The sequence below is a fragment of the Microcebus murinus genome, chromosome X (genome assembly GCF_040939455.1).
Source record: "Microcebus murinus isolate Inina chromosome X, M.murinus_Inina_mat1.0, whole genome shotgun sequence".
NCBI classification, from domain to species: Eukaryota; Metazoa; Chordata; class Mammalia; order Primates; family Cheirogaleidae; genus Microcebus; species Microcebus murinus.
Window position 1 is genome coordinate 14,848,527 of NC_134136.1, and position 288,358 is coordinate 15,136,884.

The window sequence follows — 288,358 nt, forward strand, 5'->3', positions numbered from 1 at the left end:
CCTCGGCATGGAAGCCAAACAGAGGGAGAGCCTCAGATGTCACAGGCACTATTTCAGAAGCCTTGGACGACTGCCTCAGTGAATCCTAGGTGTAGGGGGAGAACCTTGGCCAACCAGCAACTCTGGCCCACTCACACAGAACCTGGGCCCCTGAGAGAAAACCATGCCTGTGTGACTGGGAATCAAAAGCCCCATGCTAGTGGAACAGCTCCAATATGGGCAGCTCTGTCCCCTAAATCTCCAGAGCCAACTCTGAAGCTCTCACTATGCCCAAGTCTGAGGCTCTGGCCCTGTAGCTCCAGGCCCTGCACCGGGCTTGCAACTACACCATTGAGACACTACAGTTGTGCCTGGACTCCAAGATCTCACTAGTGAGCCCTACCACTGCCACTGGGCTTGCTGAACCCCCATGAGATCCAACAATTCACTCAGGGTCCCCAGCTCTGTTCAGCTGTCACTCCTGGACTTGGTTTGAGAGAGTCACCAGCAAAGGAGAACAGATGCCTTGTATTCCTATTAACCCAGAGCCAACAGAAGAGGATTCAGATGACAAGGAGCCAGCAAAAGGACCCTGGCAACATGAAGAAACAAAATACTTCAACATCCCCAAGGGAACATAATGGAGCTACAGTAGGAGCCACTACCCATAAGAAAATTGCCAAAATGACAGAAACGGAATTCCAAATGTGGATGGCAAATATGATGATTAGAATTGAAGAGAAAGTTGAGAACCAACAAAAAGAAGCCAAAAAATTATTTCCAGAAATCAATGAAAAAATGAAAAATTCACTAGAGAGATAGACAACATAAGAAAGAATATAATAGAACTTAAATAAATGAATGAATCATTCAGACAATTTCAAAATGCAGTTGAAAGCTTTAAGAAAAGGCTGAACCAAGGAGAAGAAAGAATATCAGAGCTGAAGAAAAGGCTTTCGAGATAATCCAGTCACTCAAAGAGGCAGAGAAGACTATAAAAAAAATCTGAGCAATCATTGAGAGAGATATAGGACTATGTGAAGTGAACTAACATTTAAATTATAGGAATCCCTGATGGATGAAGAAGAAAGAGTTAAACTCATGGAAAACCTACTTCAAGCAATTATTGAGGAAAACTTCTCAGGCATTATCAGAAATTCAGACATACAGATACAGGATGGATATCAAACACTGGAAAGATTCATAGCAAACAGGTCATCTCCAAGACACATAGTAATCATCCTGGCCAAAGTCAAAATGAAGGAGAAAATTCTGCAAGCAGCAAAATAAAAGCATCAAATAACCTACAAAGGGAAACCCATCAGGCTAACTACAGACTTCTCAGTGGAAACATTATAAGCCAGAGGGATTGAGCCTTATCTTCAATGGACATAAACTGAATAACTACCAGCCTAAAATTTTGCATCCTGCAAAACTGAGTTTCACAGTAGACAGAGAAATTAAGTCCTTTCCAGACAAGTAGAAACTGAGGAAATTTGCCGTGACCAGAGCTGCTCTGCATGAAATACTCAGAACAGCACTATACACAAATAAGCACAACAGATACCTGCTAGTGTAAATTCACCTAAAAAAACCCCCCAAAATTCACAATTCCTACAAAACAATAGAACAAGAGGTACAACAAAGCAATAAGGGACTATCCAACAGGATGGACAGACCAAGATGCCAGATATCAATGCTATCAATAAATATGAATGGACTGAATGTTCCTCTCAAAAGATAGCCAGATGAATGAATGAGAAAACACAACTCAAGTACCTGCTGTCTACATGAAACACATCTAAACCACAAGGACACATGCAGACTCGACGTGAAAGTATGGAAAACATATTCCATGCAAATGGAAATCCAAAGAGAGCAGGTGTAGCCATTCTCACATCAAATAAAATTGACTTTAAGCCAACAAAGGTAAAGAAAGACAAAGAGTGTCATTATATAATGGTAAAGGCAGTATTCAATAAGAAGACATAAAAATCCTAAATATATATGTGCCAACACAGGAGCTCCCAGATACATAAAGTAAATTTTAGTAGAGATAAGCAAAGAAATAAATAGTACCACCGTAATTGTCAGAAAACTCAACACCCCACTGTCAGAGCTCACTAAATCATCAAAGCAGAAAATAAATAAGGAAACAATGGATTTACACCAAACTCTAAATCAAGTGGACCTAACGGATATTTACAGGACATTTTGCCAAAAACTACAGAATACACATTCTTCTAAGCAGCACATGAGACATTCTCCAATATCGATCTTATCTTAGGACCCAAAGCAGGTATCAACAAATTCAAAAAAATTGAAATCATACCATGTATCTTCTCATACCACAGCAGAATAAAACCAGAAATCAATCACAGAATAACCACTCAAACCTACAGAAAGTCATGGAAGTTAAAGAACTTGCTATTGAATGATTATTGGGTCAAGAATGAAGTTAAGATGGAAATCAAAAAATTCTCTGGGCTAAGCAATGAAGGTGAGACAAGTTATCAAAATCTTTGGGACACAGCAAAAGCATTTCTCAAGGGAAAAATCATAGCCTTAAATACCTATATCCAAAAGACAAAGATCATAAATTAGCAACCTAATGTCACACCTCAAGGCACTAGAGAAGTAAGAGCAAACCAAACCCAAAGTGAGCAGAAGGAAGGAAATATTGAAGGTCAGAGCAGAAGTAAATGCATTGCAGAACAAAATGGCAATACAAAGGACCTATGAAAGAAAAAGTTGGTCCTTTGAAAAAATGAACAAAATCAACAGACGTCTTGCTAGATTAACCAAGAACATAAGAGAAAGGACACAAATAAGCTCAAACAAAAATGAAAAAGGTGTCATTACAAATGATACCACAGAAATACAAAACATCATCCATTAATATTATGTAAATCTGTATGTGCATATACCAGAGAATGTAGAGGAAATGGCAAGTTCCTGGACACACACAACTTCCCAAGACTCAATTACAAAGAAATAGAACTCTTGTTCAGATCAATAATGAACAATGAGATCAAATAATAATAAAAATCTTCCCAACCAAAAAAGCCTTGGACCAGATGGCTTCACAGCCATATTCTATCAGACCTACAAAGAAGACCTGGCACCCATGATACAGAAATTATTTCATAATATTGAGAAGGAGGGAATCCTCCCTAACTTATTCCATGAAACCACTGTCACCTTGATACCAAAGCCAGGAAAGGACACAACAACAAAAAAAGAAAACTACAAAACATTATCCCTTATGAATATAGATGTAAAAATCCTTGATAAAATACTAGCAAACCAAATTCAACAATACATCAAAAAAATTATCCACCAGGACAAATTGGGCTTCATCCCAGGGATGCAAGGATGAATCAACATATGTAAATCAATAAATGTGATTCATCACATAAACAAAAGTAAAAACAAAGACCACCCAATCATTTCAATAGATGCAGAAAAGGCATTTGACAACACCCAGCACCTTTTCATGGTAAAAACCCTCAACAAACTAGGCATAGAAGGAGCATATCTCAGAATTATAAAAGCCATATATGACAAATCCACAGCCAACATCATATTGAATGGGGAAAAGTTTAAATCATTCCCCCTAAATACCACAACAAGATAATGATGCCCACTCTCACCAGTCCTATTCAACATAGTGCTAGAAGTCCCAACCAGGGCAGCCAGGCAAGAGAAGAATATTAAAGTACCCAAATGGAGAAAGAGAAGGTCAAACTATCAGTTCACTGACAACATGATCTTGTATGTAGAAAACTGCAAAAATTCCACCAAGAGTCTTCTGAAATTGATAAATAAATTTGGCAAAGTCACAAAATATAAAATCAATGTACATAAATCAGTAGCATTTCAATATACTGATAGCAGTCATGCTGAGAGTCAAATCAAAGACTCAATACCATTCACAATAGCTACAAGGAAAATAAAATGCCTACCAATATACTCAACCAAGGAGGTGAAGGATATCTACCAGGAGAATTATGAAGCACTGAGGAAATAAATTGCAGATGGCACAAACAAATGGAAAAACATATCACCACTCATGCATAGGTAGAATCAACATTGTTGAGATGTCCATACTACTCAAAGTGATTTACAAATTCAATGCAATCCCCATCAAGTTCCCAAGGTGATACTTCACAGATCTAAAAAAAGAACTTTATCTTTTGTTTGGAACCAGAAAACGGCCCAAATAGCAAAAGTAATTTTAAGTAGAAAGGACATATCTGGAGGCAACACATTATCAGACTTCAAGATATACTACAAGGCTATAGTAACTGAAAGAGCATAATATTGGTCTAAAAATGAAGACATAGACCAATGGAACAGAATAGAGCACCCACATATAAAACCATCTATGTACAATCAACTGATTTTTGACAAAGCATACAACAATGTACTCTGGGGGAAAGAAACCCTATTCTATAAATGGTACAGGGAAAATCGGATTGCTAAATGCAGAAGAATAAAACAGGACCCCTACCTCTCAACCCTTACAGAAATTAATTCAAGGCCGGGCATGGTAGCTCATGCCTATAATCTTAACACTCTGGAAGGCCAAGGTGAGAGGATCCTTTGAGGTCAGGAGTCAGAGACCAGCCTTAGCAAGAGTGAGACCCCATTTCTACTAAAAAGTAGAAAAAATTAGCTGGGCATGGTGGCATGCACCCGTAATCCCAGCTACTCAGGACACTGAAGTAGGAGGATCACTTGAGTCCAGGAGTTTGAGGCTGCTGTGAGCTAGGCTGACGCCACCGCACTCTAGCCTGGGCAACAGAGCAAGACTCTATCTCAACAACAACAACAACAAAAAAAATAAAAAAGGAAGAAAAGAAATTAATTCATGATGGATAAAAAATAAACTTAGATCTAAGGCATGAAACCATACGAATTCTAGAGAAAAATGTAAGAAAAACTCTTCTATATATCAGCTGAGGCAAAAAATTTATGAAAAACACACAAATGGCAATCATGGCAATAACAATAATTAATAAATGGAATTTGGTTAATCAAAAAAGCTTCTGCACAGCTAAGGAAACTATCAGCAGAGCAAATAGACAACCAACAGAATTGGAGAATATATTCACAGGCTATATATACATCTAATAAAGGGCTAATAACCAGAATTTATAAAGAACTCAAACAAATCAACAAGATAAAAACCAAACAACCCTGTTAAAAGTGGGCAAAAGACATGAACAGAAGCTTCTCAAAAGAAGAAAGACAAATGGCCAATATAAACATATGAAAAGATGCTCAAATTCACTAATCATCAGGGAAATGCAAATTAATACACAAGGAGAGAATACTTCACCCCAGTTAGAATGACATTTATTAAAAAGTCCAGAAAAATAGATGCTGAAGTGGAGGCAGAGAGAAAAGAATGCTTATATCTTGTTGGTGGGACTCCAAACTAGCACAGCTTCTAGGAAAACAGTATGGAGACCCATCAAAGAGCTAAAAGTTGACCTACCATTTATCCAGCAATCCCAGTACTGGGTATTTACCCAAAGGAAAATAAGTCATTTGATCAAAACGACACCTGCACTCAAATGTTTATTGCAGCACATTTCACAACTGGAAAGATATGGAATCAACCAATCAATTCATGGGTAGATTAATAAAATGTGGTATGTGTACATCATGGAGTAATCCTCCACCATAAAAAAGATGAATTAATACCTTTTGCAACAATCTGAGTGGTACTAGAGACCATTCTCCTAAGTGTAGTATCTTAAGAATGGGAAAACAAACACCTGGTGTACTCATTATTAAATTGCAATTAACTGATGAGCACACATGTGCACAGAGGGAAGTAAAACTCAGTGGAAAGCAACCTGTGGGAGAGCAGAAGAGGGAAGGGAAATAAACCAACCTAATTGCAGTGAACATTATTTCGGTGACAGGCACTCCTATAGCCAGGACTCAAGCATTACAAAAAACGATCCATGTACCCCAAAACATTTGTACCCCCTTAATATTTTGAAATGAAACAAACAAACAAAAAACGAAATGAGGAAAGTGAAACCACAGATAAGCAGGGGCCACTTTTTATTTTTTCAGGAATTCTGTAATTTATTTTGTATTTCACCTTTCATCTCAGAGTTATACATAAGTTTCTTATTTTAGAGTGGAAGGGCCTTTTTGTTCTTATGACTTCATTTTTAATTTCTAGGTTTAATTTATTGTGATCAGAAATGATTGCTTATAATATTTTTATTTCACATAAGCTGATATTTTGTGACCTAATGTGTGAACATTTTGTGAATGTTCTATATACACTAAGAAGAAGAAGATATATTTTCTGTCATAAGGATGTGGTTTTCAATATATATCCATAAAATCTATGTTATTGACTATGCTATTCATTTTCAATACTGAGGAACAAATTACAACAAAATTACCAGCTTAATGTAACACAACTTTAAAATCTCAGAGTTTCCATGGGTCAGAAGTCTGGGCATGGCTTAACATCTCTCTGCTCAGTATCTCAGAGGACTTCAATCAAGAAGTCAGATGAGCTACCTTCTCATCTAGAAGCTTGACTGGAAAAGAATTAGCTTCCATGCTTATATATTTTGTTGTCAAAATTAATTTCTTTCTGGTTGTATGATTGAGGAACCTGGCTTTTGCCTGGCTTTTGGCTGGAGTTCATCCTCAAGTTCTATAAAGTATTCATTTTAAGATTTAAAATTTGCGAAAAAATATGAACAAAATTATTTCATCATATTTTTGTTCTGAAACTTCCAAATGGCCTTAAAGGATAACTGGAAGAAAGCTTGGAGACTCTATGCTCTCCCTGATCAACCTTATCCATTGCCAAGATTTTAATCTTTAATATATACAAGATTCCGAAATTTTTATTGGCTGTTCAGACTTCTCATCTGAGCTACAGTATGCAACTGAATGTCCCACAAATATCTCAAACTCAGCACATTCAAAACTGAACTCACCGTCTACTCACATCCTCCCCTACTCCACTATAAAACTGTCTTATATTCGACATATGAGTGTGATCATGTGGTATTTGTCTTTCTGTGCCTCGTTTATTTCACTTAGCATAATGTCCTCCAGGTTAATCCATGTTGTCAGAAATGACAGGACTTCCTTCCTTTTTAAGGCTGAATAGTATTACATTGTGCGTGCGTGTGTGTGTGTGTGTGTGTGTGTGTGTCTCACATTATATTTATCCATTCTTCCATTGATGAACACATAGATTGATTCCATATCTTAGCTGTTGTGAATAGTGCTACAATGAACATGGGAATGCAGATAATTCTTTGACATACTGATTTCAATTCCTTTGGATACATACCCAGAAGTGGGATCATATGGTCATTCTAAAAAAGTGGATTTTAAATTTTTCACTACAAAAAATGATAAGTATGTGAGGTGATGGGCTTAATTAGCTTGATTTATTTTTTCCACAATATAAATATATATCAAAACATTACGTTGTACCCCATAAATACACATAGTCATGCATTGCTTAATGACATGGAAACATTCTAAGAAATGCATCATTTTGTCATTGTATGAGCATCACAGCATGTACTTAAACAAGCTTAGATGTTATAGCCTACTACACACCTAGGCTATATGGTATAGCCTATTGCTCCCAGACTATAAACTTGTACAGCATGTTACTGTACTGAATATTGCAAGCAACAGTAATGCAATGGTGAGTAAAGATACCTAAACATAGGTACATCAACATACCTAAACATAGAAAAGGTACAGTAAAAATACAGTATTATAATCTTATAGAATGCCATCACATCATATATGTGGTTCATCATTGACCAAAATGTCATTATGCAGCTCATGACTGTATAGTTATTATTTGTCAATTAAAAATAAATAACATTTTAAAAATAAATAAAAAAAACATGTCTTAGGATTGTGAGAAACAAATATGCTGAATGTTGTTCAAGTTTTTTAAAAAAAAACTCATACAACACAGGTGTTGTAAGGCATAATAGTAATGTGATTTTGTTTGTCTGCTTTAATAATCATCCCCTCTTTTATCCTAGATTTAGGGACACTAATTGCAAAAGTAAAAGGCATTTTTTCTTCCCTTTCAATGAAAGAAATTTATCTATATTTCCAAGAATTTGATGGAAGAGTTTTTTTTTTTTCCTTTTTCTAAGTTAGTGTGTCATGAAGGACTGGGGCCATCAGTCTCTTTCTCATGATCACCAGTCCCTATTATGGGGGGAAATTTTAGAATGAAGACTTGTATGAGTGGGTGGGTACAATGGGGCAAGAGACAGGTTGAAGAGGCTTTATATTCTGAGGTTCACATGCCCGTCAACATCCTTGAAAGCAGTCCCAGAAAATGCCTGTTGTCTGGAAGGTACTACAGCTATTGGATTTATATAAAGGGCACTGTGCAAGTGCCCAAGATTTCTGATCAAGTGAAGAACTCACGTCTATACCACAATCTGGAGATGATTCACCCGTACAGGCCACTCATTCTAAGTGTGACCCTTGCCATATTGTACCTGAAGGTGTTGGAATTGTGACTTCCTGCCTGTTTGAAGCTCAGAGATAGTTCTAGGCAATAAAAAATATATTTGAGGGTCAACTCCATATAGTTTGCAATAGAAGTCACAAGAAGGGTGACAATATCCAGAGTGCATAAAGTGAAAAGAGTAAAGGGCTTTGGATGAGACTCCAATATCCATTCTTGCCTTTTTCTTAATAATAAAACAAATTACTTTTGTCTGGACACATTACTATTCAGAATACAGACTTAATTTCTTAGCCTCCTTTGCTATTAAACGTGGCCATTTAACTAGGTTCCGACCAACAGAATATAAGCAGAAGCATGCATCCTGGATTCTGAGAAGTGTGCTTAATATGAGGGTATGTACTCTTCTTTTTCCCCTTTTCTCCTTCCTGCTGATTGGAATACAGGTATACTGGAGTGCACTGGAACTGTGAAATCCATTTTGAACCAAAAACTGTAAATACACATTGAAGATGCTAGAACAATGGGATAAAAGAAGCCTGGGTTCCTAAAAATCATGGAGCCCCCATATCTGCTGTGGATTGCTCATATTTGCATGAGAAGGAAACAAATAGTAAATTATTACTGCTATATTGGGATGTTATGCTACTTATAGCTAAACGTAGTCAATAATTAGTGAATGGGAAAGGAAGGAGAAGCCTCCCCCAAAGGAGACTGCAACAGTAACCAGTTTGTGTTCATTAAGAGAATGTCTTACTTGTCCTGTGCTGCTTCTCTGCAGATTCATGATGCTCTTCTTGTGGGAGAGTGATCCACTCATGTATAGCTGTTCGTGTTCTTCACCTCCTACTCTGGGAGCAGAGAGCCAAGAGGTCACCACTGATCTCCCATTTTTTTTCTTTCCTTTTGTACAACTTCTGTGAAAAAGAATTTGGAGATACCTCAAAGAGCTAAAAACAGAAGTACTATTTGATCCAGCAATAGCACTACTAGGTATCTACCCAAAGGAACAAAAGACATTCTATAATAAAGACATCTGCACCCAAATGAAGCACAATTCACTATTTTTTTTTCTATTTTCTGAGATTCTTTTTTTTTTTATTTTGGCATATTATGGGGGTACAGATTTTAAGGTTTCAATAAATGCCCATTTCCCCCCCTCCCCCCAAAAGTCTGAGTCTCCATCATGACCATCCCCCAGATGGTGCACATCTCACTCATTGTGTATGTATATACCCGCCCCCCTCCCACCTCCCCAATACCCTATTACTGTAGCACCTATGTGTCCACTTAGGTGCTACTCAGTTAATACCAGTTTGCTGGAGAATATATCTGGTGCTTGTTTTTCCATTCTTGGGATACTTCACTTAGTAGTATGGGTTCCAGCTCTAACCAGGAAAATATAAGATGTGCTATATCACCATTGTTTCTTAGAGCTGAATAGTACTCCATGGTATACATATACCACATTTTATTAATCCATTCTTGGACTGATGGGCACTTGGGCTGTTTCCACAGCCTTGCAATTATGAATTGTGCTGCTATAAACATTCGAGTGCAGGTGTCTTTTTTGTAGAGTGTCACTGGATCTAAAGAAGACAGAAGAATGGCCAACAAACATATGAAGAAATGCTCAACATCTCTAATCATCAGGGAAATGCAAATCAAAACCACAATGAGATATCACTTAACCCCAGTGAGAATGGCCTTTTTCAAAAAATCTCCAAACAATAAATGCTGGCGTGGTTGCGGAGAGAGAGGAACACTCCTACACTGCTGGTGGGACTGCAAACTAGTTCAACCTCTGTGGAAAGCAATATGGAGATACTTTAAAGCGATACAAGTGAATCTACCATTTGATCCACAATTCACTATTGAAAGGATGTGGAAACAACCCAAGTGTCCATCAATCCATGAGTGGATTAATAAAATATGGTATATGCATACAATGGAATACTACTCAATTACAAAAAACAATGGTAATCTAGCACTTCTTATATTATCCTGGATAGAGCTTGAGCCCATCCTCTGAAGTGAGGTATCACAAGAATGGAAGAATAAGCTCCACATGTACTCGCCATCAAATTGGCACTAACTGATCATCACTAGGGTGCTCACACAGTAGTAATATTCATTGGGGGTTAGGGGATGGGGGTGGGTAAACTCACAACTAATGAACGTGGTGAACATTGTATGGGGGAAAGGGCACGCCTCCAATCCTGGCTTGGGTGAGGCAAAGTCATACCATGTAACCAAAATGTTTGTACCCCCATAATATCCTGAAATTTTTAAAAATAAAATAAAATAAGAGAATGATTTAAATAGCTACCACAGAGAAGATGAGAATGAGCTGCCTAAGGTCAGATGGATTGATCCAGAATGGAGGTTTTCTTCAGGGGATAAAATGAAACTGTTCCATTGTGATTGGGAACAAAGTGGTTGAAGAGATGTACCACAAGATTGAGGCTGATAGAAAAGAAAATGAGACCAGAAGGGGCTATCAGATAGTGAAAAAGGAGAGATGTTATGGTGGCTTTAAAATATGTATATAAAGTCTTGGATATTCTTCCCTTTAAGGATAGAGCCTACTTCCCCTCCCTTGAGTATGGCCTTACTTAGTGATCCATTTCTTTTTTTTTTTTTTTTTAATTATTTTTTTTATTTTGGTATATTATGGGGGTACAGATTTTAAGGTTTCAATAAATGCCCATTTCCCCCCCATCCCCCAAAAGTCTGAGTCTCCATCATGACCATCCCCCAGATGGTGCACATCTCACTCACTATGTATGTATATACCCGCCCCCCTCCCCCCTCCCACCTGCCCAATACCCTATTACTGTAGCACCTATGTGTCCACTTAGGTGCTACTCAGTTAATACCAGTTTGCTGGAGAATATATCTGGTGCTTGTTTTTCCATTCTTGGGATACTTCACTTAGTAGTATGGGTTCCAGCTCTAACCAAGAAAATATAAGGTGTGCTATATCACCATTGTTTCTTAGAGCTGAATAGTACTCCATGGTGTACATATACCACATTTTATTAATCCATTCTTTGATTGATGGGCACTTGGGCTGTTTCCACAGCCTTGCAATTATGAATTGTGCTGCTATAAACATTCGAGTGCAGGTGTCTTTTTTGTAGAGTGTCACTGGATCATTTGGGTAGATGCCCAGCAATGGGATTGCTGGATCAAATGGTAGATTCACTTGTATCGCTTTAAGGTATCTCCATATTGCTTTCCACAGAGGTTGAACTAGTTTGCAGTCCCACCAGCAGTGTAGGAGTGTTCCTCTCTCTCCGCAACCACGCCAGCATTTATTGTTTGGAGATTTTTTGATAAAGGCCATTCTCACTGGGGTTAAGTGATATCTCATTGTGGTTTTGATTTGCATTTCCCTGATGATTAGAGATGTTGAGCATTTCTTCATATGTTTGTTGGCCATTCTTCTGTCTTCTTTAGAAAAATTTCTGTTCAAGTCCTTTGCCCACTTTTTAATGGGGTTATTTGATTTTTTCTTCCTAATTTTCGTGAGTTCTAAGTATATTCTAGTTATCAGTCCCTTATCGGATGCATAGGATGCAAAAATTTTCTCCCATTCTGTAGGTTGTCTGTTTACTTTCATGACTATTTCTTTGGCTGTGCAGAAGCTTTGTAGTTTGATCATGTCCCATTTATTTATTTTTGTTGCTGCTGTGATTGCCTTTGGGGACTTCTTCATAAACTCTTTGCCCAGGCCGATGTCTAGGAGAGTGTTTCCAACTTTTTCCTCTAGAGTTCTAATAGTTTCATATCTTACGTTTAAGTCTGTTATCCAGCGTGAGTTGGTTTTTGTGAGAGGTGAAAGGTGTGGGTCCTGTTTTAGCCTTCTACAGGTGGCTATCCAGTTTTCCCAGCACCATTTATTGAAGAGGGATTCTTTTCCCCAGCGTATGTTTTTGTCTGCTTTGTCAAAGATGAGATGGCTATATGAGGATGGTTTTATATCAGGATTCTCACATCTGTTCCACTGGTCAATATTCCTGTTTTTGTGCCAATACCATATTGTTTTAATTACTACAGCTTTGTAGTATAGTTTGATATCTGGCATATTAATGCCTCCCATTTTGTTTTTGTTGCCTAGAATTGCTTTTGATATTCGGGGTCTTCTTTGGTTCCATACGAAGCGTAAAATTATTTTTTCTATATCTGTGAAGAATGCTGATGGGATTTTAATAGGTATTGCATTGAATCTGTAGATCAGTTTGGGTAGTATAGACATTTTGATGATATTGAGTCTGCCGATCCACGAGCATGGTATGGATTTCCATCTGTTTACATCCTCTGCTATTTCCTTCCTCAGTGTTTCATAGTTCTCCCTGTAGAGGTCTTTTACCTCTTTGGTTAAATATATTCCTAGGTACTTTAATTTCTTTGTTGCTATTGTGAAGGGAATTGAGTCTTTGATTTGGTTCTCAATTAGATTGTTGTTGGCGTATATGAATGCCTCTGATTTCTGGGTATTGATTTTGTATCCTGAGACTTTGCTAAATTCATTGATCAGTTCCAGAAGTTTCTTGGTTGAATCCTTGGGGTTTTCTAGATACAATATCATATCATCAGCAAACAGTGAAAGTTTGATCTCTTCTGCCCCTATTTGGATACCTTTGATTCCATTTTCCTGTCTGGTTGCTGTAGCCAAGACTTCCAGCACTATGTTGAACAGAAGTGGAGATAGTGGGCAGCCTTGTCTGGTTCCAGTTCTAAGTGGGAATGATTTCAATCTTTCCCCATTCAGTATGATGTTGGCTATGGGTCTGTCATATATGGCTTGTATCCTTTTTAGGTATGTCCCTTCTATGCCTATTTTCTTAAGTGTTCGTATCATGAAAGGGTGTTGAATTTTGTCAAAAGCTTTTTCTGCATCTATTGAAAGAATCATATGGTCTTTGTTTTTGCTTCTGTTTATGTGGTGAATTGCATTTATAGATTTACGTATGTTGAACCATCCCTGCATCCCTGGGATGAAGCCCACTTGGTCGTGGTGGATTATTTTTTTGATAAGTGTCTGGATTCGGTTAGCTAAGATTTTGTTGAAAATTTTTGCATCTATATTCATTAGGGATATTGGTCTGTAGTTTTCTTTTTTTGTTGCATCCTTTCCTGGTTTTGGTATCAGAGTAATATTCGCTTCATAAAAGGTGTCGGGGAGGTTTCCGTTCTTCTCGATGTTGTGGAATAGTTTCTGCAAGATAGGTACTAGTTCTTCTTTGTAAGTGTGGTAAAATTCAGGTGTGAAGCCATCTGGACCGGGACTTTTCTTTTTAGGGAGATTTTTAATTGCTGTTTCTATTTCAGCTGTTGAGATTGGTCTGTTTAGGGAATCTATTTCTTCCTGGTTGAGCCTAGGGAGGCTGTGTGTTTCTAGAATTTTGTCCATTTCCTCCACATTTTCCAGTTTGTGTGCATAAAGATTTTTGTAGTATTCATAAATTGTATCTTGTATCTCTTTGGGATCAGTTGTGATATCTCCTTTTTTATTCCTGATGGAGCTTATTAGAGATTTCTCTTTTCTGCTTTTCGTTAGCTTAGCCAACGGCGTGTCAATCTTGTTTATTTTTTCAAAGAACCAACTTTTTGTTTTATTAATCTCCTGAATAGCTTCCCTGTTTTCAATTTCGTTTAGTTCTGATTTGATCTTGTTGATTTCACTTCTTCTGCTGGGTTTGGGGTTGGTCTGTTCTTCTTTTTCCAGCTCTTTGAGTCGTTTCATTAGATTGTCTATTTGTGATCTTCTTGCCTTTTGGTTATAGGCATTTATGGAGATAAACTTTCCTCTCAGAACTGCTTTAGCTGTGTCCCAGAGGAGTTGATAACTTGTCTCTCCATTGTCGTTTTCTTCATAGAAGTTTTTTATTTCCGTCTTGATTTCTTCATTTACGAAGTAATCATTTAGTAGGAGGTTGTTTCATTTCCACGTTTTTGTGTAGAAATGTGAGTTTCTGTTAGGGTTGATTTCTAGTTTTATTCCACTGTGATCTGAGAAGGTACATGGTATGATTTCTATTTTTTTAAATTTCTTGAGATTTTCTTTGTGTCCTAGGATATGGTCAATCTTAGAGAATGTCCCGTGAGCTGATGAGAAGAACGTATATTCAGTGGATTTTGGGTAGAATGTTCTGTAGATGTCTGTCAGACCCAATTGTTCTAGAGTTTTGTTTAAGTCCATTATTTCTTTATTAATTTTCTGTTTGGAGGATCTGTCTCGTGCCCTCAGTGGGGTGTTGAAATCCCCGGCGATTATGGAGTTGCTATTAATCCATTTGCTTAGCTCCAGTAAGGTTTGCTTTATGAATCTGGGTGCACCTAAGTTGGGTGCATATATATTTAAAATTGTTATCTCTTCTTGTTGGACTGTGCCCTTCACCATTATATAATGACCCTCTTTGTCTTTCACTACTTTTGTTGGTTTAAAAACTAAATCGTCTGAAATTAGAACTGCCACACCAGCCTTCTTTTGGCTTCTATTTGCTTGGAATATTGATCTCCACCCTTTTATTTTTAGTCTATGTGCATCCTTGCAGGTTAAATGTGTTTCCTGAAGACAGCATATACTTGGCCTGTACTTCTTATCCATTCAGCCAGCCTATGTCTCTTGAGTGGAGAGTTTAAGCCATTCACATTTATTGAGAGAACTGATAGGTAAGGTAGATTACTGATCATTCTGTTGGGTTGGATGTTGTTGCTATGATTTCTGTCTTGAGCCATTGTAATATCTGGCCTTTAATATCTTTGGGTTTTGGTTGTTTTTATATCCGTGGATTATTATTATGATGTTCCGTGCGTAACGCTGTTTTAAGTACTTCTTGTAGGGCTGGTCTTGTCTTGGTGAATTCTCTGAGCCTTTGCTTGTCTGAGAATGTTTTTATTTCTCCTTCATATACGAAACTTAGTGTTGCAGGGAATAATATTCTAGGCTGGGCATTGTTTTGTTTCAAAAGTGTGAGAATGGGGCCCCAGTCTCTCCTTGCTTGTAAAGTCTCATTAGAGAAGTCTGATGTTATTCGAATTGGCTTTCCCTTGTATGTCACTTGCTTCTTTTGTCTTACAGCTCTTAGAAGGGCCTCTTTAGTTGATACTTTGGTCAGTCTGATGACTGCATGACGTGACGTCTTCCTGTTTGCAATGAATCTCCCAGGGGTCCTCTGGGCTTCTTGAACTTGTATATCGAGATTTTGAGCAAGGCCTGGGAAATTTTCCTCTATTATATCTTCAAAAAGCTTGTCCAGCCCTTGAGTGTTGTCTTCCTCCCCTTCGGCTAAACCTATGACCCTCACGTTAGGTTTTTTCACATAATCCCACAGCTCTTGTAGGCTTTGGTCTTTTCTCTTGTTTCTCTGCTGTATTTCTGTGACTGATTTATTTAATTGGAAGGTGTTATCTTCAAGCTCTGAGATTCTTTCTTCTGCTTGATCTACCCTGTTCTTGAGACTTTCCACAGTATTTTGTAGTTCTCTGAGTTGATTCTTCATCTCCAGGACTTCGGTTAAAGTTTTCTTCACTGTGTCAATCTCTTTGTTGAACCTTTGTTCCATTTCTTGGAGGTTTTTTGTGTTTTCTTGGTGTTGGTTATTGAGTTGTTGTTGCAGCTGGGTGAGTGTTCTTATGATCCTCATACGAAATTCCTTTTCTGTCATATTGGTTGCCTGATTTTGGTCGGTGTCCGTTTCTAGGGGGCTGGTGCTCCTCCTTGGGGGTGTGTTTTCCTTTTGGTTCTTCATATTTCCTGAGTTCTTTCGCTGATTTCTTCCCATGTCGATCAGTTGTTGTTTCTTTCCTTAGGTTATTGTTTGGGTATTCACACACCTTGTTTAGTTTCTGAGGCGTTAGGTGGTGCCTGTGGGTGAAATTGGACCACTCCCTGTATATTGAGTCAGTGGATGCCGTGGCAAGGCTGTGCAAGATGCTGTCCCTGTCAGTAGGTGGCGTTTGCTTGGAGGAACAGGCTATGGTGTTGATTTTGAGTCCTGTTATCAGCTCTCGTTCTGGGCGGAGCTGGGTTGGATAAGCCTGCCCTCAGGCCGTTAGCGGGGGTCAAAGTTCTGTTCTCAGCTTCCAGGGAAAGCTGTCAAGGCGGGGCTGGAATGGTCCAGCTCAGCCAGAAAGTCTGGGTGTGGGGGTGGGGCTGTCTGAGACCCGCAGTCTGCAGCAGGCCTCGCTTCTTTCCACCCTCCCCAACTCTGCAGCTACTCCTGGGCCTCTGCCAGCAGGCCAGAACACAAGCCACCAGGCCTCCCCGGACTGTGGTGCCGGCGGGGAGGTTCCCTGCACAGGAATGCCACCTGGGTTGGGCGCACGGCCTCCTCCTGGGAGGAGGGTTGTTCTCTAGGGCGCCGATCCGCCCCTGGAGGCACACAGCCCTCAGTAGGCTGTTCACGTATAAGGCTTCTGTGCCCCGGGCAATGCTAGCCCTCGGTGCAGGGGATCTGGTCTGCAGGTCCGACCTCTGGGTCCCAGAGTTCAAACTGTATTCCCACCAGGGAGAGGATTTCCGGTCCTAATTCACCCACAGGGAGCCCAAGCTGGGTCTATGTCTCTCAGCCTCTGAGTCGGCACCGTTTTCCTGGGAACACGGTGCCAGCAGCACCTGGGAGGGCGGGCGGGGTTCCAAATGGGAAGGTCCCGTTCCCTGGAGGTGCCTCCTGCTGGTGGCTGTATTGTCTCTCTGGGCAGCCGCGGGTAGGGTCGGCGGAGGGGAGGAGGAGGCAATATGGCGCCTGCCGCGCGGCTCGGGTCCGTGCACACGGAGGTGCCCGGAGGAAGTTGGGAACCTAGTGCCACGTCTGCTACAGGCTCACCGTTGGCAGGCGGCGGCAGTCTCTGGGCTGATGTCCGCAGGTCTCTCCACCCGCTGGGGAGCCCACCAGCAGTCCTGAATGCAGGGGAGGGGAAACAGCAGATCCACCTACCCTTGCCGCTGGTCTCCGGGTTGCTCCGGTGGTCTCAGCCTCCAGTTCTCCTCCGCAGCCTCCTCCCGTGGAGTCTCCCGGGGTCTCAGGTACCCCTCCTTCCGGCCCTTGTCCGCTGTATGCTCATCTTCTTGCTTCTTTCCTCTAGTTTCTGCTAGAATCGGTCTTTTCTGCAGAGACCCTCTGTCTGGCGGTGTTATTCGTCCGCCATCTTGCTCCGCCCCTCCAGTGATCCATTTCTAATGAATAGAATGTGACTGAAATGACTATACATGGCAGCCAAGATTAGGACATAAAAGGCATTCTAGCTTCCTCTTTACTCTTTCTCTTGGATCATTCATTCTGGAGAAAGCTAGCTGTGACATCATGAGGCCACTCAGACAACCCTATGGAGAGATTCACATGGCAAAGACCTGAGGCCTCCTACCAACAACCATATAAATGAGTGAATCATCTTGGGAGTAGATTCTTCTGTCCCAGTCAAGTCTTCTCATAACTGCAGCTCTAGCTGGTATCTTGGCTACAATCTCATGAGAGATAAGGAGGTAGAATTATCTAGCTAAGCCACTTTGGAATTCCTGCTCCATAGATACTGTGATATAATAAATGTTTGTTTTTATATTGCTAAATTTAGGATAAATTGTTGTGCAACCATAGATAGTTAACAGTGACATTAAGGCCTGGAGATCTTGAGGAAGCCAAAGAAAAGGTATGGATCAAAGAGCTCAAAGGATAATAGTTGAAGTCAGAGAAAAGAACATTTGGATTTAAGATTTTAGAAGTAAAGTAATTTTCCTAGTGATAACAAAGTCAAGGGTATGGCCATTATTGAGGATAGCTGAAGTGGAATGGGAGTAAAAGTCAGAGGGGAGGAGGATGTCATGTGTCCACAAGAATACGAAAGTTTCCCAGGATCACCAAATACCATCACATATGGACCCCTGAAGGATCTTAGAATGTCAGACCCAGAAATGACATACCACTGTAACTCACCAGGTCCATCTAAGTGGACTTGGTTACTTTCTCAAAATGTGGCCCAAGGAATACCCACATTAGAAACACGTGGGGTATCTTTAAGAATGCCCCTACATCAGACCAAATTAACACTAATATCCAGGAATCTGTATTTTATCAAATTGTGCAGCTGATTCCCAAGTACACTAGCTTTCAGCACCTTTGTTTTGTCTGGCATTTTCCACTCCTTTATTTTATAAGACTCCTCCTTTAGAGACCAAGATCTTACTGTGATTTTAATACTCTTCATTTCACAAAGCTGCCTTTTGTGGCCAAAGTAATCAATAGCAATTGGTAAATATACAATAATAAATCAAGCTATATTTAAGAATAAGTGACTTTTAAAAAGGAAATCCAAATTCTTTGTATACAATCTGGCTCTTGCCTAACTCTTCTATCATTTTCTACCTCACTCATGATGCTCTAGTTAATTTGTTCCTACCTCAGGGTGTTTGTATTTGTTGCCTCCTGTGCTTGGAACACTCAGATATTCATGTGAGTGGACCCTCTTAATTACTTAGGTCTCAGCTCAAATGTTTACTCCTTGAAAAGATGTTCCCAAAAGTAACTCTCATCCCAACCCAGTCACCCTTTATTGTATTTATCAGTAATTAATATTGTTTATTTATTTGTTTTCTTAGTCAAAAATTTACACATAAGCTCCATCAGACCAGGGATTGTGTCTGTTTTGTTCATTGCCTTATGCCCAAAATATACAACAATGCCAGACAGTGGTGCACCATTGGCAGGGGTAGGAGGAGTAGATTTGAGTGCAGGTCATAATGGGATGGATTATCTGTAGAGAATTTAAAAACAATAATAAAATGAAATCAATTCATTCTGCTTTTTATTATTAATATCCCTATGTGCTGGCAATTCTAAACAGATGTCAGTGGCAAAATACTTCTCCCTTCCCTCAGACGTTTGTTTTAGGTTTAAGATCTAAACAAATTTTGTGATTACTGCTGAAATTTAATAAACGTGCAAATTTCAAATTTGCACATTTTATGACATCCTTTAACGGAGCTTGCATTCTTTATGAAAGTTAATTTGCAGAATTTCCAGTTATACAGTCAGTCTCCAACATGTGTTGATTGAGCTACATGCATTCTTTTAGAAAGTAAGTTGACAAGTTTCCTGATGTTGGAGCTGGTCTGTGGTGCAGTTTGTGTCTCCATTCCCTGTGAAAATACATATCCTTGCATTTAAATGGTACATTCTAAATAAACAATAATAGCACAGTAATTTTGAAAGAGAAATAGAACCTGTATTACTTTAATTCTGCCATCTTATATTACCACTTGGAGTTATTTATCTTTAAAAGTTAATATAGTGAAACAGAGTGCAAACTTCAAGGTGCAATATTAAATATTCCTGTTTTAAAAGTGCAACTTTTAATTCATACAAAAAATTTTACTGAATTTAGATTTTTCTGGTATGAAATTTTAGATGAATTTATTCAGACAGAAAAATATTTTTAAATAGCCAGAATCGGCCTTGAGCAATGCACAGTGAAAAACTAAGCTTTAAATTGTTCCTTGAAGATTTGGTCACAGATATTGTGGAGAAAGTTGTTTACTATGCAACAAGGTAAAGTGAGGAAATGGCCATTTCGACTTAAAAAAATTTAAATAACAATAACAGGATAAATGAGAAAAGGTGTTTGTCTGACACTGCCAGAAATCAAAAGGGCAGTATTTGAATACTTTGATTGTTTACATCAAGCACTGGATGCTTGTTCTAAAGCAATGGATCAAATGATGTCAAAGTTACATCTAAGTTAGACATTTTCACTGGCTTTTAAAGCAGAAAAACTTCTGAAGTGTTTACCAAATGTGATAGAAATTTATGATAAATTTTCTGGTGAAGATATTTTAGTTGAATATTTCAACTTTGGAACATGTGAATGCCTCTAGATTTCATCCTGAAGAAACAAAGACATGAGTGATATCAAAATTTCCCAAATTTTGAGGAAATAGGATTTTTATGAATCTATTCTAAGCTTATTCACAATATTAAGACTTTTCCTATTTGTATCTCTATTGCTTAATGTGAAAGAAACTTCACAATATTAAAATTAATAAAAGGTATACATCGACTATGAACAAAGATAGATTGGCAAATCTAGCTATACCAGCATATTATAGAAATATTAAATTTGGATGAAGTCATTGACAAATATGCAGATGTTAAGGTTCAAAAACAGAAACTGTAATTTATTATTCATTACTGCAGTACACTAATATATAGGTATAAGTTTTTCTCCTTTAAAAATGCATTATTGCAATTAAAAACTTGATTCATGATTTTTTCCTTTTTGGTGCTGTACTATTTATTTCATATTTTATTTTTATATTGGCATTTATATATGTATGAATATATATGAAGTTCAGTAAAATATAATTTTCACTGTGTGTTTTTGTCCCTATTATTATTAGTTTCATTTTAATCATTATTTCTTAAAATAATTTTGTTATATAAAGGAAGATTCTGTCAAAAAAGGATCTGCTTTGGGTATCAAATGTGCCAGGTATGCCACTAATGCCTGGTATATAGATTGTGCTTGATGAATATTTGTTGAGTGAATGAATGGATAAATGATAATTATCCTGACTGTATCCCTATAATTATCCTGACTAATATCCCGACTGTTGATGAGCACATCATGAGCATCTTCTTTCTTCAGAATCATTACACGGGAGGCTTAAAGAAGACCTTGGTCCTATTGAGAATGTTGCATCTACTCATGGTATATTCTCTTGACAGCACAAAAATCATCCTTTTACAGTGTAACTTAGGTCAGGTCACACTTTTGCTCAAAACCCTCCAGTGATTTCCCATCTTATTCAGAATAAATCCAAATACCTTAGAGTGGCACAAAATGCCCCTACAGAATATACAGTGTATTATTTCACTACCTATGAACTTACCACTCCAGTCACTCTGGCCTTTTTCATTGATGTTCCTTCTGTATGGAACACTCTTTCCTAAATTCCTTTAGGACTTTTCTCAAATCACCTGATTAGAGAGTCTTTCCCTAATGTATATAAACCAGTAAACTTCCACCCCTTCCTCATACTGTTTCATTTTCCTTCATAGCATTTGGCACTTTGTAATATTTATTTGTCTCTCTTTTTCTCCTGGAACGATGAGGGAAGCCACTACTGTTCTGTACCTTGAAAAACTGCCTGGCATAGCATAGGCTCTCCGTGACATAGTTTTAGAATGAATGAACTTGCTCCTATATCACAGAGGTAAAATGTTATTTTTGTGACTATATAGTTACTTATTGAGTCAGCTGGTCTTGGGTTTTAAACCCTTATCTAGACAAACCACATATGCCTGAAACAAAATGATTAAAAGTTCTGCACCCAGGAAAATAACTTTCAACTGGACTACGGAGAATATTCTGAAAGACTTTATGTGGGATAGGGAGTGTCAACCACAAGATCGACCGTTTCTTGTTTCTTTGGAAGACAGTTCACTAGTTAATCATAGCAGTGGCCAAAGCGGCTGTAGGAGGGCGGAGAAAGGGCGGAAACGGGCAGACAAGAGGAGTAACTGGGCGGGGCTGTTGCGAGGGGAGCCAAGTCTAACTACTTTGTCCCTCTCCGCTCTCCGTCTGAAAACTTGGGCCGAGACGGTCGTAGGTATGGCGGCTGTTAGGGTAAGTGAAAACGAACTTGTTTAGTTTCTTTGGGTACGATAGCATTTCAGTAACTATAGAAGGCATCCTCCTAATTTCTGAAGGGAGCCCTCCAGCAAGGGGCGGAATGGAGGTGGGGTTGTGAGATAATTGGAATCATTAACGTTTCAAGCCTCAAGACACCTGCCTCTCCTGAGTTTTCTCAGGCGGAGACACTGTTCTCTCCTCAGTCCCCTGCGGTTCTCGGTTTCTACAGAGGCACAGTACAAACTGGGAGACGGCTGGGTGAAAATGGCCGGCCAGGTGACGAGCCGCCGTAGACGTAGACATTTGGGTCTTGAGCTGTAACAAAGAGAAAAGAATCCTTGACTTTTGTCTCAGTGCACAGGGCGGGGCCTCGTGACCCTGTTGAAGGACTTTGTGCAAACGTTATTTGACGTGAAACACACCAGGATAGAGATGTCCCAGAGTTTCTTTGCAGTGCGCGACTTTGTACGTAGCGTTGTTACTCTCTGGGTTACGTTTCTTTTGAGTTCTGTGATGGAAAAAGGTGCCCTTAGGAATCCCTGTACAGGAAGTGACTCAGCTGGCTGCTTGCTGCAGTTGCTTAAGTAGGTTTTAATAACAGTAGTTTATAAATATTTACGTAGCCGGTTTCAGTGTAAAACGTTCTGCTAGGCTTATAATTCAGTTCTGCCGAAGTTTAAGTCGTCTCAATGTCCGTCACGATTCGCCATTCTCATTTCATTTCTGCAGTGCTGGTTCCCATACTTTGTCTGAATTATTGCAGCACCCTCCTACCTGGACTCACTACTTCTAGAATGGCTTTCATGGAATCCATTTCACCTGTGCTGCCAGAGCACTACCAACATGCAAATCTGATTCTGCCCCTCCCCTACTTACAAACTTTTATTGACGCTCCATCATCTTTCTTCAGGGGTCAGGTCATACTCCTACCTTCTATGTCTAGAACACATGACATTTCCTTGACTTTTCAGCTTCATCTCTTGTGACTCAGGAATGGTCCTCCCACCAATGCTGAACTACTTGTTTCACTCCTCCATGCTTTTTTACCTGCTCTTTCTCTAGACCTAAAGTGCCCTTTCCTATTCTCATCTAGTTACTTCCTACTCATAATTCATTCATTTAACAGATATTTGTGTACAGCCTCCCTATATACAGAATGCCTTTACTAAGAGTGTCCCTGACCTCCCCAGTCAATTTTAAATAACTTGTCTTTGTGCTCACAGAGGACTCTGGACATACTCTTAACCTTAGCATTTATTACACTGCAATTCATAGACTATTTACTTGCCTGTTCTAACTTCCTAAATTATAAGCTCCTTGAGGACAGTAATTATAACATTAATTTTTGTATCCTTAGTACCTAGTACAAGTCTGATGTATATTAGGTAATCAGTAAGTTCTATATGAATATATAAGTGCCAGGCAATGAGGATACAAGAGATTAAATTAAGCAGTGGTGATGCACATCTAACGCAAATAACTGTGATTTAGAGTAAGGGAAGTCACTTACCTCAAGAGAAGTACAAAGTGCTCTGAGGTTTCAAAGGAGAGAGAACTCACACTTGGTTCAAACAGAATAAAGAAAGGCATTTGTGGAGGAGGTACAGAGACAGAAAGAATGAATGGTCAGTGGTAAAAAGCAAGCCAGAATAGTCTGTTGGCACTGAAACTTAGCGAAGAGAGTTGAATAGTCTTTTGACTTGACCATAATAAGGCACTGGCGGCTACCATTTATTACATGCTTACTACAGGCCAAGCACTATGTTAAAACATTTTTATATATTAATTCACTTATTCTCAATACAAATCTGTATGGTAGGTATTATTATGATTTTTAGATGAAAAACTAAGGTTTATAGAAGTCAAATAAATTGCTCAACATCATAATGCTAATAAGAGTTGAAGTGAGTTAAAGAGGTATAAGTAGAGTGGTAGAGGGAGAACCTAGATTGTAAGGGGTTAAGGAAAGGATAAGGGATGGAGAACTGGCATTCATTTAGCACCTTTGACCAGATGGGTACTATATCCATTTTACAAATGGAAAAACTGAGGATTAGAAAAAGTGCTTGCTCTGGGTCATATAGCTGCTATGGAATAACCAGATTCAAACACAGATATATTTGGCTCCGAAGTCTTTCTGCTATTCCTTGCTTTCTCTGGAAGAGGAGTATATGCTACTCTTTAGAGAAGTTTAGTGGTGAAAGGAAAGAAAGAAATCTTGGGATGAGGGTAGCAAATTCCAGAAAACTCTGTCTTTTAATTAAAAAAATATTAGGACTTGAGCAAGTTTGGAGACAAGGAAAAATGTGCCAAGAGCTAGTATAGAGGGAAAGATAATAATAGTAATCACAGCTATTATGTTATTGAGCACTTACTATGTGTTAGGAGTTTTGCTAAGCACTTTATGTGAATTTTGTCATTTATGTTTCATAGTGGCCCTATAAGTAAGAACTGTTATTAATCACTTTTTTACAGGTAAGGAAACCGAAGCTTAAAAAGGTTGAGTAACTCGCTCAACGTCACATAGAAGGAAGTGGTACAGCTGGATCTGAAATCACGGGGTCTAAGTCCAGAGCCTAGATTCTTAACCATATTTCATAAGGAGGTGGTAAAGTCTAGAGGACAAGTGGTGGGATTAGCCTTGGCAAAGAGGAGACACACTTTGCTTCAAAGGCTGGAGCTAATAGAGATGGAAGGTGAAGATACAGAGATATTTTGAAGAACAGAGGAAGGAAATTGAGGGAGATCACATTGGATGTGTGTGTCTTCTGAGTATAAAGTTATTTGCCAAGAGAATTAAAAATAGAATGTGATTTTAGGAGATGGGGAAGGCTTGGAGCAGGCACTGTAGGAAATTCAGTAAGGCATCAGTAAACATTGAATAAAATTAATTGCTGAGAAGTGAGGGCCAGCTGATGTTGGCTCTACCATTGTGACTTTCTCCAGCAGTGCTCACAGCCTAGGTGGGGGAAAGGAGACAGTGGGGGTGCTCAAGTGCTGAGTGTTGGCAAGGTGGGAATGATAGACAATTTAGGAAATTTATCCAAATGTCCACTCTGGATAAGGAGACAAATGAAAAAGATGATGGAAGTGATGGCCTAGGGTACTAGCAGATTGTTGGGCATAATGAGAAAGAAGAGCTAGTTCAAAGATAACGGGAGAGGTGAAAGGGCATTCAGTTTTAATTAGGGAAATTTCAAGTATTTAGGATCTTGGAGGTGAAACAATTTCTATTGCAAGGTAAGGTAACTATGTTAAAAAGGGCTAAGATTTATGAAGATCTTGGGGCTTAAGAAGCTTAAGGAAGCATCTCTGAGGCCAAGGTACCAAAAGAGTGATCTGTGTTGATTTTGTAGCCCCAGAGTTTAATAACAAGGAGTAAAATAGGAGTCTTGAAGGTTGGTAGATAACTGTAAAAATAGTTAACATACATCTTGAAAATATAAGACCTTGTTCAGTACATGTGATGGTAGAACACTGATGTGGAATTAGTCCTGAGAAGCAACTGTGTTGATCTCTTTTCCTGACTTCTTGAATCGGGGGAATTGCTGGAGAACTGGCCTTCATTTAAAAGGATTGGGAGGAGTGTAGTAGTGTCAAACAAAAGGCAAGTTTCATTAATGCCAGAGACTGAGACTGAATTTGAGGAAAATTTGGGTCCTGAAAGATAATTTGTTTATAATAGAATACTTAATATCAAAATCTGGCTATGATTTATTGAGCACTTCCTGTGTGTCAGGCACAACGCTAAGTTGTTGGTGCATGCTGTTTCATTTAATTCTCATAAAAAGTCTTCTAAGGTAGGTAACAGTATTACTTCAAAGAACTGGAATAGTTCAGTAAGGAAATAAAAGCTGCAATGATAGGAAGTTGTACTCAGAATATAATTTGCTGAGTTTATGACTTTAGCTGTGAACAAGTTCTGGGTAATGGTATATTCAGGGTGTACCCATGGAGTACATAGCTACATGACTCTTTGGGATTATATGGTTTTTTTTCTTTTTTCCTCAGCTTTATTAAAGTATAATTGACAAATAAAATTGATCTTAAGATATACAATGTGATGATTTGATATACATATATTAAGTATTTCATGAAATAATTACCACAAGTTAGTTTACACATGCAACCTCACCATGCTAGATATTAGATCCCTTGGACTTACTCATTTTGTACCTGAAAGTTTGCACCTTTTAACCAACATATTTCTGCCCCTGGTAACCACCATTCTACTCTCTGTTTCTATGAGTTCAACATTTTTAGATTCCACATATAAGTGAAATCATGCAGTATTGTCTTTCTCTGTCTGACTTATTTCACTTAGTATAGTGTTCTTGAGGTTCATCCATGTTGTTGCAAATGGCAGGATTTCCTTTTTTTTGTGGCTTCCATTGTGTGTGTATGTATATATACCATATTTCTTTATCTTCTCATTTGTTAGCAGACTCTTAGATTGTTTTCATATCTTGGCTATTGTGAATAATGCTGCAATGAACATGGGAGTGCAGATATCTTTGTATGTCGCTGATTTCATTTCCTTTAGTTATATATCTAGATGTAGGATTGTTGGGCTGTATGACATAGTTCAGTTTTTAATTTTTTGAGGACATTTTATAATGTTTTCCATAATGGCTGTACCAATTTATATTCCCACTAACACTATACAATGGTTCGTTTTTCTCTACAACCTCACCACACTTGTTATCTCTTGACTTTTTATTTTTATTTTTATTTTGTTTACAGGCAAGGTTTTGCTCTGTTGCCCAGGCTAGAGTACAGTGACATGATCATACCTCACTGTAATCTCAATCTCCTGGGTTTAGGCTGTCCTCCTGCCTCAGCCTCCTGAGAAGCTAGGAGTACAGGTGGCTAATTTTTAAATTTTTTTAAAAGATGGAATCTCATTATGTAGACCAGACATCTTGAATTCCTGGGCTCAAGCAATTCCTTGCCTTGGCCTCCCAGAGGGCTGGGATTACAGGCATGATCTACCACACCTGCCCTTGCTTGATTTTTTATAATAGCTATCCTCTTAGGTGTGAGGTGATACCTCTTTGTGGTTTTGATTTGCATTTTCATCATGATTACTGATGTTGAATAGTTTTTCATGTACTGTTGGCCATTTTTATGTCTTCTTTGGAAAAATGCTTATTTAGGTCCTTTGTCTATTTTTTAATCGAGTTATTTGTTTTTGCTATTGATTTGTATGAGTTTCTTATATATTTTGGATATTAACCCCTTATAATATAAATGGTTTACAGATAATTAATTTTTCCCATTCGATAGGTTGCCTGTTCATTTTGTTGATTTAGGTTTTTTTTTTTTTTTTGACAGAATCTTGCTCTGTTACCTGGGCTAGAGCACCATGGCAGCAGCCTAGCTCACAGCAACCTCAAACTCCTGGGCTCAAGGAATTCTCCTGTCTCAACCTCCCTAGTAGCTGGGACTAGAGGCTCATGCCACCACGCCTAGCTAATTTTTTCTATTTTTAGTAGAGATGGAGTCTCGAGCTCTTGACCTAAAGCAGTCCTCCCACCTCGGTCTCCCAGAGTGTTAGGATTATAGGCGGGAGCCACAGAGCCCCTGTGCCCAGCCCTTTTTAGTTTGTTTGTAGCCTCACCTATTTTTGCTCTTATTGCTTGTGCTTTTGGTGTAATATCCCAAAGATCTTTGCCAGACCAATGTGAGGGAGGTTTGTCCCTATGTTTTCTTCTAGGACTTGTATGGTCTTTGGTGTTACATTTCAGTCTTTGATCCATTTTGAGTTAATTTTTTTGTATATGGTGTGAGATAAGGGTCCAATTTTACTTTTATGCATGTATATGCCCAGTTTTCCCAGCACCATTTATTGAGGAGACTATCCTTTCCCCACACCCCACTGTATATCCTTTGTGGCCTTTTTAAGTAGTAGTTGATTGTATATGTTTGGGTTTATTTCTTGGCTCTCAATTCTGTTTCCATTGGTCTATTAGTCTGTTTTTAATGCCACTAACATATTGTTTTGATTATTGTAGCTTTGTAATATAATTTCGGTTAGGGAAATGTGATGCCTCCACCTTTATTTTTCCTGCTCAAAATTGCTTTGGCTATTCAGGGTCTTTTGTGATTACGTATGAATTTTGCAATTGTTTTTTTCTATATCTGCGAAAAATGCAAATGCCATTAGAAATTCAATAGGGATTGCATTGAATTTGTGGATTGCTTTGGGTAATATAGGTATTTTAACAATATTAATTATTCTAATCCATGAACATGAGATATTTTCCATTTATTTATATCTTCAGTTTCTTTTATCACTGTTTTATAGTTCTCAATTTACAACTCTTTCACCTCTTTGATTAAGTTTACTCTGAGTGTTTTATTCTTTTTGATGCTATTTTAAATGGGATTGCTTTCTTGATTTCTTTTTTGAATAGCTCTTTGGTAGTATATAGAAGTACAACTGGGTTTTGTTTGATGATTTTGCATTATGCAATTTTACTGAATTTGTTTCTAATAGGTTTTTTTTGGTGGAATTTTTAGAATTTTCTGTGTATAATATTATGTAATCTGGGGAAAGAGATAATTTTATTTCTTCCTTTCCAATTTAGATGTCTTTCATTTCTTTCCCTTGCCTAATTGCTCTGGCTAGGACTTCCCATACTATGTTGAATAGAAGTGGCAACTACAAATAGAACTACCATATGACCCAGCATTCCCACTACTTGGTATATATCAAAGTAAAGTAAATCAGTATATCAAAGAGATAACTGCACCCCAATGTTTACTGCAGCTTTATTCACAGTTGCCAAAATATGGAATCAACCTAAATGTCCATGAGTAGGGAATGGATAAAGAAAATGTGGTACATTTACATAATGTAATATTATTCAGCCATAAAAAAGAATGAAATCCTGTCATTCATGGCAACATGGGTTAGCCTAGAGGACATTATATTAAGTGAAATATGTCAGTCACAGAAAGATAAATACCACATGTTCTCATATGTAGGAGCTAAAAAATAATTGATCTCATACAAGTAGATTGTAGAATTGTGGTTATTAGAGTCTGGGAAAGGTGGGGGGAAGAGGATAGGGAGAGGTTGGTTAAGGGATACAAATTTATAACTAGATATCTTGAGAGGAATAACTTCTAGTATAATGTGAAACTATAGAGTGACTATGGGTATCAATAATTTGGTGTATATTTTTAAAAAGCTAGAAGAGAGGATTTTGAATGTTCATAAAACAAATGATAAATGTTCCAGGTGCTATATATGCTAATTATATTGATTTGATTATTACACATTGTATCTATGTATGGAAATACCACTTTATCCCATAAATTTGTACAATTATTGTGTGTCAACTAAGAATAAAAGGAAAAATAAAGCATAAACATAGATAATTAAAATGTTAAAAGAGAAAAAATACCCAACTCAGAACCCAGGAATCCACGGGCACAGGCAGTGTGCAGCAGATAGCAGCAGTCGCCAGTGGCTATTCCAGGCGACTTACATCAGCTAGGCTCACCCTTGGTAAAGAATTCAGGGGTCCTGGGGTGTAGGCTGCAGGTGTGTGCAATGGAGATAAGGCCCAGGGGGATTCTCCTTTTTCCTGGGCGGAAATCCCTCAGAGGGCTTCGCACTTGCCTCCCACCTGCTCTGGGGTAAGGAATGGGGCAACAACATAAAGTCAAGTCTCCTATCCTTTTCTATGTAGTGCCATCTTCCCTTCTTTCTTTTTTTGAGACAGAGTCTCACTCTATTGCCCTGGGTAGAGTGCCCTGGCATCAGCCTAGCTCACAGCAACCTCAAACTCCTGGGCTCAAGTGATCCTCCTGCCTCAGCCTCCTGAGTAGCTGGGACTATAGGCATGCCACCATGTCCAGCTAATTTTTTCCGTATATTTTTAGTTGGCCAATTAATTTATTTCTATTTTTAGTAGAAACGGGGGTCTTGCTCTTGCTCAGGCTGGTTTTGAACTCCTGACCTTGAGCAATCCACCTGCCTCGGCCTCCCAGAGTGCTAGGATTGCAGGTTTGAGCCACCACGCCCGGCCCCATCTTCCCCTCTTAATTGTAGTCTGGAGTTTTCCTAGAGCTATTTTCATTGGTTTATAGTTGTTTACCATTTTTTTTCCTGGAGAATAACAGCACTAGTACCTCTTAGCCCACTTTGTTGGTGTTCTGGGATTATGTTTTGAGTGGTTTCATCTACATGAACATTAAATTCACTAAGTTTTGGCATGATTTAAGATATAGAAGAAGACTATTAACCATTATTTTAAATCTTTGATGTGATAAAGTGACCAGGAGGCTGGCAGAAGATAGTGTTAAGGATGAATAAATGGATGTTATGAGGCTCAAAGGAGCGGAAATACTTTTCTTTCCTTTAGGTAAACTTTTTTATTGAAGCATGGCTTACATACAGAAACATACAGAAATCCTAGCAGCTTGATAAATGTTCACAATGTAAATATAGTTGTTTAACCAGTATCAAAATTTAAAAAATATAAAACATTACCAACAGCCCAGAAGCCCTTCCCTTTGTACCCCCACATATTTATCCCCCACCATAGGTTAATTTTGCCTATTTTTGTACTTCCTCTAAATGGAATTATGTAGTATTTGCTATACTATTTCTGGTTTCTGTCAATATTGTTTGTGAGATTCAGCTATTATCATGTAACAGTAGTTTGTTCATTCTTATTGCATTCTTGTTCCAGTGTGTGAGTATATCACTATTTATCCATTCTACTGCTGTTTTTGTCTTATTTATTTTTAAAAATTAACATAAATAATTATATATATATTTGTGGGGTACAATGTGATGTTTTAATATGTATATATTATGGAATTATTTAATTAAATAATTAACATATCTATCATCTCACATATTTATTTTTCTGATGAGAACATTTGAAATTTATTCTCTTAGCAATTTTGAAGTATATAATACGTTATTGTTAACTATAGTCACAATGCTATGCAGTAGATCTCAAAAACTTATTTTTCCTTTGTAACTGAAACTTTCTACCCTCTGGCCAACATCTCCCCATCCCACTCTCCCTTAGTCTCTGGTAACCACCATTCTACTTTCTATTTCTATGAGTTGTGCTTCTTTAGATTTGCACATATAAAAGAGATCATGTAGCATTTGTTTTTCTGTGCTTTGGCATGATGTCCTTCAGGTTCATACATGTTGTCAAAAATGACAGGATTACCTTCTTTTTTTTTTTTCCAGGCTGAATAATATTCAGTTGTATTTCTATATACCACATTTTCTTTATCCATTCATCTGTTGATAGACACTTAGGTTGATTTCATATTTTGGCTACCATGAATGATGCTGCAGTGAACATAGAAGTGACGATATCTCTTCAACATACAGATTTCATTTCTTTTGGATATATTAATGTAGTGGGATTGCTGGATTTTATGTTAGTTCTATTTTTAATGATTTTAGGAATCTCCACACAGTTTTTCATAGTGTCTATGCTAATTTGTAATGCTACCCACAGTGTACAAGGGTTCCCTTTTCTCCACATCCTCTCAACACTTGTTATCTTTCATCTTTTTGATAATACCCATTCTAACAGTTATGAGGTGATATGTCATTGTGGTTTTAAGTTACATTTAGATGGGGCATTTAAATGTTTCCAAAACCCATCAGGTGATTCTGGTTTGAGAATCACTGATTTAGGGGTGAGTGTGTGGTTCTTTCCAGTTATGAAAAACAGGGTCATGTTCAAGTTATTTTACATAATGGTTTCAATGGAAGAATACATGGGTTAGGGACAAATCTTAGAAAACTGTCTCATCAGCTAAATAGACCTCAAGAAGAATCATTCAGGATACCATAGCAATTCTGACAGTCCACCACTCTTATGACCAAACTGCTCTGTCTTTGCTAACTATGTGCTTCACATCTAGACTTTCTTAGAGAGTGGATCTGATTGGGCCAACTAGTCACTACTACAGAGTGCCCTTCTTGAGCAGAAATTGCACATTAGGCCACTTTTACAGGACAGCCTTTAATTGACTGCCTTTGACTCAGCTACCAAGCACTGCCCCATTCAGTGCAAGTAGTTCAGAGCATAGCAACCTATGTTAGGAATGACAGAAAGGAGCAGTATAATTGTCAAATTCTCTGAGGCTTCTTAGAACGCACAAGGCAATGAATTGATACCTTTGGGATTCATGATCTGTCTGGTACAATTTACTTTTGAATACTTGCCAAAAGTAAGTATTAAAGTTGTTGAAAATATGGTGGAATATTTTTAGAGTTTCTATAAAAAGATAACTTACTAAAACCTTGTAATTTAAATTGGGAAATTGGTTTCTTTAAGTTTGAAAAAAAACACTTTAAGATAACCAATGTAAGTAGCAGTCCATGATAGATAATAAAACTTGGTTAATATAATTTGAACACGTGAGAGGAAAAGTGTAATCCATTCCTGCAGTCTCTCCTGAATGAGACCATGTGTTATATAGACTTGATGAATATTAGTACTCTAGGCCAAAGCATGAGCTTCATACTTAATGTAGATTTGGCCTGGCTGTTTTTGGATCATTTCTCAAGTCATTCTGAAACTCAGCACGAATGTCTCATATCATTAGGCTCACTGTTACCACATCCCCACCTCAGCCTGGCTCATAGTTCACCTCATTTATTCATATTTCCAAATTCCTGCTTGATATCTTTAGGTGCATGAAATCCAACATGTTCAAATTTATTTATCTTCAGCAAATTTGTTTTTTTTCTTTCTGCTGCATTCCTTATTTCAGTTAAGAATATTAGTATCTGATCTTAGGATCATCTTAAACTGTCCCCCACATCCAGTTAACAAGTGTTGTGGATTCTGTCTCATTCTTTTATATATTCATTCACAAAACATTGTACTGAGTATTATGTACAAGAGACAGATCAACAAGATATGAACATGTATATAAGAGAAAATATTAAAACTAACAAGCACATGAAGAGATGCTCAAAATAATTATCAGATAACTACATATTGAAATAGTGAGATAACACTTTAGTAGACTAGATAAAAAGCAGAGTGCTGGATAAGTCCAAATGCGGTAATTTGGGAATGTAAAACTCCTCATGTACTACTGGTGAGAGTGTTGACTGGTACAGCCATTATAGAGAGCAATCTGATATTATTTAGTAAAATTAAGTGTATAAACATAACCTATGGCCCAACAATTCTGTTCCTGAGTGTATATCACAAACACGTACAAATTCATAAGGACAGTTGTACAAGGATATTCATTGCAGTGTTATTTATGGTCTTGTGGAGTTGAAAGCAATCTGGGTTTCCATCACTGACATTGGGTAGATAAAATGTGGTGGATATTCATCATGCGGTATTATATAGCAGTTAGAAGCAATGGGTTAGATTTATATAGGTTAAATTTACATATAGGAACATAGATGGATTTGGAAGCATATATTTTGTGAAAAATTAAGAAACAAAATGATAAATGTAACATAATGCCATTTACTTTGTGAAAAAGTAAGAAAGTGAGATAGTTAACAAAACTAAAAATACACGTAACATTACAACAATATACATTTTGTAAAAACTTATAAAGTTAATCATGAAACACATTAAAATAGCTTCCTATGGTAGGAGAATGAGAGTGAAACTTGGTGCTTAAAGGAAATGAGTGAATTAGTTAATCAGTTTTAAAGGTGTGTTGGGGGGGGACAAAGAATAGACTGTAGTAGCTGAAATTGACAAGAAAAAGAGTTATACTAAAAATAAAAAAACATCTAAAAGTTACTATGGGAGAAAGGAGAAGGGAATAGTTTTCCTGTAGAACATAAGGCACCCTTGAAATATTTGTTTGTTTGTTTTAATTCATTCATTTAATTCTTCAACACATATTTCTTAAGAATAAACCCATACCATGGGCCAGGAACTTTTAATTGTTAAGTTGTGGTAGATTTTATTTTTGCTTTCAAGTATTTGTTCCTTCTTCCTATAGAAGGGTTATATACTCCTGCCTAGATTTCTTGCTTTTTCTTCTACCACAAGCATGACAATATTCTACATAGGGGTTGATCTGTCAGGCTGGGTTCTAGAAGACATGTGGAACAGGAAAAGAGCTTCCAACAAACCACCCATAGCCAACATGCAATGGGAGATAAAAATAAACTTTGTTGTAACCTATTGACATTTTGGAGGTCATTTGGAACCACATCAAAGCTGACTAATACATAAATATACTAAATATAATAAAATAAATAAAACAGAGACCCTGGAGGAGCCTACTGCTTATTTAATAGAGATAGACATATAAACATAATTAGTACTCTGTGACAAATGCATAATGGTATGCAAGAGAAGATGTGGGAGCCTGAGGAATTCTGGGAACACCTTTCAGTGGACATTCGATCTGGGTTTTGAAGTATGAATCGGTATTTAGTTGAAGGCCTACTATCCCATAGATCTAACCACACTGTCTATCATAAGCAGGGGACAGTGATTCTGTATTTTCAGGGGAGTAAATTGAACCTTACAAATAAACAAAGATGGTAGATTTCAAAATAATGGTATATAAACATAAAACTACTGTTGGTAAAAAAATTACTAGATAAATGATTTTATAGTTTGTTATTGGCATATTTTAGTACTGATCAAAGTATGGGTAAAGCAAAATGTCTGCTCTGCCTTAATCTGATTGAAGCACGTATCTTCGTGTTTATCATGAAACACCCAGTAGAGATTAAAAAAAACTTATTTTTGTAAGCAGAGAAAATAATTCACTCATCTGGGCTAATGGAGGGAAAGAAACAGTATAGATAATTGAAAACTAATATTTGTATTTAACTTTGGGATGTATTTTGTATTTATATTTTAGCCTATAGCAAAAACTGAAAATTTGGATCCCTATAACAAAACTTCATAATAGGTTTTTACTCTGTTTATTTAAAGGAAATAGCTACATTGTCACCCCTGCAATGTAGGAATTGCTTTGGGCAGAGGTGTGAAACTGGCCTGGGTGGACTGCCTCCCTTGCTCTGTTTTGAGTCTTGCTTATTTTTCATGATCTTATCTACTTTCCTCATATAGGTGAGAATAATTGATCTTTAATGCATTGAAATTTTTTTGTACTATACCTAGGTTAAGTAAGGTAATGCGGTACTTTGGTTTAAAAGACCACATCTCACCTAGACATATATTTTAATTGCTGAAAACCAACTTACATGAAGAAGTTGTCTTTTCCTTTTATAACATAAGATAGTTATATAAAATAATATGACTTATACTTTTAATTATATCAGTAAAAGTGTAAAACAAGAATTTCTCCATAATCCTCAATTTAATTACCATGGTTTTGATTATATATATATGCAAGCCTAGGATTTTATTCAAGGAATGAGAAGTTATGGAAAGTTGGTAATGTCTTAAATTATTTGATGATTACTTTAGAAAAGGATTGTTGAGCTATTGCTGGTCCATCAATGCTATGTGGCTTTTAAAAATAAATAGCATTACTTATTTTTCACTTCTGTGTCTATTCACTTTTTAAGACTTAGCCCATAATAACCTTCATCTGGGAAACTTAATGATTGTCTACCTACCCTAGTCTAATTTAAATGTTCTTCTTTTGTACTTTCATACGTCCATCATATCCTTTATTTTTTTTTAATTATTTTATTAAAAATATGAAGAGGGTACAAAGGTTTTGTTAAATGAATAGCTTTTGTAATGCTTGACTCAGGGCTATAAGTGTGCCTATCACCAGAATGGTGTTCATTGTACTTGTTACGTAGTTTTTTGCCCCTCTTTTCTTGCCTCTAACCCCCTGTTTGATTTCCAATGACTTTTACTTTCCTCTGTGCACATGTGTGCCCCTCAGTTAGCTCCAGTTTATTAGAGAGTATATGTGGTGTCTGTTCCATTATTGAGATACTTCACTTAGAATAATGGTCTCCAGTTCCATCCAAATTGCAGCAAAACACATTAATTTATCCTTTTTATGACTGTGTAGGACTCCATGGTGTACATATGCCACATTTTGTTAATCCTTTCATGAATTGATGGACACTTCAGTTGATTCCACATCTTTGCAATTGTGAATTGTGCTTCAGTAAACATTTAAGTGCAGGTGTCTTTTTGATAAAATGACTTATTTTCCTTTGGGTAGATATGCAGTAGTGGGATTGCTGGATGGAATGTTAGGTCTACTTTTAGCTCTTGCAGGAATCATGCTGTTTTCCATAGAGGTTGTACTAATTTGCAATCCCACCAACAGTGTATAAGTATTCCTTTCTCTCTGCATCTATGCCAACCTTTGTTGTTTTGGGACTTTTAGAAAAGCCATTCTAACAGGGGTATGGTGGAATCTCATTGTTTTAATTTGCATTTCCCTGATGATTAGTGACATTGAGCATCTTTCCATATGCTTTTTAGCCATTTGTCTATCTTCTTTTGAAAAACTTCAGTTCATGTCTTTTGCTCATTTTTTGATGGGGTTGCTTGTTTTTTTCCTTGCTGATTTGAGTTCTTTTTAGATGCTAGGCAGTGCAGAGGCCTTTTAATTTAATTAAGTCCATTTATTTATTGCTATTGTTTCTGTGATTGCCTTTGTGGTTTTAGTGATAGATTCTTTGCCTTGGCTGATATCTAGAAGAGTTTTTCCTACAGTTTCTTCTAGAATTCCTATGGTTTCATGCCTTACATTTAAGTCTTTTATTCATCTTGAATTAATTTTTGTGAGTGGTGAGAGGTAGGAGTCCTATTTCATTCTTCTTCAGGTGGCTATCCAATTTTCTCAGCACCATTTATTGACTAGAACATCTTTTTCCCAGTGTATGTTGTTTGTCTGCTGTGGCAAAGATCAGTTGGCTGTATGTTGATGGTTTTATATCTGGGTTCTCTGTTTTGTTCCATTCGTCTATGTCTCTATTTTTGTGCCAATACCATGCTGTTTTGGTTACTATAAATTGTAGAATAGTTTGAAATCTGGTAATTTGATCCCTCCAGATCTGTTCCTTTTGTTTAAGATTACTTTGGCTATTTGGGCTCTTTTCTGGTTCCAAATGAAGTGTAGGATTGTTTTTTTCTGGATCTGTAAAATGTAACTTTGGTGTTTTGATGGGGATTACATTGAAGCTTTAATCACTTTGGGTAGTATGGAGATTTTAACAATGTTTATTGTACCTATGCATGAACCTGATATGTTTTTCCATTTGTTTGTGTCACCTGCAGTTTCTTTCCTCAGTGCTTCGTAATTCTCCTTGTAGAGAACTCTCACTTCCCTGTTTAAGTATATTCCTAGGTATTTTATTTTCATTGTTGCTATTGTGAATGGCATTGAGTCTTTGATTTGAATCTCAGTTGACTGTTATTGGTGTATAGAAATGCTACTAATTTGTGTTCATTGTTTTTATAACCTGAGACTTTGCTGAATTTGTTTATCAAGTCCAGGAATCTTTTGGTGGAGTTTTAGGGGTTTCTAGATATAAGATCATATGGTCAGCAAAAAGTGATGGTTTGACCTCCTCATTCCTGATTTGGATACCGTTTATTTCTTTCTCTTGCCTGATTGCTCTGGCTAGGACCTTCAGCACTATGTTGAATAGAAGTGGTGACAGTGGGCACCCTTGTCAGGGGGGATGATTTCAACTTTTCCCCACTCAGTATTATGTTGGGTGTAGGTTTGCCATATATGGATTTTATAATGTTGAGATATGTTCCTTTTATACCTAGTTTGTTGAGGGTTTTTATCATGAAAGTGTGCTGGATTTTGTTGAACAATTTTTCTGCATCTGTTGAGATGATCATGTGGTCTTTGTTTTTGCTTTTTGCTTCTGTTTATGTGGTGAGTCACATTTATTGATTTATGTATGTTGAACCATGCTTGCATCCCTAGGATGAAGCACACTTGGTCCTGGTGGATTATCTTTTTTTTTTTTTGACCTGCCATTAGATTCAGATTGCTATTATTACATTGAGGATTTTTGTATCTACGTTGATAAGGGATATAGGTCTGTAGTTTTCTTTTTTTATTGTGTATTTGTCTAGTTTTGGTATCAGGGTGATACATACCGTATAGAATGAGTTTGAGGGTGTCTCTTACTCTTCAATTTTTTGGAATAGTTTAAATAGGATTGGTATTAGTTCTTCTTTGAATGCTTGCTGAAATTCAGCAGTAAGGCCATCAGGTCCTGGGCTTTTCTTTGATAGGAGACATTTTATTACTGCTTCTATCACATTACTTGTTATTGGTTTATTCAAGTTTTGGATTTCTTTCTGGTCCAATCTTGGTAGGTTGTGTGTGTCTAGGAATTTATCCATTTCCTCTAGGTTTTCCAATTTATTGATGTATAGTTGTTTATAAAAGTCTCTAATGATCCTTTGCATTTCTTTAGTATTAGTTGTAATGTCTCCTTTTTGATCTCTGATTTTACTTATTTGGGTCTTTTCTCTCTCTCTTATTTTTTTTAGTCTAGCTAAAGGTATGTCTATTTTGTTTATCTTTTCAAAAAACCAACTTTTTGTTTCATTAATCTTTTGTAGTTTTTGTTTCAATTTTATTTATTTATGCTCTGATCTTTATTATTCTACTAATTTTGAATTTGGTTTGCTCTTGTTTTTCTAGTTCTTTGACATACATTGTTATGTTGTTTATTTGAAGCTATTCTCCTTTTTTGATGTAGACACTTTTCACTATAAACTTTCCTCTTATGACTATCTTTTCTGTATTCCATAGGTTTTGATATGTTGTATTTTTGTTTGTTTTGAAAAAATTTTAATTTCCTTCTTAATCTCTTCTTTGACCCACTGGTTATTCACAAAAATATTGTTTAATTTCCATGTGCTTATATATTTTCCAGTGTTCCTGTTGTTATTGATTTCTAGTTTTATTCCATTGTGGTCAGAGAAAATACTTGGTATGATTTCAGCTTTTTTGAATTTTTTGAGACTCATTTTGTGACATAACATATGCTCTCTCCTTGAGAATTATCCATGAACTGAAGAGACCAATGTGAATTCTGCAGCTGTTGGATGAAACAGTCTGTAAATATCTATTAGGTCCATTTGGTCTAAAGTACTTATTAATTCCAGTGTTTCATCGTTGATTTTCTGTCTGAATGATCTGTCCATTGTTGACAGTGGAATGTTGAAGTCTCCAATGATTATTGTATTGGCATCTATTTCTCTCTTTATCTCTGACAATATTTATTTGCTTTTTATATCTGGATGCTCCAGTGTTGGGTACATGTATATTTAGAATTGTGTGCCTCATGCTGAATTAACCCCTTTATCATTATATAATGACCTTCTTTGTATCTTTTTACAGTTTTTGTCTTGAAGTTGATTTTATCCGATAGAAGTATAGCTACTCCATTTTTAGTTTCCATTTGCGTGAAATGTCTTTTTTCATCCCTTTATTTTCATTCTATGTGTGTCTTTATAGAAGAAGTGTGTTTCTTGCAGGAAAAATATAGTTGAATGTTGTGTTTTTATCCATTCAGCCTATGTCTTTCGATTGGAGAGTTTAGTCCATTCACATTCAATGTTGTTATTGATAGGTAAGGACTTAGTACTGTTATTTGATTTCTGGTTATTTTGTGGGCCTCTCTTTCTTCCCTTCTTACTGTCTTCCTTTATTAAAAGTGATTTTCTCTGGTAGTATGTTTCCTTGTTTTTCATTTTTTGTGTATATGTGTTAGGTTTTTTGATTTGAGGTTACCACGAGGCTTGGAAAAAACATTTTATAACCAGTTATTTTAAACATATGACAAGTCTACTTGCAAAGAAACAAATAAATAAACAAGCAAAAAGAAATATTACAGAAATTCTCCCATTTAATTCCATCTCCTCCCCATGCTTTTTGACTTTTTTTTGTTTCCATCATATCTTTTTATAGTATCTCTCAAAAAGTTGTTGTTGTTATTTTTGATAGGTTTGTCTTTTAGTCTTTTTGTCTTCCTACTCAAGATACTAGTGTTTATATAACACAATTAAAGCAATTCTGTATTTCTGTCTTTACTGTTACTAGTAAGTTGTATACCTTTAGAAAATTTCTTATTGTTCATTAACATCCTTTTCTTTCAGATTGAAAGACATCTTTTAGCATTTCTTGTAAAACAGGTCTGTTGTTAAAGACATCCCTCAGGTTTCATTTGTCTGAGAAAGCATTTCTCCTTCATGTTTGAAGGATATTTTTTGTAGGATATTATATTCTAGGGTTCAGGTTTTTTTCCTTCAGTACTTTGAATATGTCATGCCATTCTCTCCTGGCCTATAAGGTTTCTACTGAGAAGTGTGCTGTCAGATGTACTGGAGTGCCTTTATATGTTGTTTTTTTTTTTCTTTTTTCATGCTTCCCTTAGGACCTTTTTTAAATCTGTGACCTTTGGGAGCTTGATTATTAAATGCCTTAAGGTAGCCTTTTTTGGGTTAAATCTGCTTGGTGTTCTATGATGTTTTTGTAGCTGAATGTTGATATCTTTCTCTAGGTTTGGAGAGTTTTCTGTTATTATTTCTTTTAATACACTTTCTACCCCGATCTCTCTCTCTACCTCCTCTAAGGCTGATAACTCTTAGATTTGCTCTTTTGAGGCTATGTTTTATATCTTGTAGGTATGTCTCATTCTTACTCATTCTTTTTTCTTTTTTTTTTTTTTCTTGTGACCATGTTTTGAAATAGTCTGTCTTCAAGCTCACTAATTCTTTCTTCTGCTTGGTCATTTCTGCTGACAGATTCTGATGAGTTTGTCAGTTGAATTCTTAAGCTCTAGAATTTCTGCTTGATTTATTTTTTTTTGTCATTTCAATCTCTTTGTTAAATTTCTCTAGAGGGCTTTTGAATTCCTTCTCTGTCTTCTCTTGCAGTTCATTGAGCTTCTTCAGGGCAACTATTTTGAATTCTTTGTCTGAAAGGTCACCTATCTCTATCACTCTAGGATTTGTCACTGATACCTTATTTAGTTAATTTGGTGAGATCATGTCTTCCTGGATGTTCTTGTTGCTTGCAGATGTTTGTCAATGTCTGGGCATGGAAGTGTTAGGTATTTATTTTAATCTTCACAGTATGGGTTTGTTTGAACCCATCCTTCTTGAGAAGGCTTTCCAGATACTCAAAGGGAATTGTGCATTGTGATCTAAGTCTTTGATCACTATAGGCACTTGGGGTGTCTGAAGCCCAATAATGCTGTGACTCTTCCAGACTCCTGGTGGCATCACCGTGGTAGACTTAGGTAAGATACAGGAGAATTCCTTGTCTTACCAGGCACAGTCTCTCACTGTCTTCCCCCACTTCCTGTGCTGGACTGCTGGAGTTGGGGGAGGAGTGATATGGCACTCCCTTTTGGCCACTAGTGCCAGATCACACCCGAAACCACCCATTCTCGTCCAAAGCAGGCGGGGTCTGTTGCCTGGCTACCTCTGTTGTTTATTCAAAGCCCAAGGGCTCCTTAGTAGGTGCTGACTCCTGCCCAGACTGTGTCCCTCCCTTCAAGGCAGCATGTTTCCTTCTAGCCCAGGGTGGGTCCAAACATGCCATCCAGGAACTAAGGCCTGGAATCAGGGGTCTCAGGAGTCTGCTTGGTACTTTATTTTACTGTGGTTGAGCTGGTTACCAAGTTGCAAAACAGTGTCCTCTGAACCTCTTCCCTTTCCTTTCCTCAAGTAGAAGAAGACTCTCCCTGAGGTGTGCTGCCTGTAGTTGGGGGAGGGGTGACACAGGCACTGGTTTGACTGTACCTGCTGGTGTCTCACTGGATCATGTGCACCTTAAGTGCACTGGCTCTGAGCAGCATGGCCACAGGAATTGCCCAAGGACTGCAGCCTTTGTGACCTGACTGCTTTACTAATTTAGTCCAGGCCCAAGGCTGCTCTTTGTGGGTGGTGGAGCTATAGGGAACTGAGGTTTTAGGCAGAGGATTTCAAAATGCTCCTTCCATGCACACTGGCAGAATTCTGCCCTGTGCTGTGTTCCCCTGTGCAGGGTGGCCCTGAGTTTCAATTCAAAGCTCCATAATCACTTCACTCTCACTGCCTTAGGCAAATAGATTCTCTCTCTACTGGGAGTGGTGGCACAGCCCTGCAGGGGGTTATGGGACAGGTAGCCTAGGAATACAAGACTGTCTTTTGCCCTCTTCAGTTCCTCTTTCCTTGATATAATATTAAAACCAGGTATAATCCCTTTTCTCATTTTTGGTTCTTCTGAAGGAGCTTGCTCGTGTGGATAGTTGTTGAATTAGGTGTTCGTACAGAGGGATGATCGCTGAAGGTTTCTGTTTGGCCATCTTGCTCTGCCCTATAGTTGGATTTGTGAAATTAAGTCTGACAATCTCTGCCTCTTGTTTGAATTTTTTAGTCCACTCAAATTTAATGTAATGATTGATATGATTTGATGTATGTCTTGTGCCTTTTTTGTTCCTCCTTTACTGCTTTTTCTTATACTAAATGCTTATTTTATAGTATATTGGTTTAATTTTTGATGAATATATTTTTCTCTGTGGTTCTAGGGTTTATAACATATGTCTTATTAGAATATATTCCACATTTATATTATTTTATGCTCATAAGATATAGAAATTTTAGGTCTTTATAGCTCTATTCCTTCCCTTTCTTATTCTACCATCACTGTTTTTTATATATACACACATGTGTACACACACATATAAAATGTATGTATATATGTGTTATAAATCTCAAAATATATTGTTGTAATTATTTATTTTATAATCTTATTTGTTTTAAAGAAGCTAAGAAAGCACAAATAATTTATAGGTAGTATGTATGTATGTTTGTATGTGTGTAGGCACATGCACATATACATGTAAACATATAACAAATGCACACATACATATACACATATCCTTCTCATGTAACATTTTGGTTCTTGTCATTTCTTCCAGTGGATCTGAGTTACAATCTGATATCATTTTTTTAAATGTAGCTTAATTCTACCTCTCCTTTGAGTTTTTGTTGTCAAATATTGTATATTTCTATATGTTATAGATCCAGCAATATAATTTTATAGATAATGTTTCTTTTAAAATCATTTACAAAAAGAAAGGAGAAGAAATATCATCCCTCAGTATCTGGAGGGGATTGGTTCAGGACCCCTTGGGATCTTTGTTCAGGAACCCAAAATCCATGGATATTCAAGTTTCTTATATAATATGGTATAGTATTTACATATAACCTATGCACATCCTTTCTTATTCTTTAAATCTTGCCTGGATTACTAATAGTATCTGATACAAATAGTTGTTATACTGTATGTAAATGGTTGTTATACTATTGTAAATAGTTATTGTACTGTATTGTTTAGGGTATAATGACAAGGAAAAAAAGCCTGTACTTGTTTGGTTCATAGGCATCCATCCATTTGTTTTTCAAATATGTTTGATCCATGGTTTGTTGAATCCACTGATGCAAAACCTATGGATACAGGTAGCCGACAGTACATAATTATACCGTCTACATAATTATCTTTATTGTTGCTCTCTCTTTTTCCTTATGTAGCTTCAAAGTAGTATCTGGTATCAACTTGCTTTTAGCTTCACGACCTCCCTTTAGTATTTCTTATAAGGTAAGTCTACTAGCAATGAATTCTTGGGTTTTATTTGTCTGAGAATGTCTTTATTTCACCTTTACTTTTAAATAATAGTTTTCCTGCATATAGAATTTCTCAATTGAGTTTTTCCCCCCCTCTAGACTTCCAGTGTGTAATCCCACTGCCTTCTGATCTCCATTGTTTCTGTCAATTGTTTATCTTATTGGGCTTCCTTGTGTAGGATGTATCATTTTGCTCTTGTATTCAAGATTTTCCCTTTGTCTTTGATAACATTTTGATTATGTGTGTGGTTTAGATATCTTTGTGTTTATCCTATTTAGTGTCTGTTGAACTTGAGTATGTAGTTAATGTTCTTTTTAATTAAATTTGGTATATTCTTGAACATTTAGGATAGTTCTTGAACATTTTTTCTGTTCCTTTGGTACTATCATGTATATGTTTGTGCACTTAATGCTGGCTCACATTTCTGAGACTCTGTTCATTTTTCTTTATTCTGTTTTTCATTTTTCTTTATTTTCTTCTTCAGATTGCATAATATCTATTAATTTATCTTCAAGTTCATTGTTTCTTTCTTTTGCCTTCTAAAATCTACTGTTAAGCCACTCTAGTGATTTTTAAAATATCAATTACTGTATTATTCAACTCCAGAATTTCTTTTTGATTCTTTTAATAATTCCTATCTCTTTACTAATATTCTCTATTTTATGAGGTTTTCATATCTTCTTTTAAGTTTTGCAAAATGGTTCCTTGGAGTTCTCTCAACATATTTAGAATAGCTTTTTTAAGTCTTTTTTGCTATGTCCATCTGGATTTCCTCTAAGATAGTTTCTATTGCCTGCTTTTTTTTTTTTTTTTTTGCTATGGGTCATACCTCTTTGTTTCTTTGCATGTTTCATAATATTTTGTTATAAATTGGACATTTTAGAGGATATATTGTAGCAACTGTGGTTTCTGACAACCCACCTCAGGCTTTTTATTGTTGTTTCTTGTCTGTTTACTTATTTATTTGTTTAGCAACTTTCCTGGACTAACTCTGTGATGTCTATTTCCCCCATAGTATGAAGTCTCAGATATCGCTGCATAGACATTTTTTCCTGTTTTTGTCTTTAAGCCTGGATTCCTAGGGGTCACTCTTGTGTCAGTACTGCTTGGGGATCAGCAGCAGTTGGTCAGAGACTGTGATTAAGCACCTTAAATCAGGGAGGTTTTCACTCTTTGCTGTTGAGTATGTTTGTAGTATGGAGACTGCTTTCACAGTTCAGGGAGATTAGGAATTTGCCTCATATTCAGCCAAAGACTAGATAATCATTTTTTTTCTACCCAGACATTTCTCAGTGCAGTTGTGGGGTGAGAGGAGTATTTGAGGCAGGCCCGTGAGGAGATTAGCTACTTCTCCCCACGGAGCCAAGTCCCTAAAATAGGAGTCGCCACAGAGGATAAGGAAATTGATAGGCATCAGAGAGAAATAAAAGAATACACAGAGAATAAGGTATAGTTTAATATATGTAAAAAGATCAGATATAACATAGTGGGGTGTACCTAGGAGACTGGCGTAGCTCTATAAACGCCAGCAATATGGTTAGATTCATACAGGTTTTTATAATCACAGACATCAATTACCAGTTGTCAGGACAACATATTTGGATATCAGGGAATGCAGTTGCTAGGGGATACAGGTAGTGGGTTAGGGTCAAAAGTCCTCTCAAGGGGCTTCTAATCTATCTAGGTGAACAAACAGGTACAAAGTCTTTCAGGGGCTAACTTCTAAGTTTTAAGAGGTAGTTATCAATTAACAAAGGTAAAACAAAAGAGGTATAGTGACTCTATATATCTTTGATTAGTTATAGTGTACTTAAAGGTAGACAGACAGGAGAGATCAGGAAACCCATCTCTATAAAACAGGTTGTTTATAACCACTGGGGCGCTTCTCTGGGCAAAGTGCACTCATTGTCTCTGGCTCCCATCCTGTGAGCCATATTTGCCTTGCCTTGTCTTTCAAGACACAGGGAAGCTCACAGATTTTGAGATACTGGGAAGCCTTCCTGGAAAACATCTCTACCAGAGATTTGAGAGCTCTCCATGATAGCAGCCTCTAATAAGTGAACCATTGAGTCCACATATTCCTTCAGGGCAAAACTGTGCAAACTCCCGTTTCTGTCTTTAATATAGTAATATAGGGCAATACAATAAAATAATAATCTTATGAGACACATTTAATTAATTCCTAATCATATTTTCTCAACATGCAGCCTTGGGTATGTGCCCAGGATTCTGGACCACTGTTGATGACTGTGAGGTTCTCCTTGTCTTTTCCATGATATCAACAATAAAATTCTGGCTCTTGGCTTCTATTGGTATTACACCAAACTGCCTCCACTGATTGCTAGCTGTTGGTTCTATTGTTTTTTAACAACACTCTAGGGCATAAATTGCCCTGCAGTCTTATCCAAGTAAAGTCTAGCTCCTTGGCAGTATTAGTATGTTGCCAGTCCTTGAGGATTGATCCAATTCTTCCTTGGATAGAACCTTTGCCAAATCCACCTGGAATTGCTCTTTCTGCATGACAAAGTTGGGGGATATGGGAGATTCTACTCATGTGTTGTGACTATTAGAACAGCTCTTCAGCCACACACTGCTATGAGAGAATGGGAGACTTGTCTTTTCACGCTGCCCTATCTGAATCCTCTCTACAGAGCAGAAGCTGGGGATGGGGAATTAGCATATCTGTCAGTTTTCACCATCTGCCAAATCCACCTGGAATATCTCTTTTACTCAGTATTCAGAGAGTTGGGGAAGATGGGAGCTGCCACTGTGTTGGAGAGCTCTTTATTTTTTTTATTTTTTTAAATTTTAGCGTATTATGGGGGTACAAGTGTTAAAGTTACATATATTACCCATGCACCCCTCCTCGAGTAAGAGTTTCAAGCGTGTCCATCCCCCAAATGTTGGACATCTTATTCATTGTGGTTGTATATACACATCCCCTCCTCCCCCCTCCAATCTGTTTAACATCCGATAAATGTTTTTCCTATATGTCCACTTAGGTGTTAATCCATTATACCAATTTGCCGGTAAGTACATGTGGTGCTTCTTTTTGCATTCTTGAGATACTTCACTTAGTAGAATGGGTTCCAGCCCTATCCAGGAAAATACAAGAGGTGCAATATCACCATTGTTTCTTATAGCTGAATAGTACTCCATGGTATACATATACCACATTTTATTAATCCACTCATGTCTAGATGGGCACTTGGGTTGTTTCCACATCTTTGCAATTGTGAATTGTGCTGCTATAAACATTCAAGTGCAGGTGTCTTTTTCATAAAGTGACTTTTGATCTTTTGGGCAGATGTCCAGTAGTGGAATTGCTGGATCAAATGGTAGATCTACTTGTATCACTTTAAGGTATCTCCATATTGCTTTCCACAGCAGTTGAACTAGTTTTCAGTCCCACCAGCAGTGTAGGAGTGTTCCTATCTCTTCGAATCCACGCCAACATTTATTGCTTTTGGACTTTTTGATAAAGGTCATTCTCACTGGAGTTAAGTGATATCTCATTGTGGTTTTGATTTGCATTTCCCTGATGATTAGAGATGTTGAGCATTTTTTCATATGTTTGTTGGCCATTCTTCTGTCTTCTTTTGAGAAGTTTCTGTTCATGTCCTTTGCCCATTTTTTGATAGGGTTGTTTGATTTTTTTCTTGCTGATTGTCCTGAGTTCTAAATAGATTCTAGTTATCTGCCCTTTATCAGATGTGTAGCTTGTGAAAATGTTCTCCCATTCTGTGGGTTGTCTGTTTGCTCTCTTGACAGTTTATTTGGCTGTGCAGAAGCTTTTTAATTTGATAGGTCCCATTTATTTATTTTTGTTGTTGCTGTGATTGCCTGTGGGGTCTTCTTCATAAATTCTTTGCTTAGGCCAATGTCTAGAAGAGTATTTCCAACATTTTCCTCTAGAATTCTAATAGTTTCACACCTAAGGTTCAAGTCTGTTACCCAGCGTGAGTTGATTTTTGTGAGAGGTGAAAGGTGTGGGTCTTGTTTCAGTCTTCTACATGTGGCTATCTAGTTTTCCCAGCACCATATATTGACTAAGGATTCTTTTCCCCAGTGTATGTTTTTGTCTGATTTGTTGATGATTATTTGACTATATGAGGATGGTTTTATATCTGGGTTCTCTGTTCTGTTCCACTGGTTAATGTCCCTGTTCTTGTTCCAATCCCAAGCTGTTTTAATTACTATAGCCTTGTAGTATAGTTTGATGTCTGGTAAACTGATACCTCCTATTTTGTTTTTATTGTCTAGGATCGATTTTGCTATACAGGGTCTTCTCTAGTTCCATACGAAGCATAATATTATTTTTTCTATATCTGTGAAAAACGATGATCGTATTTTGATAGGGATTGCATTGACTCTGTAGGTCAATTTGGGTAGTATAGACATTTTATCAATGTTGATTCTGCCAACCCATGAGCATGGTATATTCTTCCATCTGTTTACGTCATTTGCTATTTCCTTCTTCAGTGTTTGATAGTTCTCCCTGTAGAGGTCTTTTACCTCCTTAGTTAAATATATTACAAGGTACTTTATTTTCTTTGTTGCTATTTTGAAGGGAATTGAGTCTTTGATTTGGTTTTCACTTTTACTGTTGTTGGTGTATATGAATGCCTCTGATTTCTGTGTATTGATTTTGTATCCTGAGACTTTACCAAATTCATTTATCAATGCAAGGAGTCTCTTGGTTGAACCCTGGGGTTTTCTAGGTATAATGTCATGTCATCAGTGAAGAGTGAGAGTTTGGTCTCTTCTGCTCCCATTTGGACATCCTCAATTATGCTCTCTTGTCTGATTGCTGTAGCAAGGATTTCCAGCACTATGTTGAATAGAAGTGGAGATAGTGGGCAACCTTGTCTTATTCCAGTTCTAACTGGGAATGCTTTCAATTTTTTGCCACTCAGTATGGTATTTGCTGTGGGTTTGTCATATATGGCTTGTATCATTTTTAGGTAAGTCTCGTCTATGCCTATTTTATTGAGCATTCTTATCATAAAAGGGTGTTGAATTTTGTCACATGGTTTTTCTGCATCTATTGAGAGGATCATATGTTCTTTGTTTTTTCTTCTGTTTATATGGTGAGTTACATTTATACATTTGCATATGTTGAACCATCCCTGCATCCCTGGGATGGAGCCCACTTGGTTGTGATGGACTATTTTCTTGGCAAGCACCTGGACTCAACTGGCTAGGATTTTGTTGAGAATTTTTACATCTATATTCATAAGGGATATTGGTCTGTAGTTTTGTTTTTTTTTTTGTTGCATCCTTTCCTGGTTTTGGTATCAGGGTTATGTTCGATTCATAAAATGTGTTGGGGAGGATTCCATCCTTCTCAGTGATGTGGAATAATTTCTGCAGGATAGGCACCAGTTCTTTTTGTAGGTGTGCTAAAATTTGGGTGTGAAACCATATGGCCCAGGACTTTTCTTTTTAGGAAGGTTTTTTATTGCTGTTTCAATTTCAGTACTTGATATTGGTCTGTTCATGAATTCTATTTCTTCCTGGTTGAGCCTAGGGAGGCTGTGTGTTTGTAAGAAATTGTCCATTTCCTCCCCATTTTCCACTCTGTGTGCATAGAGGTTTTTGTAGTATTCTTAAATTATATCTTGTATCTCTGTGGCATCAGTTGTAATTTCTCCTTTATTGTTCCTGATGGAGCTTATTAGAGATTTTTCTTTCTTGCTTTTCGTTAGTCTAGCCAATGGTGTGTCAATTTTGTTTATTTTTTCAAAGAACCAACTTTTTGTTTTATTAATCTTCGGTATCGTTTTGCTGTTGTAGATTTCTTTTAGTTCTGACTTGATCTTAATGATTTCACTTCTTCTGCTGGGTTTGCGATTAATCTGTTTTTCTTTTTCCAGCTCTTTGAGATGATTCATTAGGTTGTCTATTTGTAATCTTTTTAAATTTTGGATATAGGCATTTATGGAAATAAACTTTCCTGTCAGGACTGCTTTAGCTGTGTCCCACAGGTTTTGGTAACTTGTGTCAGCTTTGTCATTTAATTCAAAAAAATCTTTTGATTTCCATCTTGATTTCCTCATTTATGAAGTGATCATTCAGCAGAAAGTTGTTTAGTTTCCATGACTTTGTGTAGAAATGAGAACTCTTGTTAGGATTGATTTCTACATTTATTCCATTGTGGTCTGAAAGATACATTGTATAATTTCTATTTTTCTAAATTGCTTGAGATGTACTTTGTGTCCTATGATATGGTCAGTGTTACATAATGACCCATGAGCTGACGAGAAGAACGTATATTCAGTGGTTTTGGGGTGGAATGTCCTGTAAATGTCAGTCAGTCCCATTTGTTCTAGAATTCTATTTATGTACATTATTTCTTTGTTGATTTTCTGTTTGGAGGATCTGTCCTGTGCTGTCAGTGGGGTGTTAAAGGGTCCGACTATTATGGTGTTGTTGTTTATCCATTTGTTTAGATCAAATAGAGTTTGCTTTATGAATCTGGGTGCACCTAGGTTGGCTGCATATATATTTAGAATTGTTATGTCTTCTTGTTGAACTCTACCCTTCACCATTGTACAGTGAGCTTCTTTGTCTTTTATTACTTTTGTTGATTTAAAAACTAAGTTATCTGTAATCAGCACTGCCACGCCAGCTTTCTTTTCGCTTCCGTTTGCTTGAAATATTGTTCTCTACCCCTTTACCTTTAGTCTAACTGCATCCTTGCAGGTTAGATGTGTTTCCTGAAGGCAGCAGATACTTGGCTTGTACTTTTTTATCCATTCAGCCAGCCTATGTCTCTTGAATAGGGAATTCAAGCCATTCACATTTATTGAGATAACTGATAGGTGGGGTAGATTTCTGTTCATTATGTTGGATTGAACTTTGTTGCTTTGTTTTCTGTCTTGAGCCATTGTGGTATCTGAGCTTTGATCTTTAGCTTTGGGTAGACTTACATTCATGAGTGTTTATTGTGCTGATTCATGTGTGACACTGTTTTGAGTACTTCTTGAAGGGCTGGTCTTGGTGAATTTCCTCAGTCTTTGCTTATCTGAGAATGTCTTGATTTCTCCATCGTATACAAAACTTAGTTTTGCAGGGAATAAGATTCTAGGCTGGGCATTGTTCTGTTTCAGAAGAGTGAGACTGGGGACCCGGTCTCTCTTTGCTTGTAAAGTCGCAGTAGAGAAGTCTGGCGTTATTCAGAATGGCTTTCCTTTGTATGTTACTTTCTTGTGTCATCTTACAACTATTAGAAGGGCCTCTTTAGTTGATACTTTCGTCAGTGTGATGACTGCATGTTGTGAAGTCGTTCTGTTTCCATTGAATCTCCCAGGGTTCCTTTGAGTTTCTTGAGCTTGTATCTGGAGATTTTTGCCAAGGCCTGGGAAATTTTCCTCTATTATATCTTCAAATAGCTTGTCCAACCCTTGAGTGTTTTCTTCTTCCCCTTCAGGTAACCCTATAAGCCTCACATTAGGTTTCTTCACATAATGCCACATCTCTTGTAGGCTTTGCTCTTTTCTCTTGTTTCTCTGCTCTATCTCTGTGACTGATTTATTTAATTGGGAGGTGTTAATCTTCAATCTCTGAGATTCTTTCTTCTGTTTGATCTACCCTGTTCTTGAGGCTTTTCACTGTATTTTTTAGTTCCCTGAATTGATTCTTAATTTCCAAGAATTCGGTTAAAGTTTTCTTCATTGTTTCAATTTATTTAGCAAATTTTTGTTCCAGGTCCTGGAGTCTTTGTGTTTTCTTTGTGTTGGTTATCCGGTTGTTCTTGCAGGTCATTGAATTTTCATATGATCCAGGTTCAAAATTCCTCTTCTGTCATTTTGGTTGCCAGATTTTAGTTGGTATCCATTTCTAAGGGGCTGGTGCTCCTCTTTTGGGGTGTGCTTTCCGGTTGGTTCTTCATATTTCCGGAGTTCCTTCACTGATTTCTTCCCATCCAGATCAGTTGTTGCTTCTTTCCTTTAGGTTTTTGTTTGGGTATTGACAGGCCTTGTTTAGTCTCTGAGCCGGTAGGGGGTGTTAGTGGGTGAGATTTGACCACTCCCTGTATGAGTCAATAGGTGCTGTGAAAAGGGTGTGCAGAATGTCCTCCCGGTCAGTAGATGGCACTTGCTTGGAGCAACAGGCTACACTGTTGCATTTCAGTCTTGTATCCAGTTCTTGTTCCTCTGGAGAGGTACTCTAGTGCCTCTGGTGGTCGGTGAGGCCTTGGGACTTCCAGGTGTGTCCTTTTCTCCCCCTCAGTGAGGGCTGATCTGGGAGTGAGTCTGGGCGGAGCTGGGTTGGGTAAGCCTGCCCTCAGGCACCACCAATGCAGTTAGCAGGGGTCAAAGTTCTGTTTTCTGCTTCCTGTAAAAGCTGTCAGGGAGGGGCTGCAATGGCCCTGCTGAGTCAGAAAGTCTACATGTGGTGTGGGGATGTCTGAGTCCCACAGTCTGGAGCGGGCCTTGCTTCTTTCCACCCTCCCCAACTCCACAGCTACTCCTGGGCTTCTGTCAGTAGGACATACCTCACGCTACCGGGCTTCCCCTGGCTGTGATGCTCGCCGAGAGGTTCCCTATGCAGGATCACAGCCTGGGTTGGGTGCACGGCTTCCCTTTGGGAGGAGGGTTGCCCTCAAGGATGCTGATCTGCCCCTGAAGGCACACACACCTCAGTAGGCTGTTCACTATATCCCTTCTGTGCCCCGGGCAATGCGAGACCTGGGTGTACAGGGTCTGTTCTGCAGGTCTGACCTCTGGGCCCCGGAGTTCAATCCCTAACCCCACCAGGGAGAGGAGTGCCAGTCCCAATTCACCTACGGGAGCCCAAGCTGGGTTGATGTCTCTCACCTTCAGGTTCTGCCCCATTCTCCTGGGATCACTGGTCCAGCAGCACCTGGAAGGGATGGCAGGTAGGGCGCTCACCGTCTGAGTTCCCCTCATTCAGCTGTAGGGCCCCAAAAGGGAAGGTCCTGTTCCCTGGAGTTGCCTCCAGCTGGCGGCTATATTGTCTCTCTCGGCAGCTGCGGTTAGGGTTGGGGGATAGGAGCATGAGGCAATATGGCACCTGCTACGTGGCTCAGGTCTGTGCACAGGGAGGTACCCTGCAGGAGTTGGGAACCTGGTGCCGCATCCGCCATGGGTTTACCGCTCACTGGCCGTGGCCATCTTTGGACTGGTGTCCGCAGATCTCTCCAACCATTGGGGAGCCCACCAGCAGTCCGAGATACAAGGGAGGGGAAAGTTAACTGCTCTACCTACCCTTGCCACTGGTCTCCAGGCTACTCAAGAGGTCTCTGCTTCCAGTTCTCCTACGCAACCTCCTCCTGTGTAGTCTCCTGTGGTCTCAGGTGCCTTCTGACCCTCTTCTAATGTGTGCTCGTCTGCTTGCTTCTTTCTTCTGATATCTCCTAGAATCTGTCTTTTCTGCAGAGTCACTCTGTCTGGTGGTGTTTCTTGTCCACCATCTTGGTTAATCTCCTGGGGTTGCCTTGATAATTGACAATAATCTCTTCATCTCAAGACGCATAATTGAATTTTATCTGCAAAGTTTCTTTTATCATGTAAGGGAACATATTCATAGCTTCCAGTGATTTGGACATAAATATCTTTGGGGACACATTATCCAGTCAATCAGAACCCTTTTATCATGTAATTCTTGTCTCTGGTAATTTTGTTTGTTCTGAAGTCAGCTTTGTCTTATTATAATAATATAGCTACTCCTTTCTTTTGATGAGTGTTTGTATAGAACATATTTTCATCTTTTCATTTCCAACCTTCTTTATTATTATATTTGAGGTGAATTTCTTATAAACTGCCTATAGTTGAGTCAGGATTTTTTACCCATTTAAAAACATTAAACTTAAAAAAAAATTGACATATAATAATTATACATATTTATGGGAAACATAGTGATGTTTCAATACTTGTATAATAAGCAGATCAGGGTAATTAGCATATCCATTATCTCAAAAATTTATCATTTTTTTTGTAGTGGGAGCATTCAATATTCTCCTTCTAGCTATTGGAAACAATATAATATGTTATTGTTAACTATAGTAATGCTACAATTGTTAACTATAGAACTGTGGTCCCCAACCCCTGGGCCATGGCCCATTACTAGTCCGTTGCCTTGTAGGAAATGGGCAGCACATCACTGCATGAGCTCCACACCACACACACCCCTACCCCTGACACCCCATCCCCTCATCCCCAGTCTGTGGAAAAATTGTCTTCCATGAAATTGGTCCCTGGTGCCCAAAAGGTTGGAGACTGCTGGAGAACACTAGAACTTATTCTTCTTATCTAGCTATAATTTTATATCCTTTAACAAATCTCTCTCTATCCCTCATCATCCCTTACCTTTCCCAGCCTCTAGTATCCTCTGTTCTAGTTATTACTTTTATGAGATCAATTTTTTTAACTTTGTTTTAAACTTCCCCATGTAAGTGAGACTATGTGGTATTTAACTTTCTGTTCCTCGTTTATTTCACTTAATGTAATGTCCCCCAGTTCCATCCATGTTGCCACAAATGACAGGATTCCATTATTTTTTCTAGCTGAATAATATTCATTTGTGTGTATATGAGTGAGTGTGTGTGTGTGTGTGTGTGTGTGTGGATGCCACATTTTCTTTATCCATTCATCTGTTGTTGGACACCTAGATTATATCTTGGCTTTTGTCAATAGTCCTGTAATAAATATGGGGGTACAATGTCTCTTCTATATACTGATTTTTTCCTTTGGATAAATGCCCAGTAGTAGGATTGCTAGATCATATGGTAATTTTATTTGAAGGTTTTTGAGGACTGTCCATTCAGTTCTCCCCAGTGGCTGTACTAGTTTACATTCTCACCAACTGTGTATAAGGGTTTCCATTTCTCCCCGTCCTCACCAGCATTTGTTATTTTTTGTCTCTATGATAGTAGTCATCCTCTCTGGGGTGAGATGATACCTCATTGTGGTTTTGATTTGCATTTCCCTGATATTAGTGATGATGAGCATTTTTTTTCTTTTTTTTTTTCTTTTTTTTTATTTTTATTTTTTAATTTTTTTTTTATTTTGGCATATTATGGGGGTACAGATTTTAAGGTTTCAATAAATGCCCATTTCCACCCCTCCCACCAAAAGTCTGAGTCTTCATCATGACCATCCCCCAGATGGTGCACATCTCACTCATTATGTATGTATATACCCGCCCCCCTCCCACCTCCCCAATACCCTATTACTGTAGCACCTATGTGTCCACTTAGGTGCTACTCAGTTAATACCAGTTTGCTGGAGAATATATCTGGTGCTTGTTTTTCCATTCTTGGGATACTTCACTTAGTAGTATGGGTTCCAGCTCTAACCAGGAAAATATAAGATGTGCTATATCACCATTGTTTCTTAGAGCTGAATAGTACTCCATGGTATACATATACCACATTTTATTAATCCATTCTTGGATTGATGGGCACTGGGGCTGTTTCCACAGCCTTGCAATTATGAATTGTGCTGCTATAAACATTCGAGTGCAGGTGTCTTTTTTGTAGAGTGTCACTGGATCATTTGGGTAGATGCCCAGCAATGGGATTGCTGGATCAAATGGTAGATTCACTTGTATCGCTTTAAGGTATCTCCATATTGCTTTCCACAGAGGTTGAACTAGTTTGCAGTCCCACCAGCAGTGTAGGAGTGTTCCTCTCTCTCCGCAACCACGCCAGCATTTATTGTTTGGAGATTTTTTGATAAAGGCCATTCTCACTGGGGTTAAGTGATATCTCATTGTGGTTTTGATTTGCATTTCCCTGATGATTAGAGATGTTGAGCATTTCTTCATATGTTTGTTGGCCATTCTTCTGTCTTCTTTAGAAAAATTTCTGTTCAAGTCCTTTGCCCACTTTTTAATGGGGTTATTTGATTTTTTCTTCCTAATTTTCGTGAGTTCTAAGTATATTCTAGTTATCAGTCCCTTATCGGATGCATAGGATGCAAAAATTTTCTCCCATTCTGTAGGTTGTCTGTTTACTTTCATGACTATTTCTTTGGCTGTGCAGAAGCTTTGTAGTTTGATCATGTCCCATTTATTTATTTTTGTTGCTGCTGTGATTGCCTTTGGGGACTTCTTCATAAACTCTTTGCCCAGGCCGATGTCTAGGAGAGTGTTTCCAACTTTTTCCTCTAGAGTTCTAATAGTTTCATATCTTACGTTTAAGTCTGTTATCCAGCGTGAGTTGGTTTTTGTGAGAGGTGAAAGGTGTGGGTCCTGTTTTAGCCTTCTACAGGTGGCTATCCAGTTTTCCCAGCACCATTTATTGAAGAGGGATTCTTTTCCCCAGCGTATGTTTTTGTCTGCTTTGTCAAAGATGAGATGGCTATATGAGGATGGTTTTATATCAGGATTCTCACATCTGTTCCACTGGTCAATATTCCTGTTTTTGTGCCAATACCATATTGTTTTAATTACTACAGCTTTGTAGTATAGTTTGATATCTGGCATATTAATGCCTCCCATTTTGTTTTTGTTGCCTAGAATTGCTCTGGATATCCGGGGTCTTCTTTGGTTCCATACGAAGCGTAAAATTACTTTTTCTATATCTGTGAAGAATGCTGATGGGATTTTAATAGGTATTGCATTGAATCTGTAGATCAGTTTGGGTAGTATAGACATTTTGATGATATTGAGTCTGCCGATCCACGAGCATGGTATGGATTTCCATCTGTTTACATCCTCTGCTATTTCCTTCCTCAGTGTTTCATAGTTCTCCCTATAGAGGTCTTTTACCTCTTTGGTTAAATATATTCCTAGGTACTTTAATTTCTTTGTTGCTATTGTGAAGGGAATTGAGTCTTTGATTTGGTTCTCAATTAGATTCTTGTTGGCGTATATGAATGCCTCTGATTTCTGTGTATTGATTTTGTATCCTGAGGCTTTACTAAATTCATTGATCAGTTCCAGGAGTTTCTTGGTTGAATCCTTGGGGTTTTCTAGATACAATATCATATCATCAGCAAACATTGAAAGTTTGATCTCTTCTGCCCCTATTTGGATACCTTTGATTCCATTTTCCTGTCTGATTGCTGTAGCCAAGACTTCCAGCACTATGTTCAACAGAAGTGGAGATAGTGGGCAGCCTTGCCTGGTTCCAGTTCTAAGTGGGAATGATTTCAATCTTTCCCCATTCAGTATGATGTTGGCTATGGGTCTGTCATATATGGCTTGTATCATTTTTAGGTATGTCCCTTCTATGCCTATTTTCTTAAGTGTTCGTATCATGAAAGGGTGTTGAATTTTGTCAAAAGCTTTTTCTGCATCTATTGAAAGAATCATGTGGTCTTTGTTTTTGCTTCTGTTTATGTGGTGAATTGCATTTATAGATTTATGTATGTTGAACCATCCCTGCATCCCTGGGATGAAGCCCGCTTGGTCGTGGTGGATTATTTTTTTGATAAGTGTCTGGATTCGGTTAGCTAAGATTTTGTTGAAAATTTTTGCATCTATATTCATTAGGGATATTGGTCTGTAGTTTTCTTTTTTTGTTGCATCCTTTCCTGGTTTTGGTATCAGAGTAATATTCGCTTCATAAAAGGTGTCGGGGAGGTTTCCGTTCTTCTCGATGTTGTGGAATAGTTTCTGCAAGATAGGTACTAGTTCTTCTTTGTAAGTATGGTAAAATTCAGGTGTGAAGCCATCCGGACCGGGACTTTTCTTTTTAGGGAGATTTTTAATTGCTGTTTCTATTTCAGCTGTTGAGATTGGTCTGTTCAGGGAATCTATTTCTTCCTGGTTGAGCCTAGGGAGGCTGTGTGTTTCTAGAAATTTGTCCATTTCCTCCACATTTTCCAGTTTGTGTGCATAAAGATTTTTGTAGTATTCATAAATTGTATCTTGTATCTCTTTGGGATCAGTTGTGATATCTCCTTTTTTATTCCTGATGGAGCTTATTAGAGATTTCTCTTTTCTGCTTTTCGTTAGCTTAGCCAATGGTGTGTCAATTTTGTTTATTTTTTCAAAGAACCAACTTTTTGTTTTATTAATCTCCTGAATAGCTTTTCTGTTTTCAATTTCGTTTAGTTCTGATTGGATCTTGTTAATTTCACTTCTTCTGCTGGGTTTGGGGTTGGTCTCTTCTTCTTTTTCCAGCTCTTTGAGTCGTTTCATTAGATTGTCTATTTGTGATCTTCTTGTCTTTTGGTTATAGGCATTTATGGAGATAAACTTTCCTCTCAGAACTGCTTTAGCTGTGTCCCAGAGGAGTTGATATCATGTCTCTCCATTGTCGTTTTCTTCATAGAACTTTTTTATTTCCGTCTTGATTTCTTCATTTACGAAGTAATCATTTAGTAGGAGGTTGTTTCATTTCCACGTTTTTGTGTAGAAATGTGAGTTTCTGTTAGGGTTGATTTCTACTTTTATTCCACTGTGATCTGAGAAGGTACATGGTATGATTTCTATTTTTTCAAATTTCTTGAGATTTTCTTTGTGTCCTAGGATATGGTCAATCTTAGAGAATGTCCTGTGAACTGATGAGAAGAATGTATATTCAGTGGATTTGGGGTAGAATGTTCTGTAGATGTCTGTCAGACCCAATTGTTCTAGAGTTTTGTTTAAGTCCATTATTTCTTTATTAATTTTCTGTTTGGAGGATCTGTCTCGTGCCTTCAGTGGGGTGTTGAAATCTCCGGCGATTAGGGAGTTGCTATTAATCCATTTGCTTAGCTCCAGTAAGGTTTGCTTTATGAATCTGGGTGCACCTAAGTTGGGTGCATATATATTTAAAATTGTTATCTCTTCTTGTTGGACTGTGACCTTCACCAGTATATAATGACCCTCTTTGTCTTTTACTTCTTTTGTTGGTTTAAAAACTAAATCGTCTGAAATTAGAACTGCCACACCAGCCTTCTTTTGGCTTCTATTTGCTTGGAATATTGATCTCCACCCTCTTATTTTTAGTCTATATGCATCCTTGCAGGTTAGATGTGTTTCCTGAAGACAGCATATACTTGGCCTGTATTTTCTTATCCATTCAGCCAGCCTATGTCTCTTGAGTGGAGAGTTTAAGCCATTCACATTTATTGAGAGAACTGATAGGTAAGGTAGATTGGTGTTCATTCTGTTGGGTTGGATGTTGTTGCTATGATTTCTGTCTTGAGCCATTGTAATATCTGGCCTTTAATATCTTTGGGTTTTGGTTGTTTTTATATTCGTGGGTTATTATTATGATGTTCCGTGCATAACGCTGTTTTAAGTACTTCTTGTAGGGCTGGTCTTGTCTTGGTGAATTCTCTGAGCCTTTGCTTGTCTGAGAATGTTTTTATTTCTCCTTCATATACGAAGCTTAGTTTTGCAGGGAATAATATTTTAGGCTGGGCATTGTTTTGTTTCAAAAGAGTGAGAATGGGGCCCCAGTCTCTCCTTGCTTGTAAAGTCTCATTAGAGAAGTCTGATGTTATTCGAATTGGCTTTCCCTTGTATTTTACTTGCTTCTTTTGTCTTACAGCTCTTAGAAGGGCCTCTTTAGTTGATACTTTGGTTAGTCTGATGACTGCATGTCGTGACGTTTTCCTGTTTGCGTTGAATCTCCCAGGGGTCCTCTGAGCTTCTTGAACTTGTATATCAAGATTTTGAGCAAGGCCTGGGAAATTTTCCTCTATTATATCTTCAAACAGCTTGTCCAACCCTTGAGTGTTGTCTTCTTCCCCTTCTTGTAACCCTATGACCCTCACATTAGGTTTCTTCATATAATCCCACAGCTCTTGTAGGCTTTGTTCTTTTCTCTTGTTTCTCTGCTCTATTTCTGTGACTGATTTATTTAATTGGAGGGTGTTGTCTTCAAGCTCTGAGATTCTTTCTTCTGTTTCATCTACCCTGTTCTTGAGACTTTCCACTGTATTTTGTAGTTCCTTGAATTGATTCTTCATTTCCAGGAGTTCAGTTACACGTTTCTTCAATGTGTCTATTTCTTTTCTCATATCCTGGAGACTTTTTGTGATTTCTTGGTGTTGGTTATTGAGTTGTTGTTGCAGCTGGGTGAGTGTTCTTATGTTCAACATACGAAATTCCTCTTCTGTCATATTGGTTGCCTGATTTTGGTCGGTGTCCGTTTCTAGGGGGCTGGTGCTCCTCTTTGGGGGTGTGTTTTCCGTTTGGTTCTTCATATTTCCTGAGTTCTTTCGCTGATTTCTTCCCATGTTGATCAGTTGTTGTTTCTTTCCTTAGGTTATTGTTTGGGTATTCACACACCTTGTTTAGTTTCTGAGGCGTTAGGTGGTGCCTGTGGGTGAAATTGGACCACTCCCTGTATATTGAGTCAGTGGGTGCTGTGGAAAAGCTGTGCAAGATGCCGTCCCTGTCAGTAGGTGGCGTTTGCTTGGAGGAGCAGGCTATGGTGTTGATTTTGAGTCCTGTTATCAGCTCTCGTTCTGGGCGGAGCTGGGTTGGGTAAGCCTGCCCTCAGGCCGTTTGCAGGAGTCAAAGTTCTGTCCTCTGCTTCCTGGGAAAGCTGTCTGGGCAGGGCTGGAATGGTCCCGCTCAGCCAGAAAGTCTGGGTGTGGGGGCGGGGCTGTCTGAGACCCACAGTCTGCAGCAGGCCTCACTTCTTTCCACCCTCCCCAACTCCGCAGCTACTCCTGGGCCTCTGCCAGCAGGCCAGACCACAAGCCACCAGGCCTCCCCGGAATGTGATGCCGGCGGGGAGGTTCCCTGTACAGGAACGCCACCTGGGTTGGGCGCACGGCCTCCTCCTGGGAGGAGGGTTGCCCTCTAGGACGCCGATCCGCCCCTGGAGGCACACAGACCTCAGTAGGCTGTTCACGTATAGCCCTTCTGTGCCCCGGGCAATGCTAGCCCTCGGTGCAGGGGATCTGGTCTGCAGGTCCGACCTCTGGGTCCCAGAGTTCAAACTGTATTCCCACCAGGGAGAGGATTTCCGGTCCTAATTCACCCACAGGGAGCCCAAGCTGGGTCTATGTCTCTCAGCCTGTGAATCTGCACCGTTTTCCTGGGATCACGGTGCCAGCAGCACCTGGGAGGGCGGGCGGGGTCCCAAACGGGAAGGTCCCGTTCCCTGGAGGTGCCTCCGGCTGGTGGCTGTATTGTCTCTCTGGGCAGCCGCGGGTAGGGTCGGCGGAGGGGAGGAGGAGGCAATATGGCGCCTGCCGCGCGGCTTGGGTCCGTGCACACGGAGGTGCCCGGAGGAAGTTGGGAACCTGGTGCCACGTCTGCTACAGGCTCACCGTTGGCAGGCGGCGGCAGTCTCTGGGCTGGTGTCCGCGGGTCTCTCCACCCGCTGGGGAGCCCACCAGCAGTCCCGAATGCAGGGGAGGGGAAACAGCAAATCCACCTACCCTTGCCGCTGGTCTCCGGGCTGCTCCGGTGGTCTCAGCCTCCAGTTCTCCTCCGCAGCCTCCTCCCGTGGAGTCTTTCGGGGTCTCAGGTACCCCTCCTTCCGTCCCTTGTCCGCTGTAGTCTCGTCTTCTTGCTTCTTTCCTCTAGTTTCTGCTAGAATCTGTCTTTTCTGCAGAGACCCTCTGTCTGGCAGTGTTATTCGTCCACCATCTTGCTCCGCCCATGAGCATTTTTAAATATATTTGTTGGCCATTTATATGTCTGCTTTTGAGAAATGTCCATTCTGATCATTGCCCACTTTTTAATTGGGTTGTTTGGGTTTTTTTTTTTTTTTTTTTGCTGTTGAGATGTTTGAGTTTCTTGTATTAATATATTCTGTATATTAATGCCCCATTGGATGAATAGTTTGGGTCAGAATTTTTCATCCATTCTGGTAATATCTGTTTTTTAATTAGTATATTTAGACAATTTACCTATAATGCAGTTATTGATATGTTAGGGTTTAAGTCTGCCACTTAATTTTATGTTTGTTCTGTTTTTTTCCTGTGTTTTCTTTTTCCTGCCTTTCTATAAGTTATTTGTACCTGTTTTAAGAAATCTTTTTTGATTTATTTGTAGTATTTTTTAGTGTATCTCCTTGAATAACTCTTTTAGTGATGTTTTTAGGAATGCTTATTATATTTATATTTACTCATAATTTTTTAATGCTTTCAAATTGTTATTTCTTCCTGATGTTCCAAGGTTTGTTCTTTATAATTTCTGTTCTCTTTAGAGAACTTCCTTTAGCTATTCTTTACGGGCTGGTCTAATGGTGACAAATTCTTTTAGTTTTCCTTCATCTAAGAATGTCCTGATTTCCCCTTCATTCCTGAAGGATATTTTCTCTGGATTTAGAATTCCATGTTGGCAGTTTACTTCTTTCCTCACTTGAAAATGTGCTAATTTCTTCTGACCTCCTTGGTTTCTGGTAAGAAATGTTCTGTCATTTGAATTATTTTTCCATATAGTTAAGATATTGTTTCCCACTCACTGCTTTTAAGATTTTTCTTTTTCTTTAGTTTTCACAAGTTTAACTATGTGACGTGTCTTGGGTATGATTTCTTTCGGTGATCCTCTTTGGGATTTGCTCATATTCTTGTATTTGTGAGTTTATGCTGTTTTTCAAATTTTGGAAGTTTTCAGGCATTATTTTTCTGTCATCCCCATTCTGCTGTTGAGTTTACCTATTGAATTTTTTTATTTCTTATTGTATTGTTCATTTCTAAATTTTCCCTTTAGTTCTTTATGTCTTTCATTGCTTTGCTGAGACTTTGTGTTTCTTTGCCGACACTATTTTTTAATTTGCCTCAAGCATGTTCATAATAACTTATTGAAGTGTTTTATGATGGCTGATTTAAAATCCTTGTAAGATAATTTTGATATCTCTACCACTTTCGTGTTGGCATCTGTGTATTGTATTTTTTCATTCAACTTGAGATCTTTCTTGTTCTTGGAATTTTTTAGTTAATGCCTGTATATTTGGGGTATTATGTTACATAGTTCTGGATTTTATACAAAACTTGTGTTTTTGTTGTCTTCCTTCAAAAGTACTTCGGCAAGGAAAAGGGCAGTAGTGCCTTGCTACTGCCAGTGGCAGTAGAAGTCATGATTCCCTGCTCAGCCTCTAATGACACCTAAGTAGGGGAGGGCCTCTTTGCTACTCCTGGGCAAAGGTGAGGGTTTAGCCCCCCCCCCTCAACTGGGCCTTTGCTCTTACCACCCCGATTTGGAGGGGTAGGGTAGGAGTACCTTGCTAGTGCTCCCCACATAGCCTCTACTAACATTACTAGTGAGGATGGGTTGACCTTGTTACTACTTGATTGGCCTTCTCAGATACCAAACCAGAGAGAAGAGGGAAGGATGCTTCATTACCAACAGGTGGTGGTAGATATCCAGCCTCCCCACATAGTCTCCTGACATTTTGGTGGACAGGGCTCATTACTACCTGGCAGGTTAAAAGTCCCATGTTCTCTAACACTATCCTATTGGGATGGGGAGTGTTAGAATGACTTATGTCAGCCTTGCCAGGGCAGAAGTCTAAGCTCTCCTCTAAACCTTTGCTTGTGGGGGTGGGAGTTTGGCCTCAGTTTTGTCTATAGTATTGGTTATAGTAGATTGGCTATGACTTAGAAGTTTTATGTGTGGCTAGACTACTCCTTTCCTGGTCTTTTGGCTAGAATGAGTAGACTTATCTTGAGTTTTTGTCTGTACTGGTTGCCATTTATGTGTTGCTGGCTTCTCCAGTACCCAATCCAAATTATATGAGGCAATCAGAAAACCCAGGAACCTCACTGCCATGTCATTTCTCAGATCCTGAGATCTCTAACTCGTCTGTCTTCATCTCTCTACCTTTCAGGGTCTTCATATACTTATTTTCTATATAATGTTCAAGGTTTTGAGCTTTATTCAATAGGAGGAATTGGGAAAAATACATCTACTCCATCTTTTCAGAAGTGGAAGTCCTCCATCATATTCTGTTATCTTCCTATACTGGTAATGCTCACTCCCACCCTAGAGATTATATAATCCTTGAGGGCAGGAACAATATTTTTGCATACTTACATTCCCTGTGGCCTAGGATAGCACCTGCCTGGGGCATAATGTTTGTTCAGGAAATGTTTGTTGAATGAGTTGAAGTTTTGAGTAACTTTCAGACCTGTCACCTTTAAGAATTAAGTAGCCTAGTTGGAGAAATATGAATTAAATAATAATAATAGTTCAAAATGATATATGGTTAATTTTTTTTGAAATACTGTACTTTCCCCTTTATTTATTTTTTTTTATTTCAGCATATTATGGGGTTCAAATGTTTAGGTTACATATATTGCCCTTGCCCTCCTCCCTCCCCGAGTCAGTGCTTCAAATGTGTTCATCCCCCAGACGGTGTGCATCGCACTCATTACGTATGTATAAACCCATCCCTTCCTCCCGCTCCTATCTGCCCAACACTCGAGGAATGTTATTCCTATATGTGCACTTAGGTGTTGATCAGTTAAAACCAATTTGATGGTTAGTACATATGGTGCTTACTTTTCCATTCTTGGGATACTTCACTTAGTAGAATGGGTTCCAGCTCTATCCAAGATAATACAACAGGTGCTATATCACCATTGTTTCTTATAGCTGAATAGTACTCTATAGTATACATATACTACATTTTACTAATCCGCTCATATATTGATGGGCATTATTGCATTAGGACTGAGTTATCCAAGGATTGTAGCTCTATAAAAGGCCTCAAGTTCTGTTCAAAAGGTTAAAAAATATTGATGATATGCTAAGTAAAGTACGATGCACACAAATTCTATTACATTGTTTTTGCTCTACAGGGGTTTATAGTTTTGTTGGCAAAGAGGACATATCCTTATGAAATGTATGATGCTATAAGATAGCATATATTTAAATATTATAGTATGTAAAATGTATAATAGATCCTTAGCATTTCAAGAAAGAAGACATCCATATGTATTATGATACTTTAAGGCCCAATGGATCTTAAATGCTGGTATTTAGATTATCAGTAATGTAGGAGTTAGCTTGTCAGCAATGGCTCTGGGTTGAACAATGTTATGATATATTCTAGGAACTTAAGGTAGTTAGGCTTGCTAAATGAGAAAGGTTAATTTGGGCTTACTTATAGATGATAAAATTGGATTAGAAAAAGCAAGGTGGTGGAGTGTTCAAATGCTAAGATAAGTTGGAATTTTATTTTGAAGACAGTGGAAAGCCCTTGGAAAATAATCCAAAATGGTTTATAATCTTTAAATTTTAATGTAAAATAGTATATACATAAAATATTATAAACAATAATACAATGGACACCTCAAATGCAATTGAAAGCTCCTGTGTACCCCCTCCAACCCTGATTGCATTCCCCTTGATCCTTAAATCCCCCCAAAGCCACCCTCCTGACTTTGGATTTAGCATTGCTATGCATGCTTATAGGCTTTTTCTATATATGCATGTAGCCCTAAATTTTATATACCATTGTTTTATATGCTTTTAAGGTTTATATAAATTCTATTTATGCTGTATGTGTTCTTATGCAACTTAATTTTTTCAATTAGAATTCTTCTGCAACTTAATTTTTATCAATTAACATTATTTATGATATTTGTTCATGTTTATATATATAGCTCTAGTTAATTTTCTCTGATATGTAATATTCTGTTGTATGAATAAGTCATATTTATTTTTTCATTCTCTTTTTTTATTTAGAATATTATGGGGGTACAAATGTTTAGGTTACATGTAATGTATATTATGTTAGGTTCCATCACCCTTTTTTTTTATTACCAATAATGTTTTTATGAACAATCCAGTACATGTCTCCTTCAACTTATGGGAGAGTTTCCTTGCTCTACCATATGATAGCTGTATGACTTTGAGCAGATTACATAACCTATCTAAATTGCAGTTTTCTTATCTGAGTAATTAGGATAAGAATAGTACTTTTCCCCAAGGATTTATATTGGGAAATACTAAATAGATAATATATTATGTGCACAACAATATGCTTGGGCTGTTTCAATTAGTCAGTAATTGCTAGCTACTGTTGTTATTCTGTTTTAGAAGAATAGTTATATTTCTAGTACCTAGTGCAATATAATATTTCTTCTAATCTTCAGATCTCAAGTTATATATCACATCCTTCATGACAGTGGGCTGATAACATGTTTCTCATGACAGTGAGCATCAAGCAAGTAGAATAGAAATTTCATGTGTAATATTACCAATTTTTTATTAAAGTCAATATTTATTTATAGTCATATTGCTTCTTAGACTTATTCCGATTTCTTTCAAACCCTGGGTAGTTATCCACGATATTTTTCATGACAGAAATTATCTTTAGAACTGTATAATTTATTTATTTGGTTACCATACCTTTTGTGAATAAAATGTTCTCTCTTCATCATTCAAGCACTAAGCTAGAAATTTGAATGCAGAGGTTATTGAAGAGAATGTTTACTCAAAAACTGTTCTGTGAAGTATAAAATAGTTTTCATGGCTTAAGAAAAGTTTAAGAATAAACCAAATTGAAGGAGGTAAAATTCTAGTAGAATGGGAATGAGAGTACTATTTTCATTGATCTTCTAGGAAAGCCTAACTGATAAGAGTGTAAATTAAGTTATAATAGAGTCCCAAACCTTTGAGGATTGACTTACTAAAGGCCTTATAGGATTGTGGTTGTTTTACACCTATAGCTTTTACACAGCTTCTTTATTTTTGATCTCAGCATTTCAGTCCTTTGAAGTGGACTATTTGAACTGCTGATATGGAAGGCCAAAATTGTGTTGATAAATTGTTTTACATTTTTTTAGCATATTGTAGGGGTACAAATGTTAAGGTTACATATATTGCCCTTGCACCCTCCACCCCCCTTGAGTCAGAGCTTCAAGCATGTCCATCCCCCAGTTGGTGCGTATCACACTCATTATGTATATATATACCCATCCCCTTCCCCCACCTGCCTGACACCCGATAAATGTTATTCCTATATGTCCACTTAGGTGTTGATCAGTTAATATCAATTTGCTGGTGAGTACATGTGGTGATTATTTTTCCATTCTTGGGATATTTCACTTAATAGAATGGGTTCCAGCTCTATCCAGGAAAATGCAAGATACATTTTTATAGTTTGATTATTACAGTTGGATTATTTATTCTTCAGAACCACTATCTTTTCCAAGAGTTTTGCAAGAAGGCACAGGCATGGTTTTTTAATTTCCTCTTTCAGCAAACTATCTACTTTTCATGTACCAGTATAATAAATAATTCCTTGGCTGATAAACTCGGCTGTTCTCAGTAGATTTAATGATAATTTATTCTCTTAGGGATGATTCTCTCATTATTTTTTGAAGAATAAAAGCACCCTGATATATACAGATGCTCTGTTAGTGACTCCCTGGGGATTACTCTCAAACAGGTCACTCTTTTTTTTTTTTTTTTTTTTTTTAACCACTAGACCACCAGGGAAAACAGGTCACTCTTGTATACGACTTTTATGTTGCTGTCAAGAAGTAGCTCTTAGGCCATGGTTCTAAAATGAAGCACTAACACCTTTCTCTTTTCAATTTCAGCCATAAAAATATAGTAGTAATGTTAGGTAAGTATAAGGAGGAAGGGGAACAGATGCTTTGCCTAAGGGGTTTCCAATGAGGATCAGATGGCACTAGAAGATGCTTTGTATACAATAGGAGAAACAAATTGGCCAGAGGGGCCTTCCAAGTAGGAACAGATGACATGTCAAGGTGGCTTCCAAGGACTGAACAGATATTTGGTCTATGATAGGAGGTCTCCAAAGGACTGACCAAACAGAAAGGGATAAAAAGACCACAAAATGGAGATATGATCAAAGCTACAAAAGAGGGTTTTAGGAAAATATGCACAGTTGAGGTAACAGTGTTCTTAAATGAACAACCCTCATTAACATAGTAAAATATCACACCCACCCATGCCATGACAGTTTACAAATGCCATGTCAATGCCCGGAAATTGCTTTATAAGGTTAAAAATGGGGAGGGTTCCCAGTTCCAGGAATTCTCTATCCCTTTCCAAGAAAAACCATGAATATTCCCTCTCTCACTTAACATAAAATTAGGAAATCAGCATAAAAGGGAATATCTTGTTAAACTCAGGGTCTCCTCGCTGGGATTGACTCCTTCCTTCTCCAGGATGAACCATGCTTTAATAAACTTTGGCTCTTTGCTTGCTTGTATCTGCTTGATCTGCTCTTTTGCTCCATTGACTCAGTACTATTAACCATTCTTTGGTACTAGGAACCAAGAACCAGTGAACATGGACCTGACATCTGGCCTACTCACACCTGATGGTATCTCTATAAAAGCAGAAGATGGGTTCCATGGCACTTGTTATCATCAGAAACATTATTACCCTTGGGAAATAGTCTAAACACAAGGGTACAGTCCAGAAGTCAGGAAAGGGAAATTAAAGTGTGTTTTCTAGGGAAAGAGTGGCAGGACCTGTTCTATATGACCCAAAGGAGTGTAACTAGGACCAGGGAAAATTATCTGGACAGGTGTTTCAGTTCAGTCTATGGAAGGACTTTCATAGAGCTGTTAAAAAAAAAATTAAAGAAATGACCTACTGATAGAGTTTTCTAGTACTAAAAGAGATCATATATAGAATGAGGTTTGGAGTTACATGGTAGCATGTCTTAGAAAGGATTCTAAAATCAGATGAGTGGTTCGACTAGAAGATCTTTTAAGGTTTCTAGGTTCCAGGGATGGCAGGCTATAACTTCCCTCTGTTTCCCACCCAAATACAGTGTTCCAGAGTTTATAAATATCCCTGAGCTGATGAGATTTTCCTTGTGAACAGCTCCTAAGACCAGTGCCATACTGAAAAGGAAACCTCATTTCATATTTTTCTAACCCTCCCCATTATTGGATCTTTTGGCCTCAACAAAATGAAGCCTCTTTTTAAAAAAGCTATTTAAGTTAGGATCAAAAAAAATGGTGGATTAGGGGTGATCTCCTGGCTGACTGCTCTCAGAGTGGGAAGTGAAGAAAGTGGTTAACCACACGCGAGTGAACTGAATTTCCATAGGCTCAGCTTCGCAAGCCTGCAGAGAAGCACTGGGAATTGAAACAACAAAACAAAACAAAACAAAACAAAACGGGGGCGATAGTCAAAGGTGCATTGAATAATCTTCTGCAAAACCCGGGGAGTTGGAAATATACAATAGGGAGGGAGAGAGTCCACCACCTGGACTGACTGGCCTGCCAGCTGGCTGAGACATTGATTCTGCCTTGTGCAGTGAGACTATGCCTCCCTGACCGAACTCCACACCTATACAGGCAGGAAAGTGCCTGAAGTTGGTGGGAAGTGGTAGCGCAGGCAGATGAGCTGTGTGGAGTAGAGACTGGAGCAGGGAGCATTTTGAACTCTCCTGAGTGCTCTGCCAAGTCAGTTTGGGTGGGGGAGCATCCAAACCCAGCGGACATCTCCCCGTACCTCAGGAGCCAGTGCGGAGTCTGGCATCTCACTTCAGGATGCTTCCAGGACCAGGATGGGGTGTATACCTTAAAGGAGGTTCTGCCCTTGTATATCGCTGAGGTTTTGGCTGATGCTGGGTAGTCAGAGACTGCAGATCTCTGAACCTAAACCATTGTGTCTCTGCAAGTTGGGGAAGTAGTGGGCTCAGTGGTGGTGTGGAGACAGCCCACCAAACCAGCTTTCCGCCCTGTAGGCGCCGTCCACGCTGGCGCTGGGAGTACGGGTAGCTGCCACTCCGTAGCTTGGAAACATTGCAGAGGGCTGCTCTGGAAGCGGTCTCAGACTTCCCTCCTGCCCTAACCCGGCAGAACAGGTTGGGCTTCTGGAAGAGTGAAATAAGGAGAGGAATCCATCTGTTCCTCCAACCCCACCCCGGGTCTTCCCATTCTAGCGGTTTGGGCTCAGACTCTGCGTTTAAAGTGGCAGAAAGGGGATATTAGTCGTTTGTATGGCTGTCTCTCCAGAACTGGGGCGGTTTCCCACTGCACTCAGCTGCCTGTGATCTGGATCAGAAAACAGAGCCCGTCTTGGCAAAGCAGAGTTGCATAGGAGGCTGCTTTTTCAGATGTGACCTGGGGAGACATTACCACCTCACTCTCCTGTGACTTAGACCTGGGTGCCAAAGGGTCTGACTCCACCCCTGGGCGGAGTTGAGAAAGAGGTTGTTCAACCTGAATCCCATGTAGCAAGACTGTTTGTTACCTCTGCTTCGCTTCCACTTCCCCGCTGGCTACTTAAAGGCAGTTCTAGCAGCTTATCAGGACAGCTTTTCCAGCTGAGACCTGTGTTCACCTCTTTACTGTGGCCTGATAGCTGATGCCTCCAGACAAAGAGGAAGCCCCATTCCTGCGAATTGCGGAGGGGTGAGGGAGTCTGCTATTTGGACAGTGATCTGGCAGGGTTGAAGATGGCCCTTGGCAGTGACCAGGACACTGGGGTTTCGTGTGGAAGGGACTGACCCTATCCCTGCAGGGGCAGAGTGGTGTGGCAGGTCTCTTTCTGGTTTGGGACCCTCAGTGGCCTCGGGCAGGGCTTCTCCAACAGCCTGGAGATTTAGGCCACATACCAGTTTGATAAACCACGTCCTTGGACTGAGACATAAGGTAGCCCTAGGAAGTGCCTTTCCCTTAGGTTGGTGGGTTATCTTCCCCTCTGAAAGGGCAGACTCTGCCCTTGGGGGAGGGGCAAAATGAGAAAAAACCTTTCCCAGTCAGGGACTTGTAGTAGTCTCACCCATTGCCTTCCCCAGCCCACCAAATCAGACTCAGCCCTGGAAGTTGGGTGAAAGGAGAAAAGTCACTTTCCTTGTATGACTTGCTTGAATATCTGGGTCCTTGGAATTAAGCAAAAGGGGGCAGAGTGATGTCTACATACAGCGGGTTGGTTTTGATCATCTGATAAGTTCAGAACAATAAGGGCTTGCCTTTGGCATTCAGATTGTTGCCAACTTACGGGCCTGTGGTTTGGGAAGGAAAATCTTGACCATAGTCCTTAGCATTTGCACCAATTGATTTCCCCCACCAGGAGCTCTTCCGCAAGTGTTATGAAAGATCTCTGAATAACATATTAACAGTTCCCGCCTAGCGACAGATCAAGCAACTTCTGAAGTATTCTCGCTTGGGCTCACTGATACCTGATGCTCCTACACCTCCTAAAGTAGTAACAGAACTGTAGGAACCCTTGGGAGTGGCAGGACATTCCCTAAAGACTGAGATACCTGTATATCCTATTTGGAGGCTTAGAGGGCAATACAAAGGACTTGAATACCGTGATAACTGGCTCCTTCTTGCAAACCAAAGGTAACAGAAGAGAGAGAAAACTCAGAGCCTAACATAGTGCCTCCCACTTCAACCCTAGTGGTTGGTAGTGATCTCACTCTCATAAGAGTGTTATAACCCCTGGGTGTCTAAGCAAGGGGCCCAAACCCACTACACTCTGTAGACAGAAGGTGAAGACATCAGGTCAAAGATAACCTAACAGGCTCAAACTCATATAAGATGATATAGGACCAGAACACATATCCCAATCTCTGCCAAGGATCATTCCTTTGGAATCCCAGAATTTAGCTCATAATCCAGTCCCAGCACCTCTGGTCCTTGACAAAGCGTCCAGAAGAGAAAGAACCAGCGAAAGATCACAGGAAACATGAAAGATCAGAGAGAAAAGTCACCTCCAAAAGAAAATACTCGATCTCCACCAGCTGACACCAACTTTCATGATATGAATAAACTGATGGAGAAAGAATTCTGAATATGGATCATTAGAAAACTCAATGGAATTGAAGAGAAAAATAGAATTCCAACATAGAGAAACCACAAGAACAATTGAGGAAATGAATGAAAAATTCTCCAAAGACATTGAAATAATACAGAAAACCCTAACAGAAATCCTTGCAATGAAGGAAACATTCAAGGAACTCCATAATACAGTGGGAAGCCTCAAGAACAGGATCGATCATGCAGAGGAAAGAATCTCAGAGCTTGAAGATTATGCCTTTGTGCTAAACAAATCAGAGGAAGAAAGGAAACACAGAAACAAGAGATAAGTACAAAGCACACAAGAGTGTGGGATTATGAAAAAAGGCGAATCTCAGATTGATTGGGATCCCAGAAAGGGGGGGGGGGAGGAGGAACATTCACAAAGGCTGGAAAACTTATTTCATGAAATACTGGAGGAAGATATTCTGGGTCTGGCCAGAAATCTTGATATCCCGTTACAGGAAGCACACAGAACTCATGGCAGACTCGATGTGAAAAGGCAATCACCTCGTCATGTGGTTATTAGGCTGACCAAAGTAAACACAAAAGAAGCAATTCTCTGCAGCAAGATGGAAACAAATAACCCATAAAGGAAAGCCTATCATACTAACAGCAGACTTCTCATCTGAAACCTTACAAGCCAAGAGGGATTGGGTGCCTATCCTTAATCTTCTAAAACAGAATAAAGCCCAACCTAGAATTCTTTATCTGTCAAAATTAAGTTTCATCTATGAGGGAGAAGTACAGTCCTTCTTAGACAGGCAGTCACTGAAGGAATTTGCAAAGACCCGACTAGCCCTACAGGAAGTTCTCAGATATGCCTTATACACAGAACAGGGCAGTAGACACTTCTCAAAGTAAAATATTTAAAGCGTTAAAGGCTAGAACATGAACTTCATGGTGGCTCACGGAGTAAGACAAAGTAACGGGACTACACCCAACAATATGAATGGAAATATTCCTCCAATTTCAATCCTCTCAATAAATGTAAATGTATTAAACTGTCCTCTGAAGCGGCGTAGACTGGCAGAGTGGATAAAAACTACAAGCCTAGTATGTGCTGTCTACCGGAAACACATCTAACCTGCAAAGATGCCTTCTGGCTGAAGGTCAAGGGTTGGAAAACTCTCATCCAGGCAAACGGAAGTCAAAAGAAATTAGGGGTAGCTATACTATTTGCAGACAACGTAAGCTTTAAAATAGCAAAAGTAAAAAAGGATAAAGATGGCCATTTTATAATGGTGAAAGGGAAGATCCAAGGAGAAGATTTAACAATTCTTAATATTTATGCACCTAATGCAGGAGTATCCAATTACATAAAGCAAACCTTGTCTGATCTAAATAGCATGTTAAACAATACTGCCATAGTAGCAGGGGACTTAAACACTCCGCTGAATGAACTGGATAGATCCTCCAAACAAAAAATAAGCAAAGAAATAATGGGCTTAAACAGAGCTCTTGAACAAAAAGTTCTGACAGATCTCTACAGAACATTCCACCCAAATTAAGTTGAATTTACATTCTTTTCAGCATCTCATGGATCCTTATCAAAAATTGATCACATTCTAGGCCCCAAAGCAGATCTTAACAAATTAAAGCTCCACAGATGTTTTTATCAGGGATCAAAAGTCTCTTCTTTGCAAAGCTGCCGGGGAGGGGCTGAAATGGTCCTACTCAGCCCAAAATTCTGCATGTGGGGGTGGGGCTGTCCGAGAACTTAAGTCTGGAGAAGGCTTAACTCCTTTCCACCCTCCCCTATTCCGTGGTTTCTTCTGGGCCTCTGTCACCAGGCAGGACCTCATGCCAGCATATCTCCCCTGGCTGTGATGTGTGCCAGGAGGTTCCCTGCCCAGGATCGTAGTGGGCTGGGCACACAGCCCTCCCATGGGTGGAGGGTTGCCCCTCAAGCATGCTGATCTGCCTCTGAAGGCACACACACCTCAGTAGAGTCCTTCACAAATATTCCTATTGCGCCCTGGGGCAATGCAATGGAGACCTGGGAGTATGGGATCTGGTCTACAGGCCTGTCCCCTGGGCCCTGGAGATCAATCCCTGAGCCTTCCAGGGTGAGGAGTGCTGGTCTCAAGTCACTCACGGGGTGTCCCAGCTGGATCTATGTCTCTCCACCTCGGCATTTGCTCCATTATCCTGGAGTCACCAGGATAGCAGCGCCTGGAAGGGCTGGTGGGTAGGAAGGTCAGAGTCTGAGTACTCCTCAGTCTGCTGTAGGGCCCCAAATGGAAAGGTCTCGTTCCTTGGAGATGCCTGTGTGTGATGGCTAAATTGTGTCTCTGGGCACCCATGGGTAAGGAAAGGGAAGGAGAAAATGAAGCAATATGGTGCCTGCCGATCTGCTTGAGTCTGCACGTGGGGAGGTGTCCAGAAGGAGCTGGGAGCCTGGTGCCCTGTCTATAAGAGGCTCACCACTCACTGGTGGCAGCCATCCCTGGGCTGGTGTTAGCAGGTCTCTCCAACTGTTCAGGAGCCCACCAGCAATCCAAGTTGCAAGGGAGGGGAAAGTTAACTGCTCCACCTACCCTTGTCTCTGGTCTCCAAGCCTCTCGGGGGCCTTTCTCCTTCCTGTTCTCCTTTGCTACTTCTTCCCGTGGAGTCTCCTGTAATCTCAGGTACCTTTCCTTCCAACCCTCATCTGATCTATGTTTGTCTACTTGTTTTTTTTTTTTTTCACTTCTAAAATCTGTCTTTTTTGCAGAGACGCTCTGACTGGCAGTTTTTCTTGTCCACCATTGAACCTTTTCAACAATTATTATTTGAGTACCTGCTATGTTCTCGGTATAATTAGGTACAGAAGAGAAGAGGGCATTCCAACAGGGCAGATGAAGTTAGTGAAGGCATAAGTGAGGAATATGCTTGAAATGTTGGGAGCCTAGGGAGTCTAATTTTTGTAAAGCCATAGGTTATATGGAAGGAGGTAAAAGTTGGTTGGTTGCTGAATTGGAGGAAAAGCATTATTTTAGAAAGATTAGTTCAGCATTTCTATGTAGTTTATTTAATCCTGTTTTGAAATTTTGTAACATCTGAATTCTAAACTGACAACAGCTTGAAAATCATCTCTTAATGCAGTATTAATATCTTTTCAAGTAAATGGAATTCTTTCGGTATTCCTCTCCCACTTTCTCCCTAGGTAGTGTGTATGTGTATATGTACATGTGTGTCAAAGGGGGGGACATTAGGTGTTTTGTAAAATCTGATTAGTGCTTTTGATAATATTAAGTGTTTGATCCTGATTACCATAAACTGGCTAAAGTTGAATTATGCTAATCTGTTATGTCATTTCTGGAGGATTTTTAAAAATGTTTATTTGTGTAACTGTGATCCCTTACATGTTTTTATTTTTGATTTTCTACTTAGATTTTTATTTGTTTAAGATAAACTTTTAACACTTTCATGTATATTCCATAATAATTAAATCACAATTATTGAATGATAAAAATGTTCAGAAATCCCCAAGTATTTTTTTCGTAAAGCAGCATAATTAAAGTAACTTAGTACTTGAGATTTAACATTACATATTTATTTATTTGAGGCAGGGTCTTTCTCTGTTGCCTGGGCCAGAATCCAATGACACATCATAGCTCACTGCAACCTCTAACTCCTGGGCTTACGTGATCCTCCTGCCTCAGCCTCCTAAGTTGCTGAGACTACCAGTGCACACCACCACACCTGGCTATTTTTTCTAAGTTTTGTGTAAACAGGGTCTCACCATGTTGCTCAGGCTGGTCTTGAATTCCTGGCCTCAAGCAATCCCCCTGCCTCAGCCTTCCAAAGTGCTAGGTTCACAGGCATGAGCCACTGTGCCCAGCCCAGTTTTATAATTTAATAATAAGCAATACTGATCTAGGTAGTTATTTGTTCTGGGTAACTTAAGATTGGCCTTTTAAGAGCTGGATCTTTAGTTTTGATGAAGATTATATCTCAAATATGCCATGTGATGCTCATCCATCTTAAACCAGAGAGTTGAACCCATTCTTCATCACTCACTATCTTCAGTTTTCATTAACAACTTTGCCAATTGTATGCTGTAACCGTTATCTAAATTAAGATGTAAATACAAGTAGTGGACCTGAATGGGTATTGAACCCAGAAATAGCCTTAAAAAGTGCTGTCTTGAAAAGGTTTCTGGTGTCATTTGCATTTTTCTCATAAATGTAAAATGAAATATATACAACTTCTTGGTTTGTGAGCAGTGTGACATGCTCAGTAAATCAAAGGCAGACTTTTTCCAAGTGTTTTTCTGTTCTCTAAAAGTCTCTACTGGTACTTTTGTGCTTTTACTTGTCTGCCCCATTCAAAATAGTATATACACTTTCTGCACCATTAACGTCACATATTTTCTGGTGCATAACAGGCATTCAACAATTGTCAGTTATTTACACTTTCCCCATTACTAATGTATTGGACCACAGAGTTTTATTTTGCCAGCACATTCATCTTCACATTATTTCACTTTTGCAGATATGCTACATATGTCACTACTTTTTCTTAGTGTTCCTTAATATTTAATTTTCAAGGAAACATCATTTAAAATGGCATTTTTAATGTGGGCAACAGAGCAGAGACATGGGAGATCCTGGGTTCTTGATAAGCTAATGAATCAACTAATTCAAAAGTTCTGCCTACTTCTAGATTTCTTGTTATATGGAGACTACGTTTTTTTCATTGTTGAAGCCAGTGTGAGTTGGAGATTCCAAAACATTGCCAAAAGCATCCTAAATGATACCTATTATTAATATGTTGGATTGTTGTGAAGATTTAAAAGACTCTATGTAAATAAAGCACCTGGCACATACATAGTAATTGCTCCTCAAACACAGAACACACTATCTTCAGAGGTCCCTTTTGTTTTCAGGAACAGGTTCCATACTACTATCAGATTGTAGAGCTGTTCTATCATCTATTTGTACTTCATTGCTGCTTTTCTTCCTTTCACAGCCATAGTGTAACTCTGCTGCTATCTTTTACTCTGGTATTAATATTATTCTTTCTTTTCTATTCTTTGTTATTTCTTTGACTTTTGCATGCACAATCTAGTTTTTTATAAACACAACTAGTCAATCACAGTACCTTTGCTTATAATACTCAGCTCTTTAATTATTCTCCCTTTTGCCAGCACATTCATCTTCGTTGGTTGCTGGATGTTGAGGGACAGCTTTTTGGCCTCAAGAGATTTTGAAAATTTCTTTTCCTTCTTTCCTGATTTTAGAACTCCTCTAGATGCCTAAAAGTTCTAGATAGCTGAGTCACACCATGTATATTTTTAAATTTAAAAATTTTTACCATTACCATGTTTGATGTTATTGGGGAAAATATCTTTTCTTTTTTCCCCTCCTTTATTTAAAATTGGGATTGTATTTGATCATGTGTCCCCATAGCATTGTGAGACAAGAAGTAATAAAAGTGGTATTCAAATATTTTATAAAAATGTTGAGTAATAGTGAATAATTATCATAGAAAGTAGCTTTATTTTTATAGTAAAAGTAACAGGCATCATAATTTTTCCCCGGTGGTAGCTTTTTGTTTTTGTTTTTAACAAAAAATGTCAGTTCAGGAATAGTGAAAAAATAAACACATTCATGATTTGACAATTTTCATGTCGAATAAATCAACAAATGGTCTCTCCAATAGAGTTCAGTTTTATTTGTAGACTTTTGGTGAACATTAATAAATTAAACCATGTATGTATTTCATAAGCCTTGTGTTTCCATGCTGTAACAAGTTTCAGAGAAGGGACCTCTATTTGAGGCATAAAGTTGACTTATTCTAACTTTAAGCCTATGGAATAATACAATGTATAAACAAAAGGTTAATATTGGAGATGTTAATTGTTACTCCCTGCTCTAAATGTGTTTATATACTTATTTATTTATTTAAATAGATTTAGGGGGTAGAAATGCTTGTTTTTTGCTACAGGATAAAGGATATAGTGGTGAAGTTAGGGCTTTTAGTGTACCTGTCACCCACATAGTGTATATTGTAACACTTCAGAAAAGCAGTGATGGTTTGTAGGCCAAATGAAAATCAAAAGAGTAGATAAAAGTGAAATAATTACTTCACATTTTAGACCTCGGAGCTTACATTTGTTCAAGGATACATTAGTTTGATCTTATGATTTGCTATCATTAATTTATACTAAAACATGTACTTGATGCAAGGCTGGGGCTAAAGTGAATATAAAACTGCTAAGATTTAGTCATTTTCTTAGGAAAATGCAAGCCATGAGGTTCAAAATAGGGTGAGAAAAGAAATTAGAGTGTTAAGGAAGATTTCATGAAGAGTGCCATATCCCATAGTGCTTAAGAATGGTCAGGATTTTAGTGGAGAGGACATTCTCCCTAGTACCTACCACAGTGTGTAACTAATCTTTAAGAGTGGGAAAAAAATAAATAAAATGTATAGTGTAGGTTTGTTTTTATGATCACTATTCTCTGGTTTATAGATTTAGATCATCTTTCAGGAAAACCATTCCTATACAAAGGTAAAATTTCTCACTTTTGTATTTTCCTTTCACTTCCTTAAAGCATAATGCCATCGTATTCCTCTACAGTTGCATAATTTATACCCAGCTCTTTCTTCTGCTACCTTCAGGTCAGCGTATGTATGCTGTGAAAGGATAGACAGAGTTCAAACTGGTATGTTTAAAAGCAAAATTTGTGTAAATAATTTAATCTCTTTATTTTGATAGAATCATAAGAAAATACTATAGGTTAGAGCTCTAAGGGAGCACTGTCTAATCAAACTTTCTTTGCCAATGAAAATGACCTATATCTGTGATGTTGGCCTGGTAGCCACCACTGTCACATATATCTATTGCAGCCTTAACATGTGCCTAATGATATGGAAGAACTAAAGTTTTAATTTTACTTAATTTTAGTTGATTAAAATATAAATAGCACATGTGGCTAGTGGTTACTATATTGGACAGTGCAGTCCTGAGACATTAGGGTCCTAAGAGAGTATCTGCTCTAGGCCCTTCATTTTAGAAATAAAGAAACTTTGGTCCAGAGAATTGACATGACTAACCAGAGACTACATATTTCTTTAAGAGCAGAGCGGGGACTAAACACAAGTTTTGTGATGCCCAAATCAGTGCTACATTGTGAAATTTTTAATTGCTAGTCAAATTGTAATTATTACCTGTACTTCATTTATCATATTTAATAATAATTACCTATTTCTCTCATTCTTTTTACTGCTTCCTTTCCATCCACATAAACCTACACTGTCCCCATAAAAAATAGCTCTTTAGGATAAATTTTTCAAATTAATTTAAGTAGGAAGTAATTTTTAATTGTATGTTTTGAAAATGACCTTTACTTCTACATTCTTGAAATTCCCTTTGTGGGCTCCACATTCAATATGTTCAAAGTGAATAAAAAATAATTCTGATCATATAAGCTGGATTATTTGAGTATAGGGTAATTATTGGTGAACTTCCTTCTGTTTTTTTTTTTTTAAACAAAGGTAGAATTTCTATCTTATCAGGTAGAAATTATACACTTAGAAATTATCACTGAATTTTAAACTAGTGCATTATTAAAATTGGAAGAAACTTTGGATATCTTGTCATGCAGACTGCTTTTACAAATGGGGAATCTGAGGTACATGCAGGGGAGCTTTACTTGTACAAAATCACATAATGAGTTAGTAGTGGATCTGAGACTACAATTGAGATTTTTCATTTCACAGTCTGGTGTTCTTTCCATGATACCACTATCATCTCTCTCCTCTTCATAAGTGAACAAATCCAAGGGCACTGCAGTGTACAAAATTCTATTAAACTGCTAATGGCTGTCCTGAATTTTGATGACTAATCTCAACTTGTCACAGCTCATAAGGTGCTGGAAATAGACTTACCAAGTTCCTGAGCCAAATATTTAAAAGTAATTTATACCTGCAGCATTACAAGCACAATTGAATTTTCTTACAAATCTGGATTTGAAGGTCCATCTGGCTGTTTGCATAGGGTACTTGTTGCACATCTGTATTCCATTACGCCAGCATCTACTGAGGCTTGTTACCACAGGTGTCAAAAATATGGTTATCCCTTTTTTTGAATGAAGTGGAGAAAGCTTAATCACTTTTATTAACTGTATTTATTAAAGGGCAAATATTCTGGCTTGGAATGCTATAAGGCCAGGGTATGATGCAAGCCAGCCTGGTGATTATAAGAATGAAAGACAATGCTTTCCTTCAGTTTGCTGCAGTGCTGCAACTCTTCTAATGTGCCACAGCATTTACTGCCACTATCAGACTGACATTTTATTTTATTTTATTTTATTTTATTTTATTTTATTTTATTTTATTTTATTCAGACTGACATTTTAAAATGCGGTGGCAAATTTGATGAACAAAGGTGCTTCAAAGGTGAAAGATCAATAGCAATAAACTTATAAACATCTCAGGCCCATGTAATTGAGTTCTAAATTTTCATATCTAGCATAGAGTCTCACCAGTGCCAGGGAACTAATCTCCAGTCAACAAATGTATATTGTGCCCTGTTTCCAAGGAGTTACCAGTCTACTTGGGGAGTAAATGCTGATACCAGTGACTAGCTGAAAGTACAGTAAGAAGCTCAGGGTAAGTGTTGGGGAGAAGAAGTGGGAAATAAGACTACCTATTAATACATAGATTAGAGGTAGATTACAGAGAGCCTGAAAAGTACAAAAGGATTTTAAACAGTGTATTAAGAAAGGGGGAGGGCTAATTTATTTTCTTAAGCAGGGTAGTGATCTGACTAACAAAAGAATTATCTTGATTTGACAATGACAAATACAGTTGGTTGGAATTAGATGAGACTGAAGTGGCGGCCATGGGCTAGGAGACTGATGATGACAGTAATCCCCTTCTGTGCTAGTTCTGGTGAGATAGGTGATATTACACACATGGAAATTGATACCCAATGTTGATTACTTGCTCAAAGCCACACCACTAGTAAGTAATAGAGCTAGAATTTGAATCTAAGTCTAACTCTAAAATCTATCCTCTTTCCACTACTTTACCTGATCTACTTTGGTGGCCTCTTTAACACTTTGGGCCTACCTACATAATACTCATCACCTCAGGCTGTCTCCTCTACTAGACTGTGACTCATTAAGGACATGAAGCATTACTTAATCATCTTTGTAACCCTAGCACCTAATATAATTGTACAGTAAGTACTTGATAATATTTGTTGAATGAAAGAATAGAGAGTAAACAAGAGATATAAACAAAAAGCTACTTCATTTTGGTACTTGAAAATAGATGAACAATTGAATATTGAAGTTGATAATAACAGAGTGCTTTATTCTGTCCTTGACTTTTATCTGTATTTCTGATAAATTGTCTTCATTCTTTCAAATAAAAATACTGCCAAAATGTTGTGATGGGATGTATGCTGTATCATAGGAGTCTTTTAAAAATTTTTATTATGAAAGATTTCAAACATTTAAAAAAGTATAGAGGACAATATAGAATATTATACTAAAATATATGATATGATATACCAGTTTCAACAATAATTAAGTCCTGACCAATCTTGTTTTATCTATACACTATCCCCTGGATTATTTTTGAGCAAATACCAGACATATTTCATCTGTAAAAATATCAGTGTGAATCTCTTAACAAATTGGCGATCTTTTTAAAAGAAACCACAAAATTATTATCACACCTAAAAATTAGCAGTAGTTCTTTAATATTAAATATCCGGTCAATATTAAAATGTGCCTGAATGTTTGATAATATTTAAAAGTTTATGTATTTTTTTCTGGATTCAAATAATGTTCACATATTGCAATTTTTTTTTTTGAGACTGAGTCTCACTCTGTTGCCCAGGCTAGAGTGCAATGGCATGATTATAGTTCACTGCAACCTCAAACTCCTGGGTTCAAGTGATCCTCCTGCCTCAGCCTCACCAGTAGCTGTGACTACAGACCTGTGCCACTGTGCCTAACTGATCAACACCTAAGTGCACATACAGGAATAACATTCATCTGGTGTCAGGCAGATGGGAGGGGTGAGGAGGGGAAGGGTATATACATACATAATGAGTGTGATGAGCATCACCTGGGGGATGGACACACTTAAAGCTCTGACTGGGAGGGGGGCAGGGGCAATATGTGTAACCTAAACATTTGTATCCCCATAATATGCTGAAATAAAAAAAAATTTGTGGAGATGGAGGTCTCACAACGTTGTTCAGGCTGATCTCAAACTCCTGGCCTCCAGTGATACTCTGTTCTGGGCTTCCTCCCAAAGTGCTAGGTTTACAGATGTGAGCCACCACGGCCAGCCCACATATTGCAATTCATTGATATTAAGTCTCTTGCTCAATCTCTCTCCCTTTATTTATTGAAGACTTTAGGTCATGTCATTTGCCCTATAAAGGTTCTGAATTATTGATTTTGCAATTATTGGATTTCCATGGTATTTTTTTTTAATGTGGAAGTTTGTGTTTTCTTTATTTCAAAATATTAAAGAGGTATGAGTATTTTCGTTACTTGGATTAAGTGTATAATGCTAAAATCAGGGCTTTTAGTGTGCTCGTCACCAGAATAGTGTACATTGCACCCAATAGGTAAGTTTTTATCCCTCATCCCTATCCCACCTCTCCCCCTCCTCTTAGCTTCCAATGTCCTTTACACCTGTGGTCACCAACCCCCAGCCCTGGACCAACACTGGGCCACAGAGCTCTGCCACCCTGCCTCTCTCTATTCCACCTACACCTGTGGAAAAATTGTCTTCCATAAACTTAGGAAATGGGGGATGGGGACACAGTAGAAGATGAGCAGTGGGCAAGCAAAAAAGCTTCATCTATATTTACAGCCATTCCCCATTGCTGCCTGCCACCTGAGCTGTGCCCCCCCCCCTTCCATGGAAAAAATTGCCTTCCATGAAACCATTCCCTGGTGCCAAGCCAAAAATGTTAGGAACCATTGCTTTATGCTACTTTATCACTGCATCTTCTCATTGTTTAACTCCCACTTATTGGTGAGAACGTGGTGTTTGGTTTTCCATTGCTGAGATACTTCACTTATGATAATGGTCTCCATTTCCATCCAAGTTACTGCAAAAGACATTATTTCATTCCTTTCTATGGCTGAGTAGTACTCTCTGATATAATGTATATATACCACCATTTCTTTATCTGTTCATCAATTGATGGGCACTTAGTTTGATTCCATATTTTTGCAATTGTGAATTGTGCAATGATAAACATTTGGGTGCAGGTGTCTTTTTGATATAATAGCTTTTTTTCCATAGGGTATATTCCCAGTACTGAGATTGCTGGATGGAATGGTAGGTCTATTTTAGTTTTTTGATGATTCTCCATACTGTTTTCCATAGAGGTTGTACTAATTTACAGTCCCACCAAAAGTGTAAAAGTGTTCCTTTTTCAGCACATCCATGCCAACGTCTATTGTTTTTTGATTTTTTAATAAAGGTGATTCTCACAGGGGTAAGGTGCTATCTCATTGTGGTTTTAATTTGCGTTTCCCTGATGAGTAGTGATGTTGAGCATTTTTTCATATGTTTGCTGGCCTTTGTCTTCTTTTGAGAAAACACCGTTCATGTCTTTTGCCCATTTTTTAATGGGGTTATTTCTTTTTTCTTGGTGATTTGTTTGAGTTATTTGTAGATTTTGGATATTAGTTCTTTGTCAGATGCATAGTTTACAAATAGTTTCTCCCATTCTGTAGGCTGTCTCTTTACTCTGTTGATTATTTCCCTAGTTGAGCATAAACCTTTTGATTTAATTAAGTCCCATTTATTTATTTTTTGTTGTTGCTGTATTTGCCTTTGGGTTCGTAGTCATAAATTATTTGCCTAGGCTAATGTCTAGAAGGTTTTTCTTATGTTTTCTTTTGGAATTTTTTTTATCATTTTGAATCCTACATTTAAATCTTTAGCATATCTTGAGTTAATTTTTGTACATGATGAGAGATAGGGCTCCAGTTTCATTCTTCTATAGGTGGCTATCCAATTTTCCCAGCACCATTTATTGAATAGGGTGTCTTTTCCCTAGTGTATGTTTTGATTTGCTTTGCCAAAAATTAGTTCGTCATAGCTACATAGTTTTATTTCTGGGTTTGCTATACGGTTCCATTGGCCTATGTCTGTACATTTATATCACTGCCATGCTGTTTTTGTTACTAGAGCCTTGTATCATAATTTGAAGTCAGGTAATGTGATGCCTCCACATGTGCTTAGGATTACTTTGGCTATTTGGGTTCTTTTTTCGTTCTATATGAAGTTTAGGATTATTTTTTCTAGGTCTGTAAAAAGTGACTTTGGTATTTTGATGGAAATTGTGTTGACTCTATAGATCACTTTGGGTAGTGTGGACATTTTAACAATGGTGCTTCTTCAAATCCAAGAGCATAGGATGTTTTCCCATTTGTTTGTGTCATCTATGATTTCTTTCATCAGTGTTTTGTAGTTCTCCTTGTAAAGATCTTTCACTACCTTGGTTAAGTTTATTCCTAGGTATTTTATTTTCCTTTCAGCTATTATAAGTGGTTTTGATTTCTGGATTTGACTCTTAGCTTGACTGTTATTAACATATAGAAATTCTACTGATTTGTGTACATTGATTTTGTAGCTGGAGACATTGCTAAATTTATTTATCAGTTCTCAGAGTCTTTTGGTGGAATTTTTAGGGTTTTTTTTAGACATCAGATCATATTGTCAGTAAACCAGGAATGTTTGACTTTCTCTTTTGCAGTTTCAATGCCCTTTTTTTTTTTTCTTTCCTGATTGTTCTAGCTAGGACTTCTAGTACTATGTATAATAGAAGTGGTGATAAAATGGCCACCGATTGTTCTGTTCCATGTTTAGGGCACTTTTAAGCATTTCCTGTAGGGCAGGTCTACTGGTGACAAATTCCCTTAGGATTTGCTTGTCTGGGAAACACTTTATTTCTTCTTTGTTTATGAAACGTAGTTTTTCAGGATAAAAAAGTCCTTGGATGGCACTTATTTTCTTTAAGACTAAAAAATGGGATTCTAATTCCTTCTGGCTTGTAAGGTCTCTGCCGAGAAGTCTGCTGTTAGTCTGATGGGTTTTCCATTGTAAGTTAGTTGTTGCTTTCATCTTGTAGCTTGTAGGATTTTCTCCTTCACTTTTACTTTGATCAGACTGATGACTACATGTTTTGGTGATGTCCTGTTTGCTATGAATATTTCAGATATTCAATGACCATCTTGTATCTGGATATCTATCTACATCTCTGGCAATACCAAGGAAGTTTTCTTAATTTTTCCCTCAAATAGGTTTTCCATGCTTTTTACTTTTTCTTCTTCTCCCTTGGGATACCTATGATTCTTATATTAGTCTATTTTACATAGTGCCGTATTTCTCTAATTGACTGTTCATTCTTCTTTATTGTTGTTTTCTACATTTTTGACTGGCTGAGTTAATTTAGAAGCCTAGTCTTCAAGGTCTGAAATTCCTTCTTCTGCTTTGTGTAGTCTATTATTAAAGCTTTCTGCTATATTTTGAAATTATCTAAATCACTCTTTCATTTCTTTAAATTCCGTTATACCACGTTTCCCTGAAAATAAGACCTACCCATAAAATAAGCCCTTGCAGAATTTCTAAGCATTTGTGCAATATAAGCCCTACCCCGAAAATAAGACCTAGTGATGGGTGTGGCTACACAGCATATCTGCACAACCCATGCATTTTGTTGTGGAACGGTAACAAAGATGAGCAGCCCTTCTCATCTGCCTCATGAGAGCTCTGTTGCACGACATGACAGATTGGGGCCAATGGTTCTAAAGAAAATAGAGTTGTAAGAAATTCAGGATGGAATTCAGTGTTTGGAGAGTTATGATGATGTTCCAGAAGAAAACGACTTAACTATATTTGAATAAAGGTAGATTGTTGTACCGTACTTAAAAAAAAAATAACACATCCCCTGAAAATAAGCCCTAGGGTGTCTTCTTGAGGAAAAATAAATATAAGACCCTGTTTTATTTTCGGGGAAACACAGTATCTCTTCTTTTTTTGTTGTTATAACACTTCTTTTGTTATTTTTTTATTCATGTCCTGAATTATTTTGGAGGGGGGTTCTTTATGTTGATTTTTAACTTTCTCATCTATCTCATTCATCTTATATGCCACCCATATTCTGAATTCTGTATATGACATTTTCATAATTTCCTTTAGGTTGGCATTCATTACTAGAGACCTATTGTGATCCTTTGGGGGCATGGAAACAGCATTTTTGTTCATGTTGCCAGAGTTCTTATGCAGATTCCTTCTCATCTGAAACTATTTCTCTTAGTCAGCTCAAGACAGATAAATTTGCAGTACACCTTTCTCCTCTTCTGGGAACTCTCCTACTTAGTGAAAAGAAGGGAAAGTCCTTGGGTGGCATATTTGTGTTCTACTCTGGAAGTTTAACCCGGCAGGAGAAGTGTGGATACACTGAGAGCCTGTAACACAACTGTTCTCCTGGGTTTTCCCATTCCTCTGTGGTTGTCTCAGTCCACATGCTGGTACTAGGGGATGTTCCTATGGAATGGTGGGTTGGTCCCCAGGCCACTAATGGAAGCTCAGGCAGGGAGCTGGGCATGTTCCTCTCCACGGAAGTGGGTGGCATGGGAGTTTGCTCTGCCCAGGTCTCCTGCATCAGTGGCAGTGGTGGCTTGGTGAGGCTATTTACACAGTGGCTATAGGTGCCAGGCCTAGGGGTGTTTGTTCCACCCAGGTCCAGGTTCACTGGCAGGGGTGAACCTGGGTAGGGGTGCACAGGGCAGGGATGGCTGAGACACGTAGAGCTGCAGTGGTAGATAGGGCCATGGAGGTGCACAGTGCATGGTTATGCACAGTACATAGTGGCACAGTGGGGCATAGGAGGCAGGATTGTGATGGTGTCTTCAGGGGTGGAGTACAGTGGCTGGGTGGCACTGCTAAGCAGTGGGGCAGGTACCCCTCGGCAGGTGGGGCTGCTGAGGTGCACAGTGGATAGGGCTGCAACAGCATGTTGGGTGAGGTTGGGCCATGGCAGCCAGATGGTATATGGTAGGGCTGGTGAAGTGTATGGCATGAGGGGCTATAGCAGCTGGGTAGCTTGAGGCTGGTGGTGCTACTGAGGCGCACAATGCTCTGAGTGCAAGTCATGGTAGCTGGGGTTTTCTCTGAACTCACGACTGGTGGCAGCAGCTGCTATGGTGCCATTCAGGTGGCACAGGAGGCAATACTATCCTTAAGGTGGCAATGGGTACTGGAGTCTGTGGGCTTGGATCCCCAGTGGCTTGGAGGTGGTGATGGGGGAAGAGGCACATGACACTCAGTTACTGGGCATGAAAGAGCACCTGCCTTCCATGCTCCCTCCGTGGCCCAGCAGAGGTGATTAGGAAATGGCTGCAGTGAACCTGATCCCTGTATAGATGGCGCACTCTGGGGCTGAGAGTTAAGAATGACTTCAGTTGTAGCCAACTGGGATCAGAAGCCAGCAAGACTCTGCTGTGCCAGCTCTCCAGTGAAATGCTGCTGCACAGTCTTTAAGCAGCTCCTTGGTCAGTTTGGAGGTCTGTGGTGATGAGGATGCCCCCTTGCTGCTCTCGTTGCAGTGTCAACTGGGGGAGTGTGCAGCTCTCCTCTTTTCCTTCTTCCCATGTGGGCACCTTCCCCAGGTACTTTCCAGTCCTGTACAGTGGTTCACCCTGTTTCCCTCTCCTTCACTTTGGGTGTCCCCAGACATTTCTCTGATGATTCACAATACTCTAAGATGATCCACCCATAGATGAACATGTACTTGCAATTTTGGATCCTCTCCTTTAGAGAAATGTGTACAAGCTGTTTCTCATTTGCCATATTGGCCCCCTTTCCTTTCCATATTAACTTTTAACATATTTTTCTGTCTCCTATATTTCCTTTGTCATGAGCTCAACTGATAATTCTGATTAAAATTCAGAACTATAGGATTTTATTTTAACTTTATCAATCTTACATCTTTCTCATACTGAAAACTCTATTCTTTAATACATCAGCATATTTGTCTTATTCTACAATACACACACAATTTCATAATAAAATATCAACACAATATTTTCCTTGTTATTCTCTTGGGACTGCCCATTAGGTATTGAAAGTCAATTACTTGATTGGTTATAAATTCACCTTGAATTGTTTCTCTCTAGTCATTGCCTCCAAATGGTTTGTTTATTTCATTTTCCTTTTAGTTTTTAGAATTTACTTTAAAAATTTTTAATTTTGCATTATAATTATCACAGAATTTAATATAATAAAATAGCTTTTGCTACATGATGATATGTCTTTAAAGCAGAGGTAATGACTAAGACTTACTTTAGATTGCTATATATTAAATGCATGCTATTTATTACAAAATAGATAACACAAATTGTTATGAAGAAAACTTTAAATTTCAATTGAAATAAAATTGATCTAGAGTTCTGTTTAAGTCTATTATTTCTTTGTTGATTTTCTGTTTGGAGGATCTGTCCTGTGCTGTCAGTGGGGTGTTAAAGGGTCCGACTATTATGGTGTTGTTGTTTATCCATTTGTTTAGATCAAGTAGAGTTTGCTTTATGAATCTGGGTGCACCTAGGTTGGGTGCATATATATGTAGAATTGTTATGTATTCTTGTTGAACTGTACCCGTCGCCATTATATAGTGACCTTCTATGTCCTTTATTACTTTTGTTGATTTAAAAACTAAGTTATCTGTAATCAGCACTGCCACGCCAGCTTTCTTTTCGCTTCCGTTTGCTTGAAATATTGTTCTCTACCCCTTTACCTTTAGTCTAACTGCATCCTTGCAGGTTAGATGTGTTTCCTGAAGGCAGCAGATACTTGACTTGTATTTTTTTAATTCATTCGGCCAGCCTATGTCTCTTGAGTGGGGAATTCAAGCCATTCACATTTATTGAGATAACTGATAGGTGGGGCAGATTTCTGTTCATTATGTTGGATTGAACTTTGTTGCTTTGTTTTCTCACTTGAGCCATTGTGGTTTCTTGGCTTTGATCTTTAGCTTTTGAGTAGATTTACATTAGTCAGTGTTTATTGTACTGATCCGTGGGTGACACTGTTTTGAGTACTTCTTGAAGGGCTGGTCTTCTCTTTGTGAATTCCCTTAGTCATTGCTTATCTGAGAATGTCTTGATTTCTCCTTCGTATACAAAACTTAGTTTTGTAGGGAATAAGATTCTAGGCTGGGCATTATTCTGTTTCAGAAGAGTGAAAACAGGGCTCTAGTCTAGCCATGCTTATAAATTCTCTGTAGAGAAGTCTGGCATTATTCAGATTGGCTTTCCTTTGTATGTTTCTTGTTTCTTTCATCTTACCACTCATAGAAGGGCCTCTTTGGTTGATATTTTGGTCAGTGTGATGACTACATGTCGTGATGTCTTCCTGTTTGCATTGAATTTCCCAGGGGTCCTTTGAGCTTCTTGAACTTGTATCTGGAGATTTTTGCCAAGGCCTGGGAAATTTTCCTCTATTATATCTTCAAATAGCTTGTCCAACCCTTGAGTGTTTTCTTCTTCCCCTTCAGGTAACCCTATAACCCTCACATTAGGTTTCCTCACATAAGGCCACATCTCTTGTAGGCTTTGCTCTTTTCTCTTGTTTCTCTGCTCTATCTCTGTGACTGATTTATTTAATTGGGAGGTGTTATCTTCAATCTTTGAGATTCTTTCTTCTGTTTGATCTACCCTGTTCTTGAGGCTTTCCACTGTGTTTTATACTTCTCTGAATTGATTCTTCATTTCCAGGAGTTTGGTTAGATTTTTCTTCATTTTTTCAATTACTTTAGTGAATTTTTGTTCCAGGTCCTGGAATCTTTATGTGCTTTTTTTGTGTTGGTTATCCAGTTTCTCTTGCAAATCATTGAATTTTCTTACGATCCATGCTTGAAATTCTTCTTCTTTCATTTTACTGATTTGATTTTGGTTGATGTACATTTCTGAGGAGTTGGTGCCCCTTTTTGGGGGTGTGCTTTCCATTTGGGTTTTCATATTTTCAGAGTTCCTTTGCTGATTTCTTCTGATCTGGATCAGTTGTTGCTTCTTACCTTTAGGTTTTCCTTCGGGTAATGGCACGCCCTGTTTAGTCTCTGAGCCAGTATGTGGTGCTTGTGGGTGCACTCTAGAACAAATGGGCCTGACTGACATTTACAGTATACTCTACCCCCAAACCACTGACTATACATTCTTCTCAGCAGCTCATGTGTCATTCTCTACGATTGACCATATCCTAGGACACAAAGTACATCTCAAACAATTAAAAAAAAATAGAAATCATACCATGTATCTTTTTAGATCACAATGGAATAAAAGTAGGAATCAACCCTAACAGGAACACTCATTTCTACACAAAGTAATGGAAATTAAGCAACCTTTTGCTGAATGATCACATCATAAATGAGGAAATCAAGATGGAAATCAAAAGATTTTTTGAACTGAATGACAAAGGAGACATAAGTTACCAAAACTTGTGGGACACACCTAAAGCAGTCCTGAGAAGAAAATTGATTTCTATAAAGGCCTATATCCAAAAGTTGAAAACATCACAAATAGACAACCTAATGAATCGTCTCAAAGAGCTGGAAAAAGAAGAACAGACCAACCCCAAACCCAGCAGAAGAAGTGAAATCATTAAGATCAAATCAGAACTAAATGAAATTGACAACAGGGAAACCATACAAAAGATTAACAAAACAAAAAGTTGGTTCTTTGACAAAATAAAATTGACACACCTTTAGCTAGGCTAATGAAAAGCAGAAAAGAAAAATGTCTAATAAGCTCCATCAGGAACAATAAAGGAGAAATTGCAACGGATGCCACGGAGATACAAGATATAATTCATGAATATTACAAAGACCTCTATACACACAAACTGGACAATGTGGAGGAAATGGACAATTTCTTACAAACACACAGCCTCCCTAGGCTCAACCAGGAAGAAATAGAATTCATGAACAGACCAATATCAAGTACTGAAATTGAAACAGCAATAAAAAACCTTCCTAAAAAGAAAAGTCCTGGACCAGATGGTTTCACACCCGAATTTTAGCCCACCTACAAAAAGAACTGGTGCCTATCCTGCAGAAATTATTCCACATCACTGAGAAGGATGGAATCCTCCCCAACACATTTTATGAATTGAACATAACCCTGATACCAAAACCAGGAAAGGATGCAACAAAAAAACCCCAAAACTACAGACCAATATCCCTTATGAATATAGATGCAAAAATTCTCAACAAAATCCTAGCCAGTTGAATCCAGGTGCTTGCCAAGAAAATAGTCCATCACAACCAAGTGGGCTCCATCCCAGGGATGCAGGGATGGTTCAACATACACAAATGTATAAATGTAATTCACCATACAATCAGAAGCAAAAACAAAGAACATATGATTCTCTCAATAGACGCAGAAAAATCATTTGACAAAATTCAACACCCTTTTATGATAAGAACGCTCATCAAAACAGGCATAGCCGGGGCTTACCTAAAAATGATACAAGCCATACATGACAAACCCACAGCCATATCATACTGAATGGGAAGGAATTGAAAGCATTCCTACTTAAAATTCAAACAAGACAAGTTTGCCCACTATCTCCACTTCTATTCAACATAGTGCTGGAAGACCTTGCTACAACAGTCAGAGAAGATGGCAGAATTAATGGCATCCAAATGGGAGCAGAAGACATTAGCACTCACTCTTTGCTGATGCCATGGTAATATTCCTAGGAAACTCCAAGGATTCAACCAAGAGACTCCTTGCATTGATAAATGAATTTGGTAAAGTCTTAGAATACAAAATCAATACACAATAATCAGAGGCATTCATTTATGCCAACAACAGTAAAAGTGAGAACCAAATCAAAGACTCAATTCCCTTCAAAATAGCAACAAAGGAAATAAAGTATCTTGGAATATATTTAACTAAGGAGGTAAAAGACCTCTACAGGGAGAACTATCAAACACTGAAGAAGGAAATAGCAGATGATGTAAACAGATGGAAGAATATACCATGCTCATGTTTCGACAAAATCAACATTGTTAAAATGTCTATACTACCCAAAGTGACCTACAGAGTGAATGCAGTCCTTATTAAAATACCATCATCATTTTTTACAGTTAGAGAAAAAATAATTTTACGCTTTGTATGGAACCAGAGAAGACCCCATATAGGAAAATCAATCCTATGCAATAAAAATAAAATGGATGGTATCCATTCACCAGACTTCAAACTGTACTACAAGGCTATAATAATTAAAACAGCTTTGACTGGAACAAGAACAGGGACATTGACCAGTGGAACAGAACAGAGAACCCAGATATAAAACCATCCTCATATAGCCAACTAATCTTCAACAAAGCAGACAAAAATATACACTGGTGAAAAGAATCCTCATTCAATAAATGGTTCTGGGAAAACTGGATAGCCACACGTGGAAGACTGAAACAAGACCCACACATTTAACCTCTCACAAAAATCAACTGACGCTGGGTAACAGACTTGAACATTAGGTGTAAAAGTATTCGAAGTCTAGAGAAAAACGTTGGAAATACTCTTTTAGACATTGGCCTAGGTATAGAATTTATGAAGAAGACCCCAAAGACAATCACAGGAGCAACAAAAATAATAAATGGTACCTGATCGAATTAAAAAGCTTCTCCACAGCCAAAGAAGGTGTCAAGAGAGCAAACAGATAACCCACAGAATCAGAGAAAGTTTCACAAGCCAGACATCCGATAAAGGGCTGATAACTGGAATCTATTTAGAACTCAGGAAAATCAGCAAGAAAAAAATCAAACAGCCCTATCAAAAAATGGGCAGAGGACATGAACAGAAAGTTCTCTAAAGAAGACTGAGTAATGGCCAACAAACATATGAAAAAATTCTTATCATCTCTAATCATCAGGGAAATGCAACTCAAAACCACAATGAGATATCACTTAACTCCAGTGAGAATGCCCTTCATCAAAAAGTCCCCAAACAATAAATGCTGGCATGGATACGGAGAGAGAGGAACACTCCTACACTGCTGGTCAGACTGAAAACTAGTTCATCCTCTGTAGAAAGCAATATGGAGATACCTTAAAGCAATACAAATAGATCTACTATTTCATCCAGCATTTCCACTACTGGGCATCTACCCAAAAGATCAGAAGTGACTTTATGGAAAAGACACCTGCAGTTGAATATTTATAGCAGCACAATTCACAATTGCAAAGTTGTGGAAACAACCCAAGTGCCCATCAATTCATGAGTGGATTCATAAAATGTGGTATATATATACCATGGAGTTCTATTCAGCCACAGAAAACAATGGTGATCTAGCACCTCTTGTATTTTCATGGATAGAGCTGTAACCCATTCTACTAAGTGAAGTATCTCAAGAATGGAAAAACAAGCACCACATGTACTCACTAGCAAATTGGTATTAACGGATCAATACCTCAGTGGACATATAGGAATAACATTGATAGGGTTCCTGGCAGGTGGGATGGCGGAAGAGAGGATGGGTATATACAAACACAATGAGTGAGATGTGCAACGCTTGCGGGATGGTCACACTTGAGGCTTTGACTTGAGGCGGTATGAGGGCATGGGCAATATATGTAACCTTAACACTTGTACCCCCATAATACGCTAAAATAAATTAAAAAATGTCAACATAAAAAACAAAACAAAACAAAAAAGTAAATTGTATTAAATGTATAAAAAATAAGAAATAAAATTGAAATTAAATTTACTAAAAAGGGGAAAACCTTTAAGGAGAAAAACTAATAGTTATCAGGGCTTTTAAGTGGTAATATGTTAATATAGTTTAAAGGAAGCTTGTTATATGGCATTTAAAAAACATTCATTGAAATAATCTGTTGCCCTTGACCTCCCTATTCATGGATTCTGTGAATTTTCTTACTGCCTAAAATGTATTTCTGACCCCCAAATCAGTAATCTTGGTGCTTTTTTGGTCATTGTCAGACATGCGCAGAGGTTAAACAATTTGATTTGATATTTCTAATTTTCAAGTTCCCAGCTGAGATTGAACAAGGTATTGATTTGCCTTCTTGTTTCAGGTCTTATACTGTGAACACAGTCTTTTTTTATTTTTTCAAGTTTGAAAATGAAGTTTATTGAGGAAAGAATGGTAGGATTATAGTGCAAGGGCAAGATATAGGTTTATAGAGCATGATACATACGCCAGACATTTTGACCAGACCAATTATTGCTGCTAAGTAAGAGCAAAAGGAAAGGACCAAAAAGGCCAGGTGTCCTTTTTGTGGTATATTTATTGTCATGTTGTTAACATTTTTGAGTTTGTTTTTATTTTGGTGGTTTCATTATTTAAAATGGCTGCTAAGCTTAGTGCTGAAGTGCTGTATATTGCTCTTAAGTGCAAAAAAATCTGTGTCTGATTTGCCTAACATAGAAGATATTCGTGTTAAATAAAGGTATGAGTTCAGGCATGAGTTTTTGCCATTGATCATTACTTCAATGATAATGAATCAACAATATATATTAAATAAGTTATCTAATTATTAAATGAATTCAACAAAATCTCAGGATCCAAAATTAATGCACACAAATCAGTAGGTTTCATATATGCCAATAACAGTCAAGCCAAGAATCAAATTGAACATGAAATAACTTTCATAATAGTGTGAAAGAATATAAAATATTTAGGAATATATTTAACTAAGGAGGTGAGAGACCTATATAGGGAGAACTACAAAACAGTGAGAAAAGACATTGCAGAGAATGTAAACAGATGGAAAGCCATATGATGCTCATGTATCGCAGAATTAACATTATTAAAATGTGTGTACTACCCAAAGTGATCTATAGATTCAATGCAATCCCTATTAAAATACCAACATGATTTTTCACAGATCTACAAAAAATAATTTTCTGCTTTGTATGGAACCAGAGAAGACCCTTTATAGCCAAAGCAACCTTAAAGTAAACCTTATAGCAAAAAGAACAAATTGAGAGGCATCAGTCTACTAGGTTTCAAGCTATACTACAAGGCTATAGTAACCAAAACAGCATTTCACTGGCACAAAGAACAGAGCCATAGACCCATGGAACAGGATGGAGAATCCAGATATAAAACCATCCTAATATTGCCATCTAATCTTTTACAAAGCAGAAGAAAACATACACTGGGGTAAAGAATACCTATTCAATAAATGGTGCTGGGAAAATTGGATAGCCACATGTAAAAGACTGAAACAGGATCTGCACCTCTCACCACTCCCAAAAAATCAACTCATGATGGATAACAGACTTAAACCTAAGAAGAGAAACCATAGGGATTCTAGAAAATGTTGCAAAAAACTCTTATCGACATTGGCCTATCCAAAGAATTTTTGAAGAAGACCCCGGAAGCAATCACAGCGACAATAACAATAAATAAATGGGACCTGATCAAATTAAAAAGCTTCTTCAAAGTCAAGGAAACTATCATTAGAGTGAACAGACAATCTATAGAATGGGAGAAAATGTTTGCATATTACACATCCGATAAAGGGCTGATAACTAGAATCAATATAGAACTCAGGAAAATTAGCAAGAAAAAAATCAAACCACCCCATTAAAAAGTGGGCAAAGGACATGAACAGAAACTTTTCAAAAGAAGACAGACTGGCCACAAAGCATATGAAAAATTGCTCAACATCTCTAATCATCAGGGAAATGCAAATCAAAACCACAATGAGATATCACTTAACTCCTGCTTGAATGGCTTTTATTAAGATGTCCCACCAAGCATGGTGGCGCGCCTGTATTCCTAGCACTCTGGGAGGCCGTGGCAGGCAGATCGCTCAAGGTCAGGAGTTCGAAACCAGCCTGAGCAAGAGCGAGACTCCGTCTCTACTAAAATTAGAAAGAAATTAATTGGTCAACTAAAAATATATAGAAAAAATTAGCCGGGCATGGTGGTGCATGCCTGTAGTCCCAGCTACTCGGAAGGCTGAGGCAGGAGGATCACTTGAGTCCAGGAGTTTGAGGTTGCTGTGAGCTAGGCTGATGCCATGGCACACTAACCCAGGCAACAGATTGAGACTCTGTCTCAAAAAAAAAAAAAAAAAAAGAAGTCCCAAAACAACAAACGTTGGCATGGATGCAGAGAGACAGGAACACTCATACGCTGCTGGTGGGATTGCAGATTATTACAAGCTCTATGGATGGAAAGTAATACGGATATACCTCAAAGACCTAAAAGTAAAACTACTGTTTTTTCTAGCAATCCTGCTACTGGGTATTTATCCAAGGGATAAAAGACATTGTATAACAAAGACATCTGTACTCAAATGTTTATAGCAGTACAATTCAAAATTGCAAAAATGTAGAAACAACCCAATTGTCCATCAGTACATGAGTGGATTAATAAAATGTCATATATGTATACCATGAAGTATTATCCAGCCATAGAAAACAATGGTGAACTAGTAACCGTGTATTATCCTAGATGGAGCTGTAGCCCATTCCTCAAAGTGAAGTATCACAAGAATGGAAAAAGAAACACCATGTGTACTAACCATTAAATTGGTACTAATTGATCAAAAGTTATGTGCACATATGGAAGTAACATTCATCAGGTGTCAGGCAGGTGGGAAGGGGAGGAGAGGATGAATAAATTGACACCTAATTGGTACAGTGCCCACTTTCTGGGAGATGGGCACACTTGTAGCTCTGACTCAGGTGGAACAAAGGCAGTATTTGTAACCAAAGTGTGTGTACCCCTGCAATATTCTGAAATAAAAAATATATTAAAAAATAAAATAAAATTTGGAAAATTCATTGAAGGTGAAAAAATAAAATGAAGAGTTTTTAAACATATATACACATGAAAGAAGGTTATGTATTGATGAGTTGGCTAAAATGTTGTAACCAAATGATAACAGGTAGCTAATCCTGTATTTTCCCCAGCAACAGTGGTTCAGTATTCCCTAAATCAGTGTTCAAAGCTACTTTATAAAATATAACTTCTGCAAATAATGAGAATCAAGTATATTTTGATTGCAGAAGCACTTGGAAAGGATGAGTCTTATGGGAGATTTACCTGATGTTCAGTTTTAGTCTTACTATTTATATTATGTATACCTCTGTATGAGATAATTCTGTCCTAGGAACCTGTTATCTTTTGGAGGAAGCCAGTTTTTATCGCTCATTGATTTTATATAAGTCATTTATAATTTTGACTTGACAAGTCGCTATTTTGAAGTTACAAATAGTTTTAAGTCAAGGCCTTTTCTTGTGAAAACTAGATTGCTTCTGCTCAATTTTAATGCTATTTGACTGACAGCCTTATGAGCATGTAAGTTTTTATAACGCCCCCAAACTCTGATACTTTTTGAATATCTTATTTGACAGCCTTATCAGCCTGTAAATTTTTTATAAGACTCCCAAACTCTGATACTTTTTGAATATTTTATTTGAATTCCTAAATCAAAGCTTGGCAATTTATTTTCTGTAAATGGTCAGATAATAAATGTTTAAGGCTTTGCAGGACATGTAAGGTCTCTGGTCACATATTGTTCTTTGCTTTTTGTTTTTTTCCCCAAACTTTTAATATATTGAAAATAAAACATTTTTGGCACAGAGTCCAGGGCTTATTTAGCCCAGGCTTGTAGTTTGCTAATCCCTGTTCAAAATTTTTCAGTGTGTTATACCATCAGCTGCCCCACTTTAAGATAGTGATGCTTACTTCACTGGTATAACCTGGGCCTGAAGTGCCCCAAGTGTGCCAATCTCCTATGATTTCTTTTGATAAAAATGTTTGCCTTTTTTGTTTAGTGACAATAAATATGATGTATGTTTTTGATTGTTATTATGATTCTCACTACAGCCTGATTAACATCAAATACATGTGAGAAGAAAAATGGGAAGTAAGCACAACCACTTAAATCTTTATTTAGTAATCAGAAGGAATGAGAAACTAAAATTAATTGCCTGTTTATCAATTGCAAGCCATTTTTATATGATTCCTTAGTGTTCATGGAAATCATAAACAGGAAGGCATACCCATTTTTTCATATCCTATAACCTAAGATTAACCTAATTGAAGTATCACTGCCCACCAGAATTTTCTATGATGATGGAATTGTTTTATATTTGTATTTACATTGTGGTTGTTGAGCACTTGAACTGAAGCTAACATGACTAAATTATTTTAATTTTAATTTTAATTTCAATTTAAATAACCACCTATGGCTAATGATTACCATATTGAGAGTATAATCCTAAGAGCTCAGGTAACGTGTTCAGAATTAGATAGTAAGTTCTGAGTAACTCTTAAGCTCATATTTTTTCCCATTATGCCACACTGCCTCATCAATAAAACTCAAGGTATCTGCGAAGATAGTAGGAAAGAATGGGTGGACCCTACTCTACTAAGTAGAAAATGTAAAGAAAGTATTGAGGCACTTTTTAAGGTATATTAATTTTGTAAGCCACTAGCTCAGTTAGTAAATCCACACTCTGGAGCACTAGATCATAATTATCAAGCAATAGCTATGAATTTCATTTATAGTCTGCATGTTATTATTAATATTGCAATATGAAATAACATGACTATACTCTGAGAACATTAAGGTGTTGACAAATGTTCAGATATTAGTATACTTCAAAGTGTTTTTCTTATATGTAAGGAGTAATGTCTTAGGAAGAATTATTTTTTAAAAATAGCTTTTAAATGTAAAATTGACATCACATAACTTCAGAGCTTTTATATTAACAAAATGTATCACGTTTATAGGAGAGCATACTTGCTGGCATCAGTCTTAATATGTTTTTTATTGATACTTGATGTAGCCAAGGAGTAGAAATCTTATTTCATCAGTGAATACCAACTAGGTATGAAAAATCAAAAGTGATATATTTTGAGGAGGCATGCCTAGATAAATCAGTTTGTGATGCTGTTGCATCTACTAGAAGAAGATATGGGGGGTGAGTAAACAAAATTTCTCTTTTAGTGTTAAGTATTTTACCCTGTATTTCTGGAGCTTCACTCTGAATCAGAGTCATGCCTAGTTTAAACAGAAAATTGCTTAAGTAGTGCTTATATAGCTTCCCTTACTCTGCTCAGAAAATATTGAAAACTGTGTCGGAAATGAAGCACAGGCACTACCACTGTTATTGGAGAGCATTTAGAATCCTTTGTCCAATGTTTCTTTCAGGTCATGAACAATTTTATTTGTGTATAAACCAAGAAGACTTCTTCCCTGTGGATGCTCTTTGTCAATTTCAGCAAGCCTCCTTCCCATCTAAGGAATCAGACTCTTAAAATATTTATTCTTTGGAAAGCTTTTCATTTGACCTTTGAATGGATAATCTTTCAGAATTATTTTTATACCTGATTAACACTGGAACATTTTATTCCTACAGCTGGTAATTTTCCTGCTTTCTTAATTAAAATCCAGTTATATCCAAACTAGAGATCATTTTTTGCTTTAGATTAAGCATGAGACAGGTAAAAGGGAATTGGGAAAGTCAGGGGCAAAGGATTTGTAATGCAAGGAAATTATTTTTATGAATAATGTAAATGGATATTGTGTTTGAAGATATAACCTGTATTGCCCAGTGCTCCAGTCTACTCTTTATTTTTTACTTTTTTCCGTAGCATTCATCAACTTGTAATATACCATATAGTGTATTTATTGTGTTTATTGCCTTTCTCATCTCCACTAGAATGTCAGTTCCATGACAGCAGGAATCTTTGTTTTGTTTACTGATATAGTCTAAGCACTGAGTCTGAGGTCTGGCACATAGTAGGTGTTCAATTAATGTTTGTGGACTTCATGAATACCAAGATCAATCCTACTTCATCCCTCAAATTTTAGTAATTATTACATTACTATAATATATTAATAATAATATTTCTGATAATTATTTTATTGCTATATTCCATGTGGAGTAGGTAGTTAACAAATAGGTAAAAATAATACTCTACCATACTAGATGGTAGTACTAGTCTTCTTAGTATGAGAAGAGAATCTTAGGAACTATAACTTAAAAATGTGTGAAGTAATTTGGAATGCTTGAGTATTTAATATATTTAAATAAAACCAATACTGTTCCTGAGATGCCTCTAAAATTTATCAAGAATTGGAAGAGGGGAAGCTTTTCATTTTAAAAGGTATTTTTGCTATATCTTTCTCAGATGGGAAAGCTGACAGCCATGCCTGCAGGTCTGATAAATGCATCTATAAGTGTACATGCTGCCAGAGAAGAGGAATACAAAAAGCAGCTAATGAAACCAGAGCAGGTAATTTGCCTACAAAAGTTTATGAACTTTGTATAATATAAAGATGATACAAAAACTATGGGTTTTTTTTTTTTTGTTACCCCTACTCATCAAAAATGCCTTTTAAGACTTTGTTAGGTACATTTTATGAGTTGAGAGAAATAGTTATAAGGTATCTCAAACCAAATACTATATTGTATCTAACACAAGCATCTAAAATTCTAATTGCGGTGAAAAATAATTGGTGATTTTTTTAATGAATAATTAATAAGTAGCACAGGGGCTTAGAAGTTCTAAGCAGTCTGATTTTTCTTTCTTGACAAATTTATACACATACATCCAGTATTAGGAAACCTTAGTTTAAGAGAATCATTAATATCTCAGTTTTGGAAGTGACTTTAGACGTTTTTTGGATCAGCCTCCCATATGGTATTGTAATCTCCTCTATAGTAGGCATACTCAATGGCCATTTATCTACATATAACTCCGTGTAAAGGAGCCTAAAGAGCTCATTCCATTTTCTGGAAGCCCTGATTCAATTTAAGGTCCTTCCGTAATGTCAATCACAAACCTGTCTCATAATAACTTCTACCCATTGGTAGAAGTATCTTTTGCATTGGTGCCATGCAGAAAAATTTCTCATCTCTTTCAAAAAAATAACCCTTCAGATTATTACAGTTACACTTTAAGTAATTTTGCTTCCTGGATAAGCATAGTAGCTGCTTTAACCATTTCTTATATGTCATAGCTTTGAGTCCCTCACTATCATGATCATTTTTGCCAAACATTCTCAGGATGGTTAGTGTTTTCTTCAGGTGTGTTTTGACTACTGCAGTTTAGAGTCAGACTGACTTCCCCTATTTCAGATGTTATATTTCTATTAATGCTGCCTGAGATCACATTAGTTTTTATATGTAGTTTTGTTTTGAGTACTCAAAATAGACCTGTGCTCATAATCAGACTTTGACCATGACAAAGTGAACTTGCAGTTCTCTAAAATTCATTAAGATATTTTACATGGGCTACTGGTAAGCTACATCTTCTTCCAGTTTGTATTTAGGCATATGGAGTTTTTGGACTCTTCTGGAGGTATATTTATACATGTTTAAATTTCATTTTGTTGATCTATCCTATTATGCCAGCTTGTTGAGCTGTAATTGTGGTTACTGGTTCTATTCACCATTTTGCTTTTTATCTCTCCCAGCCTCAAGTCACCCCTAAGATATATCTACACACTTAATAATGAGTTCCTGAATCAGTCAGGCCTGAATCTGAATCCTAATTCCATCATTGACTAGTTGGATGACACTGGATAGAATTCTTAGTGATGTCATAAGTATTCTGTTGTAAGACTGTAACACCATCAAATGTGAAATTTCCACACATTTTTTGAAATTTAGAATATTTACAATTATTTTGCTATTGTTGCCAATGTTTCTTGAACCACTTTGTACCTAAATCTTTATGTATACCTATAACTATTTCTTTAGGATGAGTTTCTAGAAGCAGAATTGTCAAAAGGCACACAAAAAATTGATACATTGTGAAACTAACAGGCAGAAAGGTGATATTCATACATTCAACAAAAAAATATTTCTTGAGCTCTTCTTGTATATGAGAGGCACTGTTCTAGGTACTGGATAAAGTTTTATTAATTTTCATAGTAATCTAGGGTAGATTCACTTTCCTTCACACTTGCTGATTCTGAGTATTCTCTTTCTTTTTATTAATCTTAGAAAGATAGTGTTTTTAAGCTTTCCTTGACACTCCCATATTTGGATAGCTCAAAATCTGGGTTGGAAGATAAGTAACTAGCATTTGTCTCTACATATTTCTGAATTTTAAAATAAGTGCTCTTTATTATAGAATACACAGTATTTCTTGATATTTATTGCATTCCCCAGTACATCATAATTATAATTTAATTGAATTACTTATTAAAGTTCGTTGCTAACTATGTGCTGGAGCCTATTCACAAAGTCAGGATCTAATCTTTGAGGAGTGTAAAATTTCTGAAGGGATGAAAATGTAATTTATATGCAGCATTTCTAGATACTTTTATTTTGTAAAGTGAGCTCTACATCTGTTTAAATGTATTTATAATAAAGCCTCTACTAAACCAGAATACTTTATAAATGAGATATTATGGCTATTTGAATCTTTTGGTAAACTTGTATTTAACCATAAAATCCTATTTTAGTTCAACTCTTCTTGTTAAACATCTTTTTTTTTTTTTTTTAAAGTATCAATATACTCCTGCCTTATTTGGTGTCATCTAGCTAACATAATTAAACCTTCCTTTAATAGAAAACTCGGCAGGGCCATGGGATGATCATTATTTTTTAAGCCATGAAATTCGAAGTATTCAGATTTAAAAAAATGACTGGCAATTGGGATGCATGTATACAGCCAGCCATAGACATCCCTGGATGTTTCTTTTTAAAATCCCTCTATGATGTGAGTTTGACTTATTTTCTTGTCATTTTCTTATTGTTACCAAGAAATAACAGAGAAAAAAATACTGATTTGAGAGCTCTAGTTAGTTCGGTTCAATTTAATTTTAAATGTGGTTTTATAGCTTACTGAATCTAATTATAATTTCTGAATACAAACAAGTTGTATTTATAAAAAAGTGCCATTTAAGCTCCGGACCTCCCATCCACAGTGAGAATGTTCTTCCCTCAGTGGATACTGTAGTAACATCCTACTGGCTGTTTCTTAAAATTCTCACAGTAGAGCTGAAATCCTTTTATTATAAACCTTTCAACTGTGCTTCTATGCCTATGCCAAAGAAGGAAAATACTTTAAAGCACTGTTTCTTTAACCATTCTGACCCCTTTGAGAGTCTGTTGAAAACTTTGAATACTCTTTCTAGAAAAGTGTATACACAAAATTTTGGTTACAATAGACCATGGAAAAAGAACCTGAGTCAGCAGGTTTCAGTGGGGATAATTCAATAGAATAAGAACAATGACTAATGAAGTTTGGAATTGGGGAGTGTAAAGAATAGAGAGGCTGGGAATATGATGGACAAACATCTAAAGTAAATAATTTTGCCCACTCTAACACCAGTACATCCATGTATGCATGTCTCCTTTCTTGGGGAGAGGGGAAACTTCCTTACCTGCAATGTACCTTTTATGTGTACAATGTACCTTAAATATAAAATATGCCTCTCTGACCTTCCTAATTCTACATAGTTACCAGCTAGGTGAATTTAAATTCAAGCATTACTCCAGAAAAAGAAACACTAACTCTTTAATCCTGGTATGGGTAAAGGGTCATTTAATGGCAAAAAGAATTTTGGAACCTACTATTGGGAAAGTTTTACCGAACTGACGGTGTCTCATGTTTTGTTTTGTTTTGTTTTATTTTGTTTTGCTAGTTTTACTTTTAATTTTTTAAAAATTGATATAAAATTATATTTACTTTATACAACATGTTTTGAAGTATATATACATTATGGAATGACTAAATCTAGCTAATTAACATGTTCATTAGTACACATAGTTATCATTTTTGTGGTGAGAACACTTTACATCCACTGCCTTAACATTTTTCAGGAATATATTATTAACTACAGTCTCATGTTTGTTGTTGGTAGAAGATCAAATCCAAAGTCATTAGTCATCAAGTTCCCTTGCTGTTGATTTGTAAACTTCGTTATCATTCTCCCCAATTATGTCTTCACCAAACTTCATAGAAAGGTGTTACACCCTTAACATAAAAGAAAAAAAAAAGCTGTTTTTTTTTTAAAGGAAATAAGTCCTTACCTGGTTAAATGTTTTATAGTTATTTTATGTTTATATTTGTTTTTATTAAATATTAATTAGAATCAAATGGCTATTTATTCAATGTATGAATGGTATAAATAATAATATGATGATAATAATGATGAATAACGATGTAGTTACCATCCAATATAAAGGAAAAACAAAACAAAATCCTCTGTGTTCCTATCCCATTCCATTCACAGATAACCAGTTCCCTGAGTTTTTATTATGCCCCTCCTTTACCTCATAATTTTAGCTTATATCTTGTTAATGGAAAAAAAGCAAACTCTGTAAAATAATTTTAAAGAAATTTACTCTGAGCCAAATTTGAGGACCATGACCTGCAGCCATGCCCAAGAAGCTTTGAGCAAGTGGACTCGGTGTGGCTGGGTTACAGTTGGGTTTTATACAATTCAGGGAAACAGGGTTACAGGTAAAGTCATAAATCAATATGTGAAAGGCATACATTGGTTTGGCCCAAAAAGGTGAGCCATCTCCAAGTGGGGGGTGCTTACAGGTTATAGGTGGGTTTAAAGATTCTTTCACTTGTAATTGGTTAAAGACATGAAGCTTTGTCTAAAGGCTTGGAATGTTTTAAGATAAGGTCTATTAATCAGAGACAAGCCACTGGACATACATTTGCTGTATAAATTAAGGACTTGCCGGTTTGTCTTGCATACACTTAGGCCTGTTAATGGGTTACAAAGGATGTCTCCAAGAAGGGAAGGGGGCATGATGAGGCATGTCTGACATTTAGTTTTAGTATATTCCCTTGGCCAAGAGGGGGTCCATTCAGTCAGCCGGTGGGGGGCGGTGAGCCTTAAGATTTTATTTTAGTTCACAATGTCTGTATTGCTAATGCAATATCTTTATTGGTTTTTCATGGGTTTGAACTATGTATATTGATGGAAACATACCTTCATGCAATTTTCTGCATCTTCTTTGCTTAGCATTATATCTCTGAAATTCATCCAGATTTTTCCACGTACTTGTCATTTTTAAATTTTTACCTAATTTGCAATGTTCTATTGTATGGATATTCCCCAATTTAATTTTTTGTTTACTATTGATGGACATTGGTTTTGTTTTTTTTGAGATTTTTACAATTAAAGTATTGCTATAAATGTTATTGTACATAGCTCTAGGTGTGCAATAACAAGTTTCTCCAAATATACCTAGGAGTAGAACCACTGGGTCATACTACATGTGGTATTACTTAATTTCTGGTTTCTGAATAGTCTTTATAATCAGTTTACCACATCATCCCTGCATTTAAGATGACTTTAAAAAGTTTTATTGGAATTTTTAGTTATTTTTTAGGGAGGAAAGTTGATAAGGATATTCCTCTTCAGTCATACTGCTTAGAATAGGCAGTCCAGCTATTTTATGTTTGTGACATGAATGTTTTTTTGCCGGTAGCTCCCAATATATACTGCACCACCTCTCCAGTCTAAATATGTTGAAGAGCAGCCTGGTCATTTACAAATGGGCTTTGCTTCCATCCGTACTACAACTGGTCGTTATGTTGCCTGGTGCAAGGTAAGTAAATTCTGACCTGCTCTGTTTCTGACCTGGGTCTTCACCCCTAGTTAGGCAACCTGGTGGTCCCCCACTCCCTGGAGGTCATCATATTGATGCTGAGCTCAGTGCAGACACCCCCATCGGCATAGTGTACTACAGCCCCAACTCCTGGGTTTGAGGAGCGATCCTGACGCCTCAGCTTTTTAAGTACCCGGGCCTACAGGTGCTTGCCACCAAGTCTGGCAATTCTGATAGTGGTTTAATATCAGGGGTTTCTCATTAATTGTTCCAGTTACCTATTGATGCATAACAAACTACCCCAAAACTTGGTGGCTTAAAACAGCAACTGTTATATTATGTCTTATGATTTTGTGGGTCAGAAATTTGATGAGAATTTAGATAGGTCATTCTTCTGTTGCATGTAGTATTGACAGAGGTAACTGTGGTATTCATCTGGCAAAATGGCTGGTCTAAGAGAGTCCAAGACAGCTTCATTCACATCTCTGACACCTTGTCAAGGATGGCTGGAAAGCTGGGCTCAGCTGAGATTGTTGACTGGAGTACCTACATGTGGCTGTTCAAGTATGGTGGTCTCAAGTTACATAACTTACATGAGCAGTTTGGGGCTCCTAAAGGCAGTGTTACAAGAGGCCCTAGGTCGAATTTGCCAAGTTTCTCAGATGTTCAAAAATGTTACTTCTATAGCATTTTATTGTTAAGTCTCCAAGACCAGTTCAGTTTTAAAGGGCTGGAAATTAGACACGACCACTCAGTAGGAATACCAGCAAAGAATTTGTGGCCATATTTAACCTATGACACTAACGCATAGATTAAAGTAGCTCATCAGGCATTTGTGTCACCTAGCATATACAAAACGTTGTTCACTTTTTATGTGAAATTCTGAGATTACTTCTTAATTGTTCCTTATTTGGCCAAGCAAAATGTTGTTCACTTATTTGAGTTAGTTTATAAGACCATTCTGATTACAGCCAGCTATTGGGCAAAGTAGAATTTATGTGGCTTTTAATACTTAGCCTTCTATCAGCAATATCCAGCAGCAGAGTGGTAGAGTAAGCTGATACAACACTAATGTTTCATTATCATCACATAAACCTAGTTGTGTTAGCATCAACATCTCTAATGTCAGTGTTTTCATCATTCTGACCTTATAACCACACAACTTTTCCCTAAAGATAGCCTATCCAATTGTGAACCTTTGTGCTTTTAAAGTTTCTAATCCATTCTTTTTAAAAAGAAAATTCTAATGGGCTTATGAAAAATATCGTTAGGTGAAATACCAAATTGATGAACTCTGGTGATTCCAGCTGATATTTCGAACATCTAATGAATGTATGATGTTATTTTTGAAAACTCATGCTTGTCATACAATTCTAATGGTACTAGTTGTACTATAGTGTCTTAATAGTTTGATCTCAGAGGGCAGTATCTTAACTAATTATGGTCTGAATCATGCCCCTCAGGCTATTATGCCAATAGCTGGATGATTCAGACTTAAGTCTCCTGAGACTTAATTTTCCATAGTGTTCTCAAATTTTTCTTCAGAGAGGTAAATTGTTCCTGAGAGATCTTTTAATTGCTATTGTAACTTGTCCAATCGAAGACTAAAATAAAAATGTTTTATTCTGTTAATGTGCTAAAATGAATAGATTGAAGAAAGACACTTTAAAATGCATTTCATCTTCAGCATAAACAACTTTTCCTCTCTAATTTCCCCCTAAAAACGTAGTCTATTCTTTAAAAATTACATTTGACTCAAATTACATTCCACATTAAGCACTTCGGTGCTAGTGTCAACTATAGTCGATGGCCACAGATGAACGCGCACAGCTGAACGTCAACTTTATCGTTAATAACAAAACTTAACTTTTCTAATTTTTCATTTATCAAAATAAAATTGTGAACATTTAAAAATAGCATAATAAAACATAGGTACTACAGTAATAGGGTATTGGGCAGGTGGGAGGGGGAGGGGGGAGGGGGTGGGTATATACATACATAATGAGTGAGATGTGCACCATCTGGGGGATGGTCATGATGGAGACTCAGACTTTTGGGGGGAGGGGGGAAATGGGCATTTTTTGAAACCTTAAAATCTGTACCCCCATAATATGCCAAAATAAAAAAAAAAAAAGAGACTTAAAAAAAAAAACATATATGTATATGTTACCTATTCTGATTTACATTACAAGTAAAGCTGCCTGTAAAGTAAAACAAGCTTTCAGTGCTTTAAAGCTTTCCTCATCACACAAGAGCAAAACGGATTCGTCATCAATGCACAGCACAAACTATCGTGTGGACTACGAGTGCTGGCTGTGGGCAAGGTTTCGCGCGGGTTAGAGCCATACCGCTCTTTAGTGTTTTGAACTTTAGGTAGCAGTGACCCCTAGCGGTAAAAATGAATTCTTAAACCCAACTAATGAAAATTTTCCAAAATAAGTGACAGTTTTCTTCCTTAATGGTTAAATGATTCCTAATAACTGGTCAATAGGTATTTTAACTTTGAAGGTGAAGTTTTCTTGAGACAATCTCTAAAGATAAGCATCTCAGTGGCAGTTAGAGTTTATGGTGGTTTGTATAGCTTTAAATCAGGATGAACCTCTGCGTCTCTGATCACCTTTGAAATATCTGAGACAAAATTACAAACCCAAAATATATCTATAGCAATAACTTATCTCTTCACTGTCTAATATAATAACTTCTATTTTCTCTGCTTTGAAAATCTCTTTTGTTCTTGCTTTATCCCATGATTTCACACCAACTGGTTCAGAGGGGACCATACGTTTGGATTGTGTTTTCTGATTCCTTCAATAGAATACAGCATAACAGAGTACAGTCATAAATTATTTCATGACTTCCTTTTTCTTCTGCTGTAAGTGAGATAATACCTATTACTCAATAAATATTTATAGCACTCTTTTTTGCAGTGCAATAAATTAGTTAGAAATAGCTAACAGGGAAGATTTGCATTGAAGCTTTAATCCCTTTAATGGGTTAATATAATCTTGATTTATAGAGAACTTATGTTCCTATTTAAGACTTATGGACATTAGTCTAAATGGGATGATTTATATTCTGAGATAAATGTTTAGATTTTTTTTCTTGTTCTAATATGCACTAAGAAAAAGGCAGAAGATGAAGTCTTTTCTTAAGGCTTTATGTTCTTTTTCCCCCTCTACAAATGATTATGTTGTATCCTTACTGCTAAGATGTTGCTTCTAAGGTGAAATATATCTTCCTGCTTGCTTTATTTGACTTCCATTCATTTTTCTAAGCCATTATTAAATAAGATGATATATCTTTATATTTTTTAATATCTTTTCTGTGAGCCACTCTGATTATTTTATAGGCATTACTTTATCTATATGAAGAAAACAAGTACTATCCATATTAAATAGAATTAAAGGCAAGAAATGAAGACAAGCTAAGTTAAGGAAGTATCCTCACAGTCAATAAATAAGAAAGCTGTGTTTAGATTTAGGTATAATGCTAAGTCAACTTTTTAACATAGTCTCAGAAATGTAGGCTATTTTATTTGATTATCAATAGTTTTAAAAATGCAGATGTCTTCCTCCCTTTTTTGTTTAGGGTGTTTATGTCTTTGTGAAAAATGGGATAATGGATACAGTACAATTTGGAAAAGGTAGGTGAGTGAACCATGTATAATTAGAAATGTTCTATTGTGTTTTTAAGTTACAGTGTTTAAATGTGAGAAAAATAGATATGGTATGTTTTCTATTATACTTTTACCAATTCAGAAGATACTTTGTATAGCAGCTTATTGATAATAATAATAAAGCAATAGTATCTACCATTTATTTAGCAATTATTATATGCTAGGGCACTGTACTAAGCATTTTATATAAATTTATCTAATTTTTGTCACAATCCTGTGAGTGTTGGTATTATAATTATTCCCATTTAACAGATAAGGAAACAGGTTTAGAAAGGTTAAATAGGTCATGAAGGTCACATAGCTAGAAAGTGGCAGTATTAGGGTTCAAACTGAGGTCTGTTTGAACTACAAAGTCCACATAATATACTCATAAAGCATAAATTAAAAATGTCTCCATTGTTGCTAATTGGTTTAAATAGGTGCTATTTGCTGTTAAAATATTAAATATATAATATTTTGCTATCAGTTGCTAGGCAACATTATAGTAATCATTCACCCTGGAATATTTAAGCTAATAATGTTGGAGAGTAATTGTATTTGACTCTTTAGCTTGTTAATGGTGTTTAGTAGCAGATATAGCTTCATAATATTCTTGGCTTATGGCAGTTTTCAAAATAAATATGTGTGGGAGACAGAATGATTAGCTAAAAATTTAAATGTCTCCATAAAGTGGATGACCTGTAATGGAATTATCATTAATGTATTAGGAATTAATTCAAAATTATATCCCTTATCAATCCTGATAAATATGACTAAATATATGATTGCCATTAAATAATTTACTATGATAGAAGTGTATTTTTATAACTAGAAACAATTTAAATATATAGAAGAAAGCCAAGAAATCTGGACTTTTGCTTGTTCTTCATCTGCTTTTAATCTAGGTTCATTTCTCAACCTGATTATTGGTTTTAACCAAGAGCAGTGGCCGCTCTAAGTTTATTGGAGAATAATGGCAACCAAAGTCTAGTGGCTGCATATTATCCTTAAACTATTATTCAAAGCTCATTAATACAGTATCTTATTTCACTTTTTACTGGATGCTACCAGTATTTCAACAAATAGGGGCAGAAGCACATTAATTATAGGGATATAATATATACACAATCAGGAATTTGCCTTATAATAATCTATATTAAGATGTGCCATTTAGCATCATATTTCATTAAAGAGTAATAATGACCTGTACCATTAAAAGATAAACATAATTAAATCAACTATGGAAGGCTTTATTTTTAACAAGTTAGTATAACTAGCTTATAATTATTTTTCCTTTTTAATTAAAATAATTTATATATTTGTACATAACTGAAAGCAATGTTACAGTACATAAGTTATTTACAACCGTTCAGTAATGTGTTAAATTATCTAGAAGGCAGCGAAAGTACATTGTGAATGTATATAAAACTTTACAGTGTTTATAGGTATGCTTTTTATATGATTATTGGCCTTGTATGTAACCAGCTTTTCCGGTTGCTGATCATATCATTTTGTATAGTTCTTTTGAAGGCTGTTTAAACCATCCACTATTAACTTAACAAATCTCTTTAAACTTTCTGCATTATAAATACATACAATGTCCAATAGTAGCTAGTCATTTATATTAATTTTCAACTAATTTCTTGAGATGCATATGTCTATCTGAAGAATCCGCCTCGAGATTTTCTTCCGAAAATGGGAGTGATTACAGTGTCAGGATTGGTGGGCTTGGTTTCATCAAGAAAGGGTAAGGTTTTAAAATATATATATTTTTTCTTTTAGTGCCATCATATTAGTTTCTGAATTTTACTGTTATGAGAAAACCTTATATGCTTTATTGAATATTATCAGTATAGGCTACTGTAAATTTTTTAGATTCTATACTACAGCATGTTTACTTTTATAAAGACTTGGTGTTTTCAAAACTATAGCTATTCCAAAATCTGTTCAGCATCATTAGTCATTAGGGAAATACAGATTAAAATCCCAATAGGATAAGGATACGATGACATAGGTATTACAGTGTCTGAAATTAAAAAGACTGACCATATCAACTGTAGTCAAGAATGGAAAGCATGGCCGGGCGCGGTGGCTCACGCCTGTAATCCTAGCTCTCTGGGAGGCCGAGGCGGGCGGAGTGCTCGAGGTCAGGAGTTCGAAACCAGCCTGAGCAAGAGCGAGACCCCGTCTCTACTATAAATACAAAGAAATTAATTGGCCAACTAATATATATAGAAAAAATTAGCCGGGCATGGTGGCGCATGCCTGTAGTCCCAGCCACTTGGGAGGCTGAGGCAGAAGGATTGCTTGAGCCCAGGAGTTTGAGGTTGCTGTGAGCTAGGCTGATGCCACGGCACTCACTCTAGCCTAGGCAACAAAGCGAGACTCTGTCTCAAAAAAAAAAAAAAAAAAAAAAAAAAAGAATGGAAAGCAACTGAAATTTTCATAAAATAGAGGAGAATAGCAAATATCAGAGTGCTTTATACTTAGTATGGGTAAATATCATGAAACTTATGTTTCAGCAAAGAGTCTGTGTGTGATAGATAATAGATCATAATGTAAAATTTGTTCTTTATTATGAGTCATGGTCAAAAAAGTTTGAAAGCTGTTAGTTTAGCCTGTTATGCTAAAGACAAAAATCCAGAGAAAGGAAATCACTCAATGGTTCATAGTACATAGTACACAGCTATTAATAGTGGCTATGTCTAGAGTCCTTCTCTAATTATGGAAATAGGGCTGTTGAATCTAAATGAAATTTATTTTCTTGCAGAGTAACTTCTCATATTGGTTAAAGAGAGGATGAATGTTTAAGTCTTTTTAATCTTTAAAATGATGCATAAGGAAAACCACCACCTACCAATTTAAGGATTAGCACTTAAGGGAATTTCATTGAGTCAAGGGAGCCTATATCAAGAGATATTAGAACTGTAAAGTCAAGAACTAAACTATAAATACTGGAACAATAGTGAGTAGGACTAGAGTAAAGGAGCGACTTAGGCCATGCTATAATATACCTAGCCCCTCTTTCTCTGTATCACATACACAAAAAGCAGTCTAAATCTAAACTAGAGGTTGAAGCAGCCTGCCTACCCCCTAGCCCAAAGCTCAATCTATTATAGACATGACTGTCGAAGTCTTCCTTAATAATAGTTAAACCAGACAGAGAAACATCTCTTGTTTTCACGTTCCCTAAATTACAAAGTTGCCTGCAAACATTGCCAGGTATTTTTCACCTTAGTCTTTATTGATATACCACATAGGCTTTTTAAATTAGGGGTTTTAAAAGCAATTACAGATAATAAAAGTACTTACCTCAATTTAAAACTCATCATCCAGTTGCCCAGTTCATATTTACAGAGTCCAAGATACTTCTAAACAAGCATTTAAAATACATATAGGATACATATTATTGTGAACCAACAGTTTGCTAGAACTAAGCTATGGCTTAGAGTGATGTATTTCAAACTATTCTGCAGAACCTAGGATTTGGGCATAATGGAAAAGCCACACAGGCAGGGCTTAATACTGTGCCTCCCACTCCCAGGTTAATCAGAGCAGCTTCAAGTTTATAGGCTTTATATATTGAAGTTCCCAGTGAGATGCTATTTGGAAGATATTTTTGGAGGGAATTTGCTGTCAAAAAGTGTATGAAAATGACTGTTAAATCCTTAGTTAAGACACATTTGGAAATGCTTATGTCAAGTTATTTGCAATTATTACTACTTCAGTATTCTAAATCTGTAAAATGAAGTAGTTATATACCTTTTAAACTCCTTAGCTGAGTAGTTGAGTCATTCTTCTTTCCTAAGTACTTAATCATAAAGGGACATATAAAAGAGAATCCATTTTACTTTAACATGGCATCACGGACACAGTAGTTGGTTAATTCTCTATATTATCATGCTTAATTAGATACTTGAAAAACTGTGGTTACTTGGGTTTCCTAGGACTGGAAAAATACCTTGTTTAAAAAAGAAGAAAATCATCAGTTCCTTTTCTGTAGGTAATCAGTATTAGATTGAGAATACTTTTCTTAAATTGGACATGACAGCCAAGGGGTAGTAACTGAATCGAGAATTCTTAAGGGCATTTTGGCTTCCATCTTGATTGGTATTGGTACCTAAAGACTAATTTAACAGAGTGTGATGACTTTTTAAAGGGAAGCAAAGAGAGCATTGTGGTATAAGACCATCATGTCTCTGGTGACATCTATTTGGAGTTTAATAATTTGTTTGAATTTTATAGGTTCAAGGTTTAAGAAAATTACTTACCCTCTGGGATTGGCTGCTTTAGGAGCAACTGTTTGCTACCCAGTTCAGTCAGTAATAATTGCTAAGGTAAGTTCTTTCCAAGTGATAGCAACATTTCAGTATTTGCTTAAACTCTGTGTGACAGTATTTAAATGTCACACAGTGCCTGCAACATTTAATTTTCACAGACATATAGTTGGTATCAACTCTTTTGTTGGCAATATGACATTAGCATCTCAGTATGGTAAATGCCATTTTTAATTACATGATCACCACAAATAAATAGGATGAGTTTGTTTAAATATAATTCTACAATATAAGTACAGGTTTGAGGATTAAGTTCAGAGACAGTGAATTAGAATTTATGGGGAGAAGTACTGCTCCATTGTTAAGCTATATAAAATTCAATTTTTAATTAGCAGAAGATTATACCTACTGGGAGCTGTTTAGCAGATTAACATAATATAAGAAACAACCAATTGATAGATTACAGAAGCTTCTGAAGGTAAAAAAATATACTCCTATGCAAATTCAATTTTGAAACCATCTAGAACTAAGAAACACCTTCCGTAAATGCTTATTATAGTTGTTTTGTCACTTTCTTACAAGCTTACCTACAAAACCAAAGATTCTCTTAATGATTTAAACAGTTTTTGTCAGTATTTTATTTTATTTTTAATACATGTACAGATTGAGGAGAAGATCTTTGGGATATACATTTTTCGCCTTGCTTTCTCCCCTTAATTACCAACAGCTAACATTTACCCCTCACACTTGAAACAGTATACAGTGTTACCAAAAGGTCTTTCTGTATTTGTATTCTCATTGCTGCATGTCTTTAATTACCAATGTAGATAAAATTGCTTATTCAGTATTTTGAGAATGTCAGGATATAACATATGATGTAATTTGTGATGTGTTCAAACTATAAAAACTTATAACAAAGGAACAGAATATGATGCATTAAATCTAGTTACATGTGAGATGATTGATAACATGATAAAGATATTTTAAAAACTCTTGTCTAAGAATGTACATAGGAATTAGTCACTTAAATTGATAAAATATTAATGCTGAAAGAAAACTTCGAGCTAATTTAATTCAACTTTCATATTTTCCCATTTACTAATGAAGACACTGTGGCCCAAAGAAGTTTCACAGTGACTGACTTGCCCAGGATCACACTCGACTTAATGTTTCTTGTTTCCCTGTCCATTACTCTTCCCAGTGGATGATGCTGCCGCTGATTCTACTTTTTTCATTTAGATTAATGATTTACTGTTTTTTTAAATGATACCTACTCATCTTTAAATAATTAAGCATTACAGAAAAGTTTAAGAAAAAAAAAAAACTAACCACCAAATGCTTCCATTTATAAAAATATCAGTATCAACATTTGATAGAATGTTCTTCTAGACATCTTCCCATGTATACAAAGAGATAGCAAAATGGATGGGTGAATAGGCAGATAAGAATGAGATCATGGTATGTATCTTATTTTTAAAAATGAAGTATTAAGTTTAATTTTACTTTAACAAACAGAAAAGCAAAAGAACTTCTGAACTTCAAATAAAAATTTCTATACTATAAGAGATACTAATATTCCTGAAAGTTCTTTTAGGGTGAATAATGATTGTTACTTAAATTCTTAGAGTTAAAATTCTTGTCATATGTGATATTTGGCAGATTGGGATATATACATACAGGGAAAATAGTTTCTTAGCCTGAAATACATGATGAAATTCAGAGTCTGTGACACTCCCCCAATCAAAAACTGTATGAAAGGCTTTAATACATTTTGTTTTGATTTTTGTGTATAGCGAGAGATAAGGGTCTAGTTTCATTCTTCTGCACATGGATATCAAGTTTTCCTATCCCCATTTATCAAAGAGACTATCCTTTCCCCACCATATGTTCTTGGCACCTTTGTCAAATATAAGTTCACTATAACTTTTGTTAGAGAGTTACGAATACAGTTCATTTTTTGAGGTTTCCAGGGGAACCTTACCTAATTCTGTCTACAAGAATAGATGCTTACACAATTTTCCCAAGATAAGCATGTTAAGCTCTGAGTTAGACACAGACCTAGCTGAGCATACAAATTAAAGATAAAATGAGAACACTAAGTCTATGTACTACTCTAATCTACTTCTTCTAAACACAGATACATGTAGTCAGGAGTCAAGCAGGAATATCCTTAAAGTCTAGGATAGTTACAGCTGCATGTCATCTGCTGAGAATTTTAATCAGATTCTTCGCCAAGAGCCCAAACTGAGCTTCTGCTTTGCAAAAAAGCTCAAGACAATGACCGTCAGCAAGAGAAGAAATGCTGCTTTGCAAACATCCTATGACAATGTCCCCCCTTGGTAGAAGCAGCTTATATTTTGTGAACTAACATGTCCACAGATTCCTTCAAAGCAAAGACCTGCAAAACCCCTGAAACTTCTCATGTCTATTAGCCTATTTCCCAACAACTGATTCTTCCAATCGATGAGGATGGAACATCCTTTCATCTTATTGGGTGTCGTCTTCAATTTCTTTCATTAATGTTCTATACTTTTCATGGTAGAGATCTTTCACTTCTTTGGTTAGGTTTATTCCTAGGTATTTTATTTGAAGCTGCTGTAAATGGGATTACTTTCTGTTTTTCTTTTTCAGATGGTTTGCTGTTGGCATATAGAAATGCTAGTGAATTTTTGTATCCTACAAATTTACTGAATTTGTTTATTAGTCCTAATAGTTTTTATTTTCTTTTTTTGATCTGTGGAGTCTTCAGGTTTCTCTGGATATAAGATTGTATCATCTGCAAACAAGGATTATTTGACTTCTTCCTTTCCAATTTGGAGGCCCTTTATCTTTGTATTGTCTGATTGCTCTAGCTACAACTAACAATATGTTGAATAACAGTGGTGATTTAAAAATGGGCATTTCCCTGATGATTAGAAATGTTGAGCATTTTTTCATATGTTTGTTGGCCATTATTCTGTCTTCTTTTGAAAAATTTCTGTTCATGTCCTTTGCCCATTTTTCGATATGTTTGATTTTTCCTTGCTGATTTTCCTGAGTTCTAAATAAATTGTAGTTATCAGCCCTTTATCGGATGTGTAGCTTGCAAACATTTTCTCCCATTCTGTGGGTTGTCTGTTTGCTCTTTTAACGGTTTCTTTGGCTGTGCAGAAGCTTTTTAATTTGATCATGTCCCATTTATTAATTTTTGTTGCTGCTGTGATTGCCTTTGGGGTCTTCTTCATATAGTCTTTGCTTAGGCCAATGTCTAGAAGAGTATTTCCAATGTTTTCCTCTAGAATTCTAATAGTTTCACACCTAATGTTCAAGTCTGTTACCCAGCATGAGTTGATTTTTGTGAGAGGTGAAAGGTGTGGGTCCTATTTCAGTCTTCTGCATGTGGCTATCCAGTTTTCCCAACACCATTTATTGAATGAGGATTCTTTTCCCCACTGTATGTTTTTGTCTGCTTTGTCGAAGATTAGTTGGCTATTTGAGGATGGTTTTATATCTGTATTCCCTGTTCTGTTCCACTGTTTAATGTCCCTGTTCTTGTGCCAGTACTAAGCTGTTTTAATTACTACAGCCTTGTAGTATAGTTTGAAGTCTGGTAAATTGATACCTCCTATTTTATCTCTAATCATCAGGGAAATGCAAATCAAAACTGCAATGAAATATCACCTATCTCCAGTAAGAATGGTCTTTATCAAAAAGTCCCCAAACAATAAATGTTGGCGTGGATGCAGAGAGATAGAAACACTCCTACACTGCTGGTGGGACTGCAAACTAGTTCAACCTCTGTGGAAAGCAATATGGAGATACCTCAAAGTGATACAAGTAGATCTACCATTTGATCCAGTAATTCCAATACTGGACATCTACCCAAAAAATCAGAAGTCGGTTTATGAAAAAGACACCTGTACTCGAATGTTTATAGCAGCACAATTCACAATTTCAAAGTTGTGGAAACAATCCAAGTGCCCATCAATTCATGAGTGGATTAATAAAATATGGTATATGTATACCATGGAGTATTATTCAGCTTTAAGAAATAATGGTGATATAGCACCTCTTGTATTTTCCTGGATAGAGCTGGAACCCATTCTACTAAGTGAAGTATCTCAAGAATGGAAAAACAAGCACCACATGTACTCACCAGCAAATTGGTATTAATGGATCAACACCTAAATGGACCTATAGGAATAACATTTATCGAGTGTCGGGCAGGTGGGGGGGGAGGGAATGGGTATATACAAACATAATGAGTGAGATGTGCAATGTTTGGGGGATGGTCACGCTTAAAGCTCTGACTCGAGGGTGGCGGGGGGCATGGGCAATATACGTAACCTTAACATTTGTATCCCCATTATATGCTATATTTTAAAAAAATGAGAAAGAAATGGGCAAAGGATCTGAATAGACATTTTTTGAAAGAAGACAAAAAATGACCAACAGGTATATGAAAAAAAAATGCTCAAATCAGATCATATGAGAAATGTAAATCAAAATTACAGTAACATATCATTTCACTCTAGTTAAAATGGCTTTTATCAAAAAGACAGGTAATAACAAATGCCAGGAAGGATGTGGAGAAAGGGACACTGTTTTACACTGTTGATCAGAATGTAAATAAGTGCACTCCATAAGTGTTCACTATGGAGAACAGTATGGAGTTTCCTCCAAAAACTAAAAATAGAACTATCATATGACCTAGAAATCCCACTGCTTGGTATATATCCAAAAGAAAGGAAATCAGTATATTGAAATGATGTCTGTACTCCCATGTTTATTGTAGCACTATTCACAATAGCCAAGATGTGGAAACAACCAGTGTCCATCAGTAGATGAATGGATACAGAAGATGTACATATACACGAGGGAATACTATTCTGTCATAAAAATGAATGAAATCCTGCCGTTTGCAATAACATGGATGGAACAGGAGAACGTTATGTTAAGTGAAATAAGCCAAGCACAGAAAGACAAATCTCTCATGTTCTCACTCAGATGTAGGAGCTAAATATTAAAATTAACCATTATTGTATCATCTTTTGAAAAGTTTCTGTTCATGTCCTTTGCCCACTTATGGATAGGATTATTGGATTTTTTCTTCCTGATTTTCCTGAGTTCTAAATAGATTCTAGTTATCCGCCCTTTATTGGACATGTAACATGTGAACATTTTCTCCCATTCTTTAGGTTGTCTGTTTGCTCTCATGATAGTTCTCTTGGCTGTGCAGAAGCTTTTTAATTTGATCAGGTCCCATTCATTTATTTTTTTTGTTGCTGTGATTGCCTTTGGGATCTTCTTCATAAATTCTTTGCCTAGGCCAATGTCTATAAGAGTTTTTCCAAAATTTTCTTCTAGCATTCTAATAGTTTCACACTTTAGGTTTAAGTCTATTATCCACCGTGAGTTGATTTTTGTAAGGGGTGAAAGGTGCGGGTCCTGTTTCAGTTTTCTACATGTGATTATCGAATTTTCCCAGCACCATTTATTGAATAAAGATTCTTTTCCCCAGTGTATGTTTTTATCTTCTTTGTCAAAGATTATATGGCTATATGAGGATAGTTTTATATCTGGGTTCTCAGTTCTGTTCCATTGGTCTATGTCTGTGTTTTTATGCCAATCCCATGATGTATTATTTATTATAGCCTTGTAGTATAGTTTGAAGTCTGGCAAATGCATGCCTCCCAGTTTGTTCTTTTGGCTTAAGATTGCTTTTGCGCCGGGCGCTGTGGCTCACGCCTGTAATCCTAGCTCTTGGGAGGCCGAGGCGGGCGGATTGCTCAAGGTCAGGAGTTCAAAACCAGCCTGAGCAAGAGCGAGACCCCGTCTCTACTATAAATAGAAAGAAATTAATTGGCCAACTGATATATATATATAAAAAATTAGCCGGGCATGGTGGCGCATGCCTGTAGTCCCAGCTACCCGGGAGGCTGAGGCAGAAGGATCACTCGAGCCCAGGAGTTTGAGGTTGCTGTGAGCTAGGCTGACGCCACGGCACTCACTCTAGCCTGAGCAACAAAGCGAGACTCTGTCTCAAAAAAAAAAAAAAAAAAAAAAAAAAAAAAGATTGCTTTTGCTATACGGGGTATTCTCTGGTTCCATAAAAAGGGTAGAATTATTTTTTCTAGATCTTTGAAAAGTGATGTTGGTATTTTAATAGGGATTGCATTGAATCTGTAGATCACTTTGGGTAATATAGAGAAACATATGAAAAAATGCTCAATACCTCTAAGCATAAAATGAAATGCAAATCAAAACCACAATGTGATATCACTTATCTCCATTGAGAATGACCTTTATCAAAAAGTCCCAAAACAATAAAGTTGGCATGGATGCGGAGAGGCAAGAACACTCATACACTGCTAGTGGGACTGCAAACTAGTACAACCTCTGTAGAAAGTAATATGGAGATACCTCAAAGAGATACAAGTAGAACTACTATTCGATCCAGCAATCTCATTACTGGGCATCTACCCAAAAGAACAAAAGACACTCTATAAAAAGGACATGCGCACGTGAATGTTTATAGCAGCACAATTCACAATTGCAAAGTTGTGGAAACAATCCAAGTGCCCATTGGTACATGAATGGATTATTAAAATGTGGTGTATGTATACCGTGGAGTTCTACTCAGCCACAAAAAACAATGGTGATCTAGTACCTCTTATATTATCCTGGATAGAGCTGGAGCCCATTCTACTAAATGAGGTATCACAGGAATGAAAAACAAGTACCACATGTACTCACCATCAAATTGTTATTCTGATCAACACTTAAATGTATATATAGTTATAACATTCATCAGGTGTCGTGCATATGGGAGGGGAGGAGAAGGGGATGGGTATATACACACCTAATGTGCACTGTCTGGGGGATGGACACGCTTGAAGCTCTGACTCAGCCAAAGGCAATATATGTAACCTAAACATTTATATCCCCATAATATGATGAAGTAAAAACAAATTATAAATAAATAAATAGATATTAAAAGCAGTTGATCTTATGGAGACAGAGATTAGAATGATGATTTTGAGAGGCCGAGAGGGATAATGAGGAGTGGGGGAGAAAATAGGGATGGTTAATGGTCCAAAAATATAGTGAGATAGTTACAATGAACGTTTCGTGGCAAAACAAAGCATTATAATCAGTAATAAGTTACTGTATACTTTAAAATAACTAAAAGTGGAATTGGAATGTTACTAACTCAAACAGTAAATGTTTGAGGTGATGAATACCTCAATTACCCTGATTTTATTAATTCACATTTTATGTCTGTAGCCAAACATCATTTTTACCCTATAAAGATATGTAACTTTTATGTGCCTATAATAATTAAAAATTTAATAAATGAAAACAAAGCAAAAAACTGTATAAAATATTATGTTGTATATAGTAAAAGTCCCATGTACTCGGGAGGCTGAGGAAGGAAGATTGCTTGAGTCCAGGAGTTTGAGGTTGCAGGAGCTGTGATCACACCACTATCTTCTAGTCTGAGTGACAGAGTGAGACCATGTCTCAAAATAATGATGATGATGATAATGTACGTATAGAATCCTTTTAGATTTTTATTATTTTTCCCAGCGTTTTATATTTTTCTTGCTTACCTCTAATTTCACAGCATTTATTTTTCAGCCATTCATGGTTGCGTCTTTACAAAGCGTTTTACTTACTTTTGCCAAAAATAGTAATTCTTTTAACACTCATATTTTATCATATTATGTTACATTTGACTTATTTAATTACACTAAAACTAACATAGAGACTTAGGGAAAAAAGCAGCTTATTCTTGGTAAGCATACAAATCAACTTGTGAAAGACAGTACTTTGGCATATTGGAGAGTATCCACTAGCAATGAATATTGAGCATTCTACAAGCATTGTTTAATTTTTTAAAACAATCTTTGCTTCATCAGACAAGTCTCTTGAAAATATTTCAGGCGAGAGCTTTTCTAGTATATGTGTATTTTTCTGAAGGAAAGGGTCCATAGCTTTCAAGAAATTCTCCAGGGATCTATGATGTAAAATAGGTTAAAAATAATAATTCAGAAGGTCCTTTGAAAAATGAAAGTCCCACTTCACTTATTCATCATTTTTAAAATAGACTTTAAGTTGGAATTACTCTTTGCTTTTTACATTTTTCCTCACAGTATTTTGGTTATTATTTTATATATAGAATAACAGTTATTCTTTGAGAACTATAAAATAAAATAAAATAAAGATAAACTTACCAAATAATATTTAAGGTCTATTTTTAAAAAAACTATTAAACTTTACTGAATGGCATTTTTTAAAATTGTAAAATATGAAATTGACAAAGATGGAATATATTGAAGGGAGTACATGATGATTTGATATGCATATACATTGTATAATGATTATTACAGTCAAATTAACATATCTTTCAACACTTGTGCTGTACATTATTGATCTTATAACTGAACATTTGTACTCCTTTTTTTTTAAATTCAGGATATTATAGGGGTACAGACATTTTGGTTACATGAAATGCATTTGCTTCACTCAAGCCAAGGCCACAAGCGTGTCCTTCCCCCATACAGTGTGCCCATCTCCATTACTGTGGGTTTACCCACCCTACTCACTCTACCCCTCATCCCCCCATCACCCTATCCCCTCTACCTGACCGGCACCCAGTGAGTATTACTACCTTGTGAGCACCTTAGTGTTGATCATTTAATATCAATGTGATGGCGATTACAAGTGGTGTATGTTTTTCCATCCTTGTGATACCTCACTTCGAAGAATGGTCTCAATCTCTATTCAGGATAATATAAGAGGTGCTAGATCACCATTGTTTTTGTAGTGGAGTAGTATTCCATGGTATACATACACCACATTTTATTAATCCACTCATGGATTGATGGGCATTTGGCTTGTTTCCACATCTTTGCAATTGTGAATTGTGCTGCTATAAATATTCAAGTGCAGATGTCTTTATCTTAGAATGTTTTTTTTTTCCCCTTTGGGTAGATGCCTCGTAGTGGGATTGCTGGATCAAATGGTAGTTCTAGTTGTATTTCTTTGAGGTATCTCTAAATTTCTTTCCACAGGGTTTATACTAATTTGCAGTCCCACCAGTAGTATCATTGTGTTCCAATCTTTCCATATCCATGCCAGCATTTATTATTTTGAGACTTTTTATAGAGGCCATTCTCACTGAAGTTAGGTGATATCTCATTGTAGTTTTGATTTGATTTCCCTAATGATTACAGATGTTGAACACTTGTTTATGTGTTTGCTGGCCATTATTCTGTCATCTTTTGAAAAGTTTCTGTTCATGCCATTTGCCCATTTATTGATGGGGCTGTTTGATTTTTTGTTGTTGTTGATTTTTTAAAGTTCTATATAGATTCTTGTTATCAGCCCTTTATTGGATGTGTAGAAAGCAAATATTTTCTCTGTAGGTTGTCGGTTACGCTCTAAAGATAGTTTTCTTCAATATGTAGAAGTGTTTTAATTTGATCAGGTCCCATTTGTTTATTTTTGTTGCTGCTGTGATTGCTTCGGGGGTCTTCTTTATAAATTATTTACCTAGGCTGGTGTCTAAAAGAGTCTTTCCAACATTTTCTTCCAGAATTCTTAAGGTTTCACGCCTTAGGTTTAAGTCTGTTACCCAACATGAGTTGATTTTCGTGAGAAGTGAGAGGTGAGGATCCAGTTTCAATCTTCTGCATGTGGAAATCCAGTTTTCCCAGCACCGCTTATTGAATAGAGATTATTTTCCCTAGTGTATACTTTTGTCTGCTTTGTTGAAGATTAGATGACAGTATGAGGATGGTTTTATATCTGGGATCTCTGTCATATTCCAAAGGTCTATATCTCTGTTCTTATGCCAGTACCATGCCGTTTGGTTACTATAGCCTTATAGTAAAGATTGAAGTCTGGCAGACTGATGCCTACCAATTTTTTTTTTTTTTTTTTTTTTTTGCTTAGGATTTCTTTGGCTATGCGAAGTGTTCTCTGGTTCTAGACAAAACATAGAATTATTTTTTCTAAATATGTAAAGAATGATGGTGGTGTTTTGATAGGGATTGCATTAATTCTGAAGATTCCTTTAGGTAGAGTCGATAATTTGACAATATTGATTCTACCAATCCATGAGCATCGTAGGTATTTCCATCTTTTTATACTTTCTACAGTTTCTTTTCTCAGCATTCCATAGTTGTGCCTATAAATATTTCTCACCTCCTTTATTAAATATATTCCTAAATATTTAAATTTCTTTGATGCTTTCGTGAAAGGTGTTGCAGCTTTGATTTGATTTTCTGCTTGACTGTTTTTGGTGTATATGAATGCCACTGATTTGTGTGCATTAATTTTGTATCCTTAGACTTTACTGAATTTGTTAACATTGAGAATGATGGTATCCTCCCCAACTCATTCTACGAAGCCAATATCACCTTGATACCAAGGCCAGGAGAGGATGTACCAAAGAAAGAAAACCACAGACCAATATCTGTCATGAATATAGGTGCAAAAATTCTCAACTACTTTTTAGCGAACCCAGTCTAATAACACATCAAAAAATAATTCACCACTCATGTGTGCTTTATCCCAGGGATGTAAGACTGTTTCAGCATACACAAATCTATAAATGTAATTCACAACATAAATAAAAGCAAGAACAAAGTCCATATGATTCTCTCAATAGACACAGAAAAAGCATTTGATAAAATTCAGCACACTTTTATAATAAAAACTCTCACAAAATAGGCATAGATAGGACATTCCTTAAAATTATTAAGGCCATATATGACAAACCCACAACCAATATCATATTGAATGGGGAAAAGTTGAAAGCATTCCCACTTAGAACTGGAACCAGACAAGTTTGCCCACTATCTCCACTTCTATTTCACATAATACTGGAAGTCTTTGCCAGAGCAATCAGACAAGAGAAGGGAATTATAGTGTCCAGATGATGACAGAAGAGGTCAAACGCTCACTCTTTGCTGATAATGTGCTATTATATCTAGAAAATCCCAACGATTCAGCCAAGAGACTTCTGGAATTGAAGGTTTGTACTCTTTGACCAATATCTCTGCATTTACCACCACCCCCCAGTTTCTGGTAATCAGCATTCTACTTTCTGCTTCTATTCTTGGTATATAGCCAAAGGAAATGAAATTAGTATCTCAAAATATAAAAAAGAAGGAAATCTTGCCATTTACAACAAAATGGATGAACCTGGAGGACATTATGCTAAATGAAATAAGTCAGAAATAATTCTTAGAAAAATCCTGGATTTAGAGGGAGTGTGCCAGTCCCTCAACCAGTATTTGTTGTTCTGTCTATTGGTCACTATAGCATAGACAATAAAATAGATCAAAAAGATATCCAAAAAAATTATGTAGAGTATATATATTTGTATACATGGGGGTAAAGGGTTGGTATATGGTAAAGGTGGCATTTCAGATTAATGTGTAAATAACGGATGAATTATTCAAGAAATGTATTGGTATTATAGGCTATTTAGAAAAATAATTTGGCATTTACCAACTATTATACAACAATTAATTCTAGGTGGAATAAAGATTTAATCATAAAACAAGATACTATAAAAAGTATGAGAATAAAAAAGGAATATTTGTTTAATCTTGAGTTGGGAAAGGCCTTCTTAAGCAAAACAAAAATCTAGAAGCCATTAAAGAAAAAATTGACATATTTTACTATATCAAAATAAATATCTGTACCTCACAGTATGAAATGTGAATGGGCATATGGGCACAATGATTCAACAAATCCCCTCTTGATAGGCATATGGGCTTTTTCCCTTTCTTGGAGGGAGAGGGCCAATTATAAGCAATGCTAAAATTAGCATACTAGAATATATAACTGGGAGCAGATACTCTTATATTTCCTCAGGACAAATTCCTAGAGTTGAAATTTCTAGGCTAAAGAGTATACATATTTTAATCTTTGATAATATTACTACATTGCCTTCCAAAATGTCAGATATATACTGTAGCAATATTTAGCAGTGATGATATTATGAATCTTTTAAGTCTTTGTCAAATTGAAAGGCTAAACACCAGTATCTAAATGATCTCTTAAATATGCATTTTTGGTTGTTGATGAAGTATCTTTCATATATTAGGCCATTTATGTTTCGTATTTTGTAGATGGTTTGTTTATGTACTTTCTTCCTTTTCCTAGAGGGCATTCATCTTTTTCTCATTGATTTGTAGAGGCTCTTAATAATGAAGGATATTAGTCCTTTGTCATACATGTTACAAAGAGTTTTCCCAGTTTTTCATTTATCCATTAACTTTGTGTATAGTATACTGTGAGGTACACATATTTATTTTGATATAGTGAAATATGTCAATGAATTGTGTTCCATCCATTATAGAATATTAAACTATGTAGCTATTTTAAAAAGTAAATCTACCGGTATATAAAGTAGTAACTTCTCTGTGACATATTTAAACTTTTAAAATATCAAATCTTAGAATAATAGATATAGTGTGATATCATTTGTATTTAAAAAGGAAAATAATGTATATATATTCAATTTATTTTGAAATTTAATTTAAAACATAATTGAGATTATAGTGCATATTCTGTAACCAATTTTTTTTCAATTAAATGGGCAGGGTTTTATCTATGTCAGTACATATATTAATAGATCTACATCTTTTTTGATAAATCTATAAATATTAACATTCTGTTTGTTTTATAATGCTGTGTATGTGTGTACATGTTTGTGTATGTGTGTATATATATATATATATTAGAGTAAAAATTCTAGAAGAATATTCATTTAACTATTAACAAAGGCTATATTGTGGGAGGAAGAAGACTTTCTTTATACTAGTATATTGCTTAATTTTTTAAAGTGTGTATGTATTTAGTAAAATAAATATTTAAGGAAGAAAGCATACTTTTTAAAAAAATTATGTTTCTAGAAAACATAATCCTGGAAAGCCTTTCAAATCATCTTTAAAACTTGAAAAATCAATAGCTATTGAATTTACTTTAACCATAAGTAAAAGGGAAAAAAATCGGAAGAAGAAATCAAAAGATTTTTATGAATGAAAGTAATAGCAACATTAGGAATTCAGTCAGCTTCTCAGCCTCTGCTTTTGTTTGTTTATAGTTCATTTTTTATTTTATCTTTCTCCTTGAAAAAAATATTATTCTCTGGTGAAATTAGTTGATGCTTTTTATTTCTTTATGAATGGAGAAAGTACCATAAAAATATAAGCAAAACATTAACATTGTAGCATCTGAAAATCTCATTTTCTCAGTCAGCTGGTTATTTCAAGCTATTTTTCACAAACTCCTGTAAACAGAGATAGTTTTCGCATATGTCAAAACACCATGTTGGGATACAGGGCAATATGGCTGACTAGAGATATCACTTCCTGACCATCCTGGAGCGAAGGAAGAGTTTCAGATAAAGGAGAGGGAAGAGTGGATGCAGTTCAGGTGTAGGTCATAGAGAAGTGCTGGAGCCTGCTGGAGACCTCCTGGAGGAAAAATGCAAAGCAGAGAAAGAAGAGGATAAAGGGGAAAAATATTTTGGTGAGGATGAAACCCAGAGAGGCTTGCAGCCCAGTGAAGGAGTAAAGAGGGATCTCTTTTTCCTTCCCACACCCCTTTGGTGATCAGTGTGCTACCAAGTTACTTAAAAGGCTTTCCTCCCCAATGAGTCTAAGCACCGTGGCAATCATAGAATTGTGGGGAGAACTTGCATGATCCAAGAACTCGGGCATTCTGTGCAGGGTTCCCCTCCAAGGATAGTGACGCAAGAGACTGGGTAGTTGACTTTCTTCCATTGAGATTCTTGTCCTTTTCTCCATCCCCCCACCCACTGCAACTGGGAGAGCAGTTTGAGCCAAGAATTGGGCAAGCAGATGCCTCTCCCCAGCTGGCATGTCCTTCAGTTCCCACAGAGAGTGTGACCCACACTTTTCCCCTTCAGGACTTGCAGTGGACCATGGGTGCCAGATCTGGGAGCTCCCTGGTTGATGGAATTTCTTGGAGACACACATCAGCAGATCAGACACATGGGCCGGATCCCATGTCCCTTTGACTTGAGTGGATTGCTGGGGGACATAAAGCAGAGGGTTGGGAGTTAGACTTAGGAAGTGAGGAGCCCACATGGACAGAACAGACAGGAGAAAACTGTGGGCATCTGAGGTGCAGTGAACTGGGGACATGCTCATCCCCCACATCACAGGCAAGCCATACTGTTAGACTAGGGTGGGTCCTCTGGTGGAGAAAGATTCCAGCCAATGGTGTGATCAACTGAGTGTGGTACATTCAGGCACACCTGTTTGCAACTAGACATAGGAGGGCAGGGATAATGCAAGGATGGCAGTGCAAACTACCTGCAGCCCATTGGGGAATTGCAGCCTCTTTTCCATGAACAACCTTCCCAGTTTGGAGAGCCTGCTTTGACCTCCTCCCAGTGGCTTTCCTTAGCATCCAGAAAAAATTACCTTGGATCCCTGTTGAGGCTCAAAGCTGTACTGTTAGATCAGGGACCATTTGCAGTGGGGAAAATCGCAGCCCAAGGCACCATAACAACTGAATGCAACACATTCAGGTGTGCCCATTTGCAACCAGATACCAGAGGGCAGGGTTAATGCAAGAGATCACTCCTGACAGCTAGTCAGGGAATTGTGGCCTCTCCCTCATGAGCAGCCTTTGGGGTCTGGAGAGCCTGCCTAGACCCTCCCCCAGTGACTTCCCCCACCACCCGGTGGCCAGGAAAACAACCTCTGATCCCTGCTGAGGTTTTGCAGAACTTTCCAGGCTCACACAACCTGATCATGTCCAGCCTCACTCCTCCATCCACCTCTGCTGTGGTGGAGAACAAGCAATCCTTTGGGAGCTACAGGGCCCCTCCCAAAGTCTGGGGCATTCAAGTGCTCCACCTGAGGGACTAGAGCTTATCACAGGCACAAAAGAGCGGCATCTCTGTAGCTGGCTCTTACCTGTAACCATCAACCACTGACAAAGAAAACAACTCTATAGCTCATTACAGCATCTACCAACTCAGTCAAACAGGGCATGGCTGATTCTTATAAGCATCACCCAACAGCTTGCGGATTAAGCTGGGAGTCCCAGTACAACTCACACTGCTGGGAAGAAGTGAAGATAGCAGGATAGAAAGCAACCAAAGGGGACACTGCTTTTTAGGAGAGAAGCAAAAGTTACAGGCAGCTTGATCTGTTTCGGGTTTCCCTCCTCCACTGCAGACATGTGGGCTAATCAGGGAGCTGGTCGGAGTCCATGAAGAGACATTCCACCAGAGAGAAGATGCAACAGAGATCTAGTGGCTTCCAATACCAGGTTTCCACACGTTGTGCCATCCTGATTGCTCCAGTGCATGGAGTGAGGTCTGCTTGGGACCCAGCCATCTGGCAGTAGCCTTTGTGTCACCCCCACTGGGCCAGGGGATGAAGAGACACTCCCCTGTGTTGTGCCCTGTGACTGAGGGCCAAGCATGCCTACTTGCAGGAGTGGGAGCCAGACAGAGTAGGAGCCCCAAACACTACAGGCAGCACTTAGAAAGCCTGGAGGGACTGCCTCACTGAGTACTAGGGGTGGGAGGAGAACTGTGACCCACCAGTGGCTCCAGCCCACCTACGTGGATCCTAGGCCACTGAGATAAACCCCTGCCTGTGTAACTGGGCATTAGCAGTCCTCACACTAGTGAAACAGCCCATCATATGAGTAGCTCTGCCCCCAAAACCCCCAGGGCCAGCTGTGAGGCTCTCACTATGCCTGAATCCAGTGCTCTGCCCCTGTAGCTCCATGGCCCCAAGGCACCTGCAACTCCACTCTTGAGACTCCAAAGTTGTGCCTGGACTCAAGACCCCACTACCAGGTCCCTACCACTACCACTGGGCCTGTAGAACCTCCCCAAGATCCAACATGTCACTAAGGACCCCTTAGCCCCAAGGAGCCATTACTCCTAGACTTGGTTTGAGAGAATTCTCAGAAAAGGATAACAGGAGACCTGCAATGATAATATCCAAGAGCCAGGAGAAGAAGAGCCAGATGAGAAGAAATCAGCAAAAGAACCCTGGCAAAAAAAAAAAAAAAAAGATTGACACAAACACAATAAAGCTACAGTAGTGGACTCCACCAACAAAGGAAATTGGTGAAATGACAGAAATTTAATTCATCTTATGGATAGCCAATAAGATGAATGGAATGGAATAGAAAGTTGAAAACCAACAAAAAGAAACAAAAAAAATATTTCGGTAAATCAATGAAAAAATACACTAGAGAGCTAGATGACATAATAAAGTATATAATAGAACTTAAAGAAATGAAAGAGTCATTTAGGGAATTTGAAAACACAGCAGAAAGCTTTAATAACAGGCTAAACAAAGGAAAAGAAAGAATCTCAGAGCTTGAAGAAAAGGCTGTCGAGATGACCCAGTCACTCAAAGAGGCAGAGAAGAATATAAAAAAGTTTGACCAATCACTGAGAGAGATATGGGACTTTTCAAAGTGAATTAACATTCGAATTATAGGAATTCCTGAGGGAGAATAAAAAAGCTGAAGGCATGGAAAACCTATTTGAGGAAATGACTGAGGAAAACTTCTCTAGTATTGCCAGAAAATCAGAGATACGGATACAAGATGGACATCAAACAGATTCATAGCAAATAGGTCATCTACAAGACACATGGTCATCAACTTTGCCAAGTTGAAATGAAGGAGAAACCTCTGTAAGCAGCAAGATGTAAGCATTTAATAACCTGCAAAAGAAAACCCATCAGGCAAAGTGCTGACTCCTCAGTGGAAACATTAAAAGCCAGAAAGTATTGGGGCTCCATCTTCAACCAACTTAAACAGAACAGCTGCCAGCCTAGAATTTTGTATTCTGCAAAACTAAATTTCACAATTGATGGAGAAATTAAGTCTTTTCCAGACAAGCAAACACTTAGGCAATTTGCCATGACCAGAGCTGCTCTTCACGAAATACTCAGAACAGCAGTATATACAAATCAGCACAAGAGATACCCACCTGTGTAAATAGACCTAAAAGAACCCCAAAATTCATGACTGTTATAAAACAATAGAACAAGAGGTAAAACAAAAGGAGTAAGGTACTACTAACTGAATGAACAGACCAGTATGCCAGATATCAATGGTATCAAATAGTGGGAATGGATTCAATGCTCTTCTTAAAGACACAGGCCAGCTAAATGGATGAGCAAATATAACCCAAGTATCTGCTGTCTCCAGGAAACATATCTAAACCACAAGGACACATGCAGACTCAATGTGAAAGGATGGAAAAAATATTTCATGCAAATGAAACCAAAGAGAGCAGATGTAGCCATTCTCATATCAGATAAAATTGACTTTAAGCCAAGAAATAAATGTAAAGAAAGACAAAGAGGGTCATTATATAATGGTAAAGGGAGAATTCACTAAGAAGACATAAAAATCCTAAATGTATATGTGCCCAACACAGGAGCTCCCAGGTACATAAAGCAAATTTTAGTAGAGCCAAGCAAAGAAATAAATAGTACCATTGTAATTTCTGGGGACCTCAACACCCCATTGCCAGAGCTTGACAAATTATCTAAGCAGAAAATAAATTAAGAAAATAATAGACTTAAACCAAACTTTACATCAAATGAGTCTAACAGACAGCTATAAAACATTCCACTAAAAAACTACAGAATAAACATTCCTCTCAGCAGCACATGGGCATTCTGTATGAGTGATCATATTTTATTCCACAAAACAGGTATCAACAAATTCAAAAAAATGGAAATTGTTACGTATACATGCTGAAACCACAGCATAACAAGGCCAGAAGTTAATCAGAAGGTAAACACTCAAACCTATACAAAATTGTGGAAATTAAACAACCTGCTGTTGGATGATTATTGGGTTAAGAATGAAATTAAGACGGACATAAACATTTTTTTGAACTGAATTACAGTCATGACACAGGCTATCAAAATCTATAGGACACAGCAAAATAATTCCTCGGGGAGATTCATAGCCTTAAATGCCTACATCAAAAACACAGAAAGATCACACCTCAAGCAACTAGAAAGAGAACAACAAACCAAACCCAAAGCAAGCAGAAGAAATGAAATAAGGAAGGACAGAGCAGAATTAAATGAATTGGAAAACAAAAACAAAATACAAATGATTAACAAAACAAAAAGTAGGTTATTTGTAAAGATAAACGAAATCTTGCTAAACAGATTTATCTTGCTATATAGATTTTAACTTGAAAAAGATAAAGAGATCTCTTGCTATATTAACCAATAACAAAAGAGGAAGGACCCAAATAATCTCAATCGGATATGAAATGGTGACATTACAGCAGTTATAGCAGAAATACAAAGTATCATTCATTAATGTTACGTAAATCTCTATGTGCCTAAACTCGAGACGGTAGAGTAAATGGACAAGTTCCTGGAAACACACAATTTTGTAAGACTCAACCAGACCAGGAAGAAATAGAACTCTTGAACAGACCAAGAATAAACACTTAGATCAAACTGATAATAAGCAATCCTCCCAATACAAAAGCCCTGGACCAGATGGCTTCACAGCCATATTCTATTAGATCTACAAAGAAGATCCACTACCCATAATACAGGAATTATTTTAAAATATTGAGAAGGAGGGAATCATCTGTAATTCATTCTATGAAGTCAATATCAACTTGATACCAAAGGTAGGAAAGGACACAACAACAACAACAAGAAACCCTTCTGAATATACATATAAAAGTCTTCAATAAAATAGTAACAAATCGAATTCAATGGCATATCAAGAAAATAATCCACCAGGATGAATTGGACGTCATCTCAGGGATGCAAGGATGGTTCAACATATGTAAATCAATGAATGTGATTCACACATAAGCAAAAGCAAAAACAAATACCATATGATCATCTCAAAAGATGCAGAAAAAAATATTCAACAAAACCCACTACAGGTTCTGGATAAAAACCCTCAACAAACTAGGCAGAGAAGGAATATATCTCAAAATTATAATAGTCATGTATGACAAACTCACAGCCAACATCATACTGAATGGGGAAAAGTTGAAAGCATTCCCACTCAGGAACTGGAACAAGATAAGGATGGCCACTCTCACCTCTTCTCTTTAACATTGTTCTGGAAGTCCTAACCGAAGCAATCTAGCAAGAAAAGAATTTTAAGGGTATCCAAATCATGAAAGTAGAGTTCAAACTATCACTCTTTACTGACAATTTGATCTTGTACCTAGAAAACCCCTAATATTCCACTCAGAGTCTCCTGTAATGGATAAATAAATTCAGGAAAGTCTCAGGATGCAAAAATCAAGGTATATGAATCAATAGCATTTCTATATACTATATAGTAACAGTCAAGCCAAGAATGAAATCAAAGACTCAATACATTCACAATGGCTAAAAAGAAAATAAAATACCTAGGAATATACTTAACCAAGGAGGTGAAAGATCTCTACAAGGAGAACTATGAAACTCTGAGGAAAGAAATCACAGAGGATACAAACAAATGGAAAAAAAATATTATGCTCATGGATAGACAGAATCAAATTGTTAAAATGTCTATAGTACTCACATTGTTTTACAGATTTAGTGCATTCCCATCAAATTACCAAAATCAAACTTCACAGATCCATGAAAAATTATTCTATGCTTTGTTTAGAAGCAGAAAAGAGCCCGAATACTCAAGGCAATCTTAAGTGAAAAGAACAAATCTGGCGTCATCACATCACCAGACTTCAAGCTATACTACAGGACTATAGTAATCAAAACAGCATGTAATTGGTATGAAAATAGCAACTTAGACCAGTGGAACAAAACGAGAACCCAGATATAAAACCATGTACCTACAACCAGCTAATCTTTGACAAAGGAGACAACAGTGTACACTGGGGAAAAGAAGCCCTATTCAATAAATGGTGCTGGGAAAATTGGATAGCCACAAGCAGAAGAATGGAACAGAACCCCTACCTCTGACGACTCACAAAAATTAATTCAAGATGTATAAAAGAATTAGATCTTAGGAAGAAAACCTTAAGAATTCTAGAGAAAAGGTAGAAAAAACTCTCCCAGATACTGGCTTAGGCAAAAAATTTATGACTAAGACCACAATGGCAATCATGGCAACAACAAAAATAAATAAATAGGATTTGATTAAACTAAAATGCTTCTGCACAGCTAAGCAAAAAAATCAACAGAGCCAGTAGACAACCTACAGAATGGGAGAAAATAATCACAAGCTACACATCTCATAAAGGGCTAATAAGCAGAGTTTACAAGGAACTAAACCAAATCAGCAAGAAAAAAACAACACTATTAAGAAGTGGGAAAAAGACATGATAGAAGGTTCTCAAAAAAGAAAGACCAAATGGCCACTAAACATATGAAAAAAATTCTTGTAATCAGTAATCATCAGGGAAATGTAAATTAAAACCACAGTGTGATATCACCTTACCCAAGTCAGAATGGCTTTATTAAAACTTTCAAAAACAATAAATGCTGGTGTGGATACAGAGAGAAAGGAATGCTTATAAACTCTCTTGGTGGGACTGCAAATTAGTGCAACCTCTATGGAAAACAATATGGAGGGAGATTCCTCAAAGAACTAAAAGCAGACCTGCCATTTAATCCAGCAATCCCACCTCTGGGTATTTACCCAAAGGAAAAGAAGACTTTCATCAAAAAGACACTTACATTTGAATGTTTATAGCAGCACAATTCATAATTGCAAAGATGTGGAATCAGCCCAAGTTTCCTTCAGTTCATGAGTAGATTCGTAAAATGTGATACACACACACACACACACACCATGGAGTACTTCTCAGCCATTACAAAAAGATAAATTAATACCTTTGCAACAATCTTGGTGGAACTGGAGATCATTCTCCTAAGTGACGTATCTTAAGAATGGAAAAACAATCACCACATGTAGTCAGTATTAAATTGAAACTAACTGATGAGCACACATGTGCACAAAGGGAATTAAAACTCAGTGGAAAGCAACCAGGGGGGAGTGGCGAGTAAGGGAGGGGAAAACCGTAAATAATTTGGCATGAAAGATTTGGGAAATTGTACTTTGCGTTATATGATCTAGAGCAGGGGTCCTCAAACTTTTTAAATGGGGCCAGTTCACTGTCCCTCAGACCATTGGAAAGTGCTCACTGTGGGTGGCATGTGGCCTGCAGGCCATAGTTTGAGGACGCCTGATCTAGAGATTTGTATCTTTATTGATTCTCACCTGGGGTATTCATATAAAATAGCTGACAAATGTAAAATTATTTTAAATTTTAACTTTAAAATACATAATTATTTAACTTGCTTTTTCTTTTAATTAGGTAACTGGGAAAAGGGTATATGCTACAAGCCAGCAAATATATGAAGGAGTTAAATCATTATGGACAAAAAGCAGCAAAAAAGAGTCACTCCCTGAATCTAATGAAGAAACTAAGGTAGAGTTTAAATGGGCCAAAAAGGTACACAATGAGTTTTGTTTGGGTGGGTGTTTGCTTATAATGGGTGTATTGGGCGTATAAGAATAGAATGTAGATGTAGGAATATGTTATAATTTTTAGGATATTTTAGTCTTTTAGTAAAATAATTTACTTATGAAAGAAATATCTTTTTGGTAAACAGCTAGGAAGCTCTTCTGGAATCGAATTACCTGCAAGAACAACTCATATCCTGAAACACTCAGTGCCTTTACCGTCAGAACTCAGCTCTGAAACAAAGACTAAATCAGAATCTATATCAGGTTTGTTTGGAATAATTCAATTTTGCCTTAATTCTTTTCTTTAAATAATTTGATAGCATTATAATTAGCAGTTTGAACTTATTTGTTTTCTTCAGAAATGTTTTGTTTTTCTCATATCTTTAGTTTGCAATTCTTTTTAAGTTATGAGGTACTTAGGTAACTGGTATTTTTTTTTTTTTCATTGCCATGTAGTTCATGATACAGATCTTTGGATGTGGGGGTTTAGAGTAGCACTGACAGGTTGATTAAGTAAAGCATTTAATATCATTTTATAAACAAGAGCTATTTTATCAGGTTAGGGAAATATGCTTTTCTGGATTCTATCAGTTTGTAGGTATGAGTCATACCTACATAAATATCATGTTCTATTTCTTTTGCTATTTACCTGTCAGTCTCCTTGTCAGTCTGTTTTTTCTATCCATAGTTTTATTAAGTTTAGTTACCAAAAGAACTTTCAACATGAAATAGTAGAAGTAGCACCAATTATAATATTTATAACTTTGCTAATATTCAATACTGGTAGTTAATATTTATACTTTATGGGACAAAATAATGACAGTTATACTTTCTAAGCAGATATCACCATGGTTTTACTGTGATCAAGAAAAACAAATGTAGCGAGATGTTTTCTTTACTGTGGTTTTGCTGTGATCAAAGGAAAGGTAACTGAATTTTTACAGTTACCTTTTTTATTACTTATATGATATGAACACAGTGTACTTACATAGACTCACTAGCCACTGCTTTGCATAGTGTTGTCTACCTGTACAATGTCAATGGTACAACCCATTAAGTTGTCTTATTGCAAAGGAAATATGACTAACTCTAAGGTTGGGGAATAATAATTGAGGAGTAATAATAATGTCTAACTTTTATTAAGTATGTACTGTGATACAAAGAGCAGTAAATTTATTATTATTCATTCCTCATCCACAAAGCAAAGCAAAACAAAAAACTCTGCTGTATTGGTAATTATTCCTGTATGTTGAATACATTGAGACTCAAGGAGCTTAAATAACGTGTCCCAGATCACACAGCTTGTGAGTACCAGAGCTGTGTTTATAGCCTAGTTCTTCCTGACCTCAAAGTCCAAGCTCTTTCCGTTGTATATAGATTATCTAATTTAAAACCAGAATGTAGTTTCTAATTTCAGCCTATTCCTCCTCTCTATTATTTATAAAAACTATCACTGAATAACAAACCTGATTTAGGTTTTACTACTTTTCTCTGTCACTTCTTTCTAATCAAGTGAGTTATATAATTTTTAGATTGTCACTGAATAATCCATAGTTGAATATATTCCCACAAGAATATAATGTATCTGGTCATTTTTCTAAATGCCTGCCAATCCCAGAATATCTTTGTGAAGATGAAATGTACCACAGCTTAACAGTGGGGCCAAAATCATCCTTAGAGAATGTATTTTTCTTCACACATCTAGATTCTGTAGCCTTTTACCTGCTTGTTCTAAGTGATGTAGTATATGAAAATCATTCTAAGGAGACATGTAGAAGGAGAAAGAGATGGCAGTGCTGTTCATTCTTATTATATTCGGGTTTCTATTAATAAAACAACATAGACTGGGTGGCTTATAAAGAACAGAAATTTATTTCTCACTGTTCTAGAGGGTGACAGTTTGAGATTAGGGTGCCAGCATAGTCAAGTTCTGGTGAGGGTCCTCTTCTGGCTTATAGACAGTCTACTTCTCATTGTATCTTCACAAGGTAGAGAACAGAAGAAAGTTAGCTCTCTCAGGACTCTTATAAGGGCACCAATGCCATTCATGAGAGCTCTACTCTCATCACTTCGTTAGTCCTAATTACTTCCCAAAGGCCGTACCTCCTAATACCATCACTTGGGGGGGGGAGTAAGGTCTCAACATATTTAATTTTGGGGGTACACAAATATTTAGTCCATAATATTAATATATCATTAAGAGTTGATCATACAGTATATTCTTGGGATTCACCACTTCTACATTTCATATATAATCTCAAAGTTCTATGACATGGGAAATAGTAGCGATTGGGAGCACAGGTTTTAGAATAAGACTTGAATCCAAATCCCAGGTCCAGCATTTATTAGTTCTATTGCCTGGGGCAAGTTACCTGACACTTTAAGCCTCAGGCTCCTCATCCATAAAAGGGGACAATAGTAGTTCTCAAATGGTGGTTGTGAGGATTAAATGAGATATTACATGTAAAGCACTAAGTACAATGTCAAGCACATATTAACTTCTTAATGAATATCAAAAGATATCATCATTCAAGTGTGGTGGCTCACACCTGCAATCCCAACACTCTGAGAGGCTGAGGCAGGATTGCTTGAGTTCACGAGCAAGAGCAAGACCCCATCTCTACTAAAAGTAGAAAAATTAGCCAGTCATCATGGCACACACCTGTAGTCCCAGCTACTGGTAGGGTGAGGCTAGAGGATCACTTGAATTCAGAAGTTGGAGGTTACAGTGAGCTTCGATGATACCACTGCACTCTATCCAGGACAGTATAACCAGACTCTTTCTCAAAAAGACAAATCATCATTATCATTTTCCTGAAGTAATTAGCAATTTTGCTGATAAATAAATTTTCATTGAGCATACTTCAGGAGCAAGCTCCTTAGCTCATGAGCCTAGCCATGGTCACCATGCAGAATAGATTGAGTGTACTATCTTACTATATGTCATGGCTTTAATATGAGTTTGGTTGTTCTCTACCATCCTATATATAATTTATAGTGAAAATTATGTTATTTTTGGAATCACAAGTTTAGAAATTTTGTATCATGGACCTCTTCAAGAATCTGATGAAAATAGAATGAAATCTCACACAGTCTTAACAAATTAATGTCCCTATAAAGTAGGGATTGTCAAACTATCACCCATGTGCCAAATCTAGCTCACTCCCTGTTTTAGTATGCTCTGTAAACTAACAGTGGTTTCTACATGTTTTAGGTGGCTGATAAAAATAAAAAATACTATTTTGTGACATTTGAAAATTATATGAAATTCAAATCTCAATGTCCATAAATGCATTTTTATTAGAATACAACCACACTCATCCATTTATGTATTGTCTATGACTACTTTCACACACAGTGGCAGAGTTGAGCAGTTGTGATAGAGACCATATGGTTTACAAATTCTAAAATATATACTACTGGGCTTTGGCAGAAAAAGTTTGCCAGTTCCTGTTCTGAAGTGAGAGGATATGCCACATATACACAACTCCTCTCCTCCACGTGATATTTGCCAGATTCTTTTTGGACCAGGAGACTAAATAGCCAAGCTCAAAACCTCTGACAGGCAAAACCAAATTTCCTACAGCTTTTTAGTGCTGAAGAGAGAGAAACCAGTCAGACTGTCAATCAGAATCTTGAGAATGCCATACTGAAAAAACAAGGAGGAACCAGTGGTTGGCTGACTCTTACTAAAACTACAACCCAGGCTAGACCCAGTTCACTGACCAACTAGATTAAGATGATAAGTGCTTCACCCTTCCTAAAAGAGGAAAAGGGCACCCCTGTCTGGTAGAATATGTCATCTAGAGCTTCTGACTTTTATGCACAATGTACACCATACAAACAAACAAAAAACTGGTCATGCAAAGTGGCAGGAATATGTGACTGACAATAAAAAGAAAGAAATAAAATAATAGCAGCAGACTCATAAATGACCTAAATATTGAAGTTAACAGAACAGGTTTATATAATAACTGTAATGTTAAATAGAAAAAGTGATGGACAAAGTAGATGAAAATATGAAGAATTTGACAAGGACTTAGAATCTATTGAAAAAATCAGGTGGATATTCTACAAGTAACAATACAGTACCTGAAACTAAGAACTCATTGATGGGTTTAACAATATACTATATGCAAGACAGCACAGAATTAATGAACTCAAAAAGTCAATAAAAAATAGCCAAACCAAAGCACAGAGAGAAAAAAAATAATGGAAAGAATAGAACAAAGTGTGAGAAAGTACTTTGCAATGACTAGTATCTTTAACTGTTTGAATTACTGAGAATTGGGATGTTGAATGTCATCTTGATTACAAGAAACAAAAAGTCATCCTGATTATAAGAAACAAAAATAGAATTTCTAACAATTGTAACCTCACTTAGCAATTTATTAGTTATCTTTCCCATCTTTTTTACCATACTAGCTTGAATAGCAATGAGTTAATATGTGAACTAAATTATCAGTGAACAGATATCACCTAATAGCTATTTGAGGCAATAATCATTGCTGTCTTATAACTTTAACTATATTTCTTTCCTGATTGTTATAACACCAGGTTTTAAAAAAGTTTGCTAAAAAAGCTTAAACATACACTGTGGGGGTAGGAAAATGGTGAAGTAGAGGTGAACTCTTAGCCCTTTGCTCCCAGAGAAAGAGCTGAAGAACTCAGATGGCTGCACACAAGTGGATTCTTCCCCCAGAAGAACAGCAATGTGAAACTACAGAGAAACAAAATGGGACAATCAACATACAAAAAAAATAATAATAATGTGAATGGGAGATACGATGACAAAGTCTAGAAAGTATGAGATAAACAATAGAGAATAGAGTGTGGGACGGCCATGCTCACCTGGCCAGAAAATGCAGCAGAATCTGACCCATAGGAGGATGCCTGGCTCCTCCACTGATCTCCATACTCACTCAGACAGGGATGTGCCTGAAGTTGGTGCAAAATCACAGCATGAGATTGTGGTCTCTGTGGAGAGAGGACAATAGTGGGAAATATTTTGAACTACCCGGTATTCTGTTTTAGGACTGCACTAGGTGGGGGAGGAACTGGTCTGCATGATTGCTTCCTGAGACCACTTGAGGGAGTTTGGAGACAGGCAGCTCTGATCTGGTGGTCATCAGGGCCAGAACAAAGGAGGTGAACACTGAAAACAGGGCTCTACCCCTGGAAACCAATGATGATTAGGCCAGCTCAGGGGGGGGTGGGACAGAAAGAGCAACACCTTCTGCCAGACAGGTGCAAGATTGAGGGAATGTGACACACAAGAGACAGTGGGCATCCTGGTGATTCAGCTCACTGAACTGGCATCTGCCAACTCCTGAGCAGTCGCCCCCAGTGCTAGCTCTGCAGGTGGGCGGCCGCCAATTTTGAGGTCCAAAGCCCTGACACTGTGATGTGCTATGGTTTCAGGCAGTACCCTTCTCCCAGCTAGAGGATTCTCCTGCCCTGTGCAGCAAGCCCAGCCCTTCCATGACCTGTTGATTCAGCTAGCCAGGCCTGCGTCGGTGGACAAATCTTGCATGCTTCCCAACAAAGCTAGTTCCCTAGTAGTGGGAGGCCACAACCTGTGGAATCTCCAGACACTGGGGCACTGGGCAGTCTTTGGCATCACCCGTGCCCTAGCCCAGAAACTTTCACACCAGGAGTGGAGGTCTCTGTCCCTGGAGGTTTGGAGAAGCAAGAAAAGCCACTTTTCCTGTGTTACTGGTGTGAATCTTCAGGGCCTTGGTGCAGATCAATAATTGACAGCCCATGGATTCTGCCCACTGGACCAACTTGGATCATTTAATAAGAACGTAATTCTAGATCCTGCTCTGCATCTGGGTAGCTGCCAACAGTGGGGTTTGTGGTCAGGAAAGGAAAATCCTGGCCTGAGACCCCAGCAGTGGCACCAAGTGACCCCTCCCATCTGGAGCAGCCTCCCAAGCATGGTGGAAGAGCCCTGAATAACATTAGCAGATTCCCCTAACAGCAGATCAAGCAAACACAGATGCACACACATGTAGGCTGGTAGGCATCAGGTGCGATCTCTCTTTTCCTTAGCTGTGCTTTAAGGGGGAATAAGGTCCAAGTAACCCTAGAGAGTGGCAAGACCCTTCCTAAAGATTGGGGCAATAGTACTCTCAATCCATGGGACCAAAACAGAGGCATCAGATTACCTCTATAACTGGCTCCTCTATGCAGTCTACAACCAATGACAGAAAGGGTAACCCCATAGCTTAGCACATTGCCCTCCATCTCAAGCTATTAGAGGGCACTGGAATTACACACACAAGTATGATTCACCATGTGGGAGCTTAAGCTGGGGGACCAAACTCACTAATCTACACTAGCAAGAGTTGAAGACAACAGTTCAGAGGCAACTCAACTTGCTAAAATACATCTAAGGCAATACAAGACCAGTGTGCCTCTTCGCACCACTGTCAAGGAACATCCCTTGGGGGCTTGAAGTTAGGGGAACAAACCAGTCCTAGCACTCTGACTGCTCAACTGAGTACCCTGATGAGAAGGAACCAGTGAAAGAACACAGGAAATATGAAAGATCATAGAGAAAATCACCCCCAATCATTAGAACCTCAAAAATGGATGCTAATTTAAATAAAATGATTAAAGTGATGAAAGAATTCCAAATATGGATTGTAAGGAAACTCAATGAAAATGAAGTGAAAATCAAACTCCACACAAAGAACCACAAGAACAATACAGGAAATGAATGAAAAATTCTCAAAGGAAATTGAAATATTACAAAAAAAAAAAAACCAGAAATCTTGGAAATGAAAGAGGCATTTAAGGAACTACAAAACACAGTGGAAAGCCTTAAAAATAGGATGGATCACACAGAGGAAAGAATCTCAGAGCTTGAAGATAATGCTTCTGTGCTAAACAAATCAGATGAAGAAAAAGAACACAGAAACAAGAGAGAAGAACAAAACATACAGGAAATGGGGGATTATGTACAGAATCCAAATGTAATAATTTTAGGCATCCTGGGGAGAGAAGAAAATACACAAAGGCTAGATAATCTTTCTTGGAATACTGGGGGAAAATACGCCTGGCCTGGCCAGAAACCTAGGTATCCAGATAAAAGAATCACACAGAACTCCTGGGAAACTTAATGTAAAAAGGCAATCACCACATCACATAATTATCAGACTGGCCATAGTAAACACGAAAGAGGCAATCCTTTGAGCAGTAAAGTGAAAACAACGGATAACGTAAAGAGGAAAACCTACCAACGTAAAGAGGAAAACCTACCAGACTAACTGCAGACTTCTTTTTTTATTATTTATTTTTTATTACTTCATAATATGGGACTACAAATATTGTTAGGGTTACATATCTTGCACCTGTCCCCCCTCCCCCACCCCACAATGCCAGAGCTTCTAGCATGTCCAGCCTCCAGGTGGTACGCACCGCTCCTACCTTGTAAGTACATGCCCTTCCCCTCCACCCCCTTCCACCTGTCCATTTCCCAATTACAGATTTTTTTCAGACATTTTGGTTACAATGTGTATCTTTATCTCTCCCTAAAAAGGGATAGAGGTAATCCCTTCCCCCCCCCACAATGCTCGCCACTTCCTTAAGATGTGGGTCTCCCCCCCAAATCCCTGTTGAACACTACCATTTTTTGAGCACTGTAGTCTTAGTCAATCAGTACCAATTTGATGACGAGTAGATGTATAGCCCCTTTTCCAGATCTTGTGTCACCTCACTTTGTATTACAGGCTTAAGCTTTATCCAGGATAGCAGTGCTAGCTCACTGTCGTTTCTTAGGATTGAGTAATATTCCATTGTGAGCATATACCACATTTTAGTTATCCACTCATGAATTTGCAGACACTTGGGTAGTTTCGATGACCATGCAATAGTGAATTGTGCTGCCATAAACATTTGGGTGCAGATGTCTTTATAATAGAGAGACTTATGTTCTTTTGGGTAGATGCCCAACAATGCTATTGCTGGGTCAAATGGTATTTCTATTTTTAGCTGTTTGAGGTATCTCCAAATTCTCTTCCACAAAGGTTGCACTAATTTGCAGTCCACCAGCAGTGTAAGAGAGTTCCTGTCTCTCCACATCCTTGTCAGCATTTGTTGTTTTGGGATTTCTTGATATAGGCCATTCTCACTGGGGTTAGATGGTATCTCATTGTGGTTTTGATTTGCATTTCTCTAATGATTAGAGATGTTGAACATTTTTTATATGTTTGCAGGCCATTATTCTATCTTCTTTGGAGAAGTTTCTGTTCATTTCCATTGCCTATTTCTTGATAGGGATGTTTGATTTTTTCTTGTTTATTCTTTTAAGTTCTAGGTAGATTCTTGTTATTAGACCTTTATCAGAAGTGTAGAGAATGAATATTTTCTCCCACTCTGTGGGTTGTCTATTTGATCTAATGATAGATTCCTTGGCTATGCAGAAACTTTTTAATTTGATCAGATCCCATTTGTTTATTTTTGATTCGGCGGTGATTGCCTTGGGGGGGTCTTCCTCTTGAATACTTTACCTAGACCAATATCTGATAGAGTTTTCCCAACCTTTTCATCTAGGATTCTTAAAGTTTCATGCCTTAGGTTTAGATCTGTTATCCATCTTGAGTGAATTTTTGTGAGGGTGAGAGGATGGGATCCTGATTCACTCTTCTACATGTTGCTAACCAGTTTTTCCAGCACCATTTATTGAAGAGAGAATTTTTTTTTCCCCATTGTATGTTTTTGTCTGCTTTATCAAAGATTAGGTTACCGTATACAGATGGTTTCATCTCTGGAATCTCAGTTCTATTCCAGATATTGATGATTCTGTTCTTGTGCCAATGCCAGGCAGATTTAACTATTATTGCTTTATAGTACAGTTTGAAGTCAGGAAGACTGATGTCTCCCAGTTTGTTCTTTTTACTTAAGATGGCTTTGGCTATACATGGTTTTCTTTGGTTCCATACAAAGCGAAGAATTATTTTTTCTAGATCTGTTAAGAATGCTGATGGTATTTTGATGGGGATTGCATTGATTCTGTAGATCACATTAGGTAATATTGACATTTTAACAATATTGATTCTACCAATCCATGAACATGGTAGATTTTTCCATATGTTTAAATCATCTGTAATTTCTTTTTTTAGTGTTTTGTGGTTCTCCTTGTATAAATCTTTCATATCTCTCATTAAATATACTCCTAGATATTTAATTTTCTTTGGGGGTATAGTAAAGCATATTGCAGTTTTGATTTGAGTTTCTGCTTGATGGTTCTTGGCATATATGAATGCTTCTGATTTGTGTGTATTGATTTTATACCCTGAAACTTTACCGAATTCATTTATCAAATCTAGGAGTCTTTTGGAAGAATTCATAGGGATTTCAAGGTATATCATATCATCAGCGAAGAGTGAGAGTTTGATCACATCTGTTCTGACTTGGATGCCCTTAATACCCCTCTCTTGCCTGATTGCTATAGCTAGGACTTCGAGCACTATGTTGAATAGGAGGGGAGAAAGTGGTCTTCCTTGTCTAGTTCTGGTTCGAAGAGGGAACGATTTCAATTTTTCCCCATTTAGGATGATATTAGCAGTTGGTTTGTCATAAATGGATGTGATAAATTTAAGGTAAGGGCCATCTATGCCTATTTTGTTAAGTGTTTTTATCATAAAAGTATGTTGGACTTTGTCAGATGCTTTTTCTGCATCTGTTGGCAGAATCATATGGTCTTTCTTTTTGCTTTTATTTATAAAGTGGATTGCATTTATAGACTTGGATATGTTGAACCAGCCTTGCATCCCAGGAATAAATCCCACCTGGTCATGTTGAATTATTCTTTGATGTGTTGCTGAATTCTATTTGCTAAAATTTTATTTAGGATTTTTGCATCTATATTCATAAGGGATATTTTTCTGTAAATTTCTTTTTTTGTTGCATCCTTTCCTGGATTTGGTATCAATGTGATATTGGCTTCGTAGAATGAGTTAGGCAGACTACCATCTTTCTCAATGGTGTGGGATAGTTTCTGTAGTATAGGTATGAGTTCGTCTTTGAATGTTTGGTAGGACTCTGAAGTGTAGCCATCTGGCCCAGGACTTTTCTGCTTGGGGAGGTTTTTAATTACTGCTTCAATTTCTGAGCATGTGATTGGTCTGTGCAAGAACTCTATTACCTCCTGGGTGAATTTAGGGAGGTTGTATGAATCCAGGAATCTGCCCATTTCATCTTCATTCTGTAGTTTTTGGGCATATATATTTCTATAATACTCAAACATAATGTTTTGTATTTCTGTGGAGTCTGTTGTGATCTCTCCTTTTTCATTTATTATTGAGTTTATTAGAGTCCTTTCCCTTTGAGTTCTTGTCAGCCTAGCCAGAGGGTCATCAATTTTGTTAATCTTTTCGAAAAACCAGCTTCTGGTTTTGTTGATCTTCAATATAATTATCTTGTTTTCTATTTCATTTAGTTGAGCTTTGATCTTAGATATCTCTTTTCTTCTGCTCAGATTGGAATTGGTTTGCTCTTCTTTTTCCAATTTCTTGAATATATTCATTAGGTTGTTGGTGTCTACTCTTTCTGTTTTTTGGATGTGAGCATTTATTGCTATTAGTTTTCCTCTCAGGTATGCTTTTGCTGTATCCCACAGGTGTTGGTAAGATGTAGCTCCATTGTCATTTTGTTCGAAGAAACTCTTGATTTCCCTCTGAATTTCTTCCTTGACCCTATTAAACAGTAGATTGTTTAGTTTCCAAGACTTAGTGATGTCGTGTGTATTTCTGTTAGAATTGAACTTTAATTTTATACCACTATGATCAGAGAAGACACATGGTATTATTTCTATTTTCTTAAATTTTTTGAGATCTGCTTTGTGGCCTAGTATGTGATCAGTTTTGGAGAAGGATCTATGGGCTGTTGAGAAGAATGTGAATTCAGCTTTATTTGGGTGGAATGTTCTGTATAGATCTGTCAGACCTTTTTGGTCAATAGCTTTGTTTAGGTCCCTTATTTCTTTACTTAATTTCTATTTGGAGGATCTATCCAGTTCATTTAGTGGTATGTTGAAGTCCCCTGCTTTTATGGTAGTGTTGTTTAAAGTGGTATTTAGGTCAGACAATGTTTGCTTTATTTTCTGTGTACCCTTTTTTCCTCTGATTTGTTTAGCATGTAGGCATAATCTTCAAGCTCTGAGATTCTTTCTTCAGCATGATCTATCCTGTTTTCGAGGCTTTCCACTGTATTATGGAGTTCCTTGAATGTTTCCTTCATTGCCAGAATTTCTGCTGGGTTTCTCTGAATAACTTCAACATCTTTGGAGAATTTTTCATTCATTTCCTGGATTATTCTTGTGGTTTCTCTATGTTGGGATTCTATTTTCTCTTCAATACTGTTGAGCTTTCTAACAATCCATATCCAGAATTTGTCCTCTGTTAGTTTAATTATATCATGTAAGTTGGTGTCAGTTGGTGGGGAATGAGTATTTTCTTTTGGAGGAGACTTTTCTCTCTGATCGTGAATGATTCCTGATGTCTTTTGCTGTTTCTTCCTCATCTTGATACTTTGTTGAGAACCAGAGGTGTTGGAACTCGATTATGGGCTGTGTTCTTGAGATCCAAAGGATTGTTCCTTGGAAGAGCTGAGGAGTATGTATTCAGGTCCTGTATCTTCTAAGAAGAGTTTGAGCCTGTTGGATTATCTTTGACCAGATGTCTTCACCTTTTGTCTACAGAGATTAGTGGGTTTGGGTCCCTTGCTTAGACACCCAAGGGCTCCTTCAGTCTAGTGAGATGGAGACCAGTTTCCACCACTAGGTTGAAATGGGAGGCACTGTGTTAAGCACTGAGTTTACTCTGTCTTTTGATCTCTGTGGTTTGTGGGAAGGAGTCAGTTATCAATGTATCCCAAGATCTTTGTATTGCACTCTAAACGTCTAAATAGGATATTCAGGTATCTCAGTGTTAAGCGAGTGACTTGCCACTCCCAAAGGTTCCTCAAGTCCTCAGGAATAGCAGCCTCCTTCGCTACTCCGCCTTGCTATGATAGGCTCTGCTCTCTGGGCACAGAATGTAAACAGCTAAATGTAGCAAGAAACCTCCTTGGTTCTGGCTTGTGAGATTGCTGCCAAACAAAACACTGCTCTTGCCTTTCCACCCTTTTAAATTCAGCTTCCAAGTCCACCTGCCAGGTTAGGGCAGAGGATGAGACTGAGCTCAGTACCAGGGCAGGCCTCCGTAGCATTTCCAATATATGGGGTGGTGGTGGCACACTTTGGTGGTGCTGACGCCACGTGTCCGCTGTTTGGCGGAAGGCTGGGTTGGGTTTGGCAAGCTGGCTTCAATCGACCACTGCACTCCCTAATTCCCTAGCTCGCAGAGACCCAGTGGTTTATATGTGGGGAAGTATCCTCTGTCTACCCAGTGCCAGTCACAGCTTCAATGATAACCAAAGGCCAATACTCCTTTAAGGTAGAGTCCCCACTTCCTGGACCTTAAAGAGTCCTGAGGTAGAATGCCCAATTCAGCACTCCTTTCTGGGGTTCGGGGAGGCCGCCACTTACTTCAGCACCTGTAGGTTCAGCTCTTGCGCCTGTTTCAGCGGAGCGCTGCAAACTCAAATAGCTGGCCACTCCAGACACGGGAACAGTTCGGCTGGTCTAGGGCAGTTGGGGTGCCCAAGGCAGGCATCCCGCATGGCTCTCCACCTCTGTAAGCCACGGGGCAGACGGCAGGGCTGGGAAGCTGCCACAGTGCTCGGACTCTTTCCCTACCAACTGCCGCCCCAGCGGAGCTGCAAACTCAGAGAACTGCCCTCTCCAGAAGCGGGAACCATTCGGCTGGTCTAGGGCAGTGGGGGTGCCCGAGAGAGGTGTCCCACATGGCTCTCTGCGTCTCCAAGCCAGCGGGGGGTGGAGGGGGGGGGCTCTGACTCTTTCCCCTCCGACTACCGCCCCAGCGGGGTGCTGCAAACTCAAAGAGCTGCCTGCTACTGAAGCGGGAACTATTTGGCTGGTCTAGGGCAGTAGGAGTGCCTGAGATGGGTATCCTGCACGGCTCTCCATGTCTCCAGGGTGGGGGGGGGCGGGGCTGGGAAGCAGCCACAGGGCTCAGACTCTTTCCCCATCGACTGTCGCCCCAGCAGAGCACTGCAAACCAAAAGAGCTGCGCATTCCAGAAGTGGAAACTGTTTGACTGGTCTAGGGCAGTGGGGGTGCCCGAGACAGGCATCCTGCGTGGCTCTCCATGTCTGTAAGCTGCGGGGCAGGGGGGCAGGGTTGGGAGGCACTAGCAGGGCTCAGACTCTTTCCCCACTGACTGCCGCCCCAGAGGAGCACTGCAAACTCAAAGAGCTGCCCATTCCAGAAGTGGGAACTGTTCGGCTGGTCTAGGGCAGTGGGGGTGCCAAAGATGGGCATCCCACACGGCTCTCCACATCTCCAACCCATGGGGTGGGGCGGTGGGGTTGGGATGTAGCTGCTGGGTTCAGACCCTTCCTGCACTCCCCAGTGCTTCAGCAGGGCGCTGCAGAAAGTTCAATATGCTGCCTCCTCCAGACTCCCCTCCAAACTTCTCCTCTGCCCGTGTTGCCACCTCCCACCACCTTCAGGTGATTCTCTGCCTGTGTGGGAGTGGGGGTCGGTGAGGAAGGGATCCTGTCCCTGTGTAGGGGGTGAAGGGGTACCTCCTCCAGCCAGCCCATGGGGCGGCAGATGTGCGAACGTGCTACCTCCCCACAGTTTTTCTGACTCCCCAGATTTAGTGGAAGTATTTTGGTTCACCTTTGAATATTGTCCATGATTTCTATATCCCGTTATCTCTTTGCAGTTTTGCGAAGCTAATCCAGAGTAGGTGTAGATGACTTGTGTGTGGTTGTCCATCCTCTTCAGCTCTCGCCCTGGGAGCCAAGAGCTAAGAGGTCAGCCCTATTCTGCCATTTTTCAGAATCCCTAACTGTAGACTTCTGAACAGAAACCCTACAAGCCAGAAGGGACTGGCTTAAACTTAACAGACTTAAACTTAAGGCATGAAACCTTAAGAATTCTGGAAAAAAATGTTGGGAAGACTCTTTTAGACATTGGCCTAAGTAAAGAATTTATGAAGAAGACTCCTCAAAGCAATGACAGCACCAATACAAACAAATAAATGAGACCTGATCAAATTAAAAAGCTTTTGTACAGTCAAGGAAACTATCATAGAGCAAATGGACAACCTACAAAATGGGAGAAAATGTTTGCTTTCTACACATCCAATAAAGGGTTGATAATAAGAATGTATATAGAACTTAGAAAATCAACAACAAAAAAATCAAACCACACCATTAATAAATGGACAAAGGACATGAACAGAAACTTTTCAAGAGAAGACAGACTAATGGCCAGCAAACATACAAAAAAGTGCTAAACATCTCTAATTAGGGAGATGCAAATCAAAACTTAAATGATATATCACCTACCTGCAGTGAGAATGACCTTTATTAAGAAAACCCAAAATAACAAATGCTGGTGTGGGTGTGGAGAGATTGGAATTCTCTTTTTTTCACTGCTGGGTTGGTCTGCCAATTAGTACAACCCCTGTGGAAAGTAATTTGGCGGTACTTCAGAGAACTGAAAATAGAAATACCATTTAATCCAGCAATCCCACTACTAGGCATCTACCCAAAGGAAAGAAATACATTGTATAATAAGGACATCTGTACTTGAATGTTTATAGCAGCACAATTCACAATTGCAAAGCTGTGGAAACAGCCAAAATGCCCATCAATGCATTAGTGGATTAATAAACTGTGGTATATGTATACCATGGAATACTCCTCAACTATAAAAAAAAAAACAATGGTGAACTAGCATCTCTTATGTTATCCTGGATAGGGATTGAGCCCATCCTTTAAAGTGAGGTATCACAAGGATGGAAAAACATGCACCACACGTACTTGCCATCAAATTGGTACCAAGTGATCAACACTAAGGTGTTCACATTGTGGTAATATTCATTGTGTGCTAGTCAGTTGTGGAGGTGAGGGATGAGGGGGGCAAACCCACAGCTAATGGGAGTGGAGCACACTGCATGGGGGAAGGACACACTAGAAGCCCTGGCTTGGATGAAGCAAACACATTACATGTAACCAAAATGTTTGTACTCCTATAATATCCTGAATTTAAAAAAAAAAAAAAACTTTACACATAAGACATTTGTTATTAGACATCAAAAATACGATAAAGTAGGAAGAAAAGCATCACAGTAATTAGGACTTTGAGATTGAAGAAGAGTTTTATGAGAGGTCATCCTCTGGGAGTTACCAAGAACCCTTGGTCAGCTCAATGGGTGAAAAAAAAATTAGGAGGGAAGATACAATTCTTAAATACTCAGAAGAGCAGGAAATGAAGCTTCTTAAAAAGATATCAAATGACCTAGGCTAAGTGGTTCTAAACCAGAGGGATCACAATTACTTGAGGATTGTTTATTTTTTTCAAAATTCACAGAGCTAGACTCTACTCAAGAGTTTATAAATCTGAAAGTCCAGAGGCGAGGCCTCCAAGCAGGTGGATTTTAGGGAAATCTCCACAGGAAATTCCAATGCATATTCCTTTAGTTAATAATCTCTGACCTAAGTTCTGTATAAATTAAAACCTTGGAGCTTTTGAAGAAGTTTTGAAAAAGAAGACAGTCAAGATGGCAGACTAGAAGCAGTGTACACAACACTAAGCTCAAGGAGAGGATAAAGAGTGGCTAATAGATACACACCTTTGGGTCATTTATCTGAGTGAGATCATTTTGAATTCACAGGAGGTTGGTGTGAAGTAAACAAGATAGAAGTGGGATGAGCAGCTTTTGTAGGACTGGAGATAAGGTGCCCACGCATGGGAATGGAACAGAGGAGAAAATCTTGAGCTCCATACTTCCTCTAGGATATTGCAGCTGGAGTGGCAGGAGGGCCTCTCCACTGTATCAGACCTCTAGAGTAATACAGAAACCTGACTGGAGGCTGTGCAGCTGCACTTCTTAGGGGAGAAAGCATGGGTTGCTTGCAAGCCCTATGTGCTGCAGCTGGTACCATTGTAATATCCCAATTCCTGAAAGCTACTTTTGCTTAGGGAACAGATCTGTGACTGCTGCCTCCCACTTGTTCCAGCCAGGTGGGTAAGTATTGGGGAATCCTGGCACTCACGTGCATCCCATGGGCAGGTGATGTGCACCCCCAGTGCCGTCATGTCCTGGGGCCCTAGGCAGAGCAGATGGCCAGGGGTCTTGTGCCTGCTGCTGTGACCTTTATGATCTCACTCAACTGTACTTCTTGTGAGACCTGTGTGGAGCGCATGAGTGTAGCCCTCAGTGCCCACTGCCCACTGCCAGAGCACCTGGACCACTATTGATGTTGCTGTCTAAAAGGCCCCAAGCAGGATGAAAGCCAGTGAAGCTGGGATCCTTGGATCTCAGTGGACTGCTTACCACAGACCTGCACCATCCTCAAGTACCCTGCAGGTGCCCAGCACCACTCACACTCCCTGCCTCACAGCCGCCCCACCCATATGTGTGAGCGTTGTGCATTATGGACCTCTTCCATCCCATGTAGGCAACTTGCTTTGTGAGTCCACTGTGTCCAGGGTCAACACTCTGTCCTGCACAGTGAACTGTGACCCGCTGGAGCACTCTTTACCAGGGTCCTGCTCTGCCCCATGCCCTATGGGTCTGCAGTACCTCCATGCCCTGCATACCTGCTATGGCCTATGTATAACCTTGCATTGACCTCACCCCACTCATGCACCTGGCACTTTGGCCACCCAGGCCTGCATGTGTATGTGCTGTGCCTTGTGAACTTCCTCCATCCTGCATGTACTCTGCTTCCTACCAGCTAGCACCACCTCACATGCACACCTAGCACCAGGGTCCAGCTCTGCCACAGTTGCCCATTGACAAACACAACAAACTGGGGAGACATAACAGAGCATCAGTGTTAAAGACTCGCAGTGCATCCACCCCTCTTCTTTCTGGTCAACCTTCTGGAGTAGAACCTAAGCAAACTATCCAGGGCCCCATTCCTATGTTCACTGAGCAACAGAGGTCCCAGCAGAGGAGAAGAGGAATACACTATCTGCTATCTGTTTCAAGTTGAGAGAAGAGGCCCCACATGAGAAGAAACCAGCATAAAAACTCTAGCAACATGAGAAAACAGATTGTCTCAACACCTTAAACGGACCACAGTAGCTCTCCAGCAATGAAATCCAACCAAAAGGATATTGTTAAAATGACAGATATGGAATACAGATTATGGATGGCAAGTAAGATGAATGGAATCGAAGGGATGGTGGAAAACCATCTTAAATAAGTCAAGAAATACTAACAATAATTCCGGACATGAAATAAAAAATTCACTAAACTGATAACAGAGAAGAGATAACAGAACTTAAAGAAAGGAAATCATCAATCAGGTAATTTCAAAATAAAACAGAAAACTTGAGCAACAGCCTAGATCAAACAGACCAAAGAATATCAGAGATTGAAGACAAGCATTTCAAAGTTACCCAGTCAGTAAAAAGTGTAGAAAAGAGGATAAGGAAAAATGAACAATTGCTGTGAGAAATATGGCACTATGCAAAATGAACAAATATAAGAATTATAGGTACCCCTGAGGGAGAAGAATAAGCAATAAGCATAGAAGACTTATTTGAGAGAATAATGGAGGAAAACTTCCCTAGTATCACTATAAGTTCAGATGTCTACATACAAAATGTAGCTTGAACACCTGGTAGACTCATAGCACATAAGGCATCACCAAGACATATAGTCATTAGCCTGAACAAAGTCAAAGTGAAAGAGAAAATCCTATAAGCTGTGAGATGAAAACTATGAAATGTCTGATTTGGAATCATAAGTGGTTATTATGTCTCAAATAAGAAGCAGTACAATTAATCAAAGTATGCACCTAAACTATTGACAGTTTTTCCATCTTGACGGTAGCTTGTTTATGCCAGTAGCAAAGAATCCAGGAGAGCTAGTGGTTATAAAATCATGAAAGGTGTTTTCCACAGCTTGTTGAGAATTGAATATTTTCCTTGCAAGGAGTAGTCTAAAGCCCGGAGAAGTGGTAGTCAGTTAGCGAAAGGTCTGGTGAATACGGTAGATGACAGAGAGTTTCCAACTCCAGCTTCTGTAGTTTGAGCAGCGTTGTTTGTGTGACATGTGATCAAAGATTATCTTGCAGGGTATTGGCCTGTCTCCATTGATCAATCTCAGGTGTTAATCACAAGCATCTCCATCATTTTCTCCAACGTTTGTAGTAGACATCTGCTGTAATCTGTAATTGATTGACTGGGTTTCATCACGCTGTAGTGTATAATACCAGAACTAGACAACCAAAGAGACACCATTAGCTTTTTTTGATGAATATTCAGTTTTGGGCTATGTTTTGGCACTTTGCCTTTATCCAACCATTGTGCCAAATGCTTTTGGTTGTCACAAAGAATCTAGTTTTCCTCACGTGTAACAATATGGTGTAGAAATGGTTCACCTGTAGAATTTGACAACAGTGTCAAGCTTCGAGACAATTTCTCTTCTGATGCTTGTTTATTTTATGAAGAACCCATCTATGAAGTTTCCTTTCATTGCCAATTTGTTTCAAATGGTCCAATATTGTTGGAATAATAAAGTCAAACCTTGCTGCTAATTCACACATAGGTTGAGATGGATTCGCTTCCACTACAGATTTCAGCTCATCATTATCTTCCTTGGTATCAGGTTTCCCAGGTTGCTCAAGTTCAAGATTAAAATTACCATGATGTAACTTCTCAAATCATTGATGTAACTGTGCATTCATTAGCCACATCCTTCCCAAACACTTTTTTGATGTTTCGAACTGTCTTCCCTGCAGTGATTCCATAATGGAACTCCTATTTAGTAATAATATGAATTTTGACTCATCCATGGTTTCACAAAAAATGTTCTTTAAAAAGAAAGATAATCACAAGCCCAGCTGTGTGTCTGAAAGAATGAGGATGTACCTTCACAACAAAAGTAAAACAAGAAATATCAGTGAAATGTCAGAAATATCAACTGTCAAACTTAGTACTTAAGGAAATCAGACATTTCATGCTTAATATCCTAATAGTTATTTACAAAGGAAAACCCATCAAACTAACAGCAGACTTATCAGCAGAAACCTTTCAACCCAAAAGGGATTGGGGTCCCAGTGTTGGTATTTTTAAATAGAGCAACTTACAGCCAAGAATTTTGTATCCTGAAAAACTAAGTTTCATAAATGAAGGAGAAATAAACTGTTTCCCTAATAAGCAAACACTAAGAGAATTTGTCACCACTATACCTGCATTACAGGAAATGCTTAAAAGTAGTCTATACATGGAAAGGGACAAGCAATATCCACCAGTATAAAAACATTCAAAAGTTAGGGCTCACAACTCTTATACAGCAGTAGCATAAGGGAGAAAACAAAGCAAGTAGGTATTCAACATGATGAACAGAACACTATGTCACATATCAATACTAACATTGAATGTAAAGTCTGAATGCTTTTCTTAAAAGATATAATCATGCTGAATGGATGAAAAAGCACCCCAAGTATTTGCTGTCTCCAGGAAACCCATCTAACTTGCTAGGATACTCACAGAATCAAAGTAAAGGGATGGAAAAAAATATTCCATGTGAATGGAAACTAAAAGCGAGTAGGAGTAGCTATTCTCATATCAAATATACTTTAAATCAACGATGGTTAAAAAAAAAGATAAAAGTGGTCATTATATAATGATAAAGGGAGCAATTCAATAGGAAGATGTGATAATCCTCAATATATAAATATATAAGCACCTAGCATAGGAGCTCCCAGATTCATAGATCACATATTACTACATCTAAGCAAAGAAATAAACAGCACAATTATAATTGCTGTGGATTGTAATACTCAACTGACAGAACTGGAGAAATCATTGAGGGAGAAGATCGACAGAGAAACACTGGATGTAAATGGGACTCTATAATAATTGAACATAACAACATTCTACCCACAAACTACAGAATATACATTCTTCTCATCAGCACATGGGGACATTTTCCAAGATTGATCATATGTTAACCTGCAAAACAAGTCTCAGCAAATTCAGAAAAATTTAAATCATTCCATGTATCTTCTCAGATCACTTAGGAATGATGCTAGAAATCAACTCCATGAGGAACTGTGAAATTTACACAAATTCATAGAAATTAAACAACCTGCTCCTGAACAATTTTTGAGTCAATGATGAAATTAAGATGGAAATCAAATGATTTTCCGAATGGAATGACAATCATGACACAAGCATCCAAAATATATGGAATACAGTGAAAGCCATGGTAAGAGGGAAATTCATAGCCTTAAATGCTTACATCAAAAAGACATTAAGATCACATTATCAACCTGATGTCACATCACAAGAAACTAGAAAAAGAACAAATCAAAGCCAAAGCCAGCAAAACACAAGAAATAGCAAATCTCAGAGCAAAACTGAATGAATGGAAACAAACAAAAATACACAGGATCAACAAAACAAAAAGGTGGTTCTTTAAAAAGATAAAGTTGGTAGACATCTAGCTAGATTAAGGAGAAATAGAAGATAAAAGACCCAAATAAGCTCAATCAAAAATGACAAATGAGACATTACAACTGATGCGACCAAGATACAACATATCATCCATGAATACTAAAAAAAATTCCTATGCAAACTAGAAAACACAGCAGAAATGAAGAAATTCCTGGAAACATACAACCTTCTGGGCCTGAATGAGGAAGAAATAGAAATTCTGAACAGACCACTAATAAGCAGTGAGACTGAAGCAGCAATAAAAAAATCTCCCAAGAAAAAAATGTACTGAACTCCTGAACCACACAGATTGATACCCTAATTCTACCAGACCTACAAAGTAGAACTGGTACCTATACTTCATAAATTATCCCATAATATAAAGAAGGAGAGAATCCTCCCTAATTCATTCTGTGAAGCCAGTAACACACTGATACAAACGTTAGGAAAGGACACACACATATACACACAAAAACTATAGACTGATATTCCTCATGAATGTAGATGCAAAAATCCTAAACAAAATACTAGCAAACTGAATTTAAAAGCACATCAAGAGGGTAATTTACCATGATCAAGTGGGTTTCATCCCAGGGATACAAGATGGTTTAATACACACAAATCAATAAACGTGATTCACCACATGAACAAAAGCAAAAACAGACCACATGATCATCCCAATAGAGGCAAAGAAAACATCATTCAATGAAATCTAGCACTCTCTTTTATAATCTTAATTTCAGAATATCATGGGGTTACAAATATTTTGGTTACATAATGATTTTGGTACTGTTTGAGTCGAAGTTATAAGTGTGTTCATACCCCAGATAGTGTGCATGTTAGGTGTGGATTTACTCATTCCTTTCTCCCCCCCACCTGCTTGATTTCTGATGAATGTTTAAATATTCATGATAAAGCACTCTCAACAGTGTACCATTTACAATAGCTACAAAGAAAATAAAACACTTAGGAATATACTTAACCAAGGAAGTGAAAAATCTCTACAGGGAGAACTACAAAACACTGATGAAAGAAATCATAGATTACACAAATGGAAAAAACATCCCACATTCATGGATTGGAAGAAGCAACATTGTTATAATGCCCATACTGCCCAAAGTGATTTATAGAGTCCATGCAATTCCCATAAATTTAACAATGTCATTTTTCACAGATATAGAAAAAATCATCCTAAACTTAATATAGAACCAAAAAAGAACCTAAATAGCCAAAGAAATCCTATGCAAAATAACACATCTGATGGCATCACATCCCTTGACTTCAAATTGTGCTGCAAGGTTACAGTAATCAAAATGGCATGGTACTGGTATAAAAGTAGAAACATAGACCAATGTAACAGAATGGGGAACCCAGAAATAAAACCATCTACCTACAACCAACTTACCTTTCACAAAGCAGATAATAACATACACTAGGGAAAGAAGCCCTGTTCAATAAATGGTGCTGGGAAAACTGGATAGCCACATGTAGAACCATGAACAAGACCCTTATCTCTTACCATTTACAAAAATTCAAGATGGATAAAAGATTTAAACAGAAGACATGAAACCATAAAAATTATTTTAAAAATATGAAAATTCTTGTGCACATCAGCCTAGGCAAAGAATTTTTTTACTAAGACCCCAAAAGCAAGTGCAGGAACAACAAAACTAAATATATGGGATTTAATGAAATTAACCAGCTTCTGCAAAGCAAAGGAAATAATCAATAGAGTGAGGAGACAGTTTACATAATGGGAGAAAATATTCACAAACTATTCATCTGACTAAGGACCAATATCCAGAATCTACAAAGAACTCAAACAAATCAGCAAGAAAAAAACAATCCCATTGAAAAGTTGACAAAAGAAAAAGGCATGAAAAGATTTTTTAAAAAAGAAGATAGACAAATGGCCAAAAAAAAAAACCTGAAAAAATGCTCAACATCACTAGTAAGTGAAATGCAAATTAAAGCCACAATGAGATACCACCTTACCCCTTTCAGAATGGCCACTATTAAAAAGACAAAAAACAATAAATGTTGATGCAGATGAAGTGAAAAGGGAACACTCATGAACTGTTGGTGGTAATATAAATTAGTATAACCTCTGTGGAAAACAGTATAGGGATTCCTCACAGAAGTAAATATAGACTAACCATTTGATCCAGCAATCCCACTCCTCGGTATCTACTCAAAGGAAAATAACTCATTTTATCAAAAGGACATATGTACTTGAATGTTTATAGCAACACAAATTACAATGGCAAAGATCTGGAATCAACCTACGTGCCCATCAGTTCAATAAAGAAAATGTGTGTGTATTTATGTATGTGTGTACTCATACACATATACACATACGTAAATACACACACACACACACACTACACACACACACAAAACACCCCCCATGGAGCACTACTCAACCATAGAAAGTTATGAAATAATGTCTTTTGCAGGAAGTTGGATAGACTGGAGACCATTATCCTAAGTGAAGTACCTCATGAATGGAAAAACAAACACCACATGCACTCTCTAATAATTGGGAGCTAAATTATGGGCACAAGGAGATGTAAAGGACATTGGAAATCAAACAGAAGGGAAGATGGGAGGGGTGAGGGATAAAAACTTACCTATCAGGTACAATGAACACTCTTCTTATGATGAGCACACTAAAAGCCCTTACTTAAACATTATACAAGGTATCCATGTAGCAAAAAAATTTGTATCCCCTTAATATTTTGACAAAAATGAAAAAAAAAATTGAGGCATGGAGACAATCTAAAGGCAAAAGGATCTTTCCAATCTAGGAAATTAGGGTGAGCTGAATCTTTGACCAGATTTTGGACAGGAATATATATTAAGGAAGTATGTAGAAATATTATAGGACTTAATCAATTGATGGACATTGTTAAACAAATTTGACACATTCAGACTTATATAAAATAACTATTTGTCACATGCCTGCTGTAAAGAACGTTTTTTTTTTTGTGGCACACTTTTCACTTGTAATGAGCAATGGCTTCCACAAGGTGGCAGTAGAGATACAATTGAGACAAAACACGGAGAGAGTGGAACCACTAATCAGGTTCTTAACCTTTATTGTGCTATGTCCTCTTCTCAGAATAATGTTTTCAAATGCAAAAAATAAAATACATAGTAATATGTGAGATTTCTTAAATGTATTAAACAACAATGTGTAAAAATAGGTATAATAACTACCATAATTTTCAAGTAGTGGTAAATGTAAACATTTTGAGATAATCTGCAACTGTAATGTGATGTGAAAATATCTTTGATTACTATTGGTGACAAAATCTCAGGTACTGCTAATGCTATTGTGTTTTTTTCCTGCATTCATTATTGAAGAAAATGTCCATTTTCAGTCAGAGCTTAGTGAAGATAAAGATAAATTTCCCTCATCCAAGTTAACAGATCACATGAGTTCTATCACAGACCCTCCTATCTGGTTGTCTTAAAAAATATATTTCGGGTAAAGTTATATATAGGTATGTCACACTTTATAAAATATTTCTGAAAAGACAGGTATAAGATAAATCATTGTATTCAAATCTATTTCTCCCCTTTGTTTTCATTATAAAACTAGAAATTAAGTTCTTCTATGAAAAAAAAAATGTGTGGCTCCCAAATGTAATAAAGTCAATTTTAAAATGAATCAGATTTTGTAAAACATATTTAAAATTTAAAAATTCTGAAAAAGTATTTTAGTGTAATATCACAAAGTAAATATAAAAATAGTTGTCTTTTGCTTGCTTATCATTCCCAAGGTATTTTATGCAGCATTTTATATACATTATCATATTTAATACTAAAAATAATTATATGAGATTGTTAGTACTCTAATCCCTGTTTTGGAGAAGAGCCTGGGTGGTCATTCTGGGGTCAGAAAAACCAAGATTCAGTCCTACCTGTACCACTTATTAGCTGAATGACATTGGTCAAATTACTTAATCTGTCTAAATTTAAATTTCCTTTTCTATAAAACAAGAATAATATACCTCATCTACCTCATGGTGGGATTAAGAGATAATGCATACAAATAACTTAACATCTTGCTTGGCACACAGTAAGCTTGTCAGGATCACCATTGATCTACACATTACCAAATCCAGAAGTCGATTCTCAATCTCCATTTTATGCAATCCATCAGTAACTTTTAATACAGGTTAAACTCCCTCTTACTTGAAATAATCTCTTCACTTGGCCTGTGGGATATTACTTGCTCTTGGTTCTCTTACTTCACGTGCTGGCTTTCCTCCTCTGTCTTCTCTGCTACATTCTCCTAACTATAACCTCTCCTAATCTTATTAACCCAAAGGGCTCCTTCCTTGGGCTTCTTCTCTAACTCTAGACGATCTCTTATAGCCCATAGTTTCAAATGCCATATATAGGCTAGGACTCATTTATATGAGCCTAGGCCTCCTCTGAACTCTACAGACTTATATTCCTAGCTGCCTACTCAACATTTGTACTCAGATGTTTAGTAAACAATTCAAATTCACCATACCCCAAATTGACTTCATTTGCTTTCCCCCAAACCTTCTCTCACCTTTTTCCCTGTCTCAGTAAATGACAACTCCATTATTCTAGTTTGTCAAGTTTAAGAGTCTCTCTCACATGGCATAGTCAATCCATTTAGGAAATCATATCCATTCTACATTCAGAATTATCCAGAATCCAATTCCTTTTCACCATCTCCACTGCTGCCACCCTAATTAAAGCCCTCAGAATCTCGTCTGGAGTACTGTAATAATTTTCTAACTGATCTCCCTGCTTCTTCCCTTGTTCCCCTATAGCTTCTTCTCCCCATAGCCAAACATGATCTTTTTTTAAAAAATATAGCATCAGGTTACTCCTCTACTTAAAATTACCCAGTACCTTCTCATCTCACTTAAAATAACAGCCAAAACCTTTACATAGCCATGTGTGACCTAGCCATCCACCATCTTTCTGATCATGTCTCCTAACACTCTCTCACAGCCTTGCCCTAACACTCACACCATATCTTATCTACTCTTTTCCAGCCATATTGGTTCCTCAGACATGCATAGGGTCAATTACATTTGCCATCTGCTCATGCTGGAATGCATTGCCCACAAAATCTATAGGGAACACATCCTCACCTCCTTTAGCTATTTGCTCAAATATCACCTTCCCAGAAGGCTTTCCCTCGCTGCCCTATTTGAAACTTCAAATCACCCAAGCGTTCCATATATCCCCTCCCTGTTATATTTTTCTGTATAGCACTTACCACCATCTGATATAGATTTTATTTAATTTTATTGTTTAATCTCACCTAGCTCAAATGTTAGGTCCATGCTGGTAGATATTTTTATCTGGCTTGTTCAATGCTGTATCCCCAGTACCAAAAATAAATGTTTTAAATGACTAATTTTTTTTCATTTTAATACTTTATCAGGTGCTACACAGTTTATGCCTGACCCCAAGCTCATGGATCACGGGCAATCCCACCCAGAAGATATAGATATGTACAGCACTAGAAGCTGAAGTAGACTGCACAGACTACATAGCAACTACAAGATGTGTGAAGTTGCAAATTATGATTAAAAAATCATGTAATGAATAACTGACACATAGATTATAACTTAAATCAAGTTTTTCAAAATCAAGTTTTTGAAAACAATTTCAAAATCAAGTTTTTCTCTTATATCTTCAAATGTACAGTTTAACCAACCACATCAATGATTAAAACACACTGAATGCAATCCAAATATTAAATGATTGATGAGGAGACACAGCTAGAAATATTAGGTTGCATGTGATGACTTTTAAGGGTATTTATTAAAACAAAACAAAATAAAGAATGAACACCAATGAGATTAAAATCTGAAATACATATGTGTATGTATACATACATATTTATACATATGCATATGTGCTCTAGCTTTTCTGAATTAATATCAGTTAAATTAGAATGGTATGTATGTTAAAGGATGTGTCTCCCCATTTTTTTCATTTTCTAGAGCTGGAATAAAATACCTATATTTGATGGCACTTGGGCTTGGCTTTGTCTCTTTGTTTTATTAATGTGTTACCTCCTCTTAAATGTCTAAAACATCTCTAGCTATTTAAAAGTCCATATGCTACACAGGTCCCCTACTACTGCTTAGCAATCTTTCTACCTATTCTCAGTGTTTTACTATTTCTGTTCCCTAGACAAGGTATTACAAACTTTTTATCCTCTTCAAGCATCCTATACCTGCTAAAGTTAACTGGACCTCCTATTTCATGGAGAAAAAAAGTAAATTATTAGACATGGCCATTCCCATCTACCTTCAAGATCTAACTCTATTCAGCCATGCACCCCCTTTTCTAAGGCTAATGTGTTCCTGATCTCATTCCTTCCTGTCTTTTGCAGGCCCATATTCCATCCTGTTTAATCTTTAGTCTTTAGTTTCTCTTCTCACTGGGTTTCTTTTCCTCAATCTTTAAATAGCTTCAGGTCTTTTATATCCTAAAGCAACATTAACAACAAAAAAAGACCAAAACCTTTCCAGAACTCTGCTGCTTCCCTCAAGCTGTCTTTTCTCTCTCCTTCCTATGATTGCCATATCAGTTTACAAAGTAATTATTGTCATTGTCCCCTTCTTCCCTACTTTCAATTCCTAACTTGTGACATCCTGACCTCTATATTAACTCCTCACCACTCCCTCCTTGAAACTCACTCCTCCCTTTGCTTTATGTAATTCCTGCATCTCTTGTTATTCCTCATTCTTCACTGCTCTGAATCCTTTAAATGCTGAGGCTGCTCAGGTTGCATCCCTACTTTTCTGTTCTCATTCTATATGCTCTCTCATTTTCATTTAACAGATTTCACTAGCACAAGCCACCATATATGTGCCATTATTCATATTTTCAGTCCCACATTTCCCCAATGCTGGAGACCTATATTTCTAATTATTTATTAATTATATTCACATAATGTCCCTTAATATCCCTATAACAAAATTTTCTCTACTCCCTACTCCTTATTTCTTATTTCTCAAATCTATTCTACCTTCTTTAGTCTTATTATTACTCTTGTTCAAGTCTTCATCATCACTTTCCTGGGTTATTAGAGTAGCCTCCTGGCTAATCTGCTCACCATCAATCTTGCTCTCTCTCACTTTAGAATGTGTTCTGCTTGCAAGTAACAGTAAACTAGTTAACAGTAGCTTAAACAAATAAGGATCTCTTTAAAGCCAGAAATTAAGCAATACAGGGTTGGAACAGTGGCTTATTGGTGCCATCAAGGACCTAGACTTTCTTACTTTCCACTCTGTTCTCTATTTCTGTGGTCTCCAATCCCCAGGCCATGGACCGGTACTACTCCATGGCCTGTTGGGACCAAGTCACACAGCAGGAGGTGAGTGGCAGGCGAGCAAGTGAAGCTTCATCTATATTTATACCCACTCCCCATTGCTTGCTTTACCACATAAACTTCCCCTCCTGTCAGATCAGCGGTGCATTAAATTCTCATAGGAGTGCAAACCCTACCATAAACTGTTCATGCAAGGGATCTAGGTTACATGCTCCTTATGAGAATCCAATGTGTGATGGTCTGAGGTGGAGCTGAGGTGGTGATTCTAGCACTGGGGAGCAGGTACAAATACAGATTAACATTAGCAGAGAAGTTTGACTGCACAGTAAATGTAATGTACTTGAATCATCCTGAAACCACCACTTCTAGTCTGTGGAAAACGTGTCTTCCATGAAACTGGTCCCTGGTGCCAAAAGGTTGAGAGCCACTGCTCTATAGCATGCTGGTTTGGACATCATCACAAGATGGCTACTATACCTCTGAGAAGCACATACACATATAAAGTAGGAAGGGGCAGAGAAAATGTGCACAAGATGTTTCTGAATCCCTTTTATCAGAAAAGTAAATACTACCTTATTATTATTATTATTATTTTTTGAGACAGAGTCTCACTCTGTTGCCCTGAGTAGAGTGCTGTGGCATCAGCCTAGCTCATAGCAACCTCAAACTCCTGGCCTCAAGCATTCCTCCTGCTTCAGCCTTCTAAGTAGCCAGGACTACAGGCACACACCACACCAGGCTAATATATATATATAATTTTATATATATATATATATATATATATTAAATATATATAATATATATATATATTAAATATATATAATATATATATATATATATAATTTAGTAGAGATGGGGTCTTGCTCTTTGTCAGGCTGGTCTTGAACTCCTGAGCTCAAGCAATCTTCCTGCCTCAGCCTCCCAGAGCGCTAGGATTACAGGCATGAGCCAATGTGCCTGGCCAGTAAATGCTAACTTAAAATCTCCTCAGAAAACTTATGTGTATATCTCCATAAGAACTTGTCATATTGCCATACACTTAGCTTAGGAGAGGTAAGAAAATCAAGTTTTTCTTTTCCTGGGTTGAGGAAGGCAAGGAGTAAGAGGTTGGGAATGAATGTTGGGTTTAAGCTAACATACAGTGTCTGCTATCCTATTCTTCTAACCCATTTGTCATACTATTATGGCATAGCTGTTTTTCTGACAACTATTATGAATAGTAGTCTTTCCGAAATCTTCAGTGGCTCATCATTGCCTACAGAATCAAATCAAAATTTCTTAGTTTGACATACAAGGCCATTCATATCTGATCCCAGCTTAACAAACTGATTCTATCTTCCCTCTCCTTATCCACCCTACTATCAATGTATGTTATATCATATTTATGACATACCACTTGTTTCTTGAACATGTTTTGTTCTTTATTGCCTTTTTCTCTGCCTATGCTGGTGTCTCCTCTTAGAATGCTCTTCTGTCTCATTTTGCTCCACGTTCTAACTTCCTATCCATCCATCAAATCCAATTCCTGTGTTACCTTTCTCAATTCTCCAAGGTAGAATTTAGATGTTTGCTCTTATAAATTCCCTTGTACTTGGTATTTATAGACAGGATAGCTCACATAATTTTTTTTTATAATTAGTATTTTCTCACAGACAAGGCTCCTTGTGGGTATGGCTGGATCATCTTTGTGTAGCTTCCATGCCCATGAAATGCCTAGTACATAATAAGAACTCACATGTTCTGCCTTGCTGGTTGCATCACAGGATACAAAAATAGTTATTAATATAATTTCACCAAAGGGCTTATACTATACTAGGAAAGAGAGAAACATATACAAATACAGTGTTGTATGTGGTATCTGCCCTAATATGAGTACAACCAAAAAGCTATAGATGTTCAGAGATCAAATATAGTTCTGGGACAATGTCAAGGAAGCAGTGGTACAGGAGCTAATCAAGGTGCGGAAGCAGTTCACTTGTTAGTTCTTTATAAGTAAGCTCTTCAGAATTTAGCTCTGGTATTTGAAATGAATTTGTTTTTCCTCAGATTTGTTTATATCCAAACACACCCATATTTCATCAACTCTAAGGCACATCACATAGCTTTAAGAAAAAAAAAATGTTGCCTGTTGATCATTTGAGTTATCCCAATTTCAGATATGTTAAAATGTGAAAAAAATAAGCATCTTAAATTTGGTGAAATATGGTGGGCAAAAAATAAATAGCCCGAAGCCAAGTATAAGTGATTTTTGGATTATCAACACTGCTATTAACCATTAGTATATTAGTTTGGATAATGGAGAATTGACTGGATCTGCAAAATCTGTTTCAAAGTAAAAGATCTACTCAAACAAGAATATAATGATCACTTGCTGTATTGTACAACATTCGAAGTCAAACTGCTGTTAGGTGACATTCAAATGTTGGATGCTAAGTTGGGACAAGTTGTTATGAGGCCTCTTTCATTCTTCCTTTGCCATGTCCATGAGTTCTTCTCTGTTAAACCTGAACAGATGCCAGCCCTCTTCAGAGGAAAGGTCTAAAGCCCCTCGACGAGTGTAGTACTCAATAGAAGCCTCGTTCCAAATGATGACAAGAAAGTGCATGCAGTTACATTGACTTCTGATGGCTATCTGTTTAAAAACAAATAAGCAAAGATTACTTTTATTTGAAAGTATAGATTTCATTAACACATTTATTGAAGATTTACTATGTACAAGGCACTGTATTTGCTCTAATATTTCCAAATAATAATATAGTAGTTACAGTTTGGACTTCTCAATAGCTGTAAAAAGAAAAAAGTCAGAGCTTCCTTCAAGCATGTTCATCTCCCAGTTGGTGTGCATCACACTCATTATGTACGCTTGAAGCTCTGACTTGATGGGGGAGGGGGACAAGGGAAATATACGTAACCCTAACATTTGTACCCCCATAATATGCTGGAAAAAATAAATAAAAAATAAATAAAAAGAAAAAAGTCGCACTGTATGAGCTTTAAAATGTCTCTCTTTAAAAACCCAAAACTGATTGGCAAAATCTTTATTCTATAGAAAAATTTGCCTAAAAGAACACATGTTCTTATATATTTCCAAAATACAAAAGGATCTTGCTTTTATACTCTTCTCACATTCATACTGTGGACCTATTTTATGGATAAAATTTGCCTTCTAATCTCCCTCATGCTTACTACTACTTGATAGCAAAAAAGGGATATAGTGTGGTTGTGGATTATATATAAATCAATTTTTAATCAAATATAACTCACATTTATATGAGTATCTGATTTGAAAATCGAGTTTAGTTTGAATAAAAATTTGAAGTATATGTTGGGGTATATTCAAATGATTAGATTAATAATTTATGCCCTGTTAAATCATATTTGATGAAGAAAAGGGTAATATATTGAATAGCAATATTGATTATATTACATACCTGACTTAGCCTCTTCAGCATTTCAGCTCCAATACCTAGACCTTTTAAATAGATAATACAAAATGAAAAGCACAAATTCCACTTAACTAGTTATTTGCTTTAGTTTAAAAGAAATAAGATATAAAACCCTGTATGTGTTTGTTATATATTCTTGATAGCTTGTGGAAACACAACTCATGAATCTTTTTCCTAATTGAAATGTTGTACCAAAGGTAATAGAAAAAGACTTTGGGTTTACTTTAAAGGTCACTGAAGAATAAATGAGTTCCTTCACTATTGTCTTATAACATAGTAACAGGGTGTATTTCTTATCTATTTCTACTCAGAACCAAACTAAAATTTAAAAGCATTTTTTAAAGGTAAAAGTATAGCTATGAATGAATAAGCTATGGCTTATTCAAACCTTGATGGGAACTTATAGGAAGATGTTTTTCTAATCTATGATTGAGTCTTCACTGCATGCAAGAGTAACTAGGATCATAATCAGGCTCATGAAATGGAAATAAGTCACCTAAAGTAACTTAAATACTATATTTATAATAAATCCCTATCTCTACTCCTTTAAAATATGTCATTTTAATTTTTAAAGTATTTATAAGTAATAAGTTTAGTTTTACCTTGGTAAGCTTCTATGACATAAAAGTCCTCTAGGTGAAGTAACTTGCCTATCCAGGGGTCGTATGTAAAGTAGTACATGGCAAATCCAACGGTGACTTTGCCAAAGAAGAGAGAAGAGAGGATACAAAGAAGTTAAGGCTTTGAATCTTAGTTCTTTATCCCCAAATGGAATATCTTTGGTGTTTGTTTTGACTAATAAAGTAATGAATGCTCACTGAACAAAATAATGATACAGAAATGTAGACGGTTTAATTCCCTTATAATACAGCCTTTAAGAGATAAGCCTTCTTTTTACAGTGTGGTATATATGTATATTCTCCCCCCCCAAAAAAATTTTAATACAAATACAAACCTAAGTTCACACCATAAAATTTTCTTTAAAAAAAAAAAAATTGAGTTTATGTACATATACTCTTATCCTCTGCTTACTATCAATTATATGCTATATAACTGTACTTTATTTTCAAGATGGAGAAAATATACTCCAGATTAAATTGGAGAAGAAAGCTTTACTTTACCTGCTGGTTTTCGTTGACTGTATACTTCAGCAATCAGGCAGTAGAAAAGGGGATTGTTCCCAAAGCCATCTCTGAGTAAATCTGAAATATCAATTCATTTACAATATGTGAGAAAATTTACAGCAGTGATAGGGAAGATGGTGGATAGGAAACACCAAGAATTTGTCTCTCCACCTGGACAGCAATTTTACTAGCAGAAACAGTCTGAAGTGAATATTGTCAAATTCTGGAGTTTATCTGAATATTCGCAACTTCAAAGAGACAACTTGGTTGGTAAACTGCAGTTAATTGAGGTCAAATTCATCCATCAGTGCAGGCTCCCTAGCCCTCATCCCTCCTCCAGTCCCATGGGAGGCAACTGTGGGGGTAGCAGTGTGGAGCACTGCTATTTCTGGAGCAAGTGTAGGCAATAAGGATCTTGTCATCAAAATATCAGAATTATGTGTTCTGATGGTGGATTGTTGCTATGATCACCAAGGTGAGGGCTTGGAGATGGCTGCCATTATTCCAACCCCCACCAGCTCAGGTGGCTTCCAGGAGATTTGGAGGAGCTTCCCTGTTTCATTGGACATTTGGGGAAAAACTATACATACAGTAGAATTTAGAAAGCCACCATACATGACCAGAGAAAGACAGGCTTAGAAAAGATCTGAGAACATATCAAGCCTTCAACTCAGACTAATCCCTGATACACAGACACCCTACAATGATAAAAATAAAACCAGCAAATCCTATGTAAGGGGGAGAATCTTATTTTCAGAGTTATCACATTATAAGAATCAATAGTTTTCTACAAAAATTTGCAAAGAAACAAGCTATGGTTCATTCAGAGGAACAATAAATTAACAGAAAACACACCTAAGGAAACCTAGATGTCGGACTTAGTAGACAAAAGTTTAAAACAACTGTCTTAAAGGTGCTCAAAGAGCTAAAGAAAGAAATGACAAATACAGAAAAAAAGATGTATGAACAAAATGAGAATATAAATAAAGAGATAGAAACTATAAAAAGAACTCCCCCCAAATTCTGAAGCTCAAAAGTATAATAACTGAAATGAAAAAATGACCTGGGAGGGTTCAAAAGCATATTTGAGCAAGCAGAAGAATCAGTCAACTTGACAATATGACAAGTGAACTTACTGAGTCTGAAAAATAGAAAAAAAGATGAAGAAAAGTGAACAGAGCCTAATGTGTCTGTTGAACATCATCACCATCAAATAGAGCAACATACATCTTGTGGAACTCCCAGGAAGAGAAGACAGAGGAACAAAGGATATTTGAAAAAATAACAGCTGAAAACCTCCCCAATTTGATGCAAGATATGAATCTACAAATCCAAGCAGTTCAACCAACTCTAGGATAAACCCAAAGAAATCCACACCAATACACATTATAATTAAAGTGTCAAAGGCTGAATGCAAAGAGAGAATCTTAAAGCAGCAAGAGAAAAGCAGGTTGTCACATATAAGGTATCCTCAATTAGATTATCATCTAGAAATCTTGGAGGCCAATAAACAGTGGAGTGATATTTCAGAGTGCTGAAAGGGAAAAAAAATCCCTGTCAACTAAGAATTTTATACATACCAAAACCGTGCTTCAAAAATGGGGGAGAAATTGAGACATTCCCAGATACTCCCCCCCCCCAAAAAAAGAAAGAAAGCAAAAAAGAAACAAAAATAAATAAATAAATAAATAACTGAGGAAGTTCATTAAAGACCTGCCCTGCAAGGAATGCAAAAGGAGTCCTTCAATTTGAAATGAAAGGGAGCTAGACAATAACTCAAAGTTGTAGGAATAAATAAAATCTCTTATAAAGGTAAATATATTGGCAATAATAACGGCTAGTATTGTAATTTGTTTTATACAGTTGAGCCTTGAACAACATGGATTTGAATTTCACAGGTCCACTTATACACAGATTTTTTTCAACAAAATGAACATTGAAAATACAGTATTCACAGGGTAGGAAACCTGCATATATGAAAGACCAACATCTTATATACATGGGCTCAGCAGGGTTGCCTGTGAGACTTGAGTATGCACAGATTTTGGTATATGTGGGGAGGTTGCATGCCCTGGAACTAATCCCCATGTATAATGAGAAACAACTATAACTCAATTTTTGTTTTCTACATTGTTTAAAAGACAAATTCACAAAAACTATTAACATATGTTATTGGCACACAATGTATAAAGATGTAATCTCTGAAATCAATAATGGGGAACAGAGCTATGTAGAAAAGTTGTTATATGCTATTAAACTTAAGTTAGTTTAAATTCCAATTAAATTGTTATAACTGTCAAATGTAACCCCCATGGTAACCACAAAGAAAATATCTATAGAATATATACATAAGGAAATGAGAAGGAAATAAAAATATTCCACTACAAATATCAACAAAACATATACGAAGGTATTAATGGAGGAAATGAGGGTCAAAAAAAGCTGTAAAGCATAGAAAACAAACAAAAATGGCAGAGGTGAATCCCTGCTTATCAGTAATTAAGTGTAAATAAATACTCCAGTCAAAACATTGATATAGGCAGAATGGATTTTTAAAAAGTTACTTAAATATATGCTGTCTACAAGAAACATACCCTAGATCCAAAGACACAAATAGGTTGAAAATGAAATGACAGAAAAATATATTTCTTGCAAAGCATAACCCAAAGAGAGCTGGGATGCTTTTAAGTCAAAAGCTGTTACAAGAGAAAAGCATTATGTAATGATAAAAGGGGCAATTCACCAAGAACATATATCATTTATAAACATATGCACTGAACATCAGAGTTCTAAAATATATGAAGCAAACACTGACAGAACTGAAGGGAGAAATGCACAACAATACAATAAAAGAAAGAGAGTCCAATACCCCACTTTTAGTAAGGTGTAGAACAACCAGACTGAAGATAAATAGATGACTTGAACAGCACTATAGACCAATTCAACCTGACAGACATATAGAGAACACTCTACCTAACAACAGAATACACATTTGTCTCAAGTGCACATGGAACTTTGTTCAGGATAGACCATATGTTAGGCCACATATCAAGTCTTAATAAATTTTAAAAGATTGAACTCATACACCGTATCTTTTCCAATCACAATGGAATGAAACTAGAAATCAACAGAATGAAACTAGAAATCAATCAACATCATAAGTATGTGGAAATTAAATAACACACTTGTAAACAACCAGTGGATCAAAGAATAAGTCACAAGGGAAATTAGAAAATACTTTGGGATGAATGAAAATGAAAACACAACAAACAAAATTTTATGGGATGTAGTTAAAGCAGTGTTCAGAGGGAAATTTATAGTTATAAATGCCTACATTTTAAAAAAAGGATCTCAAACAATAATCAAAATTTATGCCTTAAGAAACTAGAAAAAGAATAGCAAACTAAGCCCAAAGCTTATAGAAAGAAGGTAATAAAAATTAGACCAGAGATGAACAGCATAGAAAATAGAAAAACATGCAGAAAATTAACAAAAGTTCATTATTTGAGATCAACAAAATTGACAGCTACAATGAGAAAAAAGGAGATATAAATCATTAAAATCAGGACTGAAAGTGGGCACATTACTACCAACCTTACAAGGATAAAAAGGAGTATGAGATTTATACACCAACAAATTAGATAACCTAGAAGAAATGGACAAATTTCTGGAAACAAATTATCCTGAACCTATTCAAGAAGAAATAGAAAATCTCAAGAGACCTGTAATAAGAGTTTTGAATCAGTAATTAAAAATTTCCTAATAAAGAAAAGTAAACCAATAAACCAATAAATCAATAAAGAAAACCACAATGAGATATCACTTAACTCCAGTGAGAATGGCCTTTATCAAAAAGTCTCCAAACAATAAATGCTGGCGTGGATGCAGAGAGAGAGGAACACTCCTACACTGCTGGTGGGACTGCAAACTAGTTCAACCTCTGTGGAAAGCAATATGGAGATACCTTAAAGCGATACAAGTGAATCTACCATTTGATCCAGCAATCCCATTACCGGGCATCTACCCAAAAGTTCCAATGACACTCTACAAAAAAGACACCTGCACTCGAATGTTTATAGCAGCACAATTCATAATTGCAAGGCTGTGGAAACAGCCCAAGTACCCATCAATCCAAGAATGGATTAATAAAATGTGGTGTATGTATACCATGGAGTACTTACTATTCAGCTCTAAGAAACAACGGTGATATAGCACATCTTATATTTTCCTGGTTAGAGCTGGAACCCATACTACTAAGTGAAGTATCCCAAGAATGGAAAAACAAGCACCACATATACTCACCAGTAAACTGGTATTAACTGAGCAGCACCTAAGTGGACACATAGGTACTACAGTAATAGGGTATTGGGCAGGTGGGAGGGGTGAGGGGGATGGGTATATACATACATAATGAGTGATATATGCACCATCTGGGGGATGGTCATGCTGGAAACTCAGACTTGTGGGGGTAGGGGGAAAAGGGCATTTATTGAAACCTTAAAATATGTACCCCCATAATATGGCGAAATACAAAAAAAGAAAAGTAAGGAACCAAATGGATTCACTAGTGAATTCTACAAAACATTTCCAGAATTAACACTGATCTTTCTTGAGCTCTTCCAAAAAAAATTAATAATAAAGAAAAGAGAACACTTCCTAACGTATTCTGTGAGGCTAGCATTACTCTGATACCAAAGGCAGTTAAAGACATTAGAAGGAAATTATAGGCCAAAATTCCTTAATAATGTATATGCAAAGCATATCAACACCATATTAGTAAATTAAACCCAACAGTATATTAAAATGATTATTCACCATGACCAAATGTGATTCATCCTAGGAATGTAAGAGTGGGACAACATAAGAACTTTAATGTAAAGCATCATATTAATATAACAAAGGGGGAAACCCCACATCACCTTGATGGATGTCAAAAAGGCATTTGGCAAAAACAACACTATTTTATGACAACAGCTCTCATCAAACTAGGAATAGAGGGAAATTCCTCAATATGATACAGTGTATTCTATGAAAAACTTACATCATACTCAATGGCAAATGAAAGTATTCCTCCTAAAGTGAGGAGCAAGACAACAATGCCCACTTTCACCACTGCTATTCAACATTGTACTGCATGTTATGGCCAGAGCTATTAGACGAGAAAAAGAAAGGTCATCTATATTAGAAAGGAAAAGGTAATACTATCTCTATATTCAGATAACATGATCCTATTATCAGAAAATCCTAAAGAATTCAAACAAAAAGCTACCTAGGATAAAAAATTAATTCTGAAAAGTTGCAGGGTACAAGATCAACAAAATAACTCATTGTGTTTCTATACATCAGCAAAGAACAAACCAAAAAGTTAATTAGGAAAGCAGCCTCATTTGTAATAGCAATAAATAAAGGATGTTAAAGACTTGTATACTGCAAACTACAAAACATTGCTGAAAGAAACTAAAAAAAGAATTAAATAAATTGAGAAACGTCCCATGTTTTTGGAGAGAAAGACAACTTTGTTAATACTACATTGTCAGTACTACCCAAAACTATTTATGTATTTAATGTAGTCCCTAACAAAATTTCAACAGCTTTTTTTACAGAAATAGCAAAGCTGAATCTCAAATTCACACTGAATTTCAAGGGGCCCCAAATAGCTAAAACAATCTTGAAAAAGAATAAAGTTGAAGAACTCACAATTTCTGACTTTGAGACTTGTTACAAAGGTACAGTAATTAAAACAGTATGGTATAGAAAAAAATGGCATATTAGGGGGGACCTCCTGGCTCTCTGCTCTCAGAGTGGGAAGTGAAGAAAGCAGACAACCACATGTAAGTGAACTGCCCCTTCCACAGGATCAGCTTTGCAAGCCTGCAGAGAAGCACTCAGAATTTAAAAAAAAAAAAAAAAAGTGGCAAAAATCAAAAGTGAATTGAATAATCTTCTGCAAAACCTGGGGAGTCGGAAATATACAATAGAGAGGGAGCGAGTCACCCGTGCAGATCCTCCAGCTGGCCGGCCAACTGAGGCAATGGTTCTGCCACAGGAAGACTATGCCTTGCTGACCGAACTTCACACCCATACAGGCAGGGAAGTGCCTTAAGTTGGTGGGAGGTGGTAGCGCGGGCAGATGAGCTGTGTGGAATAGAGACTGCAAAAGGGAACATTTTGAACTGTTTTGAGCACTCTGCCAAATCAGTTTTGGGTGAAGGAGGGTCCGAACAGGAGCCAGTGCAGAGTCTGGCATCTCACTTCAGGACGCTTGCAGAACCAGGACAGGAGATGTGTATCTTAAAGGAGGTTCTGCCCTTGTATATCGCTGAGGTTTTGGCTGGTGCTGGGTAGACAGAGAGCACAGATCTCTGAACCTAAACTGTTGTGTCTCTGTGAGTTTGGGAAGTAGTGGGCTCAGCTGTGGTGTGGAGACAGCCTGCCAAACCCAGTCTGGCTTTCCGCCCTGTAGACGCCTTCCACACTGGCGCTAGGAGTAAGGGCAGCAGCCACTCTGTAGCTTGGAAATGCTTTGGAGGGCTGCTCTGGAAGCGGTCTCAGACCTCCCCCCTGCCACTGCCCGGCTGAATGGGCCAGGCTTCTGGAAGAGGGAAATGAGAGGAATCCATCTCTTCATCCAACCCCGCCCCAGGTCTTCCCATTCCAGCGGCTTTGACTCGGACTCTGTGTTTAAAGTGGCAGAAAGGGGAGAGTGGTGGTTTGTGTGGCTGTCTCACCAGATTGAACCTAGGTGGTTTCCCACGGCACTCAGCTGCCTATGATCTGTGCCCAGAGAGCAGTGCCCATCTTGACAAGGCAGAATTGCATAGGAGGTTGTTTTTCCACCTGTGACCTGGGGAGACATTATGACCCACAATCTCCTGCAACTTGGGCCCAGGTGCTTTGTGCCAAATGGTCTGACTGTGCCTCTTTCTCAACTCTCTTTAGAGTTGAGAAAGAGGCTGTTTAACCCAAAACCCATGTCACAAGACTGTTACCTTCACTTCACTTCCACCTCCCCATTGGTGGCTGAAAGGCGGTTCTATTGGCTTATCAGGACCATCTTTCAGGCTGAGACCTGTATTCGCCTGGTGACTGTGTCCTGATAGCTGGCACCTCCAGCTAAAGGGGAAGCCCAATTCCTCGGAATTGTGGAGGGGTGAGAGAGTCTGCTGTCTGGGCTGATTTCTGCCAGGGTTGAAGACAGCACTTGGCGGTGACCAGGCCACTAGGATTTCATGCAGATGGGACTGACCCTATCCCTGCAAGGGCTGAGCATCATGGCAGGTCTCTTTCTGGTTTGGGACCCTCAGTGGCCTCAGGCAGGGCTTCCCCAACAGCCCTGAGATTTAGGCCACATACGAGCTTGATAAACCACGTCCTTGGAGGGGTAGGAGAATGAGAGTAACCACTTCATGGGCTGAGATGTAAGGTAACCCTAGGAAGTGTCTTTCCCTCAAATGGTGGGTTATTTTCCCCTCTGAAAAGGCAGACTACACCCTTGGGGGAGACGAAAAATGAGAAAAAACATTTCCCAGTCAGGGACTTGCAGCAGTATCAACCATTGCCAACCCTCCACCCCACCAAATCAGACTCAGCCCTAGAAGGTTGTCGGGATAAAGGAGAAAAAATCTCTATCCCTGTATGACTAGCTTGAATATCTGGGTCTTTGGAATTAAGCAAAAGGGGGCAGAGTGATGTCTACATACAGTGGGTTGGGTTTGATCATCTGATAAGTTCAGAACATAAGGGCTTGCTTTTGGCACCCAGATTGATGCCAACTTAATGGGCTTGTGGTTTGGGAAGAAAATCTTGACCATAGTCCTTAGCATTTGCACCAATTGACTTCCCCCACCAGGAGCTCCTCCACAAGTGTTATGAAAGATTTCTTAATAATATATTAACAGCTCCCGCCTAGTGACAGATCAAGCAACCTCTGAAGTATTCTCGCTCGGGCTCACTGATACCTGATGCTCCTCTCACCCCTCCTAAAGTAGTAACAGAACTCTAGGAACCCTTGGGAGTGGCAGGACATTCCCTAAAGATTGAAATAACTGTATATTCTATTTGGAGGCTTAGAGTGGAATACAAAGGACTTGGAATACCTTGATAACTAGTTCTTTCTTGAAAACAACAGGTAACAAAAGAGAGTAAACTCAGAGTCTAACATAGTGCCTTCCACTTCAACTTAATGGTTGATAGCAGTCTCACTATCACAAGAGTGATCTAACTCCTGGGTGTCCAAGCAAAGGGCCTAAACCCAAGGGGCTCTAAACTCTGTAGACAGAAGATGAAGACATCAGGTCAAAGATAACCCAACAGGCTCAAACTCCTCTAAGATGATACAGGACCAGAGCACATATCCCCAGCTCTGCCAAGGATGATTTCTTTGGAATCCCTGAATTTAGCCTATAATCTAGTCCCCTTACCTCCAGTCCTTGACAAAGCATCCACATGAGAAAGAGCCAGTGAAAGATTATAGGAAACATGAAAGATCAGAGAGAAAATTCACTTCCAAAAAAAAATACTCGATCACCACCAAATGACACCAACTTACATGATATGATCAAACTGACAGAGGAAGAATTCCGAATATAGATTGTTAGAAAACTCAATGGAATTGAAGACAAAATAGAATCCCAACATAGAGAAACCAAAAGAGCAATTCAGGAAAGGAATGAAAAATTCTCCAAAGAAATTGAAATCATGGAGAAAACACAAACAGAAATCCTGACAATAAAGGAAACATTCAAGGAACTCCAAAATACAGTGGAAAGCCTCAAGAACAGAATGGATTATGCAGAGGAAAGAATCTCATAGCTTGAAGATTATGCCTACACGCTAAACAAATCAGAGGAAGAAAGGGAATACAGAAATAAGAGAAAAGAACAAAGCTTACAAGAAGTGTGGGATTATGAAAAAAGGTGAATCTCTGATTGAGATCCCAGATAGGGGAAGAGGAACATTCACAAGGGCTAGAAAACTTATTTCATGTAATACTGGAGGAAAATATTCTGGGCCTGGCCAAAAATTTTGATATCCATATACAAGAAGCACACAGAATTCCTGGGATACTCAACGTAAAAAGGCATTCACATTGTTACGTGGTTATTAGGCTGAACAATGTAAACGCGACAGGAACAATTCTCCGTGCAGTGAGTCAAAAACAACAAATAACCTATGAACAAAAGCCTATCATACTAACAGCAGATTTCTCATCTGAAACCTTACAAACCAGGAGTGATTGGGAGCCTATCCTTAATCTTCTAAAACAGAATAAAGCCCAACCTAGAATTCTTTATCCAGCAAAATTAGCTTTCATCTATGAGGAAGAAATAGAGTCCTTCTCAGGCATGCAATCACTGAAGGAATTTTCAAAGAACAGGCCAGACCTACAGAAAGTACTCAAACCCATCATACACACTGATCAGGCAAATAGACACTGCTCAAAGTAAAATCTTTAAGGAGTTAAAGGCTATAACTTGAACTGAATGATCTCTCAAGGAGTAAGACAAAGCAACAGGTCTTCACCCAACAATATGAATGGAAATATTCCTCCAATTCAATCCTCTGAATGAATTTAAATGGCTTAAACTGTCCTCTGAAGAGACATAGACTGGCAGGGTTGATAAAAATCCACAAGCCTAGTATCTGCTGTCTACTGGAAACACATCTAACCAGCAAAGATGACTTCTGGCTGAAGGTCAAGGGATGGAAAACTCTCATCCAGGCAAATGGAACTCAAAAGAAAGCAGGGGTAGCTATACTATTCACAGATAACATAAGCTTTAAAATAGTAAAAGTAAAAAAGGATAAAGATGGCCATTTTATAATGGTGAAAGAGAAGATCCAACAAGAAGATTTAACAATTCTTAATATTTATGCACCCACTGCAGGAGCACCCAATTTCATAAAGCAAACTTTGTCTGATCTAAATACCATGTTCAACAATACAATCAGTGTAGTAGGGGACTTCAACACGCCATTGAATGAACTGGATATATCCCCTAAACAGAAAAGAAGCAAAGAAATAATGGGCTTAAACAGAGCTCTTGAACATAAAGGTCTCACAGATCTCTACAGAACATTCCACCCAAATTAAGTTGAATTTACATTCTCCTCAGCAGCCCATAGATCCTTCTCCAAAATTGACCACATCCTACACTACAGATAGGATCCCCCAAAATTAAAGAAAATAGAAATTATACCATGTGTCTTCTCTTTCAACGGTGGTATTAAATTACAGTTCAATTCCTATAGAAACAGTCAACGCCTCACAAAATGATGGAAACTAAACAATCTATTATTGAAGAATTATTCAGTGAAGGAGGAAATTCAGAGGGAAATCAAGAGTTTCTTCAAGCAAAATGATAATGGAGACACATGTTACCAAAACCTGTGGGATACAGCAAAAGCATATCTGAGAGGAAAACTAATAGCAATAAATGCTCACATCCAAAAACAGAAAGCTTAAATACTGACAACATCATGAATATACTCAAGGAATTGGAAAAAGAAGAGAAAACCAATTCCAATCCTAGTAGAAGAAAAGAAATATCTAAGATGAATGCTAAACTAAATGAAATGGAGAACAAGAGAATTATATGGAAGATCAACAAAACCAGAAGTTGGTTTTTTGAAAAGATGGACAAAATTGATAACCCTCTTGATAGATTGATAAGAGCTCAAAGGGAAAGAACTCTAATAAACTCTATGAGATATGAAAATGGAGAGGTCACAACAGAAACCATAGAAATACAAAACATTATTTTTTTTTATCTTTTCTTTTTATTTCGGCATATTATGGGGGTACAGATTTTAAAGTTTAAATAAATGCCCTTCCCCCCTCCCCCCACAACTCTGAGTCTCCAGCATGACCATCCCTCAGATGGTGTGCATCTCACTCGTTATGTATGTATATACCCGCCCCCCCTCCCGCCTCCCCAATACTCTATTACTGTAGTACCTATGTGTCCACTTAGGTGCTACTCAGTTAATACCAGTTTGCTGGAGAATATATCTGGTGCTTGTTTTTCCATTCTTGGGATACTTCACTTAGTAATATGGGTTCCAGCTCTAACCAGGAAAATATAAGATGTGCTATATCACCATTGTTTCTTAGAGCTGAATAGTACTCCATGGTATACATATACCACATTTTATTAATCCATTCTTGGATTGATGGGCACTTGGGCTGTTTCCACAGCCTTGCGATTATGAATTGTGCTGCTATGAACATTCGAGTGCAGGTGTCTTTTTTGTAGAGTATCATTGGATCATTTGGGTAGATGCCCAGCAATGGGATTGCTGGATCAAATGGTAGATTCACTTGTATCGCTTTAAGGTATCTCCATATTACTTTCCACAGAGGTTGAACTAGTTTGCAGTCCCACCAGCAGTGTAGGAGTGTTCCTCTCTCTCCCCATCCACGCCAGCATTTGTTATTTGGAGACTTTTTGATAAAGGCCATTCTCACTGGAGTTAAGTGATATCTCATTGTAGTTTTGATTTGCATCTCCCTGATGATTAGGGATGTTGAGCATTTTTTCATATGTTTGTTGGCCATTCTTCTGTCTTCATTAGAAAAGTTTCTGTTCAAGTCCTTTGCCCACTTTTTAATAGGGTTATTTGATTTTTTCTACCTGATTTTCATGAGTTCTAAGTATATTCTAGTTATCAGCCCTTTATCGGATACGTAGGATGCAAAAATTTTCTCCCATTCTGTAGGTTGTCTGTTTACTTTCATGACTGTTTCTTTGGCTGTGCAGAAGCTTTTTGTTTCATCATGTCCCATTTATTTATTTTTGTTGCTGCTTTGATTGCCTTTGGGGATTTCTTCATAAACTCTTTGCCTAGGCCGATATCTAGGAGAGTGTTTCCAACATTTTCCTCTAGAATTCTAATGGTTTCACACCTGAGATTTAAGTCTGTTATCCAGCGTGAGATGATTTTTGTGAGAGGTGAAAGGTGTGGGTCCTGTTTTAACCTTCTACAAGTGACTATCCAGTTTTCCCAGCACCATTTATTGAAAAGGGATTCTTTTCCCCAACGTATGTTTTTGTCTACTTTGTCAAAGATTAGATGGCTATATGAGGATGGTTTTATATCAGGATTCTCACATCTGTTCCACTGGTCAATAATCCTATTTTTGTGCCAATACCAGATTGTTTTAATTACTACAGCTTTGTAGTATAGTTTGATATCTGGCATATTAATGCCTCTCATTTTGTTTTTGTTGCCTAGAATTGCTCTTGATATTCGGGGTCTTCTTTGGTTCCATACAAAGCGTAAAATTATTTTTTCTATATCTGTGAAGAATGCTTATGGGATTTTAATAGGTATTGCATTGAATCTGTAGATCAGTTTGGGTAGTATAGACATTTTAATGATGTTGAGTCTGCCAATCCACAAGCATGGAATGGATTTCTATCTGTTTACATCCTCTGCTATTTCCTTCCTCAGTGTTTCATAGTTCTCCCTATAGAGGTCTTTTACCTCCTTGGTTAAGTATACTCCTAGGTACTTTAATTTCTTTGTTGCTATTGTGAAGGGTATTGAGTCTTTAATTTGGTTCTCGATTTGATTGTTGTTGGCATATACGAATGCCTCTGATTTCTGTGTATTGATTTTGTATCCTGAGACTTTGCTAAATTCATTGATCAGTTCCAGAAGTTTCCTGGTTGAATCTTTGTGGTTTTCTAGATATAATATCATATCATCAGCAAACAGTGAAAGTTTGATCTCTTCTGCCCCTATTTGGATACCTTTAATTCCACTTTCCTGTTTGATTGCTGTAGCCAGGACTTCCAGTACTATGTTGAATAGAAGTGGAGATAGTGGGCAGCCTTGTCTGTTTCCAGTTCTAAGTGGGAATGCTTTCAGTTTTTCCCCATTCAGTATGATGTTGGCTATGGGTCTGTCATAAATGGCTTGTATCATTTTTAGCTATGTCCCTTCTATGCCTATTTTCTTGAGTGTTCGTATCATGAAAGGGTGTTGAATTTTGTCAAAAGATTTCTGCATCTATTGAGAGAATCATGTGGTCTTTGTTTTTGCTTCTGTTTATGTGGTGAATTGCATTTATAGATTTGCGTATGTTGAACCATCCCTGCATTCCTGGGATGAAGCCCACTTGGTCATGATGGATTATTTTTTTGATAAGCGTCTGGATTCGGTTAGCTAAGATTTTGTTGAAAATTTTTGCATCTATATTCATTGGGGATATTGGTCTGTAGTTTTCTTTTTTTGTTGGATTCTTTCCTGGTTTTGGTATCAGAGTAATATTCGCTTCATAAAAGGTGTCAGGGAGGTTTCCATTCTTCTCGATGTTGTGGAATAGTTTCTGCAAGATAGGTATTAGTTCTTCTTTGTAAGTGTGGTAAATTTCGGGTGTGAAGCCATCTGGACCGGGACTTTTCTTTTTAGGGAGATTTTTAATTGCTGTTTCTATTTCAGCTGTTGAGATTGGTCTGTTCAGGGAATCTATTTCTTCCTGGTTGAGCCTAGGGAGGCTGTGTGTTTCTAGAAATTTGTCCATTTCCTCCACATTTTCCATTTTGTGTGAATAAATATCTTTGTAGTACTCAGAAATTATATCTTGTATCTCTTTGGGATCGGTTGTGATATCTCCTTTTTTATTCCTGATGGAGCTTATTAGAGATTTCTCTTTTCTGCTTTTCGTTAGCTTAGCCAATGGTGTGTCAATTTTGTTTATTTTTTCAAAGAACCAACGTTTTGTTTTGTTAATCTCCTGAATAGCTTCCCTGTTTTCAATTTCATTTAGTTCTGATTTGATCTTGTTGATTTCACTCCTTCTGCTGGGTTTGGGGCTGGTCTGTTCTTCTTTTTCCAGCTCTTTGAGTCATTTCATTAGATTGTCTATTTGTGATCTTTTTGACTTTTGGTTATAGGCATTTATGGAGATAAACTTTCCTCTCAGAACTGCTTTAGCTGTGTCCCAGAGGAGTTGATAACTTGTCTCTCCATTGTCATTTTCTTCATAGAATTTTTTTATTTCTGTCTTGATTTCATCATTTTTGAAGTAATCATTTAGTAGAAGGTTGTTTAATTTCCATGTTTTTGTGTAGAAATGTGAGTTTCTGTTATGGTTGATTTCTACCCTTATTCCATTGTGATCTGAGAAGATACATGGTATGATTTCTATTTTTTTAAATTTCTTGAGGTTTACTTTGTGTCCTAGGATATGGTCAATCTTAGAGAATGTCCCGTGAGCTGCTGAGAAGAACGTGTATTCAGTGGATTTGGGATAGAATGTCCTGTAGATGTCAGTCAGACCCAATTGTTCTAGAGTTTTGTTTAAGTCCATTATTTCTTTATTAATTTTCTGTTTGGAGGATCTGTCTTGAGCCATCAGTGGGGTGTTGAAATCTCTGGTGATTATTGAGTTGGTATTAATCCATTTGCTTAGATCCAGTAAGGTTTGCTTTATGAAACTGGGTGCACCTAAGTTGGGTGCATATATATTTAAAATTGTTATCTCTTCTTGTTGAACTGTGCCCTTCACCATTATGTAATGACCCTCTTTGTCTTTCACTACTTTTGTTGGTTTAAAAACTAAATCGTCTGAAATTAGAACAGCCACACCAGCCTTCTTTTGGCTTCCACTTGCCTGGAATACTGATCTCCACCCTTTTACTTTTAGTCTATATGCATCCTTGCAGGTTAGATGTGTTTCCTGAAGACAGCATAGACTTGGCCTGTATTTTCTTATCCATTCAGCCAGCCTATGTCTCTTGAGTGGAGAGTTTAAGCCATTCACATTTATTGAGAGAACTGATAGGTAAGGTAGATTACTGTTCATTGTCTTGGGTTGGATGTTGTTGCTTTGATTTCTCTCTTGAGCCATAGAGATATCTGGCCTTTAATCATTGGGCATTGGTTTTTTTTTTGTTTTGTTTTTTTTTATATTCGTGAGTTTCTATTATGGTGTTCGATGTGTAACACTGTTTTGAGAACTTCTTGTAGGGCTGGTCTTGTCTTGGTGAATTCTCTGAGGCTTTGCCTGTCTGGGAATGTCTTTATTTCTCCTTCACATATGAAGCTTAGTTTAGCAGGGAATAGGATTCTAGGCTGGGCATTGTTTTGTTTCAGAAGAGTGAGAATGGGGCCCCAGTCTCTCCTTGCTTGTAAAGTCTCATTAGAGAAGTCTGATGTTATTCGAATTGGCTTTCCCTTATATGTTACTTGCTTCTTTTGTCTTACAGCTTTTAGAAGGGCCTCTTTAGTTGATACTTTGGTCAGTCTGATGACTGCATGACGTGACGTCTTCCTGTTTGCATTGAATCTCCCAGGGGTCCTCTGGGCTTCTTGAACTTGTATATCGAGATTTTGAGCAAGGCCTGGGAAATTTTCCTCTATTATATCTTCAAAAAGCTTGTCCAGCCCTTGAGTGTTGTCTTCCTCCCCTTCGGCTAACCCTATGACCCTCACGTTAGGTTTTTTCACATAATCCCACAGCTCTTGTAGGCTTTGGTCTTTTCTCTTGTTTCTCTGCTGTATTTCTGTGACTGATTTATTTAATTGGAAGGTGTTATCTTCAAGCTCTGAGATTCTTTCTTCTGCTTGATCTACCCTGTTCTTGAGACTTTCCACAGTATTTTGTAGTTCCCTGAGTTGATTCTTCATCTCCAGGACTTCGTTTAAAGTTTTCTTCACTGTGTCAATCTCTTTGTTGAACCTTTGTTCCATTTCCTGGAGGCTTTTTGTGGTTTCTTGGTGTTGGTTATTGAGTTGTTGTTGCAGGTCAGTGAGTGTTCTTATGATCCACATTCGAAATTCCTCTTCTGTCATTTTAGTTGCCAGGTTTTGGTTGTTGTCTGTTTCTAAGGGGCTGGTGCTCCTCTTTGGGGGTGTGTTTTCCGTTTGTTTCTTCATATTTCCGGAGTTCCTTCGCTGATTTCTTCCCATTTTGCTCAGTTGTTGTTTCTTTCCTTTAGGTTTTCGTTTGGGTATTCACACGTCTTGTTTAGTTTCTGAGCCAGTAGGTGGAGTTGCTCTCTGTCAGCAGCCTTCGCTGGGGTGGTGTCTGCAGGTCTCTTAACCCGCTGGGGATCCAGCAGTCCAAGATGTAGAGGAGGGGAAACAGCTAATTACCCTACCCTTCCTGCTGGTCTCCTTAATTACACAGGTGGGAATAGATGGCAGGAACTGGAGCAGTTCGTCTCTCAGCTCCACCCCCAAGGCGGGGCTAGAGACTTTGGAACCGAAGGCCCAGCTCCAAGTCACCAGAGTGTGTGGGTTGTAACGTCTCTCTGTCTTGTATTCCTTGTATTCGCCGAAGGCTGCTTCCTACAAGGCTCGGCTCTGCCCAGGCAAACTCCAGGGCCTAGACACCGAGCACAGAAGACCTGTGCAGACAGAGATTGGCCTGAAGCCGGCAGGCCCGTAGCCAAACCCAGGGAACCCCGTCTTCTGTCTCTTTAATTGCACAGAGATAAGCGGTAGGAATGGGAACTGTTCCTATCTCAGCTTTGCCCCCAAGGCGGCGACAGAAACTTTGGAGCCAAGGCTCAGCCACAAGAAACAGGACGGTGGTAGACGTAAAGACGCTCTGCCTTATAGCAGCTAAGGGTAACTTCCTTCGTGGGTGTCTCCTGCCAGGCAGGTTCTGCACTCTGGACACAGAGCGCAGGAGACCTGTGCAGTGAGAGATTGTCCTGAAGCCAGACCCACCAGGCCCCTTGTTCTGTCTCTTTAATTCCACAGGTGGAGATAAGCGGCAGGAACGGGAGCAGTTTCTATCTCGGCTCCACCCCCAAGGCGGGGATATAAACTTTGGAGCCAAAGGCCTAGCCCCAAATCCCCGGATGTGGGGGTCCGTAAAATATCTCTGCCTTATAACCACTGACGGCTGCCTCCTGCAAGGCCCAGCGCTCCACACTCTCGGCACAGTGCGTGGGAGACCTGTGCAGGGTGAGACTGACCAAATGCTGGCAGGCAGTCAATGGGACCCACCTATCCCTGCCTTTTGTCTCTTGAATTACCCAGGTGGAGATAAGCGGCAGGAATGAGAACAGTTTCTATCTCAGCTCCGCCCCCAAGGCTGGGACAGAGACTTTGGAGCCCAGGGCGGGGCTCCGGGTCGCTGGAGAGTGTGGAAGGCACCCTTTCTCTGCCTTAAATCTGCCAAGGGCAATCTCCCCTGTAGCTCTGCCCTGTCCAGGCAGGGTCCACTCTCTGAGCACAGAGTCAGTGCCACTTGTGCAGCAAGTGACGGTCCAATATCAAATTGGTGGAGCAGCGGCCGGCGCGTACCAGCGCTTTCTCTGCGCCGCCTCTCCAAACCCGGAGCGCAAGTCAGCGCCGGAATGCAGGGGCGGAGCGGTGGTGCCGGAGGGGCAGAGGGAGGGGGGTCCTAATGGATCAAGGAGTCTAACTTTGCGCACTCTGACCTCTCAGTGCTATCCCAAACCTCCTCCAAATCCAAAGTCAAAGCCTCCTGCTGTGTAAACTCCCCTTACCCTTGACCTGGGAGTGTTCTGCAGGGCTCTGGTTCCTGATGCGCGGAGAGCGGTTGCTGCGCGCGGACCCTCCCCCACCTTAAACCGCGGCCATTGTGTGCTCTGGTGAACTCAGCGCGTTCCCTACTCTAGTCTCTTCTCCACACAGCTTAATCCCGTGCTGCCACTTCTCACCAACTTCAGGCACCTCCCGGCCTACGTGGGAGTGGAGCTCGGTGTAGGAAGGGGTGTTTCTCAGTGCCAGTTAGAGGCTGGCGCCACTGCCCGCCGGCAGCGACTTAAGCCGCGCCTCGCTCCCTCCCTGATGTGTGCCTCCGAATCCCCGAGTTTTGCGGAAGAATGATCGGTTCACCTTTGCTTTAGGCTGTAAATGGTCTTATCCCTCCATTTCCTGTTGAATATCTGCAGGCTTGCAAAGCTGGTCTCGTGGAAGTGTAGATCGCTGGAGTGTGGCTATCCGCTTTCTTCACTATTTGCTCTGGGAGCAGAGAGCCAGGAGGGCACCCCTACTCCGCCATTTTCTCCTCCCTCCAAAACATTATTTTTGAGTTCTATAAAAAACTATATGCCCCAAAATTTCATAACGAGGGTAGAATGGACAAATTCCTGGAAACGTATAACTTCCATAAGTTCACCCAGGAGGCAACAGAATTCCTGAATAGACCAATCACAAGCACATAAATTGAAGCAGTAATTAATAATCTCCACAAACGGAAAAGTCCCAGACCAGAGGGCTACACTTCAGAGTTTTACCAAACATACAAAAATGACCTCATACCTATACTACACAAATTATTCCACAACACTTAGAAAGATGGTATCCTTCCTAACTCATTCTATGAAGTCAATATCACCTTAATACCAAAGCAAGGATAGGACGCAACAAGAAAAGAAATTTACAAACCAATATCCCTCATGAATATAGATGCAAAAATCCTCAACAACATTTTAACAAATAGAAAATTCAGCAGAACAATAAAAAAAATAATTCACCATGACCAGGTTGGCTTTATTCCAGGAATGCAAGGCTGGTTCAACATATGTAAGTCTATAAATGCAATTTGCCTCATAAATAAAAATAGGAACAAACAGCATATAATTCTCTCAATAGATGCAAAAGAAAGCATTTGACAAAGACAGGCATACATGGCTCATACCTTAAAATTTTCAAGTCCACTCATGATAAACTCAATGAATGGGGAAAAATTGTAACCATTCCCACTTTGAACCAGAACTACACAAGGATTCCCACTATCTCCTCTTCTATTCAACATAGTACTCAAAGTCATCGTATCTATAGCGATTAGGCAAGAGAAGGGTATTAAGGGCATCCAGGTGGGGGCAGATGAGATTAAACTCTCACTCTTCACTGATGATAAGATATTATATCTGAAAAACCCCCATGGACTCGTCCAAGAGACTCCTATTTTTGATAAATGGATTCTATAAAGTCTCAGATTACAAAATCAATATACACAAATAAGAGGCATTCATGTATGCCAAGAACAGTCAAGCCAGAACTAAAATAAAAAATGCAATAAATTTTACTATAGCCACAAAGAAAATTAAATATCTAGGAATGTATTTAATGAAAGAGACGAAACAACTTATACAAGGAGAAATATATGAAAGACTTAAACAAGGAGAACTATGAAACGCTAAAAAAAGAAATTGTAGAAGATGTAAACAGATGAAAAATCAACCTTATTCATGGATTGGTAGAATCAATATCATTAAAATGTCAGTATTACCTAAACTGATCTACAGAACTAATGCAATCCCCATCAAAATGCTACCAGCCTTCTTTAAAGATCTAGAAAAAAAATAATTCTTCACTTTGTATGGAACCAGAAAAAACCTTGTATAGTCAAAGCAATGTTAAATAAAAGAACAAACTGGGAAGCATCAGTCTTCCTGACTTCAAACTGCACTATAAAGCAGTAATAGTTAAATCAGCCTGATATTGGCAAAATAACAGAAGAATCGATATCTGGAATACATCTGAGATACCAGAGATGAAACCATCTGCATATGGTAACCTAATCCTTGCTAAAGCAAACAAAAATATACAGTGGGTAAAAGAATCTCTTTTCAATAAATGGTGTGGGGAAAACTGGATAGCTACATGCAGAAGAATGAATCAGGATCCCTACCTCTCACCTCTCATGAAAATCCACTCAAGATGGATAACAGACTTAAACCTAAGAATGAAACCTTAATAATCCTAGAAGAAGATGTTGGGAAGACGCTTTCAGACATCATCCCAGGCAAAGAATTCTTGAAGAAAACCCCCAAAGCAATAACTGCAGCAACAAAAATAAACAAATGGGATCTGATCAAATGAAAAAGCTTCTGCACAGCCAAGGAAACTATCATTATAGCAGATAGACAACCTACAGAATGAGAGAAAATATTTGCTCTCTACACTTCCAATAAAGGTCTGATAAAAGAAAGATCTGAATCAAGATGGAGGATGGGAAACACCACCAGACAGAGGGTCTCTGCATAAAGGACAGATTCTAGCAGAAATTAGAAGAAAGAAGCAAGAAGATGAGCATACATCGGATGAGAGTCAGAAGGAGGGGTACCTGAGACCATGGGAGACTCCATGGGAGGAGGTTGCGGAGGAGAACTGGAAGCTGAGACCTCCCGAGCAGCCTGGAGACCAGCAGTAAGGGTAGGTAGAGCGATTAACTCTCCCCTCCCTTGCATCTGGCACTGCTGGTGGGCGCCCCAGTGGGTAGAAAGACCTGCGGACACCAGCCCAGAGATGGCCACCGCCAGTGAGCGGTAAGCCTGTAGCAGACATCACACCAGGCTTCCAACTCCCACAGAGCACTTTCCTGTGCACAGACCCGCGACGCGTGGCAGGCGCCATATTGCCTCATTCTCCCCTCCCCTGACCCTATCCGCGGCTTCCGAGAGAGACAGTATAGCCACCAGCCGGAGGCACCTCAGGGAACAGGACCTTCCTTTTTGGGGCCCTAAAGCTGACTGAGGGGAACTCAGATGGTGAGCTCCCCCCACACCAGCCCTCCTAGGAGCTGCTGGCCCGGTGATCCCAGGAGAACAGGGCAGACCCTGAGGCTGAGAGACATAGACCCAGCTTGGACTCCCCGTGGGTGAATTGGGACCTGCACTCCTCTCCCTGGTGGGGATATAGTTTGAACTCTGGGACCCAGAGGTCAGACCTGCAGACCAGATCCCATGCACCCAGGTCTCTCATTGCCTGGGACACAGAAAGGATATATGTGAACAGCCTACTGAGGTGTGTGTGCCTTCAGAGGTACAAGCATCCTAGAGAGCAACCCTCCTCCCAAAAAGAGGCCATGCACCCAGCCCAGGTGGCGTTCCTGTGCAGGGAACCTCCTGGCCGGCATCACAGCCAGGAGAGGCCCAGTAGCATGAGGTTTGGCCTGCTGGCAGACACCCAGGAGTAGCTGCGGAGTTGGGGAGGGTGGAAAGAAGTGAGGCCCACTCCAGACTGTGGGTCTCAGACAGCCCCACCCCCACACACAGACTTTCTGACTGAGCAGGGCCATTTGGCCCCTTCTTGGCAGCTTTTCTTGAAAGCAGAAAACAGAACTTTGACCTCTACTAATGGCATTGGTGGTGCCTGAGGGCAGGCTTACCCAACTCAGCTCCACCCAGACTCACACCCAGAGCAGCCCTCACTGAGAGGGAGAAAAGGACACACCTGGAAGTCCCAGGGCCCTACTGACCACCTGAGGTACTAGAGTACCTCTCTACAGAAACAAGAGCTGGTCACAGGTCACAAAAACAACAGCATAGCCTGTTCCTCCAAGCAAGTGCCACCTACTGACAAGGAGGACAACCTGCACACCCTCTTCACGGCACCTACTGACTCATTATACAGGGAGTGGTTGAATCTCACCTACACACACCACCTACTGGCTCAGAAACTAAACAAGGTGTGTGAATACCCAAATGACAACCTAAAGGAAAGAAGCAACAACTGATCAACATGGGAAGACATCAGTGAAGGAACTCCAGAAATATGAAAACCAAACGGAAAACACCCCCCCAAAGAGGAGCACCAGCCCCTTAGAAACGGACACCAACCAAAATCAGGCAACCAAAATGACAGAAGAGGAATTTCGAATGTGGATCATAAGAAAATTCAACGACCTGCAAGAACAACTCAATAACCAACACAAAGAAACCACAAAAAGCCTCCAGGACCTGGAACAAAAGTTCACTAAAGAAATCGACACAATGAAGAAAAGTTTAACCGAACTCCTGGAAATGAAGAATCAATACAGGGAACTACAAAATTTAGTGGAAAGTCTCAAGAACAGGGTAGATCAAACAGAAGAAAGAATCTCAGAGATTGAAGATAACACCCTCCAATTAAATAAATTAGTCACAGAGATAGAGCTGAGAAATAAGAGAAAAGAGCAAAGCCTACAAGAGATGTGGGATTATGTGAAGAAACCTAATGTGAGGGTCATAGGGTTGCCAAAAGGGGAAGAAGACAACACTCAAGGTTTGGACAAGCTATTTGAAGATATAACAGAGGAAAATTTCCCAGGCCTTGCTCAAAATCTCGATATACAAGTTCAAGAAACTCAGAGGACCCCTGGGAGATTCAATGCAAACAGGAAGACATTACAACATGCAGTCATCAGACTGACCAAAGTATCAACTAAAGAGGCCCTTCTAAGAGCTGTAAGACAAAAGAAGCAAGTAACATACAAGGTAAAGCCAATTTGAATAACACCAGACTTCTCTATTGAAACTTTACAAGCAAGGAGGCACTAGGCCCCCATTTTCACTCTTTTGAAACAGAACAAAGCCCAGCCTAGAATCTTATTCCCTGAAAAACTAATTTTTGTATATATATGAAGGAGAAATCAAGACATTCTCAGATAAGCAAAGACTGAGGTAATTCACCAAGACAAGACCAGCCCTTGAAGAAGTACTCCAAACAGTGTTACCCACGAATCAGCACAATAAACACTCACGAATGTAAATCTACTCAAAGCTAAAGATCAAAGCCCAGACACTACAATGGCTCAAGAAAGAAAATAAAGCAACAAAGTTCAACCCAACATAATGAACAGAAATCTTCCCCACCTATCAGTTATCTCAATAAATGTGAATGGCTTGAACTCCCCACTCAAGAGACATACGCTGGCTGACTGCATAAAAAAACACAAGTCAAGTATCTGCTGCCTTCAGGAAACACATCTAACCTGCAAGGACATTGGCCTAGGCAAAGAATTTATAAAGAAGACCCCAAAGGCAATCACAACAGCAACAAAAATAAATAAATGGGACCTAATGAAATTAAAAATCTTCTGCACAGCCAAAGAAATTGTCAAGAGAGCAAACAGACAACCCACAGAATGGGAGAAAATTTTTGCAAGCTACACATCTGATAAAGGGCTGATAACTAGAATCTATTAAGAACTCAGGAAAATCAGCAAGAAAAATCAAACAACCCTATCAAAAAATGGGCAAAGGACATGAATAGAAACTTCTCAAAAGAAGACAGAATAATGGCCAACAAACATATGAAAAAATGCTCAACATCTCTAATCATCAGGGCAATGCAAATCAAAACGACAATGAGATATCACTTAACTCCAGTGAGAATGGCCTTTATCAAAAAGTCCCCAAACAACAAATGCTGGCATGGATGCGGAGAGAGAGGAACACTCCTACACTGCTGGTGGGACTGCAAACTAGTTCAACCTCTGTGGAAAGCAATATAGAGATACCTTAAAGAGATACAAGAAGCTCTACCATTTGATCCAGCAATCTCATTACTGGGCATCTACCCAAAAGAACAAAAGACAATCTAATAAAAGATATCTGCACTCGAATTCTAAGCTCGCAAGAGCAAGATCCCGTCTCTACTATAAATAGAAAGAAATTAATTGGCCACCTAATATATATAGAAAAAATTAGCCGGGCATGGTGGCACATGCCTGTAGTCCCAGCGACTCAGGAGGCTTAGGCAGGAGGCTCGCTTGAGCCCAGGAGTTTGAGGTTGCTGTGAGCTAGGCTGAGGCCACGGCACTCACTGTAGCCTGGGCAACAAAGCGAGACTCTATCTAAAAAATAATAAAATAAAAAAAATAGTAGGTCAATATTAGTTGAACACTTTGTTATGGCCCCAAAGCCAATTTCCTCTAGAAACCCAGCAGCTTATGGTAGAAAGTGTATTTCAAAGGGATTTTTATTACCTCATGTCAACATACACAGATGCTTTCTGATTCATATACATACATTAATTATTAACTACATTTTATCTAACATCTTTTTTACCCAGTTCTTAAGATTAAAAACAATCTCCCTGGGGCTTTCTACCATTAGAAGTTTTATGATGACTACATTTCCTACTTTACTCTCCCACTCTTTCAGCCCTGATATCAGTGAAGATATTATGTGATTGAGATTTGGATGTTCAGATATAATTGTTCTTTTTATGAAACATAAATATTATGTTCCTAGATTTCTGAAAAAAAAGGTCTGATAACAAAAATCTATCTAGAACTCAAAAGAATTAACAAGAAATAATCAAACAACCCCATCAAGATATGGGCAATGGAAATGAACAAAAACTTCTCCAAAGAAGACAGAATAATGCCCAGAAAACATGTAAAAAAAACCCTCAACATTTATAATCATTAAAGACATTCAAATCAAAACCACATTGAGATATCATCTAACCCCAGTGAGATTGGCCTCTATCAAAAAATATGAAACAACAAATGCTGACAAGGAAGTAGAGAGACAGGAACACTCTTACACTGCTGGTGGGACTGCAAAATGGTGCAACATTTGTGGAAAAGAATTTGGAGATACCTCAAAGAGCTAAAAATAGAAATAACTTTCAATCCAGCAATAGTATTATTAGGTATCTACCCAAAAGAGCAAAAGATATTCTATTATAAAGATATTGCACCCAAATGTTTATGGTTGCACAATTCACTATTGCAAGGACATGGAAACAACCCAAGTGTCCCTCAATTCATGAGTGGAATATTAAAATTTGGTATATGTTTACAATGCAATATTACTCAATTCTAATAAATGACAGCAAGCTATCACTGTTTATATTATCCTGGATTAAGCTTAAGCCCATTATCCAATGTGAGGTGACACAAGATCAGAAAAATCGGCTCCACCTGTACTCCCATCAAATTGGTACTGACTGATTAACACTATGGTGCTCAAATGGTGGTGGTGTTCACCAGGGATTCGGGGGTTGGGAGTCTAGACCCACATCTGAGGGATGTAGTGAGCATTGTGGAGTGGAAGGGAATACCTCTAACCCTTGCTAGTTAGAGGCAAAGATATAAAATGCAATCAAAATATTCATACTTTCATATTATCTTGAAATAAAATAAAAATGTGAAAAAAAAAACAGTATGGCAGTGGTAAAAGGGCAGACATAAACCAATGGAACAGAATAGAGAGCCCAGAAAGAAACCATCATGTATCTGATCTATTGATTTTTGACAAAAGTGTGAAGACCATTGGTGGGGAAATGGCTGTCTTCTCAAAATATGATGCTGGGGAAACTGAATATCCACATGCAACATAATGAAATTGGACCCTTACTTCACACCATATACAAAATTTAACTTAGAAAAGATCAATGACTTCAGTGTAATTGCTAAAACTATAAAACTCTTAAAACATGGAAAGTCTTCAAGACATTGAATTTGGCAATGGTTTCTTGGACACCAAAAGCACAGGCAATAAAAGAAAAAAAATAGATAAATTGGACTTCATCAAAGGACATGCAGGGTACAAAATTAACAAACAAAAATCACTGTGCTTCTATACACCATCAAAGAACAACTCAAAAAGTAAATTAGGAAAGCAGTTCCATTTACTGTAAGAATAAATATAATCAAGGAGGATAAAAACTTGTATAGTGAAAACTACATTGCTGAAAGAAACTAAAAAAGACTTAAATAAATTGAAAGACATCCCGTCCAGCTCAGCATCCGGCCTGGGTGGGAAGGCGTCTCCAGGTGGCCACTTCTACCTGGCCTGGCTCTGACGCCAGAGGGTGCAGGGTAAAGGCCGTAAGCCTCTCATTTAGCGAGCAGCAAGTTGCGGCGGGTTAGTGACAGGGGTGCGCGTGGCCGTCGTCTCTGCCACTATGCTTGAGAGGACAGGAACTGGGGCCAGGAAATATTAGGAAGACATGATTTTCAAAGCAAATTATGAAAACATTTACCATTGGAATCAGTGGTGTGACAAATGGTGGGAAGACAACACTGGCTAAGAATTTGCAGAAACACTTCCCCAGTTGCAGTGTCATAACTCAGGATGATTTCTTCAAGATATCTATAAAACTTCTTACATTAAGGGGAAAAAATGGCGGAATAGGGCTGACCTCGTGGCTCTTGGCTCTCAGAGTGAGAAGTGAATAAGGGAGACAACCACACGCAAGTGATCTGCACCTGCTCTGGGTCGGCTTCGCAAGACTGCAGAGAGACACTGGGATACGGAAAATGTAGACAATAATTGAAGGTGAAAATCTTTGTGAAAATCTTTCACAAAACCCGGGGAGTTGGAAATATACACTAGGGAGGGAGCGCGTCTGTGTGTCTGCTGCCCCACGGGCTGGCTGGAGGAGGCATTGCTTCTGCCTTGCACAGGGAGACGATCCCTCCCCCACTGAGCACCACACCCACGCAGGCAAGTAAGTGCCTGAAGTTGGTGGGAGGCGGTAAACACGGGCAGACAGCAGTTTGGAGTAGAGTCTGAAGCAGTTGCAGGTGGGGGGGTCCGATCCCAGCAGCTGCTTCCCAGCACCGCTGCGCCACTCCGTGGCTTGGAGACGCTGTGGAGGACGGCACTGGAAGCGTTTTTCAGGCATCCTCACTACCCTAAACCAGCTGAACTAATCGGGCTTCTGGAGAAGGCAACATTTTAAACTCCCAGTGCTCTGCTGAAGCAGTAGTGTGTGTGTGGGGGGGTCCGAACCCAGCTGCCACTTCCCAGCACTGCCACGCCACTCCGTAGCTTGGAAACTCTGCAGAGGGCCATTCTGGAAGCGTTTTTCAGGCATCCCCTCTACCCTAAACTGGCAGAACTGATTTGGGCTTCTGGAAAAGGCAACTTTTTGAACTCCCGGGGATCCACTGAAGCAGTCGTGGGTGGGTTCTGAACCCAGCAGCTGCTTCCCAGCACCGCTGCTGCCATGCTGTAGCTTGGAAATGCTATGGAGAGCCGCACTGGATGCAGGCTCAGGCATTCCCTCTACCTCGAACTGGCTGATGTGATAGGACTTCTGGAGAAGGCAACTTTTTGAACTCCCAGTGCTCCACTGAAGCAGTGGCAGGTGCTGAACCTGCAGGTTCAGAACCCAGCAGCCGCATCCCCATACCAGAGAAACTAGTGCCGAATCTGGCATTCCACCTCAGTATGCTTCCAGGACCAGGAAGAGGGGACTCTACCTTAAAGGAGGCTTGGCCTTTGGATACCGTTGAGGCTTTGGCTGGCACTGGGTAGACAGAGGGCAGATCCCCACACATAAACTACTGGGTCTCAGTGAGTAGGGGATTTAGGGAGCCAGTCTGCCAAACCTAACCCAGTCTTCCGCAGATCAGGGGACCCTCTGTGTCAGCACTGGTGGGGCACACCACCGCCACCCCGTACCTTGGAAATGCTGCTGAGAACATAGAATTCAAACATAGAGAAACCACAAGAACAATCCAAGAAGGCCTGCCCTGGAAGTGGTCTCAGACTTCTCCTCTGCCCTAACCCAGCTGGTGACCTCAGAAGCTGAGTTTAAAGGGGCGGAAAGGGGAGAGTGGTGTTTTGTTCAGCGGCTGTCTCGCAAGATTGAACCTGGGTGGTTTCTTGCTGCATTCAGCCATTTGCAATCTGTGCCCAGAGAGCAGAGCCTGTCTTAGCAAGGTGGAGTTGCAAAGGAGGCTGCTATTCCTGAGGATTCTAGAAACCCTTGGGAGTGCCAAGACATTCCCTTAAGACTGAGATACCTGTATATCCTATTTAGAGGCTTAAAGCACAATACAAAGACCTTCGGATACATTGATAACTGACTCATTCTCACAAGCCACAGATAACAAAAGAAAGAGTAAACTCAGAGGCTAACACAGTGCCTCCCACTTCAACTTAGTGGTGGAAACTGGTCTCCATCTCACTAGAGTGACCGATCCCTTGGGTGTCTAAGCAGGGGGCCCAAACCCACTAAACTCTGTGGACAAAAGGTGAAAAATTCCTCTTAGATGATACAGGACCACAGCACATATTCCCCAGCTCTTCCAAGGATCATTCCTTTGGACCCCAGAACACAGTTCATAATCGAGTTCCAGCACCTCTTGTCCTCAACAAAGTATCCAGATGAGGAAGAACCAGTGAAAGATAACAGGAATCATGAAGGATCAGAGAGAAAAGGCACCTCCAAAAGAAAATACTCGTTCTCCACCAACTGACACCAACTTACATGATATGATTAAACTAACAGAGTAAGAATTCTGAATATGGATTCTTAGAAAGCTCAATGGAATTGAAGAGAAAATAGAATCCCAACATAAAGAAACCACAAGAAATGAATGAAAAATTCTCCAAAGATATTGAAGTAATTCAGACAAACCAAGTAGAAATTCTGGCAATGAAGGAAACATTCAAGGAACTCAATAATACAGTGGAAAGCCTCAAAAACAGGATAGATCATGCAGAGGAAAGAATCTCAAAGCTTGAAGATTATGCCTACATGCTAAACACATCAGAGGAAGAAAGGGAGCACAGAAACAAGAGACAAGACCAAAGCTTACAGGAAGTGTGGGATTATGTAAAAAAGGTGAATCTCAGATTGATTGAGATCCCAGATGGGGGAAGAGGAACATTCACAAGGGTTGGAAAACATCTTTTACGGCATACTGGAGGAAAATATGCCAGGCATGGCCAGAAATCTTGATATACAAATACAAGAAGTGCACAAAAGTCCTGGGAGATTCAACGTGATTAGGCAATCGCCTCATCATGTGGTTATTAACTTGACCAAAGTAAATGTGAAAGAAGCAATCCTCCATATAGCAAGGCGAAAACAACAAATAACGTATAAAGGAAAGCCTATCAGACTAACAGCAGACTTCTCATCTGAAACCTTACAAGCCAGGAGGGTGTGGGTGCCTATCCTTAATCTTCTAAAACAGAATAAAACCCAACCTAAAATTCTTTATCTGGCAAAATTAAGTTTCATCTATGAGGGTGAAACAAAATCCTTCTCAGACAAGCAATTGCTGAAGGAATTTGGAAAGACCAGACCAGCCCTACAGGAAATTCTCAGACCTGCCTTCCACAGTAAACAGGGCAATAGACACTCCTCAAAGTAAAATCCTCAAAGAATTAAAGACTAGACATCAAACTTCATGATGCCTCAAGGACTAAGAAAAAGCAGCAGGACTTCACCCAACAATATGAACGAAAATCTTCCTCCAATTTCAATCCTCTCAATAAATGTAAATGGATTAAACTGTCCTCTGAAGTGGCATAGACTGGCAGAGTTGATAACATTCCACAAGGCTAGTATCTGTTGTCTACAGGAAACACATCTAACCCACGATGATGGCTCCTGGCTGAAGATCAAGGGATGGAAAACTATCATCCAGGCAAATGGAAGTCAAAAGAAAGCAGGGGTAGCTATATTACTCATAGACAACATTAGTTTTAAATTAACAAAAATAAAAAAGGATAAAGACGGCCACTTTATAATGGTGAAAGGGAAGGTCCAACAAGAAGATTTAACAATTCTTAATATTTATGCACCCACTGCAGGAGCACCCAATTACATAAAGCAAATCTTATATGAACTAAATACCACATTGAACAATACTGCCATAGTAGCAGAGGACTTCAACACACCACTAAATGAACTGGATAGACCCTCCAAACAGAAATTAAGTAAAGAAATAAGGGACTTAAACAGAGCTCTTGACCAAAAAGGCCTGACAGATATCTACAGAATATTCCACCCAAATAAAGTTGAATTTACATTCTTCTCAGCAACCCATAGATCCCTCTCCAAAATCAATCACATACTAGGCCACAAAGCAGATCTCAAAAAATTCAAGAAAATGAAAATAATACCATGTGTCTTCTCTGACCATAGTGATACAAAATTAGAGTTCAATTCTAACAGAAATATGCACCACATTACAAAGTCATGGAAACTAAACAATCTACTGTTTAATAACTATTGGGTCAAGGAAGAAATTTAGAGGGAAATCAAGAATTTCTTCAAACAAAATGACAATGGAGACACATCTTACCAACACCTGTGGGATACAGCAAAAGCATATCTGAGAGGAAAACTGATAGCAATAAATGCTCACATCCAAAAAACAGAAAGAGTAGATACCAACAACCTAATGAATAGACTTAAGGAATTGGAAAAAGAAGAGCAAACCAATTCCAATCTGAGCAGAAGAAAAGAAATATCTAAGATGAGAGCTCAACTAAATGAAATGGAGAACAAGAGAATTATATGGAAGATCAACAAAACCAGAAGCTGGTTTTTCAAAAAGATCAACAAAATTGACAGCCCTCTGGCTAGGCTGACAAGAACTCAAAGGGACAGGACTCTAATAAACTCAATAAGAAATGAAAAAGGAGAGATAACAACCAACTTCACATAAATACATAATATTATGTTTGACTACTATAGAAATCTATATGCTCAAAAACTACAGAATGAAGATGAAATGGACAGATTTATGGATTCATACAACCTCCTTAAGTTCACCCAGGAGGTAACAGAATTCTTCAACAGACCAATCTCAAGCTCAAAAATTGAAGCAGTAATTAAAAACCTCCCCAAATGGAAAAGTCCTGGGCCAGATGGCTACACTTCAGAGTTCTACCAAACATACAAAGATGAACTCATACCTATACTACAGAAACTATTTCACACCATTGAGAAGGATGGTATCCTTCCTAACTTATTCTACAAAGCCAATGTTACCTTGATACTAAATCCAGGAAAGGATGCAACAAAAAAAGAAAATTACAGACCAATTTCCCTCATGAATATAGATGCAAAAATCTCAAATAAAATTTTAGCAAATAAATTCAGCAGCACATCAAAAAAATAATTCACCATGACCAGATGGGTTTTATTCCAGGGATGCAAGGCTGGTTCAACATACGCAACTCTATAAATGCAATTCACTTCATAAATAAAGTCAAGAACAAAGACCATATGAGTCTGTCAATAGATCCAGGAAAAGCATTTGACAAAGTCCAGCATACCTTTATGATAAAAACTCTTAACAAAATAGGCATAGACGGCCCTTACCTTAAATTTATCACATCCATATATGACAAACCCACTGCTAATACCATACTAAAGGGGGAAAAATTGAAATCATTCCCTCTTCAAACCAGAACTAGAGAAGGATGCCCACTATCTCCTCTCCTATTCTACATAGTGATCGAAGGCCTACCTATAGCAATCAGGCAAGAGAGGGGTATTAAGGGTATCCAAGTGGGGGAAGATGAGATCAAACTCTCGCTCTTCACTGATGATATATTATACCTAGCAAACCCCATGGTTTCATCCAAGAGACTCCTAGATTTGATAAATGAATTTGGTAAAGTGTCAGGTTATAAAATCAATATACACAAATCAGAAGAATTCATATATGCCAAGAATCATCAAGCAGAAACTCAAATCAAAACTGCAATACCCTTTACTATAGCCCCAAAGAAAATGAAATATCCAGGAGTATACTTAATGAGAGATACGAAAGATTTATACAAGGAGAACTACAAAACACTAAAAACAGAAATTGCAGATGATTTAAACAGATGGAAAATCTACCTTGTTCATGGATTAGTAGAATCAATATCATTAAAATGTCAATATTACCTATGGTGATCTACAGAATCAATGCAATCCCCAGCAAAATACCACCAGCCTTCTTCACAGATCTACAAAAAATAATTCTTCACTTTGTATGAAACCAGAGAAAACCATGTATACCCAAAGCAATCTTAAGTAAAAAGAGCAAACTGGGAGGCATCAGTCTTCCTGACTTCAAGCTATACTATAAAGCAATTATAGTTAAATCAGCCTGGCACTGGCACAAGAACAGAATCATCGATGTCTGGAATAGAACTGAGATACCAGAGATTAAACCATCAGCATACGGTAACCTAATCTTTGATAAAGCAAACAAAAATATACATTGGGGAAAAGATTCTCTCTTCAATAAATGGTCCTCGAAAAAGTGGTTATCAACATGCAGAAGAGTGAGTCGGAACCCCAACCTCTCACCTCTCACAAAAATTCATTCAAGATGGATAAGAAACTTAAACCTAAGGCATGAAACCTTAAGAATCCTAGAAGAAGATGTTGGGAAAACCCTATCATATATTGGCCTAGGCAAAGAATTTTTGAGGAAGACTCCCAAGGCAATCACTGCTGCATCAAAAATAAACAAATGGGATCTGATCAAATTAAAAAGTTTCTGCACAGCCAAGGAATCTATCATTAGAGAAAATAGACAACCCACATAATGGGAGAAAATATTTGCTCTCTACACTTCTGATAAAGGTCTAATAACAAGAATCTATATAGAACTTAAAGAATTAACAAGAAAAAACAAAACAACCCCATCAAGAATTGGGCAATGGAAATGAATAGAAACTTCTCCAGAGAAGACAGAATAATGGCCTGCAAACATATAAAAAATGTTCAACATCTCTAATCATCAGAGAAATGCAAATCAAAACCACAATGAGATACCACCTAACCCCAGTGAGAATGGCCTGTAACAAGAAATCCCAAAACAACAAATGCTGGCGAGGATGTGGAGAGACAGGAATACTCTTACTCTGCTGGTGGGACTGCAAATTAGTGCAGCCTCTGTGGAAAAGAATGTGGAGATACCTCAAACAGCTAGAAATAGAATTATCATTCGACCCAGCAATAGTATTGTTGGGCATCTACCCAAAAGAGCATAAGACATTCTATTATAAAGACATCTGAACCTGAATGTTTATGGAAGGACAATTCACTATTGCACAGTCATGGAAACTACCCAAGTGCCTATCAATTCATGAGTGGATAACTAAAATGTGGTGTATGCTCACAATGGAATACTACTCAATTCTAAGAAACGACAGTGAGCTAACACCGTTTATGCTATCCTGGATTAAGCTTAAGCCTGTTATACAAAGCGAGGTGACACAAGATCTGGAAAATGGGCTACACATCTACTCGCCATCAAATTGGTACTGACTGATTAAAACTATGGTGCTCAAATAGTGATAGTGTTCACCAGGGATTCAGGAGGGGAGACTCACAGCTGAGGGATGTGGTAATAATTGTGGGGGAGAAGGGATTACCTCTAACCCTTTTTAGGGAGAGGCAAAGATATACAATGTAACCAAAATGTTTAAAAAAACCTCTGTTATCTGGAGGTGGGCAGGTGGGATGAGGGAAGAAGGGAAGGGTGTATACCTACATAATGGATGTGGCGCACACCACCTGAGGGTTGGACACACTTGAAGCTCTGGCATGGCGGGGTGGGGGAGAGGTGGCAGGGGCCATATATGTAACCCTAACAATATTTGTACCCCCATAATATGAGGAAATAAAAGGAAAAATTATTTTATTTTATTTTTTTTTGAGACAGAGTCTCACTTTGTTGTCCAGGCTAGAGTGAGTGCCGTGGCGTCAGCCTAGCTCACAGCAACCTCAAACTCCTGGGCTTGAGTGATCCTTCTGCCTCAGCCTCCCGAGTAGCTGGGACTACAGGCATGCGCCACCATGCCCGGCTAATTTTATATATATATATCAGTTGGCCAATTAATTTCTTTCTATTTATAGTAGAGACGGGGTCTCGCTCTTGCTCAGGCTGGTTTTGAACTCCTGACCTTGAGCAATCCGCCCGCCTCGGCCTCCCAAGAGCTAGGATTACAGGCGTGAGCCACAGCGCCCGGCCGGAAAAATTATTTTTAAAAAAGGAAAAAAAAAAACAAAGAATGGCAGCCCATGTGCATGAAAGGACACTATGAAGACAGTAAGAAAACAACCCATGGAATGGGGGGAAAATATTTGGAAACCATATATGATAAGACATTAATATCCAGAATATATAAAGAACTACAACTCAATGACAAATAACACAGTTCAAAAATGGGCAAAGATCATAAATAAATGCTTCTCAAAGAAGGTTATACAAAGGGCAATGAGCATGTGAAAAGGTGCTCAACATTCACTAATCATTAGTGCAATGCACATCAAAACCACAGTGAGATGCCACTTCACACACATTAGGATGGGTATTATAAAAAAAAAAAGTGTTGGTGAGAATGTGGCAAAATCAGAACCCTTGTACATTGCTGGTGGGAATGTAAAATGGTCCAGCTGCTGTAGAAACCATGGAGAGCCCTCAAAAAAAATAAACATAAAATTACTATATGATCCAGCAATTCCACTTCTAGGTATGTGCCCAAAAGAATGAAAGCAGGAACTTAGACAGATACGTGTACACCAGTGTTTTACAGCAGCATCATTCACAATAGTCAAAAAGTAAAAATAATCCAAATGTCCAATTGATGGATGAATGGATAAGCAAAATGTGTTATATACATACAATAGAATGTTAACCTTAAAAAGGAATGAAATTCAGATACAGGCTGCAACTTAGATGAATCCTGAAAACATACTAAGTAAAATAAGCTGACACACAGGAAAAAATATTATATGTTTCCAGTCATATGAGGTATCTAGAATAGGCAAATTCATACAGACAGAAAATATAGTGGCTACCAGAGCCTGGGGATAGGGGGGATAGCAACGGAGAGTTATTGTTTAGTGGCTACAGAGTTTCAGTTTGGGATAATGAAAGTTCTGGAGATGGATAGTGGTAATGGTTGTACAACAATGAATGCATTTAATGTCACCAAGTTATACACTTGCGAATGGTTAAAATGATATGTTTATTTAACCACATTTTTTAAAGTTTACAGTAATATGTAAGAGTAAAGAAAGTTTCTAATCTGACTCTATACATGCATACAAGGACTTTTAAAGACAAAAACAGGACAGTTATTATGACATTACTTCAATTCAAAGATATACTGAAATGCAAAGGTGGGAAGTTGGGGTATACAAAGTATTTTGTTGCTTGTTGTTTTGATTCTTGTTGTTTAAAGTTAATTGTTACACATTATCCTGAGCAGTATTTTTCTAACTACAATGAGATAATGTAAGGGCTTTATCTCAACATAATATAGGTTGCATATCCCCTATCCGAAATGCCTGGAACCAAAAGTGTTTTGGATTTTGAATTTGGGGGGGGGAGGGTGCATTTTTAATATCTGCATTATATATTTACTGATTCAGCATCCCTAATCCCAAATCCAAAATGCTCCAATGAGCATTTCCTTTTGGGTGTCATGTCACCTCTCTAAAAGTTCTGGATTTGGGAGCATTTTGGATTTTGGGTTTTCAGATTAGGGATGCTCAACCAATAATACTGTTTTAGTTTGAGTATTGCTTTCATAGAATATCCATTGCTTTCAACTTTGTATTTCTTACGATTTCCTTTAGACACAAAATTTACTATTTAGTTAACATTCTGATGGTGTTAATTATCAAATAATATAAGGACATAACAATTGTCACATGTGATGACTTATCCATGATCCATCCAGCTCAAGGTTCTATTTCTGACCTAGGCACTAAGATTGGTTTGTTAGGCACAAAAGACCACAAAACATCCTAACTTCCTTCTGAATCTGTACCCCAGTATTATAGTGAAGCCATTTATCTCTTTGGTAGAATGTTCTCAGTTTATTACATACGTTCTTCATCTTCAAGGACTTATCCTTCATCATACTCTTCTAGGTCTCAGTAAAAACTCTTTTTATCTAGTCCTTGCCATTTGTAATTTTATATACCCTAATGATCTTTTTTATTAAGTTTTTATATTTACTGCCTAAAAAGTTCTAATTCATCATAAATCACTAGCCTACCCATTAATATTACTGGCTATCAAAATGTACTGAATGCTTCGAAAATATTTTAAATCATTTTATCCACTCCATTCTATCAAGCTAATACCAACATACTGGATGTTAAATTATACTTTTTTGATCAATAACACTTTTCATTCTACATTCTGAAAATCAGTTCAAGTCTATTATAGTTGTAAAGTTGTAAGAGCTGTCAAATGTCAATTTAATACTAAAAAACAGGGAAAATATAAAATAGTGGAACACTGACAAAACTATCAAGTTGATGTCCTGTACATGTAGATACTATTAATGACATAATCTTTATGTACCAAATACAGCAGCTTCCACATATCTAAGTACAAGTAGTACTGTGTGTTTCTTTTGCTTGCTCTGAAAACACCACAAAACATCTTACCAGTTGCTGTTAATGTCACTTCATCTAGCATGTCTTCACAGGCAGCCAATTCCTGTCAAATTAGAGAAAACCTTCAATTCTTAAGATGATAATCATCATGAAATTTTTATTGAATTTTAATTGACATATGATGTCCTGGGTAGTGTTAAAAGTGAGTCAGACTTAATCCCAGTTGTCTGGAAACTTAAAATCTGAAACAACATTGCAATAGAAAGAGGGGGTTAACTATGTTGATAACTAACTCATATGAAGATCAGTTATCCAAGTTACTAGCCTTGAATACAACAAGAAACTGTGAAGTAAAGCAAAAAAGGTTTCTGAACATTCACAGTCAATGTCACAAAGTTTATGTATTATGAACTCATAGACTTTACAGAAAAGTATATCGTGTGTTTGCCTGTGAGATGTTTTTGCCAGTTTAACTTTAGACTTTTTTAATGTGGCTTTTTACTGTTATCATTTTTTACATGTTCAAATTAGTTATTCATGATTTGTATCTTATGCTTGGAAACGTTATAAAAATTTCACTCTTATTCTTCTCTTAAATTCTTAATATTAATAATTGATTTATTTGGATTTTTTGATATAAAAAGTGAGGTGGAATTTCACCTTTACATTTTTTCTCAGTTGTCCCAACACCATTTATTGAATAAGTCATCTTTTATTCACTGACTTGAAATGTCCCTTTTATCATATGCTACATTCTCATATACAGTCATCCCTTGATATCTGTGGGAGATTGGTTCCAGGGCACCCTCTCACACAATGGATACCAAAATCTGACGATGCTCAAGTCCTTGATATAAAATCATGTCATATTTGTGTATAACATATGCACATCCTCCTATATACTTTAAATCATCTCTAGGTTGCTTATAATAGTTAATACAATGCAAATATTATGTAAATAGTTGCTATACTGTGTTGTTTATGGAATAATAACAAAGCAAAAAGCATATACATGTTCAGTACAGATGCAATTATTTTCAAATATTTTTGATCCTCAATTGGTTGAACCCACAGATGTGGAACCCATGGATTCAGAGGGCTAACTTCATATTTAAGATAAGTTCTGAACTCTCCATTCTGTCCCATTGAACTATCTCTGAACTAGTTACCATAGTATTTGAATTATTTAAAGTTTTACGGTATGTGGTATAGATCATTTCCTCTCATTACTCCTCTTTTTAGAATTCTTTCATTTCTCCATGTGAAAATTTGGGGATTTTGACTAGTATTACATTGAATTAATAATAGAAAAAAAGCTTTAAAATACTTAAGGAGGACAGCAAGGGCCATGTTATGTAGAGCCTTGGTAAGAAGTGTAGATTTCATTCTCAATGCAACAAGAAACCCAGTGGAATTTTAAACATTTTGGTTGCTGTGTAGAGAATGGATTGGGCAGTTAGGGCAATAATTATTTAAGTCCATACCTCTCCTAAGACACTGCAAGCTCCTTAAAGTGCAGAGACTATAATTCAATAATCTTTATATCTTTTATAGTACTTAGTAAATGGCCTTCCCCTAATATTCATTTAATGTTTGTACAATGAACAAAAATCAAATATTAATACTACCCATCTCTTGTCTGTGGCTCACCAATGTTCCAAAACCACACTTTGAGAACCACCACAATAAAAGACTTGAGATGGCAAGTCTGGTAAGCATGAATTTATGGCTGCCTATCTATGAAATGACTAGATCCCCCAATAATGCTGTGATGTGGTGATTGATAATAGTATAAAATTAGTGCATATAGAGGATACAGAAGAACTTTAGTGCCAGGACAGTAAATAAAACCTGGAATATATTCAGCTAAGGTATTACTATGATGGCAAACTAATAAGTCCCTCTGCAAAGAGAAAATGTTTTGCAAACTTAGCCATGAACCAGAGTTAGGATAAATGGACATATATTATTGAGAAGAACATAAAACTCAAAACTAATTAATCACTACGTACAAGTCTGTGAAGCACAGTAAGTACTTTAGCTATTCTATTATTATTCTACAATGAATAATCACTAAAATTACTCCCAAGAAACTTATGGTGTATTTTCAGGTACATGTGACAAATTAAAAAGTAAATGTGGTCAGGAACTCCACAGGTAAAAGTTTATTGAAATAGGGGTGTCTAGTGATATATTTTTCCCTTGGTTATGGCAATGGACATTGTTTAGAGAGCTGAGAAGGGTACATTTGTCCAATTAGAGAGAGAGAGATTCATTGTCATTTAATAATAAATTTCATAATTGCCAACCAGATGTCATATACTAGAACTAAAAAAAAATCCTTAAAATTATTTCTACCACTTGAAAGATGTGGATCTGGAATAACTATTAATAATCTGTTGGGTATAGTATTTTGATTGATGATCTAATCATGTAGATTAATGCCAGTTAGAGAAATGAGGTGAGAACTTGTGGAAATGGAATAGTATAGAAGCCATAGAAAGATAGATAACCCAGTTCTTACAGATCTATAACCGGGCCTAGCATCACTTCAACGTATGAATTTCACTAGAAAACTATGGGTATTTTATATGGGGCATTAAAACACATTTTGCAAGAAAAGAGAATACAAACTTGGCCTGATTTAGACAATTTTTAGATATATTGGTGAGCATATGGAAACATTTTCCTTATAAAACTATATCTATAATCTGTGCCTTGTTCCAGCCACATATTTACTCTATAAGAATCTAGACTACTGCTTTTATTAATATATAGGTCTTTATATGGAATTGTTTAGGTTGTGCATCACGTAAATGATTGCTTCCAGTGTCATAGAACTTTAGCATAGTAAGTATGGCAATTAGATTGCTTGTCCCCTTTACTGAACTGGAATGATCTCCAGGGAATCCATTAAAATAAATATTTAAATGAGAAATGTTTAACCTAGCTCCAGAACTCCTTGGAGCTGTCTGTGAATGGGCTTCAGAAATCAAGAAACTGTCTGAAATTGTACAGAAAATTTTGTTGTGTGTGAATATTGTTTTCTGAGTAGTAAATAATCAGTTTCTACAAGTAGGTGTGCTCTGAGAAACAATAAGATTCTCCACTCCAAGATCTGAGTCATTAATACCTGAAATTCTATCATTGGCAGGTCATTCACTTGAGGTAAGTCTTTCTTTTCTCTAAGATCCTCTTTTAAAGCTAAAATTTCCCTGGAAGAGACTACATATTCAGTCCCTAAAATTTCCATCAATTGATTACCCTATGACTTTTTGAGCCCCCTAATAGATATACCAAGCAATTTACATGTAACCATTTTACGTTATTGAATGATTATAATGATCTCTTGAGATAAATATTAATCTTGATTTTAGATGTGGAAAATAAAGATTAGAGAGCTTAAGTAACTTCTAGGTTATGTAGAGAGGTCATATTAAGCAGAGCCAGGATTCAAACACAGACTATGCCACCCTTATTCTCTTTCAGCCCTACACTGATGCCATGAAGGTCGTGTAATAAGGAGAGAGAGACAGAGAGACTTACTTTAATCAATCGCAGGATTTCTGGGCAGTCTCGAGGCTCTGCAGGTCTTACTTGCAGAAAATTCATGCTTGATTCACTAGCGCGTGATTGGCTCTCGCCTAGTTGGATTAGCTTTGGTTGACTCAGGCCTAATTGGTTCAGGTCTGGGTAACCTGGACCTGGCTGCCACATGCCTGGTTGGCCCAGGAATGGTTGCCACATGCCTGGGTAGCTCAGGCCTGGTTGCCACATGCCTGGGTGGCCCAGTACTGGTTGCCACATGCCTGGCTGGCTCATGCCTGGTTGGCTCCTACCTAGTTGACTCATATTTGATTGGCTCAAGCCTAGTTGTGTAGTGCCTGATACAGTTGTATCTGATTGGCTCGTGTATAGCTGACTCATGCTTGATTGACTCGTACTTGATGAGCTGCTACTTGGTTGCTTTGGGCCTGTTTGCCACATGCCTGGGTGGTCCATGCCTGGCTGCCACATGCCCGGATGGCCCAAGACTGGTTGCCACATGCCCGGGTGGCCCAGGACTGGTTGCCACATGCCTGGGTGGCCCAGGACTGGTTGACTCATGCCTGGTTGCCACATGCCTGGGTGGCTCATGCCTGGTTGCCACATGCCTGGCTGGCTCATGCCTGGTTGGCTCCTACCTAATTGACTGGTATTTGATTGGCTCAAGCCTAGTTGTGTAGTGCCTGATACAGTTGTATCTGATTGGCTTGTGTATAGCTGACTTATGCTTGATTGACTCGTACTTGATGAGCTGGTACCTGGTTGCCTTGGGCCTGTTTGCCACATGCCTGGGTGGTCCATGCCTGGCTGCCACATGCCTGGGTGAACCATGCCTGGTTGCCACATGCCCGGGTAGCCCAGGACTGGTTGCCACATGCCCGGGTGGCCCAGGACTGGTTGACTCATGCCTGATTGCCACATGCCTGGGTGGTTCAGGACTGGTTGGTTCAGGCCTGGTTGCCACATGCCTGGGTAGCTCATGCCTGGTTGCCACATGCCTGGTTGGCTCCTACCTACTTGACTCATGTCTGGTTGACTCGTATTTGATTTGTTCAAGCCTAGTTGTGTAGTGCCTGCTAGATTTGTATCTGATTGGATTGTGTATAGCTGACTCTTGATTGATTGACTTGTACTTGATGAGTCAGTACCTGGTTGCCTTGGGCCTGTTTGCCACATGTCTGGGTGGCTCAGGACTGGTTGGCTCATGCCTGGCTGCCGCATGGCTGGTTGGCCCAGGTCTAGTTGGTTCATGCCTGGGTGGCTCACGACTGGTTGGCTCAGTCCTGGTTCCCGTATGCCTGGCTGGCTCAGGCCTGGTTGGGATATTTCTGATGGGCTCGTACCTAGTTGCCATGTGCCTGGTTGTTTCATTCCGGGTTGGTTTATGTCTGGGAGGCTTGTGCCTGATTGCCGTGTGCCTAGTTGTTTCACATCAGGTTGATTTATGCCTAGCAGGCTTGTGCCTGGTTGCCTCATGGGTGGTTCACTCATGTCCTGTTGGTTTATGCCCAGGTAGTTCATGTCACGTAGGCTTGTGCTCGGTTGGTTCGTGTCCAGTTGGTTCATACCAATTAAGCTTATGCTTGGCTGTTTTGTACCTGTTTCATTCATGTCTGGTAAACTTGATTGGTTCATGTCTGATTGGCTCATGCCCAGTTGATTCGTTGCTGGTTAGTTGAGGATGGGTTGGCTGAGGACTGGTTAATTTATGACTATTTGGCCGAGGACTGATTGGCAGATGATGGATTGGCAGATGAATGATTGGTTAATGATTAAGTGTCTTGATGGAACAGGATCCCTTAAGTAAAGTTTTGTGGTGAAAGGCTGTCAGCTATTCCCAGTTTTTCTCAGTTTGATTCGCACTTTAAGATATCCCTCTATCGAGTTGGAAATTGGAAAAAGAAAGGGCTACCTCAAGACGGTTATTGATGCCTCGAATTTGCTGGAGTTGACTTCACCAGCGATCACAGCCGCAGCCTTCTTTGGGTTTCACGTTGTCATCTGGCCTTTCCTTGCCAACAGGCCGGAGTCAGGGGAAGAAGAAAATGACCCTGGAGGAGTGGAGCCACCTTATCCCCCTTGCATGGTCATTGCGTCATAGTGCCGAAGTCACAATGCCGGTATCTACATGGCTAGGTGCTCCCCCGTGTGGTGAGGGAGGGGAGAGGCAGGGTCTATTTGACCACTTTATTTCCTCCTAAGAGCTTAAAAGAGTGAAATAAGAGGCTTGGAAATGAGTCTCAGAAATTATGCTTGGTACTCCAAAGAGTCCCTGCTGTTTTAACCAACCAATTAGAAAACACTTGCCCCAATTCTCCTCCTTTTCCCGTGTCCCAGTCCTCAAATAATTCACTTCCTATTCTTGTCCTGATTTTCACTTACACTAGAAACTAGAATGCTTAAAAGGATTGTTCCTATTAGGTGTTCAAGTCCAAACGCAGGAAGTATTTATTTTTTAAGTTTTTTTTTTTTATTTCAGAGTATTACGAGACTGTAAACGCTTTTGTTACATAAATTGCCTTTGCACCGCCTGACAAGTGTGCCCATCCCCCAGACAGTGCACACCACATCCGTTAGGTGTGGATTTACCCATCCTCTCCTCCCCCTCCCACGAAAATATTTCTTTAAAATAATTAATAATAGGCTACAGCTACTGTTCATTGAGTTTTTTTATGACCTAGGCTCAGTGGGAAGCACTTTGTTTTCTCATTCAATCCCATAGCAACCCTATTATCCCCAATACGGAGGAAACTGACTGAAAAGGGTTGGTAATCTACCCAAGGACTCATAACAGTTAGCAGAAAGCCTTTATTCATACCGAGATATCTGACTTCCTTTTCAGGTTTTTTGTTTGTTTGTTTTTTTTACCATTTCCCTGTCCTGCCTCGTACACATATTCTTCTCATTCTCTATCTCCACATGTGAAGTCAGGCATGTTGTCCTTTTACCCCTCCACTCCACAGAATTCTTTCCCCATCATTTTATCTAATGGCCCATTTCTTCACCATTGTTCATTATGTAACTGGTACTGATATTGTCTTAGATGGAGTATCTTTTATTTTTTAAATATACCTAAGAAACTTGGTTGAGGCTGTTGTAAGTCTTACACTGTGCTAAGGGCTTTATATATGCACTGTTTCATTTAATCATCAAAGCAACTCTATGATGTATGTACTATTTTTCCCTATTTTATCAATAAACTGGAACTTAGAAAGAGTAACCACATTCTCAAAGTGTAGTAAATGGCAGATTAGGGATGGGGTCCAAAGCCCATTCCATAGATGGAAGGGTTCAAATTAAACTTGAGAGCCTAATCACTGTTAGACCTGTGCCAGCTATAAATGGTAGGTAGAGAGACCATCTTCTTAGCATGATGTAAAATCAAGTCAAATTGAAGAACTATGCCAAGCCTAATACAAATTATATGTAAGTACATTGCTGTTCTTTTTCCATCTTGTAATATAAGTGAGAGCTAAAATTTAATGAACACTTCTTGTGGTGTCAGGCACAGTTCTAAGCAACACTTTGCTGGTATTAACTCACTTAATCCCCACAACAATCCAATGTGGTAGGTTATATTATTGTCTCCATTCTGCAGGTGAAGAAACTGATGTTCAGAGAGATTAAGTAACTTGACTTAGCTCACACAGCTAAAAATCCAGCCAAAATAAGGAAAACCCAGTTATTTTGTGTTTTTTTTTTTCTGAAATGCCAGGAAAGAGGTGAAGTAATTTTGCTGTTTGCTTTACAAAATCAAACAGTTTGCATAATTTATTGTGGGGATAGATAAAGTTTGTTTTTTGCTTTATTAGAGGAGGAGGCAAGTGTTAGGCTTCTGGTTGATGCTTTTAAGGAGTAAAATTAGAAAAATGCAATTTACTGTTCTTGAACAAGTTTCTTTTGCATTTTGGCTCAGCCTTTACACCAGTTGACGGCCATTTGGGTACTTGTTTTCTTGGTTTTTTTTCAAGAATATTATGTTTGAACATTATGCGATTGTGTTTTTAAGGGAACACACACAAAATATATATTTTTGCTTAAAGTTATTTATTAGCATAACTTATCCCATCTTGGAAACTCAGAATGAGACTACCTTCATCCACCATTCAAAAATCTACTGTAACTTGTAGATCATCCAGGAAAAACCAGTTTTTAGAATAAAGAAAAGCTTTAGTAGTCAATCTTTGCCACAAGGTGGCAATTTTTTCCAGTTTAGAAACCAAAAATCTAAATGATAAATATTGTAAACTTATTTATATTTCATAAAAGTGTACATCATTCGAATTTGAGGTTTTCTTCCTTTCCATATATTATCACAAAATTTCTAAAAATCTAATTTTAATCTTAAGATACTATTTTATTAAAGATCTAGTCTAAGTAATGAGTTTTATAAGCCAAGACCTGCCAAATTCTATTTATAAAAGTTCAAAATGTACATTCACTGTTCACTCTTCCAAAATGTTTTGAATTAATATAGCATATAAATCCATACCTCATAGATTTAAAAATATGGATATGTTCATGCATTTAAACTATAATTACTGCAATAAATAAGATCCCCTTTTCTGAAGATGCTAAGTCAAATCCAGTATTCTGAATTCTGACTCCAGCTTGGTTTTATCTAAATGAATACTCACAATTAAGAAAAGGCATTTGTATAATTTTCATCTATAGCAAGCAGAGTTTAAATTTGTGGGAATCTCTCTATACCTGAGAGCCAATGTTTATTTTTTTTTGCCTCTTCCTTTTAAGTTCACCTGCCTTTTTTACCTCCTATAAGATGAGAACAGGAAGGAAGGAAGAAAGGGGGGAAACACAAAAAGGGGGGAAGTTCCCCTTCCCCCCTCAAGGAAGGGGAACTTAAGGCAAGGAACCAGACTGGAACAGAGCTGACAAATGGGTTTTTTTATGAAATAAAAACTTTAAGTGCTTTGGAGACATTCATCAATAAGCAACACTTACTTTTAAAATAATATTTATTAAAGAATACTTGCTCACTGCAGAAAATTTGGAAAATATCTATGACAAGCAGACAAAAATTACCTCTAGCATTTCCTGTAATTGGAAAGGAGCATACCCAATAATTTAAATTTTCTTCCTTTCCAGATATCCATGTTTTTGCTTATGTTGTCTTTTTGCTTCGCTAAGCATGCAAATCAGGGATAAATGTTTGTTTGTTTTTTAATTTAGAAAAGTTCCCTAACTGTAACCTTTTATAAAAGGCAAGATGGATCTACAACCTAGTCTGGGATGGAGGCTGAGAATGACATTTCTTTGCATATAAAATGGAGAACCTGTATTGTATTTTATTTTTATTTTTTTTTAGAAAGCAGTCTGAAGAAAGACACTGAGGATCCCAGGAACTAGGAAAAGAGGGGCTAAATGGAAGAGAAGGGAAGAGCTCTTGGCTTGAGGAGCACAACCTGGCAAAATAGTAGTAGGGTGAGACGTAGGGTGCAAAAAAAGCCAATAAAAGTTTCTATTTAAGAGGTCAATATTCAGTTTTAAATTGTTTCCTATTGGTGTTGTGTGGAAGTATGTCTACTTTCTCCCCAAAGCTTTACTCAAAGTTGCTTACCACATGCTAACCTTGTATTTGTGGTAGTATGAGGATATGTAAGCAGAGGGATAGGGGCCATATGTGGGGCAGAGGTATTGAAAGAAGACAGAAGCTGCAGGAGTTGAACCCAGAGACTGACAGAACTGACTGTAGCTTGAACTTATTCATAAACAGGCTTATAAGAAGAAGGTTACCTTGGAAAAGAAGGGCTGAGTAAAGAGAATAGATCCTACTGTTACTTGGGGTAGAAGTTCATGACATTTGGTTGTAACAAGAATAAGTGACTCCAGAAGATTGGAAGACATTTGGGTTACCTAATAAACACATAAAATATAAATGAAAAATTGCTTAGAATCATATCTGGAGATAACCACTATTCACATTTCAATGACTATCCTTCTACTTATTCTTTTTAAAAAGATAGATAGATAGGTAGGTAGAATCTTTAAATAAAATTGACATCATAGTAGATACCTTTTTTTTCACTTAACAATATATTGTATTCTTGAAAATTGCTGACAGAGTAGATTTTAAGTGTTCTCACCACAAAGAAATGATTAAGTATGGGAGATAATGCATACGTTAATTGGCTTGATTTAGCCATTCCACAATGTGTATATATATATATATATTTGAAAACAGCATGTTGTACATGATAAATATATAAAAGTTTTGTCAATTAAAATAAATTAATTTTTAAAAATTAAAAATCCAAAAATATTGTATTAATATAGGTTTAAGTATTTCCTGGAAACCATGGAGACTTTTTGGAAAAATAGCACTAGATGACTCCAAGACAAAAGCCCTATTTAAGATGCTTAAATACTTTGCATTTGATACATGGAACACTTAGGTAAAAAATCTCCTTCAGTATATAAGTTGCAGCACATACCCAAGGAGTGTCAAGTTATAACATTCTTTATATGATAAAAAATCTGTTTTTACTCTAACTCTTCAAATATTTTAAGGAGAATCAGAGGAAACTGGTGGAGAAAAGCTATCCTCAAAAGGGGTTTTGTATACCATTAGTAGCAATTAATGACATTTAAAAATTCTAGGTTTTTTTCATTATATTTTAATAACAAAGAGTAAAATCAGATTTAGTGTATTTTTAAATTAAGTGAATGAAAGACTAAAAGCAAAAATGTCAAGTACTAATAGAATAATTCAGAAAACATTTATAAAATGACTTTTCCCCACTTTGATTATTAATTATTAAGAAATTTAATGTAATTTAAATCATGCTTTTCCCCTTTCAAATAGTACTCCCTTTAAACTGCTTGGTAACCCAACTAAATATTATCGTAATCTTATTTTTCTAGCATATTCAAATATCCTTACACCTGTGCTAGTACTCTGGGAAAGCCTCTTTCTGCAAGTTGAGGTGAAGCAGGGGACAGATACTACAGCTGTGACCCTAGAAAGATTTTATATTCTCTTCTTATCTGTACTCAGAAATGTTACTAACTTTTCACCATTCATTTATTGTCATTCTAAAATGTCCCCAGTTTATTAGGAAATCCCAGCTCCAAAAGGGGAATAATGACAGTCTTTCTCCAAATGCAACCACAAAGTGATATTTGTGGAGACAATGAGAGGTATAGTTAAAAGACCTTCAGAGGAACATAATTCTGGGATGAAAGAAAACCAAAAAGGCTAACAAAGCTGATGAAATTGAGAATTTGGTTTACTTTGGGATTATTAGGAAACATCCAACATAGCAGAAAGCAAAGTTAGACGAAGCACGTTTCCAGAAACTGAGTTTATGTCAATGGTGTTCAGAGAGTTCTGCTTCATTTGAACTTTGGAACTAGAAAAATCATATCAATAAACTATCTTCTGTTGTATCTGGAGATATTATGGAAAAGGTTATTACCATGAACATTGTGCTTAGTTAATAAGTACTCATTAGATGCTAGTGATTTTGCAACATACGCACTTAGACACATTACTTTTCTTCTACAAACCTTTCTATAACAAAAACAATTTAGTTTTCAATCATAGTGAAGGGTGAAGATAAACAAGTCTTGCTTAAGTTATCCCTGGGCCCTGTAGATCATCACTGATTTGGTGATGATATTCTCAACATTGTAATGGCCTTCATTTGGCTGGAGTACATAGATTCTTAGAAGATAATCTCAGAATTTAAGATGCCCTCAAATATGGAAAGAGGTAGCAGAAGAATATTGAACTGGGTATAAACAAAATCAAAATCAAAACATAAAAAACATAAAAACATCCTAGTTCAAGAATCAGTTCTCTGCTTCTTAGTAACTTTGAAACCTAAAGAAACTTAACCTATGTGAATTTCAGTTTTCTCATCTGTGAAATGGAAATTATAATACCTGTTCAACCTACCTCATAGATTTGTTGTGAGGATCCATTCAGATGAAAAAATGTGTAACAAAGTACAAATGTAAGGAATTATTATATTTAGAAAGAGAATTATATATATACATATACACATATATACACACATATACATGTGTGTATAATAAGAAATAACTAATTGTCCAAGGATATGACAGAAAATAATTGAATGTCTATTCTTAATCCTTTTGACCCTCTCCTTGTCCACACCCTCCCTTAAATCTTAATGAACCCTGTGGTACCAGCCTTGGTTACCATCTCAAGCTATCCCCTCCATGGGGGATGTTACCCATTTGGCACTCTCCTACCCACCTTAAACTCTACGTGGGGGTAGGGAATGGGGAGATGTTGGTTAAAGGGTACAAAGTTTTAGTTACACAGAAGCAATAAGCTCTGGAGAGCTATTGTACAGTATAGTGACTATAATTAATATTAATAATATATAATTTACCTGAAAACTGCTGAGAAAGTAGATTTTAAATGTTCTCACCACAAAAAAAGAAGTCTGTGAGGTGATTGTTATGTTAATTAGCATGATTTGATCATTCCAGAATGTATAGATATATCAAAATATTGGTATATACCATAGATATATATCGATTTGTCATTTATCAATTAAAAAATAACTAAAGAAAACAAAAAATACAACTCTACTTTTTAGACATATTGAACTTCTTTCACTTCCTGAGTGTAGGGCCTCTCCTCTTATTCAGGAAAGTCTCTCTTCTTTTTATGCTTTTATTCATTTCCCAACCCCCAACTTTCAATTGCCTAATTAATTCTTACTAGTTGTTCAAGTCTCAATTTAGACATAACTGTTTACAGAAGTCTTCCTTGATGCTCTTTAAACATAGTTGCCCTCCATGTACTCCCCATTGCACCTCATTCTTCTATAAACTGCCAAAAAAAATCCACCCACATCAGAACCACCTGTGGAGCCTATTAAAATGCAGGTTCCTGGGATCTACCCTCCAGGTATTCTGATTCAGTGGCTTTGATGTAGGGGCTGTCTACAAACTTACCGTGCATTCCAAATGATTCTGATGCACACACTAAAGTTTAAGAACCACATTCTTTCATACTACTTATCACCTTGTATTAAAATTGTATGCTTGTCTTTTCCCTCTAACCTGTAATGAAGCCAGGACTCTTTTTGTCTTGCTTACTATTGTATTCCCTATGCCTGCCATATAGTAAGCACTCAATTAATGTTGGAAAAAATAAGTTAATATGTGAAAAAAACACAAGGAAATAAAATGTTTCCTAAAATGAAAAGAACCATATGAACTCTGCATGGCCCTTTGAACCCTGCATATAAATGATTACAAAGATTACAATGATTACATGCTGTAAGAATACACACACTAAATGCAAAACATTTACCTGCTCCTGGATTCACTGCCATAATAACCTCCAACTATGATTAAATAATAGTCTTTTAATGGAAATTGTAGATAATTTTCAGAAACAAAAAACACATGTATACAACACAGCAAACTGTTAACTCTGGTTACCACTGGAGAGTAGGATTTGGGGGGGATGATACGTGATTTGGGGTTTTATTTTATATACTTCTGTATTTTTTAAAATTAGGAGTATATATTACATTTGAATTTTTTAATTACCAAAAATAAAATAATTGTTTTTAAAAGTCAAGGGCTATGTTATTGACTCCATGATTTATGAATATGCTAGCCTATAAAAATATATTTGGATAGTTTGCAATTCAACTTTCTCTGTGATAATTAGATATTAGGGATTAACGTGGAACTGCTTGGTTTTGAATATTTTTTTATTCCTTTCTTCTGTCACTTTTCAGTATGGCCCCAGGTTACATCTTTTACATCATTGATTCAATGGAAAAGTCACATTAAGCAGACATTGAAGCAATGGAGTACAATGAAGAGCATTAGCTTTGAAGTCAAACTGTCCTCAGTTTGAATTCTGGTACTGCCATTTAGTAAATTCTGTGATGTGAGAAAAGTTATTTAGTCTCTCTGAACTTCTATTTCCTTAACTTTAAAATGATGCTAACAATGCCTTCCTCACGGAACCATTATAAAGAGCAAATGTCAGTTCATATGTAAAGTATCAAGTATGGGGCTAGGCGTTCAAATAAATCCCAGCTTTCTTCTCCACTTTGTTCATTAAACAAATATGTACTGAACACCTGTGTGCTCTGAAGCAGGTTCTCTAATAACAAACCCCAAAGGAGGACTCACACTGCATGGAGGATAGCAAAGACCATGACTGTGCCAACCATCAGGAATAGAAGTCTAAACACTTCTGCCCACTGCATTTTGGGCTGCAGTTTTACTAGTTGCCTGAGTCCAGTGAGACAGAACATACTCATATACAACAAGTTATATGAAGCAGATTTATTGTTTACAGATAGATAGCAAGAGACAAAGAAGCTTAGGTTCCATTGTGGGCTGGTCCCCCAAGGCTCAAGGCAACTGCCTAAGCCAGATGGAGTCTTGACTGCATGTACCCCACTTGCACCATAACTAAAGGACCCAAAAGACAGTCTCCATAAGGTTTTATACTTTAGGAGTAATATGAATCACTGGGAAAAGCTTTGAAGGACATTTTGATTCCAGGGGAGAAAGGAACTAAGCCCAGGCTCTCGTGGCAGTTTCTCCCTAACTCAAGATGCTACATTCTGAGAGAGCTGTTTCTGGCAATTCCTCCCTAACTCAGGATATTGCATTTACAGAGCACTCTGCAGTTATTCTGACAACTACAAGCAAGAAAAAGAGAAGGAAGGGACTGGGTCAGCCAAAGTTATCCAGGGACCATCCAGCATGTGCCAGCCACCATTTTATGCACTGGGATGCCCTCCTGCAAAAAGTCAACATGGCAATTGACCTCATGAAGCTAGCAATATAATGACAGAGACAAGCATTAAATTATATATATATATATATATATATATATATATATATATATATATATATATATATACACCTAGTGAAAAAGATGTGATAAGTACCATAAGAAAGAACCACAGGACCACAGGGTGCTCTGATAGAGTATGACAGGGGTATATAACTTGTTTTTATTTTTGTTTTAATGTGGAAAGAGGGATATCTTCCTTGGGAAGTGACAATTAAACTGAGTAGTAGTTGGCCAGGAAAAATGTGAAAGAAAAAGCAAAAAGAACACTGGATAGCTTTAATCTTAAGCATGTCTTTTCTTCCTTCCACTTGAAGGTAGAAACACATAGGAAAGTGTGTGTGTGTGTGTGTGTGTGTGTGTGTGTGTGTGTGTGTGTGTATGTGTGTGTGTGTAGGGAGAGAAGAGTGATAAGAGAATTGTCCCTTGACTTATGCAAATGGTAGATATCACTTCTGAACTCTGAACACATGAGAACACATCTCAAGTTGATCTGTAACAAGCCCATAGGAATTTGCTAATTGAATACCTATAGTACCATAACATTCACTGTGCAGATTTCAGATGAAAAACAAATTATATATATAAGAAAAGACCTTGATTGAATGCTCAAGAACTTTTAAAAATATTTTTCTTAGTAAACTATAAGTCTTCTTTACAATATAATATATCAGTATCATGAAACTTACAATAGCAAAACTGTCCTTCCACAATTCATTCTTGAATTATTCCATTGAAGACCTCACCAAATATGTGATCCATTGCTAAGTGGTGTCTTAAATTTTAATATTTAATTTTTTTAAAATTGTTAATTGCCCACTGAGGGTATTTAGTCAATCCCAGGGTAAAGAATTGCATGCCCAGTGATAGAGGTCAGGGAACTCAAGTATGCTTCACTCATTGTAATCCTGTGTTACCATAACCTGGTCCAGAAGATCTCTTCACGACTTTCCCCCAGGAAAAAAAAGTTTCAGGTCTGTTTTAGTGCAAACCAGGGATCTCTAAATAATTCCAAAGATCCCAGAATTGACCTAGCCTCCCAGGAGTTAATCTGAGGATCAACCCATTACCACAGTACGTTTCAAGCTCTCCCTCCCCTTCATTAGCTCCAATCCATTACCAAAGGAGCCTATACTTCCTTTGAGTTTTATATCCGCTACATGTTCCCCATCCTGCATCACACCAGCCTAGATTACTGTAACAGCTTCTCATTTGGTCTCCCTAGCTTCAGCCTTTCCCACCCACTATAGTGTACCCTTCCTATGAATCCAGGTGATTAATCATTTTATTTATGTTTTACTCCTGTATAAAGCATTAGGTACCTAGAATTGGTCTAAACATTATAGGCATGGTAATTCATTTAATCCTACCAATAATCCTATGATATAGATAAAATTGTTATCTTCATTTTACAGGTGAGGACCCTGAGGCATAGGAGAGTTAAAGTAACTTTCCCAAGGTCATAGTAGGTGGTAGAACTGAGATTTAAACTTAAGCAGTCTAGCAGCAGTCTATGCTTTTAATCACTACCTCGTACTACTGCTCTCAGTATAATGAGGCACTCTCTAGCTACTCCAACTCTACCGATTTTCTTTTCTGTAAATTATAAACTGCACCACCTTAGTACTTAATTGTTTTATGCCTATTGATTTGGACAGTCCAACCAGGGTGTAAAGTTCTCAAGGAGTAGCAACCACATCTTATCCAAGTTCTGTAGCCCTCGGAACCCCCTAGCATAGGACTTGAACCAGCCTCTAGGGGTTGAAATACCAAACAATTGCCTTTATTCCTTTCATCTTAAGTTTCACCATCCTGTTTGGTTAAGCCAGTATATACCATTATAGGAAACTTACTCACTGTAGTTAAAATGACTCATGAATCAAAGTTGTTTTGAAACACTGGACAACTGACTCAGGGAAGATCTTAGTTTATTAACTCAAGTTCCTCAAAGTTGGCCATCATATAATTCTTAATGAGTTATTTTATAAAAAGGAGAGGATAAAAATAAAGTAAAAGCTACATTTTTGTCACTAACTTGCTGATTCAGATTCCTATGCAGTATTTTTGTGATTTAGTGTATAATTTAGGGTCAAAAGACTTGAATCCTAGTCCCAGTTCTAGTACTTTACTAGTTATATATCTTTAGGAGGTTACTTAATCTTTCTAAACCCTGCTCTCTTCTACCTCACTGCACCCCACCCCTGTTTTCTCATCTGTAAGTTGAGGATAATATTTGCCTTACCTCAAAGATGATTTTGAGACTCTAAGAAGATTATACCCTGAAAGTAAACTCTAAAGCATTGTACAAATGTAGGATGTATTATTATTCATACTGTCAGGTCTGAGAACCAAAAAATGTTAGTTTAGATTTTAGATCTGTCCCTGATCCAAGCTGTCTGATTTGGGTGAAGGCATTAATTTCTCTGGACCTCATTCTCTCCATTTTTAAAAATGAAGCAGCTTATTGTTTTAATATTTTTGATCTAATTATCTTAATTTCCTATAGATCCTGTTAGCAAATAACAAACTATCTGATAAAAAATCTGAATCATTACTGGATTTTTTAACCCAAATGATTACCAAGGCCATGAAGTATTAATAAATTATTTTTTATCTCTTCTGCCCTCATTTGGACACCCTTGATTCCCTGCTCTTCTCTGATTGCTCTGGCAAAGACTTCCAGCACTATGGTAAATATAAGTGGAAATACTGGGCAACCTTTTCTGGTTCCAGTTCTAAGTGGAAATTTTTTCCCATTCAATATGATATTGGCTGTGGGTTTATCATATATGGCTTTAATAATTTTGATGTATAACCCATCTATGCCTATTTTGTTAAGAGTTTTTATTATAAAAGTGTGCTGAATTTTGTCAAATGCTTTTTCTGTGTCTATTGAGAGAATCATATGGTCTTTGTTCTTGCTTTTATTTATGTGGTGTATTACATTTATAGATTTGCATACGTTGAACCATACTTGCATCTCTGGGATAAAGCCTACCTGGTCATGAGGAATTATTTTTTGATGTGCTGTTGAATTTGGTTTGCTAAGATTTTGTTGAGATTTTTTGCTAGAGCCCATCCTTCAAAGTGAAGTATCATAAGAATAGAAAAACAAGCATCACATGTACTCGCCATAGATTGGTACTAACTGATCAACACTTAAGTAGAAGTAATATTCATCAGGTGCCAGGCAGGTGGGAAAGGGTGGCGGGGATGGGTAAACTCATAACTAATGGGTGTGAAGCACACTGTATGGGGGATGGGCGTGCTTGTAGCTCTGTCTTGGGCAATGCAAAGACATTATATGTAGCCATAATGTTTGTACACCCATAATATTCTAATTTTAATAAATAAATAAATAAATAAATAAAATATATATTTTTTATCATTGCCTTGTATTGCCACTTAGTAGTTACATAACTTTTGTGTGAATAAATTATTTAATTCTTCCTGGTTTCTGTAGTCATAAATTATGATACATCAAATGCTATATACATATTATCTTACATAGAAAAGAGTAAATTCCTCTCTTGTCATTATTCGAAAATAAACGGAAAGTAATATACATTTTAAGGAGCTCTTAAATAAAAGGATTTTGCACCAAGAAGCAGAATATTTCTTCTATGCTTAGAATTAAAGTTTCAAAAATATATGAACTTTAATTAATGAATATTCTATTCCAGTAATATATTATTTCAGTAATAATAACATAAGGCATCTACAAATATATATGCATGTGTGTATGCATACATATATATATGTATATATACTTTTAAGTTTATTGTCAATGGAAACCTCCAAGATAGAAGTCTTTAAGACACATTAAACTGAAAATGAGAAATGTCCAACTCTTGAGAAAGGGAAGACATGAATGGAGGAGAATGTAGAAACTTGGAGATTAGATTGAAAGAAGGGGGAAATCAATTAATTCCCTTAAGCATTCATTCAAAAAAATTATTGGTCACCTATTACATGCTAGGCACTGGGGAGACAAAGATAAATAGATAGATCTCTATTCCCAAAGGTTTCAGTATTGTTGGAGAGACAGTATATATATAAAATCTTTATATATATTACAAGTCAATGTAAGTACCATGCTAGAGATATGCAGAAGGTGCCAAAAGAGCAGACAGAAAGAACATCTATCTCAAACTGAAGGGTCAAGTAAAGCTTCCTGGAGGAAGTGACAATCTGAACTGAGTTTTAAGTGAGAAATAGAAGTTATTCATGTTAAAGGAGAATAGAGTCTATTCCAGGTAATATAAGAAGGATTCACAGATATGGAAGTTGTTCAGCACTCAGTATGAAGAAGGAGTATCAACAGATGAAGCTGAAGAGGTAGGCAAGAGCTAGATTTTGAAAGGACTTGGTATGCCATACTAAAATGTTTTATCCCGAAGATGATTGAGGATAATCAAAGGAATTTAAACAGAATAGTGACATACATTTTGTTTTTTAGAGCAATAAATCTAATGAAAAGTATGGCAAAGCAAAACAAGTTAGGAGGTTGTTGGTTTTATCTAGGTAAATAATAATAATAATAATAATGAAGAGGAGGTTCTGAAACAGTGTAGGTAGGAAAGAAAAGGATCACATTCAAGGAGTATTTAGGAGGTAGACGTGAGGAGACTTGGTGACTAACTACATGTGAGGATGAGGGAGATGGCAGGATATGGAAAGGCCCCTAGATTTGGGGCTTTAATGAATAGATATATGAGAATATAATCTAATGAAACATAGCATATAAGAGAAAGAAGAGGTAGGGAGACAAGATTATGAGTTCTGTTTCAGTCATATAAATCATAGATGTCTTTGAAATCTTCAAGGAGAGGTGTTCATTAAGCAGTTGTATATCTTGCCTGCAGATAGATTTAGGCATACTTTCAGAGAGATAGTAGATGAGGACACAATCACAGTGAGATTACTCAACAGAGTACAAAATGTGAGATCAGAACTCCAAGGATAAAGTCCAAAGAAGTGCCAATTTTTATGGACTAAATGGAAAAATAGGAGCACCTGAAGAAGACTGAAAATAATTGTCTATAGAGATATGGGGAAAGTCAGGAAGGTAATGGTATCACTGAATCCAAGAGAGTAGAAAGTCACCAGAAAGGAGTGGTTATAAGTGTCAAATGCTGCAAACGTTCACACTTAATAAAGATGGAAGAGTTCCCACTGTATTTAGCAACTAGTAAGTGATATATAACCTTGATGTGTACAGTTTCAATTTCAGTGGGGTGAGGGAATAGAATCAAACCGTAGTAGGCTGAGGAGTAGATAAAAAGTGAGGGAACCTAAGGACATTTTTTGGCAGTCCCACAAACATTTTCTTTGGGGAGCCCATAGCAAATATTAAAGTGTAGCTATGTCTTATTATGTATAACTTCTCATTCTAGCATTTATTAAAGGATTTTCAGCCAAAAAATTGAGGAAGTGGAGGCAATGAGTGAATATTACTCTTCCAGCTAGCTGTGCTATTAAGAAGGAAAGAGAGATAGTGATAACGGAACAGGCAGTGAACTCGATGGAGGATTTGTTTGGGGTTCACTCCCCACCCCCACAAAGACTTGAACATGTGGTGTTTAAATACTGATGGGAAGGAGCCAACAGAAAGGAGGAGGTTGAAGATCCAGAAGAAAGAGGATAATCAATGGAACAGAGACCATAAGGAGGCCTAAAATGATGGGATCAGAAACACAAATGGTAGAATGGGATTTGTCAAGATTGGGAAACACCTCTTCCATTGAGTTGGAAATGGAGAAGTTAAGGATGGAAACCAGTGCAGAGTTTATAGGTGAGGGCTGAATGGCAAGAGCCAGGAAGTGGAGAAGTTCTCACATCATAACCTCAGTTTTACCCTATGAAAAATTTTATTGAGAGTAGTGAAGTCTGAAATAGTAGATGAAGGTAATAATAACTAAAAGAGATAACTAAGGTTGAGAAGAATTCCTGGTGAGTCTAATGCTAGGGACCAGGAATATGTCATGCTCTTCATCTCTATTTTTATATCCCATTTCCATCCATCAAAAAAATTCTGTCAATTTTAACTTTAAGACATACCCCAAATCTAACCAATTTTCTCCAATGCCACTGCCACCATCCTAGTCTGAGTCATCAGCATGTATATCTCTTTGATTATTGTAATAGCTTTTTCCACTCCACCCTAACCCTGCCCCATTCTGGCTTCTTTCAAGATTTTCTCTTTGTGTTTGGTTTTCTGTAGTTTAAATATGATATACCATGTGTATTTTACTTTTTAGTATTATTCTGCTTAGTGTTCCCCGAGATTCTGGTATGTGTGGTTTGGTATCTGTCATTAATTTTGGAAAAATTCTCAGCCATTAATACTTTAAACATTTATCCTGCTCCTTTCTCTCTTTTTTCTCATTCTGGTATTCCCATTATGCATATGTCACACCTTTTTAATTATCCCATAGTTCTTGGGCATTCTGGGTTTTTTTTCTCATTCTTTTTTCCTCTTTGCATTTCAGTTTGAGAAGTTTCTATTGAGATATCTTCCAGCTCAGATTCTTTCCTCATCCATGACCAGTCTACCAATAAGCCCATCAAAAACATTCATTGTTTCTGTTACATTGTTTTGATTTCTAGCACTTCTTTTTTATTCTTTTTAGGGTTTACATCTTTTTGCTTACATTAGCCATCTACTCTTTTATATTGTCCACTTTTTCCATTAGAAGCTTTAGCATATTAATCATGCTACAAGTTATTGTTTCTACCAGTTACTAGCTCCAGTGGTTTCTGCCCCAGATAAGCTGATCTGGAATATGATTATTTGCATAACAGAAGAAGTTTGGTGAGAAGAAAGTTTGATTTAAGTGGGTTCAAGACAAAATAGGGAAGAAATGTTGGAAATAAGATCTCTTTTGATGATTTTTTCTGTTAATGACAGTAGAGAAAAATAATTGAAGGAATATGTAGGGTCAAGGATTTTTTATTTGGTTTGGAGATTAGAGAAATTAGAGCATATTTGTTAATGGCAATGGTCCAATGGAGAGCCAAAAATTCTAATATGAGAGAGAAAGGGAAGAATTGCTGGAGCAATGTCCTTAAGTAGGTAAGAGGACATGAGAGCCAAAGTATAAGTTATTTAATATTAAATCATTAAAAATGTTATTGTTACTTTTATTACTATTTTTTCCTTTCAGTACAAATGTTCAAATGCCCTTTGCCTTGCCTGATTCATGTGAAACTGTTTCTATTGTTCCATATGGAATTTTATAGTCACTTGCTAACTACCATCATAAGCAGCCTTTCACTTTCATATTTCATAGCTTGGAGAAGAGAATGCAGTCTTAATCCTACCAATGAACAAGGGTCCCCAAGCATTTGGGATGAGGTTTTTAAAGGGAGGAGAGCCTAGAACTTATGATAATAGCTAATACTTATATAGTATCTACTATGTGCCAAGCACTGTTCTAAATATTTTATATGTATCAACCCATTTTATTATCACAATAACCCTAGGAAGTAGATTCTACTGTTATTTCCATTTTACAGATGGAGAAACTGAGATACACAGGTATTAAATGGGGGAGTCAATATATGAAACCTAACGTGTTGGGCTCTGGAGTGTATACTTAACCCCACCACAAATTCTTTCCCTCTTCTGAGTAAGAATTCATTTAAGGCCTTGATGATGATCTCAAGGTTCACTAAGCTCAGTTTAGTCTCTACAGAAAAGAAAGCAAGCTGAATTCCTTAATACATTGTCTTGACCAATCTTAACAAATCTCAGAAAGACCTCTCAGATTTATCTCACTTTCTTATAGTTCATTATTTATGTATTTGCCTTTGTCCATAAACAGGTAAAGTCAAATAAATAATGCTTTATTCAAGGTAAAGGATCTGACTTTAATTTACATAGACATTGTCATACTGTCTCTATGAGCAACCCCAACCCACCTTTTTAAAATAGCTTTTAACTAAAGTATTACATTGGGGAAAATACAAAACTCATAATGCACAGTTAGATAAATTTTCACAAAGTGAGCACACCCATGTAAGTAGTACACGGATCAAGAACCAGAATATTACCAGCATCCCAGTGTCCCCTCTTGCCAACTATAAGTCACTACCTTCCCAAAGGTAACCACTATTTGTTTCATAAGATTTGGAACTCAAATCCAACCTATTTTTTAATTAATCCCTGCTCCCATTACCAATCTACATATTTCCTGCCTAATTTTGATGTTTTCCAACATTTTCAAGAATGAAAGCTAAAATTATATCATGTTATGTTCACCTAAATGACCACATTTGTGTTCGGAGTTTTTAGTTGAACTACATTTATGTCTTAAAAATAATAAATAGAAACAATAATAGCCACACTTATTGAGCACTTGCTATCTGCCAGACAAATGCTGTGTTACTTGTTTAATCCTCATATCAAGCCTATGAGGGAGTACTATTATTATAATCCACACTTTTTAAAAGAGGTCACCGAAACACAGAGAGATTAGGTAACTTTCCCAAGGCCACACAGTTATCAAGTAGCATGATTGAGGTAAATTTTTCTTCTTATTAAATGGTATGTTTGGACATATCTAGATGAGGTAATATATCTTAACTCATCTAGGTGCACTCTTGTTATTATAAGATTAATTTTGCTGAATTATTTAAGTATACTTGTTCATTAACAAATAATTATATTTTAATTGCAGTCAACACTGAATTACTCATTATACAATTAATTCAAAATTTAGGATCCAGAGTGTTGGAGCAAGGTGGCCAGAGACCAGAGAGCAAGAGCCAGAGACCACCACAAGCCAGAGCATCTCATAAGAAGGAGAACCTTTAGATGAAAGAAAAAACAAGCAAAAAAACATAGCTCAGATGAGGGTCTGAAAGAAGGCTGCCAGGACCTACAGGAGACTCCATGTGAAGAGGTTGCAGAGAAGAACTGGAAAGAGAAAGACATCAGCTGAGATTACACCTGAGAGGCTCTGAGACCAGCAAGAAGAGTAGGTAGAACAGTTAGTTTCTCCTTCCCTGGTGTCTCAGACTATTGGTGGGCTCCTGAGCTGCTGGATAGACATTCCGTCCACACAAGCCCAGAGAATGCTGACATTAGTGATCTGGGAGGTTCTTGCAGACAGGGCACCAGGCTCCCAGCCTCCTTACCCCCCAGGGGACCTCCCACCACACAGACCCAGCCGTATGGCAAGTGCCATATTGCTTCCCTATACACTGTGCAACTCTGTATTCCCAAGAGGGCTTCAAACCCTCAGGTTCCATCTTGCTTGTCCTGACACAGACATTTCCCAACTGTGGCCAAGACTGCAGGAGCTAAAGGAGTCCAGTGGGTCCTGGGTGATCTGCGTGGCTCCAGAGCCCAGTCATTCTGGGTGGACTGCCTCCTGGAGAGAGGGTTGGAGACTTTCCCAGATTATTTTGATCCCCTCTCCCTCACCTACTTGAGGCTGCAAAGAGAGACAATTGAGCCATCACATGGAGGCTTCCACAGGAAGCAGGGCTCAGACCTTTCCTTTTCTCTGAAGAGGACTGTGAGATGCATGGACTGTGAACTCCCTGTCCACTGATCATCCTTGGTGCTGCTTGCCTGGCAGCCACATCAGAACAGGCCATGGTACAAGACAGAGGGGCAATGAACCAGCTTGGACATCCCCTGTGTGACTTGAGACCACCATGCTTCTCCCAGGCGTGGTCAGGGATTGATCTCCAGAGCCCTGGGGATAGGCCTGCAAGCCAGATCCTATACACCCAGATCTCAATTGCATTCCCTGGGGGCACAGAAGGATTATTTGTGAATTAGCCTTGGGAGATGTGGGTACCCACAAGGGCAAATAAGAGGGGAGAGTGCAGTATGGGTACTAGCTGCAGTGTGCTCATGGGACACCCCTCTTCCCACAGAAGGGCAGTGCTCCCAGCTCAGGCTAGGATCCTTAGCAGGGAACATCCCTGCCTGCATCACAGTTGTAGGGGATCTTGGCTGGCTTGAGGTCCTGACTACTGGCAGAGGCCCAGGGGAAACTACAGAATAGGGCAGGCAGAAAGGAGCAAGGCCTACTCCAGACTGCTGGACTGTGGGTCTCAGACAGTCCCATTTCCACATGTAGACATTCAGTTTGAGAGGGAGGGGCCATTTCAGCCTCTCCCTAGCAGTTTTGCCCACAAGTAGGGAATGGACCTTTGAACACTGCACATCCCTTGCCAGCATTTGTAGAGCTTGAGGGCAGGCTCAACCAACCCACGTCCACCTAGTCTCACTACCCCACCTGCCTCTGCTGTGGTGGAGGATAAAGGACTCATCTGGAAGTTCCAGGGTCCCACCCACCACTGGGAAATTATAGTGCTTCTCTTGAGGAGCTAGAGCTGGTCACAAGACCCAAAACCAACATTGTAACTTGTTTCTTCTGCCAAGCACCACCTACTGACAGGAAGGTCAACCTGCATGCATTTTGCAGCATTTACTGACCCAATCGTAGACAGTGTGGTAGATTTTCACCCACAAGTAGCACCTACTGTCTCAGAGATTCAACTGGGCATGTCATTATCTAAACAAAAGAAAACCCAAAAGTAAGAAGCAACAGGTGCTCCAGATGAGAAGGAATCAGTGAAAAACCTCTGGAATTATTAAGAATGAGAGAGAAAGGTCACCCCCAAAAGGGAAAATAGCTGTCTAGCAATAGATAATAACCAAAGTCAGAATATTGAAATGGCAGATGAAGAATTTCAAACATGGATTATAAGGAAGCTCAACTAAATACAAGATAAAATGGAAACTAGAAACCCAACACAAAGAAATCACAAAACAATGCAGGATTGAATGAAAAATTCACTAAAGAAATTGAATTATTAAATACAAATCAAACAGAACTTCTGGAAATGAAAAATTCATTCAAGGAATTACAAAACATAGTGGAAAGCCTTAAGAATAGGTCAGAACAGGCAGAAGAAAGAATTTCAGAGCTTGAAGAAAACACCACTGTTATAAACAAGTCAGTCAAAGAGAGCAGAGAAATAAGAGGAATGAGCAAAGCCTGCAAGAAATATTTGATTATGTAAAGAGGCCTAACATAAGAATCATAGGCATCCCTGCAGCGATGAAGAAAATATACAAGGGTTGGAAAAACTATTTGAGAAAATAATTGAGGAAAATTTCCCTGGCCTTTCTAGAAATCCACATATTCAGGTACAAGAAGCTAAAAAGGCTTCTGGGAGAGTCAGTGAAAACAGGAAAACACCACAACACATAGTCATCAGATTGCCCAAAATAAACAAGAAAGAGGCACTCCTACAACCCATAGGTGAAAGCATCAGGTAGGTAACAATAGAAAATCCATCAGACTAACTGCAGACTTCTCAACTGAGACCTTATAAGCCAGAAAGAACTGAGGCCCCATTCTCAGTCTTCTCAAACAGAGTAATAGCCAGCCTAGAATTTTGTATCCTTCAAACTAAGTTTCATATAAGGAGGAGGAAATAAAGGCTTTCTGAGACAAACAAACACTGAGAGATTTTGTCAAGACAAGACCTGCCCTTCAGGAAGTACTCAGACTTACAATACACATGGATCAGAACAATGGGCAATCAGTGCAATATTACCCAAAAGCTAAAGGTCAAAGCCCAGACACCACCATGGCTCATGAGATAAAACAAAGCAACGAAGTTATACTCAACAGGATGAATAGAAATCCACCCCAATTATCGATTCTTTCAATAAATGTGAATGGCTTGAACTCCCAACTGAGGAGACATAGGCTGGCTGAATGCATAAAAAATACAAGCCAAGTATCTGCTGTCTCCATGAAACACATCTAACCCATCAGGATTCATTCAGCCTCAAGGTGAAGGGTTGGAAAACAATATTCTCTGCAAATGGAAACCAAAAATAGCTGGTATAGCAGTTCTCATATCAGATAACATAGCTTTAAAATCAACAAAAGTAATGTAAGAAAAAGGTGGTCATTATATAGTGGTAAAGAGAAAAATTCAACAAGAAGAAATAACAATTGTAAATATTTCTGTACATAACACATGTGTGCCCCGATTCATAAAGCAAACCCTACTTGATCTAAACAAAATGATAAACAGCAGCACTGTAATAGCCGGGGACTCCAACAAGCCTCTGACAAACAGGATAGATCCTCCAAACATAACATAAACAGAGAAACAATTGACTTAAACAGAACTGTAAAACAAATGAGCCTAACAGACATTTACAGAACATTCTATGCAAAAATAACTAAATATACATTCTTATCAGCTCATGGGACATGCTCTATAATTGATCACATCCTAGGCCACAAAACATGTCACAAAATTTTTTTTTAAAAATAGAAATTATAGCATACACCTTTTCAGACCACAGTGGAATAAAATTAGAAATCAACTCTTCCAACAGAAACATTCATCTCTACAAAAAGTCATGGAAACTAAACAACCTTCTGCTGAATGATAGTAAGGTCAAGGAGGAAATTAATATGGAAATCAAAAGATTCTTTGAATTAATGATAAAGGTGACACAAATTATCAAAATCTGGGGGATGCAACTATAGCAAGCCTGAGAGGGAAATTCATAGCCTTAAATGCTGAATCCAAAATACAGAAAGATAACAAATCAATAATATAACAAATAGTCTTAAGGAACTGGATAAGGATGCACAAACCAGTCCAAAACCCAGCAGAAGAAAAGAAATAACCAAGATCAGAGAAGAACTAAATGAAATCGATTACAAAAGAACTATGCCGAAGATTAAATGAAACAAAAAGGTTGTTCTTTGAAAAGATAAACAAAATTGACAGGCCTTTTGCTAAATTAATCAGAAGCAGTTAAGAAAGGGTCAAATAAGCTCAATCAGGAACAAAAAAGGAGAAAAAACAACTGATACCATGGAAATACAAAATATCACCTCTGATTACTATAAAAATCTCTGCTCACATAAACTTGAAAACATAGAGGAAATGCACAAATTCTTAGAAACACACAGCCTCCCTAGGTTCAATCAGGAAGAAATAGAATTTCTGAACAGACCAATATCAAGTATAGGAATTGAAGCAGCAATAAAAATTTTCCACAAAATGTCCTGTATGAGATGGTTTCACACTCAAATTTTACCAGACATTCAAAGATGAAACAGTACCTATCTTGCAGAAATTATTCCATAATTTTGAAAAGGAAAGAATCCTCCCTAACACTTTTTATGAAGCCAACATCACCTTGACACCAAAGCTAGAAAAGAACTCAACAAAAAAGAGAACTACAGACTAATACCACTTATGAATATAGATGCAAAAATTCTCAATAAAATCCTAGCAAACCAAATTCCTAAGCTCATAAAAAAATAATAATAATCTAGCATCACCAAGTGGTCTTCATCCCATAGATGCTGGGATGGTTCAACATATGAAAATATGTATATGTAATTCACATTGTAAATAAAAGTAAAGACAAAGACTATGATCACCTCAATAGACAAAGAAAAAGCATTTCACAAAATTCAGCACCCTTTTATGATAAGAATGCTTTACAAAATAAGCATCGATGAGACTTACCTCAAAATGATAAAAGCCATATAGGACAAACACACAGCCAACATCATACTGAATGGGGAAAAATTGAAATCATTCTCACTTACAACTGAAACCAGAAATGGTTGCCCTCCATCACCACTTATATTCAACGTAATGCTGGAAACCCTAAACAGTGCAATCTGACAAAGAAGGGAATCTAGCGTATCCAAATGGGGGCAGAAGAGGTCAAACTATCGGACTTTGCTGAGGCTATGATCTTATATCTAGAAAATCCCAAAGAATATGCCAAGAGACCACTATATCTGATAAATACATTCAACATAGTCTTAGGTTACAAAATCAATGTACAAAAATCAGTGGTATTCATATAAACCAACCACAGTCAAGCTGAGAACCAAATCAAAGACTTAGTACTTCTCACAATAGCAACAAAGAAACTAAAATACCCAGCAATATATTTAACTAAGGAGGTGAAATATTTCTACAGGGAGAAGTATGAAACAATGTGGAAGGAAATAGCAGAGGATGTAAACAGATGAAAGAAAACACCATGCTCATGGATCAGCAGAATCAACATTGTTAAAATGTCTATACTACCCAAAGTGATCCACAGATTCAAAGCAATCCCTATTAAAATACCAAAATCATTTTTCAAAGATATAGAAAGGATATTTCTTTTTTTTTTTTTTTTGAGACAGAGTCTCACTTTCTTGCCTAGGCTAGAGTGAGTGCCGTGGCGTCAGCCTAGCTCACAGCAACCTCAGACTCCTGGGCTCAAGCGATCCTCCTGTAGAAAGGATATTTCTATGCTTTGTATGGAACCAGAGAAGATCCTGTATAGCCAAAGCAACATTAAGCTAAAAGAACAAATTGAAAAGCATCAATTTATCAACCTTCAAGCTATAGTACAAGGCTGTAGTCACCAAAAACACCATGGTACTGGCATAAAAACAGAAACATAGACCTATGGAACAGAACAGAGAACCCAGATATAAAACCATCTTTATATTGCCATCTGATTTTTGACAAAGCAAATACAAACATACACTAGGGAAGAGAGCCCATAGTCAATAAATTGAATAGCTATGCGTAGAAGACAGAAACAAGTTCTGTGCCTCTCACCTCTCACAAAAATCAACTCACAATGGATAACAGCCTTAAACTTAAGGAATGAAACTGTAAGAATTCTAGAAGAAAATATTGTAAAAACTCTTATAGACATCAGCCTAGGCAAATAATTTATTAAGAAGAACCCAAAAGTGATCATAGCAGCAACAAAAATAAATAAATTGGACCTGTAAAATTAAAAAGCTTCTGCACAGCCAAGGAAACTATCACAAGAGTAAACAGACAACCTACAGAATGGGAGAAAATATTCGCATGTTACACATCCAATAAAGGGATGATAACTAGAATCTGTATAGAAGGCAGGAAAATTAGCAAGAAAAAAATCAATCAACCCCATTTAAAAGTGGGCAAAGGATATAAACAGAACCTTTTCTCTGTTTTTTCCCTTTTATTTCATTATATTATGGGGGTACAGATATTGTCAGGGTTACATATATTGCCCCTGCCACCCCTTCTCCCCCCACCGTGCCAGAGCTTCAAGCGTGTCCAACCCCCAGGTGGTGCGTACCACACACATTATGTAAGTATACACCCTTCTCCTCCTCCCCCTCCCACCTGCCACAATCTGATAAAAGTTTTTTTTTTCTTTGACATTTTGGTTACATTGTATATCATTGCCTCTCCCTATGAAAGGTTAGAGGTATTCCCTTCCCCCACACACATCTTCGAGCTCTGAGATTCTTTCCTCTGCATGGTCCATCCTATTATTGATGCTTTCTACTGTATTATGGAGATTCTTGATTGTTTCCTTCATTGCCAAAATTTCTGATTGGTTCCTCTGTATAATGTCAATTTCTTTGGAGAATTTTTCTTTCATTTCCTGGATTGTTCTTATGTTTTCTCTATGTTGTGATTCTAGTTTCTCTTCAAGTCCACTGAGTTTTCTAACAATCCATATTCAAAATTCTTCCTCCGTCAGTTTAATCATATCATGTAAGTTGGTGTCGGTTGATGGAGGTCAAGTATTATCTTTTGGAAGTGACTTTTCTCTCTGATCCTTCATGTTTCCTGTGATCTTCCACTGTTTCTTTCTCATCTGGGTTTTCTGTTGAGGACCGCAGGTGTTGGGACTGGGTTATGAGCTAAATTCTGGGATTCCTAAGGATTGATCTATGGCAGGGCTGGCAGTATGTGGTCTGGTCCTGTATTGTCTTAGAGGATTTTGAGTCTGTTGGGTAATCTTTGATCTAATGTCTTCACCTTCTGTCTATTGAGATTAATAGTTTTAGGCCGCTTGCTTAGAGATTCAGTGGTTAGATAACTCTTGTGAGCGCAAGTTTGCTCTCAACCCCTAGGTTGAAGAGGGAGGCGCTATGATAGGCTCTGAGATTACTCTCTTTTGTTCCCTGAGAGTCCCAAACCAGACAGAGATCTGTCACATCCCTTATCTCCTGTGGAGATGAGGTCAGTTCCTTCCGCATGAAATCCCAATGGGTTGGTCGCCACTAAGGCTATTCTTCAGCCCCATAAAATCTCAGCCCAGACAAAAGATTCCCTCACCCCTCTGTGTTTCACAGGAATGGAGCTTCCCCTTTGGCTGTAGAAACCAGCTAACAGGCCACAATAAAGAGGTAAGAAGGGACTCAGTTTGATAGGCTATCCTGAGAGGCTGTTAGAGCTGCCTTTCTGTGGCCAGTGCTAGCAGGAAGGTGGAAGCAAAGCAGAGGTGACAATCTTGCAACTCGGGTTTCAGGTTGAACAGCCTCTTTCTCAACACTGCCCAGAGGCAGAGTCAGACCCTTTAGTCCATAGCACCGGGACCCAAGTCATAGGAGAGTGTGGGTGTTGGTGTCACCCCAGGTTATATCTGGAAAAGTAGTCTCCTTCGCCACCCTACCTTTCCAAGAGCTGGCTCTGCTCTCTGAACACAGAACTCAGGAGCCTTGTGCAGTGAGAAACTGCCCAATATCAATCTAGCAATGCAGAATTCGTGACAAATGGCAGGAATGGGAGCAGTCTCTTTCTCAGCTCCATCCCAAGGTGGGTTTGGAACCTTTGGCATGAAGTGCCCAGTCTGAAGTCGCAGGAGGGTGTGGTTGGAAATGTCTCTCTAGGTTGTATCTAGAAAAGCAGCCTCCTCCGTAGCTTAGCCTTGCCCAGGAGTGCTCTGCTCTCTCCAAACAGAGTGTGGGCGACTTGTGCAGTGAGAGACTGTCCACAATCAGACTGGTGGGACAGCCTGACCCGCCAATCTCCGCCTTCTGTTTCCCTAAATACAGAATTGGAGACAGGCAGCAGGAATGGGAGTAGTCTCTTTCTCAGCTCTGCCTCACGGCTAAGTTGGAACCTTTGGCGCAAAGTGCCTGGTCCCAAGTTGTAGGAGGGTGTGGGTGAAAATGTCTATATATCTAGAAAAGCAGGCTCCTTTGCATCTTGGCCTTGCCTAGGCGGGCTCTGCACTCTGAACACAGAGCATGGGCTACCTGTGTATCGAGAGACCGTCCAATATGAGTCTACTGGGGCAGCAGCATGTATCACCACTCCCTCCCCACCCCTCCTCCAAACACCGAGTCCAAGTCAAGCCGCAGGAATGGGAAGACTGGGGACAGTGTTGGAGGAGCAAAGGGACTTCCCCCAACTCACGAGTCCCCACAGTTCAAGGAACCCAGCTTTGTGCTCTCTGTCCACTCAGCACCAGCCAAAACCTCGCCTTTATCCAAGGTCAAAGCCTCCTTTCGGGTATACTCCCCTCAACCTGGACCTCGAAGCATCCTGCAGCAGGAGGCCGGAGTGGGCTCTCATTCCTGCCAGGCCCGGAGCGACTGCTGGGTTCGGACCCTCCCCTACCTGAAACTGCCTCAGTTGGGTGCTAAGAAGAGTTTAAAATGTTCCCTGCTCCAGTCTCCTCTCCACACAGCTTTTCTCAGCCCTATCACTTCCCACCAACTTCCGGCACTTCCCAGCCTGTGTGTGTGTGTGTGTGTGTGTGTGTGTGTGTGTGTGTGTGTGTGTAGCTGGGGGGCGGGGGCGTCTCTGAGCGCAAGGTAGAGCCGCAGCTGGCTGGCAGCGGCTCAAATGGAGCCTTGCTCCCTCCCTGTTGTATATTTCCGATTCCCCAGGTTTTGCGGAAGAATATTTGATTCACCTTTTATTGCAGCTGTAGACTGTCTTATCCCTCCGTTTCTGGTGAATGTCTGCAGGCTTGCAAAGCTGGTCCTGTGGAAGTGCAGATCGCTCACGTGTGGTTGTCCGCTTTCTTCACTTTCTGCTCTGGGAGCAGAGAGCCAGGAGGTCCCCCCTAACCTGCCATTTTTTCTATTGATCCAGTAACCCCACTACTGAGTATTTACCCAAAGGAAAAAAAGATATTCTTTAAAAAAGACATCTTTACTCAAATGTTTATAGCAGCACAATTCACAATTGCAAAGATGTGGCAACAACCCTCGTGTCCATCAATACATGAGTGGATTAATAAAATGTGGTATCTGTATACCATGGGGTACTACTCAGTCATAAAAATAATGGTGAACCTCTCTAGATGTGTATTAGGAGAAGTGTGTACAGAGGTGCACCCAAAACATGTGCAAGAATGTTCACAGCAGTATAACTTGTAACAGCCAAAAACTGGGATTAACCCCAATGACAACAGTAGAACAGATAAACAAATCATAGCATATTCATGCATAGGATATTATGAAACAATGAGAGAGAATAAATGAACCATTCCTGTGTGTAATAGCATGGATGAATCTCACAAACTGTGCTGATAGCAAAGGACTACATACCTCTTGTGTTAACCTGGGTGCAACTGGAGCCCATTCTTCGAAGCAAAATATCACAGGAATAGAAAAACAAACACCACGTATACTCACCATTAAATTAATACTAATCAGTCAAGACTTATGTGCACATATGGAAGTAACATTAATCAGAGATTGGTCAAGTGGAGAAGGGGAGAAGTGGATGGGTAAATTCAAACCTAATGGCTGTTTCGCGTGCTGTCTGGGAGATGGGCACACGTATAGTTTTACCTCAGGTGGTCCAAGGCAATTTATGTTACCAAAGTGCCTGTACTCCTATGATATTCTGAAATTAAAAAATAGAATCCAGGCCGGGCGCGGTGGCTCACGCCTGTAATCCTAGCTCTTGGGAGGCCGAGGCGGGCGGATTGCTCAAGGTCAGGAGTTCAAAACCAGCCTGAGCAAGAGCGAGACCCCGTCTCTACTATAAATAGAAAGAAATTAATTGGCCAACTGATATATATATAAAAAATTAGCCGGGCATGGTGGCGCATGCCTGTAGTCCCAGCTACTCGGGAGGCTGAGGCAGAAGGATCGCTCGAGCCCAGGAGTTTGAGGTTGCTGTGAGCTAGGCTGACGCCATGGCACTCACTCTAGCCTGGACAACAAACCGAGACTCTGTCTCAAAAAATTAAAAAAAAAATAAAAAAATAAAAAAAAATAGAATCCAGTGTTAACCTTCTTGGATTCAATTATGTCCTGTTTTATGCATCAGGTTGTTAGCTATTGTCCCCAATATATTTGAATTCAGAATATTTATCTATATCCCTAGATTTCTTTTAAAGAGCCATTTTAGTTGATTTATATTATTGTCCCTTTTCATTATCATGGTTTATCAGTTAGAATACTTTTGGCTGCAAGTAACAGAACACCCAACTATGCATAGTTTAAATAGTAGAGATTTATTTATAAATCTCGCATACCAAGAAGTCTGAGGTTAGGCAATCCCAGGCTTGATTCATTAGTTCATTGAAGTTATCAAGGACCAATTTTTTCATCTTTCTGTTCTGCAACCTCCAGTGTGTTAGGCAGTCTCTATTTATGGTTGTAAGATGACTGCTGCCATTGTATGCATCAATCCTGATATAGCTAAGCAGGAAGAAATAGGGCTATGAGGGAAGACAGTCCTTTTCTTTTTATCAGGGAAGAAAACTTTCTGAGATGTCCCAGCAGACTTCCCTTTATGTCTCATTGGTTAGAATCGTGCCACGTGGCCACTCCTAGCTGCAAGGCAGGCGGGGATAGCACTGTTTGGCACTTGCAACCTCTGTTAGGAGAAGGAAGTTGTTTGTTGGGCTGGTGAGGAGCAATTTGTTGTTAGATATGTAACTACCATTGTGTGTTTTTCATAGATAATTTATAGCTAACTGTAATGTCTCAGAAAGGATATAGATGAAAAAGGGTAATATTAAGTATGCCCATAGTAAATTGTATATATGAGCTGAAATGTTCCCTTCATATGACTTGTCTCTCTGATAATCTTAATGCTAGTGTGTTTATGAAACCTCACTACATGTCAGGACTTTCTAAGTGGGCCACAGTGAATTTGCTCCATAATGGCTGGAAGTTTCAGGAAAGTAAATTTTGGTTTAATAGAAGGAAGAATATTTCTGAGAGAGCTATAAGATGGCTACTTTCAGAAAGTGTGGGGTCACCTATCACCAAAATTTTTAAGCAAAGCACTTTAGTGACAACAATAATCTATGGATTCCAACCGAAAGAAACTGAGCCTCATGATAAAGGCCAGTGGAATTTTGTAGAAGGAATTCATGTAGAGGTTAGATAGATAATTAGAGTTAGACTCTATCTGTGATTTATATCCCTTTGTATCATATTTCTTACTAAATATTCAAATACAGACTTAATTTCCACCATAATATAAATAAATTTTTAAAGATTGCCATTTTTCAAAAATGGCATGCATATTCTCATAACATAATACTAATACCATTGAGTAAATATTTTACTGGTATGGTATTGTAAAACAAAGAGATCATTTTTAGAATAAAATAGAATTATTGGTAATAAACAAGTTACACTTGTGGATCAAGGTGAGCTAGGTAGATAAAAATTATCTGTATTAACATATGGAATGAAGGTTCATCTCATGAAACTGCCATTTTATTGATGGGCAGAAAAGAGAAGGGGAGAATAAAGTACAATGATGGATATAAATTAAAAGCAGGAAGTAGCATAAAATATACTTGCCAGTAGGTGGGAGAAATAGTGGATTTTGAGACACACAGCGTTAATGGTAACTTGTCATGATGACCTACAGGGAAAATATATAGTAGCTATGATCAATGTACTATGAACTGACATCCTGACAAATGTGGACTTGAGGAGACAAAGCAAGAGCAAGAGAGAAAATATCCTAATGAAAGCCTAGTGTCCCAACTGGATTGCATCTGTGTTTGTTGCCCTACCTCAATTCCCTCTCTGTCTTCTCTATATTTTCTCTTCCTGGAAACTCTCCTTACTTCTTTTTCTCTCTTTCTACCCTATTCCAATTCTGTTTCCTTTTCTTATCCTTTCTTCATTTCTTCTCCTTGACAATGATTATTGCTCAGCAATCCAGGTGGCTGTAAGGTCAGAGATCTCTGATTTTAAGCAGGTTGAAAACTGCATTGGTAGCGGTATGTTTCAAGCAAAGATTTTTCTTTGGAAAATAATAAAACATTATGAAACTTAGCACAAAGAATAACAAATAGTTCTTGGAAATAACAAATAACTGTGACTAAACTCAAGCAGTATAAAACTCATAAACAATTCATGCATGTTCTGCATATAAGATGGGAACCAACAAATGTACAACCAAGAAGTTAACTAGTAATTTATATAGGCTGGAAGGGAAAAGTTCAAAATCCATGCTCACTTATCTGCTATAAAAACTATTTACAATCTCTGCTTGCTGATTGCCTCTCATAACTGCAGTAGTCTTTTAAGTGTGGTTGTCAGCACTGCTTGAGTTTCTTCTGCCTTGCTCTTAACAGTGATGGATTGCATGTTTATACTGGCTCGAATTCTGGGGTTAATCTCTTGCTCTTTTCTGACTGTACATTGTGGACAACGTAAGAAAAATTTTAATTGATTTATTTCTATATATTGAAGATGTAATGAGTTAATAATACTTTAACCTTTAGAGGTTATCAATAATGTGGTAGTATCTAGGCCTAAGGAACTAGACAGTATTTCAAGCAAAGGTTCTGTTTTTTAACATTTACAAACTGGAAGTATCTGATTGTCTTAGGTGTTTATTTTTTAGAAGGGCTAAATAATTTTTTCTCTTGAAGCTAACATGTTTGTCTCTGATCTCTGAGATAAATATAAAAAATTCTGTAGTCTAATAAATAAAATTTTTTACTTCTGTCAATATTAGTAATTGTCTTAGGCTGCTTATATTTAACTTTGTTTCTCAGAATGTATAAAGGTTATATCTTATTTTTCAGAAAATTTTCAATCTGAAAAATGTTCAGTACAAACATGTACTTGATATAATAAAAAATGCGAATCTTTGTAAAAGAAAAGAGATAGCCAAAGAAATAAATTATATAATCACATCTGTATATAAAACAGAGCCTATAATCTTTACCAATCCAAGAAATACAATTCTTTTTCTAAATATTGCCTGTTGAAAACAGATGTGACTTAAATTACTCTGAAGAATATTAATTCTGGAGAGGGATTTTTGAAACACTGGGTAGTTAGATGGTCAATGGAGCATTTTGGTCAGCTAAAGTTGTTTCCATATTCAGAAATGAAGACTGAAACTTTTAAAGTATTGTACTGTGATTTTGCTTTAACATTGCATTATAATTTTCTGATGTCACCCTTTTGTTCCTTTTAGCAATATGTTTATGTAGTAAAATCAGTGTGTCATGTTTTACATTAGAAAAACTATGCTCTACAGAGGGTAAACAGATTCCTTTTGGATCCTATAGACTTGATCTCATCAAAGGCATTTCCTCTTCTTGCCTTTCAGAGGCCTGGGATTCAGACAATCTGAAATCTCACTTTATGGAATCTCTTCTTTGTATTTAGGCTAGCAGAGGGTCAAAATGGTTCTCCATTTCTTTGAATTACAGTTTCTGTGAATGTTTGTAGGTTCTGTAACTCGTAAGAAACTTTTCTACTCATTGATTTTCAGTCTCTAGAAAACTTTTTCTCAGTTCAGAGTGGGGCTGGGGATACTGCAGCCATAGTCTTGGGAAAACAACTCTCCATAGTGACCTTGGAAATATAAAAAAATCATTAAGAGTTGGAGCTGAGGTGCAAGTTAACCCCAGTAGCCTACTAGTAGGGTGACTATTTATCTGTCTAAATCAGGGCACTTCTGGAGTGAAGATAGCACTATTAACAATTATTCCAGGAGAACAGTCATAAACTAGAACTGTCCTAGCAAACCAGTATGTATGTCGACCCTATATTTGGGTACTGTAAATTGTTTTGTCTTCCCTTAGCCAGAAGATGATACTTAAATTTATCCCAAAAGAACTTTATTTCAAATATTACGTGTTTTTGGGCTATAATGCTGTGTATTGACTTTCTTTTTAAAGCCATGCTGTGATAATCATCAGGTATAAAATAATGGTAAGAAAACATGTTTTGATATTCATCTTGATTTTTGAAGAGTAGTGCTTGATAATATAATATTAGAACATTCCCAAAGTACTACAAAGTTATTTTCATTTTAGTATTTTAAGATTTCTTAGCATAAACAGTTTTTCTAACACATAGAACTTTTCCCATGTGTATCATGCAGGTTTGAAACATTTCTTCCATATTGTTGAGGGATTTTTAAATTTTGTTATTTACAGCCAATTGTACATCTGTGACTGACTTTGGTGATTGTCAAGGGAATATAACAGATTTCTGTCCAGAGAATATTGTTTGTGCATGCAAAGATGGAGAGCCTTTTTGCAGGTAAGTGGTTATATATGATGTAAAAACAGAGCAAGCACAATATATTGTAAATAATAATTCATTTTTTATTTTTGACATATTCAACAATGCAATATTTGTTTAAAATATTTTAATCTGAAATGGCTCCTATGCACACGGCAGAGTTGTTAGTCTCCCTAAAATATTTTAATCTATTGTTTTAAAAACAATATTCTAAAATTTTAAAAATTAACTGAGATGATTTATATTTTTATGAAGACGGCACCATTCAAAATTTCTCTCCTTAAATTTTTTATGCATAAGTTACATATATTCACAAATAAACTGTTTTACTGTTCTAAAGAAGAACAAACATTTCAGGTATGCTTCATTTTATGGAAAGCAATAATCCTGACATGTTATGTATGAAAATAAAGTTTTTTGTAAATCAAGATATATATTAAATACACTATGACTCCCCCTCTTTGTTTCTAGATTTATTTTTATGACTATATTCTTTGAGTCATAGATAATTCTTTCTGTTAAAAAGAAGGTAGATTTTCTATTTTTTTCTAACCTAAAAATGAGAAGGGGTGGGTCAAAAATGAGAGCAAGATTTAGGGAAAAAAAGATAGTATAAGAATAAGAAAGAGTACATATATAAGAGAAATACAGGATAAGTGGGGAGGGGACAATAAGGAAAGGTTTCCCAGGGTCCATGTCTCTTGAACAGAATTTTGAAAACTGATAGTAAAATGACCAGGTGTAGGCAATGGGATCAGTATGGGCAAAGGCACTGAGGTGGGAGAGCATTTTGTGTTTGGAGAAATGCAGTTTGCACACTATTCTCTGGGCATACTGAATGACAGTATTTTCAGTTCCCCAAGTATACTATTTTTTCTCTCATCTTTGAATGTCTGCATATGCTACAACTTCTCTCTATTGCTCCTCATTCCCCTTCCCTCTCCAACACACCTCTTCTTCCCTTGACAAATTCCTATTTGATCTTCAAGACTAAGCTCCATCATATTGCTAATATAACACTTAACCCACTATACTGCAATGTCTTTGAAAGTAGGATATGTTTTCTCTTCAAGAGCACCAAAAAACTAATAATTTAGTCTTATTCATTGTTAGCACCTAGCACAGTGCCTGGCACGTAGAATGTGTTCTTTCAGGGTTTATTGAATGAATCAATCAGTCATTCAATGGGATTTATTGCTCAACAGTGCAAAATATTGAAAGAATATTGTAGAGAATGAGAAGTGATAAAAAGCCACTGGATTTAGCATTTAGGTGATAGCTTTTAGAATAATGTCCTAAGATTGATGTGAGGATAAAAGACAGATTGCAAAATTACATCCAAGGAATGATAAGCAAATGCAATACAGCAATGAAGAAACATATAAATCATTTGACAATTTTAATATTCATGGTTGTAAACTCAATTTGTAAACTCATAGTTGTAGGAATTCTAGAGTCATCTAATCAACATTTGGCTAATTACCCTTTACCTATCTTTCTAACCCTTATACTTATTTGCCTCATTTGTTTTATGTATTTATAATTGTTAATTATCATATCACATTAACATTATGCCTATTTTGAAGTTTTTCTCTATCAAGTTGATTCAAACAAGTTGCTACAACTTGTTTTACTGATGGATCTCAATGTGGAACATAACTGCTTGGGCTTGGTGTGCCTCTGTACATAAATTCCTGTCATGTTCTTTGGATATCTACCTGGTGACAAAAGATCATTTTTATTATTAAATACATTTAGCACAGTTTAAGTCAGTTATTTTAAAATTATTAATCAAAGTTAGGTACTAACAAATCAGAGTTGAATGTATCAAACTAAATGATGTAATCGTTATTTTTTATTTATTTATTTATTTATTTTTGGCTTTTTTTAAATTTCGGTATATGATGGGGTACAGATTTTAAGTTTTCAACAAATGCCCTTTCCCCCTCCCCCCACAAGTCTGAGTCTCCAGCATAACCATCCCCCAGACGGTGCACTTCTCACTCATTATGTATGTATATACCCATCCCTTGCCCCCCTGCCCAATACCCTATTACTGTAGTAGCTATGTGTCCACTTAGGTGCTGCTCATTTAATACCAGTTTGCTGGTGAGTATATGTGGTGCTTGTTTTTCCATTCTTGGGATACTTCACTTAGTAGTATGGGTTCCAGCTCTAACCAGGAAAATATAAGATGTGCTATATCACCGTTGTTTCTTAGAGCTGAATAGTACTCCATGGTATACATATACCACATTTTATTAATCCATTCTTGGATTGATGGGCACTTGGGCTGCTTCCACAACCTTGCAATTATGAATTGTGCTGCTATAAACATTCGAGTGCAGGTGTCTTTTTTGTAGAGTGTCATTGGATCTTTTGGGTAGATGCCCAGCAATGGGATTGCTGGATCAAATGGTAGATTCACTTGTATCGCTTTAAGGTATCTCCATATTGCTTTCCACAGAGGTTGAACTAGTTTGCAGTCCCACCAGCAGTGTAGGAGTGTTCCTCTCTCTCTGCATCCACGCCAGCATTTGTTGTTCGGGGTCTTTTTGATAAAGGCAATTCTCACTGGAGTTAAGTGATATCTCATTGTGGTTTTGATTTGCATTTCCCTGATGATTAGAGATGTTGAGCATTTTTTCATATGTTTGTTGGCCATTCTTCTGTCTTCTTTAGAAAAGTTTCTGTTCAAGTCCTTTGCCCATTTTTTAATAGGGTTATTTGATTTTTCTTGCTGATTTTAGTGAGTTCTAAGTAGATTCTAGTTATCAACCCCTTATCTGATGCATAGGATGCAAAAATTTTCTCCCACTCTGTAGGTTGTCTGTTTACTCTCATGATTGTTTCTTTGGCTGTGCAGAAGCTTTTTAGTTTGATCATGTCCCATTTATTTATTTTTGTTGCTGCTGTGATTGCCTTTGGGGACTTCTTCATAAACTCTTTGCCTAGGCCGATGTCTAGGAGAGTGTTTCCAACATTTTCCTATAGAATTCTAATAGTTTCATACCTTAGGTTTAAGTCTGTTATCCAGCATGAGTTGATTTTTGTGAGAGGTGAAAGGTATGGGTCCTGCTTTAGCCTTCTACAGGTGGCTATCCAGTTTTCCCACACCATTTATTGAAAAGGGATTCTTTTCCCCAGCGTATGTTTTTGTCTGCTTTGTCAAAGATTAGATGGCTATATGAGGATGGTTTTATATCAGGATTCTCACATCTGTTCCATTTGTCAATATTCCTATTTTTATGCCAATCCCAGATTGTTTTAATTACTACAGCTTTGTAGTATAGTTTGATATCTGGCATATTAATGTCTCCCATTTTGTTTTTGTTGCTTAGAATTGCTTTTGATATTCAGGGTCTTCTTTGGTTCCATATGAAGTGTAAAATTATTTTTTCTATATCTGTGAAGAATGCTGATGGGATTTTAATAGGTATTGCATTGAATCTGTAGATCAGTTTGTAATCGTTATTTTTAAGTTTTTAAAACATTTTAATAGCATCACTAAAATTGCCTAAGGACACACATAACACCATTACCACCCCCACCCTACACACAGATCTCTCTCACACACACACCCAACAGATGTTCCAAATAAATAAAATTAAAGAAGAGCTAACAAAAGCAAAATTGTAAATATATTTAAAGTTTGGCCAATAACATTGGCCAAACTAAGAACATATGCCCAATATATACTTCTAGTTGGAACAGTTAACCAATGTTCTAACCATTGTTCGCATTTCTCATACACCTACTGGTTAGTGAGAATAAAAATGTGAACCACATTTTAAATATATTTTCGTATAAAGGTTTTATTTCATATTGGTAATAGGAAGAAACAATTTTACATACTTTATAGGATTGCTGTGAACATTAAATAAGATAAAATATGTAAAATTCCTAGTATAGTAACCTGCTTAGAATGGTACTCCAAAAAGTTAGTTCATTTCTTCTCCCTAGCCTACATGATGCTATCTATGGCCAGTGGTACATTCTCAGTCCTCATCCTAACCTGTCAGCATCGTTTAACAAAGTTGGTCACTGTCTGTCCTTAAATTTTCACTTGGCTTCCAGAACATCTCTCTCTTCTCTAGTTTTATTCCCTCTGCCTCACTGTGTCAATTTTTCAATTTTCTTTTTTAGTTTCTTCTCTTCTCCCCACCTACTTAATGTTGGAGTGTCTCAGGGCTTAGTCCTTGGTCCTCTTTATTTATACTCCCTCCCTTGTTGATCTATCTAGTATCATGGGTTCAATACCATCCAAACTGGAAAAATTCATACCTCTAGACTCAGAGATGTAACTGCATACTTACCATCTCCACTTAGATATCTAAAAATCAGCAAGTATAAAATCAGCAAATATAAAACCACCCCAAACCTGTTTTACCTGCAGTCATTCCTGCAACTCCATCCTTCCATTTGCTTAGTCCAAAAACCTTGAAGTTATCCTTCACTCATTTTTTTTCTTGCACACCCACTTCCTGTCCATCAGGCAATCTTGTTGGTTCTGCCTTTAAAAAGATAACCAGAAATCAACCATTCCTCATCCCCACCTTTACTGCTATCATTCTGTCCAACTACCATCATCTGTTGCCTAGATCATTAATCAGTTTTGTGACATTTCTCTCTGCTTCTACTTTTATAGCTCCTACAGTCTCTTTTCAATACAAAATTCCCATGACGTTTTTTGAAGAAATAGAAAAAACAGTACTAAAAGCTTTATACAATCACAAAGAACCCTGAATAGCCAAGTAACCTTGAACACAAAGAAAAAAGTCAAAGTCCATGCAATGACCTGAAGTCTTTTGTGATCTGTTACCTACTTCTTTGGCCTAACTTTCTACCATACTTTCCTAACTCACTGTGCTCCACCCACACTGGTTTCCTTGTGTTCTTCAAACATGTAGGGATACTTCTCCCTACTTTAGACTTTTTGTATTTGCTGTTTCTTCTGCTCGGAATTCCCTTCTCCCAAAATATCCTATGGCTAACTCCCTTACTTCCTTCAGTCTTTATTCAAATGTTACCTTCTCAACAAGGCCTGTCCCTTACTTCCCTATTATATCACTGCAACTTTCCCCACTACCCTGCCCCCTACATTTCCAAACCTCCTTACCCTGCTCTAGTTTTCCTCATTTCATAGCATTTATCAATTTTAAACATTATAGATATTAATAATTTACTAATTATGCTAATTTTTGTTGTCTGTCTTCCTTTGCTGCATTGTAAGCTACTTGAGGACATGGATCTTTGTTTTATTCATTGGTATATCTCAAGTGCCTGTAACAGTAGTACTTGGCACATAGTAGGCACCCAATGAATGTTGTAGAATGAGTGAAATATTATTGTATAATAAACAATTCATTTATGATTCATTCCTAGGATAAACAAGAAATATACTCTTGTAAAAGTCTTTTTCCAGGAAGAAATATATAAGGATGAATAAGATATATTTGAAAAATATGCTCTGACCTCCTTAAATGAATGACAGTATATTATATATTAAAAGCCATATCCTATTAAGTAGTTTATTACCTGTTTGAAGCTGGCAGATGTATTTTCTTAGAGAATCCTAGACAATGAGGGCTATTAAACATTATATTAATAGTAATCATCTAACTAATTCCTTCATGTCAGCCATGGTAGCATCTCTTAATAAAGTGGTTCCCCATTATCTGTGGTTCCACTTTCCATAGTGTCAGTTACCCATGGTCAACTGTAATCTGAATATGTTACACAAAATATTTTGAGAAAGACCACAGTCTTATAATTTTTATTGCAATATAGTGTTATAATTATTCGATTTCATTATTAGTTATTGTTAATTTCTAACTGTGACTAATTTATAAATTAAATTTTATCATAAGTATGTATGTAAAGGAAAAAACATAGTGCATATAGGGTTCAGTACTTTATGTGATTTCAGGCATTCACTGAGGGTCTTAGAATGTATCCCCTGAGGATAAGGGGGGACTACTGTATATCAGAACAACACAAACCAGGGGTAGCTTACTTTGAATCTGACATTTACGTTGTACATTTCTGATATAGAATTACCCATGTAATCTGCAGGAGACAATGAAGCAATCTCTAAAGACTCAACCTGAACAAATCTTGCCATTAGTCACTCCCATGGGGGATGGAGAGAAGTCATATTCTCCCTTTCCATAAACCCACTTTTCAATCTATGCATCAGGGAACCACATTCACATTATCTGGCAGGTCTAACGTCTTTATAAAAACACTAGAAGTTTATGTATGAGTCATTTATTTCTATAAAATAAAAGAAGAAAATCTGGAGTCATGGGAAAGATGGGGGCAGGCAGATTTTGCTGGCAGTTTATTCTTACCTTCTCGTGTTTCTTCTTGCATTTGCTGCATAATGGCAGAGTCTGTCTTTTAACCTGTATTCATCACTATAGGAGTGGGTGGGGGGAATGCTCAACCTGCAGTTACAGAACTAGTAGCCTAAACTGCTTCAGATTATTTTCACAGAAAAGAACTAGAGTAGCCAAAGTGAATACAGGGTATGAGTAATGGGCAAAATACAGATAGTTTTAAAAGCAATCTTAAGACAGCCATTCTGGGTGAGTCTTTTTTTTTCCTCCATTTCTAAGTGCCACATTTTCATTAGCTAATGGTTGGGGAATCTTGACAGCCTTCTGCATACTGACTGAATGTATTCAAACCTGTAGGTTGTAGAGTGTTTGCTCAAATGGAAAATGGGACAACATAAATCTCTTGAGGGCCTTAAAGAGAAACCTCATGAATGAGTAACAATGAAATATATCATTCATTCAGGGGAAGCTATTTGTTTTTTCCTAATTAGTGAGCTTTTTCTATTTCTATTATCTCTATTTAGATGTCCAAATTTCAGAGGTCAGTGGAAAAATTATTGGTACATGGGGGCCAAATGTGACCAACTCTGGAGTACTTTGGACCTGATTTTGGTAGCAGTATTGCCTGGCATAGGATTGGCTTTAACAGTTGGTGTAACAATCCATACTATTCACTACTGTAAAAAGAAGTCAAAGAAGAATACAGATGATCACCGGTAAGAAATTCCTCAATACCACTGAGAATGAAATCTCTTGTGAAATCAGCAAATGAATCAAGAAATAATGAATATCATTTATTATGCATACAGCTGGTATGTTCTCTTTCATATTCATCAATATTTTAATTAACTTCGAACAAAAGTCAGGTTAACATTACCAAAGCAGACATATTTTGTTCAGGATTTGGATAAAGCAAAATCTGTAAAGTCCCTTCCCCAGATAAAAGCCAAGTGTAATTCACAAAATAATTGTCATACTTTAGTGCTTTCCTTCCACCAAGGCAGTATTCATGTGCACACATATGCTATCCTAATAGTGGGGGGAGGCTACCGTACCAATATCTTATACACACCCCTAATCCCAGCAACAATGCAGAGAAATGGAAAGAAGCATCCAATAGACTTGACTCTAATCTGACTCTGTCTTGGATAAGTCTGTTCATTTCACTTGGCTTCAATTTCTTGATCTATAAAATAGAGATGGCTATAATCAGGCCTACTTAGCTATCAGAGATGATGAGAAAGATACTGAAAGCAGCAATCATTTATTGAGGGTTTATTATGTGTGTCAGGATGAATTATAAATGTTTCACATCTTTCAAGACATTTAATCCTCACAACCCATAAAATACTGATGAGATTACTGAGACACAAAGAGATGAAATAACTTGGCCAAGGTTACAGGGCTAAGTCTGTACCCAGTCAGTCTGGCTACCAGGCCTAAATTCGTAAACCCTATGCTATGCTAATGGTATAATGAGATGAAACAGTGCTTTGAAAGCTGTAAAGTCCTATTGCATTCTTTGTTTAAATGCAAACAGTACCCTTTATATTTTGCACTATCTCTGAATGATAAGAGGTATGGGGGTTGATACCAGTATAGTAAAATCTCATCAATTTTATATCAGTCAATTTAAATTAGTATCTACTTTAAAGTATCATTCCTAAGTGATAAGATAATATTGCCCTCTACACAGTACAAGAATAGTTTCAAATACTACCTTAACATTGAAATTGGTTCATGCTATAAGCCTCATACTCCTAAGAATAGGCTTATGAATTGTAATAAAATCAATAATTTGAACAGCTTTAGATATTTGTCTCTGGGAAGAGTGAGATAAACTCTCCAAACTCATTGTCATTTCAAAACCCTAATTCCATATTCTTTAAAGTACCATGTGGTATATATGTATATATGCATAAGATCAATGTAAATAAAGATTACTTTTGTAAATTTAAATTAATGGGGAGAATTTCATATCACCACTTGACATAGGTTGGAACCCCCTGAGATATTAAAGAATCATTATGATTAGAATTCATACCGGTAAACATGTTACTTTTTAAGTATTCTCAATAGCTTTCATATTCCAAAGTTTTGTAGAACACTGTATGTATATTCCAGTCCTCTCTATTCTGCTAATTGGCTATGATTTTGAGTGGATCACTTAGCCCGTGTTTCCTCCTTTATAAATAGGGAAAGGGGTAATGTATATCCGACTTCCCTATAGTTGTGAGATTCAAAAGATATAATTAATGGAAAATCACGTTAAAAAAACAAAGGTAAAGTTGCATTGAAAACAAAGGCAAAAAATGAAGATTATAAATCAGGATAGTAGTAGTGTTCACAAGCATTTTGGTTTATGTATAGACTTTTTGAGTAAAGAATAAGATGCCTTAGTTTCTTCCAGTTAAAATGCAATTTAGTTTGAGCTCATTGTTTTCTCCATGTGCCATTCCTTGAATTGTGAATTTACAAAGTGACTCTAAATATACTTTAGAGATTCCTTAATGTGGTGGAAAAAGTATGGACAATGGAGCCAGAGTGGGACTCAAATCCATGCTCCATAAATCATTGACTATATAGCCTACGGGAATTTTCTTAAAGTTTCTCAACCTCCTTTTTCTAATCTGCAAAATGAAGTTAAATACATATCTTGCAGGCTGTTTTTTTTTATAAATATTCAAGTAAGAATGTAATTTTTTGAAATATACTGATGTCAGCAACTTCCAAATGTGTTAAAAATGAGATGGATTAATGGATGGATAGAGGAATGGATAGATGGACAAATACATGTTAAAGCAAGTATAGTGAAATATTAATGGTAAAATAGAGGTGGTGGATATATAGGCATTCACTGTGAAATTCTTTCAACTTTGCTATGTGTTTAAAGGTTTTTATAAAAAAAATGTTGGGTGAAATCAGATTATGTTAAGTAAAGCACCTTGAACACAGAAAACATTCAACAAATGGTAGCCAATATTATTGCTTTCTCTTGGGTACAGTCTTAAAATGGGAGCATTAATTCTGTATTGTCAAAAGCAGAGTATCAAAAACATGATTTATGACCAATAAAGCAAATGCCTTGCTCTATTTTTTCTTTTCTTTTCTTTTCTTTTCTTTTCTTTTCTTTTCTTTTCTTTTCTTTTCTTTTCTTTTCTTTTCTTTTCTTTTCTTTTCTTTTCTTTTCTTTCTTTCTCTTTCTTTCCTGTGCCAAGGAACAGAGGCATTCATCAGGACTCCGACCTCAGCATAATTCTGCACAGGCTTTTGATACTGATATGAGGCCTCCACAACCTGATCAAGGCCAGGTAAACACTGAAACTCATTTGTCAAATAAACTAAGTTTACAAAAGACACCGTGGAGGGAAATGCCTTGTAAAAACAAAAAGAACTTTGGGTAATTAAGGAAGTAGCTAGAGACAACAAAATGAAGTGTTATCAGAAGATCAAATTCACAAATATGGGATGGTTGATGACAAGTAGATCAGCACAGTACAGGCCAAGCCTGGGATAATTACACTGAGATTACTCTCTACTTCTACCCATCATTTGTTTCCAGGTAAAATCAAGTTAAAACACATTATCACAGGGGAAAGGAAGTCACTAAAAGAAGGCTAGAAAGATATGGATAAGAGGACAAGGATATATATGTATATGTGTATATATATATATATATGTATATATATATATGAAAATCTCTCCTCATCTAACACTATGTTCTCAGCAGCACAGATCGTCTGAAAAAGAAGACTTGTAGACGTGTCTTTAATTCATTGTACTTTAGGAACAGCTCTGAATAAAGAATGGATGTCATGTTGGACCACAGATATCAGAAACAGCAGCAGTGCTTTTATTGTTTTAAATCAAATAGATGATCACAAGTAAAATACAACAAAATCACTTTTGTTATGACATACTAAGTCTTAGAATATATCCAATTATGATCTCTATTTTTTAAGGAAGTAAGACCTACATTGAGAATAAATAACTATCAATACAACTTCAGCATAATTCTACATATGTTTCTGTTATGGCACTGTCTTAATAACATCAAGGTCAGTTAAACACTGAAACTCATAAAAACATTTATTATAATAATCAAATAAACACTTCTGAACCACTACCTTACTTAAGAAATAAAATAAAAGGTGATGAATAAAGAAGAGTGGTCAAATACTTACTAGCTGAAATCAAAACAATTACATATTGGAACTTAAATTACAGTATGAAGGGTTTGAGATATAGCATTTAAAAAAAAGGTTAAAATTCTCTACTGAATATGCTACTCTGAATATTGTTGATGTTCCTAAACGGTTAAACTCTAAGACTGTCAAATGATTTGGGTTGCCTTTTCTTCCTTTAGAGTGACCAATTATTTTGTAGATACAACTTAAGAGTTAGAGAACCAAACAGGTAGGAGGCACCTTTCCTTTTGTAAGGATTCATTTATTCTTATCCTCCCTAGTTAATTCTGCCATCCACCTATTTTTCACATCTCCAAGTTGACCTCATCTTTTCTCCTCTCATCATCTTTTTCTTACTCAATGCTATACAAACTCTAATTGTGGATAAAATTCATGAGGAAAGCCAAGTACAATGCCTATCATTTATTGGCTATTTTCAGTAAATATTACTCTCCCTTTCCCCATCTCAATCTTCCTGTTGCTAAATGGCTGCTACATTTCTTGTTACACCTGAATACTTATACTGTGGACACTTTCTCTTCAGTGCTGTAACTATTTCCTAAACTTTAGTTAACTGGGGAAGCCACAAGTGAACCACAAGGCCTGTCTCAATCTAAAATATTCTTCTTTCAGATTGTTTCCCAATGTCTGGAGAATTAGAAAACAGAAATAGACTACAGGTTAACAACCTTAATAGAGAAATAGGAGACTTTCAAACTGAGTTAAACTGTTTTGAAAGGTGTCCAGATGCACTGTGCTCTGAACATTTTAAATGTATGTTCAGAGCACAGTGTATCCCATAATATGAGGAAATAAAAGGAAAAATTGTTTAAAAAATAAAAAATAAAATGTTGACTTTGGCAAGTAATGACTTTTTAGAAGCTAAGGCTCAGATCAGGTTTCCACAGAATTAAATAATGCTTTTTCATGCAAATTCATCACTATTTTCTTTATTCATCTAGCTCACATACACAACCAGGAACTAATAAACAAAGCTTGAATTCATTTTTTAATTGTCAATGTTATTTTTTCTAATTGACTTAGCAATTAGATTTGAGTGGGTAGAAGTAAGAATACATACTTGCTACCTCTTTTTCACCTCACCCCCACCTCTACTTTTACATTTAGCATAAAGTAGCTTATAGCATTCAAAGTCATTACTATCCTAGCATAAGCCTATAATTAGAAACCCCAATATATTCTGTAAATCTTTGACAGAAAGATGTGCTGCATAGTTTAGTCCTGTGAGAAGAATTCACCATTGCCTTTGTTGGTTATTTTTCATTGTTCTTGTAAATAATTTTCAAAAATTTACCTGCCTTTAAAATGAAGCTTACATGGTTCAGACTTTTCTACTAGATAAAACATGTTTGAATTGCTTTCACCTGGTGAAAATATATAGCAATTATGCCAGGAGGAAAAAAACTACATTTGTTAGAGACCCAAGTAATGGACATATTTTGAAGAGCATAAAAATTAATACTAGTATAGCTTAAAGAGCATAAAAAAGATTTAACCATATAATAGAAGCAACAAGTATGGAGAAATGCTCACTGAAAAGGAATAACATTTGGACTAACAATCACATTTTCTAAATTTGGCAGTGATAATCACAAATATACCAAATTGTTGACTTTATTATATTTTCAAATAGAATAAATTGAAACTAGGAGGAGACAATGAGCTAAGCTTAAATTATCCATTTACTAAATACAGGAAATTATTCTTCCTAGATAATAATATGAAAATAATATCTAATAAAATATTCTTTACATACCTGAGAGTATTATAAATTAAATAATTTCTCATTAGAATTTGTTAATATTATCTTTAGTTAGTTAAATAGTATCAACCAATCCATAGTAGATAGCACTGTGCAAATTGTGATACTCTCCAGACCATCACTACACTTTCAATATGCAATATCACTGGATATATACATTAACTCTACCTTTAAGTAAATGATTAGTGACTGTTTCATGAATATTAGTATAGTTAAATCCCTATTTTACATCACTTATGCAATTCGTGAAATGAGTTTTTCCAAGACAACCAGTTATGTAAAGTGTACTAGAAATCAGCAAGGTAGAAATAACATCTTTCACCATGATTATTTTTTTCAACACTCCAATGTTTTGCTTGAAAAATATATTAAATTGGCCAGAAACACTAAAGAAATCTTAGTGTTATCACTTAATTGAAAAGGAAATATTTTTCTGTGGCATGTTGTTTTTGCTTTTTTCACATCAACAGTGAAATATGGAAAATATTAGCTTAATTGGGTTAAAAGATGATTTAAAGTAATCTATGCACTGATGAAAAGCTGTTAGTATATCTTGTTAGCTTAAACTAATGTCCACAGCAGGAAAGAACAATTAACAAAGTCATGAATTATCCTTCTGCTTTCATGTTCATTTAAGTCTTTGTTTTGGTTTGTATAAAGCCAAGTTTCATGGCTTGAGAAAATCATGAATTTTTATATAAATGTTTTAACTGAGTTTGGATTCTAGTGTAAAATGCAAAACCTGTGAAAGTCAAACACTTACAAAATGCAAATGCATTTAATAGTAGTTTTTAATCAAGAAACAATATTTAAGGTCGGTTGTGGTGGCTCATGCCTATAATCCTAGCACTATGGGAGGCTGAGGTGGGAGGATCATTTGAGCTCAGGAGTTCAAGATCAGCCTGAGCAAGAGTGAGACCCCATCTCTACTAAAAATAGAAAGAAATTAGCTGGGCAACTAATAATATATAGAAAAAATTAGCCAGGTATGATGGCGCATGACTGTAGTCCAGCTACTCGGGAGGCTGAAGACAGAAGATTGCTTGACCCCAGGAGTTTGAGGTTGCTGTGAGCTAGGCTGATGCCAAGGCATTCTAGCCAAGGCAACAGAGTGAGACTCTGTCTCAAAAAAAAAAAAAAAAAAAAAAAAAACAAACAAAAAAAACCACCAATATTTAAAATAAGAAGAAAGAAGTTAGCTCTTTTGTTAGAAGTCTAGACGGGATCATTTGTAAATTTGATATCTTTCATTCAATTGTGAACATTGCCTGAAACAAGCACTGGGCATACAATAGAAACTAAATAAATGCTTGCATACATGAATAAATGCACGAACGAACAAATACTCCCAATGAATTTTATTTTACTATGTGTATAAATTTTCATATGTTGTCATGTATGTCATATGTTGATGATCTGGTCACCAAAAACGGGGCTTGTAGAGTTAAGAAAATCATGCATAACTGGTGATTTGAAACTAAGAAATACTGATAGAATAATAGGTGCTCATGGTTATGAGCTATAAATGCAAGTCACTGATTACAAGGGGACCAGACATGAGAATTGGCATAAATCAGTGTAAGCCTATTCCCAGTACTGTATTGTAATCACAAGACAAAAGGCTGTTTAAAAGTACATTAGTGATCTAGTTAGAACTAAATGTATCTTTTATTGTTTGTTGTTTATTTTTCAATCACATAAGATTGAATTCATGGATAATATTGAAGCTTAGCTGTGAATATTTATTTTTATAATAGCATCAGCACATTATTTAACTCCTGTATTTTCTCATATCTTTATTTCAAGGATGTTACTGAAGTACAGTTAATTAATATATAATTGTAATTTGTAATATCATTCAAATGTCTTCATAATTAGAAAATCTTTCCATTCCAACTCTTCTGCTCAAACTATGATAAGAAAGTCTATGTTTTTTTGCTTATAGATATAAAAGTATAAATACCCTAAGCCTGAAAAAATAACAAAGTGTCTCTAACATTCAGAAACTTTACTCTTATTAAAGATTCCTAAATTAAAAGAGTGATTAGAAAAGACATTGTTATTTGTCTAGATTCTAAAAAATGGGGACAAAACCCACCAACCTTGGGGTAACTATGTACAGTACCAAAATATTCACTAAATGTGGGCTATAGTTAGCAATCTCTTGCTTATGAAATGAAGAATAAAGCCTCTCGTAGGTATTTCTACATGCTCTGCTCAAGAGAGGATTGTATTAGGCAAACAAATCCTCCCTCATGTTTTGTGAGCATTAATGTCTAGATTGCAAGAATGACTTAGATAATCTTCAAGTTAAGAAATGCCTCTAATGGTGAGAACATCTAGTAGCACTATGGCAGGCTGAAATGATATACAATTTCGTACATAATTATTTGCTCCTGAAATCATACTACTCACATTCCTTCTGAAGAGATTAATGTGGCCACAATATCCTGAATTTTCCACTTTTACAGTAAAAAGCAAGAAAGGGAAATTATCAAAGAATTATTTTATATCTCCTTTCCTCCAAACACTCTGGAGCTTTTACTGGGAGAAAAAAGGAAGTCTACATGTGGTATTTACATAAAGAGGATATATGCATGTATGTGGAGGGTGTGTGTACAGTGTTTAACCATAACATTAATTTCCATAGACATTTATTGAGTATCTACTACATGTTAGACACACTACTTGGTACTGGGGATGTAATGTCAAATAAAACAAACAGTTGTGCCTATCGTGGAGTTTCTAGTCTAGTAAAAAGGACTGCTATACAGTAAATATTTATACAAATGAATGTGAAATTGTTACTGCAAGAAGTCTTTAGAATGAGGGCAACCTGGTGCTAAGAGAGTTCAAATGGTAGACATACTAGAGGAAGGAAAGAAAAGTGCTTTCCTTTATTTTATACCTCAAATTTTCTGCCATTTCTTAATTTATCCTGTTCTCCGTGCCTCTTAGATTGACTGTCCTAATTTAAGGCTTCTGTAAGCATGTCTTACTCAAAATAATTACATACATATATAAGTCAACAATAAAAAATAAAATACAACTTTCAATTGCTACCTTTTTTTAAACTACTGTTAATATGTTGTTTAAATTGTATGAAACCATAGATAATGGTAAACATAAAAAACCTGGTTATCTGGTTTGGGAGCAGTAAGTTTAGATTAGTTTTGTACATCTATAAGATGAACATTGATATTGAAAAAAAAAAAAAAGCCAAGAGAAAGAACATTTTGATTTGTCTAATCCTAAGCTTTCTTAATTTTTGCTCCTATTTTTCTTGCCATGGTAGTTAATATTATGATGTCCCCAAATTTTCTGGAAATATTATATTTTATTTTATTTATTCATTCATTTATTTTTAAGACAGAGTATTGCTCTCTTGCCCGGGCTAGATTGCCCTGGTGTCAGCCCAGCTCACAGCAACCTCAAACTCCTGGGCTCAAGCAATTCTTCTGCCCCAGCCTCCCGAGTACCTGGGACTACAGGCATGTGCCACCATGCCCAGCTAATTTTTTCTACATAGTTTTAGTTGTCCAGCTAATTTCTTTCTATTTTTAGTAGAGACGGGGGTCTCACTCTTGCTCGGGCTGGTCTCAATCTCCTGACCTCGAGCAATCCTCTTGCCTCGGCCTCTCAGAGTCCTAGGATTACAGGCATGAGCCACCACGCCAGGCCTGGAATTATTATTTACAATATTTTTTATAATATCCACAGAGAGGACAAGTCACTGGATGAAATTCTCCATTTTTAACAGTAGATGGCAGTGATTAACTTTTAGATCGTTCATGTTTTCTGAGTCTTGAGGAAGAGCCTCCTTTGTGAAAATTCAAAAGAAGAGCCAAATTATTTAGAGGATTGTGCCAGCAGTATCATATTATGCTGGTTATTATAAAATTTTAACTGATTTGTGTCTGAAGGCATTTTTTAAACAAGATTCAACAAGTAAAATTAGGAAAATATGAAATTGTAGGTGCTGAAGGAGCACAACTATCCTCTTCACTAAAGTATACATAAATTAAAGAAATAAATTTACCAAGGTATTAACCAAATTTTTCTTTAGGTTAGATAGTATAGATGCTTCTTTTCTCCCTTATTGCAATTTTTTTATGTTTTCAAAATTCCTGATTAAAAATTATTTGCTTTCCTCAAATATAAAAAATAAGTAATAGGACAAGAACTTCAGAAACAAAAGAAAAAGCGTCATAAGAAATAACTTTGCTCAACTCTATAAATATAAATTTTAAAAGATGAATTAAAAATTCTTGTTGGAAACTATAACTATCCCCTGAAAAGATAGTAAATTTAAACAGACTAATTAGCATGAAACTAATAAAGAAAGTTACAAGTATGTACACACAGAACACTAGGCCCAGCAATTTTGATGAGGAATTCCAATATTTAAACTGTTTTACAGCATAAAAAGAAAGACACTTCCAAACTTTTAAGTGAATATAACATTAATACCAAAACCTTAAAAAGAAAACCATAAGCCGGGCATGGTGGCTCACGCCTGTACTCCTAGCACTCTGGGCACTCCTAGCACTCCTAGCACTCACTCCTAGCACTTTGGGAGGCAGAGGCAGGCGGATTGCTCAAGGTCAAGTTTGAAACCAGCCTGAGCAAGAGCGAGACCCTGTCTCTACTATAAATAAAAAGAAATTAATTGGCCAAATAATATAGAGACAAAAAAATTAGCTAGGCATGGTGACACATGCCTGTAGTCCCAGCTACTTGGAAGGCTGAGGCAGTAGGATTGCTTGAGCCCAGGAGTTTGAGGTTGCTGTGAACTAGGCTGACACCAGGGCACTCACTGTAGCCTGGGCAACAAAGTGAGACTTTGTCTCAAAAAAAAACAAAAAAGAAAAAAAAAGAAAAGAAAGAATAAAGAAAACCATAGACCAATTTCTTTTATGAAGATATATGTTAAAATCTTGAATAAAGTATTAGCAAACTGTATCTAGCATCACATTAAAAAATAACCCTTCATGACTAAGTGGGATTGCTCTAAGAATGCAAGGCTATATAATTAATCATATTAATAAAGAAAGAGAAAAATTATATACCATCTCCACAAATACTGAAAAGGCATTTGACAAAAATTACCACCAATTCATATAAAAAGTCACTCAAATGAAACAGAAATGAATAAATGTTTCCTTGACATAATAAAATATGTCTCTCTCAACCCAAAAGTCAGTATCAGTCATAAGAAACATAGATGAAATCCCTCTAAAGTAAAGAAGAAGACAATGATGTCTACTAACACCATTATTATGTGAGAGTATTTGAGGTATCTGCCAATATAACTAGACAAGACAAATAAATTTGAGTTAAAAAAATTAGAAAGGAGGAATTAAAGCTACCATTACTTATGGATAGTAAAATCATGTATACAGAAAAACCGAGTGAATTGTGTACAGAATCAGTAGCTTCCCTATGTACAAATAACAAGTTTAGAAGATATAATAGAAATTATTCTATTTATAATAGCAATAAAATGATCAAATACCTAAGAATATACTTAATAATAAAAATATAAGACTTATATGGATAAAACTTTTAAACACTATAAACATAAAAGAAGAAATGAACAGATGGAAACACATGCCATTTTCTTAGACAGTAAAAATCAAAATCATATATAAATTCTCTCTCAGTTAACTAATAAAATTAACATGAATTCAATATGAATACAATAGGTTTTTAATGTTTGTTTTAACTACACAAAATGATTCTAAATTCCACATGGAAAAAACACATAGAAAATGAAATCCGGAAAAAGAACAATGAGAAGATACTAGTCTTATCCTAAATTATAAAGCCTTAACAAAAGCTGTGTTGTACAGAAGCATTAATAGATGAATAGTCAAATAAAGCAGAATAGAAAGTCTAGATGATGACTAGACATGAGAATTTAGCATATTGTATGTATGAGGGAAAGATGAAATAATTATTAAATAGTGTTGTGACAAGTAGGAATCCATATTGAAAAACAAAATGTTGGATCTTTGCCTTACACCAGTGTTTTTTGAAGTGTGGGTGAAACCCACAGCATCAGCACCATCCTGGAAACTTGTGAGAAATAAAATTTGTTGGCCCCCGCCTCCAGGCTTACTAAATTAGAGCCTCTAAAGTGCAGCCCAGCAGTATATGTTTTAAAAATTCCTCTAGGTGATTCTAATGCATGCCCAAGTTTGAGACCTCCTACCTTAGCCTACACACTAGAGGAAATTCAAAATGGATCAAATATTTATATATAAAAAATCTAAACCATATAACTACTAGAAGAAAACATGAGAGAAATATTTTATAACATTGGAGTGAGGAAGTTGTTTCTAATTATGATTCATAACACAGCAGCCATAAAAATGACTAATAAAATTTTACTACATTAAAAACAAAATAAAACACTTCTTCATTGTCAAATCACCATAAGCAAAGACATATGACAAAACCAGGAAAAAATATTTGCAACTCTTATTGTATCAATCAGGGTACCAGGAAGAAACAGATGGCACATGAAGTCAGGTTAATCCAAGGAGAATTTAATAAAGGGACCATTTAGAAAGGTATGGACAGGGTAGATAAGGGGACCACATGAATAATGTAATACCCTAGAGCTAGTAATATTAGGCCTATTACCACCACTAGGATTAAAATAATGAGGAGAGGGAATGATTACTGGAACCTGGGAGGAAAGAATTATGTGGAGAAGACCACCTTAGAGTCAAGGGATGCAGTCATCTCAAGGTAATCCTGCAAAGAAGGAGCTGGAGAAATAAATACTTCAATCTCACTGGCCTTCCTCCTTCTTATCTCCTGATGGGACTCCCATTGACCAAACTCAATTGAAAGTCAGAGGCCAAAGAAAGCCCATTAATAATGATATGGTTCATCATCACCATTCCCTGGGGTAGAAAGCAAGAAGACAAAGATAGAGAGTAGGTCTAAAGGGGCAAACAGAAGATTCCTAGCATAAATATTACAAAGGGCCAATTTTCTTTAATATGAAAATAGCTCTTCAAAATTGTAAAGGATCAACTTAATAAAAAATGGGCAAATTAGATGAACAAACAGTTCACTGAAAATGAAGTTCAAATGACTCTTAAACATGTAAAAAGATGTTTAAATTCCCTCATAATAAGAGAAATGTGATTATAATTACATTGAATTACCATTTTTTGCCTATCATTTTGGTAAAGATACAAAATCTTGACAATATATTCTATTGGCAACTCTGTGAGGAAAATGGCTGGTGGGAAAGCAGTCGGCAATTACAAATGCATGTATCAATTTACCCAGCAATATTACTTCTGGAAGTCTATCCTACAGGTTATATTTCCACAGGTGCAAACCAATGTATTTAAAAGACTTTTATGGCAGCATTTATTGCAATAGAAAAGAATTGGAAACAACACAAATGTCTATCAAGAGGGCTGGTTAAATAATCTATTGTACATCCATACAATGGAATGCTATGGAACTTTGCAAAAGAAAAAGAAAGTTCTCTCTATATTGATACGAAAAGCTCTCTAAGACATGTTCAGCAGAAAAAAACAAGGTGCAAAGAAATATGTATAGTATGCTTCCTTTTGTGTAAGAAATGGGAAGAAGTCAGAATATACATACATATATTTGCTTATATTTACATAAAGAAACTCTACACAAGCAACTATAAAAGTTATTACTGTTGGCGGGTTATGGGTTGGGAACTGAGTGGTTGGGGACAGAAGTGACAAAAACTTTCATTGTTTAAATTCTTACTCATTCAGAAAATTTTCAAAGAGTATTTTGCTTTTGATAATGGAATAAATAAAACCACGTTTTAAAAAACAACCCATAACCATGTGATCAAGGTTAATGTTACTAGTAATAAGACATATCAACATCACATACCTGCTGATATGATGCACTAAGAGGAGCACATCACTTCTGTGGTTTTCTTGCAAAATATGAATAGCCTTGATGTAATCATGAAAAACCATTAGACAAACACATTTAAGGGGCATTCTACAAAATAACTGGACAGTATTCTTCAAAAGTGCCAAAATCATGAAAAACAAAGAAAGACTGAGGGTCTGTCAGCAGATTGGAATAGACTAAGGAGAGATGAGGAACTCTATTGTGGGATTCTGGAATGGATCCCGAACTAGGAAATGTATATTAGTAAGAAAATTGTTGAAATTCACATAAGGTCTGTAGTTTAGTTAATAATATTGTGGCATTGCTATTTTCCTGGTTTTGATAATGTACTACGGTTACATAAGATGTTAACGCTAAGGCAGGCTGAGTCAAGGTAATACCAAAACTGACTGTACTATTTTTGAAACATTTCTGTAAGTCAAATTATTTCAAGGTTAAGAAGTTATTTGAAAACAAGCATTTGTTGCAAACTTCTTAGGTTTCCAGTCCTTTGTTGGGACGGGGGGGGGAAGACAGACTAGCATCATTATCCTTGGTATCCAAGAATATAAAAATCTGTGAGAAAATAGACAAGTCTAGGTCCTTTGTTATACACTTTTGTAGAAAGATATTTCTCGCTTTGTAACATCTCATTGTGCAACTATATACTCATTTGGGTAGTTATTTTTTTTTTATTTCACCATATTATGGGGGTATAGATTTTAAGGTTTCAATAAATGCCCTTTCTCCCTTCCACTCACAAGTCTGAGTCTCCAGCATGACCATCCCCAGATGGTGCACATCTCACTATGTATGTATATACCCGCCCCCTCCCCCCTCCCACTTGCCCAATACCCTATTACAATAGTGCCTATGTGCCATATAGGTGCTGCTCAGTTAATTCCAGTTTACTGGTGAGTATATGTGGTGTTTGTTTTTCCATTCTTGGGATACTTCACTTAGTAGTATGGGTTCCAGCTCTAACCAGGAAAATATAAGATGTGCTATATCACCGTTGTTTCTTAGAGCTGAATAGTACTCCATGGTATACATATACCACATTTTATTAATTCATACTTGGATTGAAGGGCACTTGGGCTGTTTCCATAGCCTTGCAATTATGAATTGTGCTGCTATAAACATTCGAGTGCAGGTGTCTTTTTTGTAGAGTGTCATTGGATCTTTTGGGTAGATGCCCAGCAATGGGACTGCTGGATCAAATGGTAGATTCACTTGTATCACTTTAAGGTATCTCCATATTGCTTTCCATAGAGGTTGAACTAGTTTGCAGTCCCACCAGCAGTGTAGGAGTGTTCCTCTCTCTCCGCATCCACGCCAGCATTTATTGTTTGGAGACTTTTTGATAAAGGCAATTCTCACTGGAGTTAAGTGATACCTCATTGTGGTTTTGATTTGCATTTCCCTGATGGTTAGAGATGTTGAGCATTTTTTCATGTGTTTGTTGGCCATTCTTCTGTCTTCTTAAGAAAAGTTTCTGTTCAAGTCCTTTGCACACTTTTTAATAGGGTTATTTGATTTTTTCTTGCTGATTTTCATGAGTTCTAAGTATATTCTAGTTATCAGCCCCTTATCAGTTGGGTAGGATGCAAAAATTTTCTTCCATTCTGTAGGATGTCTTTCTATTTTCATGACTGTTTCTTTGGCTGTGCAGAAGTTTTTAGTTTGATCATGTCCCATTTATTTATTTTTGTTGCTGCTGTGATTGCCTTTGGGGACTTCTTCATAAACTCTTTGCCCAGGCCGATGTCTAGGAGAGTGTTTCCAACATTTTCCTCTAGAATTCTAATAGTTTCATATCTTAGGTTTAAATCTGTTATCCAGCATGAGTTGATTTTTGTGAGAGGTGAAAATTGTGGGTCCTGCTTTAGCCTTCTACAAGTGGCTATCCAGTTTTCCCAGCACCATTTATTGAAAAGGGATTCTTTTCCCCAGTGTATGTTTTTATCTGCTTTGTCAAAGATGAGATGGCTATATGAGGATGGTTTTATATCAGGAGTCTCAGATCTGTTCCACTGGTCAATATTCCTATTTTTATGCCAATACCAGATTGATTTAACTACTACAGCTTTGTAGTATAGTTTGATTAATACCTCCAATTTTGTTTTTGTTGCCTATAATTGCTTTTGATATTCGAGGTCTTCTTTGGTTCCATACGAAGTGTAAAATTATTTTTTCTATATCTGTGAAGAATGCTGATGGGATTTTAATAGGTATTGCATTGAATCTGTAGATCAGTTTGGGTAGTATAGACATTTTAATGATGTTGAGTCTGCCGATCCACGAGCATGGTATGGATTTCCATCTGTTTACATCCTCTGCTATTTCCTTCCTCAGTGTTTCATAGTTCTCCCTGTAGAGGTCGTTTACCTCCTTGGTTAAGTATATTCCTAGGTACTTTAATTTCTTTGTTGCTATTGTAAAGGGAATTGAGTCTTTGATTTGGTTCTCAATTGGATTGTTGTTGGTGTATATCAATGCCTCTGATTTCTGTGTATTGATTTTGTATCCTGAGACTTTACTAAATTCATTGATCAGTTCCAGAAGTTTCTTGGTGGAGTCTTTGGGGTTTTCTAAATATAATATCATATCATCAGCAAACAGTGAAAGTTTGATCTCTTCTGCCCCTATTTGGATACCTTTGATTCCATTTTCCTGTCTGATTGCTGTAGCCAGGACTTCCAGCACTATGTTGAACAGAAGAGGAGATAGTGGGCAGCCTTGTATGGTTCCAGTTCTAAGTGGGAATGCTTTCACTTTTTTCCCATTCAGTATAAGGTTGGCTACAGGTCTGTCATATATGGCTTGTATCATTTTTAGGTATGTCCCTTCTATGCCTATTTTCTTAAGTGTTCATATCATGAAAGGGTGTTGAATTTTGTCAAAAGCTTTTTCTGCATCTATTGAAAGAATCATGTGGTCTTTGTTTTTACTTCTGTTTATGTGGTGAATTGCATTGATAGATTTACATATGCTGAACCATCCCTGCATCCCTGGAGTGAAGCCCACTTGGTCGTGATGGATTATTTTTTTGATAAGCGTCTGGATTCGGTTAGCTAAGATGTTGTTGAAAATTTTTGCATCTATATTCATTAGGGATATTGGTCTATAGTTTTCTTTTTTTGTTGCATCCTTTCCTGGTTTTGGTATCAGAGTAATATTCAATTCATAGAAGGTGTAGGGGAGGTTTCTATTCTTCTCAATGTTGTGGAATAGTTTCTGCAAGATAGGTACCAGTTCTTCTTTGTAAGTGTGGTAAAATTTGGGTGTGAAACCATCTGGACCGGGACTTTTCTTTTTAGGGAGATTTTTAATTGCTGTTTCTATTTCAGCAGTTGAGATTGGTCTGTTGAGGAAACTATTTCTTCCTGGTTGTGCCTAGGGAGGCTGTGTGTTTCTAGAAATTTGTCCATTTCCTCTACATTTTCCAGTTTGTGTGCCTAAAGATTTTTGTAGTATTCATAAATTATATCTTGTATCTGTTTGGGATCAGTTGTGATATCTCCTTTTTTGTTCCTGATGGAGCTTATTAGAGATTTCTCTTTTCTGCTTTTTGTTAGCTTAGCCAATGGAGTGTCAATTTTGTTTATTTTTTCAAAGAACCAACTTTTTGTTTTATTAATCTCCTGAATAGCTTCCCTGTTTTCAATTTCATTTAGTTCTGATTTGTTCTTGTTGATTTCACTTCTTCTCCTGGGTTGGGGGTTGTTCTGTTTTTCTTTGTCCAACTCTTTGAGTCGTTTCATTAGATTGTCTATTTGTGATCTTCTTGCCTTTTGGTTATAGGCATTTATGGAGATAAACTTTCCTCTCAGAACTGCTTTAGCTGTGTCCCAGAGGAGTTGATAACTTGTCTCTCCATTGTCATTTTCTTCATAGAATTTTTTATTTGCATCTTGATTTCTTCATTTGTGAGGTAATCATTTAGAAGGAGGTTGTTCAATTTCCACGTTTTTGTGTAGAAATGTGAGTTTCTGTTAGGATTGGTTTCTGTTTTTATTCCGCTGTGATCTGAGAAGGTACATGTATGATTTCTATTTTTTTTAAATTTCTTGAGGTTTACTTTGTGTCCTAGGATATGGTTAATCTTAGAGAATGTCCCGTGAGCTGATGAGAAGAAGGTATATTCAGTGGATTTTGGGTAGAATGTTCTGTAAATGTCAGTCAGACCCAATTGTTCTAGAGTTTTGTTTAAGTCCATTATTTCTTTATTAATTTTCTGTTTGGAGGATCTGTCTTGTGCCATCAGTGGGGTGTTGAAATCTCCGGTGATTATAGAGTTGCTATTATTCAGTTTGCTTAGATCCACTAAGGTTTGCTTTATGAATCTGGGTGCACCTAAGTTGGGTGCATATATATTTAAAATTGTTATCTCTTCTAGTTGAACTGTGCCCTTCACCAATATATAATGACCCTCTTTGCCTTTCACTACTTTTGTTGGTTTAAAAACTAAATCGTCTGAAATTATAACTGCCACGCCAGCCTTCTTTTGGCTTCCACTTGCTTGGAATACTGATCTCCACCCTTTTACTTTTAGTCTATTTGCATTCTTGCAGGTTAGATGTGTTTCCTGTAGACAACATATACTTGGCCTTTATTTTCTTATCCATTCAGCCAGCCTATGTCTCTTGGGTGGAGAGTTTAAGCCATTCACATTTATTGAGAGAACTAATAGGTGAGGTAAGTTACTGTTCATTCTGTTGGATTGGATGTTGTTGCTTTGATTTCTCTCTTGAGCCATTGTATTAACTGGCCTTTAATCTTTGGGTTTTGGTTGTTTTTATATTCGTGAGTTTTTATTATGGTGCTCCATACGTAACACTGTTTTGAGTACTTCTTCTAGGGCCGGTTTTGTCTTGGTGAATTCTCTGAGACTTTGCTTATCTGAGAATGTCCTTATTTCTCCTTATATACGAAGCTTAGTTTTGCAGGGAATAAGATTCTAGGCTGGGCTTTCTTTTGTTTCAGAAGAGTGAGAATGGGGCCCCAGTCTCTCCTTGCTTGTAAAGTCTCAGTAGAGAAGTCTGGTGTTATTCAAATTGTCTTTCCCTTGTATGTTACTTGCTTCTTTCATCTTACAGCTCTTAGAAGGGCCTCTTGAGTTGATATTTTGGTCAGTCTGATGACTGCATGCCGTGACGTCTTGTTGTTTGCATTGAATCTCCCAGGGGTCCTCTCAGCTTCTTGAACTTGTATATCAAGATTTTGAGCAAGGCCTGGGAAATTTTCCTCTATTATATCTTCAAATAGCTTGTCCAACCCTTTAGTGTTGTCTTCTTCCCTTTCTGGTAACCCTATGACCCTCACATTAGGTTTCTTAACATAATCCCACATCTCTTGTAGGCTTTGCTCTTTTCTCTTGTTTCTCTGCTCTATCTCTGTGACTGATTTATTTAATTGGAAGGTGTTATCTTCAATCTCTGAGATTCTTTTTTCTGTTTGATCTACCCTGTTTTGACACTTTCCAGTGTATTTTGTAGTTGCCTGAATTGATTCTTCATTTCCAGGAGTTCGGTTAAACTTTTCTTCATTGTGTCAATTTCTTTAGTGAAGTTTTATTCCAGGTCCTGGAGGCTTTTTGTGGTTTCTTTGTGTTGGTTATTGAGTTGTTCTTGCAGGTCGTTGAATTTTCTTATGATCCACATTCGAAATTCCTCTTCTGTCATTTTGGTTGCCTGATTTTGGTTGGCGTCTGTTTCTAGGGGGCTGGTGCTCCTCTTTGGGGGTGTGTTTTCTGTTTGGTTCTTGATATTTCTGGAGTTTATTCACTGATATCTTCCCATGTAGATCAGTTGTTGTTTCTTTCCTTTAGGTTTTTGTTTGGGTATTCACATGCCTTGTTTAGTTTTTGAGCCGGGAGGTGGTATCTATAGGTGAGATTTGGGTGTGAGGTGGGGCTGTCTGAGACCTGCAGTCTGGAGCGGGCCTCGCTTCTTTCCACCCTCTCCAACTCCGCAGCTACTCCTGGGCGTCTGCTAGCCGGCCAGAACACACGCCCCCGGGCCTCCCCTGGCTGTGATGCAGGCAGGGAGTTTCCCTGCACAGGATCGCCACCTGAGCTGGGCGCATGTCCTCCCTTTGGGAGGAGGTTTGCCCTCCAGGACGCTGATCTGCTCCAGAAGGCACACACACCTCAGTAGGATGTTCAAGTATATCCCTTCTCCGCTCCAAGCAATGGGAGACCTCGGTGCACGGGATCTGGTCTACAGGTCTGACCTCTGGGCCCCAGAGTTGAAATTATATCCCCCCTAGAGAGAGGAGTGCCAGTCCCAATTCGCCCATGGGGAGCCCAAGCTGGTCTATGTTTCTCACCTCAGGATCTTCCCCATTCTCCTGGGATCACCAGGCCAGCAGCACCTGTGAGGGCTGGCGGGTAGGGAGCTCACAGTCTGAGTTCCCCTTAGTCAGCTGGAGGGCCCCAAAAGGGGATGTCCCGTTCTCTGGAGGTGCCTCCGGCTGGTGGCTATATTGTCTCTCTCGGCATCCAGGGATAGGGATGGGGGAGGGAAGAAGGAGGCAATATGGCGCCTGCCTCGTGGCTCCAGTCTGTGCACACAGAGGTACCCCGAGGGATTTGGGACGCTGGTGGCATGTCTGCTACTGACTTACTACTCACTGGCGGTGGCCATCTCTGGGCTGGTGACCACAGGTCTCTCCACCTGCTGGGGAGCCCACCAGCAGTCTGAGATGCAAAGGAGTGGAAACTTGGCCTATCATTCCCGCTGGTCTCTGGGCTGCTCCAGCAGTCTCAGCTTCCAGTTCTCCTCCACAACCTCCTCCCATGGGGTCTCCCGTGTTCTCAGGTACCCCTCCTTCCAACCCTCGTCCGATGTATGCTTGTCTTCTTGCTTCTTTCTTCTAATTTCTGCTAGAATCTGTTTTTTCTGCAGAGACACTCTGTCTGGTGGTGTTTCTCGTCCGCCATCTTGATTCCGCTGGTTGGGTAGTTATTTTTAAATGCCTTCTTTCCCTCCACTTTCTAAGTTTAACAGAAGCAGGAAAAATGTTCTGCACATATTGTACATGATTGGTATATTAAAGTGTGAATAGGGCATTTATGTGGAAGAGGGATCATATTCATTTTGCATAGTTCCAAAAGGCAGAACCAAAACTAATGGGAGATTACAGGGAGGCAAATTTTAGCCCAATGTAATGTATTTAGTTTCTAACAATTGGAACAGTCAATAATTAGATTTTTCCAGTGAGGCAGAGCACACCTCAAAATGCCCCCTAAAAACTGGAAGTATTCTAGAAAAGGGTAAGATGAAATAGAAGGGATGTCTTCAGGTGGGAGAGCAGAATAGATGTCAGCTAAGATTCTGTAATAGTCAGCTCTAAGAGTCTATATCTTTTTCAGCATATCATAGTTTACATTTGCCTTGGCTTCCTTCTGATTTAAACAATCAAAGGAACTCTTGTTTTGTTTTGTTTTTTGCCATCCTTCACCTCTGTGTTCTTGGTATGTTAAATTCCAAGGTTATTCTTTGAAGCCCATTTTCTAATAAATAACTTTTAGCTAATTGAAGCTTATCTGCTGAGCTCTACTCGCTCACCCAGCCTTGGGAAATCTCTATGCAGATATCCTTGTCAACTCAGCAGTTCATTTCCAAGAAGGCCAGCATCAAATATTAGCCAGGAAGAAATTTTAGAGACCATATATTTAACGACAGACTGTCTTTAGCTCCATGGTGACCTAAATTTTAAAGATCCTTCCTTTGGTGTGGAAACTTATCAAAGGGTTTTTTTGTTTGTTTGTTTTTGTTTAGAGACATGGTCTCACTATGTTACCCAAGCTGTTCCTGAATTCCTGGGATCAAGCAATACTCCTGCCTCAGCCTTCCCAAGATCTGGGAGTACAGGCACATAACACCATACCTGGCTTGTGTCAAAGGTTTTTGAAAGTCTAAACAAATGAGTTATATCCATTTCAACACACTCAAAATGCTCAAAAAAAAAACCCTTTTTTGATTTAGTCAGTCATAAGTTTTCTTTACAGAAATCATGATTGCTTTTACCTTGTAATTATGTTTTCCTTAAGGAGTTGATGATCTTTCTTAAACTACCACCTCACTCATCATGGAAGAATAAGAATTACTGGTTTATTGTTTTGGGGACTCCATTCTTGTAGACTGGAGTTAACATACTGATCATTTATAACAAAATATAACACTTCTTGTTTATCTATTCTACAATTACACCTTTGAATTCCATCAAACTTTTCAGGAGATGCTTTCCGGCCATTATAATTCCCCTATACCTATTACATTGATTAAATCTTGACCAATGATTTCAAATAGAACTTTCTGCAATAACGGAAAATGCTCTATAAATCTGTGCTGTCCAGTATGTTGCCCACTAGGCACATGTGGCTATTGTGGACTTTAAATGTCGCTAGTATGACTAAGAAACAGATGTTTAGAATTTTCATTTTATATTAATTAAAATTTATATGTAAATATCAAGTGTGGATAATGGCTACTATATTGGACAGAAGAGATATAGACTATTCTACACATTTAAAAATGCTCACACAATTCACAATTGCAAAGATGTGGAAACAACCCAAGTGTCCATCAATACATGAGTGGATTAATAAAATATGGTATATGTATACCATGGAGTACTATTCAGCTATAAGAAACAATGGTGATATGGTACCTCTTGTATTATTTTGGATAGAGCTGAAACCCATTCTACTAAGTGAAGTATCCCAAGAATGGAAAAACAAGCACCACATGTACTCACCAGCAAAATGGTATTAACTGATCAACACCTAAGTTGGCATATAGGAATAACATTTATTGGGTATCGGGCAGGTGGGAGGGGGGAGGAGGGGATGGATATATACATATATAATGAGTGCGATGCACACTCTCTGGGGATGGACACGCTTGAAGGTGTGACCCAAAGAGGGAGAGAGGGCAAAGGCAATATATGTATCCTTAACATTTGTACCCCCATAATATGCTGAAATAAAAAATTAAAAAAGAATAATAATACCTAAAATAGTTTGAACACTCATGTACCAGGACATATGCTAAGTATTATACTTTATACACATTACCATTTAATCCTCCAAATAACCCTATGAATTTTACAAACAACAAACTATAAAACAAAGGGTAAATAACTTTAAGTTAGCAAGGTCAAATGCTTTAGGGAAGTAAAGAAGAATTCAATGAGTCAGCTCTTCTACCGCCCTCATTTTTCTTTAAGCATAATAACTGCCTGTCTTGAGGGCCTCTTTATATTTCAATTTCAAAATATGCCTTAAGTGTCCATCATGTACAAAGCACTATACCAGGCTGGGAGAGAGTGGAAAGATTGCAAAGATACATAAAACCATGCTCTTGTGTTCAAAAGTCTTTTGCTCTTCCACTTTCTTCGGTGTCCCCTCCCTACCTTATTCAAGTTCTATAAACAGTCACACAACAGAGATATATTCTAAGAAATGCATCATCAGACAATTTTGTAGTTGTATGAACATCATAGAGTGTACTTACACAAACCTAAATGGTATAGCCTACTACACACATAGGATATATGGGCCCATGTGGGTAGGCCTATGCAATAGGCATAGGCCTGTTGCTCCTAGGCTATCCCATATGTTACAGTACTGAATACTGTAGGGCAGTGATCCCCAACCTTTTTGGCACCAGGGACCAGTTTCATGGAAGGCAATTTTTCCACAGACCAGGGTGGTGGTAGTTTCAGAATGATTCAAGTGCATTACAGTTATTGTACACTTTATTTATATTACTATTACAGTGTCACTTCCCACTCACTGGTAGGGTTTTGATATGATTCTGCAAGCAATTGATTTATTATGGTTACTGTGTAGTCAAACCTTTCACTAATGATAATCTGTATTTTCAGCTGCTCCCCAGTGCTAGCATCACTGCTGATCTCACAGGAGGTGGAGCTCAGGAGGTGATGTAAGTGATGGAGAGCAATTGTAAATACAGATGAAGCTTTGCTTACTTCCCTGCCACTCAGCTCCTGCTGTGCAGTCCAATTCCGAACAGGCCACAGACCACCAATCCAGGGCCCTGGGGTTGGGGACCACAGCTGTAGGCAATTAGAACACAATGGCAAGTATCTGTGTGTCTAAACATATATAAACATAGAAAAGGTACAGAAAACATACAATGTTATAATCTCATGGCACCACTGTTGTATATGTTGTCTTATGTTATTAAAATATAGTTATATGGTACATGGCTGTAATTTATCAAAGGATATTCAATCTGAAAGCCAAGTTAGTGATATATAATTTTCATTTATTGCAAATTTGGTTCCTAACACAAGTTGTATTCTAATTATATTGGGGTAGGCAGGGCCAGGGTAGAAGGTTGCTTAAGGTAGTTAATACTGAACTCAAAATTACCAGAGAAGCAAGAGGCTGCTTCCTGTTTATTAGTCCCTGATACAATTTTTTCCACATTGTTTCATCACTTAGATTTTCAGCCTTGTCCCATACATTTCAATGTTCTGCTTTCATATTTTGAAATTTTTATAATATTCAAAAATGTCATCATAAACATTTTCAGGGAGCCTACAGTGAATTTTTCTATTCTCTTTATTTTAATTTCTCTTCTTTGCTCTGGGAGACATTAAGTACAATCTAAGTGGAAAGATTAGAACTGGTGCTGTCCAAGATCATAAAAAATCATTTGACAAGAGAAGAAAAAATGTCACTTGAAAAAAATAGCTCAACTTGGAAAAATAAGTGAAAAATAGCTGAGTATAATGTGTGTATATATACATACAGACACATACATATATGTATTCATTCCCCTCCTAAAAAGAAATATTGAGAAAATTCATTTAAGTGAATGCTCAGGAAAATATTGCTTTTCTTCCTTTCTTTTTTGGTAGTCCTTTCCTGGTTCCGTCTAAGGAGGAACCAAAGGATAATCTAAAGTCCAGCGTGATCAAAGATGCCTACTGTGAGAGATGAGACAGTTCCCAGATTAACCTAGTATTTAAGTTTTACTTTGAAGGGAGCTGGAGGATTCAATATAGATCAAGATCTCTGGGAACATTCTATACTGCTCCAGAGCAGACTCAAATTCATCTTGCTGCAGGTGTAGGGTGTGAGGAGTCAGATTTTTTTGAGTCTTAGTCACTAGTCCCTCTCCTTTAACTCTGAAAGCAAAACTGTCCCGACCCGCGGGACCTTCTGTTACTCGCGGGGGCGAGGGGGACCGTGCCTGAAAGAGATGAGCGAGAGAAAGAAACGAGACCAAGCGAATGATTGTCAAGGTCTGCTTTACTTAGATTCTTAGTAGGTTTTATAAGCATACAAAAACAAGGAAGTAGAAACAAAAAAATAGAGTGTTGACGATGAGGCTTGGGTCTGGGTTAATCAGCCCCAATCAGCGTCTTATCAGTATCCTGTTTTTGACTGGTTACTCATCTCCAACCTGGCAGGTGGTCGGGAACAATTGCAGTCAGCATACCCTGGAGCATCCCGTGGTCAGCACGTCATGGAATGCATTCTTCTCGGAGCTATAGCTGGAATTTTCCAGGGCAAAGTCCGTGTGTAGGACGAGTCATAGGGGAGTTGAGGGTCTTTGAGGGTCCTTGCCTCTAACACAAAACCTGAATAATCTCCAAAATCAAACTCTTAAATCATTTCAAAGGTACTGATATCTCAGAAAGAGCACAGAGCCATGAGTTAGGCTCACCAACCACAGTCAAATCACAACTCTTTATATTGGTTTCATAACTACAAAAAAGAAGATGAGCCATCTCTGTCTCAACAAGTCTGTTTTAAATATTCAATGAGATAATAAAGGTAAAAAATTTCAAATATCAAAAGTTGTTATATAAACTAATATGTTATAGGGAAAGAAGCAAAATTGCTCTTTTTAGCATTAAGCACTAAAATAATATATTCACTTTTATGACTTTTTGTACATTTAAAATATACCTCTTAAAGCAAGACCTTTTTAAAAGTTCTAAACCTTTTAAATTATCTTGCAAGCCTCTAACCCCTACTCTATACTTGTTAAAAAACATCAGCACAGATGTGAATAGTTTCTAGTTTATTCATCTAAAAAATACTATGATTCCGCAAAAGTTTTCTGGTACATTTTTAGCATGTTCTACCATTTATTATTTCTTTTGAAATAATTTTTTACCTTTCTTGCATGTAAAAAATGCTGTATATAGGGGGGCGGAGCAAGATGGCGGACGAATAACACCGCCAAACAGTCTCTCTGCAGAAAAGACAGATTCTAGCAAAAATTAGAGGAAAGCAGCAAGAAGACGAGCATACAGCGGACAAGGGCTGGAAGGAGGGGTACCTGAGACCCGGGGAGACTCCACGGGAGGAGGCTGCGGAGGAGAACTGGAGGCTGAGACCACCGGAGCAGCCCGGAGACCAGCGGCAAGGATAGGTGGATTTGCTGTTTCCCCTCCCCTGCATTTGGTACTGCTGGTGGGCTCCCCAGCGGGTGGAGAGACCTGCGGACACCAGCCCAGAGACCGCCGCCGCCGCCAGACAGTGGTGAGCCTGTAGCAGACGTGGCACCAGGTTCCCAACTTCCTCCGGGCACCTCCATGTGCACAGACCCAAGCCGCGTGGCAGGCGCCATACTGCCTCCTCCTCCCCTCCGCCGACCTTACCCTCGGCTGCCCAGAGAGACAATACAGCCACCAGCCGGAGGCACCTCCAGGGAACGGGACTTTCCCCCTTGGGACCGTATAGCTGACTCAGGGGAACTCAGACTGTGAGCTCCCTAACCACCCACCCTCCCAGGTGCTGCTGGCACTGAGTTCCCAGGAGAACGGTGCCGACTCAGAGGCTGAGAGACATAGACCCAGCTTGAGCTCCCTGTGGGTAAATTGGGACCGGAAATCCTCTCCCTGGTGGGGATACAGTTTGAACTCTGGGACCCAGAGGTTGGACCTGCAGACCAGATCCCCTGCACCAAGGGCTAGCATTGCCCAGGGCACAGAAAGGTTATACGTGAACAGCCTATTGAGGTGTGTGTGCCTCCAGGGGCGGATCGGCGTCCTAGAGGGCAACCCTCCTCCCAGGAGGAGGCCGTGCGCCCAACGCAGGTGGCGTTCCTGTGCAGGGAACCTCCCTGCCAACATCACAGTCCCGGGAGGCTTTGTGGCTTGTGGTCTGGCCTGCTGGCAGAGACCCAGTAGTAGCTGCGGACTTGGGGAGGGTGGAAAGAAGCAAGGCCCGCTCCAGACTGCCGGTCTCAGACAGCCCCGCCCCCACACCCAGACTTTCTGGCTGAGCTGGTCCATTCCAGCCCCGCCCTGACAGCTTTCCCTGGAAGCGGAGAACAAACTTTGACCCCTGCTAATGGCCTGAGGGCAGGCTTACACAAAATCCACAGCATAGCCTGTTCCTCCAAGCAAACGCCACCTACTGACAGGAACGGCATCCTGCACAGCCTTTTCACGGCCCCCACTGACTCAATATATAGGGAGTGGTCCAATTTCACCCACAGACACCACCTAACGCCTCAGAAACTAAACAACGTGTGTGAATACCCAAACAATAACTTAAGGAAAGAAATAACAACTGATCTACATGGGAAGAAATCAGCGAAAGAACTCAGGAAATATGAAGAACCAAACGGAAAACACACCCCTAAAGAGGAGCACCAGCCCCCTAGAAATGGACACCAACCAAAATCAGGAAACAAATATGACAGAAGAGGAATTTCGTATGTGGATCATAAGAACACTCACCGAGCTGAAACAACAACTCCATAACCAACATAAAGAAACCACAAAAAGCCTCCAGGATATGGGAAAAGAAATAGACACAATGAAGAAAAGTGTAACCGAACTCCTGGAAATGAAGAATCAATTCAGGCAACTACAAAATACACTGGAAAGTCTCAAGAACAGGGTAGATGAAACCGAAGAAAGAATCTCAGAGCTTGAAGATAACACCCTCCAATTAAATAAATCAGTCACAGAAATAGAGCAGAGAAACAAGAGAAAAGAGCAAAGCCTACAAGAGCTGTGGGATTATGTGAAGAAACCTAATGTGAGGGTTATAGGCTTACAAGAAGGGGAAGAAGACAACACTCAAGGGTTGGACAAGCTGTTTGAAGATATAATAGAGGAAATTTTCCCAGGCCTTGCTCAAAATCTTGATATACAAGTTCAAGAAGCTCAGAGGACCCCTGGGAGATTCAATGCAAACAGGAAGATGTCACAACATGCAGTCATCAGATTGACCAAAGTATCAACTCAAGAGGCCCTTCTAAGAGCTGTAAGAAAAAAGAAGCAAGTAACATACAAGGGAAAGCCAATTCGAATAACATCAGACTTCTCTAATGAGACCTTACAAGCAAGGAGAGACTGGGGCCCCATTCTCACTCTTTTGAAACAAAACAATGCCCAGCCTAGAATAATATTCCCTGCAAAACTAAGCTTCATATATGAAGGAGAAATAAAAACTTTCTCAGACCAGCAAAGGCTCAGAGAATTCACCAAGACAAGACCAGCCCTACAAGAAGTACTTAAAACAGCTTTACATACGGAACATCAAAATAATAACCCACGAATATAAAAACAACCAAAACCCAAAGATATTAAAGGCCAGATATTACAATAGCTCAAGACAGAACTCATAGCAACAACATCCAACCCAACAGAATGAACAGTAATCTACTTTACCTGTCAGTTCTCTCAATAAATGTGAATGGCTTAAACTCTCCACTCAAGAGACATAGGCTGGCTGAATGGATAAGAAAATGCAGGCCAAGTATATGCTGTCTTCAGGAAACACATCTAACATGCAAGGATGCATATAGACTAAAAATAAAAGGGTGGAGATCAATATTCCAAGCAAATAGAAGCCAAAAGAAGGCTGGTGTGGCAGTTCTAATTTCAGACGATTTAGTTTTTAAACTAACAAAAGTAGTGAAAGACAAAGAGGGTCATTATATAATGGTGAAGGGCACAGTTCATCAAGAAGAGATAACAATTTTAAATATATATGCACCCAACTTAGGTGCACAAGATTCATAAAGCAAACGTTACTGGAGCTAAGCAAATGGATTAATAGCAGCTCCATAATCACTGGAGATTTCAACACCCCACTGACGGCACGAGACAGATCCTCCAAACAGAAAATTAATAAAGAAATAATGGACTTAAACAAAACTCTACAACAATTGGGTCTGACTGACATTTACAGAACATTCTACCCAAAATCCACTGAATATACCTTCTTCTCATCAGCTCACGGGACATTCTCTAAGATTGACCATACCCTAGGACACAAAGAAAATCTCAAGAAATTTAAAAAAATAGAAATCATACCATGTACCTTCTCATATCACAGTGGAATAAAACTAGAAATCAACCCTAACAGAAACTCACATTTCTACACAAAAACGTGGAAATTAAACAACCTCCTACTAAATGATTACTTCATAAATGAACAAATCAAGACGGAAATAAAAAAATTCCATGAAGAAAACGACAATGGAGACACAAGTTATCAACTCCTCTGGGACACAGTTAAAGCAGTTCTGAGAGGAAAGTTTATCTCCATAAATGCCTATAACCAAAAGACGAGAAGATCACAAATAGACAATCTAATGAAACGACTCAAAGAGCTGGAAAAAGAAGAACAGACCAACCCCAAACCCAGCAGAAGAAGTGAAATCAACAAGATCAAATCAGAACTAAAAGAAATTAAAAACAGGGAAGCTATTCAGGAGAATAATAAAACAAAAAGTTGGTTCTTGGAAAAAATAAACAAAATTGACACACCATTGGCTAAGCTAACGAAAAGCAGAAAAGAGAAATCTCTGATAAGCTCCATCAGGAACAAAAAAGGAGATATCACAACTGATCCCAAAGAGATACAAGATACAATTTATGAATACTACAAAAATCTTTATGCACACAAACTGTAAAATGTGGAGGAAATGGACAAATTTCTAGAAACACACAGCCTCCCTAGGCTCAACCAGGAAGAAATAGATTCCCTGAACAGACCAATCTCAACAGCTGAAATAGAAACAGTAATTAAAAATCTCCCTAAAAAGAAAAGTCCCGGTCCAGATGGCTTCACACCTGAATTTTACCACACTTACAAAGAAGAACTAGTACTTATCTTGCAGAAACTATTCCACAACATCGAGAAGAACGGAAACCTCCCCGACACCTTTTATGAAGCGAATATTACTCTGATACCAAAACCAGGAAAGGATGCAACAAAAAAAGAAAACTACAGACCAATATCCCTAATGAATATAGATGCAAAAATTTTCAACAAAATCTTAGCTAACCGAATCCAGACACTTATCAAAAAAATAATCCACCACGACCAAGTGGGCTCCATCCCAGGGATGCAGGGATGGTTCAACATATGTAAATCTATAAATGCAATTCACCAAATAAACAGAAGTAAAAACAAAGACCACATGATTCTTTCAAGAGATGCAGAAAAAGCTTTTGACAAAATTCAACCCCCTTTCATGATACGAACACTTAAGAAAATAGGCATAGAAGGGACATAGCTAAAAATGATAGAAGACATATATGACAGACCCATAGCCAACATCATACTGAATGGGGAAAAATTGAAATCATTCCCACTTAGAACTGGAACCAGACAAGGTGCCCACTATCTCCACTTCTGTTCAACATAGTGCTGGAAATCTTGGCTACAGCAACCAGACAGGAAAATGGAATCAAAGGTATCCAAATAGGGGCAGAAGAGATCAAACTTTCACTGTTTGCTGATGATATGATATTGTATCTAGAAAACCCCAAATATTCAACCAAGAAACTCCTGGAACTGATCAATGAATTTAGTAAAGTCTCAGGATACAAAATCAATACACAGAAATCAGAGGCATTCATATACGCCAACAACAATCTAATTGAGAACCAAATCAAAGACTCTGTTCCCTTCACAATAGCAACAAAGACATTAAAGTACCTAGGAATATACTTAACCAAGGACGTAAAAGACCTCTACAGGGAGAACTATGAAACACTGAGGAAGGAAATAGCAGAGGATGTAAACAGATGGTAATCCATACCATGCTCGTGGATCGGCAGACTCAATATCATCAAAATGTCTATACTACCCAAACTGATCTACAGATTCAATGCAATACCTATTAAAATCTCATCAGCATTTTTCACAGATATAGAAAAAATAATTTTATGCTTCATATGGAACCAAAGAAGACCCCGAATATCAAGAGCAATTCTAGGAAACAAAAACAAAATGGGAGGCATTAACATGCCAGATATCAAACTATACTACAAAGCTGTAGTAATTAAAACAATATGGTATTGGCACAAAAATAGGAACATTGACCAGTGGAACAGATGTGAGAATCCTGATATAAAACCATCTTTATATAGCCATCTAATCTTTGACAAAGCAGACAAAATCATACGCTGGGGAAAAGAATCCCTCTTCAATAAATGGTGCTGGGAAAACTGGATAGCCACCTGTAGAAGGCTAAAACAGGACCCACACCTTTCACCTCTCACTAAAACCAACTCACGCTGGATAACAGACTTAAACCTAAGGTATGAAACTATTAGAACTCTAGAGGAAAAAGCTGGAAACACTCTCCTAGACATCGGCCTGGGCAAAGAGTTTATGAAGAAGTCCCCAAAGGCAATCACAGCAGCAACAAAAATAAATAAATGGGACATGATCAAACTACAAAGCTTCTGCACAGCCAAAGAAATAGTCATGAAAGTAAACAGACAACCTACAGAATGGGAGAAAATTTTTGCATCCTATGCATCCGATAAGGGACTGATAACTAGAATATACTTAGAACTCACGAAAATTAGGAAGAAAAAATCAAATAACCCCATTAAAAAGTGGGCAAAGGACTTGAACAGAAATTTTTCTAAAGAAGACAGAAGAATGGCCAACAAACATATGAAGAAATGCTCAACATCTCTAATCATCAGGGAAATGCAAATCAAAACCACAATGAGATATCACTTAACCCCAGTGAGAATGGCCTTTATCAAAAAATCTCCAAACAATAAATGCTGGCGTGGTTGCGGAGAGAGAGGAACACTCCTACACTGCTGGTGGGACTGCAAACTAGTTCAACCTCTGTGGAAAGCAATATGGAGATACCTTAAAGCGATACAAGTGAATCTACCATTTGATCCAGCAATCCCATTGCTGGGCATCTACCCAAATGATCCAGTGACACTCTACAAAAAAGACACCTGCACTCGAATGTTTATAGCAGCACAATTCATAATTGCAAGGCTGTGGAAACAGCCCAAGTGCCCATCAATCAAAGAATGGATTAATAAAATATGGTATATGTACACCATGGAGTACTATTCAGCTCTAAGAAACAATGGTGATATAGCACACCTTATATTTTCCTGGTTAGAGCTGGAACCCATACTACTAAGTGAAGTATCCCAAGAATGGAAAAACAAGCACCAGATATATTCTCCAGCAAACTGGTATTAACTGAGTAGCACCTAAGTGGACACATAGGTGCTACAGTAATAGGGTATTGGGCAGGTGGGAGGGGGGAGGGGGGCGGGTATATACATACATAGTGAGTGAGATGTGCACCATCTGGGGGATGGTCATGATGGAGACTCAGACTTTTGGGGGGAGGGGGGGAAATGGGCATTTATTGAAACCTTAAAATCTGTACCCCCATAATATGCCAAAATAAAAAAAAATAATTAAAAAAAAAAAAAAAAAAAAACCACAATGAGATATCACTTAACCCCAGTGAGAATGGCCTTTATCAAAAAATCTCCAAACAATAAATGCTGGCGTGGTTGCGGAGAGAGAGGAACACTCCTACACTGCTAGTGGGACTGCAAACTAGTTCAACCTCTGTGGAAAGCAATATGGAGATACCTTAAAGCGATACTAGTGAATCTACCGTTTGATCCAGCAATCCCATTGCTGGGCATCTACCCAAATGATCCAGTGACACTCTACAAAAAAGACACCTGCACTCGAATGTTTATAGCAGCACAATTCATAATTGCAAGGCTGTGGAAACAGCCCAAGTGCCCATCAATCAAAGAATGGATTAATAAAATGTGGTATATGTACACCATGGAGTACTATTCAGCTCTAAGAAACAATGGTGATATAGCACACCTTATATTTTCCTGGTTAGAGCTGGAACCCATACTACTAAGTGAAGTATCCCAAGAATGGAAAAACAAGCACCAGATATATTCTCCAGCAAACTGGTATTAACTGAGTAGCACCTAAGTGGACACATAGGTGCTACAGTAATAGGGTATTGGGCAGGTGGGAGGGGGAGGGGGGCGTGTATATACATACATAGTGAGTGAGATGTGCACCATCTGGGGGATGGTCATGATGGAGACTCAGACTTTTGGGGGGAGGGGGGGGGAAATGGCCATTTATTGAAACCTTAAAATCTGTACCCCCATAATATACCAAAATAAAAAAAATAATTAAAAAAAAATAAAAAAAAAGAAGTGGAGATAGTGGGCAGCCTTGTCTGGTTCCAGTTCTAAGTGGGAATGCTTTCAATTTTTCCCCATTCAGTATGATATTGGCTGTGAGTTTGTCATATATAGCTTGTATCATTTTTAGGTAAGCCCCATCTATGCCTATTTTGTTGAGTGTTCTTATCATACATGGGTGTTGAATTTTGTCAAATGCCTTTTCTGCATCTATTGAGAGGATCATATGGTCTTTGTCTTAGTTTCTGTTTATATGGTGAATTACATTTATAGATTTGCATATGTTGAACCATCCCTGCATCCCTGGGATGAAGCCCACTTGGTTGTGATGGATTATTTTCTTGAAAAAGTAAAACAGATCGGCCTCAAACCCCACAGAAGAAGTGAAATTATTAATATCAAATTAGAACTAAATGAAATTGACAACAGGGAAACCATATGGAAGATTAATAAAACAAAAAGTTGGCTCTTTGGAATAATAAAAAATATTGACATACCTTTGGCTAGACTAACGAAAAGCAGAAAAGAATAATCCTAACCCTAATAAGCTCCATCAGGAACAATAAAGGAGAAATTACAACGGATACCCTGGAAATACAAGATATAAGTCATGAATACTACAAAAACCTCTATGCACACAAACTGGAAAATGTGGAGGAAATGGACAACTTCTTAGAAACATACAGCCTCCCTAGGCTCAACCAGGAAGAAATAGAATTCCTGAACAGACCAATATCAAGTACTGAAATTGAAACAGCAATAAAAAACCTTCCTAAAAGGAAAAGTATGGACCAGATGGTTTCACACCCGAATTTTACCACACCTACAAGGAAGAACTGGTGTCTATCCTGCAGAAATTATTGCACAACATCGAGAAGGATGGGACCCTCCCCAACACATTTTATGAAGTGAACATAACCCTGATACCAAAACCAGGAAAGGATGCAACAAAAAAGAAAACTATAGACCAATATCCCTTATGAATATAGATGCAAAGATTCTCAACAAAATCCTAGCCAATCAAATCCAGGTGCTTGTCAAGAAAATGAGTAACAAATTTTATTTCTTATTCTTATTCTCCTTAGAAGGGCACAAAGGTACCAAAAGGCAATCAGTCAAAAGGATAGAGAAGTAAAGGATGCTGGATAATCAAGGAGACAGGTTTTGATTGAAAGTCCACTATGCTTACTTATGGCTCAGATTATCCCCTATCTGTGCTTGGTGTTCTCTCAGATAGATATTTCAGGAGGCCATTAAAATACAGGGTCACAGCATAGGGATTACAGACTCTATAGAAGGAACCAAATGTACTTTTTACTAGATATCATTATTCATTGATTCATTCAATAAAGTTTACTGAATGCTTACTATAAGCCTATAACTGTTCTACAAACTGAAACACAGTGGTATCTGAGATTAAATCTTGTCCTCATGGAGTTTACACTTGACAAGGGAGAGGAAGTAGACAATAAACAAATAAGCAAGCAAATAAAAATGATAAGGTGAGATTGTGATAAATTGTATAAAATAAAACAGGGTGATGTAACAGTGACTTGGGGGTGGGCAACATTAAATGGAAAAGTTAGGGAAGACTCTTTGAAGAGATGATATTTGAATTGAGACTAAAGTCTGAGAAAAGTCCTTCCATGTAAAAAGTCATGGAAAGAACTTTCTAAGAAGAGACAAGAGCAAATACAAAAATGCTAAGGCAAACATGGGCTTGATGCATTCATAGAAAGAAATTCAACATGGCGGAAATGTCAATGAGGCAGAGGGATGATTCTGGGTTATGTAGGATATGGTAAAATATTTGGTTTTGTTGTCAGTTTAGTGGAAAGTCACAATGGAGGATTTTCTCCATGAAAATGCTTCTGAATGTTGTACAGAGAATGGTTTAGAGGGGCCATGACTAGAAATAGGAAAAAAGAGTCAGAAGCTGAAAGAAGTCCAAGAAAGAGATAATAATGTCTTTAACTAGGATGGTGACAGTGGAGTTAGAGAGAAGTGGACTTCAAGCTCTATTTTAGAAGTAGAACAAATAAAACTTGCTGATATTACAGATTGAACATTGGGTATGAAGGAAAGAGAGAAATCAAGGATGACTCCAAGGATTTTGGTTTGAGCAACTGGGTGGATGAGGAAATCTAGGGGAGTATCAGGTGGGGTGGTGATAGTGAGGAGGGATCAAAAACTTGGGTTTTGACATGTTTACTTCGAGATATCTATTACACATCCAAGTGGGGGTATTGAGTAGCAATTTGGATAAGTGAATTTAGGTCTCAGGAGATAAGTATGGACTAAAAATATAAATTTGGTAGTTATCAGGATATGTGTGCTATTTAAAGTCATGTTATTGGACTTGCAGCTGAAGTACAGATACAGAGGAAAGAGAGCTTAATAACAAGCCTTTAGGTGCTCCAACATTTAGAGGTTATGTAGTAAAGGAGAAGCTGGGCTGGCAAAAGCAATTAGAGTAGATCAGAAATAGCAACAGGAGAAAAACCCAGGGAGAGTGATGTCATGGAAGCAAAGAGAGGGAAGAGAGTATTTCAGGAAATAGGGAAAGGTCCACTATATTAAATGCTATTGAGAGATCAAGTCAGATGATGACAGAGAAATAACTATTGTATTTGGAAATATGGAAGTGGTTAATAACCTGGACAAGTACAGTTTCAGCAAAGTGGCTGGGACAGAAAATAAACCTGAAGTGAATTGAAAACTGAAAGAGAGGAAAGAGTAGTGAGAATGAAGGTAGACAACTTCTTTGAGATGTTTCACAGGTATGAAGCAGAAAAATTATACAGTGGCTGGGATAAAATGTGGAGGCAAGATAAATTTTATGTAATGCACATCTGTATGTTAACAGAAATGATCCTATAGAGAGGAAGAAAGTGTTACTATAGGACATAATGGGAATAATTGTATGAGTAAGATCCTTGGGGAAGAAAGAAGAGGAGGGATCCTAAGAACATTTGGAGAGTTGGTCTTTGATATAAGCAGAGACACTTTACCCATAGTAGAGTGTATGTATACTGAAGCAGGTAGGTTGGTATATTTGGAAGATGAAATATTTCTCTTCTGATTGTTTCTATTTTCTTAGTGAAAAAGACAGTGAAGTCATCAATGGGAATAAAGAATATGGAGAAGAAGCTGGAGGTTTAAGGAGTGAGAAAGTGGTGAAATAGTTGTCTCAGAGAATGTGAAAATTAATTAATTGGGGAATTGTAAGATAGGCTGGACAGTGCTATTGGACCTCTGGAGATATTTTATCATAAATTTTAAAACCTTAAATTTATGTGATAAACATATATCTAGCCCTCCATTGTGCAGTATACTCCTGGTTCTGGGTATTGCTGCCCTAGATGCAGCCTTTTGTTTTTATAACAATTGGAAAAACTTCACTGGCATGTGGGAGTAGATTGAATAGGGCAACTACTTTGCCTGCGACTTTCAATAAATGGGGCGCCTAGTCAGGATTTGTCAAATATATTAGATGTTTTTCCTGCACACAATATTTTTGCCCTTCAGAATGTCATCAGTGAGTTCCAGAAATTTCTCTTGATTTCATTACTTTTCCCAACCCTCAGATGATGTTTTGCTCTTCTATCATGAATTTAAGTGGGACTCTGCTGACTTTCCTACATTTATGTCCTAATGAGCCTCTCCACATGGCTTTATCTTTGTCCTTTGAAAATGTTAGTCTGGACCATGGCTTAATGCTCTGCTGAACACATCTGTCCCACACTCTCACAGTGTCAACCTCACTGTGGGTGTGGAACAATGGAATCCCTAATTGTGCCAATGTGATACCAAATAGGGTGTGTTAAGGTTTTCTGAAATAAGATATGGAAGAAGAATTTCTTTTGATGGAGAAAGTGAAGACCACATTGCCTATGTTTTTGGAGAAGATGGGAAGGCTCAGCTTTGGGTCCAACAACAGAGAATTCAAGGTAGGGTGACCAGGATAGTCTCAGTATCTGCCTATTATGTCAATATAAATATAAATTTACAACATAAATGTAACAAACCCTACCTCAAAGGTCTGATACAGTCATTAATTCCAGAGAAAAGTGCCTTCACTAAGTAGATGCTATTCATAAGAATGGAGTGTTAGACTCCTGTTATCACTACCATCACTACTATCCCTGAGAACTGATCTCAAAAATAATCTTACTATTTCAGTTCCCCCCTTGCCCTGCCTCCTATTATATAATTTTCTACTCCTATGTTTTGGTCAAACACTTTTCCATATTTACCTAGTTGGATCAAGGGCTAGGTTTGGATTAATGAGTTTAACTTAGGCCAACACTAGACAAAGGGAATGTACACAGCAGTTCCTCTACATGCTAAAACACCCCTACTGCTTCCTAAGGGATCCTTCTCCCTAATGTATCCACACCACTGAAGTTAGAGAATCTGCATCTGTGGCCCCCAAATCTAAATTTTAGACAGGCCTATTTTCATCCCATCAGATATACTACTCCCTCTTGCTTGCTTATGGAAAGACGCCTGGACCAATAAAGTTAGTTTCACCGTGGAAAGAAAGATTATCCCTTTAAGTCTTGAGACACGGAACAGTTAGGAACCCTTGATTCTGCCCACTGTGACATCAGGGAACAGAGATCAGAAGGACTGGCTATAGACACAAGTGAAGCTTTCTTGCCAAGCTTTATTGATATTATACTTCAACAGTCATGGTTTTCCTTTTTTGTTTTGTTGTGGTTTTCTGTTTTATTTTAAAGAAGATTGCAAAAACAAAGGAGAAAAGGAAAGCCCAAAGACAAAAGAAGGATATCTAAACAATGGAAGAAAAATATTGGGTCTGTCTCATTCTTCCTGTTTCTATCAGTTTGTCTTTCCAGTTGATACTTAACCTCTATCTCATCCCTGATATTATTGTCAATGCAAGATTGATAATACACTTCAGCGGTGGTTGTGGGCATTAGCTGAAACTTAAGGATGCACCATGGTGTATATTTCCCATACTATTTAATCTTTTTAAATAAGAGTGCAATGGATTATTTTGTAGACTACATTTGTTCCCATGTGAAAATAACTGTATCAAAGTGGCTATGTAAAAATATCCTTGATTTCAAAATTGCTCCATAAAAATGGCCATGTGACAATAAGTATATGTACACATATACAATATATATATATATATGTGTGTGTACATACAATAAATATTATATATGTACCTACCCATAACTACTATGGCTATAGGAATAGGCTCTGTATAGATCTGGTCTGGATCCACTATTATATATATGCCTCATGTCTGTATTAAAGTGCCAATTTCTTTCTTCAGTACCCATATTACTACAATTTAGACTTTACTTATACACTTACTCAAAGTATGGTCTTTAAGTATTAAGTCTTTATCAGTTGATTTATATGGATTAGTTTCCCTCCAAAACTCTCTACAGTATGCTGTGACTGTTTGATGCTGCAGCTCTCTGTATTCAATCGAAGAATTTGCTGCCTGAATTATTTTCAACAATTGTGTTTTCTCTGTGGATAAGTGTTTTATACATATGACAATGGAAAGGTGGATTTAAATATAATCCATTGGGTTGGAAAGGTACTTATTACTTAGAATGGTGACTGAAATGTATCTTCAATTTGCATTTCACCTTCAGTAGGCCATTCTCTATCCCTAGATAGATGATAAATAGATAGACTTACAAAATTGTCTATAATATGTAAATATCTTCCTTTTAGCAATTACTTTTGTTTATTTGTCATTTTTTTGGATCAGGCCTGGAGTGATCTTAATATTTAGATATTATCATGTAAAATCAATGTCGGCTATTATATATTATATTCCAAATTTCCATAAACTCATGGCTAACTCTTACCTCTCTCCCTTAAAATAATCAATGTGCAGAATCCCTGGAGATCATCCCTTCAGAGGGTCCTTCCTAGAAGCCCTGTATCTCCATCACCACAGTTCTCAGGAAAAAATGACAAGTAGCTATATCTTTAAAGGGAAGTAAAAGCATGTAAATACTGAAAAAAGGGAGAGCAGGATATTATTTGGGAAAAATTTTAATAGACAGTTTGAATATATGTATTTATCTTTTGGTAGGAGGTAGGGTTGCAGAAAAAGGGGCATAGTCAAAGATAACAATGTTTTTAACTGTGAATATCTACATAATTATGTTTACGCCAGAACAGAAGATAATTTTTTAACACATTTCATGAGAAAAAGCTCAGCACTAAGCAAAGTTAATCTGTAAGATTGTTAAAACTGTACTTTCTTCATTTATCTAAGTATCATAGTAATTTCTCAGACATTTTGAGAAAGAACATAGGAAGCATTACCTAATGAAAACCTTAGTTTGAGTGAAAAATAGAATAAAAGGAGAATGGCTTAGATCTTTCAGTTTCATGAGGATGTCATTATTTTATCATATCTGCGATATCAATCTAATGTGACTTCTGAAAGATTTCATTTATATGGTTCTTACAGAATATAGTCATAATAATCTATTTCATCATAACACTTAATACCACATGTTTGAATTTTAAATATCCTAAAATATTTTTTATTTTATAGTAGCTTTATGATTCATGAGCCCAATGAGCATGATTTTTACAACTATCCATCTTATGATGGGTATGACTCTCAAGGAACAGCAAAACCTGAAGCAAATTATGGGAGCAGATATTCTTCGACTATACACATGAAGCCACTCTTCGTATGTATTATGCATCTCAATTTCTATATATGACTATCATCATAATTCAAGTAAAGATAACAAAATAATACTAAGACTCCACTATAGCAAAATCATATGCCAGAGTTAGTTGAGATAAAGGTTTGGGAAGTTTATTAACAGTTTTAACAGTTTATATCAATAAACTGTTAATAAACACTATCACTAATATTTCATTTTGTAAAATGGGATTAGGAAATATGGGTCAAAGGTATAGTATATACAATAATATATATTAATGTACTTATAAATTTACTATCTTTAGAAAGATGATTTCATGTTAAATAAAGACTGGTTAAATGCCATGATACTAACTCAGAGGTGAGAATCATCTTACATTATCATAGTCATTAAATTGTCATAATTTAACAAGGCAACTGCTATTTTGAGTTTTAGTGTACTTAAGTAATATATTAAATAGTGCATTGCTCAAGCTAATGCTGAAAACTATCTAATTACTGATCATTGGTTATAAGACATATTGAAAATTAATGAAGTATTAATACAAATTGGGTTTCATTGTAGAAGTGTTTAAAGATAGCAATCAGGGAAACAGTGAAATGGATTATCAAGTGAAAATTATCTTTAAGAATTTTCTTGACAAATGCAATGAATTATAGAAAAATGCAACTAGTTCACCAAAAGTGAATACCTAGTGTTTGTTAACATGATGAGTTGTGTTTTCTTTGGGGGGGTCATTTTTGGTTGACCACATGGCAAAATAACATTCCCCCCAAAGAACCCCACTGTGGATTGATGAATGACCTCAGATAGGCAAATTAAGAAAATGTAAATGTGGACTTTTAAGGATTTTATTTATGCAATAAGACAAAATGCCAGTTGTATAATTGAATAAAAACTAATTTTTCTAATGTGCTTAGCACAGATTAGAATAGATGGACCATCTATGTGAACCAGTAATGGAAGATAGAACTAGGGAAAAAACTATAAACTTTTAAGGGGCATGTGAAATCAGAAAGAGAAGAATATAAGAGAGAATGGTGCTGAACTCATTGTAGATTAATACATGTGGAAACCAAGAAGAGAAAACCTGAGTAACAAAAGAGGAAAGGCTAATATTGAGAATATGGAGGGGAAAATGGCTGAATGAAAGTGGCTTCAGGATCATTTTTAATTTGTGAATTAGTTCTTTATTGTTGCATAACGAATTACCACAGACCTAGCAACTTAAAACAACACATATTTTTTATTGCACAGTTTCCTTCTGTCTTATTCAGTTTTTGTGTTGCTATAACAGAATACCTGAAGCTGGGTAATTTATAAAGAGGTTTATTTGGCTCATGGTTCTACAGGCTGTACAAGAAGCATGGCAGCAGCATCTGCTTTGGGTGAGGGCTTCAGGCTGCTTCCACTTATGGCAGAACATGAAGGGAGGTTGGCATGTTCAGATCACATGGTGAAAGAGGAAGCAAGAGACATCTGAGGGAGATGCCAAGCTCTTTTAAACAACCAGCTTTTGTGGGAACTAATAGATAATTCATTCACTACTAAAAGAATGACACCAAACCATTTATAAGGTGTCTTCCCCCATGACCCAAACACTTCCCAGTAGGCCTCACCTCCAGCATTGGGGATCATATTTCACCATGAGATTTGGAGGGATTAAATATCCCAACTATAGCACCATGGGTCAGGAGTCTGGATATGGCTTATCTGGGTCCTCTTCTCAAGGCCCCACAAGGCTGCAATCAAGGTGTCAGGCAGACTGTGTTCTCAT

At 37.7% G+C, this 288,358-nt stretch overlaps 2 protein-coding genes across 3 annotated transcripts; one reads left to right on the forward strand and one right to left on the reverse strand.

The window, feature by feature from the left end:
- The first annotated feature begins 21,850 nt into the window (after positions 1-21,850).
- On the forward strand, positions 21,851-160,851 carry APOOL (apolipoprotein O like). Of its 2 annotated transcripts, XM_075999410.1 has the most exons (10): positions 22,086-22,111; positions 98,483-98,693; positions 99,466-99,570; positions 104,742-104,861; positions 108,450-108,504; positions 110,165-110,263; positions 112,762-112,853; positions 134,128-134,241; positions 134,426-134,543; positions 160,256-160,851. In XM_075999410.1, exons 3-10 carry the CDS (start codon positions 99,466-99,468, stop codon positions 160,342-160,344), a joined length of 792 nt encoding a protein of 263 aa, XP_075855525.1. In that variant the 5' UTR covers positions 22,086-22,111; positions 98,483-98,693; the 3' UTR covers positions 160,345-160,851. The 2 variants fall into 2 exon arrangements, with proteins under 2 accessions (XP_012645547.2, XP_075855525.1); XM_012790093.2 differs by lacking the exon at positions 98,483-98,693 and having other exon boundaries at positions 21,851-22,111.
- A 3,685-nt stretch (positions 160,852-164,536) lies between these two features.
- SATL1 (spermidine/spermine N1-acetyl transferase like 1) lies at positions 164,537-207,743 on the reverse strand. The gene is made up of 7 exons (XM_075999535.1): positions 207,602-207,743; positions 206,094-207,541; positions 202,599-202,650; positions 166,725-166,805; positions 166,206-166,301; positions 165,589-165,629; positions 164,537-164,789 (listed from the first exon to the last, which is right to left on the reverse strand). Exons 1-7 carry the CDS (start codon positions 207,741-207,743, stop codon positions 164,619-164,621), a joined length of 2,031 nt encoding a protein of 676 aa, XP_075855650.1. The 3' UTR covers positions 164,537-164,618.
- Positions 207,744-288,358: the final 80,615 nt, after the last annotated feature.

Excerpts from the sequence above, each read along its gene's own strand:
- APOOL (XM_012790093.2), top strand. The coding sequence starts at position 21,866 with ATGTGGGATAGGGAGTGTCAACCACAAGATCGACCGTTTCTTGTTTCT. Across the intron at positions 99,571-104,741 it reads AGCTAATGAAACCAGAGCAG|CTCCCAATATATACTGCACC; the intron begins GTAATTTGCCTA and ends TTTTGCCGGTAG. Across the intron at positions 104,862-108,449 it reads GTTATGTTGCCTGGTGCAAG|GGTGTTTATGTCTTTGTGAA; the intron begins GTAAGTAAATTC and ends TTTTTTGTTTAG.
- SATL1 (XM_075999535.1), bottom strand. The coding sequence starts at position 207,743 with ATGAGCCAATCAGACATGAACCAATCAAGTTTACCAGACATGAATGAA. Across the intron at positions 207,542-207,601 it reads ACGTGACATGAACTACCTGG|GCATAAATCAACCTGATGTG; the intron begins GCATAAACCAAC and ends CAAGCCTGCTAG. Across the intron at positions 166,302-166,724 it reads CAGTCAACGAAAACCAGCAG|TCACCGTTGGATTTGCCATG; the intron begins GTAAAGTAAAGC and ends TCTTTGGCAAAG.